Raw genomic sequence first — 244,849 nt, forward strand, 5'->3', positions numbered from 1 at the left:
CTTGAAAATCTTTAAGTAAATTTATTTGATAGATATAATGTATTTCCTCATCTAATTCATATTCTATCAATGATGCAGACACTATTGGCAGTCTGTAAGGCAGCTGTTTTTCCCTTTCTTGCTTGGTTTACAGAATTCTGATATTATCTTTACCTGGAAAATTGGGGAAATAATAGTCATGACATCACAGAGTTGACGACGATTAAATGAGTAAGTACACATGCAGTGCTTATAATAGAGCCTACTAGAGTAGCTGCTCAATAACAGTTATTATTATTATTCAGACAACAATTTGTGCAGATAATGTGAGGGTTTTTTTCAGCTTTAGAGAGAGAGAGTCCAGTTTTGCTCGCCAACCATGGGAATGACATTCCCCTTTGTCAACAGTTGGTTGAAGATCACATGTATAACTCTAGACAATGAAATGTCATGGGAAGTCTACTTTGGGGGGAAGGGTGGAATCTGGGAATACTTGATTCCCTGATAAAAACAAGAGTGCACATAACACACAAGAAACCCCAATATTTTTTATTGATCTGTCTTCCACCCTTGCACTCTGCTTACGATTACTGTGTCATAATTATGCTTAAAGCTATGGCTAATGTTGTTGGAGAAGTGACTAATGCACTAAGGATGGCAGAGAAGAAAGGTAGAGCCTAGTCCTTGATAAGTTGAATGAGTGCACAAAAATCTCAGGGAAAGCTTAATTTCAGTTAAAGAAAAAAATAAATAATCCTGTGACTTATGTCAATTTTATTTGGCTAGTGTCTTACTTAAGCTGAAAATCCTCCTAACACATATTGTCACTTTATGCCCTCATTCTCTTCTGCTCTTCTTGCCTTGTACTTTCCAGATTTATTTATCTACTCTTTGGTTTGACTTTCTCAAGACAAAATAACAAAGACGCTGCTTCACTTTCCAGGGCAAAGAATAAAGAATATGAGATATATTTGGTTGAGAGGTGATTTTCAGAGAGATTAGAGAATACCCCAAATTAGCCAGAGATTTAACAACTGCAAAGCAAATGAAGAAAGAGAAAACCCATGGGTTACTCAGCCAGAGAAAGGGTTAAGGGATAGTGTAAGAAATGCGATGTTAGTGTAGTACCCTATTTGGATCAGCAGTTAAATAACATTTACATAGTTATTTTAAAATAAAAATAATATAATGAATTCATTTAAAAATGTGGCATTCTATATAGGGAATGTAAAGAGAATGGAAATGAACATGAGAAGCTAAGGATTTGGACAGGAGAGGGACAGACAAAAAAACAATAGAAAAGGATAAGGAATTAAAGATGGACCCAGCAGGGACAGAGCTGTAGATTTATGATAGGAAGGATTTTACAAATCTTTGAAAAAATATTGAGTTACTTGAGAATTTGTACTGGAAAAATTTATTAATATTTTAAAATAAAATAAAATTTGACATATACACTACACACACACAAATACACACTTGCATATGCACAAAAAATCACAATAAAATTCTACATAAATAATTATTGCAAAATATTCACACTGTAGAAGATATAGTAGAAAATCTTCCTTAATGTAAGACAGGGAAAAACTTCTTAGGCAAGAATCAAAAAGGATAAGCCATACCATTTAATACATTTGTTAAATCAAGTTTAGCCTTAAGCTGCTGTGAGTTCAGCCTAAGTGTTTCTCTGGACATTGTGAACTAGCGCATAAATGAAGTATAAACAGACCGTAGCCTACTCTTGTGCTAATCACCAATTTTTGGCCAATCAAATGTGGCCAACTGTTCAAACCTCTTTAAATAAGGCAAATGCCGAACTATAACCATTCTGACTGTTTCTGTACCTTACTTCCATTTTCTTTCATCGCTTTCCTTTTCCTACCCATAAATCTTCTACCAGGTAGCTGTGCTGGAGCCTCTGACCCTACTCTTGCTCAGGAGGCTGCCTGATTCACAAATCGTTCTTTGCTCAATTAAACTCTTTTAATTTAATTCGGTTAAAGTTTTTCTTTTAACAGACGGTGTCAGAAGTGGGATCTGAAGTAGGGTTTCTAACAACCCCCATGAGGGCTGAGTGCCCAACTGAGGTACCTGCGGGGCTCATTGTGTCCATTACAGTCTCGGACCAAATAGGGATTGCTCTAAATTCTCTCTTGGATTCTGAAGCTCTGCAGATTTGTGTTTTGAGCTTTCTGAGATTCTTTGAGGAAAGTTCTGATCCAAACTGGATTTGGAAGTCGTAGAAGGACCCAGTAGAAGGACTGGGTCCAGGATCAGATTGGATCTGATAGTTAACTGGCTTGGATCCAGTTAGAGACCTCTCACATATGACTGGCTCAGAAAGAAACTGGTAATAAATGGCAATATGGCAGGAGGAGTAAAATTTGGCTTTTGGAAATTCATAGTTATTTTTGTGTTCTACCCCTTTGTTTTTGTTGCACACTTCGGTAGGGACCAAGACTTCTCTACTGTCATGATACTCTTATCTTTCCATTTTTTTCCCTTGCTTATGCCTCTGTGAACAACAGAGGTGAAAAGCAGGTCTGTTGTGTGCACTCATGAGATATACTTTTATTTGCGAAGGATTTTTTTTTTTTTTTTTTCAGACTGTGTCTCACTCTGTCGCCCAGGCTAGAGTGCAGTGGCACAATCTCAGCTCACTGCATGCTCCGCCTCCTGGGTTCACGCCATTCTCCTGCCTCAGCCTCCCAAGTAGCTGGGACTACAGGTGCCCACCACCATGCCCCGCTAATTTTTTGTATTTTTTTAGTAGAGACAGGGTTTCACCGTGTTAGCCAGGATGGTCTCAATCTCCTGACCTTGTGATCCACCTGCCTCGGGCTCCCAAAGTGCTGGGATTACAGGCGTGAGCCACTGCACCTGGCAGGATTTTTTTTTTTTTTTTGAGACAGTCTCACCCTGTTGCCCAGGCTGGAGTGCAGTGGTGTGATCTCAGCTCACCACAACCTCTGACTCCTGGGTTCAAGCAATTCTCCTGCCTCAGCCTCCTAAGTAATTGGGACTACAGGCATGCACCACCATGCCTGGCTAATTTTTGTATTTTTAGTAGAGACGTAGTTTCACTATGTTGGTCAGGCTGGTCTCAAACTCCTGACCTCGTGATCCGCCTGCCTCAGCCTCCCAAAGTGCTGGGATTACAGGCATGAGCCACTGCGCCTGGCCTATTTGTGAAGGATTTTGCAGCCAGCCTTATACATGGATAACCTTACACTTTGATAGATGAAAGATGAAAGCCCAAAGTGCATGAGAAATTTTAATGGTACATGCATTGCCTCCTAATCAGTCGGGAACAGAACATTGGTCCACTCCTCTTAACCTACACCTTGGGTTAAAAAGAACATTGCCAGGAGGTCTTCATTCTTCTAAAAGGGCATCATTTATTAGGTCCTTTTTCCCATTGTTTGGAGTAAATGAGGCAATGATTAGAAATGTATTCCCCATGATATGCTGTATAACAGATTCTACTGTAAAGCTATGGTTGCACAACAGACTAAATTCTCTTGTAAAAGTTATGCTAAATAATTGAATTGCCCTGGATTACTTACTGGCTAAACAGGAAATTATCTGTGCAGCTGCTGGCACTTCTTGTTGCTCATGGAGGAATTTAACATGTATTTTAGAGATTCAGTTGTAGGGAATTGATAAAGAGACTGCTTGGTTGAAGTGAGTAGACTGTTTATCTAGCTCATTCTTTGATCTATTTGATTTTACGTGGTTTGGTTTATGGGTACCCTGGCTAAGGAACATACTCCAAACTCTTGGTATTATCCTCCTGATAGTCATAACAGTAGTCTCTCTGGTGCACCATATTCTCTCAAAAGTTTTAAATGTTTGCATGCAGCTGTCTCTAGAATATCAAATGATCAAATAGTCTCTCTTCAACTGGAATGACATGAGCTGAAAGAAATGTGTGACCGTGATGGCACCATAACCAATGAATGATGTACTGAGACCAGAAACCCAAAATGATGGTAACTGAGACTAAGGCCCTAAGTTTTGGTCATACCCTCACCTAACTGAGAACCTGACTAAAAGGGGAAAAATTTGAAACAAACATGGGTGCCCATTGTTTTGGACTGAGCTTATGTACTAGGCCTCTGTAGACCAGACAAACCAAAACAGAATCAGTTATGCTAAATGTGACATAATCAAACTAAAACTTTACAGAAACACACAGATACTAGAACAGGGTTGTTTTTTCTCTGATAAACAGGACATTCCAGCATAGGGAAGTACCCTCTACTCTAATCCTTACAAAAAAATATCCTGAAGTCCTTGTTCCCACCTTACAAAACCCACTGTTCTGCTATTTGTCAGTAGCTTTCAAAACCAAATAAGTACATTTAAGATGGTGATAGTGACATTAATAACTAAAGTCTTGGTCAATCTCTAAAACTTAAGAGGATGACCAAAAGGGAAGAACTGTTAAATCAAGTTTAGCCTAAACGGCCTCTTTACATATGTTAAGTTCAGCCTAAAGGTTTCTCTGCACATCATGAACTATAACCCAAAGGGAGTTGTAAACAGACTGTGGCCTACTTTTGTGCCAATCACCAAGTTTTGGCCAATCAAAGGTGACCAAATGTTCAAACTGTGTACAAATAAGGCATATGCAAAGCTGTAACCAATATGGCAGTTTCTGTACCTCACTTCCGTTTTCTGTACATCACTTTCTTTTCCTGCCCATAAATCTTCCACTACAGGGCTGCACTGGAGTTTCTGAGCCTACTCTGACTCAGGAGGCTGCCCAATTCATGAATGGTTCTTTCCTCAATTAATCTCTTTTAAGTTTAATTCAGCTAAGTTTTTTCTTCTAGCACATTGACTATTTTAAAGTTAAAATTAAAATGCTCTGAACAACCAAGTCAGCGTAAGCAAGTAGACAGTCAATCCATGCACAGGGAGAATATATTTACCACATCTATAAACGGACATAGAAATACCATCTAAAGGACTCTAAAAATCAAATCGAAAATATGAACAGATAGATAACTTTGAAATATATCAAAAGAAAAAAAACAAATTTTAAATGTGTTTACAAAAGAATGGCCAGTCTTACAGCAATCAGGAAGAGCTTTCCTCCATTACTCTTTCCTTCAAAGGCTGGGCTTTTCTGCCATGCTCCCTGCCATACTCTGTTAATAGGTAAATCTTCAGACTAAATTACTCCCCTGTGTTTTCATTCTTCCTTACAGTGACTTCACAGTTATTCTTCATCTTCCAGATTAAGCCTTAAATCCTATCTGTGTAATTGACCTTAGCAGTTTACCATACCAGTTGATCACTGGAATTCATATTGCTCAGTTATGTTCATCAAGTCTAATTTTGACAGCTAGTTGCTGTTATAGAATTGCTGCCCTTCTTTTCAGTGAGCAGAACTTATCCTGTTATCTAGCTCTTCTCTTCCTACTTACTCTGTAACATCTCTGAGTCCTGCATCTTCAGCCACAAACACCAGGGTTTATTCTTATGTGACTAATTAGTTCAACATATATTAAAGATAACTGAATACAGTCCACAAAATAGGAGTTTTTAATATGTATTGTTATTATTTCTATGTGAATAAATTATTAAATCACATATATATGTGTCTCCTGATTTGGGACTTGTTACAAAGTTCAGTACATAAGACAAGTGCAATAATGTTTTAAAATAGAATAAACATGAGCTTTTGTTAACTTCATTATATTCAGAAGAGAGTGTTTTCAATAGTGTTTCCTTCCTTGTAACTTTCCTATCATTCTAACCCAGAAAATATAGGAGAGATACATTAATAGCTAAAAAGAAAATCAGGATAATTTTTTGAAATATTTCTTCCTCCCGTGTAGGCAGAGATAATCTTATATCCAAAAATTCGTTGTAAAAGAGATCATATTTTTTAATTCCGAGAAAATCTTAAATTTCTTTCTTGGACAGCACAATTCTAATTATTATAAAACTGAGACAGATGGCTTTTCATTACTCTATGTAAAGGACAGTCTCTTGGATATAATATCTAGAGCAGATGCTTCAGGAGCTTTTCAAATTAGAAATAAAACATGAAGAATGTTCAGAAAAGGCTCATTATCTTATTAAAGGGGACTTAAGCCATACAAAGTAGTCATGAAATTATATATCAAAGTATCTATTTACAGCGTTAGGTATCTTAAAATATGCAATTATTTAAATGTTTTAGTCACTATGACGTGCCCTACCAATCACATTAAAATATCCTATAAACTCTAAGGTTAAGTAACAATAGAAGAATCATCAAATCTTGTAGCTAAAGTTGAATGCAAAGTGGATTTCTTGATGCCTCTATAATATCTACTAGCTGTTCAATTTTCCTCGCTGAGATTGAAGAAATGAGATATGTAATTGAAAGCTGGAAAATCCACATTTTTGCCAACCTACAGTATGATAATTCCACTTCAACAAGTGATAACTAACATCTCAACTAAACTTAACCACATTGCCCAACACTGGAGTAAGTCTAAAGAAAGGAGCAAGTTTTATTCCTAAGTAACAATTGTAAAATTAGCCACATATTTAGAAATCGGGTCAGTTGTAAAATTTTTAAAAGGCCAGGAATGAAATCCTATGTGCAATTTTTTTCTGACAAGGATGAGCTAAAGAGTGCATTTCCACAATTAGCTACATATTATAGTGTTGTACCACTAAAGGCTGGTATTTAAAGGCTCCCATTCATTACACTTTTTGAGAAAGAGAGTTCACATTGATTTCCATCTCTCTGTTTTGACTTGTTAACATGTTCCATATTTTTGGATTTTAAAGACTTTCTCCTGTGGAGAGCAGTCTTCTAATAAACTAATTCTTAAAATGTGGGTCCTAATAATTGTGTCAATCAGAATCATCTGATGCCTTAAGAATCTCTGTTTATCCTGAATGATTGTCATAGACACACTACGGTGTGGTAATTATTGCTGTAATACTCACTGTTATTTAGCAGTCAATATATAGGTGATGCTGAACCTTAATTGCTCAAGTTATTTTTATATACAAAAGGTCTTATTTCCCATAGCTTTATAAATTCCCAATTATTCCTAGGTACTTTTCACATTTGAAGTGCCGCACTCCCACATTGCAGTTCAAGCTAGATGAGCTTCTTTATATCCAATAAGATTTTTAACTTGTTCAAAATCATCCAGGCATAGAAAGCTCATTAATGGAGACAGGAAGAAAGATGAGCTGAAGAAATGGCTGCTTGAGAGGAAATATATATATATTTGCCACTACTCATTTTCTAGAGCTTACAGAAAATGAAGGTTAGGTATCTCTGATTTCTTCTAAAGTTCAGGAGTTCAGGACTTTCAATGTAGCTAGGATTCAAATCAATGCACTACATTAGCAGGGCTAATACACAGAATGCATAAGCACATAGATGTTGGACTACTTTGGCTAACACTAAAAAAACTCTATAAGAAGTAACATAACAAACCTTGACACTGATCAAGTTTAAACCATTGCTGCTCCAAAATGGGAACCTGTAGCAGTTTAAAGGTAATAAATTTCTAGTAATAAGAGAACGTAAAGAAAATATAAAAAGCTGTTCCACATATTATAGTAATCTATTTATAACTACATGTGCCTTATATTCTGAAACAATTCCTGCACTAAATATACCAACCATTATCTTCTGAAACTATTCCCTTCCAGTGTCAATGCTGTGGTGTTTATAAAATTCTTTCCCTCCCAGTTTATTGGGTGAGGTATACGTACCTGAAAATATAACATCAGTCACATCAACAAAATGTATGGCTCACAGGATGAACAAAATCATATTTAAATTTGCAACACCATCAAGCATTTTAGGAAACCTACATTCTTGGATGAAGTCTGATATTTGATTGGAGAAGTCTAACTATAAGTATGAATATAAGTAGGCTATGGAATAATAATCTAATTTGGACACCAAAAGTATAAACTCAGAGAGATAATTTAGTGGATGTGAGTATATATGTGCTATGTATTGGCTTTTGCATGTTATTGGTCTTTCAGTTATGTGTCAAGGAAATATTTGCACTATATAATTTAAAGATTCTTTGAAATCAAATCTCATATATATTTATTGGAATGGGTGTATTATATGATTCAATTTATAGCACTTGAATGTCAAAATAATAATGCAATATTCTATTAGATTAATATTCTAGCATTGCAGTAGTCTGGCAATATCTCCATATCTATCTATATTTATATCTATTAATCACTCATGATTGTATACGTATATCTGTGTATGTGTGTGTATGTATATATGTATACACATGCATACATGTTTTTCAGAACTAAAGAGTTAGGTTGAAAACATGGCTCAAATTTACTAGCTATGTGATCTGGGTTAATTTTTCTGTGCTTACATTTCTTCACTGCTAAATAGATGTAATTATGGCAGAATACATCTATGATTTCTATGTGGAATAAATGAATTAGCATATGTAAAACACCTCTGGTAATTATACACTCAACAAATGTTGGTTGTCACTTTTATTATTACCTTGTAGGAGTTATTTGCCTGGAACATCCCCTGCACCTCTATGCTAAGAAACTTGGTAGAGCAAGTTGGTCAAATGAGATTTAGAGTTTCAGATTCTGGATCTCTGTTCTCTTAGGGATATGAACAACAATAAAAGATAGTCAGAAAAATTACTAAGAATATTTTATTTGCTAAAGCTTTTGAAGACAATGAGCCATCTTTAATATTCTTACATCTCTAATACTTAGCATAGTACTTGAAAATTAATTTTTCCTTACTAAAGGTCTGCAAAGTTACAATCATTCTATGGGCATATATATATAACAAAAAAAACTACCCTGCATAATTTAGGAGGGAAAGTCTTATGGCATTAATCTCAGGAGCTCTATATTCAAATACAAGACAGGACAATCTGAAAGTAGAGTCAGATCCCACATACAGGAAGGGAAAACCAAGGTGATCACAGGGGCAGGCTCATTGTCACAACAGGCAATGAAGAGGTGTCTTTCTTATAAACTGTCTTCACAGTCCTATGATGGAAATCAGGTAAGATGCAGAATTGGTAGCAATAGCACCTGGAAGAATGTCAGTCTTGAAATAAAATTGGCAGGAAATAGGATTTGGATAGGCAGCTGGATAGGGCAAAGGCCAAAAAGCTACTCTATGGGAGGTAGATATTTTCAAGCTGGATTTCTTGGACCTGAAAGGAAATAAGCAACACTATTTTGTATTCCCACAGTTGATTTTTGGCTTGAATACTCTTGTTTTGGGACGGCTATGTTGTTCACCTGGCTTTGTACTTTGTAGGCAGTGTGGCTGTTTTAGGTGAATGTGTTGTGTGGGCCAATTCTCTGAGAGAAGATTATTGAACATTTGATATATCTCAGGCACCAAGTTGAGTGATTTCTCATTGCATCATTTAGTTTAATTGGAATTACATTACTTTTTAAATTTTCAGGATAATATTATCACTACTCTATTTTTTAACAAATAAGGAAACAAAAGATTACATAATTAACCACACATCAACTTTCTCTGATAATTAATATTCTCCATAAATAGTTTCAGATCAGTGGATGAATAAATGAATTAGCACTAAAGCTTATGGTTTTATATTTTCTTTTGGGGGGTTTACTTTTAGAGGAAGCCAATGTGCAATATTCTAGTAAAGTTTTTTGTCTAATATGATTAAGCTAGATTAATTTTAGCTTAGTGTCTATTTCACTTGGTTTTCCTGAAATTTTAAAAACATGGAAGAACTTACAGGTGACATACAGGAGAAATAAAGTATTAATTATTTAAGAAGAAAACTATGACACCCATAGAAAGTTGGGATTTAAAAATGTAAATTAATAAATTAAGTGATTAAGTTAGAATAGGTTGAATAAAGGCATTGCTTTAGAAAGATATGTTAGGCTCACAACAATGTCTGTAAATCTACATTTCACAGATACGTTGCAAGTAGGGAACACTGACAAAAGATTTTAAGGAGAGATTTCTTTTTCTTTCAGAGTTACAGTAAGATTTGCTTCAACAACCACTAAACATGATGGAAGATTTTACTGGTTATTCATACAGAAAAAAAGGAATTTTTGCTTCTTCTAATAACTCATTGAATGATAATGATGATGAAGAGAAAGATGATATCTTGACATAAAGATAGAATGGCTAGATAGCATTTTTGAGCAAATACAAAGTATGAGACACTATTTCCAGCACTTCGCATATACCACTCAATCTCAACACCATTTGAGGTGAATGAGGTAGGTATGGTCCTTATCTTCACATTTTATAGATAAAACCTAAGGTACTAAAATAGCCATCTACTGTGTGGTGAAGCCAGGATTCAAACCCAGGAATTCTGGTTGTAGAGCTCACAATATTTATTATCTGCGGCTTCTCTAAATATGCTAGAAATAAAGACACCATAATTTTAGGAAACTTAAACAGAAGTAGAGCAGATGCCTAATGGTCAGAAAGGAGAGCCAAGAAGTTGAATGGGGAATGGACTTCCGTGATGAACATGGAAAAAGCGAGAAGAGTTGGTGATCCCCTGTGCTGATGATCCCATCTAGATCAGCTAACTTTCCAGTTTTCTTAGTTGCAAAGCACTGAGACAGAATAAAACTAAAGGTAGAGATTACCAAAGTCATTTTGTCATTGTTATGCTCAAATGCAGACATGTGAAAGGAGAGACAATAGATACAATCCAAATAAATGTATTTATTGCCATGTCTCAAGTGTTCTTCCCCTGTAAATTTACTATAAAATCATGCATTTTCATTGTGAAAAATCCAAATAACACCAATATAATTATGTTTCAAGTGAATTACTTCAGATCTGCTAATCCTACACCCCAGAGGAAGCCACTGTTAAAATATTTTGGTTGTTTTTGTTTTGTTTTGGCCTATTTGGAGACATTCAAAGGACATCATACAGTTCTGCAGTCTGTTAACCATAAATCTTTGACAATTTTTCTATTGCTGCAGATACCTTTTCCAAAGTCTATAGATTGTATATTTGTTTACAAATCACCCTGTTAATCTACTTTAACATTTTATTTAAAAAAATTAAATTTTATTTAAATTTGTATGTATTTGTGTAATTTTCTTTGTTACCTGGGCTGAATTACATTTTTTCTGAAGTGTATTATTCATCTGAATTTTGTTTATTGTGTTGATTACTCCTCCCTTTTCTATAGTATCTGTGTACATCCTCAGTGTTGAAAATTTTTTGCTTCCAATTCGTCTTTGAACAAGATACTTCTATCTGGTACAGCTATTTGCTCAGAAATGGTTAAGGCAAGGAGATAGGCATTGATGTAAGATCACCACAACTTCAGCAAGAAAATGCAGAGAAATCAGATTTTGACTTTCCCCTTTCAGGACAAGCAGTCACCCAGACAGAAGGTGTTGGTTCTCAGTGAAGTTTGTAGCCCTTAGATACTTTGTTGTGCTGATTTCTGCTTAGTCAGTTTGGACCCAGGTTGTCAAATTGGATGTCACTCATATTCAGTCTTCCATTATGATTCACCACCACCATGCTTTTCCTGGGCAAAAACAGAGACTGGAGAACATAGAGATAGGTATCAACAACATCCTTTCTTTATCCAATATGATTTTTTTTGCGACAGAATCTCACTCTGTCGCCAGGCTGGAGTGCAGTGGTGCAATCTCAGCTCACTGCAACCTCTGCCTGCTGGGTTCAAGTGATTCTCCTGCCTCAGCCTCCTGAGTAGCTAGGACTACAGGCACATGCCACCATGCCCAGATAATTTTTGTATTTTTAGTAGAGACGGGGTTTCACCATGTGGGCCAGGATGGTCTTGATCTCTTGACCTTGTCATCCTCCCACCTTGGCCTCCCAAAGTGCTGGGATTACAGGCGTGAGCCACTGAACTGGGACCAAGATAACTTTTTTAATGGATTTCAGAGCTACTACTTGACTATCAGTTTTTTCCTCATTTTAACAATTGACTATACTTCTTCTGAATTTCACTTTATGAATTGAATCCAGCTCACTTGATTCGCATATCAGGTTTAATTAGTATTTTCATGAAACTAGCAGTGAATTCCTTGTCTTGTCTTGTTTTTAGACTTTAACATGAAGTATCAATTAACCAAACAATGGAGAAAGGTCTGTGTTGCTGTCACTGCAATGATTTTACACAATATTCTAAATGCAGTTGTGATTCAAATACCACAATGCAAAGTTCTGAAAAGCCCTCAAAATAGAATTCTAATTTTTTACACTTGATCTTAGCCAAGAAGCCAAGAAGTAATGAACTCCAAATTTTTTAAAGGAAGAAAAATATTTATTTTTAAACATCTTAAGAGCAATATTCACATAGTTTTACTGAGCCACTCTATAATTAAATAAATCAGCAGCTATTTACTGTTTTATGTCTTTCACAGGAAAAGAAGGGCATATTAAAATTAAAATATATAATAATTTCCAAATATTATTTTCACCAATGATGTCAAATTTACTGTCAGATTCCTGAAAGATTTTCTTGCATCATTTGAAAGAGGCAAGAGGTACAAAACTATTCCCTCAGTATCTGACTTTTATGAATCAATGTGTAATTTTTCAGCTTTGCCAAAGTAGTGTTTTGCTTTTTGGATTATCCAGTCATTTTATTTGATTTTTGCATAAGCACATCTGACTTTCAATTGTAAATCTTCAGTAATAAATCTTTAAACTCTGTGCTTTCATTTAGTGCATGATAATACTGATTTTATTCTTCCTATTCTAAGAAATTTTTGATGGCCATAAAAAACTTTGGATTCACCTTTAATACCCAGTTTCTTATGTGTCTGCAGTTGTTTCATACCTCTATACGAATGTATGATATAACTCATGAAAACGTACAAATGTTTCAACCTGAAAAATGAGCTATTTGTATTTTAAGATTATCTGACTTGCCTCAAGAGTGATTAGAAGAAATAAGAATGCTAAGCAAGCAAATATTTTGACTATAAAGTAAAAATTGCCACATCCTAACAATTATTGATCTCAATAGAGATATGCCAATTGCTTCTAAATTCATCCTCATCTAATGTAATTCTCTCTTCCATGTTTCAGGTTTCTTGCTGTCACTACATTATACTCCAGCAAGTGATGGCAAAGGAAAGTCTGCAGGCCAAATTGACCAACTGCTTGTTTTTGTATGACCCATGAGCAAAGAATGAATTTTACATTTTCAAATCGTTGGTGTATTAGTCTTTTCATACTGTTATTAATATAAAGAACCGCCCAAGACTGCAAGACTGGGTAGTTTATAAAGGAGAAAGATTTAATTGACTCACACTTCTGCATGGCAGGGAAGGCTTCAAGAAACTTACAATCATGTTGGAAGGCACCTCTTTACAGGGCGGCAGGAGAGAGAATGAGTGACAGCAGGGGAAATGTCAGATGCTTATAAAACCATCATCAGATCTCATAAGAACTCACTCACTATCACGAGAGCAGCATGGGGGAAACCACCCCCCGATTCAATTACATCCCACCAGGTCCCTCCCACGCCACGTGGGGATTATGGGGATTATAATTCAAGATGAGATTTTGAATGGGGACACAGCCAAACCATATCAGTTGGGTAAAAAAATCAAACAAAAATAATATTCTGTGACATGTAAAAATTATATAAAATTTAGACTTCAGTGACCATAAAGTTTTATTGGAACACAACCATGCCAATTCATTTTTGTATTTTCCATGACTGTTTTCATGTTACAACCGCAGAGTTGAATAGTTGTTACAGAGACCATTAACCCACAAAGCCTAAAATATTTACTATCAGCCTCTTTAGAAGGAAAAAAAAAATGTGCTGATGCCTGTACTATAGGAAAATTTTCCAAACCTAGCTTTTATTATTAAGAGACGATACAGCTCCTAAGAGCACAGTCTCAAGTTTGAAACCAAGTTCCTCCACTTACCAAATATGTGTCCTTGGAAATTTTACATATTGTCTCTGTGCACTAATATTCAATCTGTATTCATAATTGTACCCGCTTCAGAGCGTTGTTGTAAGAATTCTGTGATCTAAAAGCCCTTAGGACATTGCATAATATACTGGAATAAAATTAGTATTTTTTCTTTTTGAATTTCATTTCAATTGTGTAAGATTATTAAAAATGTGTTAATATATTTTCAAATTGAATTCAAAAAAATAAAATTAACCCTTAAAATTTACAGATGTTATATAATAGCAATCTAGTAATGTAAATTAATTCATACGTTTGTCTGTATTAAATTTTAATGAAGGATTGAGGCAATGGTAGAAATATTTCTTAATCCTAATAATATTACTTAAAGCATAGAAAATGATGAAAAACATTTTCTATGGGGCAGGAGTTAAAAATAATAGATAATAGAAAAGGATATCTTCTCAATGTAATGGAGAAGTTAAGATTGCATAAAAATATGATCTACATAGTCTGTATTCCTTAACCCATCTGACTTAACTCTTAAAACTCACTTAAGAAAAGATAATAAACTCTAGATGCTAGAACACAGAGAAAAATTATGACACATTTAACTTTTTTCTTCTTGTATATATTAAGAATTTAATGCTTTTAATGATAAAATAATTTTCCTCTGATATATTAAATTAGCTGAACACAAGAATTAACAAATGTAGTTAAGTAAAGGTCTCTTGTAAAGTCTCTGTATATTTTCTGTCTACGTTTTCATAAGCTTTCTGCAGATAAGTGTTTAGACAGTTAATAAAAAATAGAATCAATAAACATCAACTTCTATGTTTACTAGGAAATTTCACGGTTAGTTATGAATCTGACTTCTTTAGCACAAATTTGCTCAAACTCATAAATACATTTGCATATTTATATTTCACTTTTACCTCTGCTTTTAAATTTCCTCTCAAGTTATGTGATAATATTCACGAAATTTTCTGTTTCAGTTGCATAATTCTAGGTATTCAAGATAAGGTTTTACAGGTAATCATAAATTCAGTTTCTGTTTTATTTCTTAAGCACAACATCTGTTGTGTTATTATAATGATAACTTTTGACAAGTGTATGGCCTCTTTGATATATAGAGCTAAAGTTTATACTTGTGCTAGAAAATATATAACATTATATTCCATCCAGCACATTAAAGTAAGCCTGATTTTAGTTTTATTTGTTCTTGTCCTTCTCCATGACATCCCATCAAAGTATAAAGTTTATGGTTTTATACAAGTAAGAATTTTCACCATAAAATGCTGTGTGTACCATTTATATAAAATTCAAGACCAGACAAAACTAATTGGTGGTAATAAAATTCAGAATAGTGGCTATGTCTGATGGTGAGTAAACATAGGTATTGCCTGGAAAAGGACAAAAAGGAATCTGGTGGAGAAATAAAATTAGTATATCTTGATCTGAGTGGTAATTACAAAGGTATGCATATATATATAATGTATTCAGGTGTGTACTTACTTGCCTATTTTAATAAATTGCACCTCAGTGTTTAGAAAGAGAGCATGAGAAATGGTAATACCACACTTCTGCTACAACAAAGTTTTTGAATTGTAGCTCATCGATAAAATTTAAAACAATGTTTACTGAGTGAATGAAAAGGGGCCAAGTAATGAAGTAAGATTCCATGGATGTGGGGAACTAGAAATCACCCCCAAGGGCCACTGGAAAATGGTGAAAATATTTGTAAAACACTCCAAGTCTAGCTGTCTGTTGTTCATTTATCAATCCCCTGAAATCACCACAGCTTTTTCTTATTCCTGTTGCCATCCTAAATATAAAAAAACATCTGGGAAAGCAGGCAGCAAACAGCAGCAGCTGTGATTATTGGCACAGAAGAGAAGAGGAAAGCACAGAGGTGGCAGCATGTAGCAGAATAGCTATAAAACTGGGCCAAGTAGCAGCAGCATGCCCACAGATGGCAGAGAACTGAGCATGGGAAGGGCCACCTAGCAGCGTTTCCACTTTCCAAAGCTACTAAGAAAATTTCAGCACAAATAATTAGTCAGATCAAGAGTACATAGCCAATCATTTTATAAACATGCCCAAGTTCTCAGCACCGTAAGCCAGTTATACATTCTAACCTGGATCATTTAATAGCAGCATTGGGCTTGCTAGGAACTTAGACTTTGACAAGTAAATCTGGGGTAAGATGAAATACGCTACTGGTCTGATGACTTTTGATGGCTTTTTTTTATATCAGCAATTTCAGGTAGCCTGGGTAAGTAAGCACCAAGCTTTGCATTTATATGACAAGTAAGGATATGGAGAACAAAAGACAAAGCCTAGAACCATACACCAGGGGATTTAGAAAATCTTGCATAAAGCCCAAAGGAAGATGGTAGAATAAATCCAAATGTATCAGTTATCATTAAAAATAGAAATATGCTAAAACCCCAATGCTACAAACAGAAGTTGTCATGCGGCAATTAAAAAAAACATATATCACATAAATTCTATCCAAAAGAAGGAATTTATTGCTTCATGAGTATAGAAAGCTAAACTTTAAGTAAAAAGCAATATTAAAAATAAAAGGAATCATATATTGATAAATGATTTGATTTTTTTCAGTAAGAAAAACTAATTCTAAACTTTTATACACCAAACAATGGAGCCTTTTGTAAAGTGAAAACCAACTGATAGAATTAAAAGAGAAATCTAAAATTTACCACAATGTAATCATTTCAACATATCTTGTTTGGATAGGTTCATTAACCAATGCCAGAAAGTATTATAAAATTAATAAGCTTAACATGATAGGCATATGAAGAATATACTCCTTAAAAATTATTTTAAGCACACATCATTTATGAAAATTTACACAAATTTCTATAAATTGAAAATGAATATTATCATAAAACAACTAGCTCTAAATTAACTTAAAAAGTTTTAAAAGATAACCACAATTTTCCATTCAGCTCAAATTTTAAGAATGCAAATCTGAGTAAATCCTGGATCAAAGAGAAATCATACTGAGAATAAACAAATTGTAGATGTAAATCGTAAAGAAATAATTCTAGGATTAGCTTATGAGATATTTTGAGAAAAAAATACTTTAAATTTAAACATGTCATATGCTAATTTTAGAATATAGAAATGTATATGAGCTAAATAGTAGTGAGCTAACTATTACAAGAAGGAAGAAAAATCAGAATATATCAAAATAATACAAAGAAAAAATAATTTTTCATAGGGCAAAAAGACATGACTTAGAAACCAAAAGTAAAATTAATAAAGAAAAATCAATTTGCCTTTTAAAAACATTAATATCATTTAAAAACCTATGACAAGAGTAATAAAAAATGAAGACACAAGCAAAATTGTTATAATCACAGCTGCTAGAAACATACTCTCCTGCTACAATTGTGGAGTGTAAACCACTTATATTTTAGTATGAAAAGACAAAACTATCAAAACAATAATGATAACAATAATTTATTAAGAGATAGGCAATATTAAAAGATGTAAACGGAGACATCAAAAAGTCAAAATGTGGAATGGGATAGGAATAGGATTTCTAAAGTGTAGAAATTTTACTTTTTTTAGTTTTTTTGTTGGTTTGTTTTCTTTACAATCAAAGCTAGGTTATCATCAGTTTAAAATAACTTATTGTAACTACAAAGCATTTTGTAAACTTCATAGTGACCACAAAGCAAAAATCTGTAATACGTACATCAATCCCCCAAAATCTCCACAGCTTAAAAAGCAAAGAAACAGAACATATTATTAGGAAAAAAAAATCAGTTAACCACAAATGAAAACAGTAGAAAAGAAAGGATCAGAGGAATTTTGAAACAATCAGAAAACAAGTAACAAAATGGTAACAGTAAGTCTTTGCCTACCAATAATAAGCTTAAATGTAAATGGACTAAATTCTCCAAATAAAAGACAGAGTGGCTGAATAGATTAAAAAATAAGACTCAATTATATGCTGCCTATAAGAAACTCACTTCACGTATAAAGACATGCATAGACCGAAAGCTAAAGGATGGAAAATATATTCCATGCAAGTGGAAACCAATGAACACAAAAAAGCAGGAGTAGCTATACTTATATTAAACAAAATAAACTTTAAGTCAAAATTATTTTTTAAAAATAGAAAAAAAAGGCCATTATATGATGAAAAAGTGTTCAGGAGAGGAATAGGATGTAACAATTGTAAATATATATATGTATATACCCAACACTGGACCAATTAAATATATAAAGCAAATATTAACATTTCTAAAGGAAGAGATCAACTGCAATATAATCATAGTAGAAGACTTCAACAACACACTTCAGCAATGAACATATACATGTTCAGTGAGAAAATTAATACACACTGGAGTTCAACTACACTCTAGACGAAATGGACGTAACATATATTTAGAAAACATTTTACCCTATAGCTGCAGAATACAGATTCTTCTCAACAGCACATGAAGCATTTTCCAGATTAGACAACTTGTTAAGCCATAAACAAGTCTTAAATCTAAAAAATTAAAATCATATCAAGTATCTTTTCTGACCATAATAAAATAAAACTAGAAATAAATAACACGAAGAATTCTAGAATTATAGAAATGCATGGAAATTAACATGCTCATGAACAATCCATGGGTCAAAAAAGAAATTAAAGAGGAAATTTTAAAATGTCTTGAGATAAATGAAAATGAAAAAACACAACATACTGAAACCTATAGGATATAGCAAAAGCAGTTTTAAGAGGGACGTTTAGAGCAATAAAAACCTTCATCAAAAAAAGTAGAAAGATCTCAAATAAACAACCTAACATTATACCTCAATGAACATGAAAAATAAGAACAAACCAAACCCTAAATAAGCAGAAAAAAAGTAATAAACATAAAAATGGAAATAATCAAACTAGAGACTAAGAAAACAATATAAAAGATCAACAAAACAGAGAGCTGGTTATTTAAAAAGATAAGCAAAATCAACAAACATTTAGCAAGACTAAGAAAAGAGAGAAAACTCAAATAAATAAAATTAGAGATGAAAATAGAGACAGTGATAGCACGGAAATACAATGGATCATAAGAAAATATTATGAAAAACTGTATGTCAACAAATTGGAAAACCTGGAAGAAATGTATAAATTCCTGTACACATACAACTTACTAAGACTGAATTATGAAGAAATAGAAAACCTGAACAGACCATCAGTAACAAGATCAAAGCAGTAATAAATGTTTCCCACCAAAGATAAGCTTAGGACCTAATGGCTTCACTATTGAATTCTACCAAGCACTACCAAGCACTACCAAGCATGTAAATAATACCAATTCTACTCAAACTATTTCAAAAAAGTGAAGAGGAAGGAATGCTTCTCAACACATTCTACAATGCCAGTATTACCTTGATATCAAAATCAGACAAGGATGCCACAAAAAGATAACTATAGACCAATATCCCTGATAAACATACAAGCAAAATTATCAACAAAACACTAGCCAACTGATTTTGACAACACATTTAAAAGATGAATTACCATGATCAAATGGAATTCATCCCAGAGAAGGAATGATGGTTCAACATAAACAAATCAATAAATGTGATATATTGGCCAGGCATGGTGGCTCACACCTGTAATCTCAGCACTTTGGGAGGCCAAGGCGGACAGATCACGAGGTCAGGAGATTGAGACCATCCTGGCCAACATGGTGAAACCCCGTCTCTACTAAAAATACAAAAAAAATTAGCCGGGCATGGTGGCAGCTGCCTGTAGTCCCAGCTACTCGGGAGGCTGAGGCAGGAGAATGGTGTGAACCTAGGAGGTGGAGCTTGCACTGAGCCACGATTTCGCCACTGCACTCCAGCCTCTGCGACAGTGTGAGACTCTATCTCAAATAAACAAATAAATAAATAAATAAATAAAAATGTGATATATCACATGAACAGAATCAAGGACAAAAACCATATGATCATTTCAATATATGTTGAAAAAGAATTTGACAAAATTCAACATCTCTTAATGATAACTCTTAACAAATTGGGTGTAGAAGGAACATATCTCAGCATGATAAAGGCCATATATGACTAACTCACAGCTAAACAAAGTACCAAAAAGGGAAAAGTTGAAAGCTTTTCCTCTGAGATGTAGAAAAAGACAAAAATGCCCACTTTAACCACTTTTATTCAATATGGTACTAGAAGCTCTAGCCAGAGCTTATAGGCAAGAAGAAAAAATAAAGGACATCCAAATTGGACAAAAAAAGTCAAATTGTCCCTGTTTGCAGATAAATATTATGCATATATTTTTATTTATTATATATAAATACAAATAATTCATAATTATATATAACTTATAATTCTATATTTATATACATGTAGCCTTAAATGCTCCATTAAAAACTGTTAGAATTAACAGGTAAATTTAGTAAAGTTGCAGGATATTAAATCAGTATCCAAAAATCAGTAGCATTTCTACATGGCAGAAGCAAACTGTCTGTAAAATGAATCAAAAAAGCAATTCTATTTACAACAGCTACAAAAAAAATAAGTAGGAACAAATTTAACCAAGGAAGTAAAAGAGCTCTATAATTACATTATTTATAAAATTAATTATTACATTAATCATAAAACATCGATGAAAGAAATTGAAGAGAACACAAATGGAAAGATATCCTATGTTTATGTATTGAAATAATTAATATTGTTAAAATGTGCATATTACTCAAAGCAATTTATAGATTTAATGCAATCTCTATACAAAATACCCATGACACCCGATGATGCTCTTCATAGATACAGAAAAAAACTTAGAATTCATATGAAAAAGCAAAAGACTCTGAATAGCCAAAGCAATCTTGAGCAAAAATAACACACTGAAGGCTGGCTACCTGATTGCAAAATATACTACAAAGCTATAGTAATCAAAACAGTGTGGTACTGGCATAAAACAGACACAAAGCCCAATGGAACAAAATAGAGTACCCAGAAATAAATCCATGCATTTACAAACAATTGATTTTTGACAAAGACACCAAGAACACACACTTGGAGAAGGGACAGTCTCTTTGATAAATGGTGCTATGAAAACTGGGTATTCACATATAGAAGAATGAAACTAGAACCCTACATTTCACCATTTACAAAAATCAACTCTAAATGGATTAAAGACTTAAATGTAAGATCTTGAACTATGAAACTACCAGATGAAAATATAGAGGAAATGCCTCATGAAATAGGACTAGTCAAAAAAATTTTTTAGTGAGACCTCAAAAGCACAGGCAACAAAAGCAAAATAAGGAAATGAGATTATCTCAAACTAAAAAACTTCTTCAAAGTGAGTAGAGACAATCTACAAAATGGGAGAAAATATTTGCAAAGTGTGCATCTGACAGAGGGCTAATATACAAAATATATTAAAAATCTCAATAGTAGAAAAATGGAAATAATTTCATTAAAAAGTAGGCAAAAGACCTGCATAGACATTTCTCAATAAAAGGCATAGAAATGGCCAACAGATATATTTTTTTAAATGCGTAACATAACTAATTATCAGGGAAATGCAAATCAAAGCTTCAATTAGATGCCACTTCATGACAATTAAAACAGCTATTATCAAAAAGAAAAAAAAATTGCTGGTAAGAAGGTGGAGAAAGGATAACTCTTATGCACTATTGGTGAGAATGTAAATTAGCATAGTAATTATGAGAATAGTATGGAGGTTCCTCAGAAAGTGAAAAAAAAAAAAATCTACCATTTTACCTGGCAATCCATTACTGGGTATATATACAAAGGAAATGAAATCAGTATTTTGCAAAGATATCTGCACTCTCATATTTATTGTAGCAGTATTCCAAATAGCCAAGATATGGAATCAATGGAATCAACCTAAATATCCTTACATAGAAAAACGGATAAAAAATATGGCACTCATGTGTGTGCATGTGCATGTGTGTGCGTGTGTGTGTGTTTTATGCCTGGACTACTATTCAGCCATAAAACAGAATGAAATTTTCATTGAACCTAAGCATAAAATTTTTCCCTGGTCTTTGGGTCTTCATTTTGAAGGTTCCCATGTCATGTAAAACTGTGATTGCATAAATGTGTTATGTTCTGTCTTGTTAATCTGTCTTTTGTTATGGGAGTGTCAGCTGTGACCGTTAAGATGGGGAGGAAAGATATCACATCTTTTCCAGCCCTACATCTACCATGCCATAGAAATTAACCAATTTATTAATGTTATTAGCATAGAGCTAGACAAATAAACTAATACAATAGAATATATAATCCTCCCCCAAAGGCTAATATGTATATGGAAACATAATCAATGGTGTCCAAGCAAGTAATTACCCTTAATGAAAAATACAGCTGGCCGGGGACTGTGGCTCATGCCTGTAATCCCAGCACTTTGGGAGGCCGAGATGGGCGGATCACGAGGTCAGGAGATCGAGACCATCCTGGCTAACATGGTGAAACCCCATCTCTACCAAAAATACAAAAAATTAGCCGGGCGTATTGGCGGGTGCCTGTAGTCCCAGCTACTCGGGAGGCTGAGGCAGGAGAATGGCGTGAAACCGGGAGGCGGAGCTTGCAGTGAGCTGAGATCACGCCACTGCACTCCAGCCTGGGGGACAGAGCGAGACTCCGTCTCAAAAAAAAAAGAAAAAGAAAGCTGAATCTCTACTTCATAATGAGAGGTGACAGCGTGCTGGCAGTCCTCAGAGCCCTCCCTTGCTCTCGGCACCTCCCCTGCCTGGGCTCCCACTTTGGTGGCATTTGAGGAGCCCTTCAGTCCCCCAATGCACTGTGGGAGCCCCTTTCTGGGCTGGCCAAGGCCGGAGCCCACTCCCTCAGCTGGCAGGGAGGGGTGGAGGGAGAGACACGAGCGGGAACCGGGGCTGTGTGCGGCACTTGCGGGCCAGCTGGAGTTCCGGGTGGGCATGGGCTTGGTGGGCCCCGCACTCGGAGCAGCCAGCCAGCCCTGCTGGCCCCAGGCAATGGGGGACTTAGCACGCGGGCCAGTTGCTGCGGAGGGTTGTACTGGGTCCCCCAGCACTACCGGCCCACCGGCCCTGCGCTCGATTTCTCGCTGGGCCTTGGCTGCCTTCCCACGGGGCAGGGCTAGGGACCCGCAGCCTGCCATGCCTGAGCCTCCCACCCCCTCCGTGGGCTCCTGTGCGGCTGGAGCCTCCCCGACGAGCGCCACCCCCTGCTCCACGGCACCCAGTCCCATCGACCACCCAAGGGCTGAGGAATCCGAGCTCACAGCACAGGACTGGCAGGCAGCTCCACCTGCAGCCCCGGTGCGGGATCCGCTGGGTGAAGCCAGCTGGGCTCCTGAGTCTGGTGGGGACTTGGAGAGTCTTTATATCTAGCTCAGGGATTGTAAATACACCAATCAGCACCCTGTGTTTAGCTCAAGGTTTGTGAGTGCACCAATCGACACTCTGTATCTAGCTGCTCTGGTGAGGACGTGGAGAACCTTTATGTCTAGCTCAAGGATTGTAAATACACCAATGGGCACTCTGTATCTAGATCAAGGTTTGTAAACACACCAATCGGCACCCTGTGTTTAGCTCAAGGTTTGTGAGTGCACCAATAGACACTCTGTATCTAGCTGCTCTGGTGGGGCCTTGGAGAACCTGTGTGTGGAAACTCTGTATCTAACTAATCTGATGGGGACATGGAGAACCTTCCTATCTAGCAGCAGGGATTGTAAACGCACCAATCAGCGCCCTGACAAAACAGGCCACTGGGCTCTACCAATCAGCAGGATGTAGGTGGGACCAGATAAGAGAATAAAAGCAGGCTGCCCGAGCCAGCATTGGCAACCCGCTCGCATCCTCTTCCACACTGTGGAAGCTTTGTTTTTTCGCTCTTTGCAGTAAATCTTGCTACTGCTCACTCTTCGGGTCCACGCTGTTCTTATGAGCTGTAACACTCACGGCGAAGATCTGCAGCTTCACACCTGAGCCCAGCGAGACCACGAGCCCACCGGGAGGAACGAGCAGCTCCAGACTCGCTGCTTTAAGAGCTGTAACACTCACCGCGAAGGTCTGCAGCTTCACTCCTGAGCCAGCGAGACCACGAACCCACCAGAAGGAAGAAACTCCGAACACATTTGAACATCAGAAGGGATAGACTCCAGACGCGCTACCTTAAGAGCTGTAACACTCACCGCGAGGGTCCGCGGCCTCATTCTTGAAGTTAGTGAGACAACCCACCAATTCCGGACACAATAACATACAAAAATCAATCTGAGTGGATTAAAAACAATGTAAAAATAGAAAGCCATACAGTTACTAAAGATAATATAGAATGTGTGTATCTGATATTGGGGGAAGAGAATATTTGTTAAATAAATGTAAAAACATGTAAAACAAAAATTTACAAGTCCCATTACATTAAAAATTAGGACCAATGTTCAAGAAAGACAAGCCAAACGTGGGGAAGACACTTGTGTGACATGAAAAAGGATTGTGATACAGAAAGTTTAGTTGTTAAAACTCTATAAATAGGCACTCGGGTGGGGAAAAATAACTATAAATAAATAAGGAAAAACAGATAACTCCCCAGAAAGATGCAAAGGATAGGTACTTCAGAGAATAGAAAACACAAATGACCAATAAATATATGAAACATGTCTTATATTATGAGCTTTCAAAGACCTTCAAGTTAAAACCATAATGTTATTATAACACAGTAAGCTAGATTTCAAGTTTTCACAAGATGAAATAGTGGCAAAGATGTAGAGCATCTGGAACTCTTAAATAAAGCTAATAAAATGTAAAATGGTACAACTACTTGAAAATCAGTTATGCACTTATCTATTAAGGTGATGCTATACATGCCTTACAAGCCAGGAATTAAACTTTTTGATATACACCCAAGAGCTACAAGATACATACAAAAATGTTAATCATGGCAATATTTGTAATAACAAACAAACCAAAAATTACCAAATATATATCCAAAACAAAATAAAATATATTGTATTATAAAATTATACTATTTAAAAATGACAAAAAATTAAATACATAGCATGAATGAAATTTAGAAACGTTAAGTGAAAAAGCAAATTCTAGACTAGTGCATTATAGTGATTTAATTAATATAAAATTTTAAATAAACTATATTGTCAATATTGTTTCTAAATGTCATCATTTATGAAACAAATGCCACAAGTTCGTCACTCTAAAGAGCATTTCCCACAGGTGAGGTCTGAAGAGGCTAGTCTTCATAGTGGAGCTTACTGAGGTGCACGCTTCTGTTGGGTACATCAACTCAAACACATTACCTACCTGCTGGAAAACTGAGTCCTTAAAATAGCCTAGACATATATAGATGAGCTTTTCCACTGGTGTGTACCCTTAGGTATACAAGAGAAATACTTGGGGAGTTTTAAAAAATTTTAATGATCGGGCCACACATCAGCCAATTAAACCAGGATCCTTGGGGATGAGACCCAGAAATTCTAAACCCTACGTTTTAGAATTTTACCGTGATTTTCCAAGATGCAGCCAAGGTTGAGAACCATTATGTTACAGCAAGTCTTTATCACTTTCTCCTGAAAAATTGAATGCTTCGTGTGAATGTAATTTTACTCAATCCTGAATAAACTCGTCTGCCTAGTATTGATGGTCTGCAATCTCTTAAGTTACATATATATATACAGGTTAAGGTAAAACCTTTGATGTATATGTATAAAGACCAGAGCAAGAATAAACCACTGTGGAACCTATGGTTTAACATGAGGTTAAAATCCTCTGTGTCGATTCACACAACTGAGGAAGATATCAGTCAAAAGTATTATATCATTAAGCACTTTCCTAATTAAAAGAACTGCATGATCACTTTATATGCATCAAATTACTTATAATTTACAGTGATATTTAAAGGTAACATTTACTCCATATCTATGAGAAGTACACCTAATGGATAGAAAATGAGTTGTTTTCATTTCATTTCATAAGTGAGAAAATCCATATAAACTATTAAATTAAAAACAAAAGCAATTCACAGAGAAGAATTTCTTACCGAAACATTTTATTTTCCTTACTGATATGATATCATTACTAGAACATAAGTTCCTAATTAGGCTATACAGTAATAATCAAAAGTCTCTAAGCACCAACTATAAATATACGAATACTTAGATGTCTACATTTTAAAAACAAGCTCATTTCCTTTACTTAAATTGTAAAAAGTTGGCTATGATTTTCCTCAAGACATTCATGTTCTTATAGCACTTTCAAAAAGGTTGATTAAATTGTTACTTTTAACTATAGATTCACAAAGTTTTAGGCATTTTTATTATTAGTTCATTTTCTGAAATTGAAGTATTTTTCAAGCTAATTTTTTATATAAATATGTAAGCCCTAGCTCAAATATTTGTATTTATCATTCACTTTCGGGACTTTTTTTCTCTGCTGTGTTCTTTTAATCCTCATCTTTATATCGTCTATATGTTAATGAGAGGCAAAAATTATCAATTATTGTTAGTTTCACCGTGAAAAACTTGTCTTAGTCTATCCGCATAGTGATTTTGAGAATTATTAATAAACATAATTATCTCTTTTATAAAAAAAGTATAAGAATGTTTAGAGACACAAAGAAGACAGATCTTAACTATATTAAGAAACGGAAAAAATAAAGAATTGAAAAAGAAGAATTATGGAAGCATACAAGTTTCAAGAGATAGTTCCCAATGTAATTGGTAGATGTGATTTTCCATTTACTCAAAGGCACGTGGACCCAAACTATATAAAATCTACATAGGTTATTGGCAGGAAAATTAATATATTTGGGTGAATTAAGGTAGAAGTAGGCTAGATTGGGTCAAATATTGTAGATAATGAACAGGAATGATTAAAAACTGATCTTGCAAAACCCATAATAAAATATATGCATTATATTAATAAAACAACTGAAGAGATAATTTATACATGCTGTGAATGTCCACTCAGGTGCCCTTTACCTGGCTAATGTACGCATAACCAGCTGTGGATGTGGTTTGCTAATTTCTGATGGCTGTCGCCTTCCCTAGAGAATTGGCTTGTGCCAAAGGGAGATGCCTTGAAATATAAATCGGGCTCCAGCATCTCCTTATTAGTAATTCAACTAATGCGAGATTTTTTTAAAAGACTGCCCCACCTCCTTCACTCCCCTCCCCTCACTAGCCTCAAAGCTGGACTAACTCTGTGGTATAATTTACCTTTGGAGGTTCCCTTGGGGATCAGGATAAAGGTACATTCTTACTTAACATTTTTACCCTGCCCTATCTCACTTTTCTACTCTTCTTCTACTGAAGGCAGTCTCCTATGAGTAAATGATCAGAAATCTTCCATGATGAGTAAGAACTCAGGCTCTTTATCTGCAAAGCCTAAGCTTAAGACAGATGATCTCTTCCCATTTCCTCCCTAGTTCCTCAGTGAGGTGCTCTTGAAGTTCTGTAGTCTTAGTAACCTGCATGGAGGGAGGGATGTGCCAGTTAAAAGGAAGTCTACATTAATGGTTCATTGGGTTTCTTGTAAGTAACTATGAACAAGGTCATGTCAGCACTCCAGGATCTATTTTTTCACCATATAAGGAAAGCATAAATTGCATATTTCTACATTCAATATTTCTCTCACATCATAAGGCTGAGAGTAGTTTTGGTGAAGTGGGCCTGGACATATTCTTGCAAGATCCTACCCTTGATTGTGAGCATGGGTGTTGGCCCTTGTATTCAATCAACCTCTAACTCCTCATGGCAGCAATACATTTCCATTGTGCATTATGGGACTCTTTTGGCTTGTAAGACTATTGAAGTGACTGACTGTTTTACCTCACAGTCCTCTCAATTATAAAGTTGTAAATATCTGGCCTGCTCTCACCAGACAGCTTCCCAAGTTTTATTTTTCAAACTTTACTCTGTAGGACTCACTGACAAGACTATGTTCTTATGGTTCCACATCCCATGAAGAGGGCATAGCCAGTCTCAGGTTGGTGATGGCTTACGACCAGAAAGATTTTCAACAGAAAAGTAGACTCAATATGTTCAACCACACAGTTGAAAATACCAGGCCCTGTGGGGCAATATCTAATAGAGGAAGTTTCTCAGCAAATGCACTCCTCTTGCAGCTAGTTTAACCTACAAATGCAACTTATCTCTCTCTTTTCATCTCTTGGAATTCATTCAATGCACCTACCTGTCTGGCCTGGTTTCAGCCTAGGAGTATAAACAATGGCCATGCTAACTTAAACCTTCACTTCTCAAGGCTAGTGTTTCTGGCATGCTCCCTTCTCTTGGAATTTTTGAGTATAACAAACTGTCTTTTCAATAGCAATTATTTCCTGACCTATTGGTCTTGCCTAAACAATAAAAACTTTGAAAGAGTAGCCTGGCCTTTACTACTGCCAGTATAATGAACATGATGGCTTATTTAATTCATAAAAATTAGCTGTGCCACATCTTCCTTGCTTTTGTTTTTTGTGTGTTAGTTTTGTTTATTTTTCTTACCAGATTTTATTTTAGGTTCAGGGTACATGTGCAGGTTTGCTATATGGGTAAATTGCATGTTGTGGGGGATGGGTGTACAGATAATTTTGTCATTCGGGTAATAAGCGTGGTACCCGGTAGGTCATTTTTTAATCCTCACCCTCCTCCCACCCTCCACCCTTAAGTAGGCCCCACTGTCTATTGTTTTCTTCTTTATGCCTAAGTGTACTCAATGTTTACCTCCCACTTTTAAGTGAAGCATGCAGTATTTGGTATTCTGTTAATTGATTTAGGATAATGACTTCCAGCTTCATCCATATTGCGACAAAGCTCTTCTTTATAGGTCTGGTAGAATTTAGCTGTACATCCGTCTCTTCCAGGGCTTTTCTAGTCAGTAGGCTTTTCATTAATGATTCAATTTCAGAACTTGTTATTAGTTGGTTCAGGGTTTCAGTTTCTTCCTGTTTCAATCTTGGGAGGCTGTGTACTTCTAGGAATGTATCCATTTCTTCTAGGTTTTCTAGTTTGTGTTCATAGAAGTGTTCATAATAGTCTCAGGTTTTTTGTTTTGTTTTGTTGTAATTCTGTGGGGTTGGTGGTGATGTCCTCTTTGTCATTTCTGATTGTGTTTATTTGGGTCTTCTCTCCTTTTTTCTTTATCAGTCTGGCTTGCATGATCCTGTCATCGTGTCTTATTTATTCTTTCAAATACTCATGTTTTGGTTTTGTTTATCTTTTTTATGTTTTTTATGTATCTCAATTTCATTCAGTTCAGCTCAGATTTTGGTTTTCTTTTCTTCTGCTAGCTTTCAGGTTGGTTTACTCTTGTTTTCCTAGTCCCTCTAGGTGTGATGTGAGGTTGTTAATTTGAGATCTTTCTAACTTTTTGATGTGGGTGTTTAGCTATAAACTTTCCTCTTAACACTGCTTTAGCTGAGTCTCAGGGATTCTGGTATGTTTTATCTTTGTTTTCATTAGTTTAAAATAATTTCTTGTTTTCTGTCTTTATTGTTTACCTAAAAGTCATTCAGAAGAAGATTTTTTAATGTAATTATATGATTTTGAGAGATCTTCTTAGTACTGATTTTTATTTTTATTGCACTGTGGTCCAAGAGTGTGGTTGACATAATTTCAGGGTTTTTAAAAAATTCATTGAGAATTGTTTTATGGCTGATTCTGTGATCAATTTTAGAATATGTGTCAAGTGCTGATGAGAAAAATATATATTCTGTTGTTTTTGGGGGGAGAGTTCTGTAAATATCTGTTAGGTTCATTTGCTCAAGCGTCAGAGTTCAGTTCCTGAATATCTTTGTAAGTTTTCTGACTCAATGATCTCTCTAATATTGTCAGTGGAGTGTTAAACTTTTCCACTATTATTGCATGCTTATCTAATTCTCTTAGTACTTCTCTAAGAGCTTTTTTTAGTGAATCTGGGTGCTCCAATATTGGGTGCATATATATTTAGGATAGTTAAGTCTTCTTGTGAATCAAACCCTTCATCATTACGTAATGCCTTTCTTTGTCTTCTTCGGTCATTGTTGGTTTAAAGTCTGTTTTGTCTGAAATTTGAATAGCAATGCCCGTTCTTTGTTTTTCATTTGCTTGGTAGATTTTTCTCCATCTCTCTACTTTGAGCATATGGGTGTCATTGCATGTTATATGGGTCTCTTGAAGACAATATACAGTTGGGTCTTTCTTCTTTGTTCAACTTACCACTCTGTGCCTTTTAAGTGGGGCATTTAGCTAATTTACATTCAAGGTTAACATTGATATGTGCATATTTGATCCTGTCATCATGTTAACTGGTCGTTATTCAGACTAGATTGTGTAGTTTTTTTATAGTGTCAGTAGTTACGTTTTGTGGTGGTCAGTGACAGTGATTTTTTTCCCCATGTTTAGCATCCCTTTAAGGACCTATTGTAAAGCAGGTCTAGTGGTAACAAATTTCCTTGGCATTTACTTATCAGGAAAGGATCTTTTTTCTCCTTTGCTTATGAAGCTTAGTTTGGCTGGATATGAAATTCTTGGTTGTCATTTCTTTTCTTTAGCACTGCTAAATACAGGCCCCCAATATCTTTTTGCTTATAGGGTTTCTGCTGAAAGGTCTGCTGTTAGCCTTATGGGTGACCTGCCCCTTCTCTTTAGCTGCCTTTAATATTATTTCTTTCACATTGACCTTGGAGAATCTGATGACTATGTGTCTTAGGAATGGTCTTCTTGTGTAGTAACTCAGAGGGATTCTCTGCATTTCCTGAATTTTAATGTCAATATCTCTAGCAAGATTGGGGAAATTTTCATGGACAATGCTCTCAAATATGTTTTCCAAGTTGCTTGTTCTCTTTCCCTCTCTTTCAGGGATGCCAATGAGAACTAGGATTGGTTTCTTTACATAATTCCATATTTCTCAGAGGTTTTGTTCATTCTTTTCTTTTTTCTTTATTTTTGTCAGATTGAGTTGACTTCAAGAATCGGTCTTCGAGCTTCTTTCCTCAGCTTGGTTGATTCTGCTGTTAATACTTGTGAGTATATTCTAAAGTTCTTGAAGCAAATTTTCCAGCTCTATCTGATCATTTTGATTCTTCTTAAAATGTCTGCTTCATCTTTCAACTCTTATATTGTTTCAGTGGATTCCTTAGATTCCTCAAATGAGTTTTGACTTTCTCCTGAATCTGGAAGATCTTCATTCCTATCCAGAATCTAAATTCTTTATCTGTCATTTCAGCCTGGTTAAGACTCATTGCTAGGGAACCAGTGTGGTCATTTGGAGGTAAGAAGACACTCTGGGTTGAGTAAGAAGACACTTTTGATTTGTCAGAGTTCTTGCATTTTTTCTTTCTCACCTGTGTGGGCTGACGTTCCTTTAATCTTTGAAGCTGCTGTCCTTTGGATACGGCTTTTGCTTTTATATTCTTTGATGTCCTTGAGGGTTTGTCTGTGGTATAAGGTCTATTCAGTGATTGGCTTCATTTCTGAAAATTTTCAGAGTGGCAAGGATCAGCCCAGCACTCCTGGGATTCATGCTGTAATCCTGGGGAGCTGGTACAAGACCCAGGGCTTTGTTCCCTGACCCCTGTCAGTGCAGACCTATCTGTCTGGCCTGGTTTCAGCCTAGGAGTATAAACAATGGCCATGCTAACTTAAACCTTCATTTCTCAAGGCTAGTGTTTCTAGCAGGCCCCCTTCTCTTAGAATCTCTGAGTTTAACAAACTGTCTTTTCAATAGCAATTATTTCCTGAACTACTTGTCTTGCCTAAATAATAAAAACATCAACACAGACCTTAAGTATGATAAAGAAACATTTACAATCTATTTTTCTCTAAAGCCTGCTATCTGGAGGCTTCATCTGCACTATAAAACTTTGGTCTCTATACACCCTTATCATAAGCCAGACATTCCTTTCTATTGCTTCCAGGTCTTTATATAATAACTTGACTCTTTCAACCAATTGCCAATCAGAAAATCTTTAAATCTACCTATGACCTGGAAGCTTCTGCTTCAAGTGGTTCTGCCTTTTCAGATCAAACCAATGTACATCTTACATGTATTGATTGATGTATTATGTCTCCCTAAAATGTATGAAAGTAAGCTCTACCCAGACCACCTTGAATACATGTTGTGAGGACCACCTGAAGCTGTGTCACAGGTGTGTCTTTAACCTTGGAAAAATAAACTTTTTAAATTGATTGAGACCTGTCTCAGATACTTTGGGGTTCACATTACATATTTGCTATTATATATATTTGCCATGTTACATATTGTGAAATGAAAATAGTAATTTCAGAAAAATACACATGTGGTTCTATTAATGTAAAAATAAATAAAACTGAAATATACTTAGTAAGCAGAATAAGATTCACATAAATAATGACCAACTAATAATATTATTTGAATAAAACGGTGAGATTTAGGGAGGGAAAAAAGAAATGTTCTGGCTGGGCGTGGTGGCTAATACCACTAATCCCAGCACTTTGGGAGGCTAAGTCAGGTGGATCACTTGAATTCAAGAGTTTGAACTCAACATGAGACAGGGTAGAGACAGGGCAACGTGGAGAGACCCTGTCTCTACTAAAAATACCAAAAAAACCTGGGTGTGGTGGTGTGCACCTGTGGCCCCAGCTACTTGGGAAGATCATTAGAGCCTGGGACCGAGGTTGCAGTGAGCCAAGATCACACCACTGCACCCCAGCCTGGGTGACAGTAAAAGACCCCTGTCAAAAAAAAAAAAAGAGAGAGAGAGAGAGAGAAAGAGAGAAAGAAAAAATGTTCTACTGTTACTTTCTATCTTTGAAATTTTAAGTTCTTAGGTAATTATAAATGCACACATGCATCCATGTATATAGTGAAATAAAAATGGCCACAAATTTTTTGACAGCCCTCCCTTTGACAGATGGCATTTGTATACCTTCCCATTGAAACAGGGTGGGCTTTGTCTATTGGGCTGCACCTGACCAATAGAACATGTGGCTCTGATTGTGAAACATTTTCCAGGCTCAGGTTTTAATAGTCTGTCCTCTTCCACTTCTGCTGACTTGAACACTCTCATGATGTTGCCTCTAGGAACCCAGCCAGCATGCTGTGAGAAGCATGCCTGAGTCCTAGAGAGTCAATAGTCTCTGATGAATGCCACCCAACAGTCAATATCAACTGAAAGCCATCTGCGTGAGCCATCTCAGTCCACTCAAGCCATCAACATGACTGCAGCAGCACTGGAGACTGCAAGAAAGAATTGCCCAGCTTAGGCCAGTCAACACACAGGATTACAAAAGGTAATTATAAATTATTGTTTCAAGTCACTGAGTTTTTGGATAACAACAAATAAAATGAGCAACGTAAGTTGGATAACCTTTATCCAAAACACTTGGGACCAGAATTGTTTCAGATTTCAGATTTGTTTTTTTGGATGTTAGAATATTTGCACAGACATAATAAGATATCTTGGGGATGAAACCAAAGTCTGAAAACAAAATTTGCTTATGTTTCATATATACTTTACACACATAAGCTGAGATAATTTTATACAATACTTAAAATAATTTTGTACATGAAGCAAAGTTTGTACTAAGTATTTATGTATGGAATTTTCTACTTTTAACTTCATGTTGGTACTCAAAAAGTTTCAGATTTTGGAGCATTTCGGATTTCAGATTATTGTATTATGCATGCTCAATATGTACATGCAATATGCCTTAAAACACGCAGAAGTATACCTAGAACTTAATAAGGAATTCAAAATGTCAAATCTGTACATCTGGAGACATTTAATAAACATATGTCAACATTTTAAAATAGTAATTAATCTTCATTTATTAGCACAATCCTTGACATGTAGAAAGTGTTTTATAAATATGTTAAAACATAGACACAGGCAAGCTGTAGGGTCAAGGAAAGCTTAAAAGAGGGAAGAATATTGAATCTAGGTGAAAATGATAGATATATTTTCTCCAGAACTCTTCACGATCCCTTCAACAACTCAGACTTTGCACATTTTATTACTTTTATTTCACAGGAGTTTTGTTGCAAATGCCCATTTCTTATGGTTAATATTTTACTTAACCAAAGAAAGGGAGATAGAAACAAACATGTTATGCTCCTTTACCTTCAATAGGCCCAGAAACTACACATGAGTCGATGTACATAAGCATAAAAATGTTTTGTATAAAATTATGAAAATGTTTTTAAGACAAAACCTAGAGACACAAATGGAAAATGTGAACTTAAGGTAGAATTCTTCTTTGTTAAAGGCCATGTAATAACCTTGATATTGTGAGACTGAATAATAGTATAAATTTTAGTCAAATGGCAGAAGGTTACCTCCCATAGAGTCAAGAGGCTCATCTAAAATAGGAGTTTTGAGTGTCAGAATCTTTTCTTAGCTGCCTAAGTGTAATTGCAAATATATAATTGTATTTCCAGATTGTTATGATTCAAAATGACCTATTTTTTAAATATTGAAATTGAGAGAATTCTTTATGAGAAATATTGGGGAAGATGAAGAGAGGTACAGAGTACAGAAGAGGAGTATGACCCTGAGGTCCCTGGAATGGCTTTCTGTTTAGGGCATGCAATCTAATGGCCATTAATGAAACAGTAAATAAGGGCAATCCGTAATATCAGTACTGAGGTAAATTACTGTCAGTCTACAAAGAGAGGGCCACACATATGTGAAGGAAAACCTAAACACTTCCGCACCTAGATATACAAAGCAGCTTGTCTCAGTCCAACACTTCCATCAAAAACAACCATAATCATTGAGTAAAATAGAAATAAAACAAAGTAGAAAACAAACAATGAAAAACACAGATTTTAGATGACATTACAAAGCAATCAAGGTAGCAGAATTTGAGGATCAAAATCTCGTAGAAAAGATAAATTTACTGAAGTGAACCTTCCATTTTCCTTTCCATGCATCAACAGAAGAAGAATCTAAAAAGAAAGTGGCATCTAAGAAACAAAAAGTTAGGCAGAACTTTCAGCAGTCTCACAGTACTGGGAAAGAATTATGCCAATTTGGGCTACAGAGCAGCCAGGATTTGTGGGTTATGACCCTAGGCAAAAGGGGCAAGAACAGAGAAGGGAGAGAAGACAATATTCTGAGCTTTATTTCCACTTGAGATTTGCTTATTCTAAAGTTTCATGGGATGAGAAGCTGAGAAGATAGGAAGAGTGGAAGCTGAGAAATGTAAAACCTAGGCAAAACTTCTAGCGATCTCACACTGCTAGGAAGAAAAAGATCGAAGTCAGGGTTTTTAGACAGAAAGTTGGGATTATGATGGCATGCTTTCAGTTGAGACTCAAGAGGGAAAATTCACATGCATTACTAGTGGGGGTGTCAATTTTTTCAATGACCTTGCAAACATTTTTGTGTTGCTTCGGAGAGATTTTGCTCTAAAATTTCATTCAGGGACCCAGGTTGTTAGTGGCCCCGTCATCTTCAAAATGTGGCTTTCAAGTGTAATATATCTCTTATTCCATTGCACATTGACTAAAAGAGATTGCAAAGAGAAAATAAAAGTTTTATGGCCCAGGTCTCAGAAGTGGTCGTCACTTGCAACTACATTCCGTTGTCCAGAAATTAGTCATATGACCACATTTTACTACAAGGGGAATTTACTCTAGCTCTGAACCTGGGAGACAGGTACATAATTCGATAACCTAGAACGTCTCTTTCACACCCCATTTCTCATCATTTACACACATATAAAATAGCATACCTTGAATACCTTGAACAACGCAGACATAGAAATTGCTTAATAGATACTTTGCATTTTAATTTTATTTGACTTTGTACAAGTAAAATTACTGTATGAACACCAATCTCTTAGAGCAGGCAGTTGCAATATACTAAAATAACAACTTTCTAGGCTTAAAATATTTTCCTCATTTTTTTGCTGATTTATCAAGAAAATTTAATAGGAGCTCCTTTGGTTCTCACATTATGTACACCAATGATAAATTTGTTACCAAAGAAAGGAAACTCTACAAGTTGAGAAACTAATGATATAAGAAGCTATTAAAGATTGTAAACTGCTGTGTACAGTAGATATTCACAGCTGGTAATGGAAGTTTTAAAATAGAAGTCCTCATGTCATTCTGGTTGGTAACCCTCTGCAAAGCCTCAAAAAATTGCTTTGTGATTTATATCTAATTTGAATATGCCATAAACTCCCCAAGCAGTTACTTTTGAGAGAAATTTCCATTTTCCTTGAATTTTTCTTACTATGCTTTTGAAATTTACTCACTAGCGTTTAAGAATAAACTTAAACCTGAGGATGCACTTCTAATCACAGTGTCTTCTAATACGATTTTCCAGGAAGATTAGAATGTGCTCTCTGCACAGGCATTAACTTATCAAGGTTTATTTTGGCAATCAGGGAACTGCTAATAAGCTCAAGAAGAGGTCATGATTAAGCAAGAAATTTATTGATTCCTGGTGTCCTCCATTTATCATGAAATTTACATTATAAATTTCATGATTGTACATAGAAACATGTTTTGCAATATTTACCTTGCCTTTGGCAGAGTTTAAACAAGATTTGAGAATTGCTCTTTTATTTTATCAGCCCTTGACTCAATTCTTAACTCTCTAACTTACGTTGTTTGTTCAATTAATGTTGAGAGGTCAGCAAAATAAGGAAATGAAACACTCAGCTAACATTTGTTAACTTAGCCAATATGTGTTAGGCACTCTTTTCTTTACATATATTGTCTTATTTAATTTTAATTCTTACATTCATCTCACCTCACATGTAAAGCAGGTGTTACATGGACTGATATTCAGGTGCTTTGCCCAATGTGATTGACAGATTTTCTTATGACTGGTTCGTGTCTTCATAGCCATTAAATGTTTAAAGTATTATCTCTGAAGATTACTATTTCATCTTACAGAAAAGAATACTAGATTTTAGGTGTCACCACTGATAAGTGAACATCTGGTAAAAGGTAAAGTAGAGATACAAAATCCAAGGAACTTAATCTTTATCACATGGTATGTTGAATATTATTTTAAAATTAAATCATAATCTGTATTTATTCGAAGACTTACTTTTCCATGACCCTTAAGTTTTATCAGAAAATTTGAATAACATATAACAGAAACATTCCTGTGCAATGAAACATGTATGTAATCATCCAAATGCAAAATCACAAATTATCAGACACAGGAAGTGCAGTATTTCTGTTGTTATAACTGGTATATGCCTTCACTCTTTCTCACCTGTCAGCAGACTATCACAACGTAAATCCAAACTGAATAATAGTCTTGGAAATATCAAGGTAATCATTTTGACTTTGCTGTGTGTGTGGGGTGTGTGTGTGTGTGTGTATGTATACGCATGTACGTAAGGATACAAAAATGTATCAAACCATTAATATACCAACTGGGAGTTCTTTTATTTACTTATTTTCTGTCGTTTTACTAATACACATACCCACAGAAATATTTTTAACATAAAAGAATATCTTTTGGCCACCACACAATTATGAGATACTTTTAAATAAAGCAATCATATTTTATTTTGTTTTGTTTTCCTTGGACTAATAAAGCAAGAAAATTTGAATGTTTCCTTATTATTATGTATAATAAAATATTTGAAAATCAATACAAGTTATTCATTTTTACAAAAACATATGGTGTCTGTCTCTATCTGGAGAAAATCTATACCCTAGTTCAATCTCTATTCCCTACAACACATCCGTAAGTCCCCACACAGCTAATCATGAAAATATTAATGAAACAAACACATGCTTTATTCATAAGCCTTGGCTTACTAGACTCTTCTTATATTGCCAGAGAAAAGAAATATTAAAATAAATGATATCTGTGTTCAGTACTGAAAATAAATCAAAACAGCCACAATGTCAGTTATAATAGATTCCAGTCAAATGTCATTTTATCACATTAAACTGAATTGACATTTTCAACAATTCTAGAATAATTTTAGTTAGATATAATTGGTTGAGTGGAATAATTAAAAATCCTAAATATATAAGGTGTTTCAAGGCAGTATATAATGTATGTCATATAATGCAAAGCAATATCCTTATTATGTTTTAGAGTTTCAGAATTATATATTAGGTATTTATGCACTGAACCACAAATTTCCAATTCACTAAACTGCATTCAATATTTATGAAATTAATCAGTATAATTTATGGTATTGCTTTATGTGAACAAAATTTATGTTTTTGTATCTTATTTGTTGAGGTAAAATGTTTGGCCAAAGAAAAAAATAATTGTTTGCTGGCAGCAGAATTATTCCCAAAATCAAAAAAGAATAGGCAACTATTCATTGCACACCTCCAGGGGGCACCATTCACAATGAATACTTCTGCAGTTAACAGCCTACAGAACTAAATGTGTTGTGTTGGGTAGAATCATTTCAAGAAACTGTATTATCTCTAATTTCTAGCCTATTATGCTTTCTTACCCTTTGCAAAAATCATTTAGGACATTTTAAATAGTTTTGGCCTCTCTTTTATCAGCTGAGTCGCGGATCTTTTTTAAAACTTCTTTTTCCTCTATTAATTTTGCATTGGCTGCTATGCAGGAACCCCTTAGAGACATCTTTTCATTAGAGACATTTTAAACCACCATCTCTCCAGAAACTTGTGCCTTTGAACAGATTTAATGCATCAAATCCGTACATTCATCCAGCTGCTTAGACTTTGCTAATTCGTACATATGGCAGCAGTCAAAATTTAACAGAAAGTGCATTTAGAATTTTATTCAAAGGATGGCCTGAAACAGGAATGTCAAGTTAAATCTGCCATGCATTTACTGTTTGTCACAAATGACCCACAACAGAGTTACACTCTCGTCAAGAATGACCAGTTAATTAACCTTCGTATAATTCAAAGTCATTCACTCATTACTGCAAGCAAGCAAAGTCATCACAAGGATAGCATACTCATTCTTTCACTGTAAGGAAATTGTTGCCTTTATTTTTCAGAATTTCCGTCTTTGTATTTCAAAACTAAAACTTGTCTGGGAGGGATGCAATAGATGTTTTAATAATGAATTTGGATCTCCATCTTTATAAAAATCATTTATAAAAAGGCTATTGCAACATTTATAATTTTGTAAATATACTCTGTATTTTAGCCAATTATAATAATTGGCTAAAATTCTATATGTTTTTGGACCCTTTAAAAGTTAAAATTTTGTAGCACTCTCTAAAAAAAGGCGGGGGAGGTAACTTCTCTTAAAGTTCTCCCTACTAATACCTAGTATAAACTTATGACTCCAAAATGTCCATTCCCAGCTTAAACTTTTGTCTTGTAACCTGTATTACGTATTGACATGTCCATTTAGTTTTCCTTTAAGCACTTCAAACTCAATACTCCAAAAATGACCTTGTCGTCCTCTTGCTTTACTGTGATGTTCTTTGAATTAGTAACACCACCATTATCCCGTAGCACCACCATTATCCCAGTCACTGAGTCTAGAAATCTAAGAGTTAACCTGAACTACTTCTTCTCTGTCATCTTTTACATGTACTTGGCCACAAATAGGAGAGTTCACCTCCTAAATATTTCCATCACCTGTCTCGTTCTCTCCTCAGCCACTGAAAGCTTCCTGGTCTAGGTCACCAGCATCTGTTGCCTGGGCATTTGGAATAGACTTATAACTTTATTTATCTGCCTCCAGTCTTGCTCCATTACAATCCATCCTCTATTCTTCAAGCCAAACAATCTCACTAAAACACAAATCTGACACTTTACCATTTTATTTAAAATGTCTTGATGATATCCCATTTCCATTAGAATAATTGCCCACCCTTATCACAGCCCCACGTGAATTTTTCCAATACATTTTTCCATCCTCGAATAATAGTATGCTCACCATCACTTCTCAGGCACTGAGAATCTATTTTCAGTTTCTCCATTAGATTATTGTCTCTTACCATCATACCTGCAGACTTTCTACATTGTCACACTGAAATTCATCCCCATGAGTTCCTAGATAGCACCTAATATTCACTTATCAGTTTAAGCATTATATAATCAAAGGGACCTAATCTGGCTTATTGAATTAACTCATGTTATCTGATTGGAATCCCATAAATCTTGTATGTTCCCTATATTAACACACACTCCTGTATTCTCTCATCCCTCCTAAGCTTTTAAGTTAGTGTGGGTGTGGATCTATCCACCTTGTTCACTAGTGTAAGACCAGTCCCTATCATGTCTGTCATTTAAAAGCAGAAACTTCAAAAAAGTACCTTCTAGCTTGACATTCAGCCTTTACATATAATGTATCAGGATATAAAATATTTTAAAATAAAGCAGACATAGATTTAGGGGAGGGGATTATTTAGCAGCCTGCGCTTTGAGCCAGACTCCCAGTTTCAAAATTTAGGTCTGTCCCTCACTAGCTGTGTGAAGCTGTGTCACCTTGGACAGATTATGTGTCTCTGTGTGTTGATTTTCTCCTCTGTAATATGAAGATAATATTTATTCCTACCTTATAGTACTGATGTGAAGGTTAAAGGACAAAATATTTATACAGTGTGTACAATAGTGCCTTGCACATAGAAAAACTTGCTGTGTCCCTGTTAACTATGATTATTACTAGTGTTTTAGGCAGTAAGGTTTGGGGTCAGATTGTGTTCAAAGTCTTGCTTTAATACCCTCCAACCTTGTCATCTTGGTCAACTGATTCAAGTTTTAAAGCCTCAGATTTTTCTTCTCCTAAAATAAGGGGGACAGAAAGTGTTTAGTAAAAGTGTACCAAGTAGTGTTAATGTTAAGCTGTAACAGACAATTGAATTGGAATAATGTCTTGCTTAAGTTTAAATCTTGTTCACTTAAAGCTATTGTATTAGTAAATTTGACATTTAAACCTTAGTTCCTTTGACGTCAGTTGAAAATCTTTATCATTTACTCTAATTAAAAATAGATTGACCTGCAATTCACATTAGGTATAAATGTTCAAGTTAAACAAATTAAAATAAATAGTAACTTAAATGTAAAGGATCTTCCTGTGAACTAGTTCAATCCAGAAAAAAAAAATGCTCTTTCTCTTTTCCTGTGAAATAAAGGTAAAAAATTTACTCTTGCTATTTTTAGCTTGCTTCTGAGGACTTTTGAAAACTATGGCTCTGTACATAATGTTATAGATTCTTTCCTTATGTATATTCTTTTAAATGTAAATTATGTTAACTGATAACAGAAGGATTGAATTTTTAGCCGTTTCAATTATTTTCCCCTTTGCTCTTTATTTTAATATCACATTTCTCTGGCATCCTCATTGCAACTCGTAGCATTAACCATGATAGGACATGTCATCTGGCACTTATTTCTCCCACGCTTCATAATGCTGACTCAAACAAAGGTTTTAAACAAAGCCAACTCATTATTACTAGTAATCTCATCATGCCATTATGTTTAAGCCATTTTCCTTTACTCCATACTGAATGAAATCAATATTCTAAGTGTGAAATACTAATATATATATATTAGCCAAAGTTATCACAGCATGTTCAAAAGTGTAGTTTAGAAGCTAACAATATCAGCTATACTGTTGCCTTTGCATAAGGTTTCAGTGTTTTACTGGTTGATGCAAAGGGAGTGTATTCTAATACACTGTGAGTCAAGTAGTCAAAACATTTGGATCTGGATCAGAGACAAACCACCATAAATCAAGCAGACTCTTCACTTATGAACAAGGCACACTAACATGATTGTTTCTTTAACAGCGGTTGCTCAAAGCAGAAAAAAATTTCCTCCTGCACTGACTTACAATGGACAATTTTCTGTTCCTCCAACTTTTGAACATCCTTATTTTGGAGAATTTCCACCTTTATGATTTGAGCTTCTCCAACATAGAATCCACAAGACTTAATTTCTTCATCTTTGGTGCTCAGGCTCAATGAATGAGATCACTAACACAAGACCTCAATTCAAAATTGAGCAACAGGAAGGAGGATCTATCTGCACAGAACCCATTTTGCTTGAGGGCAGTGGCAGAAGCAGCTGGATTTCTGAATGGCGGAGGTTGCAAAATTGCATTTCTGGGTCTGAAATGATTCCAGTAGGGGTGATAGTAAATTGGAGTTCCTGGCAGGAGGGTGTGGAGGGTGGGAGTAGTGCCAGTTTAGTCAGCAAGCCAGCTCTTGGCATAGTTCTGGGCAATGTTCCTGGAAGCTGAATCTTGAGCCTGGTTCTTTAGCACCCTAGCATTCCATGAGTTACCCATTTTTGTTATTGTTAATAAACACCTTTTCTGCTTCATTAGTCAGAGTCAGTTTCTGCTACCTGCAACAAGAATCTCTATAAATATCATAACACAGCAGTCTGTGTACAGCTCCAAATGTTATCAAGCCTAGTTGGAATTGTATCCAGAGTGGAAGAAAAAGAATACAGAAATTAAATTATAAAACTATTATTTTCAAGTACAAATGATTACCAGGAGTGGTCTTAAGTGCTTACCATACATTATCTCATTTAATTTTCACAAGTGATTGACGAGGAATATAGTATCCCCATGAAGCCAGTGAGTAAACTGAGGCAGAGATTAATTAACTTGCCAAAGATCTTAGTGCTATTGATCACCAGAGCCCTGTGATAGAAGTAGATCTAGTTTACCAGTATTCTTGCTTAAGGATCATTGAAATTATTTCATATTTCTGGTAAGTTTCAAGTAATAAAGTAATGGAATTATCTTGCTATTGTTATCCATATGACTCTATTTCCAGGTGGCTGGAATAAAAATAAGAGCACTGGCAAGCGCTTTGCCCTTTTCTGGCACTTTATCCCATGCTTATCTAGGGATTCTCTCCAGTGTAAACCCTATATTTGTACTAGATTCTAGTACAGATAAAGGTCTAGGGTTCTCTCCATTGTAAAACCTATATCTGTACTTGAGCACGTTAAGCGTCGACTTTCAACCATGACTGGATAAATAGGTTCCTCTTCCCTTAGAAGTCAACATAAAGTCAGAGTAATCCTGGTTCTTTTCTTGTCAGTTACTGAGAACATTTAGATAATATAAACATTTTTATATGGGCCCTTGTTAGAAGGAATAAAGCAACTTGAAATAGGAAAGCTGCTGAAAATCTATAATGAAAAAATATTGGAAAATTCTATCGAAATTGACAAGGTAGTTCCCAAAGGTATAATAAATGGTGGTAACTGTTTATCATCTCTAAGAATACATGGCTACAAAATCAAAAGTTCTATGAGATATTTTAAAAATAAAACAAACTTTAAAAGTGTATACAAATTTTTTTTAAAGTCAAATCATTCACAGAACATCAATATTTCCAGAAAAATCTCTTCAAAGAAACCCGAACAATGAGTTTCTTCCCCAAGGATAAGTCCACAATATTGTAGAAAGGAACTACTGAAGAAGACACTTTAAAAATCCAAGTAAAGCATTAAGTGAACAAAAGGGAATGTATGTGTGAAAAATATTTGATTTAATAGACATATAGCCTACACCCATTACCAAGCAGGATTTCTCTTGTGAGACATAGACAGTCTATGTCATATGGACTATATCTCTAAATAAAAATTAGGTGTTCAAACACAAAGTTTTCCTTTGGTGCTAAGTCTCCCTTGCTGTGACTTAATTTCATCCCAGTTAAAAAAAATTTACATAAGTGACAAAAACAAATACTTGCCTTAGTGGTTCTGTTTGTATCAAATGAAATCCCAATAGCTCATTACTCTACTTATATAGAATTATCCTGTTAGAATTATCCTGCTTTGCTCATCTATCCCTACAAATTCTCATTATGTTGAAGTTATAGATTTAAAGATAAATGCCACCTGTAAAACATCCGTTGTTTTCAAGTTATAGATTTAAAGATGTTTCATTTCAAAATATTGTGTCCAAATATCTCATGTTTTCTTGTGTGTCTTTTATGTCATTCAGTAGCTCTATAATTTTCTTTAACTCTCCCGCATATCCATTATTAACTGCATTCCTGAGTATTTCTTTCCGTTCCTTCTGTTCTCCCCTTTCTCTCTCCTATGACCTCAAAGACTGTCAATTTTCACTTGTCCCATTCCTTTGTTCAGTCATTAATTTGTACAGGGCTGAATTGAGTGTTAGGTTCTTTACTTCTGTTTTTGTTTTCTACATTGCATTGATGTGTTTGGTACCATTCCCATATCTGTTTTAAATGCTAATAGTTTTATTTTCCACTGTTTTTGCCTCTCTGTAGATTTTGATCAGTTCCTGGGAAGACGGAAGGTGTAAGTCTGCTCTGACTATCATTTCTAAACCTCAAAGGAGCAGAGACTTCTGTCATTTTCACTCATTGCCATATTTCCAGTGACAAGAAGAGTGACTTTATTATCCCAAGTAAACTGGTTCTTTCTACTTGACAGAGGATGGTTTTGCTGTAATCTGTGCTCATAGAACTTGGAATCAAAAAACAGAACTGGCATGAGTTCTAATTCCTCAACTTATAAGATGAGAACAAAAGCATCCTGCTACTTCATATGGTAGCTTAAAGGAGCAATCTACATATATATGTGATAATGCTTTTTAAACTGTGAATTTTCTTATCATTATTCTTTTACTCATGTGGCTCTTTTCATTAGTTTATATTTCTTCTGCCTTAGTATATGAACTCATTTTCATTTCTTTTTGTCAACTGTTTTTCTTTTTCTTCTCTCACATTACCATAAGCTTTCATCTGCTGAAATAGTATTTCTGGAAATTAAAATTGATAGATTTTTAAAAAGGTTTTTATTTGCCAATAAAAATGTGTCTCTTGGGCTATCTATTTCTTGCTGATCAAAACCCACTACTCCCTTCATTGCCGTACCACGGATTGTCTTCAAAGATAGACCCCTGGTGTTTTATACACTATTGATCTTGGTTAATCCAAGCTTTTAAAATATGTGATTTAGGAAAATGGTATTCAAATTTGAACCAAGTAAAATTTTATTAATGTGTAGGAAACGTATTTTCTTCTCATTCAATTTCTAATTAAATAAAACTTCACATTTGAAGAAAGACAAATCACATTTGGTTCTTGCTGCTTAAATTCCTGCAAAAATAATCCCTGCACTAGCTTTTCAGAGATACAAGTCTGTACCTGATCCTATTCTTATGAATATTGTCTTTCCTTAATTATGTCAAGGAAAGACAAGATTGTACCATTTACTCATTTTAATGTTTTAATTTTAATTTTAGTATTCACAGATGATTCTTTTATATTGTACAAAGGAAAATGAAAACTAAATTGGAATCATTCTCATTTTTGTCAGTCTCAAAATGAAAAATGTCCTTGAAATAAAATGTGTTGTAAAAGTAAACCAATTTTTAACAGCAGAAAATTTTAAAATACTAAGTTAAAGTAGGGGACTGTTATGGACTGTCAAAAAACTTGAGAGATGTAATTAAATTAAATTATGGTGGACCCTAAACCTTGACCAGTGATCCTAATCCTGATCTACCTGGGGTAGCTCAAGGCAGAACCAGCTCTTTGGTGCAAATTGTGCTCCAAATCTTCCATGGGACAATTCTGAAGCTTTCCTCCAGCAGAGACCACATCCTTGCTTGGCCTTTTTCCCTGCCCTGGCTTCTCACATATGCTGTTTTTCCTGACAGCATGACCTCAATAACTTCACTGGTGCAAGACTTCAGACTCTGCTCTGCTCAGGTTCTGCTCCTGGGGAAACTGGCCTCAAGCAGTTGGTAACAAAAGTGATCAGAGGAAGCCAACTCTAATGGTGGGAGCCTCAAGTTCCATCACTCATCAGTCAAATGGCATTGCAACCTCATTGGGTGGTAGATAGAGAATTGATGGTCTCTAGCATAGAGCAGCTCTGAGATTTGCTGGTGCCCCCCTTCACGATCTTCACTCCTTTTCATTGGGTGAACTGTGACAGGATATAAGTAAAAGGGAACACATGAGTTGGTGCAATGATATAAGAGAAATACTAACCATAAGTACTGTGAAATTAGGTGGCTACTAAATTTACAGTACTTACGATTACTGTGCCCCAAAGTGCCCTGTTACATTGAGAGAAATAACAGCATTCTATTTAAAAACAGAAACAAAACGTTTTAAGCAAAGTATGTGTCAGAGAACCTACTTGGCAGCATTTGAAAAGTCGACCACTCAACTGCCAATTAAGGGCATTCAGCAATAAAATCCAGGAATAGCTCCTAATTGTAAAAGAGTGAGAAAAGCAGAAGTTCAAAGAAGGTTGAATTCTTACGCTAGCCAAGTATTCTATGCCAAAGTCACAGCCCTAATAGGCAAAATGTAGGAACTCTGAGACTTTGGATGGGCCTATCTGGGACAGATGCCCTGAGTGTTTGAACTTTCAGATTTCCCTGAACCATATATGACTACAAAAGTAGCCCACTTCCCTTTGTTTGAAGATGGAGAGCCCTCTTTACTCAAAGACCATGCAGAGCTTCCAATTGTGGCAGATATTCTATAGGTACCCTATATAACAATGCTTGCTCCTCTTAGGGTCTGCTTCCGCCTCTATTCCTGGCCACCAGACCCATAATCCAGGATGCTGGATCAAGAGAGAGAGAATATGAAACTAGATAAGAGAGACTGTGTCAATATGGGCGCACTTACCCATGGTACAAGATTTAACATCCTGGTGAAGACTTGGGAACATGAGCCTAACACACTGCTGAGTATGGCTTTTAGAAGTTTAAGAAAACTGATTGCCCAGATTAAATGAAGTAGAGATGCCAGAATTGTCAATGCAGACTATAAAAGAAACAGTTTAAAAACTCAGAGCATTGGGCATTCTAGAATGGTTCTACTCTGTAAAAATGAACAAAGCAATAACTGACTACGTTTTTTGGAAGGATCTGTATCACACTCCATTTAATATGGAGTATGAAGGGGCTCTAGCATTGGTTGAAAAGCTCAGCAATGGCTGTCCTCTGCAAGCTGGGACTGATGGTAGGAGATGCTGTTAAAGAACAGGGATCCCAAGTAGAGATGGGATGATAGTATCCCCCAAACAGCAGTAATTGTAATTGTTGTAATGAGCAGTAAGGTCAGAATAGCAACTAGGAAAGATTGATCTGCAAAATTCTATTGTCATGGCTAGTAGAACATTACTTTCTTAGGGGAATATTAGATGGGAGGTCAACAAAAGTATTTCTTAATATATGTAATCAAAGGAAATCAAGTGTAAATCAAAGAAAATGACCAAGGTTAGCCTCAATCGTTTTAAGAGGTTTATTGGCCAATGTTAAGGATGCATCTGAGGAAAAGAACACAGAACCACAGGAAAAATCTGTGGTCCATCTTTACTCCTAAGAGGGTCTGGAGACTTCAATACTTAAAGGGAAAAGAGCCAGTACTGGGGGAAAGAAGAAGAAAGGAAAAAAAAAAAGGGAGGGTAGACACAAGAGGCAAGCAGTTGCAGTTGCATTCTTTTGAGTCTTTGATCAGTGTTCACAGCATATACATTTTACATGTGAGAGGGGTGGAGGAATACTCACTTATGCATTCATCTAGTGCTCAGCGAATCTGCATTTTAAAATAAGATAAAAATAAACAGAGCAGAGGAAGCGGTCAGACTTGCATTTGTCTCAGGTGAGCAAAGGAATGACTTCTTAGTTCTGTCTTTTGTCCTACACTTGTGAAAATAAGCTATCAATTTACATTGTAGGGTGAAATTCAACAGAACTCTTTTAGAGTAAAGATCTTGGGACCCACAAGGAATTTCCTTGTGGGAAAATTGTGAGGGAGGTATGTAGCATTTTTAAATATCTGTAGTTATTTTATTTAGGAACAAAATGATAGGCCGGTTTGCATGACCCAGTTCCCAGCTTAACTTTTCTCTTTGACTTACTGAGTTTGGAGTGCCAATATTTATTTTCCTTTCACACAAGAATAGATGAGAAAGTTGAGGTAACTTACACAAATGGAAAGTCATAACCCTGTCCTCAGTGTCCAGTCTTGAGTCAGTTCTCAAATCCATAACCCATTGACTGAAGGAAAGACCAGACTCCTGTGAAAAACTACTTTGTATTTACCATGCTAACTACATGCTGTGATAATTTCCCCAGTCTTTTCCCACAAAGGACCTATAGCCATTTACTTAGGTAACTCTAACTGAGAAAGGGAAGTGTCCAGATCTTTCTAGGGCTGTTGGATGGAGTCTTGTAACCACCCAGTGGGTTTATTTTGCCCACTTCCCAGATAGAGCCAATTTTCAACACAGAGGAATTGCAATTGAGAAAGAGTTTAATTCACACAGAGCTGACTGAACTGGAGAAGTTTTATTATTACTCAAATCAGTCTCCCCCAAAATTTGGGGATTGGGGTTTTTGAGGATAATTTGGTGGGTAGGGGATTAGGAAGTAGAGAGTGCTGATTGGTCAGGTTGGAGATGACATCATAGGAAGTCGAAGCTGTCCTCTTGTGCTGAGTCAGTTCCTGGGTGGGGAGGACAAAGACCAGATGAGTCAGTTTATCTGTCTGGTTGGAGCCAGCTTATCCATTGGATTCAGGGTGTGAAAAATATCTCAAGAACCAATCTTAGGTTTTACAAGAGTAAGATTATCCCTAAGAGCGACTGGGAAGGTTTAGAATCTCGTGGCCTCTAGATGACTCCTAAACCACAATTTCTAATCTTGTGGATAATTTGTCGGTCTTACAAAGGCAATCCAGTGCACAGGCAAGAAGGGGATTTGTTTCAGGAAAGGTCTATTATCATCATTGTTTCAAAGTTAAACTATAAACTAAGCTCCTCCCAAAGTTAGTTCAGCTTACGCCCAGGAATGAACAAGCAGGTTAGAAGCAAGATGGAGTCAGTTAGGTCAGATCTCTTCCACTGTCATAGTTTTCTCTCTGTTATAATTTTTTTGCAAAGGCAGTTTCAGTCTGATCTAACACAACGACCTACAGAGCCAATGTGCCATCATGGTACCCCTGTTGAAGTGTGTCAGGTATTAAGCAGAGTGCTCATTCGGTTTAGATCCATCTTATAGTGAGTCCACTTCGGTTTAGATCCATCTTATAGTGAGTCCACTGGGTGCACAGACTCATCCTGCAGCGTTTCTCAGGTTCTCGGATGTAAGGTTGAAATGGACATGCTTAGAAGGTAAAAGATTCCCTACATCAGTTCCTTTACCTGTAAAGTAAGGGCTGTTATAATTGGAGAGGCTAAGTGGAAATTCTGTGCATTTGTTTTTTACACTGCAAAAAATAATTACCATAGTGACCTAAAAACAACAGTTCTGTAGGTTAGAAGCCCAGGTGGGCTCAAGTGGGTTCTCTGTTTAGGGGCTCACAAGGCTGAACTGTGCTTTTATCAGGAGGCTCAGGTGAAGAATCCACTTCCATGCACAATAACATTTTTGGAAGAATTTAATACCTTGCAGCTGTAGGATCGAGGTTTTGTTTTCCTGCTGGATGTTACCTCCTGGAAGCTGCTCTCTTATTCTTACCTGTGACCCCCTCTAACTCAGCAATAGAAAGCCTCCTTCATGTTGACTTACTCTCCCACGAATCTCTCTGACATTATCTTTTGCCACAAGTTGAAGGAAACACGGTGATTAAAAGGTTCATTTTAAACAGAGATTATTACCTAAATAACTTCCATTTTGCCATATAATGTAAGTAAATCATGGGAGTAACGCCAGGTGGCAGAGATCATGGGGGCTGGATCAGTTTCCTATTGCTATGCAACAATAACCACAAACTTACTGGCTTAAACAATACAAATTTATTATCCTAGAGTTCTAGAGGTCAGAAATCTGAAATGGGTCTTACTGGGATAAAAACAAAGTGTTGGTGGGGGTATGTAACTTCTGGAGGCTCTAAGAGAGAATCTGTTTCCTCATCTTGTTTGGCTTCTAGAGACTGCCTCTACTCCTTGATGGGGGATACAGAGTAAGCAGTGGAAGAGAGAGAATGAGTAATCAATTAATTCCTTAGGGACAAATGTAGTTGCCAGGGCTGCAGTCTACTCAACAAACTCTCTTCTTAAATATGTTTTCTAGAAATTGTGAATCACCAGAATTCTAAATAAGCTATTCCTGAGTGTAGTGAACTAAATGTGAGAAGCAAGAGGATCTGAATGGTACAAGTGGTGGACTAGTGTAGATGCTCGTGGTATACCCATAGATTCCCCTAGCCAAACCAATTAATTCATCAACTAGTTGCTATGAGTATTGCCTACAAACATTCCAGCTGCTTCATTTTGTGGAGCACTATCTTTGCCAAAAAGCAGCTCTCTCTCTCAGCAAGTTACCCCATCACAACCACCAGCAACTACTGGTTAATGACTGACTGATGTGGGATGAGGCCTCAAGATAAGGCCAACTTTGGCATATAAGTTGTTCTCCAGTGATCCTATAGGACCAGGCTGAATCTAGTTTCCAGCAGATATCATGTTGTTGTTTAGCTTTCTTCCTCCTGCCCTATCTATTTGGCTTTCCTTATCTTGCTTCCCCAGAGAGCATTCCCTTAACAAGTCACTTTCATAAAATCCCCATCTCAGCCTCTGTTTCTAGGAAACAACTTAAAATACGCCCCCTGACCCCCGATCATATTACTTCCCTACATCTCCCAGAGGTAAATACTCTTACAAACATATTGTTATTGTTTGTATGTTAGTGCATTTACTATGTATGCATGTATATCTAAATAATACACAAAATAGTTTGAATGTTCATGAAGTTTACATAAATTGTATCATTCTATTTGTATGTTTCTGTAATTTGCTGTTTTTCACTCTCAAGTTTCTGAGATGTATACACACTGACTGTGTATGTGTGTGTGTTGCTCTAATTTAGTCATTTAACTCTTCCATTTTATTGCATTTATTAATTTGAATTACTTCAAGGATTTTTTAAATTTTTCAACTACAAAAAATGTAGCTATAAGCATGCTTAAACAGAAAAACATTTGTCTAAATTTGACTTTCCAGGAGAGAAATTGCTAAGTAAAAGTGTGATGTCTTTTGAAACTACTTGCTAATATTTAAGAAAAAAAAAAGTGGTTGAAGCAATCTATACTATCACAAAGATAGTTAGTGTGTTCAAATATTCTACATTTGCACCAGCAGTGGTATTCTCTAGTATTTAATGTTTTCTATTTCTTGAGTATGTAATGGTATCATTGTGGCTTCAAGTTGCATTTCTCCAATTACTAGGGAGGCACAGTATCTTTTCATTTTTTTGTTTCATTCAGGTTTCTTCTTTCAAGAAATATTTGTATGTATATTGAGTATTCTTCTGTATAATTGTTTTTTTACTGAATTGTAGAAATACTTTATAAATTCTAAATATTCATATTTGTGAATATCCTCTTCCAGTCTGTAGTTTGTCTTTCCATCTTGTATGGTTTTTGATGTGCAAAATATTCAAATTCTAGTTTAATTAAATTTATCATTCTACATTTTTTTTATTTTTTAATGTGACTAGCAAATATTTTCTTACCCCAAGGTCACGAAGACATTTTTATAAATGTTCTTCTGTGTTTTAGAATTCTGCCTTTCAAATTTATATCTTTAGGAGAAATTTTTGTTTTGAGATTACCAATTGTCCCAATACCATTTACCAAAGTGTTCATTCTTTCATCTTGATAGGCAATGCCAGCCTGGTCATTTATTAAGACTCCATAGTTGTGGTGACCTATTTCTTTGTTTTCTGCTTTGTTCTGTAAACTTTTTTTCCATTTCTGTAAGCTAACCACACTAATTTGTTATATATTTAATTTTTACTGATATTTGGTAGAACAGATCCCACCATTTGTTCTTTTTGCCAAAATTATGCCCTTCTATGATACTTCAAAAGTGGATTTGTCCCACAGTATAAACTTTATAAACTTTATTGTATTTTGAATGAGTATATAGAATATGTAGTGAATTGACATTTTTTCATTCTTATGTCAATTTTTGTTTTTTTCTTATATAATTGGCCAGGATTTTAAATATTCTTTTTTTTAAATCACTGGCTTTTGTGAGCACTAACAATATGCTTTTAAATACTAATAAGATAGAACATTTTTTTCATGTTCCCATCTTAAAGAAAATTAATGCAATATTTTATTTAGGTTTAGAATATAAAACTTTTACAAATTAAGTAAGTTTCTTCCTTGCCCTAATATGCTAAGGATTTTACTCTTAATAAAAAATATTTAACATTATCAAAAGCTTTTTCTACATTGATTAAAATAATTATATCACTTTTCTCATTTGGTCTATTAATTTCACTAAATACATTAATCAATTTTATGATATTTTAAAAATCTTAAGTTTTGTGATAAAACTTGTATTTTAAAAATCTGTTCGATGTATTATTAAATTTATTTAGCTAATTATTTATTATTTTGCATCAAATTTCATTGATATATAAAAGAAAATAGCTGTTTTTAAAAAATTTGGTAACACTCGCACGTAAAACCTTCTTAGACTGTTTAGCCATTTGACAGAGCAAAACTTCAACGACAATTTCAGTTTCTTTATTGCTTATTGATCTGTTCAAGTTCTTTGTTCTCATAATCATAGAGAAAAGTAACACCCAATTTTCTTTGGGCATTTACTGACAGAGACGAAAACTTAGTTCAAGACTCATTGGTTTCGTTGCTAATATCAACCACTGTGATAACTATCATACAAACATATCTTTTTTCTTATTTCTAACTTTTAAGTTCAGGGGTACATGTATAGGATGTGCAGGTTTGTTACACAGATAAATGCGTGCCATGGTGGTTTGCTGCACAGATCATCCCATCACCTAGGTATTAAGCCCAGCATCCATTAGTTATTCTTTCTGATCCTCTCCCTCCTTCCACGCACCACCCTCTGACAGGCCCCAGGGTGTGTTGTTTCCCCACCATGTTTCCATGTGTTCTCATCATTCAGCTCCCACTTATAAGTGAGAACATGAGGTATTTGATTTTCTGTTCCTGCATTAGTTTGCTGAGGATAACTTCCATCTCCATCCATGTCCCTGCAAAGGACATGATCTCCTTCCTTTTTATGGATGCACAGTATTCCATGGTGTATATATACCACATTTTCTTTATCCAGTCTATCATTGATGGGCGTTTGGGTGAATTCCATGTCTCTGTTTTTGTGACTAGTGCTGCAGTGAACATACGCGTGCATGTATCTTCATAACAGAATGATCTATATTCCTTCGGGTATATACCCAGTAGTGGGATTGCTGGGTCAAATGGTATTTCTACCTCTAGGTCTTTGAGGGATTGCTACACTGTCTTCCACAATGATACAACCATATCTTGTTTTTGAAGATATCCCCACTAAATTTGGGGTATGGAGGAGGAACTAAATAGATAACATAGGGAAAATTACGTATTTAGAAGATGACTCTTTTGCTCTCCTGAAACACAGATTGAAGGCAGACATAATGAAGGGAGAAAAATAAATAAGAAAACTTATTACAGTAACTCAAGCATAAATTGAAGAGAATAAAGTGTATTGTTGCTGATTGTAAATAAAAGAAAAATGGTAGATGTCCAAAACAATAGAATGTGAAGTGAAATGTGAAAACAAATAGAAACTTTTAAAAATGGGAACTTGAGTTACATCATTTTGACAGAAAAAACAAAACATCTTACAAGGTAAAAGAAAAAGGCTGAAAGGAAGAACTGGTAGTGAATCAATTCAGTTATGTATCTTGTTGATGTAAGTATCTTTTCTTTCTTCCTCTTATGTTCCTGCCCTTGTGGAGGAAGGGTCGTTAATAGAGCACTCCTGGCTTCTCTCTCCGCTCTTACTTGCACCTCCCAAAAAAATGGAGGGATGACTTAAAAAGTTTTTTGGCATGAATTTCTTCTCTCTTTTATTTCTCCCCCTTCACCCATTTTTTCTTTGGGGTGAGCTGTCTCTAGAGAGTACTTTGCTCTATCCTATCTCTAAACCACTAGTTCTAGAAGATCAAACTCTAACCCCTCAATGAGGCCTCTGCCCAGGCCCAAAGCTCTCAGAAATGAGGTGACTAAAATGGTCCGATTCTGCATCTCAGTATTAGGATAGGGTATTTGTATTAGGAGAAGCCACATTTTCCAAAATCACTTTACCATTAATAACGGTTATATTTAACTTCTCAATCTGCCTATTCTTTTGTTTTACTTGTCAATGAGTTCAGAACTCAGGGATAAGAAAATGAGTGATATTTTTTGGCTTCCTCAAACACCGGCCATGCATCGTGACTCATATAAGATAAAATGCATGAATGTTTATAGATTTAAAATAAGGTTGATTGATTTGCTTAAGACTGAAAGAAGAATTTGTGAAACATTCACATAGAAGTGAAAGTTAAAATCCTGGAAATTTGAGTTTGAGCTGCAGCTTTGAGAATGCCTTATATAGGAAGAAATAAAGAAATGTCGTGTATACTCCAGGACACAGAGATTTACTTGGAATAATAAGGGATAAATCAGAAACCAAGGAAAAAGTCACTTTTAAGAAATAAAAATTTCTTGACAATATCAGACATCCCAGAGGGTTTGGAAAGAAGGACACAGGATGCAAATGATAAATTTCAGAAGCTACACCAATATGTGGTGGGAGCTGGGTGTCGTGGTGGTTATCCTAGGATTTTATGAGAGAGAAATTGAGACAGAACAAATCACAAATCATGAGACTCACAGGTCAAGAGTTTTTAGCACCTAAAACGTCCAATATTTCTGCATTTCCTGGGATCTTTACAGCTCTAGCATAGTCCACAAATACGCTTATCATGGATTGTTTTTCCTAAAGTAACTTGCAACATAAGAATAATAGAACTTTGATGGAGGGATTTATGGCATGTGTAGGTAAGTGTGTAAGTGTTGAAGACTGTGAGCGAATTAAATTTGTCAGAAACTGTGATAAAATTTGGCTTTTGTGGTTGACTGAAAGTTTCAACTTTCAGTTCTTCACTCCTGTGAGGTAAAAACAACAAAACACCCCCCAAACCCAAACAAACAAATAAAATCTCCTACCATCTTCTATTCTCTTCCTTCAACTTTACTTTCCATTTCTTGGTTTTTCTATACCAATTTTTTTCTTTTTTCTTTCTTTCTTTCTTTCTTTTTTTTTTTTGTATGCTGTTAAATACTTAAATAGTATTTAACTTCAGAGAAAAGCCTTGCTAAGGTTGGATTGGATTTGAGAGAGAAAGATTTGGTTGTATTTGTTGTTTATCTCTTGGTTTGTCTTCATCTCAAAGGTCTAAGTTATAATAAATTAATTCTAATTCTAAAGAGAACCATGAATCCAGTCTCAATGGGGAAAAAGTATTGATTTATATTTCCACCCTTGCCGCTATTCAAAGTTAGAAATTCCCAGTACTATCAACCCATATTTAATTCTGCAGATATTGATCCTAAAATGATACATAAATGCACTGTCATTGTTTTACATTTTTTTCCTCTGGGGAAATAGAGACTAGCTGCTCTAAATTTTTCACATTGTTTATAAATATTCACTATAGAGCAAGAAAATAGACTAGACAGGCACCAAATATCTTTATCACAACTCTAGTCTCCTTGCTAGTGCATAGAAGTCAATAGAATCCTCCATCAAAATTTTCTTATTTCTTGTTACATTTTTCGGTCTTCTAAAAAGTTTTATCACACTTGCTGGCAATTCAGGAAATTAAGTAGAAAGTTGTGTTTCATGATGACTCTCTGGCAGGAAGCAAGACCAGAAGTGTAACAGAAAGACTTCCACAGTTTTTTGACAACCTTACCCTCAAAATAGCAAGCTTCTAAATTTATTATTTACTATAAACTAAAAGTAAAAACAAAGATATTTGGGTGAATGCTTTAATACTTAAAAATCTAGCTAAACTGCTACTTCTAATTTTTTAATGTAGAGTTCTAGACAAAACATTGTCTCCTTCCTATCCTAATTATATGGTCTTTGGTTTCAACCTACCCAAAGATTGTACCCATGACCAAAGAAAGCCACTTACATGGATGAAATTCATGCTGACTTGATGAATATAAATGGCTGGAAGTGCATGACAGTTATTTGCAGTACTGTCAGTTTAGAAGAGATGTGTTTTTTCTTGTCTTTAAGAGTCACAGCATGAAATCAAACATACTCATTAAAATTTTATTATTTCATTTTATTCCTGGATTGTGTCCTGATCTATAAAACAACTATCCTAAGAAATATTTTTAAAATAAGTGCACAAATGCATACATGCTCTTTCTTTCTTTGGGATATTCCTGAACCTAAAGACATTTGAGGATTTTGCTTATATGCTCACCTTTGATCAGACCTCCTCAGCTCACACAATCATCATCTATCATGCAAAGCCCTTCTTTGTTTAATTCTACATTTAGTCTCTACTCCATCTCATTCCACTACTCAACGCCGCTCTCTCACTTACCATGATCACCCACCAGAATCTTTTGACAAGTATATTTTGATATTGTATATTTTTTTAAAATACAGTGTTGGTCCATGTACATAAGTGCAGTAAATTTACATAAATGATATTTTTCTATATATCTCATCCTGTTTCTTACTTTTTTACTCAAAATCTTTCAAAAATCTATCAACGTTGTACATACCTTTATTTATTTATTTATTTATTTATTTATTTATTTATTTTTGAGATGAAGTCTCGCTCTGTCACACAGGCTGGAGCACAGTGGCGTAATCTCGGCTCACTGCAACCTCCACCTCCCGGATCCAAGCAATGCTTCCTGCCTCAGCCTCCCAAGTAGTTGGGATTACAGGCACCTGCCACCACGCCTGGCTAATTTTTGTGGGTTTGTTGTTGTTGTTGTTGTTGTTGTTGTTTTTAGTAGAGATGGGGTTTCTCCATGTTGGCCAGGCTGGTCTCGAACTCCTGACCTCAGGTGATCCGCACATGTAGGCCTCCCAAAGTGCTGTGATTACAGGCATGAGCCACCATGCGTGGCCATACCTATATTTAATTGCTTCTGGTTGCTATATAATACATCATGTCAGGATTGATTACATTTTTGGAGAGCTTTATTGTCTTTTAATTTTTTAATTAAAAACATTTTTAATTAAAAATATATTTTTATTTTTTAAATTGACAGTTAAAATTATATGAATTTATTTGGTACAACATGACATTTTGAAGTATATATACATTGTGGAATGGTTAAATCTAGCTAATTAACAAATGCATTACCTCATATCATTTTTGTGGTGAGAACAATTAAGATCCACTCTATTTTTCAAGAATACAATGTATCTTTATTAACTATAGTCACCACGCTATAAAATAGACCTCTTGTACTTATTTTTCCTAAGGAGTGATTACATTTTATTTATTTATTCCACTATTTCTAGATTGCCTCTAAAATCCTACTTCTACAAATAATGCTACAGTGAAGATATTTAACCATGGTTCTAAAAGTTTTCTTATGCACTTATCCTACAGAGGAATGACTGTCTCGCATAGTATATATTTTCTTGATCAAAAGGTCTTGCCTAATCTAGGCGTTTATTAGTGTGCAAGTCTATCTACATCTCTGCCTTGCAGTGAATAAGGATTATTATTTGCCTACACCCCAACCATTATTTACTTTTATCCAACCTTCTAATTGTCAGTCCAGCTGGTGTAAAATTATATTGTTGCGATTTTCATTTTCTGATTATTAATGAATCTGAGTAAGTAACTAATTGGCATGTTTATGAGCTATTCCAGATTTCTTTTTGGGAAATTACCTATTTCTGAACTCTTGTTCTGGTAATGGATGATTCAACTATTTTTTTTCCCCTGTTGCTGATTTTAAGACCTCCTTGATCTCTGCTTTTTCCTCCCCTGATCTCATATTATTTTAAACACAAAGTAGCATTCCTCCATAAATGCTAGGTGAGTTATGCCCTCTTTGCTCTTTTTATGTAACTGTTGACCCTCTCTTTCTGTCAAACAATATTGGAAAAATGTTTCTTACCTGCCATATTCAATACCTACAAATGTTATGCTATTTTATGAGTAACTCCAGAACCATGAATTTGAAAGAATGTAGAGAGGCAAGAAAGTAGACACTCAGTATTCCGGGAAGCATAATTCATTATGCATTAATTCCTTATGTTACTTACATTATGAGCAAGGATTTTACAAGATAGCTAGTCTTTTCTCTTTCCTAGGCAGTTTCAAAACTCAAATCTTTCTCATGTGTTGAAAAACTGTCCATTTCTGATGTCACAAGGCTACTTCCTCAAATCTTTATGACACTGAGTTGCAGCAACCTTCTGTTTCCAGAATGTAGGGCAAGATGTAGAGAAGCATTTTCCTGGGTCATTTTAGTAAGAATGGATGTGTAGGGTGATGAGCTCCACTGTGACCATGCTGAGCACTGAATCTGAAGTGTCAGAAACGCCTATGTGTTACTTAATAAATTGTGTGTGTGTGTGTGTGTGTGCGCGTGCATGTGTATGAGAGAGAAAATTTGTGCTATATGGGAATCTCTATAGTGTGAGATTGAAGGCAGGACTCCCTCAGGGCATTTTCTAAGAACAGCATAGTTCATATACATTATATTTAGGGGCTCCGGATTGAATTCACAATTTTTCATTATGAACTAGTCTGGATTTGGTTAACCCTATGCACTCTGTGCTAAATTCATGAGGGACAGATAACTAATGGCCATGACAGAGGCGGGTAAAGATAATGGTGGGATTTGCGTTAAGTCAAGAAAGAACTGTTTGCAAGATGCAATACTAAGAGTAAGAACAGGGAATTTCTTAAGGATAACAGCCTACATTTACTAAGTATTTTAACTTCACAATAAAACGAGTTAATGCATATATAGAATTATATATACATTTTTAGAAAATTCTGGAAAACTGAAGGTAAATAACTTGTTTAATATCCCACCATAAGTGACAGCTGGGATTTGTACCCAGGCAGTCAGGGTCCAGAGTCAGTGATTAGTGACAAGAATGTATATCCTTGACAGCACGTTTCAGTGAAATAGTTGTTCAAGTCATGAATCTCGTTTTCAAGGCTACAACTCATTGAAAGAAGCTAACATAAAGTATGTATTATGATGAGACAGCGTGGCCTAACTTCAGAAAAATTTAAGGATACGAATAAACATGTATTCATAATGCATGGGTCCAGAAACCTGGCTATTATTGCTTCCCCAGACCCATTCTTACACTGTATTTAGACTCCAGTGACTACCGTTGACTGACTTCTGATTTTCCCAAATCCCTATTCCCTCTGTAGGGAAATATTGCCCAATTTTGCTTTTGTTTAATCAGGGCATAAATCTTAGATATCTAATCTGTTATAGATTTTCTTATATCAGAGTCAATCAACTCTGACTAGTGATGAAGGTGAAAGGAAGCGGTCATTACATGTCAATGATTTGACACAAGCAAATAGGAGAGACGAAGATTAGGCAGGAATTATGAATAATACATTCAGTACCATGATCACTGATATTTTTCTAATATCATCCACATTCATATTATCACCCTGTGTGTGATTTAAAACACTCACTCTCTCCTCAAAGAGATATTTGGCCAATGCATTCTGTGCTAACAGTACAGTTCCATAGAATAAGCTGTTCCCAGTATGAAAATTCAGTGCTGGTGTTGATGCCCTTCTGTATCCTTTGAAATTTTTAGACACCGTCAATCTATCCTATATAGAATAATAGGGGAAAGCAAGCAGAATATTCAATAATCACAGTTAATCGTAATTTCTGCTTACTGTTAACAAAACAAGAAATTACTGTAAACTTCATTATTGAGTCCTAATCATTGCAGCTATTCAGAAGCCATTCCTTTACTCACTTTCACCTTCTTCAGGCATTAAGCCAGTATATCTATCAATATTTTTTCAAATATAATGAGATCTTTATTACAGATGAATCAAAGTCCATTTTGATCTTGTCCTATAAGCTTCAGTTAATCTTTACAAATGGAAAAGCAATATAACACCTAAGGGCTCCTCTGGATTCTACTCTTAACTATATGGTTCCTATTACATACTACAAATATTATTTACTATATTGAAAATTAGTCATGTATTCATCCAAAATGTAACACATCTACCTTTTAAGAAAACAAACAAAATTTTGTTCTTATGTATAATAAGAAGCCAAGATGTCCAAGATTTTCTTTCTAATTTACTGAAACCATTATCATCTTTCCTGGTAGAAATGTCATTCTAGTCAGTGGTGAACCTCTAGATCACAGAAACCAGTATAGAGTTAAAGAAAGATTTGAGATAGTCTAGTATGAGCAATGTTTTGGAAAATTCTTAGCCACTTTCCTCCTTAAATATCACTTCTGCCCCATCTTTTCTGTCTCCTTTGTGGAAACTGATTGTATGAATATTAGATGCACTCTATCTTCTGTGCATTTTGTTTTCTGTGTTTTTTAGCCATTTGTCTCTTGGTACTACATCCTGGATAATTTCTGCTCATCTGTTTTGAAGTTTACTTATTATCTCTTGTGGTATGTCTACCCCACTTAATTTCCATTCTTTATTTTATTATTTTGATTTCAGTTATGATGTTTTTTAGTTGTACATTCACATTTGTTTTTTGGGGTTTTTTTGGTTGTTGTTTGTTTTTTGAGATGGAGTCTTGCTCTGTCGCCCAGGCTGGAGTGCAGTGACATGATCTTGGCTCACTGCAACCTCCGCCTCCCAGGTTCAAGCAATTCTCCTGCCTCAGCCTCCCGAGTAGCTGGGACTACAGGCGCATGTCACCATGCCCAGCTAATTTTTGTATTTTTATTAGAGACAGAGTTTCACCATATTGGCCAGGCTGGTCTCGAACTCCTGACCTCATGATCTGCCCACCTTGGACTCCCAAAGTGCTGGGATTACAGGCATGAGCCACCATGCCTGGTCCACATTTGGTTATTTTTATAGTTCCAAATTTCTGCCAAATTTTTCATGATTACTTACTTCTGCTGATTAAGAAAATAATAGCTTTTGGTTGGTGGCAAATCTTATAGATGAGGTCATCAGTGAGCAACTGTTTATTTATTATTGTAAAGTTAATTATCTGAATTAGAGCTCCTATAGGTTTAGTTCAATTTTCGGTTGTTTATCTTGGCTTTTGTTTAGATTAACATGTATGAAGGACTGTCTCTTGATCAGAGGTACAACTTTCCTTTCACAATAAAAGTCTTTGGGGTTTATCACTGCTTGGAAAATTTTGATTTAGACAGGACCCATCAGGATATTGGGTAAAATATTACTCTTGAAAGTCTTAACTTTCTATCAGAGAAATTGTTTATCTCTACTAGGTCCTAGTAACAGATTCACACTTACTGCAGATCAGTGGAAGAAAGATCAGTACTCCAAAACTTAAAGTACATTTATTATTGCCCAAGATTCCAATTAGTTGTGAAATTTTTGTGTACAAACACCAAAAATTTGTGGCCACAAACATCTGTAATTTTATAGATTGTGAAGAAAATATGTGGTTCAGGAAAAGACTGTTTCATTGCCCTCAAGACTGATGCTAAAATTTCTTGTCATAAGGCTGTCACTCAAATTTGTTTAGTGAATTGCTGTAGATGATCTAGTAAAATGTCCAGCTCTGGAGTGTACTGTTTTCAAAATGTAGAAGCCCAATCAAGGATCAGGCCTCTTTCTTTGTAGTTAGTGGTTACAGAGATAGCATTCTTGTTTGCTTGTTTGTTTGTTTATTACGAGACTATGGAATGTCCCTCTGGGCTCAAGGCCAGATAAGTCAAAGGCAGTCACTGGAATGCAGAGCCTTAGATACTAACCCTAGGTTAGATAAGACTCAGGTTCTGAGTCTTACCAGCTCAAGAAAAAAGGAAGAAACTGGCACCTGAAATGCTCAACATATTTATAAGGGTTAGGTACAGGAATGTGTCTATGTAACAATAAAAGACCCCTGGTGGACAAAGTGGTCTCAATAGCTACTAATTCCCTTTTCTTCTAATGGGTCAAGTCTCTGTTAAATTGCCAGAGATGGGTGAAAATGAGCCATATTTGTGTCTTTGCCTAAAGCTATCTTGGTCTGGATTTTGAAATGGAATTCTCTTAATTGAAGTTTCAGTTATGTCACTGAGACCATTGAGACTATAGTTCAAAGTAAGGTTTGACACCAACATGCAGAAGTTGCAAAAAGAGCTGTAAGAGAAAATTAGTCATGTATCTCAGTTAACTGTGGTTAAATTCTGTTCTGTAAAAGTGGTTATCAATTTAGGTAGAAATGCAAAGAAAATTTATTTGAAGAGAGTTTCTTCTTGGTGAGTCTCACCATTCCCAAAGAAAAATCTGTTTTCCTACCTCCTAAACTTAGGCCTTGTGAAAGGGCTTCAAAGGGATTCAGTAGAATGCTTGGCATATATGCCCCCTGCTGTTTGTGAGATGATCACTAAACTAGTGTGTGAGTCATTCTTTAGAAATCTAAATGGCTAGATGGGTTGGCTGAGGACCTGTGTCAGAGAAGAACATGAGCCACGGTTTTAGGAAAATTTCATTTCCACAATCTGTCGCAAGAGAGAATGAATGTTTCCTTGAACCAGATATGGATCCTAATTGGAAGAAAGAGTGGCGTAGGATTATGTTGGATGCTGCCGAGGTGACCACCTGGAGTAAAGAAAAAACTCGGCAAAAAGAAGCTGAAGTTGACACCATATGCACAGGCGTCGAGGAAGAAAGAACCAGGAGAAAGAGAGAAATGCATTTGCCTTTTCTATAAAACAATAGCTGACCAGTCTACTGAGATTGGGGAGTAGGGGAAGGAAACATTTTCAAAAGGAAAATGAGAGCACCTGATGAGAAAGCCTATTAGGTTTAGAAAAGAGTTATGCCAGAACAGTGCCAGATAGGTGCTCCTGTCCCCGCCCTTTCTTCTACTCCTTTCTTCAACCTCAAGGATCAGAAGTCATGACTAAATGAATAGAGAGGCTGGGACTGGCAAAGCAAAGTGAGAAGAGCCTGACTTTGCTGCTCCATCTCGCTGCGGCTTGACTTATCTCAAAGAGTGGAGACCCAAATGGAATTTAAATTTGTATTACTATTGCACTGAACCGGGCTTATAAAGTCACCAAAAAAGTCTGTGTTCTATGAGTCTTAGTGACCATAGAACTTTTAGCACCTAATATTCACAAGAAAAGACAATGTACGCTGTACTTTTTTTTTATCCAGTTAGGGGAAGAACTGGCACTGCAACATTTAAAGTGATCATGGAAAAATAATAATAAAGTGCTTTATATTCACATCTCATGAATCATGTTTATTCAATTCGCTGATTGTACTAGCAAAACTTTTTAAAAAGAAGTTTAGTTTTTTGTCCTTTTTTGTCCTAACTCAACTTCTTTTTAAAAAGTTTTGCTAGTACAATCAGCGAATTGAATAAACATGATTCATGAGATGTGAATATAAAGCACTTTATTATTATTTTTCCATTATCACTTTAAATGTTGCAGTGCCAGTTCTTCCCCTAACTGGATAAAAAAAAAAAAAACCACCGCATGTTCTCACTCATAGGTGGGAATTGAACAATGAGAACACATGGACCCAGGAAGGGGAACATCACACATCGGGGACTGTTGTGGGGTGGGGGGAGGGGGAGGGATAGCATTAGATGATATACCTAATGCTAAATGACGAGTTAATGGGTGCAGCACACCAACATGGCACATGTATACATATGTAACAAACCTGCGTGTTGTGCACATGTACCCTAAAACTTAAAGTATAATAATAATAATAATAATAAAAAGTTTAGAAAATAACTTTTAAAATTGCATCATGCTTAGATTTTAATTACTGCTAATGTTAGAGTCAGCACTTTTTTTTTAACATTTGCCGTGTCACCTTTTGCAAAGCAATTGGGTGACTAACACTTTAGATTCCACTTATTTGTAGAAACTCTTGCAGATCTCCCCTTTAACATTTCATTTCATTCTATTTTTAATCCTAGATGAGAGAAATGTGGATCTGAAGGGAGACATTGAATTTCTTAAAAAAAATTTACATTTCTGAAAAAAGTTGCTGTGTAATATAACTGTCAAGATTTAAATCATCCACATGAAACTGACTGTATTCAGGTTCCAGAAATGTTTCAATTGATAAATACAGAAAATGAAAAAGGAAAAAAGAAAGTAATAATCCATGGTTACACAAGACAGCTGTACTCTTTTCTCTGGGCTTTTCTATTGTCAGTTTGATTAATGGGATGTCTTTAAATGTATCTCCTTTTGGATATCTTATATCTCAACGAGTCTATTTCATGTTTTTGCCACCAACATTTCCAGTAGATTTCTTCTAACATGTCAGAATGACAGATAAGTTTCCGTAGTCAGCCTTATAGAGAGCTCATTATTGTTTCAAACCAGTGCAATTGCCCTTAAGGTTCCCTAACCAGAGGGCCTTTGGAGGGCCATCTCATTTCCGAACTCACGATGAGTAAAGGTGGCATTTCTGGGCTTAAAATAAGGGTATAAGTCACCAGTTAAAGTCAAGTACTAATTTTTGCAAGATAATCTCCTGAGCTGATAGAAAATAAAAATATTAAATATTTTAAATGCATTGTATGGGCTGCCAAATTTTTTAATGTAAGCTATCTGTAATTTCTTTTTGTATTACTTAGCTAGTAATAGTAGAATAATCGAACTTTTTAAATTTATTTAGTTCACTTTCTTAGGAGGAAACTTTGAATAAAGCAGCATTTCTACAATATATAATGGCAATAAAAGATCATCAGTTTTGATTCTAGAAAATATTTATAAACTATGTACACACCTATGTCATTTACTCCCTAAAACACATGTCTAGATCACAGGGTTTAACTATCTTCCCTAAAATTATTTCTTTCTGTCAAATATTTGTTTAAAAAAAATGAATGTGGGCCGAGTGTGGTGGCCCACGCCTATAATCCCAGCACTTTGGGAGGCCCGGCAGGCAGGTCACCTGAGGTAGGGAGTTCGAGACCAGCCTGGCCAACATGGTGAAACCCTGTCTCTACTAAAAATACAAAAATTAGCCAGGTGTGGTGGCGCACACTTGTAATCCCAGCTACTTGGGAAGCTGAGACAGGAGAATTGCTTGAACCTAGGAGGCAGAGGTTGCAGTGAGCAGAGATCATGCCACTGCACTCTAGCCTGGGCAACATAGTGAGACTCTATCTCAAAAAAAAAAAAAAAAGAATCTTTGTGTTTATAAAGCACAGTTCAATCTGTCAGTAGAAAGACCAAACAAATTGTAACGTGTCATGCAAAACCATGTAAAAATATTCACAACTCAATTGCAAAATCTTTTAAATGTCCTGAGAAGTTACGTGATTCTAAAAATGTGGAAGAGCTTAAGATTATATTTAGTTTTAGACTTTTTAGACTCAGAGAAGATATTTACATCTTTTAAGAAGAGACACAATGTGTAATTCAATAAAGTGAGTAACATGGGTGAGAACTGCAGACTAAAGACAAAGAGAATTAGGTAATGTGAGCAATTTAAGATTTTGGACTGCTTTGTGTCCATTTTAATGTGTAGGCACCTTTCAACTCTAGAAAGAAAACTAACTACAGCAAGGTTTAAAAGAGTCAAAGCACTATTATTAATACTTTTGTGTTAAGAAGGAACCACTTCTCTTTTTTCGATGGTTTATATAGTTGAATATATTTGAGATAACTTAGCCTAATGGAATCTTAAAGTATAATTTTCAAAACAGTAAAATCATGAATTTCACAAAAATAGAAAATGAACACTACCAAAGATTTTGTTTATTTACTGATTGTCGAAGAAACAAGTAAAGTTTTAAAACTGGTTCAAATGAGAATATGGCTTTCAGAGACTTATATTCTCTTTCAGACCAAATTTATTTGTGTTGTCATCTTTAGGGATCATTTTTAAGATTAATCATTTTATGATAAATCATTTTTATAATTAACCATTTTATTTTTATGATCAGAAAACCTGCATCATTTTCAATTTTTACAATTTCTATATCTACAAAATTGTAAACTGGTCAATTAACAGTGCACCTTGACTACAGAATTAGAAAACACCCAAAAGACTAGTAAACATTACCTAGAACCCCACCATACCCAATAATTTCTTACATCCCTTCCAAAAATTTGACATTTTTTTCCTGAGAAGAGTTAGAGTTCTGTAATTTTAAATTACAATGTGTAATAAAGTAATTAATTTAGATTTGTGATTATAAACAAAAATATTTATAATGTTGAAATATTAAAGACTTTTACTTCTATTTAATTTTAGTATGTTAGATTTCTTATTTAATTAAGTATGCAGAAAGATGTTATTAATTTAAAAAACAGATCTGTTTAAAATGAATACTAAATTTATAAATGCAGTTAAAAATATTGGAAAATGTTTAAATAAATTTTTTAAAGAGACCAGACACATTCGATGTCCAAAAATAATTATTAAAATCTGTCGGAGTTGTAAGGTAGAATAATATTGCCATGCTGAGCTCAAAATTATAATAATAACTAAGTTTTGAACTGCAGCTTTCATATAATATCTGTATAAAGAAGATAAACCTGTAAGAGGTCTTTTCTGCATATAAACTCAACCAAAAATTTAACACATATTGAAAACTAGTATATTATGCCTCCCTTTAGCACATTTTTTGCTATTGCTTCTTTTTCATGTCAATGTATAAATAAATGCCATACATCGAATAAGTCAAATTTCAACAATATACAAAAATTTTAACATCTACTACTAAATTATTCTCCTGATCATTATATGGCAAAATCTTTCTTCTAAGTAATTAATTTTTCACTCCTATCATATTTCCCTTTGTCTATATATCTCAATTCAGTATAAAGATTTTTAAATTTTCCTACTGGATTTTTAACTTCTTTTTAACATTCCAAATGGCTTAATAAATACAGTACTGAAAACAAATATGTTATAAACAAATGCCCTCTGGTTGTGTCCACTTGGTAAGTTCATGAGAAATTTCTGCCTCAACTACTGAGCCAATGCATGCGATCTGTTTCTGCATTAGCAAGGGACATTCAACATAAAGATCTCAACAGTAATTTATGATTAACCTTAAATTCTGTGTTACTAAAATAATAGATCTTTCTCTCATCAACTTGGGCCTTTTGGGTTTTCTATAGTGTCAAAACATCACTAACAGATTTATTTTTGGTAATAGTATTTTATAAGATAAGTTTTTGATTACCAATCTTAACTTACAAACAAAAGAAATTACTGTAATTTAAAAGATATTTGGTCTGTCTCATAGTCAACTAAGAATCAAGAGTAGGTGGATGAGTAGTCTCCTAAACAAGTTTTATTTCCATTACAATTTATCATATACTTAAGTATTTTATCAGAAAAGTTAATTTTTTCTCAGGAGAAAATTGTGAACCACATTGTACAAGAGGTTCTATCCCAAAGTTTAAAAATTGTCTTTATTGACAAGACCTAACATTTATAGAACGTTTCACCTAACAGCTGCAGAATATTCTTTTCATCAGCATATGAAACATTCTCCAGGATTGACCATACGTTAGGGAACAAAACAAGTCTCAAATAACTTTTAAAAATCAAAATTATATCAAGTGTCTTTTTGGATCACAACGGAATAAAACAAGACATCAATAACAAGAGGAACATTTGAAGCTATACAAATACATGGAAATTAAACAACATGCTCCTGAATGACCAATGAGTGAAGTAAAAAAATAAGAATGAAATTTAAAAATTTCTTAAAACAAATGAAGATAGAAACACAACATACAGAAACCTAGGGGAGACAGCAAAAGCAGTATTAAAGACAAGTTTGTAGCAATAAATGCCTACACCAAAAAATTAGAAAGATTTCAAATAAAGAACCTAACATTGCACTTCAAGGAACTAGAAAAGCAAGAGAAAAAAAAACCCGAAATTAGTAAAAGGAAAGAAATAATAAAAATCAGTGTAGAATTAAATAAAATTGAGGCTGAAAAATGCACAAGATCAACAAAACAAAAGTTCCTTAGACCCAAATAAATAAAATCAGAACTGAAAAAGGAAATGTCACAATGAATACCACAGACATAAAAAGGATCTTAGGAGACTACTATGAACAGCTGTACACCAATAGATCCAAAAACCTAGAGGAAATGGATGAATTCCTGGACAATCTATCAAGACTGAACTAAGAAAAAAATAGAAAACCTTAACGGACTAATAACAAATAATGAGACGAAACCACTATTTATTATTAAGACTTTTTATTTAAGCAACAAAATACTTAAATTAAAAGTCCTCCAAAAAATAAAATTCAACACTGGATGTCTTCACTACTAAATTTTTCAAACCTTTAAAAAAGAATTAATACAAATTCTCCTCCAACTATTCCAAAAACTTGAAGCAGAGGGAATTATTTCTAATTCATTCTATGAGACCAGCATAACCCTGATACCAAAACCAGAGAAGGACCCAATTTTTTAAAAAAAGAAAGCTAAAGGCCAATATCCTTAATGAACCTAGATACAAAAATTCTCAAAAAACAAAACAAAACAAAAACTAGCAAACTGAATCCAACAACACATCAAAAAAATAATATACTATGATCAAGTGGGATTTATCCCAGGATTGCAAGGATGTTTAAACATACACAAATCAATACATGTCATACATCACATCAACAGAATGAAGAACAAAAACCATAGAATCATCTCACTAAGTGCAGCAAAAGCATTTCATAAAATTCAACATCCCTCCACGACAAAAACTCTCAATAAATTAGGTATAGAGAGAAAGTACTTCAACATAATAAAGGCCATATATGACAAACTCACAGCTAACATTTTACTGAATGGGAAAAAAGCTGAAAGATTTTCCTTTAAGAATTAGAACAAGACAAGAATGCTTACTCTCACCACTGTTATACAACATAGTACTGGAGGTCCTAGGCAGAGCAATTAGACAAGAGAAAGAAATAAAGGGCATCCAAATTGAAAAGGAGAAAGTCAAATTCTCCCTGTTTGCAGACAACAAGATCAATATATAGAAAAACCTAGACAGCCGGGCGTGGTGGCTCATGCCTGTAATCCCAGCACTTTGGGATGCCAAGGTGGGCAGATCACGAGGTCGGGAGATCGAGACCATCCTGGCTAACACAGTGAAACCCCGTCTCTACTAAAAATACAAAAGAATTAGCCAGGAGTGGTGGTGGGCGCCTGTAGTCCCAGCTGCTCTGGAGGCTGAGGCAGGAGAATGGCATGAACCCGGGAGGCGGAGCTTGCATTGAGCCGAGATCGCGCCACAGCACTCCAGCCTGGGCGACAGAGTGAGACTCCGTCTCAAAAAAAAGAAAAAAGAAAAGAAAATCCTAAAGACTTTGCCAGAACAAATCTGAGAGCTGATAAATGAATTCAGTAAAGTTTCAGGATACAAAATTAATATACAAAAATAAGTGGCATTTCTATACATGAACAGTGACCTAGCTCCGGAAAAAGACCTGACCTAGACCTGAAAAAGAAACCAGGAAAGCAATTTGACTTACCATAGCTACCAAAAACAGAATAAATAATAAAATACCTAGGAATAAATTTAACCAAGGAGGTGAAAGACCTCTACAAAGAAAACCACAAAATACAGATAAAAGAAATGGAAGAGGACACAAACAAATGGAAAGGCATCCCATCCTCGTGCACATACACACACACGCACACACACACACACACACACACACACAGACACACACACAGAGAGAGAGACAGAGAGAGAGATCAATGGAACAGAATAAAGAACTAAGAAATTAATGCACATATTTATGGCCAACTGATTTTTGACAAAGGTGCTGAGAATACTCACTGGAGAAAGGATGGTCTGTTTGATAAATGGTCTTAGGAAAACTGAATATCCATAAGCAGAAGAATGAAACTAGACTCCCACCTCTCACCAATGTAAAAATCAACTCAAAATACATCAAAGGCCTAAATGTAAGATGTGAAATAATAAAAGTACCAGAAGAAAACATAAGGGAAATGCGCAAGACATTGGTCTGGAAAAGATTTTATGAAGAAGACCTCAAAAGCACAGGCAACGAAAGGGATTATATCAAATAAACAAATGGGACTATATCAAACTAAAAAGCATATGCACAGCAAAAGAAACAACAAAGTAAAAAGACAACATACAGAATGGGAGAAAATATTTGCAAAGTACTAATTTGACAAGAAATTTATGTCCAGAATGTACAAATAATGACAACATCTCAACAGCAAAAAAACACAGCAAGTGATCTGATTAAAAAATAGGCAAATGATCTAAACAGACACTCAAATATATGAAAAAAAAGCTCAACATCACTAATCATCAGGGAAATGCAAATCAAAACCACAGTGAGGTATCATCTTACCGCAATTAGGATGACTATAATAAAAAAAAAAAGAGAAAAAATAACAAATGCCAGTAAGGATGCAGAGACATGGGAATGCTTATACACTGTTGGTGGGGGTGTAAGTAAGTACAGCCACTATGGATAACAGCATGGAAGGTCCTCAAAAAATTACATATGAAACTACCATAGGACCCAGCAAATCCACTGCTTGAAACTTACCCAAAGGAAAAGAAATCGTTATATCACAGAGACATAAGCACACCTTCATGTTTATTACAGCATCATTCACAATAGCCAAGATATGGAAGCAACTGAAGAGTACAACAGATGAATGGATTTTTTAAAAGGTGATATATATACACAACAAAATACTATTTAGCTATAAAAAAAGAATGAAATCCCATCACTCACAACCACATGGAGACATTATGTTAACACTGGTGGACATTATGTTAAGCAAAACCAGCTAGAAGCAGAAAGTTAAATACTTTATTTTCTCATTCATGTATGGAAGGCAAAAAAAAGTTGATCTCATCGAAGTAAAAAGTAGAACAGAAGATACTGAAAGCTAGGAAGAGTGGGGATAGTAAGAGATTTGGTAAATAATATCTAGACAGGAGAAATAAGTTCTAGTGTTCTATACCACTGTAGGAAGACTATTCATAACAGTAATAGACAGTTTCCAGTAGCTAGAAAAGGGATATAGAATGCTCTCAAAACAATGATAAGTGTTTGAAATGATGGATATGCTAATTATGTGTATGGAAATATCACTCTGTAACCCATGAATATGTACAATTATTATTTGTCAATTAAAAAATAAAATTTTTAAAACAACTTTATTTTGCACTGGGTTATTGTGAAAAGACACGTCTTATCATAAATGACACAGATGTGTGTTACTTGAACCCAAGCCTCCGATATGTCTTTACTGTCTACTACAGCATATGAAATTTATCAGAAAAATTATTTTGAAGAATCTTTTTTAGAAAGTTTTATTGCTACTACTACAAAAAACAAAGATTATTAATTAATTCCTTTTTTTTTTTTTTGAGACGGAGTCTCACTCTGTCACCCAGGCTGGAGTGCAGTGGCACAATCTTGACTCACTGTGACCTCTGCCTCCTAGGTTCAAATGATCCTCCTGTCTCAGCCTCCTGAGTAGCTGGGATTACAGGCGCACACCACCATTCCCAGCTAGTTTTTGTATTTTTAGCAGAGACGAGGTTTCACCATATTTGTCAGACTGGTCTCAAACTCCTGACCTCAGGTGATCCACGTGCCTCGGCCTCCCCACCTGCTGGAATTACAGGCGTGAGCCACCGTGCCCAGCCTATTATTTAATTCTTAAACAAAATACTGCTTTCTATGAAAAATAACCAAAAGGATATATTGTCTCATCCTAATAATTAAGAATTTATTAAATATCAGTTTTGCTGCTTGGTTAAATATTTAAACTAATTGGTATTATGCATTTTTGTGATTCTTTTATTACTAAATTGTAAGTATGTGTGCTAGAAGCAGCAACAAGAAGAGACATTTAGTAGATATGTTCAAATATGAAAATTCAGTCTCAGAATTTTGGGACACCTTGCTATTCTTTTCTATGGATAAACAGATACTTCATTACTGATAGCATTTTCCATTATAATATCTCATCCAGATTTCACAATGAAAAGTGGTCACTTTTATGAAATAAGAAGAATGGACTAAAACATATTTTGGTTTTAAACTTAAGCATATTACTCCAGTAAAAATATACACAAAAGTGATGTGATTACAACCACGTGTGTGTTTCTTACCACTACACAAAGAGGCATAATGTGTGTAAAGCAGTGTCTGTGTTTCACATCGTATTAGTCTGAAAACATAGTAGGCTAGTTTACAATAAAAAATAAATCCTGTAGATAATATATTTGAAGGCGAGCAATCATTTTATATTTGCAAGATTTTCATATAAGAGCATTTACGTAGAATATTTTAAGTATAGGACACATACATATATCCATTTTAGCTGGTGCTTACTAAATGTTTATTTAATTCATGATAATTTGATCTCACATTCATTGAACTTTTGAGCAGTACTGACTGGTTTCCCAAAATATACTGTAGGGTAGGACAAATGTTCAGTATAATTCAAGATACACAACGTAACAAATCAGAAGCCACTGTTGTATGAGTTTGGTGAAATAATAAATTAATCATTATATAATCAATAATGAACTGTAGTGACTGTTTTGCTCCCAGAGGAATATCTGTCACCATATTCTGATAATCTTACATAACTAAATAACAATGCTTGTAATTAAAATATTATAATTTGATAGCTTAGGCCTGGCACAATGGCTCATGCCTGTAATCCCAGCACTTTGGGAGGCCGAAGCAGGCAGATTGCTTGGGCCCAGGAGTTGAAGACCAGCCTGGGCAACGTGGAGAAACCCTACCTCTACAAAAAAAAAAAAAAAAAAAATTAGCCAAGCATGGTGATGTGCACCTACAGTCCTAGCTACTTGAGAAGCTGAGACAAGAAAACCTCTTAAACCCAGGAGGCAGAGGTTGCAGTGAGCCAAGATCACACCATTGCACTCCAGCCTGAGCAAGTGGAGTGAAACCCTGTTTAAAAAAAAAAAAAAAAAAAAATTGACAGTTTAAATGTGTCAAAGTACAGAGAGACATTATGTTTATCGATCTGTAGTAGAACAAAATGTCATCAGATCAATTTCTTTATCCCCACTCAAATAGTAAGCCTGATATTAAGAGATCTCCAAATTGTATTATAAACAATTTTATATCATGGACAATATAACAAAAACAGATAATTTTAATACTTCATTCCTAATCTATAGAAAGTGCTTTGGGTACTTCTAATATGTCAGACAATGATGTGAAATTTAGAAATAGATACAAATGCAAAAACAATCACCTCCTCAAGGCTGACTTTTTCCAGGGTCAGGGCATACATCTGGACTGACAGTTAACCCACCTGTTTTGCAAATCCTTGTTTAGTTATTTCTTTCTCTGAAAAATCTATGACAAATATTGTTGGATGAAGGAACTATCTTGTTGTACATAAGGCAAACATATAACCTTGTCTTTCTACACTATGAAATTATAGGATTTCCAGTGTCAGCAATTATAAAGAGTAGAAACTGTTAAATGATACATGTTCTGTCGTTTTCTACTGTGCATCCTTTTTAAAACTTAAGAAATAATTGCTTTTATTTGTAGCACTTCACAGTTCACCTAGGATTTTATATTCATTATCATAAGTAATCCTGCAAGGATTCTATGACATAAATACATTAGATGTGATTGTTGTACTTTTAAAAGGTCACACAACTGGTAAACACAAGAACCAGTGATATATGCCAAGAGTTTTTGAGTGTTAGACTACTGTAATTCCCTTTATAGCAACTTGCCATAAAAGAGCTGCTATCATTAAAACAATGTGATATATTAAAGGATATTATTAAATAGTGGTTTTGCATAGACAATGTATTAAATGTGAGTTCAGAGGCAGTTCTGCATTCAAGAGACAAAGTATTCTTTTTTTAATATTTAAATTCCCCCTTCCTAAAGAAAACAGTTGTAAAAGATGTCTAATGACTCCAATAAAAAGTAATTTACCTCCTAATTTTAAATGGAGAAATACTAATCTCTAAGAGGTATTTTCTTGAGGCAGCATTTTTGTAGTTACATATGCTTGAGAATTTCCTACAATTAAACAGTGAAAAAAATATTGACCTTAAATACAGCAGGCAAGTTCCAATTTATATTCCTATATGAAGCCTACTCTCTCTCCTAGAATGGAACATAAAAATGTCCTTTTCTCTCAGATGCAGGCATCTGAAACCAGGGTTCTCTTCCTATTTATCATTGATCTATCACTAAAGCAGTAACTAGAATATTTTTAAAAACTAAATAAAAATTTGGTTAATCTAACTGAATTTTTAAACAAAACCATTTGTTTATTTTAATCCAGTTTCAACCACATTTTAACCTTTAATTCTTATTCATAGACTAAAATGGCTTCATTGACATTTATTTTTATTTTTATGCTGAGTTTTTAAATAAAATTGAGAAGTATATGTAGAATAATCAACTAAATAGGATAAAGAAAAGATAAAAGCACCTTTTTATTAATACATATAAATATGGCAATTGAAACCTTAATTTCTGTAACTTGTTCCAACCAAATATACTTAAATTTACACTTCATTTAACCTTCCTAAGCACTACCTCAATTCACTAATGAAATACATTCTTGATCTAGCCATCTGTGAGGGTTTCAAGAGCTGGTTGACTCAAAATATTTCTTAAGTACCAGTGTAACCTGCCTTCTCTCATGGTCACTGTGGAGGCTAAAGCAACACTATCTTTTACGCTAATCTGCCATGTTGACTACTGATTGACCCCAGTACCAGAAATATCTCTAAGATTTCTACTTTACTAATAACAGCACCTACTTACTGGTAAATTCTACCCTTAGGTCAAAACCACCTTAATCTTATGATAAACACATACTTGCCATAAATCCTGCTCTTGAGCAAATTGTAGTCTATGACACACATAGTCTGTGACACATATATCCCTGAAGGGGATAAAATGACTTCAATTGTCTTACATATCTCTTCTGAAGCATGCATACCCTTTGCCTATTTTATATAAGCCCTTGGTCTGGCATAACCATGTGGGAAGTACCATCTTCTGGCTGCCCCAGGCATGGCTTCATTCCATAACTCCCTATTAAATGTTTCTTTCTGAGAAACTGGATTTGTCAGCCTCTTTCTTCAGCCTCTTAGCTCCTTTGGCCTTTGGGGTTATGCTGGCATAGACCTGCTCACCATGGAATAGCCATCAACCATGGCAACAACACCAGGCAGCAACTGAAGACCTATTAAAAGAAAGGACCCAAAAAATAGGGTACAAAAAATTCAATAAGACAGTGTTAATATATGAACATGTGTGTATGTGTCATTCATATGCATATTTATTCAGGAATCTGTTGACATTTGATTGTGTAAACATTTATAAACCACAAACATTATTTATCACCAGCCTTTGGCAACGAATACTATTTGGGGATGTTAGATAAATTAACAAGAGTAATATATGTAAGGAATATAGTGAGATTCAAAAGAAATACTGAAAATTAATTCTCCAAAAATGGGCATTTCCCCTTTATAATGCATTCCTGATTCCATGACATTGGCAATGTTGCTTATGTGACCTGGAATTTCCACCCTTCTCACCCCTGCCTTTTTAAGTTTTACTCATCCATCAAGTTTCAACATATGTATTTATCTTCCATGGATCTTCTAGGAAAACAAAAACCCAAAGTCACCCTTTATTTTGCTTATAGATATTGCTATATGACTGTCATTTAACTTCCTAAATTTTGGGGTACATTTTGGTTTTTACCTATACATCAGTTATAGTTTCTGACTTTAAGTGTAATTGCCTCTGTTTTTCTTTCCCGCTGCACAGACAAAATAATTCACAGAGACCATGACATTGAAGTAAAGAAAGAGTTTAACTTTATGGGAGGCCAGTAACACAGGAGATGGAGTTACCACTCAAATCAGTCTCCCCAAAGGCTTGGAGGTTAGGATTTTTAAAGAACAGTTTGTTGGGCAGGGAACTAGGAAATGGGTGCTGCTGATTGGTTGGGGAAGCAATTATAGGGGTGTGGAAAACGGTTCTCATCCACTGAGTCCACTTCTGGGTGGGGGCCGCAGTACCAGTTGAGTCATGAATCACAAATCCAGGTGGGATCAGTCTAAAAGCTATCTCAAAAGACAAATTTTAAGTTTTACAACAGTGATGTTATCTATAACAGCAATTGGAGAAGGGACAAATCTTGTGACCTCTGGCCACATGACTCCTGAACAGTAAGGGATTATAGAAACTATGCCTACATTTTAGCAGAATTGAGGTCTTGCCCATAATCCTAATCCCGTGGCCTTTCATTAGTCTTACAAAGATGGAGAGGGAATCAGTTTTAGGGAGGGGCTATTATCATCCTTACTTCAAAGTTAAACTACAAATCAAATTCTACCCATGGTAGATCAGCCTGTCTGATGCCCAGAAATGAGCAAAGACAGCCAGCCTGTGAAGTTAGATGCAAGATGGGGTCAGCCATGTTAGATTTCTCTCCCTCTTAATCTTTGCAAAGGCAATTTCATTAGCAACTGTACCAACACTAGATAACTTCAGCTGAAAAGAATTCAGAGAATCAATGAAGCTTAAAGAAGCATGCTTGTGGTATGAACAGAATCCAAGGGAGACTAGCAAAGTAGACCAGGCAGGTTCTAGAACAGTCTGACTAGGATGCGATGCTCTGTCTCCACTGCCACAGTGCCTCAAGTTCTCAATGCCATAAATAATGTTTTAACCTCCCTGTGTATTTGCTTTCAATCCTCAAGATGTAAGTCTCAGCAAGTTGTGTCCCTTCTCCCCAGCAACTGGAAGAAGGAAAAACTATCTAACTTTCACAGTTTCAATTTGGTGGGCAGTGAAGCCTTGACTCTCAACTCCTTAGTCCATGAGGGGTCCTCCTAACCAGTGCAAATATTTAAATTTGAGGAACCTAAAATGCCTAAAAGTGTCTACCATATTTTTCAATTTATAACATAAAATAATTTGGATCTATTTGTATATTATCTTTGCATTAAAACTGCTTAAAACAAAGTTGGCTATATAATATGCATTTCAATATTTGTTAACAGGCTGGTGCTTAGAGGTAAAATAGAAAAGTTCTCTTTCTTTTTTTTTTTCTTTTTTATTTTTTGGAGACAGAGTCTCACTCTTTCCCCCAGGCTGGAGTACAGTGGTGCAATGTTGGCTCACTGTCACCTCTGCCTCCCGGGTTCAAGCTATTCTCATGCTTCAGACTCCCAAGTAGCTGGTACTACAGGCACACACCACCACACCCAGCTAATTTTTGTATTTTTAGTAGAGATGAGGTTTTGCCAGGTTGGCCAGGCTGATCTCAAACTCCTGACCTCAGGTGATCCACCCGCCTCGGCCTCCCAAAGTGCTGGGATTACAGGCGTGAGCTACCAGGCCCGGCCCTGGAAAGGTCTTTTTCAAGACTAAACCTCTATGTTTTTAAAGCTTGTTTCAAATAACTATTCTTATGTTCATAGAACTTCTATAATCAGACAATTTAGCATAAGCTACACCATAGCTGTATTCACTGAACTCACCCACAAACATTTATAATGGGTAGATAACTCTATAATATGAACTTTAGAAACTCTTAAAGAAGCATACGGTACAGTCCATGAACCAAAAACACTCATAATCCTGATATAGAGATGAAATTTTTCTTATAGGAATCAAAAAGTTGAAGGCAGCAATAAACAAATGCATATGATGTATAGAGGCTCTTGCATAGGTGTTAGGAACAAAACAAGTAAGCAAAAGATTAATGTGGGCTGTGTTTACTTCAAAATCACAAGTATAATTGATTTATACAGCCCAAACTCAGAGACAGTACCATTCTCAGAATAAAAATCTGACAGATAATAATATTGTGAAGCAATCTGGTTTATACATAAATAAAAAGTCCCTACGATGCATTGTTAAAATAGATTTTATGATACCAATCATCAGTGTTTCAATATAATGTATTATTTTTAGGAAACAATTTTAGGCAGTAGAACTAATTTCATTTCCTTAAAATATTCAGAGTTTAGTGTTTTGAAATTGAGAGATTTTTTTCCATTAATTTACATGTCTGTGAGAATTTCCCATGGAAAGATTTTACTTCATAATTCATGTTCGTTGCATTCTTTATGATAAATCCACTTGCAGAAAAGAGACAGAGAGGCAAAAACAAACCTGCAGTGAATGAGTGGTTCTTTTGTTTCTTCATCATTCCTTTGGGGAAAAATGCTTTACAGACATTTAAACAAAAATTTAAAGGTGTTTTCATTATTTTCCTAGATGTTTTCTAAAAATTATCTTATCATGTTTGAGTCTTTTTCAGAAAGGTGATGCTTTAGTGCTGTAGTCAAGAGCATAAAAGTAAGAAATAGGCACTCTCTTATTTCAATTAGGATCCAAATGATGTCATTGCTACTGCCAAAGAAGGCTCAGTTTGCTTAGAATAATGGAGAAGAAATCATTGGTACCTCTTTGAGCATGTTGAAAATGATATTTCATTGAAAGATATTACAATTAATAGTTTATAAAATGTCTACCTTAAATATTAAGACCAATTAAAATTTTGTGAAATATTGATTTTAGCAATTAAGTTCTTTATGTTTTCCTAGTTAGCAATTTTGTTATTGTCTTCATCAGTACTTAGTTTCAATTAAAGTCAGTAATTATATTTTTCTTTCTTCTATACCTTCACAAATGAAACCTAGAATAAGCAAGGATATTCAGAGAAGATTAATCAATATTCTCTAAAAATCTGAAGTGATAATAAACATTGTCTACATTGAATAAGGCAGATTATGCATTCTTATATTTTCAAGTTTTCATAAGTACCACTCAAAACCTTCTTCTCATGGGGGCCCAAACAAAACAGATTTAATATTCAAATCATTATTATTCTCAAAGGATTTAACAAAGTTTTTATAAACAAGTCTACAGAGTGTACTGTAGAAAAACCATTAGGGATAAGGTAGAACCCCAGGGCTGTCCCCATGCCTCCATAGCTAGGCCAGAGGAGGGGAGGATGCTAGTTTCAAAGAAGAGCTGCCTTGAGAGGAGTTGTAATCTTCTCTCAAAGGACACAGCATCCATCCCTCACTCCCCGCTTCTTATAGTATGCTGCTTGCATTCTCCATTGGCAAAAGCCTATTAGAAACCAGTAATGCTGTTCACCTCACTTAACCTTCTAGGGTCAGAGAACAGGGCAAAAAAGAGTAGAGAGCTGACATGTAAGGGCAAATGGGATTAATCTAGCATGTTGAAACTCATATTGTGTTCCCTCCTAGATTCTTAGCCTGTTACCTGGCAGCCTGTTACCTGCTTCTAGCATTTACAAAATCCCACATTACAAAAATCCCACATTACAAAGATCCATAGCAACCTCTAATAGATTTTACTGAGTAGCAGGAAAGCAGTAAGCTTAGTAGACATTAAGAGATTAATAATGAACCAAAGAATGATTTTTAAAGCGCTAGTCAATTGCCTATTTTTAAATCAATGCATAAAAAGAAGAGTTTATTTACCTGTATACATTTTCGAAGTTTCACAAAGGCTTAAAAAATTTTCGAAAACCTCTTTCATAGAAAACCTTTTAAAAGGAAGGGAAACCATGGTTCTTATTCTAAATGAACAACATTTTATATGCGCTCATTTAATCACTCAAACTATGTATTGAGTATCACGAGCTCTTCAGCATTTGGGAGTTTAGTGTAGTCAGTAGGCTATAACTGATAGCAAACTTCTAAAACAAATTAAAGTCATTTAAAATATTGATTTGATGAAACATTGTATGTATAAATTTTTTCAAGTCATTTACCACTTACAGAAAAATATACCATTTCCTTTCTATTTTTATTGCAGCTTTCTTTTTCTTGTGCTAAATAAAAGAAATCAGCATTACAAGGATCAGCTATGTTTATGACTTTCCTTTTTTAAAAAATATGTTGAGTTATTGGTCTGCATAACATCAGAAGGTTGGAATATCCATCAGATTGCAAATTTCCCAAGGTCAGAAATTATGTTCTCTATACCACTGGAAATTTTATGCATCTTTATTAAGGACTCACAAACAAAGCAGTTGCTGAGCTCATGTAGTTTCAAGGTCTCAAATTCAAGTTCAGTACTTAATTTAATTTCTGTGTTGGAGTAATCAAGTTGAGTTATAACTTATTTTTTCTACACATATTAAAATATCAAGCACACGTTGCCAAATGCTTCATTATGATTATATCTACCCACTTGAAATGGTATTCAGTGTTCTACTAGAATACCATTACTGTTTAATTTGTTGAGCACACATTTTTTACATATTTTGATGGCCACAAATTTTCCCAGTAGAACAACTTTGAAACAACATGGCTAAATTGTCTGCAGACTTCAGACCTTATTTGATACTAAGTTTAGAACAGAGATCACAATGAGCATTCTACTCTCACAACTTGGATCTAAGACAAAAGGCTGCAGTAAAATTCTGGGAATGTGTCTCAAAACAAGTGAGGTAAACCTAGATCACAGATTTTTAAGCTTACATGTCATCTGCTTTACCTCTTTCAGATTCCTAAAATGTTTTAAATGACATAGAAATGTGAAGCCTTAAAACTCTTAAAAACTCAGACAACTTATTACAGAATTTTGAGAGAATATTTACTTGTTACTAAAAAACTAGCACTGGTTGTAGCAAATCCTAACTTTGCTTCAGTAATATACAATCTAATGACACACAGATTCACAAATTGGCAACCTCCTGCTGTAGATCTAGAATGTATACCAACGAGAAAAACAAGCCAATTGTCTTCTTAATGAATTATTTTTGAGTCAGAGCATCTTTCTCCATCCCCTTTCTGCATTAGTTCTGAAATAGCTAGTCTTCAAAGCCAACAAACCTAGAACAAACTGGGCAGGATGAGAAAATGGGTGCTGGAGAGGATGGGTGATGGAGAAGTGCTGATAATATTACCCTGCTTTTTGGGATAAATAGTCCCAAAAAGTCAAGTGTGATAATTTTGAGAAAAGAACCCTAATGACCCTGAGTTTGGAGAACTGAAGATTTTGACTGTTTTTTGTCATAGTGTCTTTTCAGAGTGATTAAGAGGAAGGAAAAGATTTCAAAGGAGTGTATTTTCCAGAAATAATTGAGTATTATTAGAGTGACAGTTGAATATGTCAACCTAAACTCTCTAGCTATGGGTCCGGGAAAAAATGCAACCAATCAATCTTCTCACCAGTCTTGCTATCCAGACAACAGAGAACTGAGGCAAGTATATGTCAGCCCGTTACCTCTTTACCAAAACTGAATCTTGTGGGAGCTCATCTCATTTAGTGTAATTAAAACAATAAAAGATTCCTCAAGGTGGATGAATAATACACAAAAGCAGGGAGGGGTGTCATATAACCATCTGAATATTTATAAAAAGTAAACACCTCTAAAAATATTCTACTGTTGTAACCAGAAAAGAAGTTTCAGGAAGCCATTTGCCATTCCGAAAAAAAACCGCAAGGAAATGTGGCATGTATGAAATAAGAATGAAAATCCATGAGCTGATGTTACACTGAAATGAAGATATGTTGATATAAAATAAATCACAAATAACTTAAAAATTATAATTTTCTGGGAAGATTCTTCAAGGTAGAATTGATAACAAATATATATTGGATAGCTACAAAGGCAGAGATGATACAAACAGCCATTCAATGGAAAATTACAATTAAGAGTGATTTTAATTGCATACCGTATGTTTGTATTAAATACATAAAATATTATACCCCTCACTGATTGTAATAGGAAATACGCCTTGTCCCAAATTTTCTGAGCACACAACTTTACAATGCTCCGTTTTCTTCTGTTTGTCTCCTAAACATGACATTGTTTTTATAAGTAATTAGATCAAGTTTTAGATTAGTATAAAAATGATAAATTCCTTTGTAGGTGGATTGCTCAATTCTAAATCCTATCATCATTGTGTGGGAATGTCTCCTTCACATTAATCTCATTTTAATTTGCATTTCATTGATGTTTAGAATTATTTCTTAAATGCATATATATATGGGTTTTTTTCTTCTCAGTATATAGTGTACTCTTTCTCCATTTTCTTGCTGATTTGTAAGATTGTTTTAGGTACTGCACTCTTATCTGCCTTATACTTTGCACACTTTTATTTGCTTTTAATTGTATTTATGATTTAAATTCTATGAACATTAGTTTTATCAAAGAATAATGAAGGCAGGTTATAAAAACAATTGAAAAATGCTTGATTATATTACTTAGATCAAAAGAAGGGATTATAAAGTAAAATATTAGAACAAAGATCTCCCAAGGAATGGTTTTAGGAAAGTAATTATGGTACAATAACTCAATTATATAACATGTGTAAACAGAAATGTCGAAAACTTATTTGAAGATTATTAGAAATATCAAAATTTAAAAGACAGTTAATAATTTATAGATAATAATAATTTATAGAAAAAGGAAAGACAAAACACTAAATTTTAATATTGCAAATTTAATATCCCAAATTACATCACCACTGAGGAAGTTTTACAATTTTAAAATACTGAAATCTGTTGAAGCTTTGATAAGCCATCAAATAGAATAGAGTAGTGAATTTTTTCACATCTTTGAGACTAATTGGCATATAATCAACTGCATATATTTAAAGCATACATTCTATAAGTTTTGACATATGTATACACTTACGATCTCAATCAAGGTAGTGAACATATCTATTACTCTCAAAAGTATCCTCCAACCCCTTGGTAATGTCCCCTTCCCTCCCCTCAACTCCTGTCCACAGGCTACATCTGCACTATGAATGTATTGTATTTACTACAATTTTATATAAACAGAATCACACAATATGTACCTTTCCTTGTCTGGCTTTCTTCACTTCGCATACTTAGGTAGATATGTATCCATGTTGTTGTATGTATTAATAGTTACTGTTTTTTAGGGCTTAATAGTATTTCATTGCCTGGATACACCACAATTTGTTTATTCATTCATCTATTAATGGGTATTATTTACAGTTCTAGACTATTTCAAATAAAGCTTCTATAAACATTTGTGTCATAGCATTTATATGAACACATGTTTTTATTCCTCTGAGTTAATAACCTTGAGTAAAATGACTTATCACAGGGCAGGTGAACATTTAACTCTAAGAAGTAGCCAAACTTTTTCAAAGTGGTTGCACCCTTTTACCTGGCACCAGTACTATAGGCGAGTTCAAATTCCACCATATCTTTGCCAACACCTGATACAATCAATCTTTTTCATTTTAAACATTCTAGTAAGTACAAAATGATAAATCTCATTGTGGTTTGAATGTGCATTTTACTAATAACTAATTTAAAGAAGCTTTTTTGTATTCATTTACTATTTATATATTTTCTTTATTAAGGTGTTCATTGCTGTCTTTTACCTATTTTTTAATTTGGTTGTTTTATTATTTACTTATAGGAGATTTTTATGTAATCTTTATTTTGAAATTATTTTCAAATTATATATCTGATAAGGGATATATAATTTGAAGACATTTTCTTTCAGTCTCTGTGGCTTCTTTTATTTTCATTTTCTAAACATAGTCTTTAAAATAGTAGAGTGTTTAATTTTAATGAAGACAAATTCATCAATGTTTATTTTATGAATCTTACTTTTGGTGTTATATCTAACACATTTTTGCCACAGTAAAGGTCACAAAGATAGTCTCTTGTTATTTCTTTTAGAAGTTTTGTACTTTTAGGACAACAGTTCATTTTGAATTAATTTTTGTGTGGGATGCAATACATAGATCAAAATTCACTTTTTGCATATTAATATCCAATTATTCCACTGCCATTTGTTGAAAAGCCTATTCTTTCACCAATTAATTGCTTTTAAACTTTTGAAAGTCAGTTGTTCATGTGTATGTTAATCTCTTTCTGGACCTTCTATTCTGGTTCATTAATCTATTTCTCTCTCTCTCTCTCCCTCTCTCTCTCTCCCTCCCTCCCTGTCTTTTATAGAGACAGGGTCTTGCTCTGTCAGCTAGGCTGAAGTGCAGTGGTGAAATTATAGCTCACTGCAGCCTCGAACTCCTGGGCTCAAGTGATCATCCTACCTGGGCCTCCCAAAGCACTGGGATTACAGGTGTGAGCCACAATGCCCAGCATCTATTTGTCTGTCTTTAAGACAATGCAAAACATTCTTAGTGACTACAGCCCTTTATAAGTCTTGCAATTAGAGAGGCTTAGTCCTCCAACAGTTTCATGTTTATTTGTTTTTCAGATACTTTGACTAGGCTAGGTTCTTTATATTTCCATATGAATATTAGACTAGGCTTTCCAATTTCTACAAACTGTCTGCTTGATTGTAATTTCGGATTGTATTGAATCTATGAATCTTTTTGTGGGAAATTAATATCAATCACTATGGGGGATATTTACAATTTTCTTATCTGTTTAGGTATGGCCCATTCACTTATTTATTCAACATTTACTTGATAAGCAACTTTGCTTTTGTTAGGCATTGCTCAAGGAAACCAGCATGTACTTGTGAATGAAAGAGACAGAAATCCTATCTTTGTGGACTTCCATGCTAGCTGGGAAAGTAGGAGTGAAGGTAGGGATAAGAACTAATAGTAAACATTATAAATAAGGAAGTATATAGTATATTAGAAAAATGATAAATGCTGTGGCGAAAAGCTGAACATGTAAGGGAGATAGATGATTGAGGTCACTGGTGGGTGAAGACTGTAATACATGGTTAGGAAGACTTCATTTTAAAAAGTGTCATTTGGGTAAAAAACTTGAAAGAGGTGACACAGTCATGGAAGTATCTGGGAAAAGAGTTTTCCAGGTAGAAAGGAAAGCCAGCACTTAGTGGGAGTGTGCAAGTGTGTTTGAGTAAAAGCAAAGCTTTTATTCAAAAAGTGTCCAATGTGGTAAGGTTAGAGAGAAGAGGGCATCTCTCCAGACCATGTGAGTCATTTAAGGACTTCAGCTTTTACTGAATGAAAATGGGAGTTGTTGATGGGGTGAAATGCAGTAAGCTAAAAATAACAGTAATTTGAGAAGCAAAATAAGTAAAAACAAGACAGGGTAGGGATGTGTAGTTAAGAATAAAAAAGAGGTAAGGATGGCTCCCAAATTCACATCCACACTTGGGTGATGATCAGCAATGATTCTGACAAAACTCAGATGGAGAAAAACAAAAACGTTTTAGGTGTCATGATTATATAAAGATATAAATAGATGATATAGATACACATATGCATGTACGTAGATATATCAATAAGGGATGTATCCCAGATGAAGCCAAGCTTTATAAAACCAAGGTACAAATTCCAAAAAATGAAAAATTAATGGAATATTAATATTAATGGAAAATTAATGTGTCTGAAATTGTGTTCAGAATCTAGCTAATTTTACTAATGCCTCATACATATTGTTACTATGATTGAATGGAAGGATTAAAAAACAAACGGCAAAAGTGTTGCAGAGTAACAGTTCGTCAGCACTGATGTTCTGCTCATTTGAATTCAGATTTGCTAGGCTGGTTGTGTGAAAAGAATCAATGAGGAACAGAGATGTGCCACCCAGTGAACTGATGGGAGGCAAGTGCCTTGAAAGATAAGTCAGTGACTTACTGGGGCATGATCTGGAGCAATGCATTGTGCTTTGGAAAAACAGGAGTTGCAGTTGAGAGAACATGGAGTTGGGAGGCAATCAACCACAGAGTTAATTTATTTTAGCAAAATCTTTGTGTTTTGTGAAGAGTCCAAAAAAACTGTCATTATGCTCAAAAATAGGCCATGTAACTGGAAACCCAAGACTGTAATCATAGAAAATAATCTCTCAGCACAGCATTTTGGAAGTGACTCTGGGTTAATGACAGCAGCAACACTATTAGCCCATCTGCATACATAAGCAGAAGTGTTTCGCAGAAAAAAGATCTCAAATTCTGATGTTACATTCATACAGTTAGTTTTCCATACTATGAACAGATTTGCCATTCAATAAGTAAATATGTATCATTTTCAATGTGGGAAGCTTTAAGGTGAATTAAAATGGTACGGATATAGTGTTTCCTGCTGGCATAAAATGCAAAATTGAGGTGATTTTCCTTCCATGTGAAATGTAATCAGTATGATTTTAAATATTTTGGCATTTACATTTATGTTGTTCAAATTTACTACTGGTGTATCCTGATTGACACTAAGCTATCAAACTTCTTCAGTTAAAGATTTTACTGCTGTATGTGAGAAGTCTCAAAATAGGTAATGTAATTCTCCAAATCTAGCCAAGGAAATTATTCTTTGGATAAAATGTGTATCATAAATGCATTTTAAAAGATGCTTTCTAGTTACGTAGAAAGAAGGAAATTCAGAAATTAGATATGGAGATAGTTTATAGTTCAGTTTTTTTTTAGTTTGTGTACAAATGAAACTACAGGGCTCAGAAAAAACATGTAAACAATAGTCCCACATATCATTCAGTGTGGCTCTAATAATTCAAAGGCTACATAATTGCAAAAATACAACTATAAATTTGTATTATGATCCTAACTTTAAAAAAATTCCTGAAACTCAGAGCTTATATACCCAAGAATACCAGCAGAATTTATTGTACAAACAACCCATTTGTACCTGACAAACACTGAATTGAAAAGGGGTTCACTTTCCTGGACAATTTTTAAGTTGTGTCAAGTCTGAGAAAAACAGCAGCACATAAAAGGATCATATCTAACAGTTGATGTGTGGATCTGTTTTATTTTATACCGGTGGAAACTAATCAGAATACTTACACTAGTGAAATAGACCAAAATAAAAAGCAGAGGAAAGCTAGATGAACATATAGATACTGAAATTTTAGGAAAATATTTCTAGTCATCTCAGACATGTTATTCTGTTTGTAAATGAAAGGAAGAGCTATTTGATAGGTGGATGATATTTAAACTTTTCTAATAAACTTTTTATTGTATTGAAAAGTGCAAAAGTTATTTTCTCTCAAATTAATAATCTTAGAGAGTTAAAAATATGTATTTATGTATTTTTAAAATCTAGTATTTCTGGATGTCAGAAATGCTGATTCTTCAGGAATGTAAGTGGGAAAGTTTAGTCTTGACTCTTCTGAGGGGAGTAAATCATAATTATTAGGCTGAAAAAGGATCTAACATAGTGGTATTCTAAGTGTGTTTCACAGACCAATGGTGGTATGCACAACGACACAATTGAAACCCGTCTGCAAGCTGAATTCAGAAGAGTACATACTTCACATACTTTAACAATTTGACATTATTGTGGCATCAAGGTATGTTTTAAATTTCAGTCAACATGGTTTGAAGTTTAAGTTTTGAACAGAAGTAACTTCTAATGACAGAAAAACATTTCAGAGTAGAAACTCAGATTAAAAAGACTCTAGCAGATGGAAATCAACCCATTACTTCTTTCATCAAGAAAGTCTGATGAATGTCAGCTCTACTAAACAGTATGTTTCATAGCACAGTAAAACTTGGGATTTACATAAGGCCTAATACATTAAACTAAAAATTAACCTCTTTATTATATGATAACATATAAGCTGCTTATAAATAACTGTCATGGCATGCTCAAGAAAAAAGTTTGGTGGAGGATGTTTGAATCATGAAACAAATTTAGCATATCTAAATATGAGTTTCAATTTTGTTCAAATTGTTAAATATGTGAATTGTTCTGGAACACTTATTTGTCTGATGTCTTAGGAATTTTAAAAATTATTTTAATATACCTACACAAAGAATGAATGCATCAAAATTATCATTAATGGTAGAAAGGACTGAAGAACTAAAACCAAAGTTGGATTTTTGGATAAACAGAGATTCTGTATAATTATCAGTGAAGTAGGTGATGGACATGGAATGGATGATATTGCAGCTTATAAAAGATATCACAGACAACTTGCAAATTTAAAAAAATACTATTTTATCAAAAGAAGATCCAAACATGAAATTATAGATCCAAAATTCGTTTCATTCAACTAAAGGTAATTTAAATTTAAATAAGGTTTTAAAGGATAAATTGTTGGAAACAACTAGTGATAGAGGATTTAAGATGCATTTGGAAAATACAGCATCACTTGCCTTATTGGATAAAAAAACAATAAATATCCTGAGATTGCTGAGATTGCCTTAAAATCTCTTTTTTCATTCCCATTGATACACAATTGCAAGATGAATGCTCTATTATGAATGCTATTAAAACAACACATAAAAAAAGTTTAGATTATATAAGTTAACAAGTAAGAAGAGACTATTTGGTCACATTTAAAACTGTACACTTTAATATATATGATGCTCACTCCAATTATTCATATAGGAATTTAATGGGGGATTTGCTATTTCCTTTATAAATTTTTCTTTAGTTACAATTGTGGAACAACAAAGAGTTACAAGTGTGTCAAAGTGATTATGTGTGTTAATCATTTCTAAGAATACTTTCAATTAAAAATCTGTAGTTTCTATCGTCCTCTTTTTCCTATATTTTACCTGTATTAATTATGTTTACTAAATTGTTATTGAATCTTTTTTTTTTTTTTTTTTGAGATAGAGTCTTGCTTTGATGCCCAGGATGGAATGAAGTGGTGTGATCTCAGCTCACTGCAACTTCACCTCCCAGGTTCAAGCAATTCTCCTGCCTCAGTCTGCTGAGTAGCTGAGACCACAGGCATGTACCACAATGTCTGGCTAATTTTTTTGTATTTTCGGTAGAGACGGGATTTCACTATGTTGGCCAGGTGGGTCCCGAACTCCTGGCCTTAAGTGATCCGCCCACCTCGGCCTCTCAAAGTGCTGGGATTACAGGTGTGAGTCACCACACCCAGCCTATATGAGTGTTGAATCAAATAGTAAATGTGTGTGGATAGTGTAGGAGGGTGTGCTAATAAAAGAACAATAATGGTGATGTTTGTGGTAACAGAACTTTCCTGTATCTTAACTGTGGTGAAAAAAATCAACCTACACATGTGATAAATTTACACTGAACTGAATACAACACACACATACAAACACAAGTACATGTAAGTTTGATGTAATCTGAAAAAGCTTGGCAGACAGTATCAATGTAAATTTCCTGGTTTTGATTTCATACTCCACTATACTATTACCAGATGTTACCACTGAGTGAAGGGTAACCTCTAAATTGTTTCTCTAGTTGTATGTAAATCTACTACAACTAGATTTATGTATGTAAATAACTTTATTTAAAAGTCATTTAAATCTCAAAATATGAAGTCTTTTTAAACAATAGTTTAAGGATGAAAGCAATTCAGGAAACTACCACAAGGGGAGAGGTTTGGGAGGTGGTAGAATCAGTGGTGATGAACAGGAATGTAATCACTGCCACAGATTCCCATTGTGCCACCTACTTCTAGCAAAGACTCCTTGTAATTCAGCAAGAGCATGAGAGCCCAGTCTAGAGCTGTTAGAAATTGTGGAAAAACATTCTCTTTCTGGACAAACTCTTCCGGTTAAAAGTAATTTACATGTTAAAAATAACACAACCATTGCAAATCAGAGCATTAGTATTAAAAATGTTCTAGCCAGTTTATTTTTTATAAGCCTCTGTCTTGATTTGTAAATTGTAGAATACTTGATTTGTATTTTTACTTGTCTGATTTGATGTATCTTATGCTCAAGCAACCTCTTACTTTCTTGATGAGAGAAGTGCCTTTGATAAATTCTATTTGTAACATCTGTAACAAGGCCCTTAAAGTTTTATTGATCAATTAAAGAATGCCTTATTTCTAGTAGTAAGAAAATATTTTGTTAAAATTATGCCATAAAATAAAAGTGCTCTTACATGTAAAACATTATAAGAGTGAATCAAAATGAATTTCGTATCTTTCATTGCAAATAACAGTTTACCACTTCAATTAGAACTACCAATTTAACTTATGGTGCACAAAAGTATGTAATAAATTTAATGACTGAAACAGTTCACACGCACAGAAAAGAAAAAGTTGTCTTGAACTTTGGCTTAAATGAAAAAGGCCATATAACAAGATAATAATTTTAGGGTTGGATAAGTCACAATATGGGGGGGCAATTTAAGTTACTTCAATTTGTCCGTAAATATGTGTGAAATTTTGTTTTAAGTGACAACAATGCCTTTGACATTTCTCTTATCTAGAGGGGGAGACAATGCCTTCCTCTTGAATCTGTATGGACTGTGACTATTTCGACCAAGAGCTCACAGAGGAAAATAAAATTATACAACTTCCTAGGCTAGGTCATAAAAGAAATGCAGCTTCCGCCCTACCTGCTGGACCACTCACACTGGAGCCACCATACAAAAAATTCAACTAATCTAACGCTACCTTCCTGTGAGCCACCATATGGAAAGGCCATATGTAGGCTCTCTAGTGGACCACTCCTGCTGAAGGCCCAGCCAACAACCAGCATCACCTGCCAATCATGTGAGTGAGCTGCATTGGACCCCCAACCTGGTCAGGCCTGAAAATAACTGCAGGTACAGCCAACAGCTGGACCCTTTTCAAATCCTTGGCTCACAAAACTTTAGGGAAATAATGGTTATAATCATTAACTGGTTATGTTACTAATTTCAAGAGTAATTTGTGACACAGGATTAGTAATTTAGTCCAGTAAGTATAAAATGATAATTGTATAGCAGAAAAAGAAGTTTTATTACTTCTTTTTCTGCTCAAGGAAAACGTAATGGAGTTTTGCTTGCCTTTTATATTTTACTTTGTTATCTGTCTAGCTGATTATCATTTTATACTTACTGGACTAAATTACTAATCCTGTGTAACAAATTATGGAGTATAAATTTTATAAATTGCAATCTGACCACAAGGAAATGTATGGTGCAAGTATTTGTAGGGTGCAGAATTCCATCTTCCAAATAAGGTTATAAGATCGAAAAAGGTTAAAATGAAAATACAAAGAGGGTGAGTCTTTAAAGTTATCCAGGGAACACTTCATTCACTGGATCAAAAATTTACAGGCCAGGCGTGGTGGCTCATGCCTGTAATTGCAGCACTTTGGGAGGCCAAGGCAGGTGGATCACAAGGTCAGGAGATCAAGACCATCCTGGCTAACACGGTGAAACCCCGTCTCTATTAAAAAATACAAAAAATTAGCCGGGCGTGGTGGCGGGCGCCTGTAGTCCCAGCTACTCGGGAGGCTGAGGCAGGAGAATGGCGTGCACCCGGGAGGCGGAGCTGGCAGTGAGCTGAGATCGCACCACTGCACTCCAGCCTGGGCGACAGAGTGAGACTCCATCTCAAAAAAACTAATAATAATAATTTAACTACAAAATCCAAGCTAAAGAGCATGACTTTTAAATTTTCACTTTCCCTGGTTTCCTTCAATACAGACATAATTATTTCCCAAAACAGCCATTATTTTTGTTTATTTACATTATAATTTTACATATTTACAGGGTACACGTAAAATTTTGTTATATGCATAGAATGTGTAATGATCAGGTCAGGGTATTTAAGGTATCCATCACCTGAGTATTTATCATTTCTATGTGTTGGGTACATTTCAGGTCCTCTCCTTCAGCTAGTTTGAAAACTACATTGTGGTTAACTATAGTCATCCCACGCTGCTAACAAACATTTGAATGAATTCCTTTTACGTAAATGAGTGTTTGTACCCATTAACCATTTTAACCTCTAGCTCCAGTGGAATCATCCGATAATCAAACCCAGATCCCATATGCCTGTCCAGAATCTTGGGCCATTACCCAAATTGGAATTGTCTTGGAACTAAGTTTGAGACCAAAAAACTTCAGCCAGTTTTAGATCTTAATTCCAATCCTTTTATTTGTATGAGGGGACTTCAGAAAGTTCATGGGAATTTTTAATTTGAAGATAAAAATAAAAAATATAAATTTTATCTCTCAATATAAGCTCCATCAAGTTTAAGACACTTTTATAAGCAGTTGATACCAGTTCATCCTTGGAACGGAGAGTCCTGCAATTTAACCATGTCAATGCAGTCTTTTTTACATTATTAACTGAAGAAAAATGGGTGCCCTTTAAAGTTTTTTTCAGATTAGGAAACAAAAAGAAGGCAGAAGGAAACAAGTCAGGACCATAAGGTGAATGCCTAATGATTTCCCATCGAAACTCTCACAAAAATGCCCTTGTTTAATGAGAGGAATGAGCAGGAGCATTGTCATGCTGGAGAAAGACTCTCTGGTGAAGATTCCCCAGGTATTTTCTGCTAAAGCTTTGGCTAACTTTCTCAAAACACTCTCATAATAAGCAGATGCTATTGTTTTTTGGCCCTGCAGATAGTCAACAAGCAAAATGCCTTGAGTATCTCAAAAAACTGTTGTCATGATCTTTGTTCCTGGCTGGTCTGCTTTCACTTTGACTGGACCTCTTCCACCTCTTAGTAGCTATTGCTTTGACTGTCTTTTGTCATTAGGATTATACCAGCAAAGCCATGTTTTACGCCCTATTACAATTCCCTGAAGAAATGTTTTAGGTTCTTGATCCCACTTGTTTAAAATTTCCCTTGAAAGCTCAGCTCTTCTCTGCAACTGATCTGAGTGCAATGGTTTTGGCATCCATCAAGTGGAAAGCTGGTTCAATTTTATTTATTTATTTTTTTTTTTGGGACAGAGTCTTGCTCTGTCGCCCAGGCTAGAGTGCAGTGGCACAATCTCAGCTCCACTGCAAGCTCCGCCTCCCGGGTTCACGCCATTCTCCTGCCTCAATCTCCCAAGTACCTGGACTACAGGCGCCCGCCACCACACCCAGCTAATTTTTTTGTATTTTTAGTAGAGACGGGGTTTCACAGTGTTAGCTAGGATGGTCTCGATCTCCTGACCTTGTGATCTGCCCACCTCGGCCTCCCAAAGTGCTGGGATTACAGGCGTGAGCCACCGCACCCGGCCAAGTTGGTTCAATTTTTCAGTCAGAATTGTGTAAACTGAGCCAATTGAGATGTCCCTGGTGTTGGCTCTTGTTTCTGCTAATCGTCAGTGCTCTTCAATTAGGACGCAAACAGGATGAATTTTTTTCCTCATAAATTGATGTGTATGGTCTGCCATTGCAGGCTTCATATTCATCATTGTCTCATCCCTCTGAAAATGTGCTATCCATTTGTAAACTACTGATTTCTTTGAGGGACTTGTCCCCACAAACTTTTTATCAATAATGTCACCATCCTTTGACCCAAGCTTCACTATCATTTGATGTTTGTTCTTGCTTCAATTTTAACAGAATTCATGTTGCTTTGATATGGGTTCTTTTCAAACTGATGACATACCCTTCTTAGTGCCTCAAACTCAATCCTGTTCAGACATGTTATCACAGTTAGTATCAGTTTATTTTGGTGCAAGATCATTTATAAGTTCATGCCTAGTTTTTTCATAATATACATTTTCCATGAACTTTTTGAAGACCCCTTGTATGACTGATTGGTTTGTAATAATTGGAAGACATAGAAATAAATACAAAAACATGAAGCAAATCAGAAAATTAGTACTGTGCTTATGTTAAGCTTAAAGGTCAGTTTTCTATGTATGGTGATAATTTTTGTGTTCGCATTTAAGTATTTGAAATACTTAAAATGTCTGATGTATTTAAGGGCCAATCATATTAGGCCTCTGACAATTTTAACTGTATAAGACAATTATCTTGAGTTTTCAAATTGTGCTTGGGTTTACACATAATATGAATTATTGTATCTAAAAATATTTACATTTATTAATTTGTAAGTGGAGTTTAAGTGCATGGGTAGATTTTGTTATATTTGTGAATCTGTCTTCTTGATATTTAAAAATCCTAAGAGATTTAGTTATATAAACTTTGTGACTATAGTTTAAAATGTAAATATAATCAATCATGTAAGTGGTGTCATACATTTAAAATTTTAATCTTTCAGTATAATTGAGTTAATTTAACAGTGATCAAAAAATAAAAGAAAATTTTTAATATTTTTGTAAAAGTTAGCAGATTTGTAAATTAAAAACAAATCACATGTTATAGTTAAACTTGAGAAAAGTCGTTATTAAAGTCTATAGCTTTACTAAGCTGACTATTAATTTAAACACATATGATGCAAATAATCATTTAACATGCAAACTTTCTACTCAGACATTAGAAACGTAATTGAAAGGATGTCTTTGGTTGTAGTACATACCCAGTAAAAACACAAATATGGATATTATTTTTATAAATAATTTGAAATCAAATTATCAACTATGTTTTAAATCCAATTTTATGAGGCTTAGAAGCTGGCTTATTGACTGAAGACGTCAATAAAAGCATCCTAATGTAAAGAAATCAAACCCAGATATAGTAAATACTTTATATATCAGAGATCACCTATAAACAAACAGCAAGCTAAATGTATTTTGGACCACAAAGGCCATATGAACTTGGGCTACAAATTCACATGAGGACTGCGTTGTAAATTTTTCATGCAATTATTTCATGGGAAATAATTTTCCTCCACTTGAAAAAGAGAGGCCAGGTTCTCTCCTGCCTCTCTTTGAGGAGTGGGCCCCCTTCTAATTCGCTCTTCCACTGAGGATGTAACACTTTGGGCCTTATTGCATGTCTCCTGGCTGACTCCCTTGTTGTATGGGGCTAGGTTTTGCCTCATGTAACTCACACCCCATGTGGCTATCGAAACAGAAGTAAAAGGTGACAGGGGATTGTAGATTCTCTCATTTTTAACTGCTTATCTTCCTAGATTCCCACATTCAATTTTATTTTTTAGCATTAAAGGAGATTTCCTACTTTTACAAAAGGTTGGAAATGCAATTAAAATACAGTTCTAAAAAAATAGTTTAAAAGTACTGGTCCACCATACTTCCACATTATTTTTAAGATAAGCAATTTAGTTATCACCACATTCCAGCTATAAAATTATAATCATACTAAACTAAAAATTGGAAGTAGATAACACTAGTCACCCAACCAAAAAATATAAATAAATGAATTTCCATAAATTTTTCAAAAATATTTTTTCATAATCAGAAATTTAAAAGTTGATGAATTTTTGTTACTTGCTATTATTTTTTCATTACAGCAAATTTGACTCAACATTATTACAATGACAGCTTTCGTAGGTCAAATAAGAAAGGGAGTAAAAAGAGAATTACAAATTTCAAAATGTGCTTTGGATATTTTGACAAATTTTAAGAAAAAAGACAAAAGTCGCTTTATTAAGTTTTTTCCTAGTAAGTAATTACTGAGAAAACAAGGATAGTTGATTTTTACTGATGATGCTTTTATGTATAGGAAAACACAACTCAATATCTATATAGATATTGCTCTTAGAAGCCAGCTTATCTAAATTATTCAGCCTCAATCTATATTTGTAAACCAATTACGAATATATCTAACTCGGCAAAAAAACATTTTACTCTTTTCTGAAATTACAAGGGCAATATGTTATAATTGGAAACTTCAGCAGGAGGAAATGGTTGATATTTGTCATTACTTCTCCAGTGTCTTAGCTATGAGACCTTGGCAAGTCATTCAAACTTCTCAGGACTCAGTCATCCCATTTAACATATAGGATTAATTGATTGCCACCTTGAGGCCAGGAAGTAAGAGAGAGGATTAATGGAAATTTCTTGAAAATTTTAGGCTAATAATGTGGCACAGTCATTTTTCTTTTCTTTTCTTTCTCTCTCTCTGTCTTTTTTACTGCCCTCCCCCACCTGCCACATATTTCAGATTCTCTCAGCTGTATAGTAGTGTCTTAATGTGACTGCACTGTCTTCAGGACACATTTTAGTCTACAATGAAATAATCACACACTTACAAACACTGACTTTGCAAAATAACTCAGCTAAAGGCAAATGTGGAGATGAGCTTAAAATGAATTTCAGTTACTTAAGTTGATGTCAATCATCCTCTAATGCAGAAAGAAAAAAAATTAACCAACAGTTATGACAGACTTCAAATATCAAGAAAAATTATGGCCAATGGTCTAAGGGCCTTCTTGGACTCCAGAGAGAAACAAAAAATGCAGTTAGGAGACTGAATGAAGACATTTGGAGAAGAGATAATACAACCATATTATTCTGTGTTCTAAGAATATATTTTATATTCAATTCTTCTGCATTATGGAGTCTTATTCTTGGACTTCTTACAGCTAACATTCCAAATAGAAAACCCTGGATATCATTAGCTTTCTTGAGTAGTTGAGTTTACATTTCATTGCCTTCTCAATTCATTACACAGAGCCATTTTACTTAGCCAAAAATTATTTTTACAGTGTTTTTGTAAAAAGTCTAACTACTAGGGAATATGCAATGACTGCTTATAGCTACAGTCCTGGCTCATGATTTATTTTACAAGTCTTTCCTCACAGTTCTTCGCTAAATGGACATTCTTTGTGTTTTATTACAAGTTTCTTCCATTGCATCATGCTCTCGGTGGGATGGTGTGCCTATATTTTATTTTACTCCCGCCATTAATTACCTGTGGGCCTATATCATGTCTCCCTAAGACCCATTTATTATAATGGTGCCTGCTGGTGTCCCTGCAGCTAGCAGTCTGTCAGCATTTCCATTAGAAACCCCATTTCACAGGGGCTTAAAATTCAGCTGTAAAATTGTGCTTTAGGCTGTACATGTTTAAAGTACATGGTATGAGCTATGAAACTCCTTATTTTTAGCTCCAACAAGACAAATTTGGATAAAAAGCTGTTTCAAAATTGATGTGCATGTAGGCTCTAATTTTTGTGGAAACAAGTAAAGTGTTTTTTTTTCTACGAACAATCTTATAAAATATGTATGTTTATATTTTATTCTTCTCAAAATGGACACATATTTCTGCATGGTTTATAGGAAAATTAGTACAATCTAGGTGACAGGTATGCTTTCATGTTTATTTGTTTCTTTAATTTTATTAAAAATACATATGACTGCTAACTTTTTAAAGATTTTGAAATGTGTATTTATTCATGGAGAAAACAGAAAATATTGTATTGACAATATAAAGCTGAATTTTAAAATTTTTTTGAGAGTTATATATGGAGTTGTTCATTGCCCAGTATTCAAAGATGAATGTTATTTACCATAGGAAATACTTTGGAATTAAGAAATCATAAGTGTCTAAAGAGTTATCATCCCAAGAAATCCTAAAATTACCCCTCTCTTGGGTATGACATGGGTATGGGATACAGATAAAATACAGGAAGCCCAGTTAAATATTAATTTCAAATAAAAAATATTTTTAGTATAACTGTATCCCAAATATTGCAGGAGAAATATTGATACTAAAAATGTTTATATTTTGTGTTTATCTGAGATTCTTACTTAACAGAGTATCCTGTATTTTTATTAGCTAAATCTGGCAACCATAGAGATCAGCAACTATTTTCACATTCTTCACGCTAAAATTAGAATTCAGTGTTATAGAACATCTGAGTAATAAATGAATAGGAAATAATGTTTGCTCTCTTAAAATATTGCATAGGCTATAAAAACACTTCCTCAAGAGTAAGTTTTTCATTAAAAAATATTCTTCTATATATAAATCAAAGGGAAATAATATGACCAAGGGAAAAATAGAGAGGCATCTTTAATGGAAAGAGGTTCCCTAAGAATGAAAATGGAGACATTTGGACCCAAAGACACTAAGGGAAGGAAAGATACTGACAAAAAAAATAAAATGTCATATCTAAGTCAGTAGTGCCTCTTATGAACTCTATCCTAAATCTTTGACTTAATTCTGAAGTACACAATTACTAAATACATTTAAGTACTTCGATTCATAAAATTAACTCCGGAAAAAAAGACCACATTTAAAAATAAATTTCAAAATATTTGGCTCATTCATGCAACCAATAAAATTTTTTAAACAACTTCAAGAGGCTGGATGAAAATGAATGGAACTAGTAGCTGGGTGAATTGCTAAGAAATTAATTGGGAATAGGGGATTGAAAGAGTTGTGTTGTCACAGCAGTTACTAGGAATGAAGGTAGTCATAAAACAATGTCTTCGCTAAGAATTAATTATACAGCTAAAACAAGAATATTCACATAGGACAGCATAATACAAGAGGAGGATGAATGACTTATGAGAAGGAACTTGTTTTTTAGCTAGTTAGATGGGCTATAATTGAACAAAACATAAACGTTTCAAAACATGGGTGAATTCATGAGAAGGGGGTTTTCTGAATGTGTATGTGTAGGGAAAAAAGAAAATAAAATCATATATATAAAAGAAACTATAATAATAAATATTAAGTGAATATGAATGCAGGAGTCAAATGTATATGATAAGAAATAGCTCAGGCTTTTCAGAACTTAAAACATAGTTGAAGCTGCAAGACATGAAATAATTCAAAAGTATATCTCACCATGTACTTTATGTCACAAGGTGAAGTTGTTTTTCAAATTGCTTTCTAAATTGTTGTCTTTGCTTGTAAATACTATTGAACTTCTTCAGCTATCACTGAATATCTTCACTTGTAACAAATTCTCACATTTTAAGAGTGGATTTGATTTTTTTGATTGTGGTAAAATATGAATAATATAAAATTTACCATTTTATATGTTACAACTCAATGACATTAAATATATTCACAATGTTGTATAATCATTGCCACTATCTATTTCCAGAACTTCATCATTCCAAACAGAAACTCTTTACCCCATTAAACATTGATTCCCCATTCTCCTCTCCTTCTGGCCCCTGTTAACCTCTATCTACTTTCTGTCTCTGAATTTACTTATTGTTGCTACCTCACATATGTGGAATCATACAAAATTTGTTTTTTTATGTCTAGTTTATTTCACTTAGCACAATGTTTTAAAGTTTCATCATGTTGTTGTAACATGTATCAGAATTGCACTGCTTTTTATAAGTGAATGATATTCCAAATTGTTCATATTCTACATTTTGTTTATTCATTGATCTGCTGATGGACATTTGTGTTGTTTCCACCTATTGGCTATTGTGAATAATGCTAGTGTAAGCATTAGTGTGCAAGTATCTGTGTCCCTGCTTTTGATTCATTTGGGTGTATACTTAGGATGAAATTACTGGATTATATGGTAAAGCTATGTTTAATTCTTAAAGAACTATCAGTTTTTTTCCATACTGGTTGCATCATTGCACATCTTGACCAACACTAAATGAGTTTTAATTTCCCCTTACACTAACCAAAATTTATTCTCTGATTATTTATCACACTCATCCTAGCAAGTCTGAAATCATATCTCATTGTAATGAAAGTGCCCCCATGATACACAGAGCGAAGGGTGGAAGACTTATTTCTTCAAGGCATTTAAGAAAATATCTGCCCAATCATTAGGTGAAAACTAAACTGAGCAGAGAATTCAGTGATGGCATACAACCAAAAATTCAGTCTTTACAATATTCCTGTAAAGTCAGAAAAAAAAAAAAACAGCAAAATAACAAGAACAAAACAGCAACAAACACAAACCTGAGGGAAGGGCATCTGAGCTCCAGAGCTGTCACTATTATCTTGTTTGTCTAGTTTGTACCAAACAAATATAAGCCATGAGAAAAAAACACATACAAAAAACCCAGGAATGTATAGCACATAGAATGTTGTGCTTTTGTAAATGTAACAATAGAACTTTATCTAAATTGACTGAGAAAAATCAAATTAGTAAAATCAGTAATGAAAGACATTTCTAATGACCTTATTAAATGTATACATATATCAAAACATCACATTGTGCCCCATAAATATGTAAAATTATTGTTTGTCACTTGGACCAGATGGCGTAGTTGTGAATTCTACTAAACCTTTAAAGAAGAATTAATATCAATACAATATTTACTTTGGCTATCAAAATACAGAAAGAGATGAATCATAAGAAAAAAAACTAAACTACAGAAAAATATCCCTTATGAAGACAAATATAAACATCCTCACAAAATTTTAACAGAATCCAACACAGTCAAAAAAGATTGAACACAATCTGTTTTTTATGCCAGGAATACAAGGTTGCTTTAACATTTGAAAATTAACGTACTGCACCATATTAACAGAAAAGGTGACAAAAACCACACGATCATCTCAGTAAATGTGGAAGAATTTGAAAAGTCCAACACCTCTTCTTGAAAACATCTATGAAATTCCACAAATAATCATATTTAATGGTGAAAAACAAATGAATGTTTCTCTGCCAAGATCAGAAACAACTCAAGATGTATGGTCTCATCACTTACATTAAATTTTATAATGGAGGTTCTGGTGATAGAGGCAGGAGGCAGAGAACTCTCCTAGGGAGACATGGGAGGGTCCCCGGAGAGCCTTCAACCCACCCAGGTCATTGTACAATGGGGGCTTGCCTAAACACGCCCATGGTGAAAAATTCCATCCCTTAACACATGCACAATAAGGGAAATAAATCAATGTGGAGTGGCTCAAACAACAGGCCCACATGTGCATTGGAAGGACAGGGTGGTGCCACCCGAAATTCGCACCTTATGCAAGGGAGGAGCCTGGCCTTTTCAGCTCACGCGTGGAAATCCTGTATTCCATCGTGAAGGGGAAACCTGCTTGGAGAACCCCTCTCTTTGCTGAGAGTTTTCCTTTTGCTTAATAAATTGTCCTTCTCACTCTTCAGTGTGTCTGTGTGCCTAATTTTTCCTGGTTATGAGACAAAAATCCAGATTCAGCTGAACTAAAGAGCAAAAATGCCACATCACTAGGGAGGAAAATCAAGCAAGAAAATAAAATAAGAGGCATCCGTATTGAAAAGAAAGAAATAAAATTAACTCTATCTGTACAGAATGTTATCTTGTATACAGGAAATCCAAAGGCATGAACAAAAGAACTATCAAAATACATTAACAAATTCATCCATATTGTGGGATAAAAGAACAGTATACTAACAAAATCTGTCATATTTGAATACAGAGCAATGGACAATCCAAAATGAAATTTAAAACATGTTTGTTTATCAAAAAGAAGCAAATGTTAGAAATAAATTTAACAAAACATGAGCAAGACTTGTACATTGAAAATGACAAAACATTATTGAAAGAAATTAAAGACATCAATAGAAACACTTCTCATGTTTACAGATACAGAGCATTCAGGTGGGGCACAGTGGCTCACGCCTGTAATCCCAGCACTTTGGGAGGCTGAGGTGGGCGGATCACGAGGTCAGGGGATCGAGACCATCCTGGCTAACACAGTGAAACCCCATCTCTACTAAAAATACAAAAAATTAGCTGGGCGTGGTGGCGGGCACCTGTAGTCCCAGCTACTCGGGAGGCTGAGGCAGGAGAATGGCGTGAACCCCGGGGGGCGGAGCCTGCAGTGAGCCGAGATCGTGCTACTGCACTCCAGCCTGGGCGACAGCGAGACTCTGTCTCAAAAAAAAAAAAAAAAAAAGCATTCATGTTATTAAGATCGTTGTTCTCCTCAAATGCAATTTCTGGTGCAATGCAATTCCTATCATAATCCTAACTGCCTTTTTCTTTAAGAAATTGACAAGCTGTTCCTAAAATTCATATGGAAATAAAAGGTAACCAAAATAATCATAAAAAATAAAGACAAAGTTGGAGAACTTACATTATATATTTTTTTCACTTCAAATTTACTACTAAGCTACACTAATCAAAGCAGTGTTATACGGGTATAAGGATAGGCACATAGATAAATGGAATAGAATTGAAAGTCCAGAAATACACCCTTGCATTTAGTATCAGTTGATTTTCAACAAGGGTGCCAAGACAATTCAATGGGAGAAAGAATAGCCTTTTCAACAAATCATTTTAGGAATGATATCCACATAAAGTAGAATAAAGCTGTGCCCTCCTTTCACACCATATACAAAAATTAGTCAAAATGGAGTATAAACTAATAGTATGAGATAAAACAATACAACTCAGAATAAAATATAAGGGTGAAACTTCATACACTTGAGTTGTCAAAAGTCTTATAAATAACAGCAAAACCATGTGACAAAATTTAAAAAGATCAATTGAACTTTGTCAAAATTATTAAATTTCGTGTCTTGAAAAACACTATTGAGATACTAAAAAATAATTCTTTGGCCACATCTTATAAACAGAATGGACTCCCACCCAAAATTTGGTTACTAATGTCAAGACTGATGACAACACACATGCACCAACAGGTTATGAAATACATTCCCTCATAGGATGACGCTTTCTAGGTGAGCAAGCTGGCTCCCAAGAAGGTGTAAAAATGTCTTGAGAGCCAAGAAAGGACAATGGTTTAGGGGTTTTATGGGGGTTATAAGATGAGGCTGGGCTGAGGGTCCCCCTGCGTGGTTTGAACTTCCCTTCAGTGCCAAAGGTGGGAAAACCCAGACTTTCTTATCATCATGGTCCAGTGCGGGACAGAAGGGGAAGACATTAGGATGGGGTTTTAAAAGCTGCCAAGAGTCACACATCAATAATGGAGTCAGACTCTTTATTATAACAATCCAGTAAAAGGGAAAAAAATTGCAAAACCTATAACTGATACAGCTCTTGTATTTAGCATAAAGAAACTACTCTTACAATTCAGTAGTGAACAAACAAATAACCCATTCAAAAATAAGGAAAAATATCTTAATAGACTGTTTTCAAGGAAAAATACACAAATGTCTAAGAAACACATGAAAAGATACTCAGCATCATTAGCCAGAAGGGAAATGCAAATCAAAACTATAATGAGATACCACTTTATACTCACTAGGACGGCTCAGATAAAAAAGACATATGATAACAAGTGTTGGTGAGGATATGGAGAAATTGTAATTATCATATATTGCTGTGGGATTTTAAAGTGGTGAAGTCACATTGGAAAGCAGTTTTGCAGTTCCTCAAAATGTATTATAAAACAGAGACAATATGACCATCAATTTACACTCCTGGGTATATATCCAAGAGAAATGAAAACATATGTCCACAAAAAATTCCACATAAATGTTCATAGCAGTGTTACACATAATACCTCAGAAATTGAAATAATACAGATGTCCAGCAACTGATGAGTGGATAACAAAATGTAGTATGTCCATACAATTCAATATCATTCAGAAATAAAAAGGAATGATGTACTGATATGTGTTACAACATGAATGAACCTTGAAATTGTTATACTATAAAAAGAATTCAGCCAGAAAAGGCATTGTATGATTTCATTTATATGAAATGTCCAGAACAGGCAAAACCACAGAGACAGAAAGTAGATTTGTGTTTGCCTGGGAGTGGGGAGAAGGAAGAATTAAGAGTGATTGTTAAATGGTATGGAGTTTGTGTTTGAGGTGTTGAAATTCTTCTATAATTAGATAGTGGTGATGGTTGCAGAACTCTGCTAATATATTAAACTGTTCAGTTGTATGGTTTTTGAATTATATCACAATAAAACACACTCCCCTATACACACACCAACTGACCCCAGATCTCTTAAAAGTAATGATTACGATCCTCTTTGCATTTATGTGCAAATCTTGGAAGACATTTATTTTCATCAGTATGTTGTGCTAATGTATTTAACATGGTTATATAGAGTGGTAGTGAAAATTATTTGAAGAATATAACTTTTTACAGCTCAAGTTGGAGGAGTGCTATATTCTGCAATTTTTCATCTTTGATGTGTTGAGTTGGGCCTACATTATTTTGCCCTTGGGGATGCCCTGTTTTTTAATTTTTCTGCTGTCATTTCATATGCAATTGTCCATTGGAAAAAGAGGTATAAGGCTGTGAGGATAATGTCCACTCATAGACAATATCTCTTTGAAGGAGGGTGGGTGATCTTGCAGGATTGTCTGGTTCAATCCTGTCTACTGCCTGTGGCTCCAGTTTGGATAATAAACTATATGGTCCATGATCAGGATTCTATTTAATTAGGTTAAATTATTTAATAAAGCAGTTTGGAGTTGGGAACATCTTTTATTTGCTTGAGAAATTAACTATTAAACCTGTAGCTTTTAAAAATTACCAAGTAGGCTGGGCACGGTGGCTCACGCCTGTAATCTCAGCATTTTGGGAGGCTGAGGTGGGTGGATTATGAGGTCAGGAGTTCTAGACCAGCCTGGCCAACATGGTGAAACCCCATCTCTACTAAAAATACAAAAATTAGCCAGGGCTTGGTGGTGCACACCTGTAATCCCAGCTACTCAGCTACTCGGGAGGCTGAGGCAGGAGAACTGCTTGAACCCAGGAGGTGGAGGTTGCAGTGAGCCAAGATTGGCCATTCACTCCGGCTCTGGGCAACAGAGCAAGACTCTGTCTCAAAAAGAAAAAAAAATTACCGAATAATTTGTAACAAATTACCAAGTGATATGTAAAATCTAGATTCTTAGTCCATCCCAGAGTCTTACCCCTTCCCTGCCTAAGTGAAATGGGAGAGTTCCCTGATCCCCCTCTCAGGACTTGCAACAGGGGAGTGGCTCGGCTATTTGGTCACCACTGCTGCTCAAACCCCTTGAGGGAGAGGGATCATGCAGACAGGTGGGTGCAGAGGCTGGAGCAAGCACTGTGGTCTCTGGTTACATGGCAGTGTCTTGGGGTGAGTGCCTGCAGCCACAGTGTTAATTAATGCTCTGTTAGCCTTGCTGTCTGCAGATGATTTTAAGTGTTAACCAGCTCAATGGACCCTCTGCCTTTTCACAAGCGCAGAGAGCCAGTGTGACAGCTTTCAGTATCCTGAGCTCTTACCCACCGTCCTGGAAGAATCAGGTCACACACGGGCTTGAAGGATGAATGCAAGGTTTTTATTGAGTGGTGGAGGTGGCTCTCAGTGTGCTGGATGAGGAGCCAGAAGGAGGGGATAGAATAGGAAGGTGATCTTCCCCTGGAAACTGGCCGTTCAGTCTCCAAACCTCTCTCCAACTGCCCCCAGCTGAACTCCTCTTGGTATTCAGACATTCCTCTTCTTTCTCTGCTGCGTCGTTCTACTATCCATCTGTTTGACTCCTCATTTCCTCACCTGCTCATCTGCTTCTGGAGCGTGGGGTTCGGGATTTATATGGGTACAGGATATGGGGCATGGCAGGCCAAAAGGCAACTTTTTGGGTGTGACAACAGGAATGCCTGTCCTTATTTAGGGCCATGGTTTTTCAGGCTTGAGGGTGTGGCCTTTGCTGGGAAACTGCCCTTTTCTACCCAGTATTTCCCTGTCTCCTGTCCGTATCGTTTGCATGTTAGGCATACAATTAAGAAAAATTTGGTATGGGTAACAATGAATATGAGGACTAAGTTAAGGTTAAGGCTTGAATATAGGTTATGTTTTCTGTGATAAAATTACATTTAAGGACTTAATCATGAAGCTAATGAAGACTTCTTCCTGATGCACGTGGACACTGCCATCAACTGCCATCTTACCCAGGGCAAATGTAAGATCCAGTGTAAATGGTTCCTGGTTTAGAACTTTCATTGTTAAAATTGATTGGATCAATAGCTGGCACATGATATGGGATAAGTGAAAGAGAAAATGAACATTCTATAAGACATGGAGTCACTATGTCTCTAGCAATATGAAGAGTAGAAGAAAGTGATAACTGCTGGCTACTGATACCTCTCAAAAATGCCTAATGGGTAAATTCATTCATGAGCAAAAAATTCACCTCTCCGTGTTTCCTAATTCCTACTTACAGAAAGGGGAGCATATCCTAAGATATGAATTATCATATACCAGATATAAAATTCAATGCTTCCCAAAAAGTAAGCATTCAAAAAAGTTTGCTTTTGGTATTCCCTTATGTTTCTTACTAATTACAAAAACTTCATTAAAACTTTTTTCTTTTGATTTTCAGTTATACAAACTATAGTTTAAAAGACCTCCTCACCTCAGAGGATTAAGAGTGGTGAAAGTGGCCTGGCACCGTGGCTCATGCCTGTAATCCCAGCACTTTGGGAGGCCGCGGTGGGTGGATAACGAGGTCAGGAGATCGAGACCATCCTGGTAACAGGGTGAAACCCCATGTCTACTAAAAATACCAAAAAAAGGCCAGGCACGGTGGCTTATGCCTGTAATCCCAGCACTTTGGGAGGCTGAGGTGGGCAGATCACGAGGTCAGGAGATCAAGACCATCCTGGCTAACACGGTGAAACCCTGTCTCTACTAAAAAAATACAAAAAATTAGCCAGGTGTGGTGGCGGGCGCCTGTAGTCCCAGCTACTTGGGAGGCTGAGGCAGGAGAATGGCATGCACCCGGGAGGCAGAGCTGGCAGTGAGCCGCGATCACTCTAGCCTAGGCGACAGAGCGAGACTCTGTCTCAAAAATAAATAAATAAATAAAGTGGTGAAAGCAGGTTTTTAAAGCTGCTTGTCCATTGGAAAAAGTATTCAGTAATTTATAATGTTTGTATTAATTAACAAATGAACTTTATAATATTTATTTAAATGTATATTTACTTATTTACCTGTTAATGGTGAAACAAAATTGTACTATCTGTTGTAGAAAATTATATTCACTATAAGGAACTTTTAATATTAAGTGCTAAGTACAGAATTGGAATCACAATTCTTTTTTAAAGTATTATCTATGCATATGCTTGCCTTCAAAATATCTTATTTATAGTACAGGAAGTTGTTTAAATTTTACACAAGACATTTCAAGAAAATATAAAGATAAAAGAAACCTCTAAGAATGGCATAGCAAGCCAAAATTCTTACTTTTTTACATAGTTGCTCTCCTTTCTGAATTTTGCTCCAGATAACAAGACACTGGAGTAAAAAAAAAAAAAAAAAAAAAAAAGTGTGTAGGACTTCAATTTCATTGTCACAGAAGTTATTAAAAGAAATAAAATCTTGTGGGTTTTATTGTTTTCAGGTTTTGAAACTTCCATCCAGTGGGTATTGTCCTACTTTTAAATTAGTTCAAAATAGGATCATCAAGGTATCTAGATATCCATGGCAAAGAATCAGCTCTTTTCTAATCAATGTAAGTCAATCATTGAGTAATTGATTGAAATAGTTCACAGTTAATTTTATTCACTCACTATTAGGACAGCTGAAGAAAACAAATCAATCCCTTCTTTAAGTCTCTATCCTATCAGGACCATCTTCCACAAAGAAAGGGAAAAGGATGGCCAACTTCTTGTTCAGGCCACATAATAGCCTTTTTCTTTCTCTCTCTGGAAAGTGTTGTGAGTTGATATAAATAAGCTACTCTTTTCATAGTCTGTAATTTCTCTTGTTAAATGACATTAGTCATATTTATCCCCTTTTGTTTAACAGACAAATAGAAATTCAGAGATATGCTTGTATTTTTCCTGCACATAATTTCAAATAAAATCAGTAATTTTCAAGAAATATTTTGGTTAGAAATTTTGTTAGTATAAACTATCTGTGAAAAGCAAGTCCAATATACCTAGCAGATAAAATACTGCTTGGTATATTGTAATTAAGTGGTAATTGTTGTTAGGAAGGAATCTTGTCCATCTTCTGACTCTTGTATCCCCAAATGCTGAGAGCATGTTACTGCTCTGTAATGATATTCAGAATTAAATAATCAATATTTTTGGATAGAAGACCCTTGGTTGTTCATAATTTGAAAACAGTATGAATCAAGTTTGTTGAAATGTACTTGATATGTATGGCTGATCTGATAGAGCTTAATCTTATCATGACAGAATATTAAATTTTCGTAGCCAGTTTTTCCAGGGAGAAGTAAAGAGTATGAAGACTCAGTGAGGATTTTAATTCACTGAATTTCAGACATTTCTTCCTGGAGAGAAACCTGTCCCTTCTGGAATGAGCACTGGTTCTCAGGAACTCACACAGGTCTTTTCTGTTTGGTACAGATGCTCAGATGGGAATATCCAAGGTTTAACCTACAAATCTTAGGACAATGACATAGGAACTGTTAATTCATATGCTTGGACACATGAGAAGTCTGAAACTATGCCATTAACTTTAGATAAATGATACTTTTTAAGTGAAGAGAAAAATAGTGGTCATTGTGGTGGATGGTAGTGGTGGAAAAAATGAGAAAATTCTCTTTCCTGGAATAGAAAAATGTATGGTTCAATGTAACATATGTATGGGACTTAATAGTATACCGGTTACATTATAGCATAGAATAAATTTATGTGAAAGCAAAGAGAGTAGAATATATAAGGCACTTTGGAATAGGGAATGAAAGTTTAAGCATGTAAATTTCCTAATGTTTTGTTGATAAATAACAGACTTTTTTTTCTTTTTTTATTGGTTTGTTTTGCTTTTAGTCAATTCTATTTTCTTATTTATTTCCACCACAACAGTAAATATCTCATCATAGCAGTAATACTTCTTCATACTGAAAAATGAAATAGACTCACAAATTTTAACACAGTATCAATACCCACAATATTAACCAAACATTTTGCTATACTAAAAATAAATCACAAAATAGAAATATTAAGTTAAAATGTAACATTGCAATAGAATCTACCAGAATAAACATCTGCTTCATTCTACTTAACTATGTTTATTGAAGGATAACTAAGGTTACAGTTTTAATCCTTCCCCGTTTTTGCCAGCTTTTATGTATTTATCATACCTTTTTTTTACAACCATGACAAGTCTGTTACTTGAGAATTTTATATTTTGGAGCGATTTTGTGGTCTGTTTCCAAACAGTTATCCAGCAGCACCTGTACATCAACTAATATGTGCTTAGAATGCAGAATGGAAATATCAAATAATCATTTGATAATGAAAATCATTCTTCCTTTTCTGAAGTACTAATCCTTTTCTGAAGCACTAATCTAGCTAATACCCATTATAGCAGACTACATTTATATTTCTTGGAGACCCTCCATCCCTTCTTGAGTGAAGCAAGGACAAAAGGTCCTTCATTATTTGTTAAACCTATTACATCATATATAGTATCTTAACAGGTAGTTAAGATAACAGGTAGTCTAAAGGTAGGTTCATCAGATTCTGTAATGAGCAGTTGGTTGAATTCTGTAGACAAATCATTATTAAATTAGACAACATATATATTACTTCATCTGTGGTACAAACCTAGTAATTAATTGCAATCCATAAATTTAGTTACATCAATCATTTATTGTAAACTTACACGGGTAAATTACAACAAAAATCCTGGAAATTCATAAATTACCACTTTGCCTGGTGTTCACTCTTTTGCATGTAGTGATTTTTTTTACTTGTGTTTAATATGAGTTTTGCTGGTGGTTAAGTATATATTTCAATGGTCCATATAAAGGAAACAACAGTAGACAAAGAAAATTGTATTTCTCGGCTGACTGTATTGTCTTTCCTGAGGACCCTCATCACAACAACTTTTTCTCTGGTGGTAATAATTAAAAATCAGTGAATGTCTGATCAGTGAATGGAAGCCAGTCTCTGTTGTAAAATCTTCTAAGTCTAGCTGACACCAGTTTCTTCTTCCTCTTAAGTTTTTTCTAAAATTATAGATATTACTCCAAAGCTATCCAATGAAACATGGTCTTGTAGGTCTCTTCCTCCCACTCTGCTTTGGATTGTAAATCTATTGAGGACCAAAACAGTTTTTAATTTTTGTTATATCCCCAATAACACTATACATGGCATAAATGATCAATAAGTTTGTAAAAACCCTTCATATCAAGGCAAATTTGATAGAAAGTATACAAATATGATAGCTGTTATAATGTCAGAAACTGAAGAGATAATGATTCACCAAAAATGTGAAAAAGTTGTTAATATACAGAATTATTTGCCTGCAACAAGCTTGTAATTATACACAAAGGAGCAGTAGCTTGCTTCCCTTCTAATTATTAAATCAAAGATGTATGATTTTGCTAGAATGCAAAATGGCAAGTTTAAGGACTCCAATTATTCTCAATTTGGGCCTTTCGATTCTTTGGCAAACATTAATCATCTTTTCCCTAAGATTTCAAGGAAGCAAGCTATTCATTTTAGCCTCCATAGTTTCAGGCACAATGGATTGTATATTTTAGTATGACAACAATCTCCTAATTATTTCCATTTCCCACTATAATGTCAGCTCCAAGAGAGCAGAGATTTTTTTTAATTCCATTACTTGCTGCTTCTGTGGGGTCTGTAACAGCGTAAGAGCTCAATGAACATTTCTTAGAATCATGAATCAAAATAAAGATGCAAATTATCATATGGCTAAGATTGCAAGTTTTGAAGTCGGATGTCCTGGATTGACCTATCCACAGCAAATGTGGTCATGTTACTAGTCACCAACCTTGCCTCAGTATCTTCCTCAGTAAACTTTGGATGGTAATAGTATGATCTTCATGGGGTTGTTATGAGGATTAAATAATTAATTCCAAATAAAGTGCCCAGAAGAGTTATCTGCACATAATATGCATTCAATAAGTGTAAGAGCTTAATATATTAAATATAATTTAAAATTCAAATACTTTTTATAGCCAAAATTACAATTCTTTCTGATTTGAGAGCCTGTGCTCATTCTACTAAACCTTTCTGACCACCCAGAACATTACACTTTATGCAGAATACAGTTTTCTCGAAGACAAGTAATACATGAGCACAAAGAGAAAAGCAATTGCTTTCTTTAAGCAGCACATACATTCATACTATTAATTTAGTGCAACTCAGGCTTAAACCTCAATTTTGAGAAAATCGCTGAGTGTAAGAATTGCCTTTAAGTTATGAATTGGTTAGTTGTAATTGTTAGAATATTAACAATTCTATGATTGTTAGAACAATAGAAATGTAACATGACCCTTGAGGTGGGTGGCTCCGTCTGCAGAGCACAGCCACCGCTGGATTTCTCAGCAATGCTGCTGGCCTTCTATCCAGTGCTTTCCTGATGCCCTTGGTGATTAGATTGTCCTCTGGGTCCTCCCTGGAACATAATTCTCTCATAAGTGTTATGGCCTCACCTAGTACATACATTTCAGGATGTCCACATCTAAGCTTTTTTTTTACTTTCTCTGCCAGGTCAACACAGGTATTTTCACTGCCCTGATTTTGGGTTATCAATTTATTTAGGCTTCTAAGAAGCTGCCTTAGCAGCAAGGTTGCCTCATCCTCAGGCCCTTGCCAGAGCGTTAAATCCCTGTTCTGAAAAAGTGCCTCAAGCCAATGAATTTTTCTTTAGCTTAAAAATTTTATTAAAAGTTCTGGTTAATGTTTTAATTCTCAAGACAGATTTCCAATGAATCACCTTGAAGTGGTACCTGCAATGATGTTGCACACACTATTCTCTGCAATCAGCTGTGCGAAGAAAGCTCACTGTCACTCCTCTCCCTCACTAAAGGGTGAGTTTGACACTAATACATTTTTAAGAACTGTTGTATAAAGTTGTTAAAGTTCGACTATATTTTCCAAATCCCAACAAAAGTATTCATGTCTCTGCGTTCTTACTCGCTCTGGGAATAATGAAAATAGTTTTTCTCTGCACCAAAAATATATTTGATGAAAACAGTTGTGACCAATTATCCTTCAGTTGCTATTCCCATTGCTCCTCTAGTTACCCCAGATGATTGTGTTTAAAGTTGAGCTTTTTGTTGTTTTATTGATTTTGCTTCCTTTTTAAATAATTTATGGTGGGTGAGACATAACCATAGATATGTTATGATATATCTGATTTCATATATTATACCCCATTAGACAGAAATTCATCAATCTTGTGCGTGAAATGGAAAAATCCAATACCAAACTTGAGGCAATATCTTTTTCCTTACTCTGAATTATATGACTCATCACCATCAGATTAATCTTTCTAAACTGTTATGCAAACATGCTTTCTATTTTTATATGTTTTGGGGTGTATAGTATAAATATGCTCATATATACATTCATATATGTAAGTATATGAAGCCTCTGTTCATACTTGTATGTAAGTGCAAAGGGTAACTTTGTGATAAAATTTATTAAAATTAATTATGTTTCTTGCAAAGTGTAAAATTTTGGTGGTTTTTTTTTTGTTGTTTAGTATCACTTTTTAAAATTGCCTATGCATTATTTCAACCAATCCTCAGGTAACCATATAATTCATCATCCAAAGCAAGACTTCATTGAGAGTAAAAGAGGGCACTTTTAATATATTTGCTGGGAAAATGGCATGAAAGTAGACCACCCTGGATAAAAAAGCATGTACCTTTGGCCTATTTAATCCTCATGAGGGATTCTCGTTCAGAGAAACAAGTAAAGGCAGTTGACCAGCTGTGGGTCACACAACTTCTAATTGTTAGGTTTCAAATTCAATTCCTGTGTTTTCAATTATTTCTTCTTGCATAACATCTTGCCTGGTTCTAATCAATATGGCCAATATCTTTGCTCACTCTTTCAACAGGTTGACATAGACTTGCTGTGAATTTCTCTTGTGACATTTATCTTACTTTACTTGTGTTATCGATATCTGCATACTTATCTCCATTTCTAAATTGTGTGTAAAACACCTATTTCAAATATAACATTTAACCTTTCATTGCGTCTTAATTATCTACTGCTTAAATTACCCCCCAAACTTCACAACACTAAGCAACAAATATTTAGCCCCTTTTTTCAAGAAAGCTAGCACATGTTTGCAGTTGAATCATTTTCTAAGCCTGTTTTCCGGGAGTTCGATGACCCCCTTTCATTTCGTACTGTCTTTCTCACTTACAGTGCAAGCTGGTGGCTGATAGTGTTTCTGATGATATAATTCTCTCAAAAAACTCTCCGGCCTTTTGTGAATCTGAGTTTTATTCTGTCAGTCAAAAGCTACACCTACAAATCCTTGAAGGGTACTAGCTTTCTATTTAATTTAACAATCCTATATCAATATTATGTCTTTCAGGGACTATAAATACTTTTGTCTTATCTATAAATTTATGAATCAGTTTTACAATCCTATTGTTTTCATCATTAATTAGTTAAATAAATTGTTGACTCATCCTCTCTCAACTTGTAAAAGAATCAAGTTTTTAAATGTTTTGAAAATTATATTTTGAGGATAGATTAAGTCTGAGAAAACAATAAGATTTCTATCATCAACATAATTTTGTTGGTGATGATGATGTCATATCTTTTTATTTTGAAATTATGTTTCAATAAAGTTTATAAATGATGAATAGAAATGAATGTCAGTAGAAGACAATAGGATACATAATCTGCCTTAGACAATGGGACCTCTAGGATAAATAATCTGCCTTAAGTAAGCAGGTAACTGGCTGGCTAAGCAGGTTTTTTCTTTCTTTTCACAAAATATCATAAAATTCCTCAGTTAAAAAAAGTTGATAGACCTTGTTATTAGAACAGTACAGCTGGCTGGAACTTTTTGCTGGAACCTTTAAATATTTAAATATTCCATTTATTGGACTGTATAGTGAAGAATTCAAGTCTCCATGGGAGGTATTAAAGATTAATACAATTTTTTTTTGCTCTGTGTAATTTAAATTTCATATTAAGGAGAAACCTTGTCATCTTCTTATTTAATCAAGAAGGCCATTAATTGAGGAACAAGTAGATGAATTAGCTAACTTACTTATCTGGAGAGAGACCATAGTAAGAAATGAGAAATCAAATATCATCACTTCCAGACTGACTGAAGCCCCTCTTGTATTTCAGATATGCAGAGCATACAACGACTAGAATAAACTTTGATTTTCTACAAGTGTAGGTAATATCCAAAAAAAAAAAAAAAAACCCACGGTAGGCTCAATTTTATGGCATTTTCTCTGCATTGGAACAATTTCATCAAAAACTCAGGCTCTCAAGCTCAATGACAATCAATGATACTGAAAAAAAGTCACATATTATGAAATTCACTTTGGCAAATGGTAATGTGATAAAACAGAAATCTCTAAAAGAGAAAGCTTTTTGTAGAACTAATTCTTACCTTAATTCTATTATATAGGGATAAAGGTGCCATCATCTACAGTTTAAGTAACTTATATAACCATTTTATCTTCAGACTACTTTCTAAAAAGTTTACTTGAGAAATTCAGAAAAATTTAAACACACCAACTGTTTCTGATATCCTTTATGCTTGCTTGCCCTTCAGTCATGTTCCAACTCCAGAGTGTGCATAGCCTTTAATCCAGTGTAATAAATCATGAAATGATTTTTTCTCAGCAAGACAAAAGGGACATTACTTGAAATGTTAGCATGGCATTGGAATAGTGGGGAAGGCTGATGCAATTATCCAGAAGGTCTGTTTATTCCTTCTTCATTCCTCTGTACCTGAGGAAAAACATTATTATTCAGCACAGTTAGCTCTAGCATTGCATCAAGAGTGAGATTAGAAAATACTGATTTATAAGGAGAATTGTAGCTGGAATAGGAAATTCAGATAAACAAAATGACTTAAAGCAAAATGACTTTTAAATTTTTTGTCATGCTACTCTAGTCTGTTTCTTGCTATCTATGTTTAAGTTATATAATAATTAATATTAAGACTTCTGCTATTTATATCTATATCAACTCCCACCCCAAATATATAACTTTATATTCAGTTGCTGTTTCATCTTTGAAGCAAGAGAATTCTAATATGTAGGCAAATAAATCATGCTGTCACATGACAAATGTGCCATAGAACATTAGGCCCCATGTCCTGGGAGGGAAATAAATAGCCTTTGAAGGGTATAGTGTTCTTATAGTCTAAAGCAAATACTGAGAGGTGGAGGTCCTTATCTAGATTTTTACCTTCTCTTTCCTTTTTTTTTTTTTTTTTGTTGTTGTTGTTGTTTGAGACAGAGTCTTGCTCTGTCGCCCAGGCTGGAGTGCAGTGGCACGATCTCGGCTCACTGCAACCTCCACCTCCCAGGTTCAAGCGATTCTCCTGCCTCAGCCTCCTGAGTAGCTGGGATTACAGGCATGTGCCACCACGCCCGGCTAATTTTTGTATTTTTAGTAGACAGGGTTTCACCGTGTTGATCAGGCTGGTCTCAAACTCCTGACCTCGTGATCCACCCACCTCACCCTCCCAAAGTGCTGGGATTACAGACGTGAGCCACCGCACCCGGCCTACCTTTTCAATATAAGTAAAGTTTACTGGGCTTCCTTGAAACACATACATTCAAATTTCTTGATTTCATTTATTTTGTAAAAGTATACCAGTCAAAATACTACAGATTGGAATCCATGTGAGCAGAATGCAATACAAATCTTGCTGCTACAAGGGTGCACTCCTTTTCACGCGTGCTCTTGGACCTTTCCTGTCTTTCAGATCACATGTTTTGAGATGCAGAATAATTTATTAGTTAGCAGAGCAATGCCATATTACCAATATGACTGATTTGAATTGAAAAATCAAAGTATTTTGCATTGCCCTTAAAGTAATCTGTTGAAAGAGACAGACGGTAAAACAGGTGTAGGGGCTCATACAATAGACATATGCAGACTTTCTCTGCACACTAATTACAACACAAAATGCCAACGAGCGAAAAATAAAAAAAAATGAACAAGGATTTAAAATACCTGAGGAGCATTTTAGAAATTATAGTATTTAATCCTGGTAAGCAGGAAGCTGTAATCAGTCTATTTTACTATATACTTAAGCAAGGTAATAACCATTGTGAGCCATTTGATTCTCCAGACAAATCATAATTCCTCTAGTACATCTTCTAATCCCTTTTGATAAGATTATCCCCAAGTTCTTTAAAGTACATTTTCTTTTTATAAAGGAGACCTGGATTAGAGTCACGGATTCCTAACTTCAACTAGGCCAACTTTCCTCCCACAGAAGGAGGGACAAATTTAAAACATTCTTTTTAAGGTGTATTATAACTAGTCGACTTAACGTTATTCAGAAATGTTCACAATTATATACAGAATGGTGATATTTTTAATAAAAATAGCGTATGTTACAATTTTAAAGTTCATCTGTGAAATCGATAGTTATGAAATGTTTTTCATCACATTTCAAATTTTGACCATTAAACTTTCCTATCAAGAACTATGTATAAAAGCTCTCTTACATTTAAGCTGTTTTTAAAAGTAAACATTGGGCCAGGCATGGTAGCTCACGCCTGTGATCCCAGCACTTTGGGAGGCTGAGGCGGGAGGATCACGAGGTCAGGAGATCAAGACCATCCTGGCTAACATGGTGAAACCCCATCTCTACTAAAAATACAAAAAATTAGTTGGGCGTGGTGGCACGCGCCTATAGTCTCAGCTACTCAGGAGGCTGAGGCAGGAGAATCGCTTGAACCTAGGAGGCAGAGGTTGCGGTGACCTGAGATAGCACCACTGCACTCCAGCCTGGGTGACAGAGCAAGACTCCATCTCAAAAAAAAAAAAAGTAAACATTGATAAACCAGGAGTTAAAAAAACAAATTTCCTTGCAATAAAAGTATGATAAAATGTCACTAAAATACCGTAAATTAAATTTGTATATTATTAATTATAGTTTTCAAGCTAGAATTAGTAAGAACCCTGGTACCTATTTTTGAATCTTAATGAGATACCCAGCAAGGTGCCAAGGTTATTCTTTGGTAAATATGAACAAGATATGAAATATGAAAGCACCTGAATTTAAGATAAATAAACCTTAGAGGTCACTGGGTCGAACCTCTTTAATTTGCACAGGAAGTTTAAACTGGGAAAGACATAGAATATTTAAATATCCAGGCATTTTCCCAGCACTGGTAATAAAGGCCAAACTCCTCAATGATGAATATATGTTGCAAGTCGTTTTGATCTGATAGCAAACATGCTGATTCATATTTTCTATTGACTAATTGACATGACATTGCATTACATACTAATCTAAAGGAAAGGCATTCTGAATCACCTCCTTTGTACAGGAGCAAATCTGGACTTGCAAAGAGATTTGCAAATATGAGCTAGTGCTAACACTGCTATATCTAGTACCTAGGAAGTTAGGAATGAAGAGCAGACAGATCTTGTCCCCGCCTTGTTAACGCTGAAATATCAAAGCAAGTCCTCAAGGATCTTACTTGCATTAAGGGCCTTTTGGTCTTGTGATGGGGAGGAAACTGAGGCAGAGCCTTCTGAACTGGAAATGGGAACTCAAAGTATGATGATTAGGGTCCCATGATAAAAGAGCGTTAAAACAACTTTAGTTCTTCAGAAATATGCTCTAGGGCTATAGGAAATGTTCCCACAGTTAGATGGAAGTGAGAGGGCACTACAAGGATCTAGAGGAAGGTAAAGTAAATAGCATTTATTTAGAACTTACTACATGTCAGACACTAAGCTAGATTGCTTGCATTAAAATATTTTCTCGACTCCTCGAAATTCTATGAAGTAGATATTTTTCTCTGAATGTGTGAGTTTAAGTTCCTTTGAGAAGGCCACACATAGAATACATATGTTTATTAGTGGGTAGGAAAGATTTCTACTCCAACCCTAACAGAGCCCAAATCAGCTATGGTTATAGAATAGTGATAAAATGCACTTTCCAGAGCCAGACTAGCTGGGTCCAATGCTGGCAGGCCAGCTGAATGATAGAGAGAAGTCACTTCCTGTAAGCATTAGTTTTCTCGCTGTAAGACAGAACTGATAGAGTGTTTGTGGAAGCGAAACCAGGTAATGTGGGTGCAGATCTTAGCCCAGTGCCAGGCACCCAGTGAGATCTCAGCCCCCAGATCTCGCTTGTATTATACATCTTTCCAGCAGATGGAGCAATAAACCTATAAAAGCAGGGTTCTTGAGGGACCCAAAGGCCCATTCTCCTCAGAGGGACAATGGGAAATGTTACAACTTAGGGAAATACTGTTTCCTCTTGGAGAAAGCATTATGATGGCTCATAGCAAACAGTTTGGTTTGGAGCCAACTTTGGAAGACCCAGAAAACCAGTACAAGATCTGGGGACCTCGGAAATCTGTAAGAGGAACACTGATATATGGAAGGCCAGCAACCCTGACAGTGGGGACCAAAACAGCCAGTGTTGAGTCAGCTGAGTAGGGCTGCCTGCAACATTTCCTCAGTTCATCACAAACTTCCCAATGTGGAGGGAACTGACCACCTGAGGCAAGGTGGGGGAATAATAATGATAATAGCTAGCACAAATGTTATCATCTCAGAATAGTGTCCTAAGTTAGAAGGAAACTGAGTGGTTAAGTAGCCTTCCCAAGGTCTCAAAGTTAAAAGTGATGAAGCTAAGAGTCTTACTCATTATGGGTTTCTACGGAGGTCCAGAGACACCATCTTAGCTCCCTGGTGCTCTCCTGTGTCCTAGTGAAAGAGTGTCTTAGTCTCCCCAGGGGTCATGGCTTTGAAAAGGAGAGTGTGACACGGAAGAGGAATCTTGTTTTTATAATTTTCTGTCTCAAGTTTCTTCAGGGTCCCTCTACAATAAAGATACAGAAGATTATTCACTATATACCCCAACCTCTTTGTCCTTCTCCAGCCTCACCCCAAAAGTGTTTTTGTTTGTTGTTTTTGTATAATTATGCTTCAGAGTTATGTTTAGAAAGTTCTTCAATGGAAACAAAAAAAACAAAAAAAGATTTGTTGATGTTTGTATCATTGAGTTTCAGTGAAATAAGTGGAAGCACTAAGAGATATATACATACATAATAATTTTTAACAGAGAGTTGACTTCTCAGAATTGTGAAGCAGGCTTAGTAGTGTCTGTAAACGGCCACCTTTATGTCTTATCGGAGATGTCAGAACCAGAGCAATTCCATCTTGAATAGGTGCTAGGTAAAATAAGGCTGAGACCTACTGTGCTGCATTCCCAGGAGGTTAGGTATTCTTAGTTACAGGATGAGATAGGAGGTTGGCACAAGATACAGGTCATAAAGACCTTGCTGATAAAACAGTTTGCAGTAAAGAAGCTGGCCGAAACCCACCAAAACCAAGATGGTGATGAAAGTGACCTCTGGTCATCCTCACTGCTCATTATACTCTAATTATAATTCATTTCATACCAAAAGGCACTCCCACCAGTGCCATGACAGTTTACAAATGCCATGGCAATGTCAGGAAGTTATCCTATATAGTCTAAAAACTGGAGAGACCCTCAGTTCCGGGGTAAAAGGGTAAAGATTTTACCCCTTTCCTGGGAAAGCTCATCAATAATTCATCCCTCGTCTAGCATATAATCAATAAATAACTATAATTATACCAATACAGCAGCCCATACCACTGCTCTGACTATGGAGTAGCCATTCTTTTATTCCTTTACTTTCTTAATAAACTTGCTTTCACTTTGCACTGTGAAATCACCCTGAATTCTTTCTTGCACGAGATCCAAGAACCTTCTCTGGGGGTCTGGATCAGGACCCCTTTCCTGTAACAGTCTGATGCTGGAGCTCAAATTCTATAGATCAGACAATCAGGATGGGAAAATGGATGTGAAGTAAGACACAGAAAGAAAACACTGGAACCCACAAATACAAGCCTTTGAACTTGGTAGAATGGGTGTCTAAAAAAAGCTGGGACATTTATTCAACACACACACATGCCTGGAAGTCAGAAAAACTAAATGCTTTCAAAGAAATGTGGAACAGTTGCAGGCCTGGCTGCTGCCTCACAACAATAAAGTGAACCAGCAAATAAGCAACAGTGTGTGAGAGTGAAAACGGCTGTTGCTGTACTTCTGCCCTCCAAATAATCCCAGAAGAATCTCTCATGTGGCCATCCTAACCAGAAACATACCAGAATGAGAATTCTGGGAAATGTAGTTCAGTCGAGCCAAAGTGACACAAGGCAAAGTGACCACAATCAGCCTCTTTTCGATTTGGCGTACATCCACATTTCATGAAACCATACTTAACCTCCAAATAAAGGTAATAACGAAGTCAGGCCTCTGCCTACCAAACATACAATATCTTGAGGACAATCAAAAGGCAAGCTAACCTGGAAATACATGTCCAGAAAGGCAGTGTGAGGAGGTTTGTGGATCAGCTTCCCAGTCAAACAGCCATATTTGGTAAAAATTACTTTTTAAAAAATTAAGTCTTGAGACATTGTCCAAAGTACATACATTAAACATGAAGAAACATTTATTCAAGAAAATCTATTGAACTGTGGCAAGAACAGCAATAGTCTCTGGCATTTGAGCCATGACCTGCCCATTCCTGTCCTCTCCATACTGGAGGTGATAAGAGAGCCACTTCAGGTGAGTGTGGCCAAAAACACAGAGATCCCCCACACCTCAGCTCAAAGGTTGTGCTATCTCTCCCCAGGACAGAAAAGCCAGCAGCATTTATCATCTCCCATAGCTCTGCATTGGCCAAGGTAAATTCCAGATGAGTGCAAACAAAGGGTCAAGGATCTCTAAGCAGCTCCCACTCTCAGAACATAGGCTCTAGCCCAGGAACAGCAAGCTGAGAATACTGAGGTTACAATCATCTTCACCTCAGCTCATTTATTGGATGGAGGCTGCAGACCAGGAGAGGCAAGCCAAAAAGACCAGGAATGACCAACCCTAACTGGCACACTGCTCAAAATATAAGGCACGGGTTCCCAGGGACTGGCACCAGTCTATGGTCTTTTAGGAACCGGGCTGCACAGCAGGAAGTGAGCAGTGGGTGAGGGAGCATTACTGTCTGAGCCCCGCCTCCTGTCACATCCGTAGTAGCATTAGATTCTCATAGGAGCTCGAACCCTATTGTAAACTGCACATGAGAGGGATCTAGGTTGCACACTCCTTATGAGAATCTAACTAATGCAGTATTCTGTGAGGAGAAACAGTTTCATCCCCAAACCTCCCCATGCCATCAGTGGCAAAATTGTTTTCCACAAAACGGATCCCTGGTGCCAAAAAGGTTGGGGACTGCTGATGTAAGGGATTCCTCCAGAAAAAATGACCCACTGCCCCAGCTCCATACTCTGGAGCAGTGGCTCAGAGTTTTGTACAGAGAAGAGGTGAGGCATAAGAACAGAATGCTCTGAAGGTCACTCCAAAGGAACTGACTTTATATACAACAGAATATGGGAAGGTTCATGACTAAGGAAGCTCTCATAAACAAAGAAGATTTTGGTTGTAAGCTATTATTAGGAGGCCGATTGCTCCATCAGAGCCAGAAGCTATAGGAAAGCTATAAGAAACGAAAAGGAAAATAGTAACAAGGTAGTCTGTAAATTCATAGATGGTAGTTTTGACAGAGACACTAAGGAAATCTAAGGCAAATTCATATCGAGTGTGTCTATTCTGGTAAAATGAATGCCTTCCTTAATCAAAGCAGCCCATTGCCATCAACCTGCCCCCATGTAGCTTGCGGATACCCTTGGGGAGTAGTGACATATCAGTGTGATCACATTGGATGACTGATGGGGCACTCATTAGTGGCTATGGTCATATTGGCCTCAGTAAGTGGAAATACATGTATATAACCTCCATCATACCACCATGACCACTTTATTCATCAACTGATTACATGAGACCTGAGGCTGACTGACATTCACCAAAGGAATCATTCTCTTTCTTGATTGTTATAATCCTTCTATAGTGAAGTCACTCTTTGGTGAGCATCCACACACAAATATCTCCAAAGCTTATGCCCATTTGACCATCCAGCAAATGCACCCATCAGACTGCATTAGCTGCAGTCTGAGTTGCTATACACCCATCCTTTTGGTCATCTCTCCTTTCAAACTAAATGGACAGCCAGGTATGAACCCTGAATTTGTGTCCACTGGAAGAATTTTCTTTCCTTGCTCCCCTTCAGGGCCTTCTCAGAGGAGGGCTGTAGTGCAGCAGTCATACCTCTTGGACTAGTTCCTGAATTTTCCTTCCTCAGGAAACTGAGCATAGGGATCTCCCCATGAATCCTCAAAAACAGGTTGAGAAAGAAAAGACACTGTTTCTGAAGTAGGAGCCATGGGCGTCCTGGCAACTTTTTCACGCAACTTACTTGTGCCCTCAGGGCCCAGTTCCGTCTGATGATGGAGTGCTGGTGTGCATGCCTGACTTTATGGTATGATGTATAGGATTTCGCCCAGATCACGAAGGACAGTTCAGGTGACATGGTAACTAGGCAGGTCATGGTCAGATGTTCAGTTTCTACTGAGATTCAGTAGCAAACCAAAAGCTGTTCTCAGAAGGAGACTATAGTTTTTCTGCAGAGAATAGCCTGCCTTTGCTCCAAGATCCTAAGTGCTTTGTTGTGTGTCACCTTTAGGGGCCTGATGTAAGCTCCAAATAGAGAAGTTCTCTATCTGTCATTGACACTTTGAGCATCAATGGATTTGCTATGTCATATGGTCCAAGTGGCAGAGCAGCTTGCACAGCAGTTGGACCTGTTGCAAAGCATTCCTTTGCTCTGAGCTTCACTCAAAGTTATTGACCATCAATAAATGTGTCAGTGTACCACACACAAATTCCAAAGATACCTATCAGGGTATTGTTCATTTTTCTTACTGATTGGATGGGTCATATACAGTAACTGGTCCTTCACATTGAAAAGGATATCTCAGCATGGCCCATACCACTGAATAACTGGAAATTTTGGCAAGCTAGCATACTAATTTTTTGTGAGATTTATTCCTCATCATCTGGCATGTAAGTGTCCTACCAATGTGCTCCTTCATACCTGACCCAATCAGAATTATATAATCAATATAATGGATGAGTATGTTCTCTTGTGGAAAGCAACTGTGATCAGGATTCCTGGGCTAGAGATTATAACTTTTTCCTGGGGAGCTGCTATATCCCTGAAGTAGGACAAAGTGTACTATTGGCCTTGCCAGATGAAAATATACTGTTTTTTATAGTCTTTATGCAGGTCAGTAGCTATATACCAGAGAGCAGGGGATGTGTTGCTTTGCTCCAGAAATGAAACAGCAGCTGCAATTTGAGTTTCCATTCAATTAAGTTTACCTAATTCACTGTCATTCTCTGAAATCCATCTGTCTTCTGCATAGGCCAAATAAGCCAGTCAACTGGTGATGTGGTGGGAATCATAACCGCTACATCTTTCAAGTCCTTGTTCATGCCACTAATGTCTGTAGTGCTTCCAGGAATGTAGTATTTCACTTAGTTTATACCCAATTCATGAAGAGGTAGTTCTAGTGACTTACCTCACTTCACAGGTCAGGAAAGAAACAAGTTGCTGGGTATGTCTCTTCCAATTATGCATTTCAGAAGTGGGTAAGTGATGACAGAGGATGTTTGGGGACCAACTGGGTCCACTGTGTGAGAACCTAAGCCAAAATCCATTGATCACCTGACCTCCAAAAGCCCCTTATTTGACTGGTGGACCACAGTGACATCTTGGATTTCCAGGATTTAATGTGATTTCAGAGCCAGTGTCCAGTAATTCCCTTAAAATATGCAAAAACCCTGGTCAATGGATGCAAGTCCCATGGAGCAATGCTGGGCAGTGATTAGCATGATATATTTGTGGCAGTGTAGCAAGATCTTTCCTCAAGAGGACCCAGCTTCCCTTCCATTCAAGGGGATCTGAGTATGTAAGGTGGCTCAAGTTTGGGAAATGATTAAGAAGCTGTGGCTCTGTTTTCATAAATCAATTTCACTGGACTTAGAGCTTTTCTGCTTACAAAATCAAGACTTCAGTACTACCTACAGTTGATTCTTGTTATTCACAGTAGTTATGTTCTATAAAGTCATCATGAATATTGAATTAGCAAATACTGGCCCATTGCTCTTAGGAGAAATATAGCATTAGGTTCCTGCAAACCTCTGGTCACAACTTTTTATCAATTGATCAATACATAACCTTATTTTATGTGCGTTTCTGTTTAAAGATGCTTGGCCTATTGGCCAAGAGCATTACAACTCATTCCTAAGCAGAGCTGATCTAACATATGTATTTTTTCTGTAAGGCACAGCACAGCCTTCGTGCACTAAAGAACACTACACAGCACTTTAGTACTATGATGGGGGCCATTTAAACAGCAAAATCAATCATTAACAAAAAGCACAAAAATGCAGAAAATGTGCCGCCACATAGACCATGAAAAGATCACTTGTTTACAGTATGAGAGCCGAGACAAGAAGGCACAGCTAGGCCTTCTTTGACCTCAACTGGGAATACATGTGTCTGTGCATCAATTTTTTTGCCACTTTGCACACATTTATGTCCACGAATGACCTCAAAAGCAGTGCTAGTGTTAATTTTGATGTTACATAAACTTTAGCAAGTAGGTGAATTTGCAAATACAGAATTAATGAATAATGAGAATTTACTCTATTTTAGTTTATGGAACACCAAAGTTTGTTAGTCAATGCCAAAGAGCTTTGAGCTATACTCTTCTGATTATGACTTTGGCTCTGCTGTCTATTATGATAAGCATGCCCACTTTGTCTTTGTCAATTAAGTGCTTCCATTTGTCCCCTGCCACCATGAAACCTCATCATCCTCATTACTTCTAGGAATCCCAGTCTGATGGCAGCAGTCCCATGGTTAAGATCTGGTCTGCAGAGAAGAACCATCACAGAACTCTCCAAGAATATATTTATCAAAGCCATGTGGAAGAGAGTATCCTGTGGACCATCCCAGGATGGTAAGCAGATCTTACATGATAAATCCATTCTAGCATTTCAATTTTCATAAGGCTTTGAATTCCTTGTTCTTCTATGTATGAAGGAGATTTGGGTATTTTAATGTTACTTAGTGTAGGCTGCATTTAGATCTATGTATCAGTCAAGCAGCCAACCAAGGGGTTAGAACAATTTCTAGCTGCTCTCAAGCTAAGACATTAAATTTGGAATTTTTGCTAAGTAGGTTCATATCGTTAAGTTCCCTGACCCAATTTAATATTTCTTCCTTAAAGTTCCTTTCCCACAGATATTCTCCAGATTTTTGTCACTATAAATTGGAAAAAAAAGTGCAATTCTTTCTGTCTGTATTATACCTCTTCAAAGGTTATGCTTTTACCATATCCACTGGTGTCTACTGGGACTTGAGTTTGATTCTAGGTCTAGAAGCAAGGAGAGGATGTGGAGGTATATCCTGAGAAGGATCAGCAGTGCCTTGCAAGTCAACCTACCCAGGGGAAGCCCTTACAGGTTCTTCAGACAAGGAGAGGCTAACCACCTCATGCAAGAATAGAAGGGCTGCTTCAACTGACAAACAAGGCTTGGGAAAATATAGGGGATCAAGCACTCCAGCATCCTCAAATCTGCTCATATGTCCCTACCCCTATTTTCACAAACCCACTCCTTCCCTAATCAATGCCTTAACTTTAACAGGAGACCTTATGTGGTTGGGGAATCATTTGCATTGCAATTCACTCACGCTCAAGATTAAAATTTGATTTTGATTTTCACAAATCTCAGCTCTATAACTACAAAACATAGAGGAATCATAGAAGCTTTCCAGTCCCTTGTGCAGACTTTGAGGTGGAAATGTAAAGTTCTGCACCTGTCATGTATTTTCCCCCCAAGGTCTCCAGCATAGTTATAAGCAACCAACCAATGCCATTATACTCAGTTTTTTAGTAAAAGTTTTTATGACAGCAAATACATGGTCACCAGAGCCTGGCCATCTGTAAGTACTTGATTACAAGTATCTAAAAGTGATAATTTATGTAACTGCTTTTCCATTGCATGACATAGTCTAGCCCTCTATACCACTGGAAACATACAATGACCTTCATATGTAATCAGATCAAAGAACTAATTTCAGAAAACCCAGAACAAATTCAGATTAATCACTCTTTTTTTTTTTTGTTCTCAGCACCATGCTGAGAAAATTTTTTTAATTTTTTCTTATTTTATTTTTTTTTTATTATACTTTAAGTTTTAGGGTACATGTGCACATTGTGCAGGTTAGTTACATATGTATACATGTGCCATGCTGGTGCGCTGCACCCACTAACTCGTCATCTAGCATTAGGTATATCTCCCAATGCTATCCCTCCCCCCTCCCCCCACCCCACAACAGTCCCCAGAGTGTGATATTCCCCTTCCTGTGTCCATGTGATCTCATTGTTCAATTCCCACCTATGAGTGAGAATATACGGTGTTTGGTTTTTTGTTCTTGCGATAGTTTACTGAGAATGACGGTTTCCAATTTCATCCATGTCCCTACAAAGGACATGAACTCATCATTTTTTATGGCTGCATAGTATTCCATGGTGTATATGTGCCACATTTTCTTAATCCAGTCTATCATTGTTGGACATTTGGGTTGGTTCCAAGTCTTTGCTATTGTGAATAATGCCGCAATAATCACTCTTAAGATTCTGTTCTTCTAGAATTATTTCTGCCACCAAACTAGTATCAGACTTTCATTAGAGAAGCAGTATAGATATGGATATAGACACAGATAGATACTAAGCAATTTAATATGGAGATTTGACCTTATGAAATCTGGGGAGCTGATTAAGCAATTGTCTTTGCATTTAATTCTAAACCTTGAAGTCCACTACGCAAGCAATTGGGAAGGAAAGATGGACCTAATGTGGTAGAGAGAAAGAACCACCTAGAACTCACAAGCATGAGCTGGAGCCCACAAGGACAAACTGAGACCTGTCAGTCCTTTTTGTGTGTATGACCTTGTTGAAAAAGGTGTCCTGCAGAGGCAAGGTCCCACCTTCATGGAGCTAAGCACATACACCCAGGAGTCAGAGAAACTAAAGAAGAATCTGGCAGAAGACAGAGCAATTGCCAGCCTCACTAATGGCTCACACCAATATATGAGACATGTCAGTAACTTGTCAGTAACATATATGAGCTACAGAGTGGTTAATGCTTCATCCCCAGTCTCTAAATCTCTCACAAGAATATATCTTGATCTTATCATAACCAGAAACATGCAAGAAAGGAAATTTCAGAAAATTAGTTCACCCTTACAAAGTCGACACATTACAAAGCCACCACAGTGTCATTAAAACTCCACTCTGAAGAATGTAACATTCAGAGCCAAATGAGATTGCTGATGCCCATTCCTGGGACGACAACACCACCAAAAAAAATGAGACAAGCTGGTTTAATTACAAAGGGAATGGGCAGGATGAAACAGGCCCCTCAGGAAGGGAGACATAACAAAGGAACAAAGAAGGAGTCAAAAAAGATACTTCTAGCACTACTTCAAAGTAGTTTCTACACTGACTAAATGTGATCTGAAAGGAAGAGTCAAGAAATGTTTACACTCTGGACTCCAGATATATTTCTAGGCAGCTTGAGTATGCCTGGATTCTTTCAAGTGAAGAGCTGAAACTATATGCCTTTTCCAGTCTTGGTAAATTCTAATAGCAAATTTATAATTCATGATGCAGGATTTTTCTCTCCTTAGTTCATCTAAAATCCAGGTTCTTTTCTCACAACCAGAAAGAATTAGGCACACGGACACATTGAAAGGTGAGGGGGATGCAATTTATTAAGTGAAAAGGAAAACTCTCAACAAAAAGAGGAGTCCTGCACGCAGGTTTTCCACCTCACAAGTCTTGAATACCAGGCCACCACACAGGAGCTGAAGAGGCCCAGCTCCTGCCCTGCATAAAGTGTGAATTCCTGGTGGCTCCACCCCATTCTCCCAGTGCACATGTGTGCCCTTAGTCTGGGCCACTCTACATTGATTTATTTCCCTTACTGAGAATATGTTAAGGGACAGAATTTTTCACCATGGCATGTTTAGGCAAGCTGCCTGTGCACAATGACTTGGGCAACATTTGGCTGTCTCCTGCCTCTATCATTAGGACATAAAATATGCTCTTCTCTCATATAAAATGCTTCCACTCGCATGCCTTCAGAAACTTTTTTTAGCCAGAGCACTAGCTTTGTGCAAAACCTTCAACACTATCCAGGCAATCTTAGACCCATACTAGTAATTTTACCAGGACGAAGATCCCTGCTGTAGTGAGGAAACCAAGTTAAAGCAATTGATCCATAGAGTCATTAGCACTCAGCTAAAATTGCCCAGATCATTACAGGACTCAGATTACAAAGGGAGTGGCCAGTGGGTGAAGAGGTGTGGAGTTCCCAAAATGGCAATTATCAGCATAGTGCTCTGACCCATTTTCAATATCTCATTACCAACTTGATAGCAAGAGAGCCTGTGTGATCAGCATGGAAAGTGAAGACATTAAGAAGCAAATGTTATTATCTACAAAGTTATAGAAGCAGAAGTAATTTAGGCACACTACTTAGAAAATGTAAAGTCCATAGGTCCAAAAATTTTAAAACATAAGTCTGGTTCAAAGACTGAAAATATTGACATTCTAAAAAATAAAATAAATTTGACATTCAAAATAAAACAAACAAGTAAGAAACTATATAGTATTCTTTGTCAGATCATTTCAATTAACTAACACTTGATCATGGGAATAACATTTTTAGTTACGTATTGTTATGTAGCCTCATGTGTAGATGTAGAGAAAACAACAGTTTGGTCGAATACTTTTAAGACCAATTAAGGAATGAGTTATAAGTCTCATTACTTTCATTCTGAATTTAACATGCAAATAAAAAAGTAGGCACTACCAAACTTACAGCCAACCATTTCAACTATTCAGCCACATGACTTTGATCAATACCTATAGAATAGACTTTATACTCCTCAAAGTGATTTATTTGCAAAGCAAAGACACTTTTTCGGAGAGGAGGAGTCAATATCCTTGAAACTCATAAAAGTGATTTAAAGGAGTGTTTCAAGTCCAAGTTGTCTTTCCCTTTCATCACACTGGAGCACCTTGTTAAACAGTAAGTAATGGTAAAAGAGCATTTAACAATCTGCTTCAGTGCACCTCTTTTCCAGCCAAATTGCACCTACAAAGCTAAAACAGAACCTCTCTGGATTCTCAACAAACATGAACGGAATATTTTATGGTTTGTGCAGTAGTTACAGTGTGTTGCCATTTCTTAATTAGCAGGTATATGGATGCCTTTCTTTCATCTCACGTTATTATTGTTGCAGTAATTCAATAAAAGTATCCTAAGCATTTACATTGTGGAGCATTTTTATGATTTATACCAACAGAATGGCATACACAGTGTTGTACATCTCCTTTAAAAGTCATTACTTTATTTCATATTCTCATATTCCTTTTAAGAACAAGAAATATTGTAGTTTTCAGGACATGCTTTTACTTTTTATCATTTCTGTCTATCTGTGAATTTCATTCTTTTACATATTCCTTAACAATCCTCAAATCGATTCTGCTGAATGGTGGCAATGTTTTTCTGAAATCTCTCATGAGAGAGTAATGAATTGTCCTCTTAATTCACTCCATTAGATTTTTATTTTAAAAAATAAGCAACATTTTCCCCTGTCTGGTCACTAAGTAGATTTACACTCAGCCTCTTCAAAATGACTCATGAATAGTCAAAAACACAAGTCTTCTATAGAGAAATAAAATATATGTGTAAAGGAAAATTATTATAATATCTTTTTAGTATTGATACAGGAGTGGGGCAGGGAAGTGCTGAGAAGGGAAGAATGTGGTCCCTGGCTAGGCTCCACCCCAGGCCTGTGCCCACAGACCTAGGTGAAGACAAGCACTCCTGCTTTGGCGTGGAAATGTTGCGTTTCCCAAGACCACTCTGGCCTGCCATGCCCCCATCCTGTGCCTATGAAAACCCCGAGACCCTAGCAGGCAGAGACACAAGCTGCTGGACGTTGAGAGGAATGGGTCGGCGGAAGAAGACACAAGCAGCTGGGCGTCGTCCTGCTTCAGTATGACATTCTTCAAAACCATTTCTAACTTCAAGGGTCAAGGAAACAGGGTTCAGTTGAACAAAATCGTCACGTAAAACATGTCGTAGACCTTCAGATTGTTTCCCTTTACACTGTTCTACTTATTTGTAACACAATAGAGTCCTAGTGATTTGCTTTGGCTTTGAGACTTCTTCATTTGCATAGCCCTGCTATACCCACTTGTCTGCCTTTGCATTTATCCTGCAACCTCTCTACTTGGCCCCCTGTAAACACGTAATAGAAGCAGCAAGTAGCAACTTCAGAGAAATGATAAAGAGATTTTTTTGAAGTACTATTTGGTGTCTATAGCATCAAAATTAGAAATATCAAATAAGAGATTTGGGGATGATATTCAGTTAACTTTAAGGTGTTGTTTCAGTGATCAGCAAAGACACCAGAAGTAGGAGACAGAGGCTGAGCTCTGGTCTGGGCCACTGGATGACTACTAGCAGAGTGAGAGGCATTTTGGAGTATAGCATTCTAAGCACCCACATTTATTGTTTCCCAACTAGTTCCTAGAAAAATCTCTTGTGAATACAAGAGAAAGGGAAGGACTATAAGCATTGCTTTAATATCAAGAAACAGAGAAAGCCAGACTTGCCTTAAGAATGGATAGGAACATCCGTTCTTTCCCTCTACTAGAAATTTCAGAGAGGAAGAATGACAAGGACCACACAGGGTAAGGGAGAACAATATCAGGGTTGGAACACAAGAGAACAGCAGTGTGGTTCAGGTCAGCATGACTGTCAGAGTAACACAACAGATAACCACAGTGATCAGAGATATAAATGCAGAACATCAGTTATAGAAAAGCAAGTTTTAAAGGCTACAGAAGAAAATGGACAAAACATTCAAGATTCCATAGAAGGAATAATTATTATAATAATGATTGCTGATACTTCAAATTTGCCAAAAACTGTCTTAAATATTTTGCATATATTATTTCATTAATATCCAAGCCATTCCTATGGGATAGGGACAATTATTATGCACTTTATACGGATGAGGAAATTGAAGGATAGTGAGCTTAAGTTTCTTACCTATAGGTGTAAGAAAAAAAAAAGTAATATGCTGAACTTTGAAAGGTGGAATTTTAGATACAGTCTGTGCTCTCAATCACTGCAGATTCCTGGCCACATCAAAAAGGAGGCTTGGGTTTGCATGTCCAGGACCTCCACCCTAAGTATTCAGGCACTCTTTTTGACATCATTGCTATTGTTACTTAGGTGTATCTCCTTGGTTGTGTTTCTCCATTCTGCTATAAAAACTGAGAAAACACAGGTGAGTAACAGAAAATACAACTTAATCATGGTGGTCAATAATAGTACTGGCTGTTTTTAATTTTGTTATTCATTCACTTATCTATTTATTCATATATTGAACAAGATACCCCACCCTTTACTTCATTTCTCCAGCATGTGTCCTAAGTGGTGAGTAAATAATCCATTAGCACTTTCAGGCCTATGTGCCCACCTCCTTTCTCAGAGGAAGCCATGTACAGCCTGTAACAGTACATGCCTTCATTATTTGCTTCCCAATCACTAATTCAGTAATACAGAAAGAAGGTCACAGTACAGAATTCCTCTGCTACTACAATATAAGTATTAACATATTTTAGTAGTTCTTTGTGTTCACTGTGAAAATACTTCAATATCAAAATAAAAGGCACAGTTCTGTTGGAACTAATATGCTGATAATTAATGTTTGATAAAATGGTTTTTCTGTAACATTACTGAAATACCAAGTTGAGTCACACAAGCACACATACCCAAAAAGGTTTTGAATTATCAAATATTTCCAATAAAGTGCAAGTGAACAAACATCAGCATGCAAAGAGGGAAAAGCATAATTCTCTAAGACAACTGAAAATTCTGCAAATGTTAAATGCCATTCAGACTTCGTTACATACGAAAAACACTCATGAAGAGATAAATACCCTTTTCAATCAGTTCATACATATTCCCACACAGGTACACCACCTAAAATGTACTGATCAGTGACCAAAATCAATATAGTTATATAAGTTCTATATATAAGCATGCAAAATTGTTATGTTGTTTTACCAGCAAGTGACTCTTAGTTGATCTGAAATGGAAATAAATCTACAATCTACTGCCTCATTTTTCTTCACACCGCCTGATTTTGAAGATGCAGAGTAAATTAAAGGTCACTCAGTGACTCACATCTAAACACCGCATGGTTAATCCTGAACATCTACTTCCTGAGCGATTCAACCAATTACGCTCTGAGCTCCACAATCAATAAAATGTACTGCAGTCTTGAATCCATTGAAGTGCTTTAAAATTCAGCCAGTATAACCCTTCCTGCAAGTGTTCCACTGCTGTTTCCCCAGTGTGTGAGCTCTCCCAGGAGCTGACACAAAGTAGCTGTTCCACACTTTAAAAAGGGAGCACCAGTTGCCAGACCTGAAATTGCGGTGGGGATTACAACAAATTCCCAAACCACCCTACAGCAGAAACAAGCAGCTAGACTCGTATGTTAGAATAGCAAAATAAGATGGAGGAGACCGAAACTTTTACACCATAGAATCTTTCGTAGCAACTATTAGGTAACATTGATAAGACTTGAAATTAAGGATATTTGGCTATATTAGCAGCTGGGAAGAAAAGTAAACACTTGTAAGTAGGACAATGAATGGCGTGCGCGCGCACACAAACACAGACACACACACACACACACACACACACAGCCTTAAAGACTGACACACTGGTCATTTGCCACAACATGAATAGACCTAGAAGACATTAGGCTAAGTAAAATAAGCCAGATACAGACAGAAAAATATTACATGATCTCACATGTGGAATCTAAAAAAAAAAAAATCAAACGTATTGAGCTAGATAATAAAACAGTGTTACCAGGGTCAAAGGAAAGAGGAAATGAGGAGATGAAGGTCAAAGGATGCAAAGTAGCAAATATGTAGCAGGAAGAAATCAAAAGATCCAATGAGTACTGCAGTTAATAATAGTGAATTGTATTCAGGATTTTTGCTCAATGACTGTTCTTATCACAGTGAGGAGAAAGTGGGTAACTACGTGAGATGATAGATATGCAAATTTGTTCCAGTATAGTGACCATTTTAAATATACATGTAAATTTACACATACATATTTACGTATATAATGGTCACTACATACGTAAAGTTGTGTGTGTACACACACACATATATATATTTGTCTTATAAAATAATGCTGTATATCAGCAGTCCTCAATCTCTTTGGCACCAGGAACCAGTCTCCTGGAAGACAGTTTTTCCACGTACCTGGGGTGGGGGCAGGAGTATAGTTTTGGGATGAAACTGTTCCACCTCAGAGCACCAGACATTACTTAGCTGCTCAAAAGGAGCACACACACAACCTAGATCCCTCAGTTGGGCAGTTCACAATAGGGCTTGTCTCCTGTGAGAATCTAATGCTGCTGCTGATTTGACAGGAGGTGGAGCTCAGGCAGTAATGCTCACTTGCTGCTCACCTCCTGCTGTGCGGCCCTGTTACTAACAGGCCACGTATAGCTACTTGTCCACAGCTCGGGGGTTGGGGACCCCTGTTGTATACCTTAAATATACAGAATAAAATTTACATTAAAAAAGAAAGAGATGATTGATAATTTTAGTAAGTTTTGTAAAAAGATTTAATTAGTACATTATATACAGCATGTATTGCCTTGTGGTTTAGTTATTTATGCAGTATTGTGTTCAAAGTAGGCTGTAATCCACGTTTTGTTACATATAACATGCATGTTTTGTTCATTTTTGTATCCTTACAGATCTTAATGATGCTGTGAACTTGATAAGCATTTAATTGAATCCTCCAAATATAAAATTTTAAGTGGTCATCTTAAACATAGCAAGACTTGAATTTAAGGTAATATACCAAATCAAACACTGGCCAGATGGCGATTTTAAAAATTACAAACTCATATATTTCTTCCATTCTACAGAGACTAGTCATTGAATATTATGGATGAGTCTTTGAAAAGGCATTTTGCCCCATCTTCTGCCCCTCAAGTAAGTGTTTAGCTGTACCATTCCAAACACATGAGAATCTATTTGGCTACAGAACTGCAGGGAAATAAGGTACAGTCTTCCTCAGTAAACCCTGCCACTGATAATATGTATGAAACTATGAATGAATTTATTGACTAATTGACAATATGTCTATTGGAGAATTTAATCTTGAGTGTACCGTTTTCACAATGCAGCAAACTTTGAAGTTACTATCAAAAGCCAGATGTCTTTAAGGTATGTTAAAAATTTAGTCAAAACTTTAAAAATTTAATAGGAATAATACAAGCCTTGCTCTGTAGATTGCTCGAAGGTTGCTATTGCAACGCTTGAAAATCAAATATAATGTAGAAAAATTAAAGTCTGGTTAAGGTCCGTTAATTATAATGCAATGCTTCAGCCAAACAACAGCTTGGCTTTAAATCAATACCCAATTAAATACTTCCTGCAGTTCTAGTCATTAATTGCTCTGTAGCTTAAAAAATAACATTCTAACTACTTATAGAAAGATAATCAAAATTGGCATGTGAAACTTCAATTTGGTTCTTCTGTGATTATCTTTCAAGAAGGAAAATTAGCTTTCTCAGTGACCTATGGTCCATACATTTCAAGTCCACTCAAACATGTTGAAAATGGAATAAAATCACAACTAATAAGTGTTTGGTTATAGGATAATAGTATGTCCGGAATTGGTGGGTTCTTGGTCTCACTGACTTCAAGAATGAACCCATGGACCCTCGCAGTGAGTGTTACAGTTCTTAAACACAGCGTGTCAGGAGTTTGTTTCTTCTGATGTTCAGATGTATTCATAGTTTCTTCCTTCTGGTGGGTTCCTGGTCTCGCTGGCTTAGGAGTGAAGCTGTAGACCTTCATGGTCAGTGTTACAGCTCTTAAGGCAGCACGTCTGGAGCTGTTCGTTCCCCCTAGTGGGTTTGTGGTCTCGCTGGCTTCAGGAGTGAAACTGCAGACCTTCGTGACCAGTGTCACAGCTCATAAAAGCAGTGTGGACCCAAAGACTGAGCAGCAGCAGGATTTATTGCAAACAGCTAAAGAAGAAAGCTCACACAGTGTGGAAGGCGATCCAAGCAGGTTGTCACTGCTGACTCTGGCAGCCTGCTTTTATTGTCTTATCTGGCCCCACCCACATCCTGCTGATTGGTCCATTTTACAGAGAGCTGATTGGTCCATTTTACAGAGAACTGATTGGTCTGTTTTGACAGGGTGCTGATTGGTGCATTTACAATCCCTGAGCTAGACACAAAAGTTCTCCAAGTCCCCACTAGATTAGCTAGATACAGTGTGTGGGACATAAAGGTTCTCCAAGTCCCCACCAGAGTAGCTAGATACAGAGTGTTGATTGGTGCATTCACAAACCCTGAGCTAGACACAGGGTGCCAATTGGTGTGTTTACAAACCTTGAGCTAGATACAGAGTGCCGATTGGTGTATTTACAATCCCTTAGCTAGACATAAAGGTTCTCCAAGTCCCCACCAGACTCAGAAGCCCAGCTGGCTTCACCCAGTGGATCCCGCAGGGGGCTGCAGGTGGAGCTGCCTGCCAGTCCCTTGCCGTGTGCCTGCACTCCTCAGCCCTTGGGTGGTCGATGGCACTGGGTGCCCTGGAGCAGGGGGCGGCGCTCCTCCGGGAGGCTCGGGCTGGCAGGAGCCCACAGCCAGGGGGAGGCTCAGGCATGGCGGGCTGCAGGTCTCGAGCCCTGCCCCGCTGGGAGGCAGCTAAGGCCCGGCGAGAAGTCGAGCACAGCAGCTGCTGGCCCAGGTGCTAAGCCCCTCACTGCCCGGGGCCAGCGGGGCCGGCTCGCCGCTCCCAGTGCGGGGCCTGTCAAGCCCACGCCCACCCCTGAACTCGCTCTGGCCCGCAAGCGCTGTGTGCAGCCCCAGTTCCCGCCCACGCTTCTCCCTCCACACCTCCCCGCAAGCTGAGGGAGCCGGCTCCGGCCTTGGCCAGCCCAGAAAGGGGCTCCCACAGTGCAGCGGCAGACTGAAGGTCTCCTCAAGTGCGGCCAGAGTGGGCGCCAAGGCCGAGGAGGCTCCCAGAGCCAGCAAGGGCTGTGAGGGCTGCCAGCATGCTGTCACCTCTCAATAGTACACAAGAAAATGGCATTTCAATCTTCATGAAACTATCATCATTGAAAAAAATAATTATTTCTTTAATATGTCCTTAGTTGAGGACATACAGAATTCTTGCTGCCTATACAATATTATTATAGATGGGAAATGTTTTGAAAGTAACATGTTCTAGCTGTTGCTGGCAAGGGAACATTTATGGTTAAAAACGAAATGCTGCCTTGCTCTGGAATAAGAAATCGCTCTTCAGCTCAACTCTAAGCACAAAGTGACTCATCCTACCAGAGGTGATTTACAATGACCCTCCTACTGATGCATCATCCAGAATGCTGATTGCGCAGCAGGACAAATACAGAAGCAGAGGAGAAAAATGTTAAATTAAGGATGCCTACGTGATAAAGAGAGCTGCAGAACCTATGAGAATCACAGAAATCATCAGGATATCCAAAAAGCAAGGATAAGAGAACATAATTGAGATCAACAGCACAAATAGAAACATGCAGGCAGGAAGGCAGCACTCAGTTGCAAATGTGATAACTAGGAATTTAGAATGTTTTTGAAGTGAAGTCATGTTTCATCCTTACACAGCTTATGGAAAAAAACTGTGGAAACAAGAAAAGAAACTACAGAGCAGAGACAATGCATATGAAAGAGGAGAAGCACCCCAGAAGAGGACCCCTTTCCTTTTCTGTCCTTCACATATACAAGTCTTAGTGTAAAGGGCTTAGAAGTATGTGTTGTGCAGTGTTTGTAAAACTTTTATTTATAGAAGGTTTGATATTACCCATTATGAGTCAGATGTGCAAATATGCAATTTTCCATATTTCTCCCTACTGCATTCAACTTGTTCTCTGAGCCTTCTTTTAAAAATGTAATGCAGGCTTCTCCAGGTAACTCAGCCACATCTGATTGGAAAAGATCTCAAGGTAATTATTTTGTTAATAGAGATACAAAACTCCGACAAGTCCTTTTTCAAACTCTGTAGCAACAATACATACACATATTTCTTATATGCTTGCCTCTTGCCTTACTCCTCCATGAGAAAGCTTTTGAGAGTGAAAAATTGCTAGCAGAGTATCACAACAGAGGTCGCACGGGAATGTATTTTACAAGGGCCCTTCTCAGGTTCCAATGGACTGTATTACTCTTCCCATGAGTCTTTTTGTGGCCACCTTGGTTCTTTCTGTATCTACATCTAACATAAAGTGGTCCCGTCTTGCCTTTGCACACCTACAAGCATCCTTGCTGGCACCCAAAACCCGTAGCATAGCCTTGATATCTACACGTTGTATTTGCTCATCTCAACCCTAGGTCTCCTATGATTTACCAACCTTCTTTGCAAATCCACATGTTCCATTAAGGCATGAAGCAATTTCTTGATTTTCTTTACACCAGGTCTTTCATAACTATCTCAAGCCCTCTTTCTGCCTGAAAAATCCAAAACCTTTGCATAAAACATTTTGGGCATCCCATTTGGAGAGCATAATGAAGCTTTGCCTCCCGGAAGGGAACAGAGAACATGCCCCTTCTCCCTGAAATTACCGAAGATGTGGGAGTGAGCTTCTCACTGAAGCCTCAATGTGTTTCTTTCTTTCTTGTTCCAATGCTTTCCTCTAGCTGAGGAAAGCTTTTATCTAATCCCTGTTTGGCAGGAAATTGTCCCGAAGCTATCCTTCCTATTTTATAGTTTATAGTAAAAATGTCATGTTCAATTCTCTATACTTTTGTTCTTGATGTTTAAAGGGAAAAATCTGGAATTTAGAAAACTGTTTTCAAGTGTTTGTCCTTTGCTACTGAAAGCCCATATTTTAGTAATATAATCTCAGAAATGGACTTCAAGAGCCTATTTTAAAGGGTGAGGGGTTGACTTTGACTCTTTTGTTCTCTTTGCATTTCAGCTATAACAATCCTAATATGGTAATGTGCTGCTTGGAAATAATCTGCAACTGATGTAGACATCTTGCTAAGTAGTTGTATGTATTATTCATTTTATACTCACAACATTGAACAAATGAGGATACCGAGGTACAGAGAGATTAATTAGCTCATGCAGGACCACACAGTTAGTGATGAAACCAGGCAATGAAGCCAGGCAGCTTGCATCCAGAGCCTACACTCTGCTATGCTACACCACTTAAGGCAATCTGCACTGATCCAGAAGGGGAGGAGTCACATATAAAGAAGCGAAAAACAGAAATTCCATTTCAAAATATCTAATTATGTATGTGTATATATATTTATTAGTGCCTAATTTAATGTGTAGTAATATATACAGTTCCAATTCTGATCAGAATCTCAATCTTTCACAACAAATCTTTTAGTCATACTTGGAAAATTCTGGATTAAAGACCTTTCTGATACCATCATCTATTATTTCTGGGTGTGGGGAACTTAGCTACGAGAGTGCACGGAAATGCACAAAACTAGGGAGGCACATTCTCTTCCATAATGCTGTGTCCACCCAGTATATTTCTCTCTCGGTGTATTCCATCTTTCACTGGAGCTAATATTCATAGAAGTTAAGCTTTTCTCCTATGCCTAAAATTGTGTTTTTATTTTCACGTGGATGGTTTCTCTTTGTAATTATGTGAACAACTCATAAGCATGCTTAATGAATCACATCTTGATTCCTTGCAACTCATTGGAGAGATATGTTATCATAGTTCAAACATAATCAGGAAATGTCATACCTATTAATGGGTTCATTGTGACAAGTCATGAAAATATTACAATATGTAACTTGGAATCCAGTAAACAATATTAGAAGAGATTTTCTAGAGTATAATTACAATTTTTTCTCTATATGTGCCGAAAAAAGCGTTGTCAGGAGAAAGAAAGTGTACTGGCTTATCACGTGATTCTTATCTTGATTTAAGTCATGTTATTACTTATACACCATCCATTAATTCCGAAGAAGACCTAGTGTACTTTAATATATCAGACTATGAAATACAAATTTATATTTCTTTCTTGATTTATATTCTTATTTTGATTTAAGATATCTTTTATCATGCAACTTTTTTGCATTTTATATCATGTATGAAATCAATGAGAAAGTATTCTACATATATGATATCAAAAATAAATAATACTAAATTTTATTACATATGTTTCAGTGTGGAAACAAAGATAAAAGGAAAACTAGTTTGGTTTCTGAAGTACTGCCCTTCCATCATGTATCATTGTTTAGTTAAGGTAACAGAAATTTCAACTGGTGTTTCAATTGAAGAAAATTAATACACGGTATAGTTACAAAAGGGTCAGAAAGCCTAGAATAGCCAAAAGAGAAAAGTAAACTTCCTTGATTGGTATCTGCAGGAAGCAACCACCATCCTAGGCTAGAGGAGCAGAAGGGGTATAGTGTCACCTACAGCCACGGTCCCTGCCCACCTGGAGCTGCTGGAGTCCCACTGCTGCTACTCCTATTTGGAACCACTGCTGAAGCTGCCTTGCAGAAAACTCTGGCCCATGTTCCTGATAGTGTGGGAAACTTGGGGCTCAAAGCTACCTGCAGATGTCACAGAAGATGGATAGCTGGGACAACTGGGACAGATAGAGGCAGGACACTGTGCTGCCAGGACTGCTGCTACTGCTGCTTTGCTATGACCCACAAAACCTGTGCTGCTGCTGGAAACATGCTGCAGGAACCAAGTGCTCCACATCGCTTTTTGTGACTGCTGCTAAAGGAGTCACAGTATTAGCACCCCCACCCCCCACCACCAAAAATTTTAAAAGGGTGTGAGTGATATGGTTTGGCTGTGTCCCCACCCAAATCTCATATTGAATTGTAGCTCCCATAATTTCCACGTGTTGTGGGAGGGACCCGGTTGGAGATAATTGAATCATGAGGGCAGTTTCCCCCATTCTGTTCTCCTGGTAGTGAATAAGTCTCACGAGATCTGATGATTTTATAAGGGGTTTCCCCTTTCACTTGGCTCTCATTCTTTCCTGCCTACCACCATGTAAGATGTCCCTTGCTCTTCCGCCATGATTGTGAGGTCTCTCCAGCCACGTGGAACTGTGAGTCCATTTAACCTCTTTTTCTTTATAAATTACCCAGTCTTGGGTATGTCTTTATCAGCAGCATAAAAAAACGGATGAATGCAAAGGGATTTTAGCTTTTTCCTTCCTTCTACCTTCCAATGACTTGCCAATGCCTCTCACTGTGAGAGTCTAACAGAAGCTAGCTGGCAAAGACATTTCTAGGCAAAACGGTTTTCAGATGTCCAGCCCTCTGTTACACACAGTAAGGTACAGAAGATCAGAAGTGGCCCTCACAAGACCCTGTCTCACTTCCTAAGTCAGCTAACTTGTAGTCTCCTTTTCCTGTCATCAGCCTTTGGTAATCTCCAGAGATTTTATTCTTTTTTTTTTCTTTTTTCTTTTTTTTTTTTTTTTGACGTGGAGTCTCGCTCTGTCACCAGGCTGCAGTGCAGTGGTGCGATCTCAGCTCACTGCAACCTCCACCTGCCAGGTTCAAGCAATTCTCCTGCCTCAGCCTCCTGAGTAGCTGGGACTACAGGTGCACACCACCACACCCAGCTAATTTTTGTATTTTTAGTAGAGATGGGATTTTGCTGTGTTGCCAGGATGGTCTCAGTCTATCGATCTCGTGATCCTCCTGCCTCAGCTTCCCAAAGCGCCGGGATTACAGCCAGAGATTTTTTTAAATGTTGTTTTCTGTTCTTCTTTCTCTTCTGCTCATTTTGAAACTAGAAAATATATTTCTGTTCTTTTAGTAATTAACTGTAAAATTTGAACAGACCGGCAATGCCAAAATTTGTTTAATATCCCTATCCTCCCTGAATAAGGAGCAAAACATTCTCACTCTTCAGTGTACTCTCTCCTCCTCCTTCCTCATTACTGCTGTCTTGAACTTTAGTTCCACATTTTTAAACTATCTTTTTACCATGGTAAAATATACATGAAATAAAATTTGCCATTTTAGCAATTTTTAGATACACAATTAAGTGATGTTATTGTATTCACAATGCTGTGCAATCATTACTTCTATCTGTTTTCAAAACTTATTTATCACTCCAAGGAGAAACTTTACCCATTAAGAAATAACTCCCCATTATACCTATCCCCAGCCCCTGGTCACTTCTTATCTATTTTCTATATGAATTTGACCATTTTAGATATTTCATATATGGAATCATAGAATATTTGTCCTTTTGTGTCTGGCTTATTTTGCTTAGAAAAATGTTATCAAAGTTTATCTATGTTGTAGCCTGTAGAACTTCATTGCTCTTTATGGCTAATTACATTTTATTCCACATACATGCCACATTTGATTTATCCATTCATCTGTGGATGGACATTTGGGTTGCTTGTGCCTTTGGGCTATTGTGAAGTGCTGCAACGAACACTGGTATTCATGGAGGTATAAAATGGTTCACATTTTGGTTTTGATTTGCATTTTTCTAGTAACTAATGATGTTGGGCATCTTTCATGGGATTATTGGACATTTATTTATCTTCTTTGGAGAAATGTCTATTCAACCCTGCCTGTTTTTAATTGGATTGTTTGCCTTTTTGTTGTAGAGTTGTAGGATTCTGGAATTTAAACACATATCAGATATATGATTCCTGTATTCTGGAATTTAGACACATCGGATATATGGTTTGCAACCACTTTCTTCTATTTTGTAGGTTATCTTTTCCCCTTTTTTAACTTTTATTTTAGGTTTAGGGGTACATGTACAGTTTGTTATATGGGTAAACAGGATGTCACAGGGGTTTGGTGTACGGATTATTTCATCACCCAGCTAATAAGCATTGTACTGGATAAGCAGTTTTTGATCTTCACCCTTGTCCCACCCTCAACCCTCAAGTAGGCCCCAGTGTCTGTTGTTCCCTTCTTTGTGTCCATATGTACTCAATGTTGAGTGCCCACTTATAAGTGAGAACATGTGGTATTTGGTTTTGTGCTCTTGTGTTAGTTTGCTTCGAATAATGGCCTCCAGCTCCATCCATGTTGCTGCGAAGGAAATGATCTCATTCTTTTTGCATAGTATCCTATGGGTATATGTACCACATTTTCTTGTCCAGTCTACTATTGATGGGAATTTAGGTTGAGTCCATGTCTTTGTTATTGTGGATAGTGTTGTGATGAGCATGTGCATGAACGTGAATTTTTTGTTGTTGTTTTTTTGAGACGAAGTCTCGCTCTGTCACCCAGGCTGGAGTGCAGTGGCCCGATCACTGCAACCTCTGCCTCCCACGTTCAAGCACTTATCCTGCCTCAGCCTCCCGAGAGTAGCTGGGACTACAGGCGCACGCCGCCATGCCCAGTTAATTTTTTTTTTTTTTTTTTGTATTTTAGTAGTGACAGGGTTTCACCATATTGCCCAGGCTGGTCTCGAACTCCTAAGCTCAGGCAATCCGCCCACGTTGGCCCCCTAAAGTGCTGAGATTACAAGCCTGAGCCACTGCCCCCAGCCCATGCATGTGAATTTATCGTAGAAGAATTTATATTCCTTTGGGTATATACCCAGTAATAGAATTTCTGGGTTAAACGGTAATTCTGTTTTAAGTTTTTTTGTTTTTTTTTTTTTTTGAGACAGAGTCTCTGTTGCCCAGGCTGGAGTGCAGTGGCGCGATCTCGGCTCACTGCAAGCTCCGCCTCCCAGGTTCACGCCATTCTCCTGCCTCAGCCTCCCGACTAGCTGGGACTACAGGCGCTCACCATGCCCGGCTAATTTTTTGTATTTTTAGTAGAGACGGGGTTTTACCGTGTTAATCAGGGTGGTCTCGATCTCCTGACCTCGTGATCTGCCCGCCTCGGCCTCCCAAATTACTGGGATTACAGGCATGAGCCACCGCACCCGCCCTCGATTTGCATTTCTGTAATGATTAGTGATGTTGAGCATTTTTTCACATACTTATTAGCCGCGTGTATGTCTTCTTTTGAAAAATGTCTGTTTTTGTTTTTGTCCATTTTTTAATGTGGTTGGTTGTTTTTCGCTTGTAAATCTGTTTAAGTTCCTTATAGATTTTGGATAGTTAGACCTTAGTCAGATGCATAGTTTGCAAATATTTTTTTCTCATTCTGTGGATTGTATTTTTATTCTATTGATAGTTTCTTTTGCTATGCGGAAGCTCTTTAGTTTAATTAGGTCCTTTATTTTTATTTTAATTTTTGTTGCAAGTACTTTTGGCATCTTTATCATGAAATCCTTGCTAGGTCCTCTGTCCAGAATGACCAGAGTGATATTTTTTAGGTGACCTTCAAGGGTTTTTATGCTTTTGAGTTTTACATTTAAGTCTTTAATCCATCATGAGTTGATTTTTGTATATGGTGTGAGGAAGTGGTCCAGTTTCAATCTTCTGCATATGGCTAGCCAGTTATGCCAGCACCATCTACTGAATAGGAAGTCCTTTCCCCATTGCTTGTTTTTGTCAGCTTTGTGAAAGATCAGATGGTTGTAGGTGTGCAGCATTATTTCTAGGCTCTCTATTCTGTTCCATTGCTGTGATATATTCTGAGTGAATTATTCAAAACAAGTATCAAACATCACTAATTATGACTCTGTCCAGTCTAGAACTCTCATCTAGTAGATTTTTTAATTTCAATGACTACTTCTTCATTTCCAGTATTTCTCTTTGTAGCTCATATCTGCCTATTAATACATTGGTTGTTTCTTTTTAAATGTAATTTTTTGGCAGGGCACAGTGGCTGACACTTGTAATCCCAGCAGTTTGGGAGGCCAAGGCGGGCGGATCACTTGAGGTCAGGAGTTCGAGACCAGCCTGGCCAACATGGTGAAACCCCATCTCTACTAAAAATACAAAAAATGAGCTGGGTAGCAAACCACCATGGCACATGTATACCTATGTAACAAACCGGCACGTTCTGCATATGTACCCCAGAACTTAAAGTAAAATAAAAGAAAAAAAAATTATCTGGGCATGGTGATGCATGCCTGTAGTCTCAGCTACTCAGGAGGCTGAGGCAGGAGAATCGCTTGAACCCAGGAGGTGGAGGTTGCAGCGAGCCGAGATTGTGCCACTGCACTCCAACATCGGCAACAGGGCGAGGCTTTGTCCCAAATAATAATAATAAAAAATAAATGCATTTTTTAATTTCTTCATGAGTATAAAAAGTATTTTGTGACTACTTATATTAGTTTGTAAGGTCTCCCATAATAAAATGTCACAAACTAGATAGCTGAAACAACAGAAACTTATTTTCTTAAACTTTGGAAGCTAGAAGTCCAAAACCAAAGTGTTGGCAAGTTTAGTTTCTTCTGAGGCTGATGACTCTCTTCTCGGCTTAAAAATAGCTGCTTTTCTCCTGTGTCACCGTGGGAACACAGTTATAGCAGTTATTTAGCAGGGCTCTCTTTGACCCTTTCCATGGTATCTCTGGTAAGGTGGCTGCTTCATTTGGTATTAGACCCTACCCATAATGCTTCCCTAATTACCAGCTCTACTAGTTTTGACAATGTCCTGAAACACAAATTGCTGAGCAGTCTGATCTTATTAAATTTGGTGTCTTATGCAGGCTTATTTTGGAGCCTGTCTTTGAGTTTTTTTCAAAAACCCTAGCAGAGCTCTTCTTAGGTGTCCCTTTTCCTGGTTTTCTTTGTTGAACTAGCTGGCCTATGGTTTATAGTGTTGCTGTCAATTAAGAGGAGCTACTATTTATCGGGATGCCCTCATCCTCAAACTTCCCCATATTCTGTTTCAAATAAAATCAGTTATTTGGGGAGAGCACCAGAGCTCTCTTTTTTTTTTTGTCACTGCCTCTCCCTGTGGAAAAACTTTCTGAGCCACTATTCTGGGCACAGCATACCACAGTAGCCTCTACTCTTCTCGGTTTGCCTCTTATTATGGAACCTCTTTCCTATGAGCAGGGTGAGATTAGAGCAATCTTGGTTCAAGTAGTCCCAGCTTTCCCTGTGTGGGATACAGTTGCCATTCTACAAATAGGAGTGGGATGAAAGCAGGTAGTCCCTGAACTCCCAGCCATACTCAGCAGGAATTTCACTTCATCTTGTAGTTGGAGGAAATGAGAAGTGCAGGAAGCTTTCTCTCATGGTGCAATAAGATGAGATTTTATTGAGAGCTGAGGGAAGAAGCAGCTTTATCTATTGGCCTCATGCATCCTAAATGAAAATTCTGTCAAACTGAGCTGGAGTGGGCAAGAGAGACGAAACGGATTGTGATTCAAATGCCACATATTCATATCTTATTCTATTGTAGTATATTTTATTGAATAAATGTTTCCTCCTTTGCTATATACTTGTAGAACTATTCCCAGAGATTTTAGGTGGTTGATTGTTTTCTTTTCCTCTTTTCAATAGTTTTCATCAGCTTTTCATATTTCACTGGGGAGTGCATCCTGAGAGGTCGTCACACTATCATCTTGGAAGTGAATCTCTTAAATTTCAGTTTTAAAGGTAAGATAATTTAATGATGGAAGGAGGGGCTTCAAGATGGCTGACTAGAGGCATCTGATACTTGCCTCCTCTATGAAAAGGAAGCAAAAAAGTGAATAGATAGTCACACTTCAAATAGATTCCCTAAGAGAAAACACAGGAATTCAACAGAGAAGTGACAAGAAACACGTAACACAAGAAAGGAGAGAGAAGTGAGTCAGCCTACTCAGCTGCAACTGGCTAGAATCTCAGGGAGGCTGCCTAATGTGAGGTAAGGGTAAGTGAGTGACTCCTAGTGGTCCACATTCCCACTGCAGACTGTTGTAATCCTAGCCATGGGAGAGCCTCTTCATCCACACAGGCCCTGAAACTAATATAGGGAACTACCTGGAGATATTGCAAGAGCATTGCTCCAAAAAGAACTCACACTGAGTCCTACACACTCCTCAAGTCCTAAGAAGCTACAGAAAGGCACCATTTTGAGAGTCCAACCACCAACAGACTGCATCTTGTCTTAAGGCTCAACACCCCTTTATCTTCTTATCCCTGGAGCCCTATTGACATCTTCCACTTGCAACCAGGTTCCACAGCTGGCTGCTACTGCCAGGTCCAAAGTGTGAGCCATTGGCAGAAATCCCACCATCTTCAGGAATGAAGTCACTTCATATTTGCAAGTCCCTTGTGGACAAGCTACCCTGCCGACAGCCACCAACTGGAACCAAAGCAGATGCTCCCCAGTTAACTGTTTATGGCTGATATGACTGAAAGCAACCTTGCCTTCACCAGAAGAAAGTCCACAGCACAGCTGGTGCTACCCCCACACAAGCATTCTACCAAAGGCCTGGGAACCTTTGCCTACCACAGCCAGTGCCCAGACACACCACTAGGGATGCCTGAGGACAGGCACACCCAGCATGGCTCCTCCCAACATCCAGTGCCCAGCCACACCATCTGAGAGCCTGGGTGGGGATGGCTCAGCCCCATCCACCACCACTAGCAACTGAGCATTCCTCCCGGGAATCTGACGGCAAGCCCACTCAACCTGCCACTCTCACCAGAGCTGGCACTCACCCGCACATACTACCTGTGGGCCTGAGGACTGGCCTACCCAGCCTGTTGCAGCCACCACCAAGGTTAGCATGGATCATATGGGAGTAAAAATGTTGTTCCACCACTGCTACTGTCATTGTCCATGCCACATCTGCTGCCCAGGGACCAACCCAAAGACCCACTCACCTGTCAGCCCACTGCTCTCACTGCCAGCACCTAAGCAAACTGTATGGAGGCCCAAGAATTGACCCATATGGACCTGCTAACAGTGGTGCTGGCTTATGCTGCCCTGGCACCCAAAGACAGGCATGGTCAGTCTGCCACTGCCACCACTGGGGCCCCACTGTCAGGCCCACCTGACATTCCTGTCTGCAGAAAAACTTCACCACAGTCTCCACTAACAACTGCACCCTAGGCCACTAAGGAAATCACAGAAATTACCAAGGCTATTTATAGCCAAAGAACTCATATGGTTACTCCACTACTGCACACACCCAGAGTCAAAGCCATAGTACCCTATCCAACCAACACCATGAATGTATCTTAGGGAAATTCTTCCCCTAGGAAGGCAAATTCAAAAAATTCGAAGAAGTGACTGTTACACCAGATGCACAGATATCAACATAAGGATACGAGAAACATGGAAAGTCAGGGAAAGATACGTCGAAGGGAACACAATTCACCAGCAGCAGATTCAAATCAAAGAGAAATTTATAAAACCCTAGGAAAAGAATTCAAAATATTGTTATTTTAAAAGTTCAGTTAGGGCTGGGCGTAGTGGCTCGCACCTGTAATCTCAGCACTTTGGGAGGCAGAGGTGGGCAGATCACGAGGTCAGGAGTTCAGGGTCAGCCTGGGCAACATGGTGAAACTCCATCTCTACTAAAAATACAAAAAATTAGCCGGGTATGGTGGTGCACGCCTGTAGTCCCAGCTACTCAGGAGGCTGAGGCAGAAGAATCACTTGAACCCAGGAGGCAGAGGTTGCAGTGAGCCGAGATAGTGCCACTGTACACAGACTCCAGAGAGGATGTGGAGAAATAGGAACACTTTTACACTGTTGGTGGGACTGTAAACTAGTTCAAACATTGTGGAAGACAGTGTGGCGATTCCTCAAGGATCTAGAACTAGAAATACCATTTGACCCAGCCATCCCATTACTGGGTATACACCCAAAAGATTATAAATCATGCTGCTATAAAGACACATGCACACGTATGTTTATTGCAGCACTATTCACAATAGCAAAGACTTGGAACCAACCCAAATGTCCATCAACGATAGACTGGATTAAGAAAATGTGGCACATATACACCATGGAATACTATGCAGCCATAAAAATGATGAGTTCATGTCCTTTGTAGGGACATGGATGAAGCTGGAAGCCATCATTCTCAGCAAACTATCTCAAGGACAAAAAACCAAACACCGCATGTTCTCACTCGTAGGTGGGAATTGAACAATGAGAACACTTGGACACAGGAAGGGGAACATCACACGCTGGAGCCTGTCATGGGGTGGGGGGTGGGGGATAGCATTAGGAGATATACCTAATGTAAATGATGAGTTAATGGGTGCAGCACACCAACATGGTGCATGTATACATATGTAACAAACCTGCATGTTACGCACATGTACCCTAGAACTTAGAGTATAATTAGAAAAAAAAAAAGCTCAGTTAGATGCAAGAAAATACTGAAAGAAAACACAAAGAAATAACAAAAGCAATTTAGAATATGAATGATAAATTTACCAAAGAGATAAATATCATAAAAAAGAACCAACAGAGATTCTGGAACTGAAGAATTCATTGAATAAAATACAAAATACATTCAAAATTTCAATAATAAGTTATAATTTTTCTCAAGCAGAAGAAAAATTCCATAACTTGAAAAAAAAGTCATTTGAAAAAACCCAATCAAACAAAAATAATTTTAAAAGAATTTAAAAGAATGAACAAAACCTACATGACATATGAGACTATACAATGACCAAATATTTGAATTTTCAGTGTCTCAGAAGGGAAATAAAATATAACAGGGATAGAAAACCTACTTAAGTAATACATGAAAACATCCCAAGCTTAGCAAGAAATATAGACATCCAGATACAGGAAGCTCAGAGGTTCTCAAATAGATACAATTCAAAAAGGTCTTCTCCCCAGCACCTTATGATTAACTTGTCAAAAGTCAAAGAGAAAGAATGATTTCTAAACAAAGCAAAAGAAAATTGTCTAGTCACTTATAAGGTAATGAATACCCCATCAGACTACTAGCAGATTTCTCAGCAGGACTCTTACAGGCCAGGAGAGAACGGAATGACATATTCAAATTCCTGAAAGAAAAAAAATGCTACCCAAGGATATTAGACTCAGCAAAGTTATTCTTCATAAATGAAGGAAAAATAAAGTCTTTCTCAGATAAGCAAAAGCAGAAGGAATTCATCATCATTAAAGTAGCTCTGTAAGAAATGTTTAAGGCCCCCACATGAGGATGCAAAAGGACAATATGTACCTTCATGGAAATACATGAAAATATAAAATTCACTGGTGGAGCAAACACACAGTAAGAAAGAGAATAGATGAATAGACTCATGTTACCACTATAAATCACCACCAAATTACAATGATAAACAATAAAAAGAAAGAAAGGAACAGCAGATATACAAAAGAACCAGAAATCCAATAATAAAATGACAAAAATAAGCCCTCACATATCAATAATAACCAAGAATGTAAATGAACTAAACATTCTAGTTAAAAGATATAAACTGGCTTAATAATAATAATTATAAACATGGCCCAACTATATGCTGCCTACAGGAACACATCTCATCTGTAAAGACACATATAGACTGAAAATAAAGGGATAGAAAAATATATTCCATGCAAACAAAAATCTAAAGGAAGTACAAGTAGCTGTATATATATCAGATAAGACAGACTAAGTCAGAAAAAGTAAAATATGACAAAGAAGTTTATTATATAATGATAAAGAAATTAATGCAGCAAGAGCATTTAATAATTATAAACATACGCACCCAACATTGGAGCAACCAGAAATTTGGGGCAAATATTATTAGATCTAAAGGAAAAGATAGACTATAGTACAGTAATGGTAGGGGACTTTAGTACCTCATTCCCAGTATTAGGTAGATCATCTAGAAGGAAAATTACCACAGAAACTTTGAATTTAAGTTACTTATTAGAACAAATGAACCTAACAGACATTTACAGAACATTTCATCCAACAGCTACAGAATGCACATTCTTCTCATAATCACATGGAACATTCTCCAGGACAGATCATAAGTTAGAATGCAAAACAAGTCTCAAATTTTTAAAAATATAAATCTGTTAAGTATTTTCTCATACAACACTGAAAAATAACTAGAATCAGTAACAGGAGGAATGTTGGAAACTGTACAAATAAATGGAAATTAGACAATGTGCTTCCTAAATGACCATTGGGTCAAGGAAGAAATTAAGAAGGAAATTAAAAAGTTTATTGAAAAAATGAAAATTGAAACATAACATATCAAAACTTATGGCATATAACAAAAGCAATTTTAAGAGGGAAGTTTATACCAAAACGTGCCTACAACAAAAAGTAGAACATTTTCAGATAAACAATCTACAAATGCACCTCAGAGAACTACAAAAGCAGGATAAGGCCAAACCAAAACTAGTAGAAAAATTAATAAAAATTAGAGCAGAACTAAAGGATGTAGATATTTTAAAAAATTTTAAATATCAATGAAATAAAAATTTGGTTTTTTGAAAAGATATGCAAAATCAATGAACTACTAGATAGTCTAACCAAAAAAAAAAAAAAAAAGGAAGAAGAAGATTCAATTAAACAACATCAGTAGTGGAAAAAGTTGTAACAACTGACAGCACAGAAATACAAAAGATTATCAGAGATTATTATTGACAACTGTACACTAACAAACTGGAAATGGATAAATATCTGGACATATACAATCTACCAAGAGATTGAATCAAAAAGAAATAGAAAACATGAACAGACAATAACAAGTAAAAAGACTGGATCAGTAATAAAAAGCCTCTTAACAAAGAAAAGTCCAAGACTAGATGGCTTTACTGTCAATTCTAACAAACTTTCAAAGAAGAACTTTCATCAATCCTCCTAAACTATTCCATAAAATTGAAGAGGAAGGATTTCTCTCTAACTCATATTATGAGGTCAGCATTACTCTGACACCAACAGACAAGGATGCAACAAAAAAGAAAACTAGAGGCCAATATCCCTGATGAAGATAGATACAAATATCCTCAACCAAATACAACAGCAATCCAAAGATAATGTACCATGACCAAGTCGGATTTATGTCAGCAATGCAAAGACGATTCAACATACGCAAATAAATAAATGCTGCACATCACATCAACAGAATGAAGAACAAAAACCATATGATTATCAATAGATGCAGAAAAGGTATTTTATGAAATTCAGCATCCTTTAATGGAAAAAAATTCTCAAAAAAGTAGGCATAGAACAAATATACTCAACATAATAAAGGCATATACGACTGTCCCACAGCTAAAATCACACTGAATTTGGAAAAGCTGAAAGCCTTTCCTCTAAGAATTGGAACAAGACAGGGAGGCCCACTTTCACCACTCATATTCAACATAGTATTGGAAATTCTAGGCAGAGAAATCAGGCAAGAGAAAGAAATAAAAGACATCCAAATTAGAAAAGAGGAAGTCAATTTGTCCCTCTTTGCAGACAATATGATCTTATATGTAGAAAAACCTGAAGACTCTACCAAAAGAATTATTAGAACTGATAAACAAATTCAGTGAAGTTGCAGGAAACAAAATCAACATGCAAAAATGAGTAGTGTTTCTATACACCAATAATGAACTAGCAGAGAAAGAAATTAAGAAGACAATCCTATTTACAATAGCTATTAAAAAAACTAGAAAGAAATTAAGAAGACAATCCTATTTACAATAGCTATTTAAAAATCTAGAAATAAATATTGAACCAAAGTAGTAAAAAACCTCTACAAGGAAAACTACAAAACGCTGATGAAAGAAATTTAGGAGGACACAAACAAATGGAAAGCCATTCCATGTCCATGGATCAGAAGAGTTAATATAATTAAAATTACCCTACTACCCAAGCAACTATATGAATTCAATGCAATATTTATTAAGATATTAATATTATTTGACACAGAAATAGAAGAAATAACCCTAACATTTGTACGGAAGAAAACAGTGCACAAATAGCCAATACAATACCGAGCAAAAAGAGCAAAGCTGGGGGAATCACACTACCTGATTTCAAAATATAGTATAGTAACAAAAACAGCATGATATTGGTATAAAAACAAACACATAAACCAATGGAACAGAATAGAGAATCCAGAAGTTCACCCACATATTTAGACAACTGATTTTTGACAAGGGAAACAAGAATACACATTGGGGAAAGGACATCCTTTTAAACAAAGGGTGCTGAGAAAATTAAAACTCCACAGCCAGGCTCAGTGGCTCACGCATGTAATCCCAACACTTTGGGAGGCCAAGGCAGGCAGATCATGAGGTAAAGAAATTGAGACCATCCTGGCCAACATGGTGAAACCCCGTCTCTACTGAAAAAACAAAAATTGGCTGGGCGTGGTGGTGTGCACCTGTAGTCCCAGCTACTGGGGAGGCTGAGGCAGCAGAACCTCTTGAACCTGGGAGGTGGAGGTTGCAGTAAGCCAAGATCGTGCCACTGCACTCCAGCCTAGAGACAGAGCCAGACTCCGTCTCAAAAAAAAAAAAAATTAAAAAAAATAAAATAAAAAATAAACTCCACATGCAGAAGAATAAAACTGGATTCCTATCTCTTACCATATATAGAAATCAACACAAGATGGATTTAAAATTTAAATGTGAGATCTGAAACTGTAAAACTACTAGAAGAAAACATAGAAGCCAGGCGCGTTGGCTCATGCCTGTAATCCCAGCACTTTGGGAGGCTGAGGCGGGCGGATCACTTGAGGTCTGGGGTTCGAGACTAGCCTAACCGACATGGTGAAACCCCGTCTCTACTAAAAATACAAAATTAGCTGGACGTGGTGGCACATGCCTGTAATCTCACCTACTTGGGTGGCTGAGGCAGGAGAATCGCTTGAATCCAGGAGACAGAGGTTGTGGTGAGCTGAGATTGTGCCATTGCACTCCAGGCTGGGCAACAAAAGCAAAACTCCATCACCAAAAAAAAAAAAAAGAAAGAAAAGAAAAGAAAATATAGAAGAAATACCTCAGGACATTAGTCTAAGCAAAGATTTTATGGTTAAGACCTCAAAAACACAGTCAACAAAACCAAAAATAAATAGGACTAGATTAATCTACAAAGCTTCTCCACAGCCAAGGAAACAATCAACAGAATGTAGAGACAACATGTTGAATGGGAGAAAATATTTGCAAACTCTTTATCAGACAAGGTACTAACATCCACAATATACAAGGAACTCAAACAACTCAACAGTAAAGAAACAAATAATCTCATTAAAAAGTGGGCAAAGGACAGGAATAGCTATTTCTCAAGAGAAGGCCCACAAAATGCCAACAGGTGTATAAAAAATCCTCAACATTAGTGATCATCAGGAAAATGCAAATCAGAACCACAAAGGCAAAAAACAACAAATGTTGGCAAGGATGCAGAGCAAGGGGAACACTTATACAGCGTTGGAGGGAGTGTAAATTAGTACAGCCACTCTTAAAAATGGCATAGAGATTTCTCAAAAAACTAAAAATAGAACTACCGTATGATTCAACAATACTGCTATTGGGTACTTATCCAATGTAAATAAATCATTACATAAAAGCAATACCTGTACTCCCATGTTTATTGCAGCACTATTCACAATAGCAAAGATATGGAAGCAAATGGAAACAACCTAAGTGTCTATCAATAGACAAATGGATAAAGAAAATGTGATATATGCACACATTGGAATGCTGCTTGGCCATAAAAACAAGAATAAAATCATGCAATTTGCAGCAACATGGATGGAACTGGAGGTCATTAGGTTAAGTGAAATAAATCAGGCACAGCAAGACCAATATTGCATGTTCTTACTCGTACATGGAAGTTAAAGTATTTGATCTCATGGAGTTAGGGAGTAGAATGATAGCTACTAGAGGCTGGGAAGGGTGTGTGGGTTGGGGGAAGGAGGATGAAGAGAAGATGGTTAATGAGTGACAAACACACAGATAGAAGGAGTAAATTCTAGTGTTTGATAGCAGAGTAGGGTGATTATAGTTAACAATGTATTATATATTTCAAAATAGCTAAAAGAGTGGACTTGAAATGTTCTCAACACATAGAAAATGATAAATGATACTATCCTAAATACTCTGACTTGATTATTATACATTCTATGCTTGTAACTAAATATCACATGAACCCCATAATTACATAATATGTAATATTTATTACATAAATATTATGTAATAATTTAAGAAAAGATAAAGTAATGATTATCCAAAACCAAAGTCCTTATATCAGTGACTTTAGTTTTTGTATCCCATTGATTTATTGTCATATTCCTATTATTTAAGGCATTATGACTAAGGGTATTCATTTATCTGCTACCCATTCCATTTAAAGAAAAGAACAATTCCATAATATCTTTTTGCATCAGATCTAACCAAATATCTTTATTCCCACTTAGTCCTCTACCATTACATTTCCAACAGAGGGCAGAATAGATTGGTATCTGAAATGAAAGAAAAAATTTATATTTGCATAAATGACCCATTAAAAGGTACATTTGTGCCAATAAGCAGCTGTGTGATCTCAGGTTTATGATAGGGATTACATGAGTCTAAAAAATAAGTTTAGATCTCCAAGACCAACTAATCATTTCCATTAATTATAATAATCCAGAAGAATCTTTAGACAGGCCAGGATCATATAATTCTACAGTTAGAAGTGATCCTATTGGACATTTGGTTCAGCCATTTCATTTGCAGCAGCAAATACAGGCGGTCACTTTGTGTCACATGTGAGACCAAATTCACATCTTCTTGATCAAAGATTACCATAATTTTCTCTACTATTCTGCTTGTTTTAACTATCTGTTGTACTCAATTTATGGCTATGCTAATACAATGTGGTGGAAAAGTTCATTTTTATCTGGTTATGTTGAGTGTACGAGGATACATCTGGGAAGCTCCCAGATATAACTTATTTTTAATGTATAATCTTAAAAGTCCAATTTTGTATCTGCGACTTCTAGCTTGATATCTCTTCCATTTCTTCATTGCTATTTTCTAAGACTATAATTTGCATGCTATATGTTACGACTCTTTTTCATATTGACTTTTATTTTGTAGTTTTACCATCTTTAATTCATTGTTATTATTGGTTTATCTTGAACAGTATTTGCAATGACAATTTGTTAAACTCCTCCAGATTTGTTGGCATGATTTTTCTATCCTTTTACAACTAAATATTATTGAATAAGACATCTAATAACCTTTTCCCTGATTATATTTTTCTCAGTTGGTTATATAGCCCTCTATCATTACCTTTCAGTTTATAGCAATTCATTCACATCCAAACTAAAGGACTGCCAAGTAAAATTATACAAATAAAATTTCACATAAAAATAAACAGTAAATAATATGTGCCTGTTACTAATATATCTTTCTATTTTTAAAGTAATTCTAGATTGTATGAGATCAGAGCATGGTGGCATCAATTAAAATGTTTTAATTCATTGCCTACTTAATCACTTTACAATGTATGCATATATCAAGACATCACATTGTACTTCTTAAATATACCATTTTTATTTGTCCAATATACTTCAATAAAGCTGGAGTAGCAGAATTTCAACCCATCCCTCCAAAACCCTTTTTCCTGCTGTATATTTGTTAATGAATATATCACCTTCTAAGATAGTATATTTGTTCTTATTTTTTTGTGACTGGCTTACTGATTTTCTTTCTTTTAATTTTTTGGTTTAATATAAGCTCCATGGGGGCAGCGCTCTTTATCTAAATTGTTGACTAATGTATTTTATGTGGCTAGGATAGGGATCTACTTTGTTAAATAATTTGATTATGTTTATTGACCACTATGTTTAAGGGACTGGGCTTAGCTGATAAATGAAAAAGAAGATGGAAGCCTGAATATATATAGTTTTAAAATGCATTTGATAAGCTTAGCCTCTATAGTAGCACTTCAGGAAAACATCAGCAACAGAATCAGGTGTGGATCCCTTTGTTTTCAAATGTATTGAAGAGGATTTGTAATATAATCTGCATCAAGTAAAGAATCAACATTTCTTGATAATGAGAATAAAATTAACAGAGAAATAGGATTATCTTACAGAGAAAACAAACCCACAGTGTACAATATTAGATTTTTTTAATGCCCCTGTGGGGAAGAAGTGGTCTTCTCCAGTTGGATCACCTGGATGTCCCTTCCCTCTCCCCAGATAAGATCACTCCTCTCCCCAGATAGGTGCCAAAATCTGTCAGAGCTGGAAGCATTTTTAATCCATGGCTTATTCTGGAGCATGAATTCATTCATTCATCTATTCATTCATTTAACCAATTTTTATTAATTCTTATCTATGTGTTGGGAAATATTCTAGGCTTTGGAGATATAGCAGTGAAGAAAACATACTAAAATTACTACTCTATAATATACAAGACACAAGAACAAATATGTGACTTAATAATTTGCAAAACTGGGGAAAATTATTTTGGAAAGAGGGAGATGGGACTAGAGAAGAGCGAAAAGCCCTGAAAAAAAAAAAAGAAAAGAAAATTTAGATAAAGAGAGAAGAGACAAAGTTGGGAAAGAGAAATTATCCCATGGTAAATCCCTGGAAGCTTAGGTGTCATTCATATGGGACTCCCTTTAAAGGTTTAGGCAGGAATATTAATATATGAGTTATCAAGTCAATAACTCATCTCCATTTTGCATAGTTCAAATTTATCCCTGGAAATCAAAACAGCTTTCAGGGATTGCAAAAGCCAATCCATTAAGTAGAAAATGAAACACAACATAGTCTGGAAAGTTTGTGGTAAACCCTTTTGTTCACCGTGATTATACCTTTAAAAGCATTAAAATTCAAGGAAGTCTAGGAACAGTATTAGCCACATTTAAAGCATGCTATGTTAATGCAAATGTGCATACTGCAACCTCTGGTTTAGTATTCTCAGATGTGAGCAAGCTTATGTTTCTGTATAATTAGCTGCCTACCTGATACTTGAAGCAGCGAAGTATAATAGAGCCTCCCTCATCCCATACCAATAGGCAATATCAGACACACTTTCATCTGGGATAGGAAAAAACAGCATAGAGAACTACTTTGTTATAAAAACAAAGCTAAACAAATAGTATAGTTATCACATACTCATCCCATAACTACCACTACCTTGTCACTTTGTTTCATAAAATACCCAGAAATACCATCCTGCAGAACAAAAGAAAAGACTCTATCAAATTAGTTTAACTTAAATCTATCAAATTAGAACATCTTAACAGGCAAGTTGGTCAAGCTCCTAACCAAAGCAGGAAACTGTCTGTCATTATCCTTTCCAGGTAGTTATGTGACAATTCACAACTTTGGGCCTCACAAGTCAGACAAATCTAGCTTGAAAATTTTATATTGCTAACATCTTTCTCAGGTTGAGCTCCAATTTCTCAACCTGAAGCTTCTACACTTTGCTCCAAAATTCTCTCAGTTCCTTTGAAACTACATCAAATAAATCTAACCTATCTCCTATAAGAAAGAGCTTCAAATAGGTCACATGTTATACTCTTTCTCCTAATCCCTTCCACATCTACAAGAATCACCTTCCCTAACTCAAATATTCTTCATTCTGTGGATGCTTACTCATCTGATTTTAACCTGTAAGTGTCCAATGTTCAACAAACAGATTTGAATTTGTTAGTTTCAGTTTCTGATCCCATTTATAGATTTGAGTTTCATTTTTTACATCTAAGTGCTAGATTTATTTATTCCTATTGATTTTATCACATTTAGAATGAGAAATCCTCCCATATTTTTTAGTATTTCATTTTAAATACTGCTTTTATCATCAAGTAATTTAGCTACAGCAGCAGTTTTTGCAGCACCCATAGATTTTCATCTGTCTTTTTTGTATTTTTAAGCTGTTGATAACATGCTGAATAAGAAAAGGCAATAACTGAGGAAATAGACTAATCATACCACTAGAAGTCTTTCATTCTGATTAGCAAAGACACATTACTCTTTCTAAGTAAGCTGTTAAAACTTGGAAAGACAAAATCTTGTATTTATGTATTAGTCAATTCAACAAATATTTACTAAACGCTTTCTATGTTCTAGGTACTCTTCTAAGAATAAGGATGCTAAGATGAATAAGATACAAATAATAAGACAAGTTTTGTTTATGTTTTGTTTGTTGTTGTTTGTTTGTTTTGAGATGGAGTCTTGCTCTGTCTCCCAGGCTGGAGTGCAGTGGTGCGATCTCGGCTCACTGCACCCTCCGCCCCGCAGGTGCCAGCAATTCTCCTGTCTCAGTCTCCTGAGTAGCTGGGACTACTGGCACCCGCCACCATGCCTGGCTAATTTTTGTATTTTTAGCAGAGAGAAGGTTTCACCATATTGGTCAGGCTAGTCTTGAACTCCTCACCTTGGCCTCCCAAAGTGCTGGGATTACAGGTGTGAGCCATTGCACCCGGCCAAACTTTGCAATATGAAGGAGTTCATTCATGCTGCCATTGGTTAAGCAGAAAATTAAATAAATAACTGCCCCTGTCACAGTCAGTGCTATCATCTAGAAATATATAAGACTGCATTTCATTTAGAATCTTATTAGGCCTCACATAATAAAAATTCTACTATAATGGTTAAGGTTAGTTTTTGTTCTGTTTTGTTTTACATATCGTTAGTATAGTGGAAGTCAGTTGCTAGATTCGTTCATCATATTAATGATAACAGAGACCAGATATTTATGATTAACTTGTAATTTCCATTATGCTCACAAGGCTACTCGAGCAGCCCTAGCCATTATGTCTGTGTTCAATGGTGGGAGAATGGATGAGAAAATGGAAGATTTCTGCTTCAAGACAACCAACGTTTTCCCCATATCAAAATTTGGTTTATGTCTCATTGGTGAGAACCCTGTCTTGTGGCCATGACTGCATAGAGGTATTAAGAAAGAAAGGGGTTGAAGTAGGGGATGGCTGAGTTTGATAACAGTGCCTGCCAAATTATAGGAATATGAGGTGTGGGACCCATCTCCACCTGAACGAGAGGTAGGGGTTAGAGAATACCTCATAGAGTTGCTGAACTGAAACATGAAAAAATAAATGGAAAATTTGCAGGTGCATTTTAGACAAGGATGAGATCAGTACCATTATTATAGCAGAAAAAGTAATAATATTTACCAATGCAGAAATATCTGAGAGGCAATGCTGTGTTCATATAAGCAAATATGACAGAGAGCAGGATGGAAGCCTATGTTTTCCTCCTTTCTAATTTTGCATATGACATTTTTTTTCAGATTTAATGTGAGTCATGGAGACTGAATTGCCCTTGGTCCCAGCCCTAGCACATCCTGTGTTATGGCTACATTCTCTGTCAGATCTTTTTCCAACTTCCGTCCAATGTTCATAATCTCCCATTCCTGGCATGCTCTCTTTTAATTACTGTATTAAGGCAGAATCTTTCTCAACCCCAATTGTATTATTGCCTAGAGCCCAAAATGATCCATTGAAATGGTCAGTTCTATGAGTAAGTAAAATAACTTGTTCATTTAAGATGGTTTGAATTGGTCTCTTGTCACTTGCATTCTGTTGCTTGAAAAAAATTCTTGGCTGGGTGTGGTGGCTCATGCTCATAATCCCAGCACTTTGGGAGTCCAATCTGGGTAGATCACCTGAGGTCAGAAGTTCAAGACCAGCCTGTCCAACATGGTGAAACCCTCTCTCTGCTAAAAATACAAAAAAAAATTAGCCTGGCATGGTGGTGGATGCCTGTAATTCCTGACAATGAGGCAGGAGAACTGCTTGAACCCAGGAGGCAGAGGTTGCAGTGAGCCAAGATCACACCATTGCACTCCAGCCTGGGCAACAAGAGTGAAACTCTGTCTCAAAAAAAAAAAAACAAAACAAAAAACAAAAATAGATTCTTGATGAAGACAGATTTACTAACAAACCTATGAAAGTAATCTTCAATGAGACACACTTTGCCAAATATTGATTATGGTAGTCAGAATTCTAAGATGATCCCCATGATCTCCATCATTTAGTGCTACACTCTGCAAAATCTCCTCCCCTTGAGTGTGGGAAGAACCTGTGACTTGCTTCTAGCTACTTGAATATAGCAAATATAATAATAGAATAATATCTATTCCTTAGTTAGGTTTTATTATAAAGTTAGTGAGATGTCACTTTCATGATCACATTATGTCATATAAAATTATTTTTTAGCAGATTGGTATGAAAGACTGATCTGCTGCCCTTGAAGAAGCAAACAGCAATATTGGAGATACCAAGGGAGAGGACCATGTAGCAGAGAATTACAGACAGCTTCCAGGAGTTGACAGCAGCCTCCAACTGACAGTTGACAGAAAGCCAGGGCCCTTAATCATACAGCTACATGAAAATAAATTCTACCAATAACCTAAATGAGCACAGTAACGGATTTTTTCCCCAGACAAGCCTCCAGATGAAAACATAGCCCGGTGATCCCTTGAGTACAATCTTGTGAATACAGATTATGAAGCCAAAGAATTATTGACATATATAAACGTTAAACCATATATTTGGATTGTAGCTTCCTGGAAGATAATGTAAAAAGAAAAAAATGTTTATTTACCTCATTCTTATTGTATAAACACACTATTTCTTATTCACATAAATAACAACAGCAAAATGTGATACGAAGTACCTCAGTATTCAATGCTGTGCAAGTTCCTGACTCTTATGTTCAGAACTCTTGTAAAGTCTGAGCTAAAGTGCACAGTCTAAATGCTCCAAAAAGAGACACCTAATTCCATGAATCTGAAGTCTTGAGAACAGCACATTAATGCATGCCTGAGAAAGAATGAGGAGGAGAAGGACAAAGAAAGAGAAGCAGAGCAGAAGAAAGTACCATGTCCCAAGAAAACCCTTCACTCACTTGACCCATCCAGCTGCATGGATCCAAGAAGTGAAAGAGAGATAAGAAGCCTGCATGGATGTGTACAGTTTTATTGAACAGTAACTCCACCCACAAGTCAGTGTGGCCTTGTTAGCTGCTCTGCACACTGACTAATCAAAACTGGTACCTCTTGCTTCCTTGGAAGGGCTAAGAATGGTATTGGCAGAGGGAAGCATGGCCTGAAGGCAGCCTGACGTTTTCTTCTCTCCCTTGTGCCCGCTCATTTCTTATTCTATTTTAATCTATATCCCGTGATAGGTAATTTAAGGTTCAGCCAGGGGACTGGTGTCTCTTAGGAGAAAATCTCTTTTTGTAGTCTCCTAAGCCCAGTGAAGTAGAAAATTAAGTTTTTGCCCACTAAGTCTCTGAAATAGGTCAGAACAGACATCCACCATTAAAACACATTTAATACTAGAATATGTTCTCTCCCTATTCTACTTTGACTCTCCATTTATGCCCAGCTACATGATTCACAAGAGAGGGGTATAGAGTGAGCAGCACATGTTAGTCAGACTCTTTCGTTATAAGTAACAGAACACCATCCCAAACTAGGTTTATGCAAAGAAAGGAATTTATTGTTTCACATAAATTAAAAAATCCAGATGTGGCAGCAGCTTCAGACATGTGCTTCAAAGTATGATATCAGGAGTTGGTTGTGTTCCATTCTTCGTTCTGCTACCCTTTGTGTTGGCTTAATTCTCAGGCAGGCTTTCCCATGCCATTAAAAAGAGAATCAACGTTGTTGTGATTTGTACCTCCTTCTACCTTACTAATCCCATCAGAGGGAAGACCTGGAGGCTTATATCACAAGCCTATCCCAGAAACAATAATCCCTGTGACCCTATAGGCTGGGTATCCTCTCAGCCCTGGAGTTACAAGGTAGAGTCAACTCCTCCCTATCACATGAGAATTGGAAAAAGATGGCTTAATAAAGCAAAACAGGAGTACTTTTATTAGTGAATGGATATCCAGCAGGCCAAAAATCACAGATGCCTCAGGCACACAAGAGGCCATCATATTCCAAATACTAGGATGGAACATTTTTCTCAAATCTGAACATAATGAACATTCTTCCATTATCATTTTACCACACAGAAATTAAAATACCAAATAAAAATACTATCTCCTTGTAAAGTAGTAAAAATATTAAAGTCCAATATTCTCTGTCTCTCTCTCTCTCTCTCTCTCTCTCTCTATATATATACTCATACACATATACACACACACATATATTTTAAGCTTAGTTCAGCTCCACGGATTTCATTCAGAACTCAGGGCAAATCAGTGCCTTTTATCTGTCATTATGAGGCCTATAAATATACACAATCCACTGAAATAAATGTTAACTCGTTAAACACTTAGAAAGTTGAATGAATCCAGTGCAAGTTTCTTGTATGTCAAGAGACATATTAGTATACAATAGTCCCTGATCCTTAATAATGTTTTGAAAACACAAATAATTCCTACCTAGCTAGGAAAATTGCTTCATTAAATAAAGTTTAAATTCTATTACTAAAGAGAAAAGAAGATTGCATATTGTTAGACAGTCACAATCTCTGCCACAGACCATCATATTTATTTTCTTACATGGTCAGTAGAAAAAAAGAAAAACAGACCTAAGGTCTGAGTATTTTTCTGACTAGCAAGAAAATTTACACTTTTTATATTGGTGGAGTAAAAAAGACAAAACTATGAGGTCATAGCCCATGAGTTAATTATCACAAGGTTACTGAGAAAATTCAGTTACCAGTGACAAATATACTCTATAAATTTGTGACCAAATACAATTTTCTAACACATCTGTTTTATAAGTCTTGCAATCATTGCTTCTAGTTAAAAGGTTGTATTTTAGGAGGGAAAACCAGAATCACTGTGGCTTACAGCTGAACATGGGAGGAGAGTGTCTGCTCTTCTTGGTAAAAGCGATAAGAACACAAATCTATAAGGATAAATTTCAGAATCCATAGGAATTAAATCTGAAAGAAGCCCTTTGCTTTTTCTGGGAAATTCTCTAACAGATTTGTGGTCATTGACTAGAGAATATTTACAAACCTACTTTTACTCTCCTTAAAATTTTTATCATCAACCATTATAGCATATATTTTGGGTTTAACCAGGCAGGAATTAAAGTTTCCTTAAATGTATGATTTTTATTTGCACTGGAGGTTAGCTGTGCTGCCGCCTGTTCTTTCATAAACCTTGAGAAAGCTTTATCTATGTGCTGTTCCCCTTGCATGTCCCAAACTGGGCTGGTAGGGGTCCAGTGCAAGGCAGCTACCCCAGCCGGATGCTCCACCCTGATCTTGCCTTTCCTCGGCATTAAATTCCCCATAGCTTGGATAGCTTTCACTACCCTGGTGTCAACATAAACATTTTCCTTCCCACCTTTTATGTTGTTGCTCCAGTGGGACCTGACTGTACCAGTCCCCCAGCCGAGGCTAAGAAACAGGATAAAATGTAAAAGGCTAATGAGATAAAGACGCATAGAATCTTTAGCAGTTAATCTGGTGCTGCCTATCAAGGTTGAGTACTGATAATAAGCCAAAAGTCCAAATTTTCCAACAATAGAGATCTGTCAATATTTAGCCTGACCTTTGTGGTCTGCAGCGACGACTGAAAATAAAACTTGCTTTGTGATGAAATTGCTCTGATCTAGCTAGAGCTTGTCCTTGTCCATATGGAACTCTAGCTCTAGGAGTTGGCCTAGTAGTCACAGTCTATAAGGGTGCTGGCTCTGACCCTCAACGAGGGACTGTCCATCTTGGGCCTCATTATTCAGTTTGAAGTTATTGCCTGTCCTGTCCAACACAAGCTTCAGACAATTCTCTTGAGTAACACCACAGTTCAGGTATGGAAGAAGAAAAAGAAAACTAGCCACATAACCAAGTCTGTTAAATCCATGAGGGCAGCAACCATCTCCCTTCTCAGAACGTTGTCCCAAATGATTGTCTTTCTTCTTAGGCCCTCACAACACCCTCACATGGAGTACTCATGTCTTAGGGATGATTTGCATGTCTCTGTATTGCTTCCTTAAACTGAACTGTGAGATGCTATCATTACCTGGTAACACAAAACAGAAAATGGAAGACAGAATCATCCCTTTGGGCTGAATAATTCCAACAATTAAATATACTTCTATAATAATGTTTCTAAATTATTTACATATAATGTTGATATTAATATATAATTGATGTAAGTATATATAAGTACTGCTATATTCTGAATGTTTGTGTCCCTTCAAAATTCACATATTGAAACCCAATGTGATAGTATTAAGATGTGGGACCTCCAGGAAGTGATTAGGTCACAAGGGCAGATCTCTCATTAATGGGATTAGTGCTTTTAACAAAAGAAACCCCAGAGAGCTTGTTTTCCTCTTCCACGTATGAGGCAGAAGAGTGCCCTTACCAGAACCCAACCACACTGGACCTTTGATCTTAGACTTCCCAGCCTCCAGAACTATAAGGAATAAATATCTATTTATTTATTAAAAATCACTCAATGTATGATATCTTTGTCATAATGCTGTAGGAAAATCTGGGCCCCTATCACATGACCAGGAAAGATTAGGCTCACAGACACTTTGAAGGGTGAGGAGGGGGATTTACTGGGCAAAAAGGAAAAAGGAAAAACAACACAGCAAAGTGAGACAGGGGTTTCTGTTACAGGCCCTCATCTCACAGATTGAATCCCCAGTAACCACCCAGGAACAGGAGGGGCCAGGCTCCTTCCCTGCTGCAAATGGCATGAACTTCCCGAGGCCCCACCCTCCTCCCCATGCTCAGACCAGCTGGAGATTCTCTGAGGAGCTCCTTTTACTTGGCTGTCTCAATAAGAGCCCAAATGGACTAAGATGAGCACTTAACATAATTATACATTTACATTTTTTTATTACGTGACTATATACCTGTCTCCCCTACTAGACTCTATGTTCTTTGAAAGCAAGTAAAATGCCTAGTTTGCTCACATCTAAGTAACCAGGGCCTAGTTTTCCTGAAGGAAATGTAGTATTTGGGCTTGATATTAATATTTTTATAGCGTCTCTAAATACATGGGAACAATTTATAATTTTCTCAATTAAATGATTCTGTCAGAAGCCAAGGCACTATGATTTACATAATCAGATATTTAATAATCTGATTCAGTCCAAGCCAAAAATAAATGAGCAAATCAAATCTAAAGCAAAACCTGGAATACCTAGAAGACATCTAAAAGATATGATAATGTCTTCCATGTAAACTTTTGACAGAAGTAGGATTCCAAGTTTATATTCTCTGGCAAGGCACTGGATTATCTATGGGATAAGAAATGGCAGATTAAATTACTAAATGATGATGTGGCCACCCTTTTGTAAAAACCCACAAGCTTAACCAAAATTCCACCCTGAATAGAGAAATATTTCACTTCAACAAAAGATTTCCTTCAGTGAGAAATGAATCTTTCTTAAATAAATTTTAACTTTGCTAAATATAAGAACAATCTGTTAATCAATTCTCCAAAGTTCTACCAGAGACAATAACCTCCATCAAAGCCATTCAAAATGTGGCCCGTGGACTGGTGGTGGTCTGCGAACTGCTACCAATCCACAGCAAGATAGGTACAGAAATTGAGAATAAGCACCAAGAAATTTATATGACAATTTGATATTGTCATGCCATCCAAGCGCATGAAAAATGCATTTTACAAAAATGTTGGTCTGTGACTGTGTGAAACTTAAGCAAATAATAATAAGAAGAAGACACAGTCCTTCATCACAGATAGTTTGAGAAGCTTTTTTCTAGTTTGTTTAGCTTGAAAATTTTCAAGAAAGGTTTACTATTGCTTACAATAACCATGGAAAATTCTCATTCATGAAATCATATAAAACAAGAGGCTTACTGGAGTATCTGCTAGGATTAATTATCTACATAATGTGTCCCAAAGTAACCAAATGAATTGACCTATTTTAGAGAACAGTATCAAATACAATAATGTTAATTCTTGATTGACTCACCTTAAGGCATTACTGCTGACAGCAGCTGAAGAGCATTAGGAATTGTCCATTCAAGTCAAGTGAAACTACAAATTAGCATAATATGATACATAAAATTTATTTGCAGTTGGAAAAACAATTATTTTTTCTTCTCACACAAAAGCTGCCTTCTCAAAAGGATGAGGGATATTTTGAGAAATAGAGGAAATAATTTGGAGAAAAAGGTCTAAGCACAATTTTATGAATAAAATTTGGGAACTTAATAAAGCCTCCATTTTAGTTAAATCTATACCTCTCACTAGTGACTTATAGAGTGAAAAGAAAAGGATAGTAGTAGTTGGGAGTGAAACTAACACTGAATCTTGCCTCGAGGTTGACCAATGCCAAAAAACACACAATAACAGAAAAAAGAAATTGTGGAAATGTAGCCAGTTACACCAAATTTTATACAAGGGGTGGTCTGTCAGTCTTCTCTCAAAAATGTGAGGAAGACCAAATGTGGTGGCTCACGCCTGTAATCCCAGCACTTTGGGAGGCTGAGGCTAAGGTCAAGAGATCGAGACCATCCTGGCCAACATGGTGAAACCCCGTCTCTACTAAAAATACAAAAATTAGCTGGGCGTAGTGACACATGCCTGTAGCCTCAGCTACTCAGGAGGCTGAAGCAGGAGAATCTCTTGAACCCGGGGGGCAGAGGTTGCAGTGACCGGAGATCGTGCCACTGCACTCCAGCCTGGCAACAGAGTGAGACTCCGTCTCAAAAAACACACACAAAAAAACCAACAAAAAAATGAGGTTAGAAGATCGATGTCTTAAATATAATTTAAAACAAAGCGAAGTCAAAAATCTCAAAAACGTTATTCAATTAGTCCTGAGAGAATTTCCACCGACCTAACTTTTTTAGTGGTTCTTGTTAATGTGTAACCAGGAGTTCATATAGCGTTCTTGAGAAATAACCAACAAAACATTCTGACCCACAGAGTCCACTGTAAGCCAAAGAGGGTCATAAAGTGTTCTTGTCTTAAGTTGATAAATAGAGTAATAGAGTGCGAGTCGATACTGGAGCAGGTTTGGTAGCCTAAAACCAATACAATTAACATGCAGCATAACTGGAGATGCCCATACTTATAATTTGTCAAAGAGAAAACGCACAACATTTAGATGAAATGCTTGAAAATTTGAGTTCAGATTCAGAGATACTTGTGTAAACCTGGGATAAAATATACTCTTTCTGAGGAGAGAAAAGAGGCTGATGAGGGGTTTATATATCTTTATAAATCTCCAGTAAACAGATAACTAAAGGTCCAAGTCCTTCAGTTATTTAATTAATTACAAATTTTTAAATCAACTGCTCTACATGAAGCAGTTGAAATGTTCCAACCAATGATAGGCTTAATATCTACAAAATTTTGATAATTTTTCTGTCATTATTGAGATGAAAAATTAACTGTCAGGTTAAAAAATAGCCTCACTGTGGTTTGAAAGTTCAAACCCAATACGTATTGCCTAAGCTTATCGTAGTTTAATTATGTAGAAGCAATAAGCAATGCACAAAAGGTTAAACAGGGTGATATCCTCAGTAGCCCCTTTCATGATTCTATCTCTCTAGCTTCACTGATTTTGTCCCTTTTTATTTTCTCCTTTCCACACAGCTCTTGTCAACCCAACAACTTTAAGTACAAAACCCATATCATTCCAAACATGAAATAGATCACATTGTACCAATTATCTGTTGTTAAGAGAAAAATCCTCATTTCCACCTTCAATACAGCCAAAGCAGTTTTGAAATATTCTTAAAAAAAAGAAACCAAAAACAACTTGAATAGAATAAAAATATTCCTTACACTGTCTTACCCTTTTCAAAGTTGTCATCTCATTAGTCTACTTAAAGATATAAGTAGGCCCAAGAACACCTTCATCCACATTAGATAAATCGAGATATTTAGTGTAAATCTGAAATGGTAAATAATGATCTAACTATAATATCATCAGTAACACCGTCTCAGGGGTTAAAATATAAATGAATCTTTTTCTAAGGAAAAGTGATTTATTTCCCCAAGTTTCCCCCATCGGCTGCCATTTAATGATACAAAATTTTACTTATAAATACATTGGGAAATAAGTTTTCCATTAAATCAACACAGATCTTTATCAAGACATGTACCATGTTAAAACAGTTTTCTCCAGGAAAACTTTTTTCTTGTACAGGCTTCCACAAAAGTCTCTATAGTTATCTCCACCATATATTTAATAAATCAAGTTTAAAAGTTATCACAATTTAAATAACTGGACAGACATCATATGTCTTTGTGGAAGAAACAGACGCATAAAATAAATCAGAAAAATCATAAAAATAATTATAGAAGTAAATCATAAAAGAAATATAGCAAACCAAATTAGAAAGAAAAAGCAACTTTTTAGGGGAATATGGGTCAGACAGATTAATAGCTTTATCTTTGCTATTTTTTCCCATTTATAGTTGAAGAGACTATGGACATAAAACTTGGAACTTGGAGAAAGCTGTTTTTTTGCCTCTATAGTATTAAAATTGAAGTGAAACACACCCTATGTGTGAAGATTGTACATTAGTTTTCTTGCCAAGGCACAATTTCGGAGACAAATCTTTGAATTTGGAAGGCAATCTCCATAGAATCTGCCAGATATCAAAAAGCACATCATTTTCTTTACAAAGTTTCAAGTTAATCTGTTGGTGCCAGTTGGACGATGTGATTCGCTCAAAACAAGGACTAAGGAATCTAGTAGGAATTCTGAGAAAAGAGGATTTCCTGTCTTTCTATAGAAAGGGCTGTGTACACAGGTCCTGAGCTAGCTGGAATGGAAGCCAAACAAGTGTATCTCCAGCTATTATTGGGAATAGTAGAACAGAACGTTGACTGGGAACAGCCAGAGGGTTCAATTACCTATCATTCACTCTCATACTAATCAATTGGTGTTGTTCCGTTTGGTCTCAAGAAAAAAAAATTGTAAACTCCTAGAAGAATTTTAATTTATGCTCATTTTATTTTTTTAAATTGAATACTCTGCTTAGCATGGTACTGTTTATAGAATTCTCCCTGTTGAACTGTAGTTAAACTGAATTGTACACATGCTAATCCCTGAGAGAAAGATGAGGTATTTTTAATTAAAAACATCAATCATGTTAAAGACTATTAAATCTAGTAGATCACTTTACCTAATAGGCGTTTTAAATCAAACTTCTATTTTTGGAACTTTAAAAAATATTTTTCTACAGTCCCACTTCTACAAAGACATTCTTCAGTTTACACTGGAGACCAGTTTATGTAGTTTGTATTGGAGCCTAGTCAAATTCTTCCACACTCTTCCTGCATTTCTTTGTATAATGACCCCCCTTTCCCCAAACTCTATTTCTGTTGTTAATTTCCTGAGGATTGTATAGAACGCTGCTTAAATGAGAAACATCAGTACTGAGGATGTAGGCAATGCCTTAATTGATCAGATAAACATGGTCCATTTAGTTTTGCTTTAACTCAAACTTCAAAGTACCAAGCTGTAGGTTTGCTTCATTTTGGCAGAAGCAAAAAGCCTGAAACTCTTCAGGAGGTAAGGAAGCTATGGAAATTAGGCATCTGCCCAAAATCTAGGATAAAGAATAAACACTTAAAACTCATTTTAACATCTACTTTGAACTGAAAAGGGCTCATGAGAACATTTGAATATAGGAAAAGGACAATTTTCAAGACTGTGAACTTGAACCCATTTGACAGCAGAGAATGTGATCTCAGGGCCATGTGATACTGGTCTCTCTTCATTAAAGTCCCATCAGCCCTACCAAGATGAAACAAACTTTCTAAATTTTCCTTTACTCTTCCAACTGCCATATGTGAGCTTTCGGTATGGACTTGCCTCGGGAGGATTTATATAGGCCTTTTGAACTTCTAACAGAGTCTCTCTTTCGAGTAACCATTTAAAAGAAGACTAAATTTAATTAGACTGTATTTTTTCCTGTGACATGTGCCTTCAAAGTCCATTTTATTACATTCTTTTATCCTAGCAGCACACTAATGCTGTCGGGTGTAGGGCACCTTCAGATGCAGGAACACATGAGGGAGATATTTATATACTCACTTAATCCCCTGGGAGTATTTTAGGAATGGCCGACATCTGACATCCATGCCTGCCCAGCAACACTGCCTGAGCTAATGTTGCTCAGGAATCAACTCAGACACATGACAATTTGGATGAGTAATCTGAGCCCTCCATACACCTGTCCTAGATAGGGGTTCAAGGTGCCCTTGGGTTGTATCATCTATTTATACCCTAATTATTTCTCTTTTGATGTTTTTCATATTCTCTGAATTTATTGATAACTACACTTCGATAGTGTGTCCGGAACTGGTGGGTTCTTGGTCTCACTGACTTCAAGAATGAAGCTGCGGACCCTCACAGTGAGTGTTAAAAGTTCTTAAAGGCAGCGTGTCCTGAGTTTGTTCCTTCTGATGTTCGGATGTGTTCGGAGTTTCTTCCTTCTGGTGGGTTCATGGGTTCGCTGGCTCAGGAGTGAAGCTGCAGACCTTTGCGGTGAGCGTTACAGCTCTTAAGGCGAGCTCTGGAGTTGTTCATTCCTCCCCGGTGGGTTCGTGGTCTGGCTGGCTTCAGGAGTGAAGCTGCAGACCTTCATGGTGAGTATTACAGCTCATAAAAGCAGTGTGGACCCAAAGAGTGAGCAGTAGCAAGATTTACTGCAAAGAGCAAAAGAACAAAGTTTCCACAGTGTGGAAGGGGACCCTGTCCAGTTGCCATTGCTGGCTGGGGCAACCTGCTTTTATTCATCCTGCTGATTGGTCCATTTTGCAGAGAGCCAATTGGTCTGTTTTACAGAGAGCTGATTGGTCCGTTTTGACAGGGTGCTGATTGGTGCATTTACAATCCCTGAGCTAGACACAAAAGTTATCCACGTCGCCACTAGATTAGCTAGATACAGAGTGTCCACTGGTGTATTTACAAACCCTGAGCTAGACACAGAGTGCTGATTGGTGCATTTACAAACCTTGAGCTAGATACAGAGTGCCGATTGGTGCATTCACAATCCCTTAGCTAGACATAAAAGTTCTCCAAGTCCCCACCAGATTCAAGAGCCCAGCTGGCTTCACCCAGTGGATCTCGCACCGGCCGCAGGTGGAGCTGCCTGCCAGCCCCGCGCCGTTTCCCCTACTCCTCAGCCCTTGGGTGGTCGTTGGGACCGGGCGCCGGGAGCAGGGGGCAGCGCACGTTGGGGAGGCTCAGGCCGCGCAGGAACCCACGGAGGGGGAGCGGGGAGGAGACTCAAGCATGGCGGGCTGCAGGTCCTGAGCCCTGCCCCGCAAGGAAGCAGCTAAGGCCCTGCGAGAAATAGAGCACAGCAGCTGCTGGCCCAGTTGCTAAGCCCCTCACTGCCCAGTGCTTGCGGGCTGGCCGGCCGGCTACTCCGAGTGCGGGGCCCGCCGAGCCCACGCCCACCCGGAACTCGTGCTGGCCTGCAAGCGCCGCGCGCAGCCCCGGTTCCCGTCCGCGCGGAGCCCACGCCCACCCGGAACTCATTCCGTCCCGCAAGCGCCGCGCGCAGCCTCGGTTTCCGCCGCGACTCTCCTTCCGCACCTCCCCGCAAGCTGAGGGAGCCGGATCTGGCCTTTGCCAGCCCAGAAAGGGGCTCCCACAGTGCAGCGGTGGGCTGAAGGGTTCCTCAAGCGCGGCCAGAGTGGGCGCCAAGGCCGAGGAGGCGCCCAGAGCCAGCGAGGGCTGCCAGCAAGCTGTCACCTCTCAATAGGAATTGGTACCAACCTACTTACGAAGAAGTATTTGTTTTAACCTGAACCTGGGGTAAGATTTACTTAAAGATTATTTCAGAGTCTAACCTACTCTTAAAACCATGTTTATACATTTACTAGAAATATAAATCAGTGTCAGTGGCATTACAGGGATCGATGGAAAGCAAGTACCTTAATCCCTGTTCAACAATTAGGTCATGCAGAAAATCACTAGATGTAAGATTCAGTAATTTTTACTTTTATTGGTAGAATTTGGAGAGAAGGAGAAGAAATATGACAAAGAGTAGCAGACATTTAAAGAAAAGGTAAAAGTCAACATTTGCAACCGGGTACTAAAGACTCAATCCTGTTAAAGGAGAGCAGGTGTAACTGCTCAACTGCTTCACAATGCCTTTGATGATAGCTCTTGCTGGGACATGTGGATGAATGCGGTTTTCTCTCTTCACAATTGCGTTGTTGCTTTAGCCAGAACGCTGTGGCATTTTACCAGCCTTTCCCTTCTTGGTCACATTTTTTACAAATATAAAGAAGAAAGAAAATGAACACATTGCAAGTAATTTCTTCTTCATTTTGGTGTGCTATTAAACAACACCGGTGTGCCCCTGTGGCCCTGGCTGCCGGCTTGCTGCTAACTTCCCCGGGCCTCTAAGGCTTGGGCATAGGCAGGCAGAAGATTGTTTGCGGTTTTTCGCTTTTTGCTTTTTCATTGGAGTGACAGTGCCCAGCAGTCTAGTCTATTCTTTCCTTTTTCATTTTTTCACTGGTGTGAAGGAGCACAGTCACTTAGCGAAAGAACGACCTGCAGCTAAAGGGAGCGAAGAAGAAAGGAGCAGGCCAGCCTGGCCTTTCTTTGTGGCCTGAAACTGCCTAAAGTTAATTGCTCACGTAAGAAGAATAACTGGTGGTGCTGTAATTGAATTTTTATGGAAATAAACAGGTGGCAGATTTACTATAGCTGTGGGGATAGTAGGGGGCGAAATGCTGTAGCCACATTAACCTGTTTAATTTAATAGCTTCGGTACTCATAGGGGGGGAAAAAAAGCAGTGTTGCTCTTTGAGTCAGTTGGATGCCAAATGTAAATAACTACAGTTACCCTAGCATGCCCAGGTGGTTGAGCAAAAAAGGGCTTTGTGCCAGCTTCAACTTCGTTTTCATGTTTATTAATTAAGCTCCTGGAAGTTTCAAAAACAGAAGTTTTAACTCACAAAGAACTGGGGAAAAAAGGAAGAGGAAAGAATTTGGCAATAGGAAAATAGACCGATAGACAGACAGACGGACGGACGGACGGACGCACGCACGCTCTTCTTCCATTAATGGCACAGCACCAGTCTGTGATAGATATTAGGAGCACTCTATACTGGACACAGGAAGGAAAAACTAAAGGCTAGCTTTGCACGATGCTGCCCCCCAGTGGTAAGATTTTGGAAATGCATTTTTATATTAAGTAGAAGAATCAGTGACTGGTGAGATATGCAGAGAACACCATTAGCTTCTTGACGTAGCTGACGTTTACTTTTAAGCCAAATGCCAGGAATAAAAGTTTGTGTTGAAATTTTTGTCTGACTGCAGGGAAAAACAACATGAACTGTTCGTCTATCTATATCGTCATTATTTTTTACCTCATGGATTGAAACAAATTTTAAAGGAAAAAAGAATGTTAAGAAAGAGCAGCACTTACTATCAGGCAGGCACCTCACGAGCATTGTGAACACTCAGGTGAGTAAAACACGTGCATCCTCTGCCAGCTTTCCCAGGCTTGAGTGGTGGGCAGATTCCTAGATGAAGAATTTAAGATAAAATAGAGTTTGCTAAGTATTAAAAAGCACACAAAAGAAAAATTAGTGTGAGCGTGAAGTAGAGTATCCAAAATTCATTTTATCAATAAGAAACACTTTACACACTATTTGAATTACCTCATCAAATACCTAATACCCAAGATTATCAGAACCAGAGAAATCCAGCCAAACGTTGCAATGGAGCTAAAGAGTAAAAACAAACCCAAGACTAAGCTGGCAAGAAGTCAGAGAGCTGAAGGGTGCTCTTTCCTCTTACCAGTTTTGTTTTTAGTTCCATAAACCTTTAGTAAGTCCTTGCTGAGTGCATCACACTTTACTGACTGCACTTTAGGGTGTCAACTGAAGAGTGATTAACTTCATAAATCTGAAAGGAGAGCTTAAAGGTTCTTCTCATGAAGGGTTGGAGCCTGCCGGCGACCATTCTGACAGACTGAGAAGTGTAGCCTCTGTCTAGAAGCTGGAAACAGGCATGTAGAGGGTAGGATAGGAAAAATAAGATGGATTTATGGCTAACAGGGTGGCTAAGTATACATATTCAGCAGGTCATAGAAGGAGATATAAATATTCACAAAGGGGAGGCACAGCATGTGTAACATGCATCCCATGTTCACTCTGGGATGAAGACTTAACATTTAAATGTATTACAATTAGACCTTATACATCAAAAGGTGAACCAGAGGACACAAAGAACCTCTATGTGGCAGCCTACAAAGACGGGCCCCAGGAGCACTTCATGGTCAATGGTCTCTTATCAGGAAGGAATGCTGGTCAGTTGCTGTGTCAAAACTGTGAAAAGGGCCAGGTGCAGTGGCTTACGCCTGTAATCCCAGCACTTTGGGAGGCCGAGGCAGGTGGATCACCTGAGGTCAGGAGTTTGAGACCAGCCTGACCAACATGGCAAAACCCCGTCTCTACTAAAAATAAAAATTTAGCCAGATGTGGTAGCAGCCACCTGTAATACCAGCTACTCGGTAGGCTGAGGCAGAAGAATCACTTGAACCTGGGAGGTGGAGGTTGCAGTGAGCCGAGATCGTGTCATTGCTCTCCAGCCTGGTCAACAAGAGTGAAACTCCATCTCAAAAAATGAAAATAAAAAATAAATTTAAAAAAAAACTGAAAGGGAGGGGCAGCATCAGGCAGTTGTTTCCTATAGGTGGCAGAAGGAATCTTTCAAAAGGGCTGGTTTCTGTTAAACACCTAGGGAAGAGAACCTAGTGGCGGTTAGCAAGGGAGGAGGTATACGAGGCACATCTGACCTCTCATCGTGTCATGGCTGTGAACTCCATTTTTAAGGTTTCTCTGAGGTCCCCTTGGCCAAGAAGGGGTCTATTCAGTTGGTTTAGGGACTTAGGATTTTATTTTTGTTTCTCAAAGGGCACTTTTACCCCATGTGCTGATGTCTGTCCTTGCACAGCCTCGGGCTCTTCTCTCCTCCGTCTGCATTTTCTCCACATAATGGACCTCATTTCCCATCTACGGACCAATGACTTCCATATTTATTTCATCACCAAACCAGTTCCTGTTATTTATCCTCATGTCTAATTTCTCACTCAACATCTTCATATGAATGTGTGTCAGGCCCCTCAAATATTATAGGTCTAAGATCATTGGCCCCAATCTTATTCTCATTCAGTATATACACGATGAATATATATACATATTTATGTATATCCTGCTATGCAAACCAGAAATATAAGAACACTTTTATATTTTCTACTGTCTCACACCCAGTGTTCAATCCATCACCAACAGTCAATCATGAGTCCTATTAATATTAATTCCTAAATGTCTCATAACTCTATCTACCTATTTCTACATCCATACAACAAACTCTCACTGCAACAATTCAATAACATACCTTGCCACTCTCTGTTCATACCCATACTGCACCCAGAGTATTCTTTTACATGTCTAATCGTGATATTATATCATCCCTGTTTAAAGCCACACACTTGATTTCTCATTGCTATTCAGATCAGAGAAAATCCTGCAAGTTCAGGTCCCTGTCTACTTTTCAGGCTCCTCTTGGTCACTCTGAACCTCACATTCCTCACTCCAGGTGTACTGTCTTCCATTTGCTTCTCAAGTACACTTTTCTCTCCTGCTATGGAATCACTGCACGGACTCCTTTGTCTGTGCTCTTTGACACCTACCTCTGCCTTAGAGCTCATCTGAAATATCACTTGCTGAAGTAAGACTTTTCCTACCTTTCCCATTTTCTCCTCCAAAACTCCCTGCATACACACACGCACAGATACACACACACCCCAGGACAACAGAGGGTTCCCCTGTAACACAAGCTTATAGAATTATCTTGAGCAGTGACTGTCCAGTTTGTACCATTAAATTATCAGTGCTACAAAAGCAAAGACCATGTCAAGATTTGCTCATCATTGTACCCCTGACACCTAGCACAAAGCATCAATCTTGGTTGCTACTGAATAAATATTTGTTAAATGACCATCCGGGGGTACAATTTATGATCGCTCAGTATCGCTACATCTTCTAAGCACGGGACAAAATAGAGACACAAAAAGAATCATCAACCCAACATCTTTCAGGCTTTTAATGATATTTTTAATTTCTGTAATTCATCTATGAATGCAATACTTCTTTGGATTTTAGTGCTTTAGTAGGTAAGGGCAATACCAGAAGCTTGGCATTTTCTATCACAATGGCCCCACTCCATGGTGCAGAGACCCATTTGGGGATTCTGCCAATTGCTTAAGAGACCTATTCCAGTCATATCCTCAGAAAAATTACCACAAGACTGGACTACCTAGAGGCCAACTGAGATCAAAACTCAATTTATAACCTGAAGTACAATTTGTCATTCTGATCAGTAGAGACAGTGTTATTCTCAGTCTCCAGGAATCAGGATAGCTCTGAGTTGGTGTTTAACAATATCCCAAAGCTCTGGTTATTTCTGTTTTCCAGGGCATGTTTACTGTATGTATTTTTACTATATGGAATTTTATAGCTCCTTTGCATTCTATTCACATTCCATTGCATTCTATTCACATATAAATAATACCTGGCATGAAATGTCTGTGTAGCCAGATTCTAGGAAGTATTTTATCAGCATGACCTAAAATGCAAGCAGTCTATTTTTGTCACAAAGTTAAAACAGTAACATTTGGTACCTGAAAATGTTTATGTGAATGTTGACCCCTAAAAGCACATTACCCTTAGAATGTAATATCACTATTCATGCTGTTTGCTAGATCATTGATGTAAAACAGTAGTAGCTCTTTGGAATTTTTTTCTCCAAAAGGACAGCATTTTCTAGCCATTCTGAATAAACCCCTGAACAAAGAATAGGCAAACCAGATTAAAAGCTATTTATCTGCAATATCTGCAATAGCCAAAGATCCTTTGCTGAAGGCTGGGAGGATTTATTGCACAAACAAGTGATATTATTGCTGAGTCCATCTTCAAAGAATTCTTGATTATGGCGTTAACTCAGGTCTGAGAATTGGGAGAGAATGAGCAACTTCCCATAATGATGACCCAGGTCAGACCTATACTTCCCAGGTGTGGGGTGTTTTCCATAACACAAATCAAGAAGGACTAATGTACTATCATCTATTTCAGTCAAGAGACCCAGTGACTGGTGAACCACTACCAAAGATTTCTGTAATACATAACACTCTGCTGATGAGATTGCCCTGCTGCCTTTTATGATAACCACAATGATTTTGCGTCCTTCCTTTGAATGCTGCTACTTGGCCTCTGCTGCCCTAGAATAGTTTCCTTTTCATTTCAATCAGGGAAACCATGTCAACTGAAGCATCTGCCATCAACATCCTCAGCTTAGGAAGAACAGTAGAACAAACTCTCCTCAAAACTCCCTTCACCAATACATTCCTCAAGATACTGGTAAAGAAATTATCTTCTAGACATCTTGGGTAATAAATTAGGATGAAGGTGATTTATGTATAATTCCAACCCAGAGTACTTGCTACCCTTCCCTGCATTATTTAAGAGATTTCTAGGATCGCAACTTCACTATCCCAAGCCTCCATGAAACCCAGATTATAACCAAGCAAATGAGCCAAGAATCAGACCCACTGTAGCCACTCTGGGTAACTCTTTCAATATAGAAGCTCAGAGTGATACATTTATTCTTTTGAAAAATTACACGTTACCTGTCCAAGGTCAATTACTAGTACCCATAGTCCCAAGTTTTGTTGTCATAAGATCAAAAGAAAGAAATCTTCTCACCCAGATTTTACAATGCATTTGACTTCTCTGGGACATGTTGGGATTTAACCACTAGTTCAAGTCTGGAGATAAATGAGGGCAGGGGTGGTGTTCACGGTTCTAAGTGGTAAACGGACTCTCTCTTGCAAAGTCAGCCTCTGAAAAAGAAAGGAAATACAGACTCCAAGCAAGAAAAGCCACCTCCATCGAAGAAGGGAGGATGCACTTCTGTGATGCCATTAACAGTACTGCACTGGCAAATGTTTAACAATCCATTCTCCGGCAAGGGGGTTAGGGACAGCCCTGATTGTGGCATTTCAAATACTTGTAACTGACTTCAAATTGTCAACATATCATGGACACAGAGTAGAGATGAGATAAATGCAGTTGATCTCAGGAGCTGACGAGCTGGCTCCAGCACACAACTACAGAGGGGGAAAAGGCTATGAGTTCAAGGCTTTGGAATCACCCCACATTGTCTAATTCTTATGCTTAGGATCCTCCAGTCCTATAGTTTTCTGAGCATTGCTGTCTCTCACTTTCTCATACAAGGACCAGCAAGACTCTAAAATCAACTGATAGTATAATTTGGCAATCATAATATCAAACTTGGAGTTTGATTTTCACCTACATGAAAGTTGAAAGAATTAGAGAGAATTGAGACTCTGTTAGGATTGTGAGAGTTCCAGGAACTCAGTCTTTGCCATAATCAATAATTTAAGAAGATTAACTTATCATTTTTCTTTTATTACTATTATTATTATTTTTTGAAACGGAGTCTCGCTTTGTCACCCAGGCTGAAGTGCAGTGGCGCATCTCGGCTCACTGCAAGCTCCACCTCTTGGGTTCACACCATTCTCCTGCCTCAGCCTCCTGAGTAGCTGGGACTACAGGCGCCCGCCACCACGCCCAGCCTATTTTGTGTATTTTTAGTAGAGACAGGGTTTCACGGTGTTAGCCAGGATGGTCTCGATCTCCTGACCTCGTGATCTGCCTGCCTCGGCCTCCCAAAGTGCTGGGATTACAGGCGTGAGCTACTGCGCCCAGCCAATTTTTTTTTTTTTTTAAGCTATTCGGTGCCCTCCAAACATCAACTGCATCCCTACAGTCTTTCATCTTTTCAATGACGGTGGCAACTTGGTTTCCCCAAAACCTCGCCTTGAATAGGCATTTCATTCTAAGAGAGCCTTTCATTACAGGGACCAAAGGCACTGTTTAGTTAGCTCTTTCACCATGGCATAGGATGGGCTACCAGGATCGTGTCTGTGAGGACAAATGGAATTTTGCCACTTTTGGCCCCAGTCTGAAAATCAATTCCACTTGCTGACTTTTCACTCCACTTTCCCTAAAACTCTATTACATTAAACTGATTCCAAAGTATGACTTTCTGTACTAATGAGGTCTTTAGTTCAAAGGAAGATAAACCAAATATGTTTCAATTAAGGCAAGCAAGTAATTTATGGCAAAGATATTAGTTAGCTCACAGAATTATATGAAACTTAGCCAGGAAGGCTCAGAAAGTCAGTGGGAACCAAGGGAGATTTGTCAACAAGAAACACCGCATAGGAAAAGGCTAGATTGGGACACCACAGAGTCTCTAGCTAGCACTATCACCTCTGTTCCAGTCTCTGCTGCTGCTGCTACTGTGGCACTGTGGATCGTTTTTCCTCTATCCCCAGATGGGACCATCTGACTTGTCAAACCAAGGCTATGTGCCTTTGTCCTCTCTGCCTGAGTATAGAAAGACAAAGCATATTACCTCTTCATCCTTGGACATGAAACCGTGCCTTCTGCCAAGACTTGAAAACTCAATGTAGAGAGAGTGTTCATATGCCTAATAGTCTGAAGTGATCACGACTGTTTGATAGATTAGGAATTATATGCTTTGATAGAACAGTTTCAAGTGACTGGGGAGCAGAAAGTGAGACTGCAATAAAGAGAGGAGTAAATTAGATGAAGAACAATTACAGGAACTAATGATGACAGACTAATCTTTTAAGAAATTTCATAGAAATAGAGGAGATAGTAGTTTGAAGGGCAATGCAGATTTGGAAGTAATGCTTTGTTTCTTTTCTTTATAAGACATAAATTCATCAAGTCAATTAGAGAATGCACTTAAGAGAAAAAGACTGAATATTTCAGTAATCACGGGGATAATTGAAGAATGAATGGAAATGGTTAAATTAAGAGCATGTGTGTGGATTAACTTTTTAAAAGAAGAGGGTAATATTTTCCCTAAAATAGGAGAGAGAAAAAGGACTAATGATGACAATGATATCGTAAATCAAAGAGGGGCAGGTTACAGTTGTTTGTTAAAGGAGATCAGGCAGCCTTGATCTTTTCACTTCAACAGGACATAAGAGCAGTGTCCAAAGCTGAAGGAATCAGGCAGACTTAGAAACCCAGGATAAGTGAAAAACATTTAGAAAAGCTACTGTGAACAGTGATAATGAACGGAGCATGAATCTACTAGTGGAATTGGGGATCACTTCATATCTGACTGACTAAAAGCTGTTTAATAATAGCAACTGAAGTGGGGCTGATAGATTTTTCCATTAGGAATAACATATACTAAATCCAGCTTCCACAGCCCTAGTAACAGCCTTCAGTGTGGTTACACAAACAACAGAGGCAGAAGATTTTAGCCTCACACCCCCCAACACACATCAAATGCACAACTACTCACCTTCTTGTAGAAGTACTAAGTAGAAAAAAATATTGCAAGAGGATGAAATGCTTGTGACAAATGATAAATGAGTACCAAATATAGCTGTCTATGGCAGCTTTATCTGTGGTTTTGTGGCGTCTTTGATGCTTATTTAAAGGAACTAGAATTTGACCACCCATTAAGAGTCCAGATCAGGCCTTGGATTCACCTTGGTCTTCTGAGGTTGTCTCTTTTCCACAGAATCTTCCAGGTGCGTTTTTATAATGACACTCTATCAAGCCACTGAGATCAACTGCCAGAGCTCAATCTGCTACAGGAATCTTGCTAGAAGAAAGGAATGTTTCATCAGAGACAGTCATTCATCCTGGCCCACACCTCTCCTGCTCTGATCTTCCACTGTTAAAAGCATAACACACTGGAGGAAGATTGTGCTATATTTCATGCATGCTCTGCGCCACCACCAAGGGACAGTCCCATCTGTTATTTGCTCTCAGCTTTGCTTACTGATAAAACAGGAAGGACAGCTTGCTGATGGGCTCTTTGAAGCAAATGGATCCTCTCTTTCCTGCAATTAATGTTTATAAATTATTTCTACAGTAGACAGCGTGTATGGTACCATGATTTCAAAATTAGTTTCAATAAATTAAGGGCCTGCATTCATTACAAGAGGAGCTTGATTACAATGCAACTCATGGAGTTTACTGTTGTGCTCTACCTTTTGTGAAAATTGCTGCATGAAATTAAACACTCTCATTAATTCCGTTGATTATCATCCCTTCATAAGATCTTACAATCATATGTTCAGTTATTGAAATTTCACTTTATGTATATAACCGAGTTTTAGTTGTTCACAGAAAACAGGATTCAGGACACTTCAAAATTTCAGAGACTAGGTTTAATAGTCCTCCGGCTTCAGCAAATTGAAATGGCTTATAAGAACAAAGCACAAATATAACTGAAGTGATTTGGGTTTTTTTCCCCCCAGAATATTATGTTGTTTCAATCATATACCATTTTTAGAGTAGAGAAATAATTATATACTTTATGGCTTCTGCACTATTTTCAAAAGGATTTTAGAAGATGACTCTCTTTTTCTAAATTGGAAAACATCCTTTTAGCTCAGCTTTTCATGGTTCCTTTTTATTTCCTTGCCTCAATATCTTTGACCAAATTTGTCTATGTTTTCTTTGTAAACTAATTCTTTTTCCGTGTTAGGTAATGGTATGTTTTCTTAAAAAAAAAAAAAGTGACCTTGAAATTTTTATTAGGCTAGCCACTTTTAAAACCTTAGACTAGGAATTTTAATTTCCAAGCAACACATATCAGTTCCAAGTACAGTTGTCCCTCAATATCCATGGGCTTTGGGGCATTGATTCCAGAAGCTCCTGCAGATCCCAAAATCCACAGATGCTCAAATCTCTGATATAAAATGGTGTGGTATTTGCATATAACATACTCACATACTACCATATACTTTAAATTGTATCTAGATTACTTATAATACCTATCAATATAAATGCTATGTAAATAGTTGTTATACTGTTTTGCTTAAGGAATGAGAAGAAAACGTCTGAACATGTTTGGTACAGATGCAAATTTTTTCCCAAATATTTTCAGTCTGATTTGTTGACTCTACAGATGTGGAAACCCCAAAGACAAAGGGCTGATTGTACAAACGAAAAAAATTGAGTCACAGTTTCGAAAGACTCTAGATAGGAGAGAAAAGCCTCTAAACAATTTAAAATTCATTCAAAGACTCTTAAAAGCTCAAGGAGGCCACCACCTCTTTATCCTTGTATGAGGTGGTTGAGAAACAGCAGACGTACAAGGAGAGCGGATCAAGGGGAGAACAGGAGATACCAAGATTTCTAGCTGAAAAAAAAAAAACACTCTATTTGAAAGAGCTACTCCTTAGTACACACTAATAATAATACAATGAAAGAAAAAAATACTGAAGCACAGAGAAAGAAAAATTGGTATGAAGCATCCTCATGCTATTAACAGGATGTATTTAGGAGAAGTAATTTTATAAAAATGCAGTCCAGCACTGTGGTTTATGCCTGTAATCCCAACACTTTGGGAGGCCGAGGTGGGCAGGGCACCTTAGGTCAGGAGTTCGAGACCAGCCTGGCCAACATGGCGAAACCTCATCTCTACTAAAAATACAAAATTAGCCCGGTGTGTGGCAGTCACTGGTAATCCCAGCTACTTGGGAGGGTGAAGCAGAGAGAATTGCTTGAACCCGGGAGGCGGAGGTTGCAGTGAGCCAAGATCGTGCCATTGCACTTCAGCCTGGGTAACAAGAGCAAGACTCCATCTTAAAAAAAAATGCATCCCAGTGGTATTTTATACTCTCTGGCCATTTCATGTATTTTATAACAATCCATAGTAGGCATAATCTATATTGCTTGTGCTGATTACACTATGAGAGTAAGCTAGAAAGTATGGCAGAGATTTAGACTACAGTTAATTGTGCAATATACAATACTTTAATTGTTTTAAGATTAATTTTAGCAGAATTTGAATTACAACTTTATCAACTCCATCTTTCTATGAGAGATAAAACAAGACCCCTTTGAGATCACACCCACTAATAAAGAGTATAAAAAAAATTCAATGAGGTTTTAGTTATGATTAAATTTGTTTTATTTATTTTTTAATCTTTCAAGTACCCAGGCATTCTTAGTAGAATAAGAATAGAAGAGGTATTCAAAACAGCCCTGATTAAATGGATAAGTGTTCAGAAACTAATAGAACACAGTTATGAAGAGATAGGTAGAGTATAATTCATTTTTTAAAATGCCTTCAGTGAAATTAACAGAATTACCAACAAAGTAATGCTATTATTAAAAAGAGAAAGAATATTACTGTCTTATGTGTGATGCATAAGACCAATGAAATAATTTTCCTACTGAATTTAGTCATTTCTCTGGGGAAATTTGGATAAGTCAGGTGCCATTAGAATGATCAGACATTCAGCAAAACAGTAAGTCCAGTTTATATTCCTTAAGTCATTAAGGTGATAGAAATACAAATGTCAGAGGAGAAAATGGTTAAGACATAAGGTATTTTAAAAAGAAAAGAAAAATATCTTAGCATGAGCTCAGAGAATGTCTACCACGTAACTGACTTCAGCCGGAAATGTTGACTGTCTAGTTTCTGAATTCCTAAGAACATACAATTTTTTAAAAATAAAAAATGTAATATGAGAGGTTGAAGTTAAATCCAGGGAAACATACACAGAACCTGAAAGACACTAGCCTTTCTTCTAGTCTTTCTAAACACACGCACCATCATCTGTTTCAAATATTTTCATGCCATCCTTCTTACAGTCCTACTTACGATTATCAGTCCTATTACCCCATGATACAGTTTAGAAAACAAATTCATGCACTAAGTAAATGGACCAAATCGTAAGTCACTGCCTTTTGCTCCAGAGTTGGCTGCTTTGATTACTCCTACACTTAACTAGTCAACTTTAAAGAAAAAATTTTTTTTTTCTGTGAAGGAAATTAATTGCCTATTTTCAGAGAGCTAAAAGCAATCAAGGCATCTACTGTGTTATTTTCCTATCCATGTCGACTCATGTTTAAGGTTGACTAGGAAGACATAATCATTGGCTGCTAATAACAAATAGTTTTCTTTTGATAACAAATTTAAAAGAGTTTCTAATGCTTTATTTTATAATTTTCAGTTTTCTATTGGAGTGACATAGTGAAAGTGAGTAGCATAGGGCTAGTATTCAGGAAAAGACCAAGTTCTTAAGTAAAACAGCATGGTGTGTGACTATAAAGGAATAAAATTGTTTATGCATTAAAACTACCTGCCATTCTAATGGATATTTTTCTTAAAAGGAGCCTCCCCAAGAAGCTATTATTCCATTGATAGCTTTGTTCTAAGTATTTTGAAAACACCACTTTTGGAATTGACTTTGTTTGCATTTCTAGCCATACAATAAATCAGGCAGTTTAGCTTTGCTGTACCCCGTATAATAGCTCAAATTCTGCTACCTCCCCTAATATATCAAAATTAATCTTTTTTTTTTTTTTCTTTTAGGTAGAATATTACTCGTTGCCCAGGCTGGATTACAGTGGCATGATTTCAGCTCACTGCAACCTCCTCCTCCCTGGTGCAAGCAATATTCATGCCTCAACCTCCTGAATAGCTGGAATTACAGGCACACACCACCACACCTGGCCAATTTTTGTATTTTTAATAGAGACAAAGTTTCACCATGTTGGCCAGTCTGGTCTCGAACTCCTGACATCAGGTGATCTGCCTGCCTTGGCCTCCCAAAGAGCTGGGATTACAGGTGTGAGCCATGGTGCCCAGCCCTAAAATTAATATTTTTAACTCAATTTTTACTGCTTCCCCATTTCATTGACAGAACCATATAATTAAATAATTTAAAAAGAAAAAAAATTATGGTTAGAAGTACAGATGTATTTTTGTTGTTGTTATTATGAGACAGGGTCTCACTCTGTCATCCAGCCTCGAGTACAGTGGCACAGTCCTAGGATCCTAATTCACTGCAGCCTTAAACTCCTGGGCTCAGGTGATCCTTCTGCCTGTACCTCCCAAAGTGTTGGGATTACAGGGGTGAGCTGCCATGCCTGGGCTAGAACTACCAATTTAAATACAGAAAATTTTAAATACTTAAAATTTTGCATCTTGGCTGGGTGCAGTGGTATACACCTGTAATCCCAGTGCTTTGGGAGGCTGAAGTGGGAGGATCACTTGAGCCCAGGAGTTCAAGACCAAACTGAGTAACATAGTGACATCCCCTCTCTACAAGAAATTTTAAAATCAGTCAGACATGGTGGCACATGCCTGTGGTTCCAGCTACTCAGGAGGTTGAGGTGGGAGGATCACTTGAGCCCAGGACGTCAAGGCTGCAGTGAGCCATGATCATGCCACTGCACTCCAGTCTGGGTGACAGAACAAGACCTTGTCTAAAACACAAACAAACAACAACAACATATATATATATATATATATATATATATATATATATAGCATCTTACTGTGCTAAATAAACGATGTGAATAGTCATGAACCAACCCACTAATCCACTCCTATTTTATTATTGATTTGATTATATGAGGATACATGATATCACCAGATAAATGTTTAGAAAGGAAAGTTATCCACATAGTCCAGCTGAAATGCCACAAAGCTAGTTAACACATTTTGGTCCTCAACTGTCACATTAAGCCATCTCAATACTACTGCAAATTCCACAGCCAGCTTGGGACTATTCCTCATTCCTGGCGTAATTGTTTACAATTCAAAGGATGATAATGTTCCTTCGTTTAGGAAGACAAAAATTTGAAGATCAAAACTTGTTAAATTATAATCTCCAAGATAAAAATGCCTTTCATTTCTTAATATTATACATAAAGTTCTGTTATTTAAAAATTGTTAAAATATTGGTTGATAGTGTGGTATGTCAGTTTTTTAGAGCAAAACATAGCAAGTACCTACAATATGCAGTGAAGTATAAAGACACAATTCCTTTCTTTTAAACATTTATAAAGTAAAATGGCAATGTTTAGTAAAATAATATCCCTCCAAAGGTATCATTGCATTACTGTAATTATTGTTTTTAATAAGATCTATTACCTTGGAAGGATTAGTGGCAAATATGAATAAAACAAATTTACAGGCTTATTGCATATTTTACATATCTACTGTGTTCTCTGTTTATTACATAAAAATTGTCACCATTTATAAAGAATTTACTAAGATCCAGACACTATACTTAGAGGTTATATAATCTTTATTTCAGGCTTATAAAGGGGGCACTGTTGACCTTGTTTTAAAGATAAGTAGAGCAAAGTTCAGAGAGGTTAATGATTTGCTCTTGGTTTCATCTCTAAGAAGTGGTAGAGTCAAAATTTAAACCCAAGTCTAACTTCAAAGTTTGCATTCTTATTGACTATTTCTGAAAGCTTAGATTTCACTTATCCTAGCTGTTGAATTTTTAGTAGGAAAATTCTCAGTCTCTGGAAGTTGAAATGCATAAACTGTTGTATATGACAATATCTATCAGCAAAAGAAACACAACTTAATGTTTAAGCTGAAATTAAACTCCATGTCCTATTTCTCATTTCAAAAATGATTAAATACATTTCTTTCCCTGCTGGATTATCACCAGAATGGCATATGATATGTCTGGAATCTACCATCCAGTCCCAAATGACCAGGGGACAAAAGCTGCTTTTATGTCATTTCTAAGCAAAAGCCGAAGGGCCAAACATCACTGGGGAAATTTGCTGGGGTGAGATTTTCAGTTCAATTTTATTCTCCCGTGAGGTTCAAACAAACTTCAGATAATCATCTTGAACTCGGTGATGAACCAAACACAGACTACGGTTTCTCGGAGGGTCAGCCCTTCCATTTAGAAAAAGGCACAGCTTAAAGTGACGAGCCAAATGGGGTCAGATGTTCAATACTTGGCAAAAGCCTCAGCTGTCGTATTGAAACAATGTTGACAACATGGCAGGCTTTAAAATAAATCCCCTTGGAGGCTATTGATATCATTCTCGCTTTCCCTTCTGTCTCCTATCCAGGCTCGCTGCTTTCTGAAGGACATGCCAATCATGCACAGCACTTACTAGAAACTGCAAGACTGCACAACATGATGGTATTTATTCCAGGAACAGGAGCCAGTCCTGGGCACACACATAAGGGGACTTCCTTCACTCCCCAGAATAAGAGAAAGCATGCTGACACACATCTGCCCAAGCAATCAGAAGGCAGCTAAAGCCGCCACAGTCTTCACTCACCAACAGTTAGACCTTTTCAATTGATTTTATTGAAGAAAGTGAGTGCTGAGCACCATGAGTTCTCATAAACAATCCATTTTGGCAAATGCTTTAAGAATGTTGGTTAATTGCAGTTAGGCAGCATCGACGTATTTTATTTTTTTGGAAAGCAAGAAGCTGGCTTACCAACATTAAGTTAAACACCATGTAAGGGTTAGAAATATGAATCAACTATTAGGGTGGTACCATCTCTTTATAATAAACCAATGTAGATTGATTAAGTATAGCCTAAAAGTTTACCAGAAATCATAACTACATTTAAGCTTTGAATTTCATGACTAGTGATTAATTTTGCATGTCAACTTGACTGAGCTTATAGGATGCCCAGGTATCTGATTAAACATTATTTCTGGAGGTGTCTGTGAGGGTGTTTCTGTAAGAGAATAGCATCTGAAGGCCGGGTGTGGTGGCTCATGCCTGTAATCCTAGCACTTTGGGAGGCTGAGGTGGGCAGATTGCCTGAGCTCAGGAGTCTGAGACCAGCCTGGGCAACATGGCAAAACACCGTCTGTACTAAAAAATACAAAGTTTAGTTGGATGTGGTGGCGCACACCTGTAGTCCCAGCTACTAGGGAGGCTAAGGCATGAGAATTTCCTGAGCCTGCGAGGCGGAGGTTGCAGTAAGCCAAGATTGTACTCCAGCCTGGGTGATAAAGTGAGACCCTATCTCATAAAAAACAAAAAAACAAAAACAGAAAAAAAGAAGACGAAGAAGAAAGAGAGACAGATTAGCATTTGAATGGGTGGACTGAGTAAAGCAGATGGCCCTCATCAGTGTTGGTGGGAATTGTCCTATCCATTGAGGGCTTAAATGAAACAAAGACTGAGGAAGGCTGAATTCAATCTCTGCTGACTGCTGGGGCTGAGACATCAATCTTCTGCTCTCAGTGCTCTTCCAGACTCAGACTGGAATGTACACTATCAGCTCTCCAGTTCTCAGGCCTTCAAATTACACCTCTGGCTTTCCTGGGTCTCCAGCTTGCAGATGGCAGATCATGGGACTTCATGGGACTTCTCAGACTCCATAACCAAGTAAGCCAATTTATTATAATAAATCTCACATGTATATAATTATATATATATATATAAATCTCATATATATGTGTGAGTGTGTGTGTGTGTGTGTGTATAAGGTTGATGCAAATGTAATTGAGGTTTTTCCATTGAAAGTAATGTCTAAAACCCTACTGCCATTGAAAGTAGTGTCCAAAACAATTACTTTTGCACCAACCTAAATATTTTTATATATATACTTACATATATAATAGGAAATAATATATATATCTCCTATTGATTCTGTTTCTCTGGAGAACCCTAACATACTAACACAATAACCTTTCACTGTGCATGTGACATAATGAAATATAGAGAACTATCTATGCTGTGAGGAAAATTAGCTTTTTGATACATTGCTCTCTGTTATAAAATAATTTATTTTCCTGTGCATATATTATAGGAGAATAATATAATGCCAATAAGCATAGTTTGATATTAAGTTGAGACTTTTAAACAGCTCGCATTGTATTTGCCTTTGAGGTTTATATAATATGTAACTGCCAACCCATGTATCTTTCAATTATAAGATTCCGAGGTTGGTATATAGGTATCTCAGTAAGGTTATTGGGGTTCCTAGACCACCATGATGCCCAAGGAAATAGCTTTTTTATAATCCAAAGTTGAAATACTACTGAAATGATCAAAGAAGACATTGAGAAATGTTTTTTAGAATAATCTCATCCTTTGACTAATCACCTTTTCAGTGCTCTCAGAATACTAAAGCCATGGACAATTTTAAAAACTAGAGGCTGGGCACGGTGGCTCATGCCTGTAATCCCAGCACTTTGGGAGGCCGAGGTGGGCAGATCGCGAGGTCAGGAGTTCGAGACCAGCCTGGCCAACATAGTGAAACCTCATATCTACTAAAAATACATAAGAAAAAAAAAAAACTAGCCAGGTGTGGTGGCGTGTGCCTGTAGTCCCAGCTACTCAGGAGGCTGAGGCAGAAGAACCACTTGAACCCGGGAGGCACAGGTTGCAGTGAGCCAAGATCGCACCACTGCACTCCAGTCTGGTGACATGAGACTCTGTCTCAAAAAAAAAAACAAAAACAAAAAAAAAACTAGAACTTGAATGGGCCATAAGATGGTCCAATTCCCTCATTTACTGGATTATGGTGCTTCATTCAGAGGCCATCTCAAAAGGCAGTGAGAAAAGAGGGCAGCTGGTTGCCCATACCTGCTCCAGCCAGAGCAACTCCTACCACTGTTCTATCTACTGGTCTTTTAAGCACAGTTTACCTAAGAAAAATAAAATTGCACTTGTAAAAGAAAAATTTGAAACCACTGATATTGTCGTTTTATAGGTAATCAAGTTGAAATTGAGAAAGGTGAAATGGTCAGGCCACTATCGCACCCCTAGTTTATGATCAGTCAGAACTGCAGACTCTTCCCATTCCCTGGGGCTAGAACAAGCCACACCCTTTCAGGAGACTAGAGTTGTGCTCCTGCTATTCCTTCTGTCAACATAATCCAGTCTCTTATTTCCTGAATGTCCTGCTCCTTTTCCCAACATAAATTCATGAAGCTTTTTTTGGAATTCTGGCCAGTTTTATCCATTTAACCACACAGTTATGGAACGTTCTGAAGAAAAAGCATGGGGAGGAAGAGGCTTAAGCACAAAGGAAAACACAGAGCTAGGATGAAATGTTCCCTTCGTTTTGAGATTATCGTTATGTTTGCATCATCATTATTGTCTTCATCAGCATTCCTTGTATTCATACTGTACTCCATGATGGTTTATTATTATATGTGCTACCTCATTTGATTACCGCTCAATAAGCCCTGTAATGTATCTTAACAAACTAAGTGCTATGAAAATCATAAATTTGTTTGTACTATTTTGCATTTTTAGGTATACCACGTTCTAATTGTCCATAAGCTCTTTAGCTGATGCAATTTTTTCTCACAAAATAGATTTAAAAATTTTTAAAGTCATCTGTTATATCTGTTACCTTTTTCATTATCCAAGTGCCTAACAAAGAAACACATTGATAGCAAAGAATCTGCAAATCACTGGTTAGCAAAACTAGAAACAAAACCAACACCTTTAACCACAGTGTCCAATGGCAAAAAGTCAAGAGCAGAAAGTGGAGATCAACTGCAGATAAGCTGCAGATAAACGGCGGGAGTGCTGCAGCCTTAGGTGACCTCCTGGCAGCTTTTGATGCTAATGATCATGCCCTCCTTCCTGGAGCTTTCCACTTCCTTTGTTTTATACATCACTGCTCTCTTTTTCGCTCTTTGAAGCTTCCTTCCAAGTGTCTTTTTATGGTTTTGCTGACCCTCCACATATTTTCATATTTCTGAGTATTTCCTCATGCCAGTCATTTCTCTTTCCTCTTTGCTTGAACTGCTCATCTTCCAAAATTCAGCTCAACTACCACTTCCTTTCTAAAGGCTTTCCTGACTGCCAAGATTGGAAGTATTTATTCCCTCCTCTTTTTCTTTTTTAAAAAAAAATTTCATTTTTTCAAATAGTGAAGCCACCTTTGAAAAATTGTGACAGTGAGAGAAATCTGACATAGTTGACTCCATCTTTCTTCTAACCTCCAAGCTGTACTTGGTCATTTCTGGGCATAGGCCAAGCTAACTTTGGGAAGAATTATTTTATAGTTTAACCTTAAAGCAAGGATGATAATTGCCCTTCCCCAAAACTAAACTGCCTTTGTAAAACTAATGAAAGGCCATAAGGCTAGCATTATGAAGGGAGCCTAAATCTGCTAAAATATAACCAGCCATGGTTCAGGAGGTCACAAAATTTATAATTTCCCCAATTACTCCTGTAGATAACATCACTGTTATAGAACCTAAGATTGGTCTTTTGAGATGTTTTTTCAGATTTTTGCATTTCTGATGGCTGGCTGATTTCACCCAGATCTGTGATTCTTGACTCAACCAGTCATGTGGCTCCCACCCAGAGGCAGACTCAGCGCAAGAGAACCATTTTCCACACCCTTATGATTTCATCCCCAACCAATCAGTAGCACCCATTCCCTAGCCCCATGCCCATCAAACTATACTTGAAACACCCTAACCTCCAAGCCTTTGGGGAAATTGGTTTGAGTAATAACCCCATCTTCAGCATAGCTCCTCTTGCATCAATGAAACTCTTTCTTTAGTGCAATACTGTGGTCTCAGTGAATTGATTTTGTGTGTGCAGTTGGCAGAAAAATATCCTATCAGGCAATTACAAAAGATATTGCATTCACATAGTCCAAAATCCAAACATATTTAGAGGCAGGTAGTGAAAAGTCTCCTTTGCACTGTTGTTTCATGCTGTTCCCTTTCACTTCTCATTGGCTGACTTTGTGTTTCCAAAAATATTTATGCATAAATTAGCAAAGACAAGTTTGCTCTGGTTTTACACAAATAGTAGGGTGCTATGCAGTGTGTTCTGAACACTGCTTTTTTCCACTAAATGATTGTGTTTTGGAGAGAGGTGTTTTCATATTAGTATAGAGAGTATAGCATTATTCCCATATAGCTGTATAGTATTTTATGTCAGCGTTGTAGTATAGTATATTTAATCACTCTCCTATTTATGAAACTCTCCTATTTATGAAACTCTAAATGATTTTTAACTTTTGTTATAATGAGCAATGATGGAATTAAGAGTCCTGTACTTAGGTCAGAGGCATTTGAACCAGAGCGACCCCATTTTGAGTGAGGGCTAGGAAAATGAGTCTGGGACTTACTGGGCTGCATTTCCAGAAAATGAGCATCCTTAGCCTCTAGAGGTTTATGGTTAAGGGAACAAATTAATAATGCTTACGAAACAGACCCAGACTTGGGAGTGTCCAGATATCCTGCTATCTGGAGAACAAAGGCATTCATAATTTTGCTTTAAAGATAATAGTATCAATTATTGCAAAATACAGTAATTAATAAAATTAATCCTTTATCACAAACTCTTGTAGCAGAGCACATCTCCCCAAGATCTATTTTTATCCTATGTATATATATACATATATATACAAGCATTATACCTAGGGTGGACACGTTCCTCCTCTTACTTTCAGGAACGTCCTATTCTGTCTGTGGAGTAGCTGTCCTTTCACCACTTCACTTTCATTTATTTAACTTAATTTTGTTTTGTTTTGTTTGTTTGTTTGTTTGTTTTTTTGAGACAGAGTCTAGCTCTGTTGCCCAGGCTGGAGTGCAGTGGCACCATCTCGGCTCACTGTAACCTTCGCCTCCTTGTTCAGGCAATTCTCCTGCCTCAGCCTCCCAAGTAGCTGGGATTACAGGTGCACACCACCATGCCTGGCTAATTTTTGTTTTTTTAGTAGACATGGGGTTTTCCATGCCAGGCTAGTTTCAAACTCCTGACTTCAAGTGATCTGTCACCTTGGCCTCCCAAAGTGCTAGGATTACGGGCATGAGCCACCATGTCTGGCCCACTTTACTTTCTTAATAAACTTGCTTTTGCTTTGCACTGTGGACTTGCCCTGAATTCTTTCTTGCGTGAGATCCAAGAACCTGCTCTTGGGGTCTGGATTGGGACCCCTTTCCTGTAACACATATATCATTTTGCAAAAACATACTAGTATACTCACAGAATAAATTGGAATTGTTCCATCAGAGAGTATAAAATTATGGTAAATATTTTCAGTTATTCTCCATATGTGTTGTACCAATTTATACTTTCTCAAGCAATATGTGAAGTTCACATTTCTCCAACATTCTTGATAAGACTGTGTATCAAACTTACATATCTTTATCAATCTTTATAGGTAAGAGATGTTATTGCAGTGTAATTTTATGTTTTATTTCTTTCATTATGATTCAAGTTCAGCACCTTTTCATATTTTAAGGGTTATGTGTATCTCTTTTTAATGAATTATCTGCTTATATAATTTTCACATTTTTCTAGTAGGTAATTAGTCTTACTTATTTATGGAAACCTTTTACATATTAAGAAAATTAGATCTGTTTTGTTTTTATATGAGTTACAGTTTTTTCCAGTGTATGCTTTCTTCTTTTTGACTCTGCTACTAATAACCCTCCTTACTTTCTAGTTGCTGTAGGGGAGAAAAAATAATTTTCCCTACAATTCATGTTTCTCATGCAGGACTCTCTCTAACAAAAGATACATTAATAGCAGGAAAATAAACACGTTTATTAACATGTATATTTTTATATGAGACAGATAGGAAATGAGTAATTCTCTAGAGTAGATCTCAAAGAAAAGCATTTAAACTTCAGGCTTACATACCATTGTTCTCTGAAACAAAGAAAGAAGGATGTGGGGAAAGGCCTGGTTATGATATGACCAGGAAAAGCACCTTAAACAAAGATAAGGTTTGTTATGCAGATTTAAGTCAATATCTTCTCCAATTACTCATCTCTCTCTTCAGGGTGCAGAGAGGGAGACACCCTTACAAATAGAGATTTTCATTATAGATGTCAGTTTCTCTTACAAAGGATCAACTTTTCAGAGCTGCTTTTATGTCTGCAGTTTCTCAAAATAATATGCCACAGAGGCATATTTTAGGGTTGTATATACTGGTCTCCTACAATCATATTTTGGGATGATGTGAGCCCCATCACTGCCTGTGAACTATTCATTTTGTAACCACCCAACTGGTTCTTCTTGCCTGCTGCCCAGATAAAGCTGATTTATCAAGACAAGGGAAATACAAGACAGAGTTTAATACACATAGAGCCAGCTAAACAAGAGACAAGAGTTTTATTATTACTCAAAGTAGCCTCCCGAAAATTTGGAGGCTAGGGTTTTTTAAAGCTAATTTGCGAGGGTTGAAGCTGTTCTCTTGCACTGAGTAGGTTCTTGGGTGGGGACAACAAGACCAGATGAGCCAGTTCACCAGTCTAGGTGGCGCCAGCTGATCCATTGGAATGTACTTCCTAAGAAATACCACAAACACCAAGCTTAGGTTTTACAATAGTAATGTTGTCTACAGGAGCAACTGGGGAGGTTGGTGATCTTGTGGCCTCTGGCTGCATGACTCCTGAGCTGTAATTTCTAATCTTGTGGCTAATTTGTTAGTTTTTCAAAGGCAGTCTGGTTCCCAGGCCAGGAGGGATTTTGTGTCAGGAGAAACTGTTGTCATCTTTGTTTCAAAGTTAAAGTATAAATGAAATTCCTCCAAAAGTTAGCTTGGCCTTCTCCCAGGAATGAACAAGGGCAGCTTAGAGGCTAAAAGCAAGATGAAGTTGGTTAGGTCAGATCTCTTTCACTGTCATAATTTTCTCACTGTTATAATTTTTGCAAAGGCAGGTGTAATTTATTATAGAACTCACCATACTACGTCATACTTCTTTCTACATTTGCTATCAGACTTTGAGGATCTCAAGAGCAGATATCTTATTCAACTTTTCATGCCTCTTGTACATTAGCTTACCAGGTACTGAACATCAACCACAAATTTTTTTAATGAATTATTGTGTGCTTATTTTTTCTTTTGGGCTTTAATTCATGTTAAATTTTAATGATTACATTGGTATTAGCTACATTTAACAGCATTTACAGCATTGTTTTGTTGTGGCCCTACTTCTTCTTTTTCCTATTCTACTGATATTTAGTTGAACAATTATGTAGGAGACCAGAATATGCCACTCTGAAATATGACTCCTTAGCATAAGGATTATTTTGAGCTGGTTATTTGAAGGTACTACAGATACATGAGAAGCCCTAAAAATAGAGTAGAGGTTACCCTTTTGTAAAGGGAAATTTACATTTATAAAGAAAATCTCCACTGGTAAGGGTGTCTTCCTGTCTGTACCAGGAGGGAATGACTTTAAATCATTAGAGATTGTTATCAATAGACAAGGCACTGACTTAAATCTGCATAACAAACCTTACCCTTGTTTTCCATGCTTTTCCTGGTTACCGCCACATTACTGGTCCTCCAACTCTCTTTTTTCTTTTTTTCAGTAGAGGATGGTATTTAAGCCTGAACTAAGCCCACATCTTTGAGATTGACTAATTTCTGTGAATATCTAGAATGAATGTGTATCTAAGGATTAAATATTAATAAACTTCTATTTGTTTTTCTCCTCTAATCTATCTTTTGTTACTGGAAGGACTAGTTAAGAACTCAGAAAAAGTAGAGAAAAAAATTATTTTCTACCTTTACAACAAGCAGAAATTATTCAGCAGATTGGTGTTACGCGCGTAGAGGTGAAGAGACCATCAAACAGGCTTCGTGTGCGCAATAAAGCTTTTTAATCACCTGGGTGCAGGCGGGCTGAGTCCTAAAAAAGGAGTCAGCAAAGCGAGATAGGGGTGGGGCAGTTTTATAGGATTTGGGTAGGTAGTGGAAAATTACAGTTAAAGAAAGTTGTTGGCTTGCGGCCGGGGTGGCGGTCACAAGGTGCTCCATGGGGAGCTTCTGAGACTCATTGTCCAGGAGAAGGAATGTCACAAGGTCAATTGATCAGTTAGGGTGGGACAGGAACAAATCACAATGGTGGAATGTCATCAGTTAAGGCAGGAACTGACTATTTTTTACTTCTTCTGTGGTTCTTCAGTTGTTTTAGGCCATCTGGATGTATACGTGCAGGCTTGGGCTCAGAGGCCTGACAATTGGTTTTTATTTGGAGTACAATTTAAAAATATCAGCAGGAAAAGATGTGTGTGTGTGTGTGCCTATGTATGTGTGTTTATGTGTATGGGGTGGAGGTGGAAGAGGCAAGCTCACATAACCAACCATTTAAGGCTCTAAGTTTCTTTTTAATCTATAAGATAAATAAGTGCCAGAATAAAGTATCCTAGAACATACTGAAGATTTCATGCCAAGATCCCTAGTCCCAGAAAGCTATTTAGAAATGACACTTTGAAGTAAATCAATGGAAAATTCAAGGAAATGAAAGGCCTGCCCTTCAAAAAATCCAACATCAATCAGTACTACTGCTAGGTATCCTTTATTTTCCTCCTTACATATTGTACATACAAGTTGTAGGATAACTTTTTACAGTAAAAGGGTAAAAATTATTTAATTTTCTATAACTTCAGCCACTTATTCTCATGCTATGGCTTTTCAAATGTTTATGTATTTGAATGAAAACACAGTAACTCCTCCACCTGTCTTTAAAACAAAGGTGGTTATATACCTGGTCTGCAGGGGCAGAGGGAAGGTGTGGAACTTAATATTAAATGTTCATCCATAATTTTCACTTTGCTTCAGACCTTGATGAGGAGTCAAGATGGCCTCTTGCTTTGTTTGGTTTTGAGGTCTTCATGCTAGCATGCAGTTGTGTAAGAGCAATTTACCGTGACTCACCTTTCTTTTTTTTTCTGGCACAAAAAATAAACAGTTTTTCTATGGTGCTCAATAGCACTCAAATGTGCCAGGGCAAAGGCCTCTTTTTTAAAGAAATGAAATAAAACATATGGAAGGAAACTAAGAACTCTTGTCAAAATTATTCCACTGTGAAATTAATTACATTCCATAAGAAAATATAATCATGCCAAGGGTTCTTTTCTTCAGTGACTCTCACATAAACTACAGCAGGAAAAAAAAAATCTGGTGTTCAGCTTCATAAGCTGTCAGTGCCATTGGCTACCTAAACCCATTCATATTTGATTATTTTCAGTCCACTGCCATTTCTATACAGCCCTGGTGGATATTTCCTTGGTTCATTAAATAAAACATTCCCATCAGCCTATTATTGTGTTGCTGCTGTCCTTGCTATAATTAACACAGCAACAGATTTAAAAACTAATACTTGAAATAACTGGTATAGAATTCACTTCTAAACAGAATACACATAAAAAAGATTATCCAACAGGGAGCGGCCAAATGTACTGTAAACTGGAAGAGTTTCAGCATCCTTTAAACACTCAGCAAGAAGCTAACTGAACCACATCTCTGCTGTCAGCAGAGCATGAAACTCTGAGATTTGTTTCAGTTTCCATCTAATCTCTGCCAGTTAAAACTAAAGACTTCCACAGGGTGAATACCTATTCCATTTTTACTGGCATTGCCTACTTTCTCTTTGATAATCTTTATGTTTCCCTCTCAGGAATGCTTGAGCCCTTTATGAATGTGACATTTTGCAAAGCCCTGTGGTCTAATAAACTTTCCCAAATTTCCTCATCATCCTCATCTCCACAAAGCCTTTCTTATGTGCACACAGTTGTGAGTGGCACTATGCAAAGAAAATCTAATAGACCCTATTCTTTTTCCTATAAGAATATATCATGGAGAACACACACACTCATACACATACCCAGTACCTAGAGAGAGAGAGAGCTAAATGCAAACAGTAAGCTCTGCTCAAAATCCTCCATTGGATTCTCGTTTCTTATCAAATCAAATACAATTTTCTCAGCTTGTCACTCAAAGACTTCTACAATATGAGCCTAGATTATCTTTCCAGCCGACAATTTACCAATCTCCTGAGTGTATCTCCTGTTCCTAGTAAACTAGATTACTCACAGTTCCTGTGTTATATGGTGCTTTCCTATTATCTTATCCTGACCCCAGACAGGCAGAAAATCAGGGCCCTGGAGTCAACTAGTCTGGAGTGTGGGATGTTACATGCCTGGTTCAGGGGGAAAGGAGGGAGAGGAATAGAGAAGAGGTATCCCTTGTAATCTTATCAATAGGCAGCTGCTGGGGCACTAGGAAGTGATTTGAGTCAGAGCAACTCTCAGAGTTGCTGATGAGAAAAGTCATGCAGACCATCCAAGTAAGTTGTCAATTTAATGAGTGCTACAAAAATGAGGATTCCTTAATGAAGCCAGGGACACCGAGAGAGGACAGGACACGTGCTTCAAACTGGAGCGTGTGAGATGCAGGCTAAAGCTCTGTAAATAAGAGTAGAAATGAAATGACTTTTCCTATTGTGACTGCTTCTTTGGGGTCTGGGGACAGAGAGTTAAGGATGTGAACAGAAGTGAATGCCACCTGGGCTCTTAGAATGATGGCATTCTTTCTGCATGGAACACCTTTATCCTCTGGTTCAAATCATATCAATTCTTCCAGACCCATTTCAAATATCACCTCTTCCATGAAACCTTTTTTTCTGTCCCTCAAAAGAAGCCATCCTTCCCTCATCTGCACTGTATCAGACATTGTTGATACTTCTTGACAGTCTTCCTTACTAGATTGTGTATTATATTCTTAAGTTTGTCTTATACCTTTAATATATTATATGCACCTTAAATTATGGATTTACTCTTAATATCAACTGTAGCAACTACATACTGTGACACATAACTGTTACTCAATAAACATTGTTAACATTATTTTAACTAACATCTGAGAACAGAGAATATTTGCATGACTTATGGAAAAAGAAAAGGGGCATCAGTGTCCAAATATACCTCTGGATGTTCTCCCAATTGGCCAGTATCACTGGCATTCCCATATGTTTTATAGAGATAACTGGATATATTCAGCTTATATTGAATATTTATTTATAGTTCCTCATGAACCTAGCCAATCAATCTGAAAAATTTATCATAATAAAAGTATTTACTATAATCTCAAGGCATATGAGGGATGCTGAATAAATATTACTACAAAAATATACAAATGTCCACTTTAATATTCTCTTCATTTGTTCTTCATGCAACCAGGAGACATATCATACCACCTAAAAGTTGGACCCGAAAACTAATTTACGTTATGCTTTGATTAAAATTTAGTTTGCTTTCATACTTGATTTAACAATCTTTTCTCACAATTTTGTTCTTTTGTTAAATATATCATGTTGGAAATATATATTTCTTATAAGCTCATAGTAAGATGTGTAGGAAAAATCCTACAGTATAAGGAATAAAATCCTTCTTAAATGTTTTCTGTATTAACAGGAAAATTGAGGTCAGATTTTCAACCAAGTATATTGGATATTATGTGATGCATTTTATGTTTTAATATTTATCTCAGTTTTCCTACTTATTTTCCTTTAATTTCTTGCTTAAAAAAATTGGTACCTTAATCTTACAAGTTAGCCCCTTTACACATTTTTAATAATGCAGAGTATGAATAATAACACATAAAATTAAAGTTATCTAATCTTATTTATACTTTAGTATCCTAAAGTCAAAATGTTACATAGAGGTATAGTATATTATTAAATGAAAAGGAAATGACTATTATAGGTGCATTTTTTTTGAAAATACAATGATTTCAAAACTAGCTGGAGGTTTTAGGAAAAATCTGTCTAATTTGCTCCTAACACTAAGACAAATCTCCTAATTTGTTCCTAACACTAAGACAAGCCATATATTCATTTTTCTCATTATTTAGAATTGTAAATTCACAATTTATAATTGTAGAAAATTGTGGAGTACAATATGATGTTATGATTCATGAATACAATGTGGAATAATTAAATCAAACTTGTTAAATTATCCGTTTCCTCAAATACTTAAGATTTTTTGGTAGTAAGAACGTTTGACATTTACTCTCAGCAATTTTGAAATGTAGAATACTCCATTATCAACTATTAATATATCCACCACAGTGTGCAATAGATATTTAAAAAAAACCCCTATTGATCATCATTTCCCCATTATCCCATCCCTCAACCTCCATAACCACTTTCTACTCTCTTACTTCTATGTGTTCAACTCTTTTAAGATACTATATATATTCGAGAATACGCAGTATTTGTTTTTCTGGGCCTGTCATATTTCAATTAGCATAATGTTCTCCAATTGCATACATGCAAATAACATTTCCTTCTTTCATAAGGCTGAAGAGTATTCCATTGTGTATATAAACCACATTTTCCTTATCCATTTATCTGTTGATAGACAATTAGATTGATTCTATGACTTGGCTGCTGCAGTGAACATGGGAGTGCACACACCTCCTCAACAAATGTATTTCAAATATTTGGGTAAATACCTAGAAATATGGTTTTTCCCTCATATAATTCTATTTTTAGTTTTTTAAGGAATTTCCATATACTTTTTCAAGGTGGTTATACCAGTTTACATTCCCAACAACAGTGTACAAGGGTTTCCTTTTCTCCACATTCTTACTTACCTTTGTTATTGTTTATCTTTTTGATAATAGCCATTCTGACAGATGTGAGATGATATTTCATTCTGATTTTAATTTGCACTTTCCTGATGATTAGTGATGTTGAGTATTTTTTCATATATCTGTTGGCCATTTGTATGTCTTCCTTTAAGAAGTGCTTATTTAGGCCCCTTGCCCATTTTTAAATTGGGCTTTTTGTCTTCTTGCTATTGAGTTGATCTCCTTATATATTTTGAATATTGACATTTTATCAGATGTTTGGCTTGCAAATATTTTCTTCCAATCCATAGGTTGTTCCCCTATATTAATTGTTTCCTTTGCTGTGCAGAAGCTTCTTAGTTTGATAGAACTCCATTTTTCTATTTTGCTTTTGTTGCATGTTCTTTTGGTGTCAAATCCAAAGAATCGTTGCTAAGACAAATGTTGTATAGTTTTCCCCCTGTGTTTTGTCTAGTAGTTTTACAGTTTCTGGTCTTCAGTTTAAGTTTTTAATCCATTTTTAGTTCATTTATGCTGTGAGATAAGGGTCCAATATTGTTCATGTGGTTATCTAGTTTTTTCACCACCGTATGTTGAAGAGACTATCCTTTTTCCACCATGTATTATTGGCAGGTTTGTTGAAAATCAATCAACTGTGCATGCATTGGTTTATTTCTGGGCTCTCTTCAACCAGTCTGCTGATTGATACGTCTTTTTTTTTTTTTTTTCTAGCATCATGCTGTTTTAGTTACTAGAGAACTCCCTAGTATTGTTTAAAATCAGCTAGTGTGACACCTCCAGCTTTGTTCTTTTTGCTCATGATTGCCTTTGCTATTCAAGGTTTGTTGTTATTCTATATGAATTTTAGCATTTTTTTTTCTATTTCTATGAAAAATAAAACAGACATTTTTACAGTAATTACATTGAATCTATAAATCACCTTGGGTAGAATGAATATTTTAACTTTTAATTATTTCAATCCACAAACATAGGATATCTTTCCATCTATTTGTGTCTTCTTCAATTTCTTTCATCAATGTTTTAAACTTTTCAGTGTACACATCTTTTACTTCCTTGATTAAATTTATTCCTAAGTATGTTAATTTTTGTCACTATTATAAATGGGATTGTTTTCTTTCTTTTTCAGATAGTTTGTTATTAGCATGCAAAAATTTGACTAGTTTTTGCATGTTGATTTTTGTATCTTACCACTTTAATGTATTTGTTCATTAATTCCAACAGGGTTTTTTTTTTTAATTTAGTCTGTAGGGTTTCCTATATATACGAATATGTCATCAGCAAAGAGTGACCATTTTACTTCTTACTTTCCTAATTATATGTATTTTATTTTCATCTCTTGTCTAATTGCTCTGGCAAGGACTTCCAATACTATGTTGAACGTAGTGCCAAGAGTGAGCATCCTTGTCTTGTTCCAGATCTTAGAGGCAAGACTTTCACTTTTTCTCCATTAAGTATGATGTTAACTGTGGGCTTCTCCTACATGGCATTTATTGTGTTGCGGTACATTCCTTTTGTACCTAATTTGATGAGCGTTTTTATCATAAAAAAGATGTTGAATTTTATCAAATGCCTTTTCTATATCTAATGAGATGATTACATGGTGTTTTGGCCTTCATTCTGTTAATGTAATGTATCATATTCATTGGCTTCGGTATGTTGAGCCATTCTTGTATATCAGGGATAAATCCCACTTGATCATAATGGATGGTCCTTTAAATATATTGTTCAATTTGGTTTGCTAACATTTTGTTGAGGGTTTTTGCAATGATGTTCATCAAGGATACTGGCCTGCAGTTTTCTTTTCTTGTAATGTCCTTGTTTGGCTCTGGTATCAGGGTAATGCTGACTTCATGAAGAGCTTGGAAATGTTCCCTCCTTTTCAGTTTTTTGGAAGAGTTTGAGAAGGATTGGTATTAGTTCTTCATTAAACATTTGGTAGAATTCAGCCATGTGGCCATCAGATCTTGTGATTTTCTTTGATGGAAGACTTTCTTATTACTGATACAATCTCCATACTTGTTATTTTCTGCTCGGATATTCTATTTCTTTATGAATCACTCTTGGTAGGTTAGATGTGTCTAGGGATTTGTTTGTTTCTTCTAAATTATCAAATTTGTTGCATATAATTGTTTGTAATAGTCTCTTTTGATCCTTTGTATTTCTGTGGTATCAGCTGTAGTGTCTTCTTTTTCATATCTGATGTAATTTATTTGAGGTTTCTCTCATTTTTTTTCTTAGTCTAGCCAAAGTTTTGTCAATTTTGTTTATTTAAAAAAAAAAAAACAATTCTGGCTGGGCATGGTGGCTCATGCCTGTAATCCCAGCACTTTGGGAGGCCAAGGCGGGAGGATCATGAGGTCAGGAGATTGAGACCATCCTGGCCAACATGGTGAAACCCCGTCTCTACTAAAAATACAAAAGTTAGCTGGGCATGGTGGCGCATGCCTGTAATCCCAGCTACTCGGGAGGCTGAGGCAGGAGAATTGCTTGAACCCAGGAAGCGGAGGTTGCAGTGAGCTGAGATCGTGCCACTGCACTCCAGCCTGGTGAGATAGCAAGACTCTGTCAAAAAAAAAAAAAAAAATCTTAGAAAAAACTAGGTCAAAATTCATATGGAACCAAAAAGAGCCCAAATAGCCAAGGCAATCCTAAGCAAAAAGAACAAAGCTGGAGACATCATGTTAACAGACTTCAAACTATATGACAAGGCAACAGTAACCAAAACAGCATGGTACGGGTACAAAAACAGGCACATAGACCAGCAGAACATATTAGAGATTCTAGAAAGAATGCCACATACATACATCCATCCATAAAGCTGACCAAAACAAGCAGTGGAGAAAGGACTCCCTATTCAATAAATGCTGCTGGGATAACTGGCTAGTTATATGTGGAAGATTGAAAATGGACTCCTTCCTTACACTATATACAAAAATCAACTCAAGATGGATTGAAGACTTAAGTGTAATACTAAAATTATAAAATTTCTAGAAGATAACCTAGAAAATTTCATTCTAGGGCAAGGACCTGGCGACGAGTTAACGATGAGGATGCCAAAAGAAGTTGCAACAAAAATAAAAATTTGACAAATGAGACCTAATCAAATTAAAGAGCTTCTGCATAGCAAAAGAAACTTACCAACAGAGTAATTAGACAACCTATAAAATGGGAAAAAATTTTTGCAAACTATATTTCTGACACAGGTTAGATATCTAGAATCTATAAGGAACTTAAATTTATAAGCAAAAAAGAAACAACCTCATTAAAAAGTAGTCAAAAGACATGAATGGACACTTTTCAAAAGAAGACACACATGTGGCCAACAAGCATGTTAAAAAATTCTCTATATCAAAATTAGAGAAATGCAAATCAAAACCATAGTGAGATACCATCTCATATCTGTCAGAATATCTATTATAAAAAAAGAAAAAAATGGCTGGTCACAGTGGCTCATGCCTGTAATCCCAGCACTTTGGGAGGCCGAGGTGGGTGGATCACGAGGTCAGGAGATCGAGACCGTCCTAGCTAACACTGTGAAACCCTGTCTCTACTAAAAATACGAAAAATTAGTCGGGCATGGTTGTGGGCACCTGTAGCCCCAGCTACCAGGAGGCTGAGGCAGGAGAATGGCATGAACCTGGGAGGCAGAGCTTGCAGTGAGCCGAGATTGTGCCACTGCACTCCAGCCTGGGTGACAGAGCAAGACTCCATCTCAAAAAAAAAAAAAAAAAAAAAGAAAAAATATAAGAGACGGCGGTGAGGGCAAGATTGTGGAGAAAAGGGAACACTTATACACTGCTGGTAGGAGTGTAAACTAGCTCAGTCATTGTGGAAAGCAGTGTGGCCATTTCTCAAAGAACTTAAACTAGAATTACCATTTGACCCAGCAATCTCATTATGGGTTATATACCCAAAGGAATATAATTACTTCTGCTATAAAGGCACATGCATGCGTATGTTCATCAGGGCACTATTCACAATAGCAAAGACATGGAATCAATCTAAATTCCCATCAATGGTAGGTTGGATAAAGAAAATGTCACACATATAAACCATGGAATACTATGCAGCCATATAAAAGAAGGAGATCATTTTCTTTAAAGCAACATGGATGGAGCTGGACACCATTATTCTGAACAAACTAACACAGGAACAGAAAACCAAATACCATATGTTCTAACTTATCAAGTGGGAACTAAAACATTAGAACACACAGGCACAAACAGGGAAACCGCAGACACTGGGACCTACTTGAGGTTGGAGGATAGGAAGAAAGAGAGGATTTTAAAAATACCTATCAGGTACTATACTTATTAACTGTGTGACTAAATAATCTGCACACTAAACTCCTGTGACATGCAGTTTACCTGTATAACAACCTGCACATGTACTCCTAAACCTAAAAGTTAAAAAAGTTTAGTTTCATGGATGTATTGTTTTACTAGTCTCCATGTTATTTATTTCTTCTCTCCATGTTATTTATCTATTACAGCCTTCCTCATGCTAATTTTGAACTTTGTTTGTTCTTCTTTTTCTAGTTTCTTGAGGTATAATATTCGGTTGTTTATTTGAGATCTTTCTGTTTTGCTTTAGTTTGTTTTGTTTTTTATCTAGATATTTATTGCTATAAACTTTCCTCTTATAACTGCTTTTCCTGTATCCCATAAATTTGGTTTGTTTTGTTTCCATTTTTGTTTATCTCAAGATATTTAAAATTTTTCTTTTAATTTCTTTGTTGACCATTGATTGTTCTGGAGTATTTTGTTTAACTTCCAAGTATTTGTAGTTTTTCCAAAATTCCTCTTACTGATTTTTAGTTTTAGGCTATTGTGGTCAAAAATGATACTCAATATAATTTCAGTCTTCTTGAATTTGTTGAGGCTGTTTTTGTGCCCTCACATGTGTTCTATTCTGGAGAATGTTCTGTTTGTTCTTGAGAATAATATCTATTCTGTTGTTACCGCATGGACTGTTTCATATAGGTCTATTACATCCATTTAATTTAAAGTGCTGTTCAAGTCTAATATTTAGTTACCGTTTTTCTGTTCAGATGGTCTTTTCATTGTTGAGAGTGAGGTATTGAAGTCTCCTTCTATTATTGTATTGCAATCTGTCTCTTTCTTCAGATTTTTTACTATTTGTTTTATATATTTATGTGTGCTAATGTTGAATGAAGGTATTTTTACAATTGCTGTATTCTTTTCAGGATTTGGTTTATTTATCATTATATAATGCCCTTCTTTTGAGGGTTTTTGACATAAAGTCTGTTTTATTTGGTTGCTACCCTTGCTCTCTTGTGGTTTCTATTTACATGGAATATCTTTTTCCATCCCTTCACTTTTACTCTATGTGTGTCCTTAAAATTGAGGTGAGTCTCTTGTAGTCAGCACATAACTGGGTCCTGTTTCTTGTTCATTCTGTCTCTCTTTCTTTTTATTGGAGAATTTAACTTATTTACATATAAGATAATTATTGATAGGTAAGAACTTATTACTGCCATTTTCTTACTTGTTTTCTGGTTGTTTTATTAAGAATTTGTTTCTTCCTCTCTTTCTGTCTTTCTTTGTGGTTTGATGGTTTTCAGTAGTAGTATGCTTTGAATATTTTCTAGTTTTGTTTTGTGCTTCTATTGAAGATTTTTGCTTTGTAGTTACCATGAGGCTTACATGGTACATCTCATATGTATGACAGCCTATTTCAAGCTGATAACAACTTAACTGTGATGGCTTAACTAACTTTGATACAACAATAGTACATTTTACTCCCTATTTTCATTTAAACTCTGAATTTCTTTAATAACTCATTGGTAGCTACTGTTTTCAGCAGCCATCAGAGGCCCACACAGGAGAGCACCAGCAGGGGATCCACCTGCATGAGTCTCCTCTAGGTGGTCTCACTGTTAGGGATTGGATTGCAGGTGCAGTTTAATGACACAATCAGAATGCAATAGTTTAAAAGTTTTTCATACTCACATATCCTAGGGGGTACATAGCATGCCTTCTCTACGCAAACACGCACAGGTCAAGGGCTGCAAGAAGAGAGAGAGAGAAGGGACTTTTGGGTCAATTCCTTTATTGGACCCACAGAATTATCCAAATTTCCTGTGGAGAGCTTTAATCAGTAGGTTTAAAACAAATAGGCACTAATTTCAGGAGGTCACGTTGTGAATCAGAGGTGATCACTTTAAGTTCCTGAGCAAATGTCTAAATGGTCCATTTAAAGGAAGTAGGAGAAAAGCAGGGAGCCTGGCCTGCTAGATGGGAGAGATACTTCTATGTTTTTATACCTTGTCATTGACTAGAGCCATTCAAGTGGGATACAGTATTGGGAACAGGGTCAAGGTGGCCTGAACCCTGCTTCTAGTATTAATAAATTTATATTTTAAAAGGAATACTGAAGCAATATAAAATTATTAACATTCAGTGTAATTTATCTCATGATGTCTTAGAATCATACTCAAAAGTAAGGCAGTTGGAGTTGAGTGGTGGAGATCTATTGACTGTAAGGGAAAAGAGTAGTTGTGGTGGTTGTGTGTGGAGACACAGGGCAAAAGATTGGAGTGGAAAGCTGGAGGTAGGTGGCAGAAAAAGACATCAGAGAGTGGGTAAGTCCTCTCCTCAGGGAGTTAAAGGGTTTAATGACATAGAATTGGTGCCTTTTGGGGAAAGCAATAATCTCCATTAATTTTAGTAACCTGTACCATAATTCTCTTTAGGTATAGAAGTGTGACGGTATATATTTGACCGGAGAAGAAGTATACCAGGATCACAGGATAAGCAGACAGTGAATTTAGACGGATATGTAAAAATGTGCTGGGTCCATTTTCTGCCTTAGGAAAGGCAGTCTGTGGGTATCCCTTGGTGGAGGTTTAGGGTAAAGAGTGAAGTCATCTACAACATCGAGGTCTTGGGTTAGGATGATGTCATCTGAGGTAATGTCATCTCAGTGGAGAGATTTTGGGTCAGGTCAATGTCATCTGGAATGTCTGACTGGGTATCCTTTTCAAGTGGGTACCCATTTGTGTTAATGTAGGACACAGTATTTAGCATAATTGGTTCAAACAATCATTTGCTGAAGGATTTGGATGTCTGATTGTAAACCAATGAAAGTACCCAAACCAGTAATAGTAATAAGACCAGTAATCAATAGAATAATGTGCAGCTGCCCCTGACAAGGTTTTGTTCAGGGTAAAAGTTTAGGTTTAAATGGGTCCCTGGTTATATGAATAGATACCTGGTCTGTGGGACAATCTATTGTAATGAATCCTAGGAGAATATGAGTCCTCCATCTGGCTTCCAGTGTTAGTGGGATGGGGGCAAGATCAAAAATGTATATGAAAGTAGTTAAGGCCTGGGACAAACTGGAGAACCTTAGTTTGTTTGTTGTCTTGGAATTTGAAAAGAAAAGAAGTTTTTTGAGGGCATCATTGTGTCTCTCAATTAAAGCAGTTATTTGGGAGCTATCAAGGACGTGAAAGTTCTATTGAATGTCTTTTTCAAGAACCTAGCAAGATATATTTTAATAAGTGAAATTTGTGCCTTTTTTTAGTAGTAGTAATGCTTGTAACTTTGAAGGGAATAAGAAATATCCCAGCAAAGCCTTAGACTGTGGCCTCAGAACATATGGAGATTTGTAATTTTGATTTATTCTTTGGGTGTCTATAAATCAAGAAATTCCCAGAGGTTTTGTTTAGTTTATCTTTGTTTTTTGCCTTAAAGGGGACAATTTTTAAGCAATGGCCTAATAGCTTATAATAAATATAAAGATGAAACCATTTGTTGACCAGGGCATCTAGTGCAAACACAGTGGCCTGAAGTTTGGCTAAGAGCGTTGTTTCTTGGTCTCCATCATTTATTAGGGACTGATATGGTTTGAATGTTTGTCCCCTCCAAATCTCATGTTGAAATGTGATTCCCAGTGTTGGAGGTGGGGCCTGGTGGAAGATGATTGTATCATGGGAACAGATCCCTCATGAATGGCTTAGCATAATCCCTTTGGTAATGACTGAATTCTCCCCTTAGTTAGTTCACATGAAATCTGGTTGTTTAAACGAGTTTGGGACCTCCCCCTTGTCTCTCTTGCTCCTGCTCTCGCCATGTGACATTTTGGCTCCCCATCACCTCTGCCATTATTGTAAGCTTCCTGATGCCTCACCAGAAGTAGATGCCAGCACCATGCTTAATGTACAGCCTCCAAAACCATGAACTAAAATAAAAGCTCCTTTCTTTGTAAATTACTTAGCATCAGGTATTCCTTTATAGCAATGCAAAAATAGCCTAACACAGAAAATTGGTACCAGAAGCGGGATGTTACTATAAAGACAACAAAAGATGTGTAAGTGGCTTTGAAATTGGGTAAGAGGCAGAGGTTGGAAGAGTTTGGAGGGCTCAGAAGAAGACAGAAAGACGAATTAAAATGTGGAACTTTGGTTGTGACCAAAACACTGATAGAAATATGGACAGTGAAGACCAGGCTGACAAGGTCTCAGATGGAAATGAGGAATTTATTGGGCATGTTATGCCCAACCCATGTTATGCCCTAGCAAAGAGCTTGGCTACATTGTGTTCACATCCTAGGGATCTGTGGAAGGCTGAACTTAAGAGTGATAACCTAGCATATCTGGTGGAAGAAATGTCTAAGCAACAAAGTGTTTAAGATGTGGCCTAGCTGTTTCTAACAGCCTACAATCAGATACAGTAATAAAGAAATGACTTAAAGTTGAAACATATTTAAAAGGGAAGTAGAGTGTAAAAGTTTGAAAAATTTGCAGCCTGGTCCTGTGGTAACAAAAGAATCCAAGCAGGCTGTGGAGCAACCACTGGCTAGAGAGATTACCATGACTAAAAAGGAGCCAAGTGTTAATATTCAAGATAATGGTAAAAAGGCCTCAAAGGCATTTCAGAAGTCTTCAGGATGGCCTCTACCACCACAGATTCAGATGCCTAGGAGGATAATGGTTTCAGGGGTTAGGGCCAGGGCACTGCTGCCCTGCTTAGCCCCAGGACACAGCTCGCCTCATTCTGGCCACTCCAGCTCCAGCCTTGGCTCAAGGGAGCCCAAGTGTAGCTCAGAATGAAGCTCCAGAGGGTGCAAGCCATAAGCCTTGGCTGTTTCCACATGGTATTAAGTCTGCAGGTGCTCAGAATGCATGTGTGAAAGAGGTGCAGCAACTTCCTTCTAGGTTTCAGAGGATGTTTTGGAATGCCTGGGTGTCCAGGCAGAAGCATGCTGCAGGGGCATTCTCCACAGAGAATCCCTACTCTGGCAGTTCCCAGAGGGAAATCTGAGGTTAGAGTCCCTGCACAGAGTCCCCACCATGCCACTGGTTAGTGGACCTGTGGTAAGAGGGTTACCATCCTGCAGACCCCAGAATAATAGAGCCACTTGCAGCTTGCATCCTGAGCCTGGAAAAACTATAGGTCATTAATTCCAACCTGTGAGAGCAGCCACAGAGGCTGCACCCTGCAACACAGAGTTGCCCAAGGACTTGGGAGCCCACCCTTTGTACCAGTGTGCCCTGGATGTGGGACATGGAGTCCAAGTTGATTATTTTGAAACTGTAAGATTCAATGACTGCCCTGCTGGGTTTTGGACTTACTTGGAGCCTGCTGCCACCCGTTCCTTTTTTTTGTGGCTGGTTTTTCCCTTTTGAAACAGGTATGTATAATCAACACCTGTACCACTATTGCATTTGGGAAGTAAATAACTTATTTTTTTATTTATTAGGCTCAGAGGTGGAAAGAGCTTAGCCTTGAGTTTTAGATAAAACTTTGGACCTTTGATTGAGTTAATGTTGGAATAAGTAAGGCCTTGGGAGACTATTGAAAAGGAATGATTGTATTTTGCAGTGTGAGAAGGGCATGAGATTTGGGGGGCCAGGGTCATAATGACTGGGCTTGGATGCATGTCCCCTCCAAATTTCATGTCGAAATGTGGTTTCCAATGTTGGAGGTGGGATCTGGTGGAAGGTAGCTGGATCATGGGGGTGGATCCCTCATGAGTAGCTTAGCATCATCCCCTTGGTGATAACTGAGTTCTCCCTTGGTTAGTTCATGCAAGATCTGGTTCTTTAAAAGAGTCTGGGACCTCCCCCTTCTCTCTCTTGCCGTGTGACGTGCTTGTTCCCCATTGCTCTCTGCCATGAGTGTAAGCTTCCTGAGCTTCAGCAGAAGCAGGTGCTAACACCATGCTTCATGTACAGCCTGCAGAACTATAGGCCAAAATAAAATCTCTTTTCTTTATAAATTACCCAGTCTTTATAGCAATGCAAAAAAATGGCCTAACACAAGGACATTGTGGCTAAGGGATGGAAAGAAGCAACATTACACTAAGTACCATGATGTATGATGGTTAGCAGTGCTGTCTACATAGTTTGCCAACTCTCGTTATCATTTACTCAGTTATTCCCAATGGGCTTCCCAGGTAGAGAAGGGGTATAGGGTAAGGATGACCTCCTCCACCACCCTGGCATTTTTTAAGGGACTGAGGACCAGGGAAGCCACCCCTCCTTCAGGTAGCATACACCAGAAGGCCCAGGTTTGGCTCCTCTTAGAGAGGCCTTGGTAACTATGCCAAGTTTGTAGGGTGCTGTTTCTATTACTTAAAGCATAGTGAGCAGTTGGGTATGGAGAATCACAGATTTAGGATTTGTGAAAGTCTTTATTTTCAAGAGATCCCTGTTTGTAGCCAGGCACTTGTTGTTTTAATGGTGTATAGCATAAAGCCAAGAGGGGCAATATCTTGCATATGAAGCCCTGGGGCAACCAGTGGCAGTTATCAGTGGTCCAAGGACTCCTGGAAGCAGGTTTTCATTTTTTTCTTTTTCTTTTTTGAGACAGATTTTCGCCCTGTCACCCAGGCTGGAGTGCAGTGGCGCAATCTTGGCTCACTGCAGCCTCTGTCTCCCAGGTTCAAGCAATTCTCCTGCCTTAGCCTCCCAAGTAGCTGGGATTACAGGTGCATGCCACCACACCTGGCTAATTTTTATGCTTTTCATAGAGATCGGGTTTCACCATGTTGGCCAGGCTGGTCTCAAACTCTTGACCTCAAATGATCCCCCCGCCTCAGCCTCCCAAAGTGCTGGGGTTACAGGCATGAGCCACTGTGCCAGGCCAAAAGGTTTTCAAAGCCTCTCTACAGTGAAGGAGTTTTTTGAGGGCACTCACAGTAGTGCCTGTTGATTTTAATTTAGAAGTAAAATTTGTAAATGAGGAATATGTTGCCACCAGAACTCAGAAGTACTAAGAAATATTGGACTTAACTGACCTTAATGGTTGTAAACAATGAATCTTCTTGGAAGAAGATATTAATGTAGTGTCATACCTGTGTTCCTGGAGAAAGTGGATGTCATTAAGATCTTGTTTGCGAATGTTGTATGTGATGACAAAGCTGTTGGGAAGTATCCCATGGGTAACCCAGAAAGGTGTATTGTGCTTCTTTAGAGGTGGAGGCAAACTGCAGCTGTGAAAGGACGTAGAAATAGAAACTGAATAGAACAGGTTAGCCAAATCTATAAGAGCAAACTATGTACCAGATGTTGACTGGGTTGAATCAACAATGTTAATAATATTAGTTATTGAGTATAGGGGTCCTAATGAATAGGATCACAGTATTAAGGTTGTAGTAGTCTGTAGTATGGCACCTTTTGTATGTCTACATATATATATATATTTTTTTTTTTCTTTTTTTTCAGATTCGGGAACAGAGAAAGATTGGTTGCTAAATGGAAAAGCAGGAGGGAGAATTATCCCTTTAATAATTAGGTTTTATATACTTAGTTTTAATCTTGAGGAGCCCATTTCAACTTATATTGGGCCATATTAACTATTAACTGGGGGGGTTATGGGGTCCCATTTTATCAATCCAATTTGTAAGTGCCAAAAACTTACTTTAATTTAAATTTATTACTTATTGTGTCAGAGAATCTAAGTCCAACATAGAATATTTTATAGCAATGGAGTATATGATTACGGGAAGTGTAGGCATGGCCATAGTTAAATTGAGGAATACTCATTTTTGTATTTCATACAGGCAAAATATAGAAGTAGAATATTTAAATTTAGTGGGACCCCAGATGTAACTATAGTTTGAGTCCTGGTATTAATTAAGCCCGTGCATTTTGGTCAATTAGTGCATTTTAGCAAATGTTAAAAGTTAAGTTAGAATCTCTGTTGTGGAGACACAAAAGCCAATCAGTGCCCTTTATCGTTTTTTATTTATTATTAACAAAAATTCTTTAGTATATGAATTTTGACTTTCCAATGAAATCAAATTATGAAAAATATATATACAATTTATTATATATTTATATTGAAATATTGTGTTTGCATATGTATGTATTAATGTTCTGTATATAAAGTTAATTAAATTAATTACTTTTTATTTTCCTCACCTCTTCTTCACCAACACAGTGAAGCTCAGTGTCATATCACACTTTCCAACTATTACTGAGGGGTCATTGCTGCTTTCCTGAAACCTGGTGGCCCCTGTCTATAACCTGTGAAATGGTGGTAGAGCTCCACCATCCTGGCCAGCTCACTCTAGCAAGATACTAGGACTTCACCATTTATAATCAATACAGTACCGACCACTACAGAGATCCCAGGTCACTGGAACAGTATACCTGCCACAAGGAGCAACACACATTCGAATAGTGGCCTGCTTCACAGGGTCCTTTGAGATCCCAAGAAAAGCTAATGATGTCACAAAGGAAAACACACCCTGATTATATTGGGACTTGCTCTCTGACAGCTTCAAAAGAACTTTAAGGGCTCATAGAGCTGTCTACAGCCACCACAATTTCAAGCAAATCCCCAAGGCAACACCTGAGAGCAGAAGTAGGCACCAGTGCGAAATAGCTTGATTGAATACTGGCAAGTAGTAGTGCCATCAGATACCAACTGGACCATCTGATACGGAAAATAAGTCATCTATTCCCAGTGGGCAGACAATGATATTGTATCCAAGCTTTGACTATAATCATAGCTTCTACATCAGTTGTTTTGGATAAAACTCTTTGAGTTGATAGCTATTGTTTTCAGCAGCTACCAGATGTCCAGACAGAAGAGCATCACCCAGGGATTCATCTGCATGAGTCTCCTTTCGGTGGCTTCACAGTCAGGGGTCAGATTGCAGGTGTGGCTTCAGTGACACAACCACCATATAATAGTTTAAGAGATTTTAGTACTCACAGACCCTGGAGGGTATATGGCATGTCAGGAAGCCATACCCACATAGAGGTCAGGGGGTTCTGGTAGAAAGAGAAGGGACCCATGTGTCAATGCCTTTATTGGGTCCAGGGCATTAACCAAACAGTTTTCCTGTAGGGAAACCACCAGCTGTAACTGGTGGTTTTAAAGCAAGCAGTCATTATTTCCAGGAGGTTACGCTGTGACTGGAAGGTAAACACTTAGAATTCACAGGCGAATGTCTGAATGGTCTATTCAAAATAAGTGAGAGAAAAGCTGGGAGCCCAGCCTACTACATGGGAGAGATGCCTCTAAGTTTTTATCTCTGGTCACTGGCTGGAACCATTTAGGTGAGTATAGTATAGGAAACTGTGCCAAGTGTGACGGGGCCCTATTTCTGGTAATAAAAAGTTAAACTTACATTAAAAAATGGATGCTAAGGCAACAGAAAGTTATATGCACTCTACACTCTCCACCCTCCACACACATATTTTATGCTTTTGATGTCAACATTTACATCATTTTATAATGTATATCTCTTGGCAATTTATCTTACCTACAATTTTTATTAATAGTTTTATACACCATCATTACAGAACTATAGTATTTTGAATATGGCTCTACTCTACGTATACCATTGAGTTCTGTGATTTACTATGCTTCATGTTATTAATTAGCAGCCTTTTGCTTCAGCTTAAAGAACTCCATTTAGCAATTCCTATAAGGCAAGTATAGTGATGATGAACTCTCTAAGCTTGGGTGTTTGTGTAAGAAAATTTTTATTACTGTCTCAATATGGAAAAATAGTTTTACTGGATAAAATACTTTTGGTCAGCAGTTTCCCCCACCCCCTTCAAAACTTTGGCTGTATCATTCCATTCTCTCCTGACCTTCAGGATTTCTGCTGAGAAATCCACCGATCCACTGATAGTCATATTGACACTTTTATATTTGATGTATCTCTTACATCTTGCTGCTCCCACAATTTTTATATGTGTTTAATTTTTGATAGTTTGATTATTATGTGTTTTAATATACTCAATTTGAGATGAATTTAATTGGAGCTCTCTCTGCTTCCTGTACCTGGGTGTTGGCATCTATCCTCATATTAGGAAAGTCATTATTTATTTAAATATGGTTTCTGGCCTTTTTTCTCTTTCTTCTCCTCCTTATGCAAAGGTTTGGTCTCTTGATTGTCCCATAATTCCGGTAGGCTTTCTCCATTCTTTTTTATTCTTTTGTCTGTTTGCTCTTCTAAATGAATAATTTCAGATGTTCTTTCTTTCAGCTGATTTTTTTCTTCTGCTTGTTTGAATCTGCTATTGAAGTTTTCTGTTAATTTTTTTTCTGTTGTTCAGTCATTGCATTCTTCATCTCTAGAATTTCTATCTGGTTCTTTTTTATTGTCTCTATTTCTTTGTCAATCTTATTGCTGTTTCCATGAAATGTTTTCTAAATTTCATTAAATTTCCTCTTCATATATTCTTGTAGTTCACTGAACTTATTTATGAGTATTGTTCTGAATTATTTGCAAATCATTTCATAGATCTCCATTTTGTTGCAGTCCTTTATTTATTTATTTGTAGTTGGAGTCTTGCTGTGTCACCCAGGCAGGAGTGCAGTGGTGCAATCTCGACTCACTGCAACCTCTGCCTCCCAGATTCAAGCAATTCTCCTGCCTCAGTCTCCCAAGTAGCTAGGACTACAGGATCCTACCACCACACCTGGCTGATTTTTGTATTTTTAGTAGAGACAGGGTTTCACCATGTTGGCCAGGCTGGTCTCAATCTCCCAACCTCAAGTGATCCATCTGCCTCAGCCTCCCAGGTGCTGGGATTACAGGCACGAGCCACCGTGCTCAGCCATTACTGAAGCTTTAGTAGTTTCTTTTGAAAGTGTCATGATTACATGATTCTTGGTAATTCTTGCATTCTTGTGCTGTTGTCTGTGCATTTGAGGAGACAGCTCCCCCTCTGGCCATTTCAGGTGTTCTTTGGCAGGAATAGAACTTCACTATTTAGTCTAGTCTCTGATTCTGGAAGGGCCAGCTGTAACAATCCCAGGCAGGCAGAGCTTGTTTTGAATTCTTTAGTTGACTAGGATGCTGCCTTCACTCTAATGTTGGATGGGGCTGCTGCTATCCGGTGAGACCACTACCTGGGCTCTGCTATGAGGCAAACCTACTGGCTGGGTACTACAATGGCTTTTGGTCAGATAAGTTACAAAATATATTCCCTGGACAGGCAATTCAGTTGTTTGGGATCTGTATTTGAGTGGGTCTGTAGGATGGGCTTCAAGGTTAGGTGTTAGTGCTACTCAGGACAGGTAGGACCAGAGGCTATGCTCCTTACAGATGTGTGACTAAGGATTGCCTCCCTGTCTGGGTGGAGCCATGGGCTGGGCTTTTCTACAAGCTGAGTAGCTGACCACTCCCAAGTCAAGCCCATTTAGCTCCTTTGCTTTTCTTAAATCCATGGAGGTGAGAGTCTCCCTGCTTGGGAAAGGTCATTGTGTAGATTTTTTTTTTGTTAAATGGAGCTCCGCTTAACTTCCTAGGCCAAGCAGAACTAGTCTCTGTGTTTCTCTAAAATACATGAAAATGGGAGTCTTCCTGCCTGGGTAAGGTCATTCAGTGAAATTGCTGCGGAGTGGAGTTGATGCTTGACTTCCAAGTTCAAGCCAGTGTAGCCCCTTCACTTCTCTGAAATCCACTGAGGCCGAAGTCTTTTTGCCTATGCAGGGTAGCTGGGTGGTTTTTATGGCTAGATGGAGCTGCTGCTTGACTTTCTGAATCAAGACAGTCTAATCTCTTTGCTTCTCTAAAATGGGAGGAGGCAAGCATCTCCCTGACTGGGTGGGACCACTGGAGTAGGCTCTGAGGCAGGCAAGGAGAATAACAGTCTAGAAACTCAAACTACCTTGAACTTCCCACCATGCTTCTCAAGGCAACCAGCTCAGCTTTGTGGATGCGCTATAAGGTTGACTGATGTCTCTGATCAGGCTCCATAGCTGGCAACAGCACAGAGGCATTACCAAGATCCATGTGCTGGTAACTATGACTTATGCCTCCTTTCTTTATTTCTACCTGACACCAGGCATTCTAGCCATGCCATTTTCCCCAGTGTTCCCTGTGAGACTAGAGTGGGCTTGTAGGAAACAACTCAGAATGCTAGGAAAGCTGGATGACTACCTCTAGTTCTCTTTTCCCCCTGTAAAAACTGTGAGCCCAGGGAAATCCTCTCCCTCCGGCATCGTGCTAACTTGGGGAAGGAAAAGGGGCAGCACAGAGTGAGACCATTCTTCTTATCCTTCTAATTCAGATTTCATTCAGTTCTGTGGACCACATAGGTGTCAAAGGCTTGTTTCTAAGTGTTGGGGTTTTCAAAAGGACGTTCTAATCTGTGAATAGTTGTTTGCTGAACTTTCTGTGATGGGGATTGAAGCCCGGGACTTTCACCATCTTGCTGACATCTCCTGCCTTTTGCTTATTTTTATCTCTTACTTTCTACTCTAAATGGTAAAGTAAATAAAACTCTTAACCTGTCCACCTGCCTCACTTTTATAATTCTATCATAAAGTATAAAGGTGAGAAATCTTGGCTTTCAAAATGCCTTCTAATATTTACAGAGCTGGAAAATTGTAAAAAATTCGGAGTGGCCATATTCATTAAGAACTTTGCTCTCCAAGGCTACAGGAATGCATCAAGAAAATAAACCATAAATGTGATACATTGTTGATCATTCAGCACTCAAAAGACTCTCTTCGAGGACTATACTTTAAAAATATACAGTTTTTCTACTAAAATAAAATGAACTTAGAATTTGAAGCTGATGAACAGCAACATCAATGTCAATGTAATGAAATTTTGTCATATTATTTCTTTTCAGGATCCACAGCTTTAATACTCTTAGTTATTTATATATATCATATATATTAATATATAACATATATGTTAACATATATAACATGTTATATATAACAACATATATGTTTTATATATACAACATATATATGTTATATATATACAACATATATACGTTATATATATACAAAATATATATGTTGTATATATAACATATATTGATTTTAATTGTATATTTTGTGTATTGTGTATTGTCATTTCCAATGAGGATGTTCCAAAAATTAATATTTTAACTAAAAACAAGTATTGAAAGGCTTGTACTAAATGTGAAGTTTTACAAACACAAACTCCATTTTCTTTTGTATAATATGTGTAAACAAACTCTCTATGATGCTTTTTATGAACTGGTTATTTAAATATGTGGAAGTGAGCAAATGTTATTGCTGATTCAAAAGAAGGCAAAGGCACTTGCTGTGTGAGCAGAAAATGTTGAAGCTATTTGTGAAGGAAAGAGTATGTCACCTAAATTAATGTGGTAGACTCGCCTCATAAGTCATCTCCACCACTCAGCTCTACCACACTGCTGGAAAGAGTAGGGGTCAATATTCTACTCATTTAGAAGACACAGGGCCTATTTATCCACTGTGGGACTCATATTTCTTCATGTAGTCAGGACACAATAAGACTCAGGTTAAAAACTTCTTTAAGAAATCAATTATTCAAGATACTATATCAGCCATTAAACTTAAACAAATATTTCAAAATCCTGCTTGCTGTCGTCAGTTAGGGAATGCCATGACTAGACTACATATACATCTACAGACTCAAGTTTCAGCACTGTCACATAGGCTTCTCACTCCCACTCAATAAATTGTTTCCTTCCTCATGTGTTCATTGAATCCTGCTTTCTTTTCTTTTATTTTTTTCCAAAATCCTTTTAAAAGGTACATGACATTTCTCTGCTCAATTAGACTTAATAACTAAAATTTTTTACTCAGAAGGGGTGCCATATTAAGCATGGTGGCCATGCTCACAAAAAAAAAAAAAAAATGAGGGCAGTGTGAAGAATATCAGATGTAAGGAGGCACTGACAGTGTCTAAAGCAAACTTCGAGTGGTCAACATTTTGTTTCTGATTCTCTTTTTGTAGAAGATAATAAAGTACTACATGTACTTATGGTAATGTTTAAAGAGCTATTTCTGAAGATTTAGATTAATGATTGCTACTTATAGAAATTATGATTGGTCATAACAATTAAATGAATATTGAACAAATGGACTTTTCCTATCCTTGTGGGCCAATTTCCAACAGTATACATATTCTTGGTACTGTTTTGTTCCTATAGTTGCACAGAGTTATACTTTGGTTTTGTTGTTCAGGAAATAAGCTCATTCAGTGTACCCATATGGTGCCCTAGATTCTATTGAAAAGTCAACGAATTATGTTGGTGAATGACAGTGGACCACTTGATGCCCTCATTTTCTTTTCTATTATTTGGTTTGAGTTCATTTTGATTGCTGAATATTAAGTATCTGTATCTGCTTAGAATGGATGAGAATTATAGGAGCTGAGAATATGGTGGAAAAAGGCAAGAAGCTGACTCAAACCTCGCAGCTGGCGTGACGAGATTTGACCACCTGGGTTGCCCATTTTCTAATGCTCCACAGAGATCTATGTACATTCGACCTTTTCTGCCAGTCTTTGTTTCAAATCAAACTACTTCTTTAACAACTTTCTTTCAGATTAATTTTTTTAAATACTCATTGAGTGCCAATTATCTATGAAGCACTGATAGGTTTTTTTAATAAAAAAATATTAAAAGAATATAATTCATGTTTTCAAGGAGTTCGGGATCCTTGGGAAAATCACCATTAAATCAATACACTTAAATAAAAACTACTGTAACTGGTGGCATGTTATATATGGAAAAGATAAACGTGTCTAAGGAGGTTTGGGACAGAAGGGTTAAATAGCAAGAAAAACAAGTAATACTTTCTAAAAGAAGTGACATGGGAGGGGAGCCTTAAAAATTGTGATTGTACCCTCTTCTTAGTATGTATCTAAAGGAATAGATATTGGTATGCAAAAGAGATACCTGCACTCCCATGTTCATTATTCAAAATAGCCAAGGTATAGAAGCAACCCAAGAGTCCATCAACAGATTATTGGATAAAGAAAAATGTGATGTATATATACACACATACAAAATAAAAGGAAATTCTGTCATTTACAACAACACAGATGAAATTGGAGAGCATTCTGCTAAGTAAAATAAGCCAGGTACATAACATCAGATACTATACCATCTCACTTACATTGGAGTGTAAGAAAGTCAACCTTCGAGAAACAAGGTAAAAAGGTGGTTACCATAGGTAGAGAAGGGATAGGTACAGGAGATGTTAATCAGCAAGTACAAAATTTTAGTTAGACTGGAGGAATAAGTTTTAGTGATCTATTACACTCTATGGTGACCACAGTTAATAAAAATGTGTTGTATATTTCAAAATTGCTAGAAGAGTAGATTTTTCATCTTTTCACCACAAACAAAAAACAGTTGATGAAGATATGGACATGTTAATCAACTTGACTTAATCTTCCTGAAATGTTTATATACATCAAAGTATCACATTGTATCTTTCAAATATACATAATTGCCATTTGTCAATTAAAATATAATTTCAAAAAATTGTGATTGCAAAATATAATGTGAATTTGACAGGTGAGATCTGGCAATCACTGCCTTTGCCTCACCAACTAAAGGTACAATAATAAGGGTCAGAGTTTATCCTTCCATCCCATGCACTTTCAGTTGATATATGTTTCCATTCCATGCATTGCTAGCAGATTGGTTAGAATTTTTGTTGCCATGAATCCATCATCCCTGCTCTTCTTTCACTTCTTTGTGACAAAAGACTCAATTTCTATAAACATATTTTCACATATGTCTCTTTTTCTATCATGTTGTCATATTTTAGTCCCTTCCTTGACAATTTGTAAGTTCTCTAAATTCAGTGAAATGGTGCTCTCCAAAGCAAAACAACAAAGATATCAGACCTGGAGCAAATCAAAGTTGGTTTCTCTTTTCTTCTGTGATATAACATTAAAAAAAAAATCTAGCGGGGTGCGGTGGCTTCATGCCTGTAATTCCAGCACTTTGGGAGGCTGAGGTGGGCAGATCAGAAGGTCAGGATATCGAGACCATCCTGGCCAATATGGTGAAACCCTGTGTCTACTAAAAATACAAAAATTAGCCAGGCATAGTGGCCTGTGCCTGTAGTCTCAGCTACTTGGGAGGTTGAGGTGGAAGAATCTCTTGAACCCGGGATGCTGAGGTTACAGTCAGCTGAGATCATGCCATTGCACTCCAGCCTGGTTGACAGAGTGAGATTCTGTCTCAAAGAAACGAAACAAAACAAAACAAAACAAAAACAAAACTATGAGACAAATCAACAAAAGGAGACCTCACAAAACAACCTAAAATGACTTGAAGAGTAGGCCCTGTTTCTTCAGATTGTTGAGGGAATACTATCATAGAAGAAAAAGCAGGAACTGTGAATACTGGGCATCTCTCCCACTATTTGTCCCTTGTGTTTTCTTGTTCTATAATGCAGCCAAACCTTTGGCATCACCTGTATTCAAGTTACATTCATGCACTTGCCAATGTCCTCCCTTCAGGTAGAACAAAGGAGGCTAATTTAGTTGTCATGTGGAAACAAGGATGTGTAGAAGTGGAGGTACAGAATAGACAAGGAAGCGTGAGTGTTTATGGAGAGCTTTCAGCAACAGGAAGCAGAAGGAATCAAGCAGAGCACAAATGTGACAATCTGGAAGAGAATTGCCTCTGTACGTTCAGCAAACATTCATCACCCTCTCCTTCTCAACTCGCTCATTCTTCAGTAACCACACCCTAGAAATTGACACTGTATCACTTTCATTAGTTATACTTTCATTTGTCTAATTGTTCTCAACCCTCTCTTGGCATAAGAAACAGGATTGTAGAATGACTAGTATCCCCAGGAAAAGTAGATTCCATCTTCAGTAGCTTATGGAAAGGCTGATAATAATTTATTCTTATTGATCTCTTCCAGAAAGTCATAGAAGGAACAGCCCACCACCTAGAAGAAGAAAGAGAGGCAATTTTTCTGTGATTTTAAATGTATAAAAAGAAAAAATATCAATTGCAGCATTAACTGTAAGCTGCACAGACAATAAATTGAAGATTGATTAAGCTCCCAAGTGTTGCTGTGATTATTAACCAATAGCATCAGCAACTTACTACTCTACTTTACATGTCATAAACAGAGTAATAGTGAAAGATCAACAGGCACAACTACATGTGGTTATAATTTGTTTGTGTAATCTTAGAAGTCTCATGAAAATGGAAGACAAAGCAGGTATTAGATAGTACAGAAATCTAGGTATTCCCATTTTAATTGTTCCTGTACCAGCAGAGTTTAATTTCAGATTGTAACATTTTAGGATAGAGTTTGGTTCATTGTGTGTTCCAGTTTTAAAAGACAGAATTTTCTTATGTGGAAACCTGCCTGCAATTGCTGTAATTTTTTTCTATCTTTTATTGTAACTTTGAAAAAAAAACACTTACTTTCACCACTTTTCACACCCTTTATTTTTCTGTCTACTAGAATAAATTTGAGCTGAATATTTAATCTACCCACTTTACCAAGCATTTTCAATCATCAAAAAGCTGATGTGAAGGTAGCTGAATGTGATATGGAAAAACAGAATGAATCAGTAGAATTACCTAAAATTTATGTCATTCTAAAGCAGAGAGGTCAGTTCCTATCTTTTTTACACTTCTTCATATTGCCTAATTCAGTACATGGAATATAACAGCTTCTCAGAATTTCATGGTAAAATTGGATAAATATGAATATTCTTGTGTTATACAGAAACAGTAAATTATATTTGTCACCCACTTCTTACAACATAGTCTCTAGGGAAGCAAGAGGCCATCCAGCCTTTCAGAATTAAGGCTTGAAAAGTAGATTTGCTAAGGTAAGTGTCAATAAGGCCAGTTACAGGATCAAAGTGTTTTAGACTATGAGACCTGGCCAGCAGTTTAAGTGAAATTGTCTCTTCAAAGGGGAACAAAGCATAGTAGAAAAAACACTACAGTGGGAGGTGACTAACAAGAATTCTGTCTTATGTCACACAGTGTCACGTAATTGTTTGTACACTGGATAAATCTCTTAAGCTTGCTAGATCTCAATTTACTCATCTGTAAAGTAAAGCAAGTTGAACCTAGAAATCTTCTATGTATGTCAAGGTGAATTTCCTTTTTACTAGCCTATTATCTTTTATTTTGTAAATCAACGTATATGAGAAATATAACAAAAGTCTTTAAAATGAACCTTTAATAATTATTTAATAATAATTGAAATAAAATCATGGCAGAAATGGGTCATCATATTTGGCTCCTTGACTAGGGCCTTGTCTTTCTTCATTATTCTTTTTTCTCTGCTTTGATGCTGTTAGAACGTGTGTGTATGTGCACACCTGTGTGTGGTCCCACTTCGGCTGACAGGTGTGCTTAGCTTCTTGGATTTCTTCACAAGATCCAATGTGTTTGCTTGCACCAGTGCTTTCATTAGTTCTTAGTGACGATTTCTTCTAATCTTCCAACGTCTTCCTTCTAGAGCTTGATTTCCCCAGTAAGCTCCTACATGTATCTGTAGTGTAATTTCTTTCATAAATTCTGAAAAATCCCTTACTCCATGGCTCTGTTCTCTTTGCTGAAAACTGGAGGATACAATGGCAATAGGTAACATGTTAACCAGCAATTACAGTCTTTAACTTTTTTTGCATTATCTTTAATCTCTAACTTCAATCTCTTTATTGCTATTTGACTTTGAACTTCCTTGATATACTGAATAAATGCAGAATAAATGCAGGATGACTGCAGATCCATATACCTATTCTTTACCAGGCAGAACACAGAGTCTTGACAACTGCTTCCTGCTGAAAACAGTTCTTTGTCCATTCTACAAATAAGAAAATAGAATTAGGGGAGAAATAGAAATGTTTCTGGGCTGATCTCATTCTAAGACCATTTCCAAAACTGTCCCTAAGGAGAGGAAAGAGGCAGAAAAAAAAAATGGCTATGAGGTGCAACTCCAGCAATTGTCCTTGAGATCTCTACACATTTTTACACTGATCCTTTCTTTTCTAAGGAAAATTAAGATGAAATGCAGAAAAGAATTTAAAAAAAAACTAAAAAGTAGGCATGAAGGGAATATTTTGCTACTGAAAATCAGTACAAATATATGTAAAACACATTTAAGAATAAAACTAAATCTATATTTTGATTTTTGATTGAAAATAGATTTCAAATTGTTGAATGACACAGAAGACATAATCACTGGTAACTGTGAGGGACGATCTGTTAACTGCTTTGAAAGGCACTCTTTGACCCCTGTGTCCTACTGTTTTTTTTAGCCCATTTCTAAATGGCAATGCCCTATCAAATGCTCAGATGCAAAATCTGGAGTTCAAATAATTGTCAGCACTCATCTGGACTCTTTTTTATTCCATCTTACATTTCTAAATCACATTTATTTCATAACGTTAAACTCAAGCCAGATGAAATCCCTTGACAAAGGAATCGAACAAGTCCAAATTGATCTCTTAAGTGGATCAATAGAAACTTAACTGAAATGGATTGGGGATTTTATCAGACTTGACGTAGTAGTACACTAATAAGATCACGTCCAATTCACACATATAGAACTAAATTTTCAGCACAAATTGATCTGATTACTAAGGATGAATGGTCATCTTTAATAATGGATTAAGGCGGTAAAGATTTCTTTTTTTTAATACAAAAAAATTTTTTTTTTTAAACTCTTGGAGATTGCTTTAACTTTTATTCTTATACCGAATTGCATTTGCTTCTTACATGGTTTGACTTACAGGTTTGACTTTAGAAACGTTTTAATTTTTGTAATTTTATCTTCTTTCTTAAGTCAGAAATATCTTCTGAAGTGTTTTCAAAAGAACAGTTTGTTAATAGCCAGAAAAGCCATTATAATACAATGTACTGCTCCAATAAACTATAACATCTCTAAAAGCTGTTTGTAAAATAATGCAAATAATAGTTAGTAAACCTGTCACTGTGACAGAGAATTGCCTGTTTGAAATGTTTGCTTTGTCCATTCTGTGACTATTAACTTGATAATTTAGATACATGATACTTAGGAGATCTGTCACGTTAGAATTTATTAAAATTCCTCATAAAATTTATGCATAAAAGTTTGCTGATAAATCTTCCACTGGATTGGCTTAAAAACTTAACACAGTGATGAATAAAGACTGAAGATTATGTTTCTCTAAGAAACAAAAGCCCTTATCTACCTTCCAATCCACTTGAACTATTAGAAGACTCGTTTATCCTAACATCCATCTCTTCATTTCAACATGGAGTGACTAGCTTCTGCATTTCTCTCCAGTGTTGGCTGTAGAATGCTCAGAACAAGTTTCACTTTTCTCCAACTAAGAGATTGTTTCAATAAAATGTTTTGATCCTAGGATATCTTATTAACATTTTGCTAGTGAATGCATACTTTTTCTGGACCTTTCCTTCCTAAGATCATGCAATCTCTCTCTCTCTGTCTCTCTCTCTCTCTTTCTCTATCCTGTATCTCCCTCTTGAAGTCCTTTACTCTGCTGAGTCAATCTCTCTTCATTTTCCTTCCGTTAGATAAACAGACCCAAAAGCAAATATCTTCTCTGTGCCTAAGAAAATGTTCAAAATAAGCAGCCAAGGCTTGGAGAAAAGGCGTCTTGTTTTGCACTCTCCTTTCCTGACTGGTTGGTGTACTCTGAATTAGAAATCCTCAAACATATTCATACTTCAGTAAGGGAATAACAACATAGGACACATAGGAAGACTTCTTTGCTTCCAGTTTCTTAGGTGTGCTGAGTCCAGATTTCTGGACTCCATCTAAAATGGTCTCTATCTTTATGTTTCAGGATAACTCATAAGAGTTATGCATTGGAGTATTCCTAAAGACCTAGAAATTCCTGTAGTATCTTTTCCCTTGTGTTACCTTTTCTGTTCATTTTTACCAAGAACTGCAAAAATAGCTGATTTGTCTGGTGTAGATTTTGGGTATTTGTGGATCACTAGGACCATACCATTTTGGATATTTGTGGATCACTAGGACCATACCACCATAAGGTCGAACTAACATCTTTCAACATGAGAACTATGCTAAATATATAAGTAAACAAGGTATTATATAGACACTCAAAGGACTTGGAATTATCCCTGTCTTCCCTTGATGTCATTCTCCCATAGTTTTTCTCTTTACTCTTTACTTTTTCTTACGTTGTTTTCCAAAATAATTTTATTCTATTATTATTACCATAAAAGTAATAATGTTGTTATTGTGAAATAAATATTTGGAAGATCTGAAAAACTACAAGAATAAAATTTAAAAACTCATATATAATCTCATAAGCCAAAAACAATCATTATTAATGTTTTAGAAAGAACCTACTGTATATTCAAGTCCAAAAGTTCTGGAACTAAATAGTTAAATAGGAAATCTCTTTCTACTTCTAGACCAAAGGCCAAATAGTAGTCACATGTTCTGTCTATTCAAACCAAGATAAGGCCACCTTTTCCAAAAGGAGCAGACAAAAGATTCAAGAGATTTAACAGAATAGTTATCTCCAATTTTATTAAGCTATAACTGGTCTTATCCTCGTTTCACTCACCCATCCTACCTGGCTATGTGGGAGGGAATCCAAAAGGGAGAGAGAAAGTAAATATAAATGGCCCTAGCATCTCTAAGAAAGAGCATGATCCAGGCCACCAATAGTACCAGACCACTCTAGCTCAGCACAGAGAAAGCCCTGCCCATTTACAAGTGGATGACAATGCGTTTTTGCCTTTGAACAATATACATCTCCTACAGTCTCATTTAAGTGAAATATTTACATCACTCCTTGAGTAACGATTCAAGAGGTTGTGTGAGGAGACAGAATTTCAACTCTCTTAAGGGGCTAACACCATGATATATAAGATATGACATGAGTATAGATGGTTCAAATGGAGTAGTGGTGGAAATTACTTAATCTGAGATAGCTGAGGGAATGAGAGATGAGTGTTGTTATTTACTGTAAGGTCAAATATTATTATTTCCCTTCTTGTAATGTCCCTCTGAGAGTGATGTTTCCACATCCTCACGCTGTTGAACTTGGGAGTAGATATGCTACTTGTTTGGGCCCATGATATGTTCATGAAGTGATGTGAGTTGATGAGAGGCAAAAGTTTTAAGAGCCTATGTGTGGTCTTTCATGTCTCTTTTCTCTCTTCAGTGACACAATTCCAGAGAGAGAAGGCTCCATTACCCTGAGTTCTACAGGGAAAGCAACAAGGAGTAGAGCCAGAGCTAATAAGTGAGGACATTAGCATGAGAGAAATAAATAGTTATCATTATAAATCAATAGAATTTTTGAGTCGTTTATTGTTGTAGTATGACATAGCCTATTCTGATGGATATAAGCCAGATGCCAAAGCTTTCACAAATTGATGAAGGACATAACAGATGACACCAGCAAGTAGTGGCAAGCATACTACAGCTATAAGGACTGAGCCGCAAAAGAGATTTGTTTTTATGAAAGGGTGAAAGGTAAACTTCTTAAAGCTGCATAAATTCAGATTTTTTTTTACTATATGTATGATTTTGATTTATACATTCTTTATTTTTACTTAACATAATACTGTGAGCATTTTTCATGTTTTAAACATCTTTGGAAAGTATCATTTTTAGTGTCTATGTGCTATCCCGTTTATTTACTTATCGTATCATTGGCAGTTAGCTTGTCTCCTATTTGTCATTGTCAATGAAACTGTAAAAATTATCTTCATTCTAATATTCAAATTTTGAGTACAAAATTTTACAACCTTAGTTGGCTATTCATATTTTTAAAATCTTTTCTGTATTTTCCTTTGCATTACTATATAGCTCCTTTTATGCACATATCATGTTTATTATTTCCCCTTAATATCCCTTGATATTTACTCCAGTAAATTACACAAAGCTAATACATAATAATTATAACTAGTCAACAAACCAAAGTGTGCTATGAACAAACTTTAACTCTTATAAAGAAAACTGAAAGAATTGTGGAATGATTTCTGGACTGTACTTGCAGCACAGGTGATCTAACTGTATCAGCCTTACTTTGTATTTAGAGGAGGGCTAATTCTAGCATGCGAACTGAGTTTTATGGTACATTTGATATAGATGGCTAGGCTCTCATCAGAGTTTAGAAGACAATTTAAGGAAAGGGGCAAAAGTCAATATTTTAATATATCCAGATTCCTATTTTCTTCCTTATTCCTTATTGAAGAAGTAAAAGCTATCAAATACATAGGATTTTGTAAAATCAAAATTGTAACTGATTTAGTTATAAAACAGGACATTACTGGGAATAAAAGAAAAACTAAAGTCTTTCTAATTAGTCATCCATAGATGATACACAATCTAGATAATTCTGAAAGGAGGTGAAGAGAGAGAACTCAGCTTCACTCAAATTATCTTGTATGCAATACAATTAGAAAATTTATCAAATATAATGGATGTACAGGATATAATGGGGGTAGTTGAAACTGGTAACCAAATCTCTGACTTGAGCCATAAGTAAAATGGTAATGCCAATTCCTCAGACAGAGAAAACCAAGTTAGGTACTGAGTCAAGAGGAAAGCCTCTTGTAGACATGGACATGTGAAAAAAATGTGAGGCCAGAGTATTTAGTGTTTAATATGTGTTTCGCCATTTGCTAATGTGGTGGTAACTTGCTACACTTAACAGCCTGGTTGGTGCAGTATCTAATCCTACTCATTAGCTAGTTATATCCTGTGACATAAACTTACAGAAGAAGAGAAAAGCAGTGGAGAAGTAGGAAAATGTTTATCAAGGCAGTAAAGTAGTGAAAATAAATGCTTACACAATAACATGCTTTAACTCATTTGGAGTAAGTGCTGGCTATTAAATATAGTCAAAACAGATACCATGCTGTGAATTACAGGGTCTTAAACATCTCCTTCACTGATATTTGACTTGTTAGATTGTAATGGTGGGTGGAGAGAGGGGTATCACAATAAATAATAGAAGACAAATTCTAGGCCTGTCAGCAATGATTTCTTATGTGTTATTTTCACTTAAACACTGAAGGAAATGACAAAGGCATAAATAGAATGAAAGCCAACTTAATGAAGTCTTTTTTATACAGTTCAGCAACACTGAATCTAAACCAGACAAGAAAATTTCAGCACTTAAGTCAGACCCCAGTACTCATTTGCCAGGATCAAAACTGAGATGCGCTTCTGGAATTGTCGTAGAGTGAGTTAAAAGGGTTAATGTGTTCATGTCATCTAATTTTTGCATTTTTTTCAACTTGGTGGTGCCTGCAAAATCTGTGTAGTATTATAAGGTTTACTCTGTAGTTGAAGATGTGCTGTAGATTAGTGACTACTTAGTCACTGCAGAGTATTGAGCACAGCAATAAATCTAAAATTAAAAAAAAAAAACTATGAACCTTCAAAGGTTAAGAGGCCTCCAGTACAAGCTAGTCTACCTTTTAGCTTCTAAAGATACTTATATCTGAACTGCAATTGACCAAAATTTACATTGTCATTGCAAAATCAAAACAAGTCAAAGATTGTGCTGTGTTAATCTTCCACACACTGATAGCTGTCTGTGAACAAAAGTTGCTTCAAGAAAGCCAATTGGTATTGGATTAATCCATTCATTTAACCATTTTATTGATGATCTATTTCATGTCAGACACCACGTCATGTACTACTATAATCCAAATATGAAGTGCATCTTCCTTCCCTCTCTGTCTTAAGGACCTAGGTATATGGCTTGAATCATAAATTCTAAAATAGTAGAAAAGCCAAAGCCTTCTTGTATAGCCTTACTTTTTCTTGGTGCCATCTACTTCCAGACCTATTCATAAAGAAAGTTTAGTTCCTTTAATAGTAACACACATACACACACACACACACACACACACATACACACATATACACACATATACATACACACATACTCCTGCCTATTCTCAAGTTCAGTAATGCCATTAAAAATGTAGTACTCACAAATATAGAATTATATGGCAAAATGCATAGCCTTCTCCCATTTCTCCAGGTCTCTGCTTATACCTCTTTCCTCTTCTCCAATCTCTGTCATGTCTCAAAGCCAAAACAAATGTTTTCCTACTTTTATACCAAATTATTTCCTACTTTTAGACATCTGTGTAATATTTCATTGGAATGTTCTAACTCAAAACTAAGTCCTCTTTCTGGTTCATGGTACCCAATAATATCTCCAGTTGCTAGAAAAGGATTGTTCAACAGAATTTTCTGTAATAACGGAAGCATTCTATATTCATATTGTCCATAGACTAGCCACTGATCATTTGTGGCTGTTGAGCATTTGAAATGTGGCTAGTGTAACTGAGGACTGACTTTTTAACTTTCTGAAATTTTAATTAATTTAAATTTAAAGAGCTACACGTGGCTAGTGGTTACTATTTAGGACAACACCACTTCATACAAAGTAATTTCTACTAGACCTTCAAGTACTTGCTTAATAATCAGAGCTTATTTGCAACCATGTCACCAAGCATATCTTCATAGACCTCATTTTCTTCATATTAAATATTTCAATCTTTTAACAAAAGCCACAAAGAACTGAATTATCAAACCAAACTCATGTGAATCAGAGATTTTACCCAGTATCAGGCTTTCCTAATAATTTTGAGTTTAAAGTAATCCATGGCACAGGCAAAGCAAAGAGAAGTCCAGATCCCCTAGTTTAGCTGTCCTGATGTCTTCTCACCAGATCAGAATACTTCCTGGCCCTGATTAACTTAGGTAATCTCTAATAACGTATGCAACAACACTACTTACAGAGAAGACATATCTTTTATCATGCATTATCTCCATTTTATACTGAAATAGCTTTCATAAATTTCCTAGAAAGTCTTGGCCACACATCCATAGATTTCATTCCTAACAATTGACAGTTTGCCATAAGCAATCATTGACAGACCAGGTGCATCTGCTCAAAGCATTCCCTGAATAAAGACTTTCCCATTACTAAATAGAGTTAGTATGTTTCTCCATAGATCTGTAATTTGAATGTGTATAAGAAGACTCAACTTGGTGGCTTTTGTTCTTTCTTGGGGGCATTTTCTAGGCAAAGAAAGAAAATAGATTATACTGCTGCTTAACCATTTTTTTCCTACTCAAGAAAGTGTGTGTTCATTTATGCTAAGTTATACATCTAATAGTTAGGCAGCTGTGGTGAGAATGTATTCCTGGTTAAGTGTCATTCAAAATGCAACTCCATGTTTGTGCTAAGGTCATCAATTCCAGAGAAATACTAAAAATAAAATATTAATATTGAATGCAGGTTACGTACACTATGCGCATCTAGATTTTTGATGTTGCAGAACAAGGACTCTGGTGGCCTTACAACCCAGCTCTTCCTCCCTTTCTCACTTTAGAATAACTATAGAATGTGCTGGGAATATAACATCTTGGAATAAGGAGGAATTGACTAGAATAGCTTGGACTCTGTTCTCACCCTCCTAGAACAGGATGGATGCTTGCAATGCTTTAGCTCAGCTAGTCAAGTTACCCCTGGGTATAAAACCCAGGGTAGAGTGCTTTACAGGGTCCCTCAGCTGTGGTGTGACATAGGGCCCATGCATATGAGGCTCCATCCACCCTGGGCAGTGTTCCTGAGCCTTAGGAGACTGGCTTACCATGGATTTTAGGCTTCTATTGTCCCTTGCTGCCCATCTCTGAGTAATAAAATTGCTTCACTTGTGTGTTTCACTGGAATCATGTGGATTGATACCAGTGCATGTTATTAACAAAGTGTTTAGAGCCCTCCCCTACGATTGGTGCCAGTACACAGTGAACCTGCTTCACAGGTGTCCAGTATGGTAGCCAGTAGCCACATTTGTCTGTTAAGCACCCGAAATGTGGCTAATCCAAAATAAGATGTGCTGTAAGTATAAAATGTACACCAGTACAACAAAAGAAATGTAAAATATTTTGTTAATAATTTCTATGTTGATTACTAAGAAAACAATATTTTGGATATATTGTGTTAAATAAAATACACTATCAAAATAATTTTACCTATTTATTTTTACTTCTTTTTTTTTGAGACCAAGTTTCACTCTTGTTACCCAGGCTAGAGTGCAATAGCACGATCTCTGCTCACTGCAACCTCTGCCTCCTGGGTTCAAGTGATTCTCCAGCCTCAGCCTCCCTAGTAGCTAGGATTATAGGCATGCCACCACCACTCCTGGCTCTTTTATTTTTTTTTTTATTATTTTTTATTTATGGTAGAGCTGGGGTTTCACCATGTTGGCCAGGGGCTCTCAAACTCCTGACCTCAGGTGATCTGCCTGCCTCAGCCTCCCAAAGTGCTGGGATTACAGGTGTGAGCCACTGCGCCCGGCCTACTTTACTTTTTAAATGTGACATGTAGAAGTTGAGGTGCTTGTGGAAGCTCAAGCCAACAGGATATAACTAGCAGGTATGCTGCTATTGGAACCTGAAGTCCACATGAGAATGCTGTTGGCAGTTTAAATTTGGATGAACGTAGCCTTTAGGGAGCAGAGTTGAAACCACATTGGATAAAAACACACAAGGAAGATTGAGAGGGAGGAGAGCAACAGGAAACCAGCATTTTAGAGATATTTGGAAGTTGAGAAGCCTTCTATGTTTACTGAAGAGGACTTATCAGAAATGAAAAATTGGGAGAGTTAGAGGAGTGTCTCAAGGGCCAGGAAAACAAAACAATGTTTTTTACACTATGCTCCCCAAAGTCCCACTGGGGGTTACTACATTTTGTAACAGCAGAGAGGAGTGAATAGGTGAATAGATGTGGCTCCACATCTCTCACCAAAATCAGAGTAAGGGTGCTTTTATTGATCAGTTTCCACTTTTCCATAGAATTTTATTTAAATAAGCGGTTTTGTGATAAAATTACATTTAAATTTTGAGTAGAAAATTGGATGTAGAGTGAATGATGAATGTCACCTGGTCACTTGGCAGGACCATACTGTGAATGTAGCCAAGAAGCTGCAGCTACTAGGCTGGGCACGGTGGCTCACGCCTGTAATCTCAGCACTTTGGGAGGCCAAGGCAAGCAGATTGCTTGAGGTCAGGAGTTCGGGACCAGCCTGGCCAAAATGGTGAAACCCCATCTCTACAAAAAATATTAAAAATTAGCCTGGTATGATGGCATGCACCTGTAATCCCAGCTATTCAGGAGGCTGAGGCAGGATAATCACTTGAACCTGGGAGGCGGAGGTTGCAGTGAGCCAAGATTGCGCCACTGTACTCCAGCCTGGGCAACAAAGTGAGACTCTGTCTCAAAAAAAAAAAAAAAAAAAGATTCAGCTACTAATTACGTTGATCAATTCACATAATTAATGATATGCATTTTTGTTCCCTGTGGTCCCATGGCCTCTATACATTGCTATATGGTGGTGCTTTGCATATCTATCTTCATTTTTATTTACCTTCCCTGTATCCCCCCTAGACTGTGAATACACAAAAAATCTCTCCAGTGACTTTCATCTTTGTATTGCAAGTGTAAAAAGATGAAGAAAACTTTATTCACTAGACCTGATCTTAAGGAGAAAACTGCCTGATTTCAGGAAGAGAGACAAATCTCAAAAGCATGCTCAAACAGAATAAGACGCTTACTGAACTACTTAGCAGGAGAAAAAGAGATAGTTTGCTTTGTTTCTCAGAAGAAAGAAGAAAAGGAAGAATGAATAAAGAATTAAGGGAGAAAATGGGTAGTGAAAGAGAAGGCAGGGCTTATGATGTGATTCTGTGACTCATACATTGTCAATAATGTTTCTACACATACAAATCCTTTTCTTTAAATAACTGATAAAGCTTCTAAATTTTATATTGTGCTAATGTAGAGCAAAACACAGACAATGTGTATAGGGCAGATATTTGGAGGAAGTCCCATGAAAATGGACTATCTGGGAATTTGAAGAGATCATGAAGAGGCTTTGGACTTTCATAGGCCAAAGGTATTTGGAATAGGACTTTTTAGACTACCACTGGCTAGTAAAAAACTAATGTGAACCACAAAATGCAAGCCACATATGTAATTTTAAATGTTGTAGTTGTCACATATAGTTGTCTACATGACTCACCGTTATAGTCTTCACACTTGAATGAGTTTCTTTCTAATATGCTTTGTCTTAGTGGATAAACACCGCTATTTTTTTTCTTGTTTGTTTACTTTTTTATTTTTATTTTATTTTATTTTACTTTAAGTTCTGGGATACATGTGCTGAACATGCAGGTTTGTTACATAGGTATACACGTGCCATGGTGGTTTGCTGCACCTATCAACCTGTCATCTAGGTTTTAAGCCCTGCATGCATTAGGTATTTGTCCTAATTCTCTCCCTCCCTTTGTCCCCTACCCCCCGACAGGCCCCAGCATGTGACGTTCCCCTCCCTGTGTCTGTGGAACACCTCTATTCTTAAAATTAAGTAAATTAAATACCTGGGAATATTTTACTGTCTCCCTCACTCATCCCACACCATCTTCATAAATTAATGAATGCTCCCAAATACTTTTTGCATTTACTCCCTGTGATAGACACAATAATGGCCCACCAAAGATGTCCACATCCTAATCCCTCAAGCCTGTGAAAGTGTTTTCTTAGGTGACAAAAAACACTTTGCAGATGTGATTAAATTGAAGCTCTTGGGATAAGAAGATTGTTCTGGATTATCTCAATGAGCCAAACCCGATATAATCAGAAGGATCTTTGTAAAAGGAAGGTAGAAGGATCACAGTCAGAGAAGGAGATGTGACAACAGAGAAAGAAGCCAGAGGGACTCAAGGAAGAGGCCTTAAGCCAAGGAATGCAGGAACACTGGAAAAGGCAAAGAAACAATTCCCTTCCCCAGAGTAATAAGAAGAAACACAGCTCTGCTGATACCTCGATTTTAGCCCCATAGATCCATTTCAGACTTCTGACTTCCAGAACTGTAAAATATAAGTTTATGCTGTTTTAAGCCACTAAGTGTGTGGTGATTTATTTTAGTAGCTATAGGCAACCAATATGTCCCCTCGTTACAGTCTCTATGTCCACAGACTGGGTTTGGTGCTTATCATGTTGTAACCACCCAGTGGGTTCGCCTTGCACACTGTCTATGGAGAACTGATTTATCAAGACAGTGGAATTGCAATACAGAAAGAGTAATTCACTCAGAGCTGGCCGTACAGGAGACTGGAGTTTCATTATTATTACTCAAACTAGTTTCTCTGAGCATTAGGGGATCAGAGTTATTAAAAATAATTTGGTGGGTAGAGGAAGGCCAGTGAGTCGAGAGTGCTGATTGTTTGGGGAGGAGATGAAATCATAGGGAATTGAAGCTGTCCTCTTGCACTGAGTCAGTTCCTGAGTGGGGACCACAGATCAGATGAGCCAGTTTATCAATCTGGGTGGTCCCACCTTATCCATCAAGTGCAGAGTCTGCAAAATATCTCAAACGCTGATTTTAGGAGCAGTTTAGGGAGAGTCAGAGTCTTGTAGCCTCTAGCTGCATGACTTCTAAACTATAATTTCTAATCTTGTGGCTAATTTGTTAGTCCTACAAAGGCAGTCTAGTCTGCAGGCAAGAAGGAGGTTTTGGGTAAGGCCTGTTATTTTCTTTGTTTTAAACTATAAACTAAGTTCCTCCCAAAGTTAGTTCAGCCTACACCTAGGAGTGAACAAGGACAGTTTGGATGTTAGAAGCGAGATGGAGTAGGTTAGGTCCGCTCCCTTTCACAGTCTCAGTTATAATTTTGCAATGCTAGTTTCAATGTCTTGCCTAGAACAATTGCCACAAACCTCTTTATTGTCGCCCTTCTTATGTGTTGATTCTCTATAATCTACTCTGTTCAAATACTCAGGGTTTTTGTAGAGATTTTCCTTGCTTGTCACCCAAAGGAATCATATACAGCTTCCTCACCAAGTCCTATATGGCGCCATCTGACCTGGTCTTCGCCTACGTCTGCAGCCTGTCTCTCTCTCCTCTGCCTCAAACACTGCTTAAGATCCCTGTGCACTTTGTACGATATTTTCATTCTAAATTTGCATGTGTTGTGCCCAGCACATACAACAGCTGGAATGCTTTTCACAGTCCCAACCCTCCTATACCCCTTTGCCTGGTTAGCTCTTAATGCCTTGTTTATAAATCATCCCTCTAGAATCTCATCTCTATGCTCCCTAGGTAGGATTAGGTATTACTATCATGCTGCCGCAATGCCCCATTCATGCCGCTATCAGGTCCTTAAAGCACTGTCTTATATCTGTTTACGGGTCTCTTTCATCAGGCTGTTAATTACTTGAGAAAAACTGCTTTATGTTTGAATGCACAACACTCAATCTGGGACACAGTAGTTGTTTTTTGTTTGTTGAACGAGTTAAATTATTGAATTAAAGTATAATATAGTACATCTATAAAAAAGTTCAGTTTCTAGGAAAAAGAAGGAAATTCTTTAACAGTAAATTATAATAATGTTAAGAAACAGTAAGAAAAACATGTCATCAGTAAAAGAAAAGTTAATGCATGTTATAAAACATCACCACTTATTTAGTTATTGATAATCTGGAAAATCCATTTATAACAGGAAATGTTGTATAATGTAAATCAGGGTTTCAATGGTAAATTTCCAGTTTAAAAATACAAATTATCATTGCGTTTGTATAATGCAGATAAGAATCAGGTTTGATAAATGAGGGAAAATAATTTTATAGGATAAACCAATGATTTAAAATCTATATTCATATTGAGATTCAATGAACATCTCTGGAAGGATCTTTCATTGCCACATTCATTTTATTATATAGCTAAAAAGCTAATAGGCTCATCTCAAGGCTTCTTCTTGTAGCTCTATTTACTAAAGGGTTAAAGGTGGCCGGGTGCAGTGGCTCACGCCTGTAATAAAGGTGGCCGGGCACAGTGGCTCACGCCTGTAATCCCAGCAGTTTGGGAGGCCGAGGCAGGCAGATCACGAAGTCAAGAGATGGAGATCAGCCTGACCAACATGGTGAAACCCCGTCTCTACTAAACATACAAAAATTAGCTGGGCATGGTGGCATGTGCCTGTAGTCTCAGCTACTCAGGAAGCTGAGGCAGGAAAATCACTTGAACCTGGGAGGCGGAGGTTGCAGTGAGCCGAGATCACACCACTCCACTCAAGTCTGGGCGACAGAGTGAGACTGTGTCTCAAAAAAAAAAAAAAGAGTTAAAAGTAAATTGTGGAGAGTATCTTATTTGAAAATTACACTGCCTGGACACTGCAGATTATTAGGTTGTAGATTCTGCTAGAAAAGCTCAGAAGTGAGAGAATCTGTTCTATACTTGTTCAGACCTAAAAAATAGTAGTAAATTCTCTGGACAGTGAAGCAGGGAATTGCAGTACTCTATTGGCGAGACAGATTTTTCTTGCTAACATGGAAAACTAACCATCCTTCTTCTTTTTCTTCATTTTTTCCTCTCTCTTGTTTAAACCTCAGATGTATAAATAACTGAAGAAGCTGTGCTATTTTAAAACATGCACTGATGATTTTTCATTGGTACATACATTTCTATCACAGCCCTTTAGTATCATTGTAATTTGCTATTTAATAACTCCCCTTTCTAAAAACCGATATTAATGGAATACATTATTGCATTTAATTTGTTCAAAATTATTATTTTTTAATACTATTAAGCATTTCCTCAGTTCATGATCCTTCCTCTTGCTGAACCTGTGCAGCCCCTTGCCTGGTTTTGTTGCTGCCTTGTTTTTGTCGTTGTTATTTTCCTTCCCGTGACCACAGCTCCATTCCACCTGCCTTCTAAATGTCCCTCTAAGAACTGCTTTAGCTAGAAGCTAAAAATGCTGGCTTGCTGTTTTTTCATTATCATCCTCTTCTAAGTATTTTGAAACTGTTTTTTCCTAACCTAAAGTTTTAACCTTTTTTTTTTTTGACGGTGTCTTGCTCTGTCACCCAGGCTGGAGTGCAGTGGTGTGATCTCGGCTCACTGCAACCTCTGCCCCCTGGGTTCAAGCAATTCTCTTGGCTCAGCCTCCCTAGTAGCTGGGATTACAGGCGTGTGCTACCTAGCCAGGTATGTAACACCCAGCTAATTTTTTTTTTTTTTTTTTTTTTTTTTTTGAGGCAGAGTCTTGCTCTGTCGCCCAGGCTGGAGTGCAGCGGCACGATCTCGGCTCACTGCAACCTCCACCTCCCAGGTTCAAGCAATTCTCTGCCTCCCGAGTAGCTGGTACAGGCACCAGCCACCATGCCTGGCTAATTTTTTAATATTTTTAGTAGAGATGGGGTGTCACTATCTTGGCCGCACTGGTCTTGAACTGACCTCGTTATCCACCCGCCTCGGCCTCCCAATAATTTTTGTATTTTTAGTAGAGATGGGGTTAGGCCATGTTGGCCAGGCTGGTCTCAAACTTCTGACCTCAGGTGATCTGCCAGCTTCTGTCTTTCAAAGTGCTGGGATTACAGGCATGAGCCACCGTGCCCAGCCAACAATGTATTTTTAAGATGGCAGATATGTAGGATTTTAAGCTATCCTTTTGTTGTTGATTTGATTTTGCTATATTATTGCCGCAGTCTCTCAGATATTGAATTCTTGGAATTTAATTAGTTTTCACTGAGTCCCAGGAGAAATTCAATTTTTGTGAATGGTCCATGGATATTCAAAAACTCTATTTGCTTATTAGGTATTAAATATATATACTAATATATTAGGTAAATATATATAAATATGTATATTAGTGAGCTTAATTTTAAATGTGTCTATACATGTTAAAAAATTCTGTACTTTCATGTTTTGTCAGTTTGATCTAAACCATTTTTGAGGAAGTGATAAAATCTCTAACTAAAATTGGAAATGCATCCACATCTCCCTATTGTTCTGCCCACTGCTCATGCCACTCCTCTCCTGACAAAACAGAAACTTCTGAAACCAAGGGGAAAGGGGAATTGTTAATTAGAAGTAAATAGTAGCTAGTAATCATTTTTACTAGCTATGACCTCATGGCAGGATTGTCGAAACAAGGCCTATTATTTGACTTGAATTGCTTTACTATTTGCTGGATTTTCTCTTGGTGAGAAAACTTCCCAAATTGTAATTCACCCTTAACATCCCCCTACAGCTAGATGAGGCAAATGCCAGTATGCCCTGTGGCCAATGGATAGCCTGAATAACCAAGTAATATTCATCATCAATTCTCCCATGACAGCAGTTTCTTCTGCTTTTGTCCAATAAGCAAAAAAATTTCAATATTTATGAATAGATGTACAATAAAACAACTGGTGGTCAAAGAACGGGGATAATTTTAAGTGGCTTCTATGTAAAGGTGTCTAAAATGTGCCAGACACTTACCGTGTGCCTTTGGACAAACTACTTAACTCCACCTTGCTTCATAGTAGTGTAGACCTCACAAAGTGGCAAGAGGATTGAACAAGTTAGCATACTGTTAGCACTTAGAATGTACTAAAGTCATATAATATGCATTCGACAGTCATTAGATATTATTGGCTGCATTTCACTTTTCATATTCTTTCCACTTTCTTGATTTATTCATGCTTTGTGTAACTGTGTATGTGGTGTGTGTGTATGTAGAGGAAACCTGTTATAGGCATTATATTCTCTGGGAATTTTCCTTCTTCAAAATCATTCACCCATCTACTTGTGCAGGGACCTTAGAACAATTTTTAGACTCTATTTGGGGTTAGAACTTATTATCTGTTATTGTGACTAAAGATTTGAGTCTTTGAGTTGTTCTCTTGATTGCGGAAGATGTATAGCCTAAGGCATTGCAGAGAGAAAGCCAGTACATAGAAGAATAGAGCTATAATACAGTCACCCAGAGACATAGAGATAAGAAATGGCGAGAGAATAATGCCTGGTTTCATATCGCTTTCCATTTCCAGATTTTCAGCCCTTCTGAGGCCAGATGGCATTCCTGACAAAGGGTTTTTCAAGACATTACTATATTCTTATCATAACTCCTCTTTTGTTTCAATTACTTGAATTGGTTTCTGTTATTTGCATCTAAAAGAGTATCAAACAATACAATCTAATAGACCATAACAAGCTTAGTAAGGCTAAAAATTGTGTCCTTGACTGCTTCTGGGATCCGAAGATAATACAGCGATCATTGTTTGACATCTTTTCACTAACCACATATCTGAAACACAAAGCTCAGGATGTCTGTCATCCATCCAACTTGAACAAATTTGAGAAATAAAAGATGACATCAATGAAGGTATTCTGAAACTACAATAAATTGTTTCATCATCTAAAATAGACATTCATCTTAGATCCAAAGATTCTTAGTAGATGCCCACTGCTCTTTTCCCTTTTAGTTCTCCTGCCTCATTTCATTTCCTACCCAGCTCATGCAAACTTATTCCATGGGGCTATGTGCTGCCATTTTTCCATTCTCACTGATGGAAAGCCATCAATTCACATCATCTTCAACTGGCAATTTCATTTCATTTCATCAAAAAGTATATGTTGAGACTAGTATTTTCCAGACAGCCTACTTGAGTTAGGTTGTGGCTACAAAGTGCAATAGACATGGTTTCTAAACCCAAAGTATCATCTCTCTCAGAGTATGCCTAGGTGTGATAAGGTGGGGAAGAGGAGATGGTTCTTTTGCATGCCTGTTATTTGTTTTCATTAAGAGCTACATTAAGGAAATACTCTTGGCCTCTTTCTAGAACAGTAGTGTCTTAATCTTATAGGTGAGTTTGGTGGAAAAAAAAACAACAACAACTGATGATATGTATTTTCTTCTTGGGAAGCAGCCTGACCACAGAGGACATCAATTCTACTGGGCATTAATTCACACTATAAGTTTTATAGGGTCAAGGATCCGTGGGAAAAAGCTTGAATGGTACAAGGCTGCCTACAGTTAGATGGGCACATATTTTTAACCCTAGAGTTCAATATTAGAAAGTCCACTTGTCCATAGCTATGAGTCATATTCTCCTGTGTTAGCTGTATCTGCACGATGGTGGTATTTTGTTCTTCTATCTGCCTTATAATTTAGTTGTATGTCTTAATTGATTAATAGACCCAGTGGAAAAGAGTGTTACTAGCCTCCTCAAGAACACTAACAATGTGTATCTAGAATCCTGTCCTCTCACCTTGGCTTTTGCCCTGTGATCTAATAATCAGGGGAAATATCCAGATGGAATTTTTTTTTTTTTTTTTTTTTGAGATGGAGTCTGTCTCTGTTGCCCAGGCTGGAGTGCAATGGCATGATCTCGGCTCACTGCAACTTTTGCCTCCTGGGTTCAAGCGATTCTCCTGCCTCAGCCTCCTGAGTAGCTGGGATTACAGGCACCCACCATCATGCCCAGCTAATTTTTTGTATTTTTAGTAGTGACGGGGTTTCACCATGTTGTTCAGGCTGGTCTCGAATTACTGACCTCAAGTGATCCACCCATCTTGTCCTCCCAAAGTGCTGGGATTACAGGCATGAGCCACTGTGCCCGGCCCCCGATGGAATTTTCACCACCCCAAATTCAGGACTTCACAAACGGAAATGTGTGCCAATCTCCAACCATTCCATAAAGGGAAGTCAGAAGTTTATCACCAAGCATGCCTGTTTCAGTCACATACTACCCTAATCATCAACTCATTCAGCTGAAACCTCAGAGTCACAATGACTCATCCTCCTCTTATTCTAGTAAGTTAGGCATAGAGTCCTGTTGGTTTTTTCTTCACAAATGTTTTATTTATCTGCTTTCCTCACTAATCCCAATCTAGACTTCTTCATGCCTGCTCATTGCAAAAGCTCATCAGCTGTATTTTGCTGATTCTAGATTTTTTCCTTATAATCTCTCCAGCAGAGCTGACAACATAATCTTGTTTAGTTGCCACTTTGACCACATTATTCCTGCCCAAAATACCTTCAGTGACTTCCGTCTTCAGATCAAATTCTTTTTCATGTTTTAAAGGCTCTGTCATAAGTGAATATAAATAACACAACCAACTTCTTCATATTTGTTATTCTCTAGTCTACTTGGACTTAACTCTTTTATAAACCAAAAGCATGGTCCACTTTTACTATATGTCTTTACTGAAATTGTAAACCACACATATATCATCATCTGAAATCAACTTCTACCCCCCTGTCAATCACCTCCAAATATTTAAGGACTAAAGCAAAGCCCAGCATCTCATATCCATTAACTTATTTACAATTATAACACACGGTTTCCAGTTAATCATACACTGTATTAAATTGTGTATTCCTGTGGTTTTATAGATTCATCTTTATCCAAGCTGAATTACTGTGAGTTCCTAGGGCTGAAGAATCATGGTACATTTCCCACATCATAAAATTCATTATTAATCATATAGTAGATACAAAATATTTAATAATTGATTGCCTTATAAATAAAACGAAGTAATTGCCTTCACCTAAGAGATGGCTTGATTCAACAGTTTGAAACTTGAGTCATTTGATAGTCAAAATCTACTCTGACCTCTGATTTTCTCTGTTGTTCTAGGCAAGCCATTTTACTTACTCTGGACTCATTTTCTTAATCCAAAAATGGAAGTAAGGCTTGTCATCTGTCTTATTCATAGTCACAGGTGAGGAGTATCCTAGTCAATACAAGGCACATAGCTAATACAAAGTTTAATAAAAATGATAAATAACATCTATTACAAAATTGAACCATTGTTCAATTTCTTCTGCCCTTTCAGTTCTTTGATTCAATATTCTTTCACTGAAATCTGAGAGCTTTAGTTTGAAGAAGTGTTTTACTAATAATTGTAGACTTTCTACATTAGCTTTTTCTTATCATTAGGCACACCTGGATGATATCAAATTATTCTTTTAAGGAAATCAATATATCATGAAAAATGCATAGAAGAACATCTGGCAATAACATTTCGGGTAAGGGAAATTTGAGTATGAGAAAACTATATCATAGAATTCCCTGTTTTCCTTGGAAACTTTCTTTAAATAATTTAAAATAATATTTTCTCTATTTTTTTATTCCTTAAGAAAATTACTGTTCTTTTGCTACAAGAGCCACTTTTCTTTTATTGTGAATTATGAAGAGTAGAAAAAAATGAAAAAAAATCATTCTCTGAGTCTCTAAAGAATCAGAAAAAGCTTTAAATAATTTTATTATATTGAAGATTTTCATAGTAAACCATTAAAATCAAATAAATGCCTTGACTTGAGAGACAATAACTTTGTTAATAACATATCATGTTAATTAGATTTTGTTTAGTGTTTTCATGTGGGCAAAATATACATTTTAGGCTGGGCATGGTGACTCATGCCTGTAATCCCAGCATTGTGGGAGGCTGAGGCAGGTGGATCACTTGGGATCAGAAGTTGGAGACCAGCCTGACCAACATGGTGAAACCCTGTCTGTACTAAAAATTCAAAAATTAGCCAGGCATGGTGGCACACACGTGTAATCCCAGCTACTTAGAAAGCTGAGGCACGAGAATCCCTTGGACCTGGGAGGTAGAGGTTGCAGTGATCCGAGATTGTGACACTTAACTCCAGCCTGGCCAATAGAGTGAGACTGTGTCTCAATAAATAAATAAATTTTAGAAGTTAAAATTAGATTAAAAAATTAAACACCAGAAGAGTATTTATTTTTTTAAAATCACAAATGTTAGAGATAATAATCAGTGAGTATTTAACAACGCAGATCAGATATAATCTAACTTGGAAGAGAGGAGGGAAACATGCTAAGGAGAGAAGATGGTAAAATTCCTAGAAATAAAATTTCCCACATTTCTTAATTATATAATTCCTCCAATTATTTTCTCTTTCCAAATATGTGTCTTAAGCCCATTGCAGTTTACAAAGGTAAAATATAAGATTTTTTAAAAAATAAATAAAACTCAAATCTTTTTTTTTTACTATTTAAAAAAATTCTATGTACATGTGAGAAGGAAATATTTGAAATTTTGATAAAGTTCACTGTTTATATTATATGTACATATTTCACTTGCCTATGCTATCTCCATTATATTGGTAAATACTGAAATCTAGAATATTGCCTAATAAGTGCTCTACACTTGCTTCTCCTAGAGTGAATTCTGTACTTTGCTCCTATACTCTAGTTGTGCCGGTCTTTCATTTGTTTTCTTAAACAAGCCTTGCTTATTTTATTCTGGCTTAGAGCTATTGTCACATCATTCACTTGGCCTGTAACACTCCTCACCCTGCCTCCTCTTATCTCGTTAATGTGCACTCATCCTTCAATAGCAACTCATACTACATCTTCAGGAAAGCCTTTGCCAACATCCCAGACCAGATCACATCCACCTGGCTGTACTGTCTTACAGCACCTGAGACTAATCCTAATTTGTGACTACACATTTGACTGATTAAGAAAAAGCATCTCTCCCCCCAACTAGACGGTAGGTTCATGAGGCAGAGGCACTATCTAAACTGTTAGTTGTTGCATTTACAATATTGATTTGTCATAGGGGAAGTGCTGAGTGAATTTTTGCTGAATTAATGAACGAAGAACTAAACTTTGACTGTAGATCATTGAGTAACAAATTATTAAAGGAACATGGCAATGTGAGAATTAAAAAGAGAACATTAAGTAAGCTGAAGGCAGCATTCCAAACATGAAATAAATTTTTATGGTGTCCTTAGATTTTAGGAAACAAAACATATGATCATAATGATATGTTATACAGTTACAATGTTAATTACATCACAAAAGTAAAATTAGTTTATCTTATTTTCAACAAAAATGAAAACTAGTGGAAAATAACTTTCCCATATGTCTCTTAGGGTTATCTTCATTTACACTTACTAAGTTATTTTATCGTAGCTTGGAGAGTTATTTCAATGTTTGTAGTGTTTAGCCTGCATTAACACCTCCAAAATCCTGTTTTATGCCTTTCAGAGATTAACAAATGTTAGAAGCTAAAATTTTGAAGGAATTTAATCCTAATTATATTTTTACTTCTGAATTCTTTCAAACATCAGTTGTTTTTTAGATCATAATTTTAGCCACTGCCCACTGGTGACCAGGTGTTCTTAAGCTTAAGAACATTAAAAAAACAACAACAACAACAAAAAAACAGGCCTGACTTTCAAAGTCAGATCTCTAGGGAGTCTGCAAATGTAATTGTTAGGGCATGTGGAGACAAAAGCAACAGTACGCTTACCCACCCAAAGCCTGCTTGTCTCAGCATGTGTAATCATCTCAAATCCTTATAAATTAGACATTGCCTAAAAATTTAAGAAAAAATGTTTAGATGTATTCCAGTTACAAAAGTCTATCTGAACCTGAACCAGCATGTTTAAAAGCCTAATGACAATTTAAAAACAAATTACTAGACATTATATATTTTAATTCAATACATGTCATATTTATTAATTTTTAAACAAATATATCTACATATCTCATGGATTGCATTTATTTTCAAAACTGTATAAATTTAATAGGTGCCAAAGTTGTTGGTTTCTTTTTTCCTTGTTCTCCCAAAACATTTTACCCCGGGAAAAGTGCTAATCTCCCATGTCTATTTCCAAGTAAAATTTGGTCATCAAAAATTTAGATTTTTTTCTGCTCTACATATCAGACCATTATTTTTTGTCAAGATATATGAAAAAGATACTGTATCAAGAATGTAGGGGCCTAAATAATTCATAATAGGCTATTTGTCTGAGTATTTCCCTCATCAGGACCTACCTACCTGTGGTGGTAGAGAAAAAGAGAGACTGACTCAAACTTCCCAGTCAGCTTGCTTTTGTTTGGCAGGTAGCTTTTACAGAAAATCTATTTCCATAGAAACTAATGGATTGCTTAAATTTAGGAGTAACAAAACCTGCTTCTATGCTAATCATAAAAAAGCTTACCCTGCAACCTAATGAATGTCATTTATTCATGCATGCACTTACTGAATTTATACATTTAATAAATATTAATTGAGCACCTACTATGCTTCAGTTGGCGAAAGACAAGATCAGCAAATTCAGGCAGAAAAGTGAGTCCAGTAAATCAATTACAGCAGTATTCAATAAGTTCTACAAAAAAGATGTGCTCCAGATGATGAATGAGTTCAGGTGTCAGGTCTTAAAGCAACTTGGGGAAGGCTTCTGGAAGAGGTTACTTTTGAACTTAAATGTTGGGTAGAAGTTAACTGTGTGTGGAATAAGGAGATGGGAGTTGGGGAGGAAAATATAATAATTCATGTAAGAAAGAGTCTTCAGTGTGTAAAAAGAAATAATGGCATCATATTTTGTTGCTATTGAACCACTGAGAACACATTTAATATGGCTGCCGAGAATGTGGAAAGCTGGAGAAAGAAAGGTGACAGGTGATGGAAAGCCCTATGTGTTTGTTATATGGAGGAGTTTGAATTTTATCCATCCACAAAATATATATATAAATGTGAAACCATTGAAAATTTTGACCTCATTTGAGTTTCAGGAAGAACATTCTGGGGAAACAGTTGAGAGTGTAAAGAGATAAAAGACAAAATTCTTGTTAAAGGCATGAAATGAAAAGATTTTGAACTTGTACAGGTGGAAATAGAAGAGGAGCTAGATATTTCAGAC

The 244,849-nt window shown here is 36.7% G+C and overlaps 3 long non-coding RNA genes across 4 annotated transcripts; 2 read left to right on the forward strand and 1 right to left on the reverse strand.

Moving 5' to 3' along the window:
- Nucleotides 1–23,736: 23,736 nt before the first annotated feature.
- On the forward strand, nt 23,737–33,154 carry LOC129533061 (uncharacterized). Its single transcript, XR_008679082.2, has 3 exons — nt 23,737–24,113; nt 30,837–30,906; nt 32,946–33,154. It is a non-coding gene; the product is annotated as an uncharacterized lncRNA (long non-coding RNA).
- Nucleotides 33,155–113,648: 80,494 nt separating this feature from the next.
- LOC109026513 (uncharacterized) lies at nt 113,649–211,767 on the reverse strand. 2 transcript variants are annotated; one of them, XR_002005511.4, is made up of 5 exons: nt 211,525–211,767; nt 210,456–210,593; nt 205,106–205,161; nt 172,300–172,396; nt 113,649–113,811 (listed from the first exon to the last, which is right to left on the reverse strand). It is a non-coding gene; the product is annotated as an uncharacterized lncRNA (long non-coding RNA). The 2 variants fall into 2 exon arrangements; XR_010133512.1 differs by lacking the exons at nt 113,649–113,811; nt 172,300–172,396 and adding exons at nt 178,246–178,351; nt 179,497–179,612.
- Nucleotides 169,727–240,889, forward strand: LOC129533062 (uncharacterized). The gene is made up of 4 exons (XR_010133513.1): nt 169,727–170,672; nt 172,191–172,337; nt 185,861–187,147; nt 240,804–240,889. It is a non-coding gene; the product is annotated as an uncharacterized lncRNA (long non-coding RNA).
- The last annotated feature ends 3,960 nt before the right edge of the window (nt 240,890–244,849 follow it).

Source organism: Gorilla gorilla, chromosome 3 (genome assembly GCF_029281585.2).
Source record: "Gorilla gorilla gorilla isolate KB3781 chromosome 3, NHGRI_mGorGor1-v2.1_pri, whole genome shotgun sequence".
Taxonomy (NCBI): domain Eukaryota; kingdom Metazoa; phylum Chordata; class Mammalia; order Primates; family Hominidae; genus Gorilla; species Gorilla gorilla.